Below are 270,401 nucleotides of genomic sequence, written 5' to 3' on the forward strand. Positions count from 1 at the left end.
TGGTTTTCAGTGTTCTAATTTTAACTCTATCTCGTTTCATCAGGAGCGAATGTAAAAACATTAGATACCAGTCAATCGCCTTGGTTCATTAAAGCTATAGGTAGCAGAATATCATGAGGCAAACCCTACCTCAGCAGGTTTTGTTCATTAACCCATTCAGTAATTTCCTGTCTTATGTATGTGAACCAGTAGCCTGTCTGCTGGCTCCACCCTGAGCTGCGGTCGCTCTGTCTAGTTTGCAGAAAACAGTTAACGTAAAAGAATGAAGCTGTGTAACTCAGTGTTTGACTGCAGCTTTGGGTACTGTCGGAGGTGGGGGCGGGGGTCGGGTTAGGGTTGAATCTCCACAGAAGGTGAAGCTTCCACTGAAGTCATCTTCATTTCAGATTTAATTTTAAGTAAAATAAAGTCGTGTGCCCATCGGTTTAGCTGTGCAGCTTTCTGAACTGAATGATCACAGGATTTTATTTTATTTTATTTTTTGGTGTACAGAATAGATTTCCGCTGAACACGTTTTAAAAAGTCAGATTGTATGACGCCCCTTCACATCAGCCATCCTGGAATGTTTGTAATTACTTCTAAATGATTATCAGATTGTAACTGTAATGCAACTGCAGGTAATCTTGTATTATACATGACGTCAATGTTTAAGTATGTGTGTTCCAGATTCAGGCAGAGAAGCTTTAGACATGAAAGGTGTTGATCCAGCGGTGCTTTGGAAAAGTGCTAAAGACATTCGATGTTATAGAAAACATGTACAGCTATTTGTTAGGAACTTGTTCTGTGTAACAAACATGCATCATAGGTACAGTTACCTTATACCTTTGTATTTTTTCAAGGGATTTTCGCCTCTTATGCAGGAGTTTCTGTTCATTATTAATCAGGAGCAGAAACCTTTTTTTTTTTTTGAGAGATGCAAACACGAATGCAAGGTGGAGGGATCATAGAAAAACATGAGATTATGTGAATTTATCTTTCCTGTAAAAGCTCATCTTTTAACATGATGGAAAATTTTAGACATCGTATATTTTTGTAAAATGTTCAACCATTTGAAATGTAGGCTTGAAACCGGATCTGACCTCCCAAATGGTAGTTGTTTATTTTTTTATGCATCTGACGGCGGAGGATTTGTGAAATTCTGCGTCATAAGCTATCAGACGCACGATGAACACCTCCGTTCGTTTTGCGTCTTCATCTTGCCCACTCATATATGCATCACTATGTGGACCAGATGTCCCAAACATGCCTCCCAGCATGCATCAGTCAGTGCTCATCCCAGTGCATTGCATGTCTATGGAGGGGAGGGTGGGGGGCTTGACGAGACCGGCCGACCAGTTTGTGCAGCCTGTGCCTTTTTAACACTGCCTTATACTGTATGTTGCATTAAAACTGCTTCACTGTCTGTGTAGTAGATTCTGTTTCTTCCATGCTTACATTTTGATTGTCACTTTACCCAGTACTGTCACTTTTTTTATTCCATTTTTTGATGTAATTATTCCCTTTTATCAAGGCATGCATTTTTTTAATGAATAGAATTTGAATAATTTGTCATTGATTTGTCATTAAACTTTGAGGTTTATTTACATTCTGCATTTTGTGTCAAATAATTGTGTAGAATAAGTTCACAGTTGAAACACCAGTAGCATCAGAGTACGTAAGTCTGTCGAAGGCCAACAGTTATCGTGAAATTAAATCCAACTTTGGACATGGAGCCCTGTTTTGAATTTTGTACCTACTAGACAAAATGGGACTCTACTGCTGGCGTCTTTATGGATGTTCGACAGGGATATAAATAAATTTCAAACTCAGACTACAGTAAATACAAGGAAGCATTTTTTAAATGTATTTAAGAAAAGGTAATTTCTGTCAATTAAATTGAAATATTTTGATTTGGTCACTGCAAACAGTTCAATAGTTTTATGAGGTTGCATAATTTCACTTCTGACTCTTGCTCTCCTCAGTGCTCTATGAATTCTTGCAATCATACACGTGTTTACTGTAAGTCATGAGGTGTTAGGTCTAGTGGGATTGTCACAAAGTAGAAGAGTTTAGACATCAATATCCTGTGGGGTGTTTGTGTTGATTAAATCAGCAGCCACTCCCACTGCAAACCTGTTATAAGGGCTGATGTCATATATTTGGTTAAAATCATAAATGTTATACTACTTCCTTACAAAACAATAGAAGAATCCAGAGATCAGAACATTTAATTAAAACTTGTCAAGATTTGTCCAGTAGATCTTGCTATAGACATTTTGTTTGAGCAGGAGAAGCACAAAAGGCACTAGTATTGTTACTGATGATAACTGTAAGTGATTAAAGAACAACAAAGCACAGATCCCTCACCCTCAGTCTTGCATATCACAACACATTCACATGATGTCAAGAATAAATATGAATACATATTTGAATATAGAGAATAATGAAAGGGGAACGTATTTATATGAAGACCAAGTAGACTTGGAGCACCTAAAATGGATCCTAATCCCGATTTTAAAAGGAATTCAGCTATGTTGGGTTAGTGTTTTTAATTCTATCTAGTGACACAAATTTTAAATGCATTTTTAATACTAATATATAAATAAAGTCAGACAAAAGCTAAACAAATTTAGGCATAAAGATAAATTACAGATATGCTTTTTACATTTTCAACAGATGTAGATAGTGTAGGGTGTGAATGTGAAAAGATTTATAGATAGATAAATAGATAGATACTTTAATAATCCCGGAAGAAATGGCACATATCCACTGCTCAGGCATTACATAATGAATTAATAATAAATACTTGGTAAATACCAGGGGGAAAAAAGAAAGAAACACTGACATCACAGGACATACCACAAGACATACACTACACCAACAGACACATGTAGCATTAACAGGACATATATGAAACTATAACTAAAATATAAACAGTATAAAATGAAAATATAAAATTAGGTTATAAACAGTATAAAATCAAATAAAATCCATTCAACCGCGTGCTGACCTCGCCACCTCCCCCCCGCTCCTCCTGAGAGAGTCATTGTACCCCCTGATGGCACTGGGCACAAAGGAGGACCTCAGCCTCTAGTTTATGTTAATGCTTTCAAATACTGCACCTCTGTAAACTGTATTTTTACCTAGGCGGGCGAGCTCAACTGCGCTCTGACGCACACCTTCGTCAAAGTGGGTGGTGCAGTACCTAGACCTCCCCAAAGGATGGCAGTATTGCAACTCCCTGGATGTCAACTGCCTCTAACACCACAGAAGAAAAGAAGAAGCCGCTGCATAAAGGAAGTGTCGCAGTGTGCTTACGCCAGTTTACTGTCGTTGTGTCAACTTGTGATTTTAATCGGAAGAAACTCTTTATTGTTATTTTAAAGTCATTATATAACCGATAAAGATGGCCACCGGTAGGTTTATGCATTTTATTACTGCGCGTTGTTATGTTTATTATGTTTTTGTACGGAAAATAAAAAAGTAGGTCGAATAGCAACCGAGCTACATTATAGCGGACAACCTCGAGGCCAGGAGATGGGATGGGCTATGTCTATTTCATGGAATATAATTAACCCGATCCCTCGATTAGCATCAACAACTCGACTGTCGAGTAAATTATTTGCTAGGTTAATTTGTTGATATTCATACAGTTTACTTGCGTGTTTTTATCTGTATCTGAAAACCGTCAACATGTGTAAATCTCGCATATTGGGCAGGGCCTTTAGCGCGGCTAGCTAACTAGTAGCGTGCTGGCTAGCATGAATGCTTCTTTGTTGTTATCGATGCTGTTGTTTCTTTGGACACCGACGGACATGTTTCGTTGTAGAGAATAATCAAAATTTAGAGAAGGTCTGTTGCATACACGCTTCTAAATCATTTGTTTATAGACGTATGCATTTATTGAGAGAATTTAAGCGAAGGCAAATAGCTTCAAGAATTAGCTCAAGCCCAATTTCACCGCCATTTTTGGCGAATTGCGTGTGACTTACGCGGCGGCGTTAACTCATAATTTAAATACCTTCGAGGTCCTTTACCTTCAAGATTACAGCACATGATTCTTTAGTCACTCTAATCGTTAAAGCACAATTAAAAAAAACATTTTTCGATAACAATCTCTTCGCTTTGTTTTCAGATTCAGGCTACGGTGGTTCTCAAAGGTAACGAATAAACCATTTATTTGAGTATCTGTGTAGTTACACCCACGCACATTGATTCAAACCTTGACTTTTACCTGTGTCACATGAAATGTGTTTAAAGTAGTAAGATCACATGATAACTATTTGTCATTTCTGTAGCTATGGATCATATAGCGGCCAGCAGAGTGGACAGGTAAGTCAATGTTGATTATTTTAATTATTGTCAGCGTTGATCAGTTAATGTTATAAAGCACAATTTGTATCATTGATTGTCAGGGTTACGGTCAAGGAAATGGAAGCAGTGCCTTTGGTGGGCAGAGTTTCGGTAGCTATGGACAGCAAGGTGCTGCAGCACAAGGTATGTTGTTTCTCCAAACACAAATACTGCACCAACCACTGAATATTGGTGTGATTTTTCTTTGTTCATCAAAGTAAAACCCAATCAGGTTTTGCACATTTGAGATGAACTTTTCACACATGATTTAAACACATGCCAGTTGAACCTTTTTTGACATCCCGCTTCAAAGCTTTGATGTACTGTAATCGTCAGTGTTCATCCATTCGTTGTTCCGTTCGTTCGTATGTCCACCAAATATCTTTGCAACCGTTGCAGATAGAAAGATGAAACACATTGCACATTACTCGGGCGGCAAAGGGGATGAAAGTGAGATGATGACCTTGAGAAAACTGTCAAGGTCAAATTTCAACTTTTGTACACTCAGGAACCGGGTAAGATAAAAAGACGAGGGAGAAGGCCAGTGTGAGTAAGACCATAGATCAAAGCTAGTGCTTTCAGCTATGAGAGTTTGACCCATGCAAGTAGGTCAGGGTAAAATTTTGAATCCAGGGGTGTCGCAGGATGTAGCAGTCTTTGACTGCCTTGGTTCTAGTTTAAATTATTTTTGTGGGGTATACTTTATCGATTCCTGTTAGGGACGTTCACTCAGGGAGGTTTTGTCTGCATTTGGGCAGCCCTTATAGTGCCCAGGAAGAAATATTATAACTTTTTATGTTTGGATTATAAAGTTGTAATTTTATGCCCAGCAATGAAAAAACATTGCTACACACACCAATGCTGAAGTATAATATTATTGCCATTTTTATTAGTCCTTTATTGATTTAATCTCTTACATCTTGTAAACTGAACAAAATCATTGATCAAATTGCAAGGGGGAAAAAGCTCAATCTAATCATTAGTGAGCAAACAAGTTGTTCTATTAACCCTGTGCTCGTGTGTTCCAAGTGTGTGGAATGTGGTATTCCTTCTTTTATACAACCACGTTTGACCAGAGTTTGAACAGAGTTGATGTTTTTTGTTGTTGTTTTTTTTAATTATTTGAACTTTGACTTGTCTGTTTTCAGAGGGTTATGGCCAGACGCAGCAACAAAGCCATGGTTACGGAGGACAGGATTCTGGGTAAGGGCTAGTTTTACTTCAACAATTTTGCTTGCGTGTGTCTGGTCTTATATTTTATGTCAATCACCTCAGAGCTCAGCATTTCTAACACTGGTGTCAGCACAATTAGATTTATTTTATTTTATTACGGTGGTAAGTGACTGCCGTATGAACTCTTGTTGTCAATGAAGACACCCAAATCCAATACTTGGCTTGCACTAGGAAGTAGTATGACCAAGCTACTGTGGCTCAGTTTAAAAGAATTGAGTAAGCCGCAAAAAGCCACATTCTGTGTCCAAGACAGCGGCGCAACGCGCCGTGCCGACGAGCGTTGAAAAGAGCGAGAGAAAAGGTTTGTTTTCTTATGTTATTGCTCGGGGATTTTTGCGAGTCCAAAAAAATTGTACGTTTTAGCATTTTTTTCCTAAAAATATCAACGCCACTGTGGCTACACAGGCTGGAAACCTTGTAGCCACTCTGGAATTTACTTTGCCTATGGCGTAGTGGCGATCGGTGCAAGCCCAGCAATATAAGGTTAATTAATTTCTGCTCAATGTTATGGTTGAAAAAAGGCTTTCGTAATAACTAGTTGTTGGGTTTATTTCTGAGATGTCACTGTTGTGCTCTGTCACTTCTGCTAAAATCACTTCAAGGTATGCGGACAAACCATCTTATGGGCAGCAAACTTCCTATAGTGGCCAAGGGCAAAGTGGAGACAGCTACGGACAGCGTAGCTCCTACAGTGGCCAGGGGCAAGATGGATATGGACAGCAAAGCTCCTATGGTGGTCAGGGACAGGGTGGTGGTGGTAGCGGTGGCGGAGGATATGGAAGATGGAGTGATGGTATTAAGAAATTGAGTTTAAACAAATACACTACACTCTCTAAATGAACAACTTAGAACTAAATGGGGTTGTGTAGTTATTCGAGTCATTCTTTTCACCAGCTGACAGTGGTGGTCAGGGTGGGAGATTTGGACGTGACCAAGGCGATCGCTCAGACGGAGGCGGCTACAGAGGTCGAGGCCGTGGTGGCTACGACCGTGGCGGCTATGACCGCAGTGGTGGATATGACCGCGGTGGCTACGATCGTGGTGGAAGATGTGGACCTGCTGGTATGGGGTAAGTTGCATAGTGCCACTGCCCCCAAGGTACCACTATAACACTGATAAATGAATATGCCTTATTGCCACTTAGCACATTATCACCCATAAACTAAAACCATCTACTTCAGTGAATTTCACCATTTATATGCTTTTATGCTCCAGAGGCTTTCCTTTGGTTTTGTTTTGGGGTTTTTTACCTCCCAAAACTTAAACCATAGATCATACAGATGATCTTCATCACCAACCTACATTGAGCTCCAGGTTCATGATTCTTGCCAGATTTTTAGATACAATTTTGTATATTCAAAGTTAAACCTGACTCTCCTGAAGTTGGCATGAGGTACATGCTGGTGTGAAAAGTGCCTTTGCTGTTGAGAACAAATGATGGGTACCGACATGTAAGTGGTGGTTGAAATGGATTTCTGCGTTTTTTTACCTTTTTTCTGTGATCTCATTAAAAAGCGAAGGACTAGAGAGCGAACATTGCCTGCCTAAATGGGGGCTTTAAAGGCATTAATGACTCAGTATCCACAACACTGACTGGTTCTGTCAATTCTGAAATGAATGACAACTTTTTTCGTAAACCAGGAAGAATCACTTTAAAGTAAAAATGAATTAAGCAATGTGCTCAAAGAGCTATTACTCTGTGGTTACCTACGCTACAACACTGCTATCTTCAGCTGTGCTCTGTATAGCTAAACTTGATGCGTTACCTCCATTGCAAATGGAAACATTTCTCTTTTTTAAATACCTGCTCTTCTCCTTTTTAAAGAGTTACAAGTTGCATTTTCACCCAAAGTCTGTGGAACTCTTTAATCCCAGGAGCTACCTTTTCAGGAAATGAATTGTTCTTTCTGCCCGTTCACTACTTTTCCTCCATGTAAACAAAGCAAGAGCTCCACTGCCCTATGACAAAACCATTGATGTATTTACGTCATATTGCTGCACGACAACAAAACATTTCTTGTACTTTGCCGTTGATCCAACAATTGCTGTCTGGTTTAACTCTGTTGTATCAAGACGTAACAAGTAGCTGTAGAATGATGATGGCAGAAGTTAAGTGTAGTCATGGGAAATGTTCAGCATGGGAAGCCATTCCCCAAACCGACCCTTATGGGTTTGGAATATCCTTCAAATATCGGTTAAGTCTGCAGCAGCCGTGCTTTTTCAGTTGCATGAAACTCATTTTTTGTTTATCGTGATCTGAGAACCACAATAGACTTTGAACAATGAATCTCCACTGAAATTATGCCCTTTAGACCTGGAGCCCACATCTTCAGCTGCTTCACTTTCAACAGGTTGCATTCAAGTGTTTTGTATTTGACAATGGCGAAACATGTGTGTTGTGTTAACATGGATTTACATTTTATACTACAGGTATTCAGAGTGATTGAACTAAAACTTGGACCTCAGTTAAAGGATCTCAAAAACGCTCTCAGTGGAAGATTGCTTGTCAGTCGCTACACCCCATTCGCACCAATTTGGCACGTGATATTTTCAAAAATCTAAATTCAGCTGGCTTTCCGGCTCTTGTTATACAATCTGGTCATGTAAAGATTTACCAAATTGTTTGCACATGGAGACTCTTCTTCTTCACTCGTCTGCCTGATTGTTCAGTCAGAGCTGCCTCGTCCTCTGTTCATTGATCTCTAATGTCAAAGACTAACGCATTCCTCGTGTGAGACATTTCCACCATAGTTGCACACCCTGGCAGGAGTGCATACTGATGGGGATGTAGGGGAGCTTTGAGCTCTCAGTTGGGACAAAGGAAAAGCCATCATATCTCCAATTTTTCCTCTGCAGAGGTGGTGACCGTGGTGGCTACAAAAATTACGGTGGTAAGTGACGAGCATCAGAACTGTGTCGGTGGGGGAGGAAAGAACTTAAACAAGTTAAGAAAACAAAGTAGGGGATAAAATAAAGAAAAAACCTCAGTGAATGCCACCATTTTCATGTCCTGATCCCGTTGGAAGCCACCTATTATTATTCTTATCACGATTTCTCATAAGTGACTTCAGATATGGTAAAGAACATGGAGCCTGAATTCTAAAATATGGTATTGTTGCATGAAGATGAAGGCTGATAGTAAATGAGACGTGTTCCAGGACGAAGAAGGAAAACTTTCTAGAAAAACTGGTGACATTTTGGTGGTTTTCATTTCTGGCGTAAGCTCAATAAAAAGAACGATTCTGTTCTTGTTGGAAGGTGTTGGTATGGTATGAAACGGTATGAAACACCCATCAGAGACCTGTAGACACGAACATTTGTATAATTTATCATTATGCAACATTAGGCATGAAGTTGAATAACTCTGTTTGACTCAATTTGGACTCGTAAGATTCTTTGCTCAAGTGTTGTCTTCGATCCTCTCGTCTGTTTTCCAGGCCCTCGAGACTACGGGTCAAGGGATGAACCATGTAAGGCAGACTAACAACATAGAGTCATAACAATCTCAAGAAAGATTCCTCTCTTATTGATGCCCCCCCCTCCACCTCTCCGATCTTTTCCACAGCTGGTGGTGAGCCGGACAACTCTGACAACAACACCATTTTTGTCCAGGGACTGGGAGAAGAAGTCACAGTTCAGGAAGTTGGGGATTATTTCAAGCAAATTGGAATCATCAAGGTACCGGACGACGTTAGAAACACACAAGCAGCCGGGATCTGAACCATGTGGTCAATAATTTACAGAATGGCTCGCAAATAAATGTTTGGACTTTTACAGATACTGCTTGTTGAATCATTTGCATTCATTTTTTTTATTATAATTTTTTTTTTTAAGGTAAACAAGAAGACCGGCCAACCGATGATCAACTTGTACTCTGACAAATCAACTGGTCGGCCAAAGGGAGAAGCTACAGTGTCGTTTGATGACCCGCCCTCTGCCAAAGCTGCGATTGACTGGTTTGACGGTAGCTTTGCCGGCCTGTCGCTTCATACTCTGCAGTGAAACTTTCTCAGTGTCTTTTTTTTTTTTTAAAAGCTCTCTCTCGTTTCAGGCAAGGAGTTCAATGGCAAACCCATCCAAGTATCTTTTGCTACCCGCAGAGCTGAGTTCTCACAGAGGGGAGGTGGTAGAGGAGGCCGAGGAGGAGGAGGTATTTACGTTGTCTGATGATGGCTTTAACGTTTGTTAGTGATGCAACACCAGCATGTATGAACGGCTGTTTCTTTGTTAGGCTTCAGGGGTCGTGGTGGTGGTGGAGGAGGACCCAACTTTGACATCAAGGGAGGCGACTGGCCCTGTCCCAACAGGTTTGTAGGAAAACGATGGCATATTTTCTACAGCTGAAGACGTTTGACTGAAAATCTTATTTCTGTCTTCAGCTCTTGTGGAAACATGAATTTTGCAAGGCGGCAGGAGTGCAACAAGTGCGGTGCACCCAAACCAGGCGACGCAGGATTCGGAGGCGAGTGGTTCAACTTCACAGGTTTGATCTGCGCTCGTTGGTAGTTTGTGCAAACATCGAGCCTCTTGGTTGCAGATCGTGGGAGCAGAGGCGGTTATGGTGGCGAGCGGGGCGGCGGCTTCAGGGGCCGTGGAGGTTTCCGTGGTGGAGACCGTGGCGGCTACGGAGGAGGTGGAGGATATGGAGGAGGAGGCTACAAAATGGGAGGAAGGTTTGTAAAGTTGTTTTTTTTTCTTTTGTCTGCATGTAACAAGTTTGTCCTCTTCTCAGACAGAAGTGCTTCATCGGGGACCAAAAGGAGTGGATCTTTTAAATTAGTTTCTTCAGTTGTTTCCTTTTATATTTTTATGCACATTTGAAGTAAAATGATTTTTCATACCAGGTTTCTGTCATTCGCCCATGATGGAGGTCATCGTCTGTCCACATCACCACTAATTGAGTTTTTACATTGGCGGGGACATCCCATCTGTGTCCTTTCTTTTCTTTTTGTGACCTTCTGAAATGTGACATTTCTGTAATGTCTGCTGATGTAGTTTCATTACTTGACCACAAGGGAGTGCAGTTTACATTGCTGTGACCTAATTACATGCTTTTATTGTTTTATTGTGTACTTGTACTGTTTTTGAAATAAGTAAACAACTTTAGAAATGGTCCTGTGCTAATGCACTCAGATGTAAATCTACAGAAAGCTCTAATGGCGTTTGGACACGCACACCTCCATCAAGGCCCCAAAGAATGTCCTTGATCTTGATCGGCTTCAAATCTGATCACTTTCTCGCTGTTTCATTAAAATCCACGGGGAGCAATTTTGACAACACGACGTCTGGCGGCATGAACAAAGGGCGCTTGTTTCACCTCATCCCCTCAATGGGTTCATTTTTCAACAGAGCCGTGCCGTTTCCTGTGTGCACTGTTTTGTGATTTACAACACAAACCAGTTTATGATGCAGGCTTGAATTCTGCTCGACTTCATCCTGTTAAAGCTTTTTAAAACGATGGTAATATAGTAAACGTAGAAAGCAGTGAAACGTGTCTGGGATCTTAAATCATTCATGCCAGACTCCTGGTATTTCCATGCTGTCAAGGGTCTTGGGCGTTTTACTGTCTTGATATATTGCAACTTTGCTGAAGGTGAAGTGGCGCATTAGAGGAAGGACGTTTGCCTGAGAGCAAAAGGTTTAAAAGACGATGGGCTGGGCGAATGAGAAATTTCCACCGGGTGTCACTTTGCCTCCGTTGTTGGCGGTTAATGAAAAGCCGGTGACTCTTTGTCTCTTTTCCCCACAGAGGCGATCGCAGAGAGGACAGAAGAGACCGGCCATACTAGACGTGGAGTAGATGAGAACCAGCACAGCCCTGGAGTTCACCGTGGATGGTTGGGGGGGGGGTTAAAGTACGAGGTGGGGGGAAAGGGCTCGTGTCCCTCTGTCTCCAGTGCGTCCCACATATTACTGCTCATCCGAGGGGAAGAACTGTAGACATACTGTGACAGGACTTTGGGGCTGATCGGCATGTGGTGTCATGTTTGTTTTTGGGTTTTTTATTCTTTTTTTTTTTGTTTGTACATCTTTTTAATTTTCTCTCCCGATTCTAGTTGCAGATGTTTTGTGACGTAGACTTTGAAACTATTGTTTTGTATGAATGGAATAAAAAATGTTTGACTTTTTTCCAGAATGATATTAAAAGCTGATCTCTTCTCTGTTCTGAGTTCGTACGCAATCATTTCCAACATGATGATCTGGAGAAGCCAGACGTCTGGAAGAGTGTCCTCCATTCTTTGGTATTTAAAGCCCGCCGGACGGACTGGGTGGGGCGGTGTCGGCCCTCCTCCCAACACCCCAGATACACGCACAGGCTCAGTCACTCCTCACAGGGATGGAGGTAGACGAGCAGCAGCATGCTGCACCCCCACTACCCCCCACCTCACTGACAGCGATCCGAACCGATGCTGAATAATAATGCGCGGTAAAAGCAAGGCTGTCCCGCAATGAGGCGTGGAGCTGGAGGGGGCATGAGAGCAGCGCGGTTCCTGACCGTCATCGTCATCATCACCGCCGCCCGGACCGCCGGAGGCTCGCCGCTGCCCCTGGAGCCCGAGGTACGGCTGTCAGTTTCACCCGGACCCGGTAGTGTTCTACGGAGGGGTTAACCCCGGCGCGGCGGGCGGTCTCTATCAGCTAAACTAACCCACCTCTAGGTTGCGTGAAAATCCAGCGAGATTTATCATTTAAATTAAAACTTTAAAGCGGAAAAATGTTTGATATCGCACTTGGCAGCGCACGTTTTAAAAACGTTGATTATGATTTAGCAATCTCGATTCTGGTGAAATGTTCATTTTGGGACTGAACATTAAATATTGCACTTAACATTTCAGTAACGTGACATTCCGCTGATATCTTCTACCATCTAACAACTTATTGATCAACAGGCGTCCACAATCGATCCGTGATTCAAACCAAACAATTGATCGGCTGTTGAATGTTTTTCCACTGTGTCGGTGTTCCATAAATAAAAGTCTTTGTGTCTCAGAGGGACGCGCTGTTTTGTTACACGTTCCTGTTTGGGTGAAGGGCGTCTGTCAGCTCCTAAATGTTCATTTCCACCCACCTGAACCTGATCTGTAATCACAGCTACGCCTGCTGTTGTCTGAACACGATCCACGGTGCGCACCGGGCGTGCGTCCGTGCGCACCGGGCGTGCGTCCGTGCGCACCGGGCGTGCGTCCGTGCGCACCGGGCGTGCGTCCGTGCGCACCGGGCGTGCGTCCGTGCGCACCGGGCGTGCGTCCGTGCGCACAGTCGAGCTCCGGTGCGCACGGACGCACACGCGTGTGATGGAGAGATTTGTAATATTAAACCATCGACGTCTCTAAATACAAAACCACAACACCTGCTGTCGGGAACCCAGTTGGTTCGTTGCTCACCGTGTGTAGGTGTTCATTTCAAAACTATTCCTGACTTGCATGTTTACTTGAAATTCTTTGCGAAATAATAACTATGATTTTTTTTTTCATAGACGCCTTCAGGGGATTCTCCCTCTTATGGGTGGTCCAGATCCATACATCCACTCTGTAGGCTACAGCAGCTACAATGCAAATGGAAAATGATCTTAAAACTTTTATTATGTAATTTTTTTGGATTTTTCCCCACTGGGTTGTAATTGTAGGGTTGATGAATCAACCCTGTCATAAAACAAGAAAGCAAAGTTTTTCTACCAACGCAGAAGAAGACCTAATCTCACGATATTGAAGAAAATGATAGAGGGATCCAGAATTTGTGAACCTGTTCCGCTCAGAATTGAATAAACCTTTTCTTCATTCAAGGTCCACCACCACACAGATTTCATCAGAGTCTTTCGACATCTCCTGGAGATATGTAGCCTACAAACCACCTCTGAAATCCGTTGGTGGAGATAAAAGTCCTCCCAGGAGGCATTAAAAGCTTGTGTTGTGTTCATGATTACAGGTTTTTCTGGAGAAATATGGCTACCTCCATCAGGACCACCACCTCCACGATGCGGTGGAGATCCAGTCGGCTGTTTGGTAGGTGGCAAAGTTCTCCTGATCCAAACCAGGGGGAGTAAAACTAATAATCCTGACCCCTGATCCGGTATCACCCGGGGTCGTCAGAAGTCTACAGATCACTGCATGCTCTACAATTTGTTAATCGGTAGCTGGTTGTGGTCTTTTGAGGTGCGGGGGCTTGATGTGGGACAACCCCCCAGGGGCCTGAATATCAGTGAAGGGCAGTAAAACACACCCTCACCTGTACTGAACTCCCTCTGACCCACCTAGGAATTTGGAGCCCCCCCCCCCCCCCCTGGCCCGTAGACGACTGTACCGTTTGGTGAATGATTGACAAATATTTCCTTCTTCTGCAGCAAGTTCCAGTGGTTGTCCAGGCTTCCTGTCACAGGTGAGCTGGACAGCGCCACCCTGAGGCAGATGTCGACGCCCCGATGCGGGGTGTCGGACGAGGGCAGCCAGCAGATCTGGGCCAAGAGGGTGAACGCCATCTTCACAGGAAGGGGAGGATCACGGCGCCGTGGGAGACGCTCTGCTCTTCAAGGTATTTAGATTGGACCATCCAGACTTACATGAGGACCCCGCCTGTCTGCAGGCTGTGATGTCCGTCATTGTCTTGCTTGGAGGGGGTGTCGTGTGTCCTGTTGTAGAGCGGTCATAAAGATCCGTTAACTGGGAGGGCCTACCTCTAACCTGAAGCAGTAAATGGGGGTGAGGTCAGTAATTAAAGCTGCTGGAGTGTCTGATGTCGCACGTGTCGACGCTTTTAGAGACAATTCCACAAGTCTGTGTAGCTTGTTTGTCTTTTATCCATGAATCAAACACCCCTGTGGGTTGAGATTCCCAGCTGACCCTCTAGTGCACGTGTGTCAAACTCAAGGCCCGCGGGCCAAGTGTGGCCCTCCACATCATTTTATGTGGCCCACGAGAGCATAAAAGGTCTAAAGAGTGTGTAAAATTAAATAAAAACATATTTTTTTTCTGTGCAACTGGAATGTTTGTGACTTAGATTACATTTAATTACATTTATTATTTACATCTGGCCCTTTGAGGACAGCCATTACACTGATGTGGACCCTCGGTGAGAATGAGTTGGACACCCCTGCTCCACTGTATGAAATAATTTGTTTCTCTGGAGACGTATCTGTTCTTTCAGTGTCTGAGAAATGCATGTGGGGAAACTTTCAAGACCAGGCAAAGCTCAAATTTTCCTGATTGGAAATGACCCCTTTTTTTTTTTTTTTTGCTTTAAATACGGCAATAACAGCATTCATTAGTAAGCAGATTGCTGCAATTTAAGCTGGATAAAGACCGCAGGATTTAAATGTTTAACCACGGTTTAAAAGCGCAGCTGAGCCGCCACATTTCTTGCGAGCTGCATGAAGTAATTGAGCACAACATCCTCCCCTCCTCCCCAGCTTTGGAGGTGCTTTGCAGAAAATCCTTGAGAATTACCAGGAGGTGTAATTTCCCCCACTCTTATAAACTAAAGGTTTTGAGTGGAGCTGGTGGTGAAATCTTTTTTAAGTGTTATGGATGTTTGTATATCCCACATGAGGTATTAGCTATTAAGACGACTCTGTCTTGTCGAGACCTTCAGCCGGTTTGGGGCGAAAGATAAAACCGCTCAGGGAATTTCAAGATCTAAAGAAACATCCCACAAACGTCAGTGGAAATTGGGAAGTGAGTCACATCACAGACCTGGGAGTAAATTATTGTTTTCTTGTCTGGCTCTGGAGCAACAGGATGCATCTTTATTTCTTTTATGACATTTGTTTTCGCACCTTTTGTTGCCGCCATCCCTCGTCGGCTGTGTCCTTCCTCCTTTGTGATTGAGGAGCAGCAGCCTGGTGCCTCCAGCCTCCTGATGTGTAAAGACTCCGCATTCCTTCCTGTCACTGACGAGCTTGGCTAATGTTCAGGGAATGCAGCGGCGGCTGATGTTTGCTGCTGCCTCTTCATGTCGGTACCTGACGTGCTCTCTGGTAAACACTTCCACAACTGACTGACTGGATTACATTGTGTCAATGGCCAGATATGTTACTGACTGTTTGGATGGATGACAGCCTGTTTTTCTTCTATTCCCATTTCACCATTATGTACTAATGGTAAGTTGGGGGTCTAAATTGCCCATAAGTGAGTCTAGATGGTCGATATTGGACTCAGGTGGACTCTGATGGTCAGGTTTTACCCCATCTCTGTCCCAATGTCAGCTGGAATATGCTCCCAACATTTGGAATTGATATATATTGTCTCCTCAGAATAAATCCCACTGACTTCCATGATCCCTGACTTCTCCTCCAACTCACTCAAGTTGATATTTGTGGTTGTGAAAGAAACGGTTTAGCAGGAATTGGATGGATTCCATGAAATGTAGTGTAAACATTCGCATCCCCCCTCAGGCTGAACTGCTATTACTTGATTTATTTTTTTTAATCATCAAATCAAAATTACAATACCACACGCACTCAAGGCATTTTAAGGTGGATGTGTCGGTCCTGAATCGGGGTGAAGGCGTGGTCGACTGGAGACAATCAGTCCCTTTATTCTAGTGTCTATAATCACAACAAGAGCCAGAACTGTTTTTATACCGTATTTCAACTTAATACTAAACTCACACACCGACTCCATGCACACAAGTCGGTGTGTGTGTTCTCCATCAGCTGAGGTGTGATGCGGTTTAGTTTTGTGTGAACACGGCTGCCTCTCAGCCTCCTGGAAACTGAAAACAGACCTTGACTGGAGGTTGAATCTGACGGTCGTTCCCACTGATATTTACAGAGCTGACATTCCACCGCCCTTGTCTGAGATAAGAGCTGTAAAAAGGTGTGTGTGTGTGTGTGTGTGTTTCACATGTGTGGATCTGTGTCCAGCCTGTTAACCGTTTAACCTTTTAATTTACTACATATACTCTAATTTAACACTATTTCACCGATTTGCTTCACTAGAATTGCTAAACTCCTGGATTTGTCGGTAAGGTGATTGAAAGGAAACAAACTGGATCGACCACTTCAATCTATCCTTTACTTTCTCACTGCAGAACAGCATCACAGCTACAGGAATAAATGTAAACATGCAGATTTTAATGTGATTTTAAAATAAAACAACAACTGTTGAAAGTCAGGAAAACGGTCAGAATTCTGATTTCATTCATTCTCAGGTTCTCAGATCAGAAGAACAATTCTCACTTATAAATAGATTCTCATTGTGATAGGACATAAGGCATGAAAGAGGCACGTCAGGGGCCAATCAGAAATCCTGGTTCACCAATCCTGGTGAACACAGGATTGTTGTGAGACTGTTAGCACGCGGCGTTAGCATTTAGCTGCCTCAAACAACCTCTGAGTTGATAGCAGTAACAAACCAAATGCCTGCACCTCCACAAACAATAACTTCAGCTATCAGATGATCTCGGTCACTTCCTAATGTCTGTGATCCCCCACCCGCCCCACACTCCTGCCACAGAGGGCATCATGGTAATTGCTTCCATCAGGGAAGTCGGGGAATGTCTTGCGTATCTGACTTCCTGGCCTCGCTGCCGTCCGTGGGGACGTCTTCATCTGAGGCGGTCGGGCCGGAGCTCCGCTGAAGCTCTGCACACATCATGTGCCAACAAGCCTGGTGTATATTAATCATCTGGGAGGGAAAAGTCGAGGAGGGAAAACCATATGACCTCAGGCCGATGCTCTGAGAACTTTTCCTGCTAGTAAAAGTCTGACTTTTAGAGGAAAAAAAGTAGTTTTTAATAAGTTTGGGATCTTCTTTTTGTCTTTATCTCAATCCTCTCAACCTCAGACACCATGGCAACGCTTTTTATGTAATCTCAGCATCAGCATTAATGTGACTGGTAAAAAAAAAAAAGTACAAAAAAAAGATCACAAGCAAACAAAAAAAGTTCCAACTGTGATGAAATTGCGGATTAAAAATCGATTAAGTGTATTTAAGAATCAAACCTGTAACGTAACCGTTCTTAGATCTGGACTCGCTTTGGCAGAAACTCAACATATTTCTGTTGGTCTGAATTTTTGCAACAATTGGAACAAGATTATACAACGCTCAACTTTACAGTTGGGTTTGCGTTGGGTTGCTGCCGAGGCACAAGTTCAGTTTCTGTAGTGTTTACTCAAACAGAAACACACTGATGTCACTGCCAAACCCAGGCCTTAATGGCTCCAGATATCCCGATCTTTGCTTTCCTCCAGGGTGCCGTTTAGCTCTCATGCAGTTTACAGTATTCAGCACATACCTCTGTTTTATCGCTCTCATCATGAGTCTGTATATTATTTAGTCGAGTGCATAAGGCATCAAAATAACTCAAGGGTTCTCCAACCTGCCTCCTCTGTGCATGATTACACTGGAGTGTTTAAAGTCGGCATGTGTGTGTGTGTGTGTGTGTGTGTGTGTGTGTGTGTGTGTGTGTGTGTGTGTGTGTGGACCTCCCACTCATATGCGGCCTCCGCTTTGGGTGATCATACATCGGGCACATCGTTAAATATTTAGACAACCGTGAGAGTGCTTGAGCAACTTTTGCCGCTTTCTAGATAAACTTCAATTCCAAAAGTATGTAAATGTATAAAAAAAAAATTTCTTCTCTGAAGTGATTTTGCTCCAGAATCTCAATCTTTGAGATGAGCAGAGATGATTCAAACGTTTATTGGTGTGAACTTTACACACTTTTATAACGTGTGTGTAACCAGGACCTGGACTCGGGTCAACCATAGTGAGCATCCATCCCTTCCAGAGTCCCCCCCTCCCCACAGCTTCATATTATCTAATGACTGTTTCCTTTGCCTCTCCGTCTGTCTGTTGTGTTTGATCGCTGCCTGGTTGAGACCTGCTGTGTGTTTGTTGTATTCAGATCGCTCCACTAGTTAATCCCCTGCATGCATATTAACCATCCTACTGTTTTGTAATTTAAAGCACGGCTGTGTTTTAATTCCCCTCCTCTCAATGTCTCCGAACAAATGTGAGATTTTGAAGTTTGCAGCCTGTGTAATTATGTCCCAGCTGAGAAACCACAGACACATGATGTAGTGAAGTGTTTAACCGAGCGTGTGCTCAAAAGTGCTTCTTCAGGTTAGCCAGCAGCGAGCTAACGCCGCTAACATCCTTTCATTTTGGTTTGGTTTGCTCTTATAAACTAGAGGTTTATGGGCCATCTGGCATTCATAATATAAACTTAGAAGATGTGAATTCGTAGCTACTATGGTAGGAAGTGATCATGTAAACTGTTTGTGAAACCTTTTTAAAAAAACCTTTATTTATACTCTATGAAAATGGCTCCATAAATCACTTGTTTTATGAGGTATTGCAAGTAAAAGTTCTTATTGGTTGGATTTTAGCCCCTTTTTTAAAAATTCCGACATACAAAATAGCTCCAAAAAATGAGTTAAGATTATCAACAATTAAATATGATGTAAAAAAGCGTCTCTAAATATTAACAACAATTGTTTTAAGAGGCATCATTTTTTAAGATTTCTGTCTAATGGGCTATAAAAATAGACATTTCCATATTGTGTAAAGGCGTCTGTTGTGCAGAAAAGGCTCAATTTACACAGGGTGTAAATTTGAGAGGTAAAACCTTAATTTTCATATTCTGTCCCCTTTCTTTTTTTCTGCGTGGGTGTTCTCCAGCCGAGAAGTGGTACAAACGCCACCTCACCTACCAGATCGTGAACTGGCCCCGCCACCTGTCCCTGGGCTCGGTGCAGCTGGCGGTGCGCGCCGCCTTCCAGCTGTGGAGCAATGTGTCGGGCCTGGTGTTCCAGGAGGCCCCCGAGGGACCCGCAGACATCCGGTTGGCCTTTTATGAAGGCGACCACAACGACGGGGCGAGCAACGCCTTTGACGGACCAGGTCAGGGATCGGCCTGTGTTTTCATGCGTGCTTTAATCTGCATGCGTGTGTGTTCCTACGTAACAATTAGTGTTTGTGCGACGGCCTTGTGTGTGTGATTAGATCTCTCTGTGCAAAACACATCTTGATCCCGAATGACTGAATCAATAAATCCCAGTGCTTATGTTTACACAGCCACCAGATTACTGTAAGTAAACCAGGTCAAGATAATAGTTTGATTACACCCTAGGCTGAGTTACATGACTTGTAAACATGTGTTACTCATGAAGGGTGTGTGGTCAGCTGCAGGACACGTGTTTGCACCTTTTTCTGAAAGGAAGGAGGATGATTACGCATATTTTGACAGTTGTGTGTTTTTTGTCAAAGAGAATCCAGGAGGGCACCTGATGGATTGCCTCCAGCTGCCAAAGCTGAACAGTCATACACATCCGGTTTGCGTTTATGCCCCGACCTTTTTATGCCCCTTCCCTTTTATGGTAATAGACCGAGTCATTTTTGAATAATTAGGTAAAATACCCCACAAAAAAAATTTCTGGATCTGCCCTTTGATACGGATATGCAATGTTTTAATGGTTTTAATGGTTTTTTTTGTGGCCCCTTTGCGAAAAACCATCCAGTAGTTTTTGTAATCCTGCCATAAAAAATATAAAGAAATGTACAAAGAGCGTTAAACTTTTCAATTAAAAATTAAATTGAGATAAAATGGAATTTAAAAAACCCCTAACAGATAAATTTGATGCTCTTGGTATAAAGCAAAATTCAAAATTTCTGATATTGTTCTAGTTCTGACCTTTGCCCTCTGATGCCACTCTGATGCTGGAACTATTTCCTGTCTGGCCCTCAGGGGGGACCCTGGCTCACGCCTTCCTGCCTCGCCGGGGGGAGGCCCATTTCGACCAAGCAGAGCGGTGGACGCTGAACGGACACAAGGGACACAATCTGTTCATGGTGACGGCCCACGAGATCGGACACACGCTGGGACTGGAGCACTCCCCCGTCCGCCACGCCCTGATGTCGCCGTACTACAGGAAGCTGGGGCGGAACCTGGTGCTGAGCTGGGATGACATCATCGCCGTGCAGCAGTTGTACGGTGAGATGAGAACTCTTAACGGTGGTTTGATCAAACCTTTACGTCCTGTTTTTGGATCTGTTGCATCGAGGGAAACGTTGTGTGTGGGGAATAGAAAGTGTGAAAACTCTGGCAGAAGCCATGGGGAGGAGGCCTCCAAGGCCACCAGCCGAAAACACAGATAGAGGAAGAATGGAGTGGAAGAGCCTGTTGAGAGTACCCACCGATAATAAAATTTAACCTTGACATTGTCAAAAAAAAAGAGGGAGTTGCAGCAAATACAACAATAGAGCTTCCTTCTCGTATCTTCATGGCTGTTTGTCTTTTATCAGTGCAACACGTTCAGTTTGGATTACAGGACTTTGTTGACTATTTTACATGTCTTTAATTCTAAGAAGGAGAATGAAAGAGAATGAACAGAATATGTTTTTTTTCCCAAGCTTTATTCCTGGAAAAAACCAAGCGATTCAGGTGAAATCAACATCCTTTCCTTCATGTTTGAACTCAGCTGGTGTGTGTGTGTGTGTGTGTGTGTGTGTGTGTGTGTGTGTGTGTCTGTGTGTGTGTATGAGGGACTCTCTTCTACCAGCCTCTCTTCTGTGGCCTCTCAGCTGCTCGGAGAAGCAGGACGACGTGGTGTGTGTGTGTGTGTGTGTCAAAATAACACAAGACGGAGGGACTCCATCAGTGGCCTGTTTGTATGTTGCTGTCCTGCTCCTTGGTGGGGACGTTTCTTAGGTCGTTGTGTTTGACAAAGATAGTGGTTTCTGTTTACTGAGCCTCCGTTCTCCCTCCTGGCGAGGCGAGGCAGGTTCCCACATGTGCAAAGATCTCTTATTGTGCTTTTCCAAGTTGCAGATTTTGCTACAGCAGCTTCAGTTGGCGTCTCCCTTCTTCTAACCAAGCTGACATTACTTATTCGAAGCCGAACACATTAGGTGCCTCATAAATAAATGGAGCCTACAGGTGGATACTGAAGGGGTATCCACCCAAAACACGGAGGATAAAATTTGACTCAATACTCAATACTGCCACCACATGGTTTGGCATGCTTATAGCAGTCTTGGAAAACGCACTGCTGCGTTTACGTGTGGACGGAAGTCCCGTCCCGGAAGTCCCGTGTGGACGGAAATCCGTTATCGTTAACGGTATCTGTTATCACGATAACGATAACGATAATGGATTTTTTTTAAAAACGGAAGTTTTTAAAAACGCATATTCCCGTCCACACGACAGCGTTTTTAAAAAAATCTCCGTCCACACTTAAACGCAGCAGTGCGTTTTCGAAGACGCATAAGCATGCCAAACCATGTGGTTTTATCCAATAGGAATCCTCCGTGTTTTGTTGTCACAACACACGGGCCCATAAATATGACGTCACAGCGGTTTTCGTCGCAGGCAAGACGTCAGCGTTTTTAAAAAGTCCCGGATACGCCGTCCACACGACAACACAGACCCAGCGTTTTTTAAAAAAATCCACCTCGGCCAGCGTTTTTAAAAAGTTGCGTTTTCGTTCCGGATATCTGCGTTGTCGTGTGGACGGAAGGCGTAAACGCAACAAAAAAGTTGCGTTTTTAAAAAAATCCGTTATCGTATGGACGAGGCCTTAGAAAGAAGTCAACACGCATATTAAAAAATCTGACATTAAAAACTGGTTAAATTCATTACGAGTGCAGTCAGTGCGAACAGAGCGGATTATTTCCTGATCTGAAGTTCGAAGCAGATATGGGTATCTGCTATGGATATCTTAGAAGTTCGAAGCTCCGACGTTCGTCTTCGTTTATTAATTAAATATTGTTTCGATCGATCGGTACTCCAGTCGGAGGTGAGGTGCAGCTATTTTTTAACTAGTTTTTAATGTCAGGCTGCTAATTTACTGTCAAATATGACGCTGTTTTCGGTGTCTCACCGCCGTGAATCTCACCGCACGTCCCTGCAGACAGAATACACAGGCCTGAATGTGCCCCTCCACCGCCCCCCCAGAACTATCAACTACATTTGTAAATCAATGCAGCACATCAGACACCTTTGTCTAGAAGTGAATCTGCTCTTGAAATTTCAGAAAAGGCTGGAAGTTCAGCTTTGAGGGTCTTTCATTCACCTTTCTGCCAGTTTCTCCGTGTGCTTCCACAGACTAATAGAATGGACCGTCACTAGATTCCAGATGGCAGCACAATGGCATTTTTAAGACCAATTGAGTTTAAAGTGGGTTATTTCCGACGCCAAATAGTTAATAAATACTGAGATCAGTCAGTCAAACTTTATTAATAGAATTGTTTAAAGTTCCTTATGTTTTGCTACGTAATCACCGGGGCTCCTACAGTCTGCTCTACCGTCTGAGAGCAGCTCAGTCAGAGCCGGGACTTCGGTGACGCCCCTTGACTACCGTTGTTAGGGGGCGTGGGCCCGAGTGCCTTGTGAGGGTGCGCCTCTGGTGGCGGAGTGCGGCATGACTGGCGCCAGACTGGCGGCTTTTTTCAGCGATCATGTTTTTAACCAATATCAATATGAATATTAATCCATATATAAGACGCACCGGATCATAAGGCGCACTACGGGTTTATGAGAAAGTTTTAGGCTTTTAGGTGCGCCTTATAGTGCGGAAAATACGGTAATCATAAAAAAACATAATACATTTTATATCTATGGAAAGGTCTGAAGTAATTGAAAAGATCTGATGCAGTGAACGAAAAAAGATTTCTGTATTATATTTTTATTTACACTTTTATGACATGTCATGTTTGAGTCCCCGAGAGTTAAATCATATTATAGTGTTATTTCTGTTTAGGTCAGTTTGGAACAATTTTTTAAAATCTTCAGTCAGAACTCTTAGCACTGCCCTGCCCTCCACAGACATTTCTCGTGTCCTTATTCCAAATCCTTCTTCGAGTCTCCACAGAAGTTCACGTCCCCCCTGAGGAGTGTTCATATCGCTTTTTATACCGTCTGATGAGTCAGAACTTTCCATTTTGACCTGACATGAGGTGTGAGACAGCTGCAAGTGAAGACACAGCATTCTGCAGGAATGCTCGCATGGCTGCAGGACAGTCTCACAATCGTTTGGCTCCTCCAACACAGAACTTCAGCTCTGCAGAAGCTCGTAGGCAGGCAGCGTGCATGTGTCTCCCCTCTTGATTCATATCTGAAACGCCCCATCTGCTCTGCCTCCAGACACATTCAGGCGTCCGTCTCCTAAAATGGTATTTGCCAGCCTTTACTCCTCGCAGGCCTCCCTCAGGAAAAAAAAACAAAAAAACCTAGAGCAACAACAATCCTGTTTCCACCGCCAAAGCACCGTTCAGACACATATTTCATTTCAGCTCAGTGAGCGCAGCACCTAATCCAACTTTGATTTATAGTTTGACAGATGTTTTAGTGTTTGTGCATTAAAACTGAATCTTTTTTGCCTTTAAGTCTGTAAACTCAATCTAAGATGTCTCATTCTGTTAACATTGTGTGTCGCCTCACAGCAGGATTCTATAGTTGTCTCTCTTGGGGGGTTTAGCAGCCTACATGTGTTTTAAAAAAAAAAAAAAACCCATCTTCTTATCGACATGATTTCTTCCCTTGGCAGTTATTTCACTCCCACATGAATGCCAAGCAGCTCCAGAGACAGACATGACGAGAACTGTGACTGACAGGACTACGACTGGAAACGTCTGCTTAAAGCTATGAGCTTCAGGCATTGTGTGTGTCCATGTTTTATGTGTGTGTGTGTGTGTGTCTGTTGGTGAATACTGTATGAACCATTCCTGGAGTTGCCATCGTGACCTGATAAAAAGCAGATGTGAGCTGTCAATCTGTGTTTGACTGAATGTACAGTATGTACGATTAAAAGCAGCAGCGGAGAAAAATATCTAGTTAAAGCAGTACATGTAAAAAGTCTCAGTCACCATTGTGAATTTAAAAGAACATAAATAATCTGAAAGCAACTGCAGACCCTGGTGAGTGTGGATGTATTAAATATGATGATTTATGGATACATGTTTTCTGTTGGGAAAAAAAGTCAAAGGGTCATATGTTAAAGGGGCCCTATTATGAAAATCCCACTTTTTCAGGTCTCTACATATACATAGTTTACCTCCCTAACCCGACCAACTCCTAGAATCTGGTAAACAAACACTTCCTGCATCAATAGATATTTGGACTTTTAGGAAGTTATGGCTCTGAACGACTCGATTCGACCATGAAGCGCTAGAATAGGCATTCTTGACGTCAGACTTTGCACTCTGCTATTGGACAGAGTATTGGACGATATGGATTGGTGGACATGCTCAGGGGCGTGGACGATATGGATTGATTGACACGCCCAAGGGCGTGGTCATCCCGAAAACGGGAGTTCTTCCTGTCAGACGTGAGGCAGCATTCTCTTGAAATGGCGTCCGTCACAGGGAGACATGATAGTTGCTCAGTTGTTGATTGTACAAATCAACACCAGTGTTTATTTTTCATCCCATCCAATGAAGAACAGAAGAGACCGTGGTTACATTTCATTTTTAATGGCTCTCTGCAGCTACACCGCCTGCACGTTTGTGTGTGAACCACTTCAGTCCAGCCTGTTTTAGCAATGAGGGTCAGTCCAGACGGGGCTTTGCCTGAGACTGATCCTCATTCAAGGATCACTCCCAACCATACGGGACCAAGGACCTGCACCCCGGTTACAGGTAAGTCTCACCACATTTATCTTTTTAGCAGTTGTCTGTTAGCATGGGTGATCAATTGCTATTTGGCTAATTAGGTGGTGCTGCTTTGTTTCGGGTTTGCGTGTGTGCGCTCCAACGTGTGTGCTGAACCTACAGTATCTACTGTAGGTACAACGTGTGTGTGCTAAACCTACAGTATCTACTGTAAGAACAACGTGTGTGTGCTAAACCTACAGTATCTACTGTAGGTACAGCGTGTGTGTGCTAAACCTACAGTATCTACTGTAGGTACAACGTGTGTGTGCTAAACCTACAGTATCTACTGTAGGTACAATGTGTGTGTGCTAAACCTACAGTATCTACTGTAAGAACAACGTGTGTGTGCTAAACCTACAGTATCTACTGTAGGTACAGCGTGTGTGTGCTAAACCTACAGTATCTACTGTAGGTACAATGTGTGTGTGCTAAACCTACAGTATCTACTGTAGGTACAACGTGTGTGTGCTAAACCTACAGTACCTACTGTAGGTACAACGTGTGTGTGCTAAACCTACAGTACCTACTGTAGGTACAACGTGTGTGTGCTGAACCTACAGTACCTACTGTAGGCACAACGCACCAGAGTTGGGCTCACATTTTATCTGTTTTCTTTTTGTCGGTTAGCATGAATGAAGTCATGCTATGCTAGGCTATGTAGGGAGGTCTCCTTTGTTTCGCGTTTGCGTATTGCGTGTGTGCGCGTGCACTCCCACACGTGTGTGCGTGCCGGACCTACAGTATAAAACTAAAACGCACGTAAGTTGGTTCATATTTTCTTATTGTTTGTTAGCCTGAATGAAGTCATGCTATGCTAGGCTATGTAGGGAAGTTGCTTCTGTTTCGCGTTTGTGTATTGCATGTGGGTGTGTGTGTGCACGCCCGATCACGTGTGTTTGCTGGACCTACAGTAGGTACAACACACACAAGTTGGTCTCATATTTTCTATTGTTTGTTAGCATGAAGTCATGCTATGCTAGGCTATGTAGGGAGGTCTCCTTTGTTTCGGGTTTGCGTGTTGTATGCGCGCACGCTCCCACACGTGTGTGCGTGCCGGACCTACAGTATAAAGCTGAAAAGCACAGTACGATGGTTCATATTTTTTTCCGTATTATCTGTCAGCATAAATAAAGTCAACTTATGCTAGGCTAAGTAGGGAGTTGTTCTTTGTTTCGTATTGTGTGCATGCGCACGTGTTAGAGTCGATTGTTTGTTGGTTGTCATAGCGACAACGCACACAGGTCTGTCCTTCTTATCCAAAATCAGAACATTGGTGTCCTGAAATTAGTGTCCCTCTTCCTTGTGCATCCTTTCAGCCCACAGCTTCAAGGGACGTGGGGGGCCAAACTGACCCAGTGGACACCCATACTGTTGGTACACAGCTGTCCTGCAGGACTCTTCATTCCCACTATTGAAGTAAAGGTATGTACAAGTCATATTCCATACAATGTTTTAATAAAATTGGTTAAATACACTAATTTTCTAAATATAGTTGTCTATAGGTGTTAGTGAATGTACGGGTTGATAGTAGTTCAGTAAAAAATAATAGTGTTGTGTATTAGAATTTTCCAGCAAGACAGTAAGTGAAGTGAAGACTTCAGTATAAAATTTTTTGAGACAGATTCATGTATGTCATATATTGTTTTGGCTCCTTATTTCATTACGTTTGGGGTACCCCTCTATAAGATCCACTTTCCAAAGGCTTTTGAAGGGACAATGCAGAGTCAAACCTCACAAGACAGCCAACATTCTGTTAGTGTTGCAATATTTTAATATTTCAAACAAAAATATTTTAAAATTCTGTTGGTAATTGCTCACAACAAACACAGTAAAAAGTAACCATACAATTAAATAAATTAGTAGCAAGTACCAGGATGTATTTTGAACACAATTTTTCTAAACAGAGAAATGAATCAAACAATATCAATAACAGTAAAGATCTTTGTGTTTTATTGAACAGATTTTGTATCTGACATGTTGGACCTCATATGTGACAAAGTCTTGGTGGACCCCATGCCATACACAACTGAGATGTTGTCCATTCCTCTCCCCCAGAATCTGTCTGCCCAGTATGAGCGTCCGGACAAGGAGGAGGTCATTGCCAGCTACGTGACCAGGTTCAACCAAGACTCAGTCTGAATCCAGCGTAGTGGCCTTTGTCTTCAGGAAACTCCTGTCGTATGCGAAGGACCACACATGCTGCAATGACGACCCGGATTCTGCACCCTAAGTAGCCCCAGCACCAGCCAACAAAGGTGCGATAGGCCAGATGTCTGCACCGTCTACAGAAAAAGGACACAAAATTATTTATTTCACAATATTTTCAATCCTGAGTATTACAACTGTTGTTGATTTCCTAACAGGATGGCTCTGTGTTCTCATTATTAATATTGGATGTATTGTTTTATGTAAATAAATGCTTGTATATGTCAACAGAAATGGATTGTGAATACCAAAAAAATTTTCAACATGTCTATTAATAAGATAAAAATCAAGGTGTCGCAAATACAATATAGACTTTTTTGTACCTATATTTGTCATGTTACTGCATTAATGAAGGAATGCCTAATGAAGCAAAATCGGACAACTAGTTTTTATTCTGACATTTTTCAAAGAACGACTTACCGATGTATTCACCTCAGACGTGAAGGGCCATATTCGGCCCTCAGTACGTGACCGGCCCTTTGTAGGGTGTACACGTTTAGGCACACAGGCTGGAACCCAGGATGTTGAGTCATGCACGGAACTTCATCAACCTGCAGACGGCTCCTAACCTACAGTGAAAAACATGGTAAAGGTCATTTAAATTTACAATTGTAAAAGTAGCCGAATACCGTAGAGACATAACTTTGTGGTTTACATCATTTCACCATTAACCTGGTGTGATGGTAGCAGGTGTCAGCTCCATGTGTCTTGTCACAGAGGACTGCCTCAAATATTTAGCAGCTTAGTAACGGGTTAAATCAATGTGATGGAAAAATAAAGTAACTTAGCCGTGAGCAGAAGCTAGCATTAGCCACATGGTAATAACTATCAGAACCACCATCAGACGTAACTGTCACTTATAGAACTACAGCAACTTTTTAGCAGTAAACACATCTGCACATATACAAAATACATAATAAGACATATGACATTATTACTGTGTGATGAGAGGCGGGAGTAGAAGCTAAAGTAGCTACCGGACGATGCTAACGTCCTGTGATGACGTAGGTTACACAACAACAACAAGGAACCAACTAAGTAACGTTCACACGTACTAACCATTCAGAAACGTCCTGCTGCAGCCGCACAGTCGGTGTTTCTTCTGGGTCCGACTCAGGGTCATAGATGTACGCCGACACGATGGGTCCTCCAAACGCCATAATGCTAACAAACGTAACGCCGGTCAGTGTCCCGTTAGCCTAACGCTCTCCTTCAGAGGGGCGTGGCCCAGGTGAAGGAGGCGTTGACCAGTGGAGCTCATTAACATACTGCAGCCGGAGGCCTGAAACGACGCGTTTTGTGAGTAGCTCAGATGAGCGATTTTGAAAAGCTGATATTTAGGACCACAGATCACTTTAGGTCAAAATATTTGGAATACAGCCTAGTTGGACATCTGGCAGCTGAATGACATTAAGTTAAAAATACATAATATGGGACCTTTAAGTACGATCCCGTGACGCTCTTATTTTAAGACTTCCTGTTGTACCCGGAAGTGGTTAAATGTAAATATAATACGCTTGTTCTATTGAGTGCGACATGCGTAATATGCCAGCGTTCAATTGAGTGTTCAGGTGAGCGAACGTGAACGTGGGAGAGGAGGAGGAAGGGTGTTACTGCGTTTGTTTTGCGTTCGACTTTCAAATTTTGTTCGAAGGGCCATATTCGGCCCTCAGTACGTGACCGGCCCTTTGTAGGGTGTACACATTTAGGCACACAGGCTGGAACCCAGGATGTTGAGTCATGCACGGAACTTCATCAACCTGCAGACGGCTCCTAACCTACAGTGAAAAACATGGTAAAGGTCATTTAAATTTACAGTTGTAAAAGTAGCCGAATACCGTAGAGACATAACTTTGTGGTTTAGCTGTGAGCTTGCTACTTGTGTCTCCAAACGGATGTTTTCTGCTTCTGTTGGCATACATTCACAGTGTCCACAGGAACACCTGTACAACAGGTGAAGACACCTCAAAATAGAGCAGATAAAGGCATCACTGCAATATGGTTACATCACTTCACCATTAACCTGGTGTGATGGTAGGAGGTGTTAGCTGTGTGTCTTGTCACAGAGGACTGCCTCAAACATTTAGCAGCTTAGTAACGGGTTAAATCAATGTGATGGAAAAATAAAGTAACTTAGCCGTGAGCAGAAGCTAGCATTAGCCACATGGTAATAACTATCAGAACCACCATCAGACTTCACTGTCACTTATAGAACTACAGCAACTTTTTAGCAGTCAACACATCTGCACATATACAAAATACATAATAAGACATGACATTATTACTGTGTGATGAGAGGCGGGAGTAGAAGCTAAAGTAGCTACCGGACGATGCTAACGTCCTGTGATGACGTAGGTTACACAACAACAACAAGGAACCAACTAAGTAACGTTCACACGTACTAACCATTCAGAAACGTCCTGCTGCAGCCGCACAGTCGGTGTTTCTTTAGGAGCTTCTGGGTCCGACTCAGGGTCATAAATGTACGCCGACACGATGGGTCCCCCAAACGCCATAATGATAACAAACGTAACGCCGGTCAGTGTCCCGTTAGCCTAACGCTCTCCTTCAGAGGGGCGTGGCCCAGGTGAAGGAGGCGTTGACCAGCGGAGCTCATTAACATACTGCAGCCGGAGGCCTGAAACGAAGCGTTTTGTGAGTAGCTCAGATGAGCGATTTTGAAAGCTGATATTTAGGACCACAGATCACTTTAGGTCAAAATATTTAGAATACAGCCTAGTTGGTCATCTGGCAGCTGAATGACATTAAGTTAAAAATACATAATATGGGACCTTTAAGTACGATCCTGTGACGCTCTTATTTTGGGACTTCCTGTTGTACCCGGAAGTGGTTACATGTAAATATAACACGCTTGTTCTATTGAGTGCGACATGCGTAATATGCCAGCGTTCAATTGAGTGTTCAGGTGAGCGAACGTGAACGTGGGAGAGGAGGAGGAAGGATGTTACTGCGTTTGTTTTGCGTTCGACTTTCACATTTTGTTCGACTTCTAAGACCAAAAGAAATCTGATTTTTTTTGGGTGGAATTCGGATTTGTTCCATGTCTAAAGCGTTCGAAACCCAAGATTTGCTTGTATCGTAGTTTCCACTTCCACGGCATCCCAATATTTCCATAGACATTGAAGTATTTTCCAGAATGTTGCCCTAAAAATCACCTCGATGCAATATTTCCCACTTCATCATAGTATTTTTACCATCACAATTCGATATTATGTACTGCATTCCTCACTACAGTACAATATTAAGCATAAGGGATGTGTGCTTAGGTAAATATATTTTGCTGTTAGAATAAGATCCAGTGTGGCACCGGGACGCAGTGGGTAGCGCTGTCCCCGGGTTCCGGGTTCTCCCGTCACCTGACGCGTTTGGTTCCATCTCTTCCTTGCCGGCCTCAGGTAAACCGCTGGGCGATCACTCCGTGAGGCTTCCGGGTCAGGTTCTCCATGCGACCCTGCAGGAGTGGGAGTTCACGGAGCTGCACAGCAACCATCAGCCCGCGGGAAAGCCTCTCTACTGCCGGGGCGTCTTCGATGCCATCACCATGGGTGAGGTCTCATTTCACCACAGCCTGGGGAAATCTTTCTGAACGGACACTGAGTGACAACTACTTCCTCAAACCACCACAAATCAGTGTGTTCCTCTGTTTGTGTGTGTCCAGACCAGAATAAGACGGTGTTGGTGTTTCGGGGGAGTGTGTACTGGACGGTGTCCGCAGATGGAGGTGTGAGCGGCCCGCTGCCCCTCCGTCAGCGCTGGGCCGACCTCCCTCTGGCCATCGAGGCCGCCTCCTTCTCCCCGCTGGACTCCAAGTGGTATTTTTTCAAAGGTACTGGTATTTATATATGAAAGCCCCTAGAATATATTCTGTGGTGTTTATTTAAAGCGTTTCTAAATTTAAAATAAATCTCATCTAATGGTTTCCAGGGAAACGGATGTGGCGCTACACCGGCGCCGTGCTGGACCCCGGCTTCCCCAGGCAGAGCAGTGATCTGGGGCTTCCTCGCCATCCCGACTGTGCCTTCTACTACGCTCCTCTGGGTCATATGGTCATCTTCAAGGGCTCCCGTTACTCTGTGCTCAACCTGAAGACCCTCCATCAGGAGCCCTATTACCCCCGCAGACTGACAGACTGGACCGGGGTGCCTCAGGGGACCAACGGGGCGCTGACCCGTCCGGACGGGCGGCTCTACCTGTTCAGAGAACACCGGTTCTGGAGGTTTGACACGGCCAAGGTGCGAGTCACCAGTGAGGGCCAGTGGGCCAAGGATTTGAGGTGGACTGGGTGCATCGGCGCTCCTCGGAGCAATAACATCCTCTGACCAGCAGGGGGCGCTCTAAGACTTGGATCAAGTGCAATTTGTTGAATCCTTTTTAACGTCACGGTGCTGTAACGCTTCACAACCAGTTTGTGTGTGTAGTAAACGGAGCCCAGCTCAGAAAACAGTCATTGTTTTATACGTTGTGAAGCACATTTAGTGTTTATACTGCAGATAAATGGACATTAGTGGATCTGGATGTGCAATTATAGCCTCATTAGTTAGTAAAAAAAACCTTTTTGTTCTATTTCTTCTGGATCGTCTAACAAATGTCACATTCTAGATAAACAACTTATTTATTTTGGCGTGTTGTGTACAACACATGCTGACCACTAACTACCTGATCTTCCAGGCTGCAGCTGATGTCTCTTGATGGGGTGACAAAGTGGACAGTTGTGAGAGTTCTGTGATTTTTTTTATTTTTTTTATTTTATTAAACATTTCTAGAAGGATGACGATTTTGAAACCTCTGGACGTAACTCGGTGATTTTTCAGAGCGGTCTTCCTTCTGGACGTAATTCATCGATTCCCCTGATCGCTGTAGATTACACTAATCCTACAGATAATTCCTCCTGACAGTCGTGTGGCTCTTGAAGCCTTTTGTCATATGGAAACACCTCAGACAGAACACACACACTCTGCCCTTGTAATCTGAGCACAACAGAAAGAGGCTTTTGTCTTCTCATTGTGTCAGACAGGAACCTTACAATGCTCCTTTTTCCAGCTACTGTTAAATGCAGCGATACGTCCAAACCATCCTGCAGGAACGTTTATACTGTATAACTTCGATCAACCACTGGCCATAATGCACAAACAAGAGAACTCCAGACACGGGTTCATTTTAGTGGTTTGAGGAAAAGATTAATAAAGGGTTAATATTCAAGTTTTACCTGCATAGATCAGACTTTTCTGTGATCAGCTCCTGACTAATAGAACAACTGTTCTTATGTCTTATGTTAGTAAATCTGAAGATCAAAATAATTCGGTACAAATTATCAATCCTAGTCATTACTATAATTTTGGCCAGGTCCACCTTATATACACAACAACACACAAATATTAGAGCAAAGATGATCTGGAGTGAAAAACAGAACTGTAAAACAGAACAATCAGATGAAAGATTTCTAATCGCGATCAATAATCACGCATCGGAAATCCATAAAAATATAAGACCTGACTTCCATTGGAACACCATAGCTGCACAAATAATGAGATCTAAATGAAACAGACGTAAACATTCAATCGTTTCCTCATCGCCTCCAACACAACACCACTCTACTCGCTTCTCTGGGCAGGTTTCAGAAATGAATTTGATGACACAAAGACTTGAGACTCTTTTGAGCGAGCCGCGTCGCCTGCGTGTTAAATGTGCTTTCCTGTTTTCCTGCCCTTTTGTGAGATGAACATCTGACTTCATTCCCTCAATTAGAAGGCTCCCAATCTCATCCAATCTCTCTGCACATTTGTCACCTGTAATGTGATTATTATGCGGCGCAGCGGCACGCAATTAGATAAAGAATTCATCAACCGGCTCCTCGTTGTGTGTTCGTGCTGACAGCAGCTCAGCAGCCGTCCTGCTCTCCACCACAGGCCCGAAGCGGCGGCTTTGTCCCGCCGCCCCCGTCCTGCTGCCGCAGCCTTTACCGGCTGCGTCAGAACAACCCGGGGAGCCCCACGTCCTAGAAGAACCCTCAGGCTGGATGTGAGTCCGTGCCAAACATTCTGTCAGCTCTTTGGCCAGATCCTCGCCGGCCGAAGCCCCGACAGCTGCTGGCCTCTCAGAGCGGAGCGCCATCAGGAGGTCGACGGAGGAGGAGCGCATCATCGTCTTTGCTGGTGTGTGAGGATGTGTAAGCAAGACAGGGACTCCCGTGTCCACGTTAGTCTCTGGCTCCTCCTCTTCCTCCTCCAGGAGGAGATGGGAGAGAGAGCGGGTGATGGAGGGGCGCAGCGGGGAGTCAGGGTGATTGGTGGCTGAGAGCGGGGCTGGGCTGCTCCGCTGGGAGGAGTAACAGGAGCTTCCTGGAGGTGTGCTGCAGCAGCTCCCCGACCCCAGGCTCTCTGCTCCCACGCTTCCTCCGTGGAGCCTCTCCAGAACCGGGTCGCTGCGCGGTCTGTGGGCTGAACCAGACACAGGGGGGGTCGACACTCAGATGATTCTGAACAAGAACATGTGTCATAGGTTTATTTTTACCACACAAGGCCGTTAACTGTAGAAAAAGAATTGCTCATTTCTTGATGTTTTAAATTTAAAAAAATAGTTTTTTGCTATTGTGAATATCGCCAGATTGTCTGTTAATGATGTTTGATTGCAAAATAATGATTTCTTACTGCCAGCACTGAGATTCTGGAACCTAAAAAAATAAAAATAGGATCACGGCCTGGAGAACACGACCACAGAAAATTCCAATTCATGTGTAGGAATGTGATGCTATTTAACTGTCTTCAGCTGTTTGCCTCTAATATCACCTCATTTACTGAAGGACTGCATGTCGTTACTCAAAAACACACACTTGAGATAAAAAACCGTTGCTTATATTTACATTCACCAATAATCTACTTCTTTAACTTTGTTGGCGTGTTTGAAACCATCAGGATGCCTTCGCCACCACGTTTCCTCCAAAACAACAGTCATCCACCCGTTCAAAGCGTTTCACAGCGCTACAGGGCGGATTCAAGACTGAAGCAGTCGCTGTTTCATTTTGATCAACATGTTTACTATTAACACCCACAAAAAGGCCATCTCCTATGCTAATGATCTGTGAAAATTAAAATATCACGGTCCGAACTGAGTCAGATCTTAGCTGATTTAGCTAAACCCAGTTTTTCCACTGCTTCTCACCTTGTTTGTGTGTTTGCCAAGGCAGGGGGGTTGTGAGGCTACAGGGCGACAGGCTGTGTCCCTGTCCTGAGCTCCTGAGCTGCATTCCTTGAGAGGACGTGTTGGGGCAGGTCAGAGGGAAAGCACAGGTCAAAGGTCGTTGGGGTTGAGCTGGGGTTTTCACCTGAAGCACAGAAGGAGGACAGGATTATGATTTACACCAAGACAAGAGAGATTTAAGCATGTTAAGTAACTTTGACGGAATTAACACACACGCATCTAACATATGGCTCCTGTGACAGATTTGAGTTGATTCCGTCAGGCTTGATAGAGTTCTGACTCTTCTCTACAACCGGTTTGATTTTATTGGATGTTTTTTTTTAAAACAGGTTTTGGTGGAAAAATGTTGACACTGATATTAAATTAATAACATTGGAAAAATTGATCACATTAACATTCCATCATGGATTTTTTATGAATAGTTTCCACACAAAGATTTGCGAGAGTGGTTTGATTCATATTCGATCACTAGATGGCAGCTTTGTCACGGGTACGACACAGGACAAAGATCCTGAACAGTAAAGCCTACAGCAGACAGTGTGTGTCGGTAACGTCAGGCAGCGTCAGACTGACGCAAACACCGATGCACGACAAACACCGTGACCTGACTTGACGTAAACAAGGGAAGCTTTTCCTGTAAACAGACCATCCAACAGCGGGAGCTGAGCCGTCCTCAACGTCAGGCACCAGTCAACAGGAAACATGTCCCACTTTTTCCATCACAAAGTTTCTTTACTTTTAAAAGAAAACATTAAAATGAGCTTTAAACCACAGCTTACTTGGAAAAGAACCTTGTTGCCGTCCAGGTCCTCCGTCTGCCAGCGCGTGGTGCTGATGGGGGTGCAGGGGTTGGGCAGCAGGGGGACCAGCTGACCAATTTCTTCCACACTGAACTGCAGCACGGCGGAGCTGCAGGGCTCCACCCGAACCCCCGCTGACAACTGCTTCAACGCCAGCTGCAGGCTCAGGCCCGGTTCTGTGAGGAACAGAAACACAGCAGAGCACAACAGTGTGGAAGTAATGAGTCGAGGAGCATTACAGAGAGAAATCAGGGGTGTGGGTTTTACTCGATTCTATTGTTTTTTATTGAAGATCATTTCATCATCCTACCGGTATGGAGGGTGAACCAGCAGAATCCGGCTTTCTGCTCCTCGGCCTGTCGCTGCAACACCGTCTCATAAAACCGCACGGTGTCCTCGTAGTTGTCGTGTCCGCTGAAGAGAGTCACACGCAGTATTTCCCCTCCACAGTGCACCGGTCGAACCCCCCACACAGGCATCCCTGCACCCAGGCTATAGAAGTCTCTGCTGGGCAGGAGGTAGGGCCTCATCAAAGCGTTGGTGGAAGAGCTGCTGGAGGTGATGTGGACGCCACCGGTCCGTCTACCGGAGCTCTCCGTATGGTGATACTGCCATGGCGGACGCTGGAAGAAGTCCAGCACTTTAAGGATCCGCTCCTCTCCGTAGGCCTCGTGGAGGAAGAACGTGATGGCCACAGACGGGTAGCCTGAAAGAGTTTTGGTGGATTTTTACTTTCAATCAAGCTTAAATAAACACAGATGCAATTCTCATGAGGGGGTGTAACTCTGGGATGGTATGTTTACGCCCTGCACAGAATGAATGCACAATTCCCTTAAAAGCACACCATTTTTTAAGTTTGTTGGCACGAATGGAAAGCTAAATGGTTTAAATCCCTGGAAACATGTTTCGCATATGGAAATTATTACATTATTGCTTTCCACTTAGCAGAAGAAAAAATAAAACCACAAAATGTGCATTAAGGTTAAACTCACAGGCACAAATGGGGTTTTGTCTCTCTAGCACTGAAATACCTAATCCAACTATATAACAAATAAAGCATGGTGCTCTTCCTGACCTGCCACTGGACAGAGGCGGGTGTAGCTCCTGAAGGGGGAGGCCCTCTCCGACACGTGGAGGATGCTGAGGCTGGGGCAGAGCCAGCGGATGAGGCGGTCCAGGGTGTGCTGCAGCAGCAGAGAGTCTCCAGGGTTGGCCAGCAGGTGAAGGTTCATGAGCAGGAGCTGCTGCTGTCGCCTGAGCCGGCTGGTCATGAGGTCTGACACACACACACACACACACACACACACACACACACACACACACACACACACACACACACACACACACACACACACACACACACACACACACACACACACACACAATGACCGACCAATGTAGATATAAAGTCTATGAATGCTGCAGGAATGAATGGATACCTACTGCCTGATGATGACATCCTGCTACAGTCAGATCTGAACGAAAAAAAAATAAAATAAAATAAAGACACTGGTGATTAGTTTATAGTGACTGTAGGAAAGACAAAAATCTGTCTCCATCTTGCGGCGGTGGGTTTGGAAACAGTCCCCTTCACTTCGGTCACCATGACAACCCATTTTCTGGAATAAGCTAACATAAACTTAAAAAGTCCATTTATGTAGGAAAAACACCTTAAATAATCACAAATACCGGGGAAAAGTAGTTAGGAGGTCAAAAGAAACGTTAAGTTTCTGTTGTTAGCGTCTTTATAATATACCGACTTGCACAAAGTTAATTTCCATTTGCAGCTAAAGCTAACAGGCTAAGGCTAACAGGCGAAGTTGTGCTAGCGAGCGTTAGCCCGAAGCTAAAGCGGACGCAAGAGTTCACTCACTCGGCAGTTTCGGCTCCAGAGTCCACGCTCCCATCGTGGGCTCTTTTTAACACCGCCACGCTTCGGAACATAGTCCAGCACCGGCTACATCTGGTCGATCCTCCGGCTCACACACTGCGCCGCGCTGAGAGGGAGAAGCATCCCGGCTGACTCCTGCCTGTCCCACAAAAGACGGCCGCTGACGTCACCAGGCCCCCGGACACCGTTATGCTAATGTCCCGGGGTCGCGGCTGCCCCGAACCCGCGGATGATGACAGGAAAAGCCGCCGGCTGTCAAGTCCTTGCGGATGAAGTATGGGCGAAAGGAAGCTGCGCTACTTTAAATTGAAAGCCGTGTATAATAACACGGAGCAGATGGCGTGGGACTAACAATACAGACAAAGGAGACGGTCCAGACGGGCTGGACGGATTTAAACGTGCGGGGCGCGCATGGAGGGGAGGCTCCACAGCCCGAAATTTAAAGACATTGTTTGCTAAGAGCATTAAAGTCAACAGCTTTAGGAAGCGCGCAGCGATCTGATGTGGAGTGAAATGCCCAGGAGAGTCACAAACCTACAAATTAATGTGCATACCCATAAAAAAGTAGTGGTCTAATAAAACTGCCCTGCATCACCCCGTGTCATGTTGTGCAAAATTAAAGCGAATAAATGTTCAACTTTCAAAATATCCAAAACGCCTCATTAATACAGTGTAAATAACTACTACGAATAGGTTATGTGAACAAAGTTTGGACAAACATTTTAATAACATTTCATGATTCAATTCAAAAGGCAGTCTGGAGGTGTTTTAGTATACGTGTTTTTTCTGTGAAAGAACTTTAGTTTTGAGTTTAAAATACTGGTACTATATAAAATGTCATTGACCCATTTCAAATTAGAAGATACATGAGAAAAATCTGAACTGAACTGCACACTGAAGTCAGATTTTTATTGACAGTTTTTAGGAACATTTTAACTGTTCTGCAATGGAAACGAGTTTTATTTCAATCTTAGAACACTGAAATTAACAAACTTCAAAAGTAAAGCTCATGTGAAGATTTTTGCTTGTGGTTTTGCATTTACATTAAGCTTTAATTATGGTTAGAGTGGCAAGTATTTCTGACGCTCGCAGAGGACTTCTCATGTAAGAAGTAAAAAAAGAAAAACCCATCTCCTTCATGTTTTATTCTACATTTAATATGATGAAAACAAGGCCCTGTACAATCCACCTTTGCAGTGAGTACAATAATTATTTTACAATTTGTACACATTAGAACATGAAGCGAGACTCATCCACCCGTTCAAAATGCAGTTGAGACTGGAGAAAAAAAAAGAAATAGTCCTTTCTGAAACTTGCACCACGAGGAACCGTCCATCCAAAGAGAGATTAGGCCTGAATGGAGTTCGTGTGCGTTGTATACTATTTATTTTATCCATTAGATAAAAGCATGCTGTGAAGCTACAGCTCTCCTCTTCAACCACCAGCATAGAACTAGCCAGAATATTGAAATGGAATATTTCAGTAATGAGAGAAATTAAAATAACCAGAAAAAAAGACATATTTGCAACATGAATTAAGCATTCTCTGTTTATATGAGCTGTATTTTACTACTGGTGAACACTAGGTCTGTACCAGTTAACGTCTCCTTTGTCTTGTTTAAATTTAAAATCCTCTAGGGCGAAAAGCCAAAAGTATCAGTCAACCTGTACAGCCAGCAATGTGTCACAAAAACAAACATAACACACTGACATCGACATTTAAAACAGGGGAGTGAACTTCAGTGTTTTCCTGGTCTTTTTTGGCAAACAGACTAGCCCAATTGTCTCCAAAGGCCACAAGAAATGTAATTTTGTACAAAACTAAACCCTCCTTGATTTCTTTCAGCAGAAGAAATGTGATGTTGCAAGAAGACTTTTCAATCTTCTGCATCTTTTGTTTTTAAAGACGATTTATTGAAGAAAAATTAAGCTTCCCAGTGTTTCCAGGAATCAATGATGAACGAGCTTCCAACTTCATTCGAATGCATTGCAGTCCACGAAAACAAAAAAAACTAAACAAAACCAAAAAACAGAAAAAAAGGCTCCGAGTTCTGTCAACCCCGTGTTAGCTTTCGTTCGATTCAATTGTTTTATGCTACGTAAGTGTACACTTTGCGGTCCTCTGGTGTTCGTGCCAAATATTCCCTCTCAATGAGTCCTTCAATGCGCTTCTTGATGACTACAGGACTAGGAAGGAATCGTGCTCGCAACTGCTGAGTGACCTGTGGAGAAACAGGAAGAACATCAGCGCATTGCTTCCACCTTATTTTACAGATTCTGCATTCATCATCAGCTGTTTTCATACAGCCCTGTCCTACGATCTAACGTTAAAAGAAAGAATGTAAACATGTAAGCTATGCTAACATGTGACCATGGCAGATGACTGACCTCTGCTACTAGAACGTTGTGCTGCATCTTCTTTCTGGACTTCATGATGCGAACGATGGCGGCTTCTATCTCGTGTTTCCTGTCGTCGTCCACTTTCTGTCTTGTCTCCTTCCTCTCCGGGTCGGATTCTCCTTGCTTGGCAGCCACTAGGTGGAAGTAAAGCAAAATAAATGCCAAGCAGGGAGAGAGAATAAAGTAAAAAAAATAAAAAGTTAGACTGATGAAGTGTAGCTATTATTTTCAGCTGGTTGGTTACAGTTTCATTCACTCGCACTTGGTGATTTTTCATACCTGTCTGGATCTTGACACGGTGCAGTTTGGATGTAAACTGATCATTGACAGTAAACACATGGCCATTTTCTATTTCCTTAGACTTGGGCTCCTTGGTCAGAACTCTCTGGGTGGGCTTCCCACAGGCGAGAGACTGCAGCGCTCGCACAAGCTCCCTTTCTGGGATGTCCGTCTCCTGCTGGATCTCCTACAGTGACGACAAAATGAAACCTGGAGTCTTAATGATGCCAAAACTAGAACATAAGAGAAAAGCAGAAATGTGGAACTGGTATATGTTTTATCAGGGTGACCTATTCCACTAAAAATCACCAGGCTGTTGGTTTTTGTCACTGCAGGTTAAATAATGTTGTTTAACAGTGGTGGGGCGTTAGTTGCATACCTCAAAGGTGGACTTCTCTCTGTTGTTGAAAAGCATGAGGATGGTCATCTGAAAGGTGGAAACCTGCAGGATGTGCTTCCTGGTGTTGGAGCCTGTTACCTGGGCTCCACCTACTCCGACCTCTGACCCGTCCTCCTTTGAGAATGAGAGATCAAAATCTAAAAAAATAGTTTGGAGTGCCCTTGCACAAGAAATTCTATTTTCTGTTACTGAAAATCCTTGAGTATAATTTAAAGTTGAATGAAAACGATTACTGTACTTAGAGAACATTCTCAAAGTGACCTAGAACCTCTAAATGTGGAACATAATGCAAAGACTGTGGGAAAAATAACCTGCAGTATTGAAAATGCACCAAAAACTTAAAAAAATTTTATCAGGGATTTTTATTAGTATTATACTCATAATTCCTTGCAAGTGACAAGCTGTTGTATCAGATATATCTGTGAAACTATTTTGCATTTAGTACTTTTAACAATGATCCTCTTTTCTATGAAACTGACCTTTTTGATGGGCCCATAGAAGGTGGCGTTCAGATCTGCAGAACCCATGTGGTGCTGAAGAGTGAGTTGTCTGCCGCTGTGCTTACCAAGATAAAACCTAAAGGCAGAGAGAAGCCAGTCCATTCAGTGTTAATCAAACTGCAACAGGTCTGAAAAGAAGGTGTTGACAATGCAGGACATATACCATAGCTATAGTCCTGGGGGGAAAAAATGAAAATTTTAAGAATGATTCAGGAGCTAAAAAAGAAAAAGCACTCATCTTATTATCATCAATTTAAAAGCTAAATAATGTGTTTTTAAGTCTCTTACAAACAACACATTTCAGAAAAACAATCATATGGGTAACGCAAGTGTACAGGTGACTGACCGTCTAAAGACTTCAAATGCATGTCGCGGTGAAGGGGGGATGTTGCACTTGGGTGTTGCCGATTGTGTCGGCCAGTAGCCTGTGGTCAGGACTCTCACAGTGAGATCGACTCCTCCGAGTGACACCTGGATGTAGACGTATAATCACTTTTAGGTGTGAGTCAACTATGACTGGTACACTGGATTTTATTTGTGCAATTAGAAGGTTCTCTACAGATACAACAAATACAATTGTGACGATGACTTCGAAAACTGTTTATCTGAATTAGATCACTGTCTTGCATCAAAAAAAAAATCATAAACAATCGAAAAAGTTGGTCTGATTATTTTTAAAAGGGACTTTTAGATATTGACTACCTGGTAAACATGAATCATATTTGCTTTGGAGAGTTACAACAACAAGCTAATATCGTGACAGACACTGGTGACAAAAATCCAAGTGACAGCACAGCACTAAGTAGAAATTAGCAGCATGTATTCTCATGGCAGACAGTTAGATGCATAATTGTTTTCATGTACCAGAACAACGCAGCACACTGTCAGTCATGCAACTATGTGCTGATTATGGATAGCAAAGTGGGCTCATTATTTCTGACAGTTGTTGCTCACCCCAGTCGTCTGTAGATGTTGTCTAAACTCATCCATGGTGGTGTTGGAGATGCTCATATCCCGGAACATTCCCTCCAGCTTAGAGGTGAACTGACAGCCGCACTCAGTCTGAGCAATGAAGACCAGGACAAGAAATTTCCTTCAGTCAAAACTATTCCATGTTAACACGAACACTCATGGCGTGTGGCAGCAAAAAAATGGTTCTCAGTTTATAACAGAAGTAAGTGGATTACATGGAGGTATTGTCAACCGTAGGTTTCCTCCATCCTAAACATCCTTTTTTTATTTATTTTTTTAAGTTTTTATATATATATATATAAAGCAATGCCTCAATTCTTACAATAGTGGGATTAAATGAATGATTAAATGAATATTTTACTCCATCTTACTCCACACTGACCTTCAGCTTTGAGATCATGTTCTTCTCAGAGTCATCAGAGACGCTCTTGTTTGTCAGCAGCCGGCGGGCGAGGTGTTGCTTATAGTACCTCTCAAATACATCCTTCTCCTGCATGAAACGGAACAGCACCATGGCTTTGTCCAGTATAGTCTCCACCTCCTGCTCTGTCAACTACACAAAAAGCAAAATGAGGCAGGTTACAAAGGATGCTCGTGGATATTTAGTATGCGATGCATGGTTCTGCATCAAATCACAAAAGCTTCATTTTGGAGCACGGTATCAAATCCTGAGTAAGCTGACATTGTTTTTTTGCAAAAATTGGCTCACCCCTTTGACTCCTTTCTTCAGCTTGTCATCGATAAACAGTGAGAGGTACTCAGGCGAGCGGGAATTTAGGTTCAGGAAGTACTCAAAGTCGCCTGCTATGGTTTGCTTGAAAAGCCGGTCGTTATTGAAGGACTCCTGGAGGAAACGGTCAAACCGTGATTTCAGGTCCAGCAGACCCTGGAGAAAAGGAGACAAGGATGAATAAAGATAAAACAGCAGCAGCAGACTAATACAGCAATTATAGCTCTAGCAGAGGAAAGCTGGTCTCATCAGGAAAGAATTAGGCTGCCTCTTGAATGACATGTATATTGCTCTAATCAGTGAAGCTGTGCACTGCCAGTTTTTCATGAGCTGTGGCCATAAAGGCCAGAGGTTAGAGATGCTACTCTTCACTGGAGAATTGTAGAAGAGGATTGAGGTTGATGCTTGGTAAGCAACGGTGTGTTGCATTGTGGTGGTGAACCAAAGAGAATGTGTCTCACAGGTCTGAAAGTTTCTCTCAATCAAGCGCTTCAATCACCATAAAACCTGCCTTCCTTTGCAGAAGTAAAGACATTCCTGCAGACTGGAAATACGGAGCATCACACTCCATCACCTTACCTGGATGTAATCCACAGGGTTCTTTCCCTCCCCCTCCTCCGACACCAGAGCTTTGCCTTGCTCCCGCAGGTACGAGCTCATGCACTCGCACATGGTCTTCAGTCCGTTGGGAACTCTGCTGAACAGCTTGTACATGCACGCCAAATCTGTGAGGGATATGCATGGAAACACACACGGGAAGTTATCAAACAGAAAAAAAAATACTTAGTCATGTGCTGAAAAATGTGTGCAGTTAAGTGAAAGACTTCTGAGCCTAGCAATGTTCAATCCAAATCTAATCATGCATAATATCTACCTTTTATTCTACTGTAATATAAGGGAGCACCGTCTGCACTACCAATCCAATAAAATAGATCTTTTGCAAGAGACATTCACTTGGTTTACTGTTCTTTGGGATTTTTCATTTTTTGGGAGTGAAGCCTGAACTTTGGCTGCACCCTGTGTGGATTTAATTTTGATGTCAACGTGAGCACCAACTACAACATGGTCAACACGAGACTGCAAAGTTCTTACCGTCTGTCTTGCCATTTTTGAGCATATGGACCAAACCAGAGTTTTCCATCTCTACAATGGTCTTCATGTGTTTGGAGATGAGCTCCCGTTCGACCACTTTGACAATAGGCTCCTCTGTAGATTTGTCCAGGCAGTGCATCACTCGCTCTATCTCCTCATTGATCCTGGCTTCAACCTTCTTTATGTAGACACTGGCACTGTTTTCTGCAAGGAACTTTTGGCTCTCCATCTAAATAACACCAAATATCGATAAGATGGTAAAGCTTTTCAAACTCCTTTTCATTTGTTGCAATTCTCATTATTTGACCGTCGGCGTCCCTTAAAGCATATACTACTCCTGTTATTCAAGACATTCTTCAAGATTAATCTATTTTGAGCGCATTTTTTAAATACTGATCCAAGAAAAGGCAACAACTAAAACTATTGAAATATAATGATGGTGTGTCTCTTGCAAACCTGGAAAAATTCTGCAGACATTTCTAAGAAAGGCGCCTCAAAATCTTCTTCATAAACAGATCTTCCCTCCAGGCCGAGGATCATTAGCATTTGGCAGGCATTTCTAATGGCCCCCCTGGTGGAGATGAGAAACAGACCAAATGCTGAGGGCACAATCAGTGGTGCGAAAGAAAAAAAACCCCTGTAATACTACAAAAAAACCAAAATAAAACAAATGGTAAAAAAAATATATACGCTACTCCCACAATCACTATGGTTACCAGATAATCTTTGATTAAAAGACAGCACCACAGAACACGAGGCACACAAAAGTCAGTTTTAAATGTCAGCGCCTGTTCAGTTAACTTCCTAGCAGGTCTAAAAACAGCAGATGCACTTTACAGCTATTTCACTGTTCACAGTTAAAGGATGCAACCTGTCAGTTAGAAAACAATTTTAAACCCTCATTTTAATAAATTACAACAATGCATATGATATGTGAATAATTTTAAAGTAAACAACATAAACAAAAATTTCATCAGTTTGTGAATTTTTGGTTACCTGTCTACCACCTCCCCCTTTCTCTCGCGTGCAATCATGTCCAGTAGGGTCTGCCGGAGGTGGTCTCTAATGCAGCCATAACGAACTACCTGATCTCTAAAGATGATAAGACCCAGGTTGTAGACATTCTCTACATTGTTCTGCTGTACATAAACCCGGTCCTGTGGGGGAAAACACAAAAAAAGGACAATTAATGCCTCAGACAAATATAAGACACACATTTCCATCTGCAGCACTCCATTGACGTAACTCTGCATCCATTGCTTATCCCACAACACTTGTTCCTCATTATTCAGTGATGCAATGATTCCAAAATGGTTTCAAGTTTCTACTTGTCTGTGTTGGTACATATACAAATATGACCATGGTGCATGTCTGCACGATTTCTGGCACCATAACCCTGGCACGACAACGGTGCATCCCTCTACAGAGTGTTCAGTCCTGCATAGACCTGTTAGCATTATCTGAAAATGAGGCGGGACTTCTTAGTTTATTTAAACACAGGTTGATCCAGTCACAGCCAAAGGCTGTTAGAGTTGTTCCTAATACAAACTCTTCAGAATCAGATGACTTTATAGCAAAGAAATCGACTGACTAAAAACCAGCTAATACAACATTTGTTGCAGGAGGAAAACTGAAAACCTTTTTAATGACTTGATATCCCTCCCACTCATGCAAAATGAAATAAATAAATTTACACTAACTTAGTATGTATAATATCCATAAACCAAATGACTGCTGAACTGACATTAAAGTCAAACTAACAGATGGATAAATACCTATCACTGAACATCAAGCTCAAAGGAATACATAAAGAGAAAACTGATCAAACCCAAAGTGGATGTAATCCTCATCTAGTTTCCACAAACACATCTTAGACAATATTTTTTGAATATTTAAAATCAACACGTGCACCAGAAAAAGTACAACAATGATAGGAGACATTCCTTCTTTCCTAAGTCCACCCCTGAAGTACTTGGCATGTACGGCAGACTCACCATATACATTAAAATGTCTCTGATCATCACCATCGCTGTTTGATGGTCATTCCAGGCTTGATTTAATGTTTGAAGGAAATTGTTGTTTAGGGAATTGAGGACATCATCTCGTACCTTTGGGGGAGACAAACACACATGCATGAAGTGTCTACAGTTTTAATGACAACATGCTGCCTTCTTACTCTTCTCTGCTCTGAAACACCGTTTTAAGAGAAGAAAATGCTTTTGCATCCAAGCTGACACCTTCATGCATTTTGTAATCCTCAGGCCTTCTGTTTTTAACGCCTTCGTTCTACTAGTCAAGCAAAGACAGTTCAATAACAGTCACCCTGCAGCATGACTCAGCAGTGGAGTAACATTCTTAAGAGCACACTGACCTCACCTTTTGTTTCCTTCTGGACACGATAAATCATCACCTCTACTCTTCATGTACTGGATCAACATTCATAGATGCACAAACTGCTTCTTACATATGGAGTTCATTCTTTACTTCTGATTGTTTTTAAATCAAAAACTCACTGGGCAAAATCATAGCTTACTTAAAAAAGGAACTATGAGGTTACTATTGGAGCTTCATAAGAGGCTGTTATGGCCGATCTCATCTGTCCATCATACTAAACACCAAACTGCTGCTCAGTGATTATTGCACATAAATATGAATAATTTTTAAAATGGTGCGATGCAAAATATATACTCCTATATACTATATAACATTTCGCCTCTTGAACGTTGATATATAGTGCGTATATATTCTCTCTATACACACACTTATTGTTATAACTACTCATAGGCATTTTAATTCTCCAAATCAACAAGTGTTAATTGCAGCTGTTCTTAAACTGAATGTAGACAGTATGTAAATCAGAACTGCTTTTCCATGAAAGGAATCATTATTAGGTAATAAAAACACACTCAGGTATCAGACCTCTCTTCTTTGAAGTGTTGCTTGTTAACATTACCTGACAGCTCATTTACTAATCCTGCCAAGTGGAGAATGTGCATTTAATTAAGCTGTAAACCCATCTGGCTGCTATTCAACAGCAGGCTGCTGAAATATTACTCAGTGGGTGTTTGCATATTGCAAGCAGAAAAGAAGCATTCAATACAGATAATACAAGCATAATTAATTTGCAGCTAATTATACACAAAAACAAAAATGTGACTTAAGAGAATCGTTCACCGACGGCTTCTCTGACTTCTCAGCATTCGCAAATTTTTGAAATTGTTTGCATTTGAATGCATTGTTTTTGTAAAATGCCTGCAGAAAAACAAAATCCAAGTAATTCAAATTTGGCCTTCAGACTCACGATGACCTAATGTGAATGGTTGATGGCTCCTACCCATTATCAGAGTTGGCCTATCAGAAATTAGTCATCTTTAAAAAAGAATCTCTCAGTGACCCTTACTGACTTTTAAAAATCTTCCATTACTGAACACGTCGGGTAACAGCTTCTGAAATTGTGTACCAGTTTTCTAACTCAAAAGACTTGAATAGGAACAGCTAATGCTTTCAGGTATTAACTTTCTCTGGCAAGGAACAGTCACAGGCCAAGCAGTAATATGAACATTAATATAAAACTTGTGATGGATTCTGATTAGAACCAAGCAGGTGACTTAAAAGATGATGTTCGTTTTACATTTAGCTTCATTAATTCAATGGAAAAACCAACTGAGTCTGAAATTTTGTACAGACAGACAAAAGACTATTATGCAAGCATTAGCCTTTGAGAAATGTGACTGAAATAAAGGTCAAGTTAAATAGTATAGGAAACAGGAGCATAAAGCATGTTTTATTTAATTCCGAGAACAACTACTTTACTTTGAAAAATTAGTCAATATCAAGTGTGTCACATTTTTCTTTTGTAAGGCAAGAAACACTACCGTCGTTTTTAATTATGAAGGGACATTGAATTAGCAAAGGCCCTCTAATTAAATTCAAACCTGCTAAATACAAGATTTAACATGTTTTGCAAATGCATGCTGTGTGTGTTGGTCTTACTTTGTGGATGAGGTGATCAGTGACAACCTCCCTCAGGCCCGTGTACAGCTTCTCTCCATGCTTGTGGAGGACCATTGTGTACGCGTTTCTATACAACTCCTCAAAGCTCAAGCCGCTGTTATTCTTCCTCTGAATCTCCTGGATGGCATTCTTCAACAGGTCCCAGATATTGTTGACATATTTCTCATCCATAGTCATCTGCAAAAGGTAAAGAGTTGAGTAGGATAATAATAAAACATTATTTTCACAAACGCCTTTATTAAAGGATTATCTTTCTAAATTAACTATATCGATATCGACGGAATCCCACCTCACCTGTGCAGTTTTGTTCTAATAACATTTCTGGAATTGGAAATGTGGGCCAACAGAGAGGGTGAAGCGTAAGTGATCAATATTGAAGCACTTCCATTGTGATTGAAAATGAGCCACTGAGAATTCATCTGATTATAACTGAGATGACAGCTTGTTTTAAACTCCAAAACATCCCCTCTGTCCCCTGACAAGCTTCTCCGTCTCTGTCTGTTCACACAGTCCTAAAAACGTATTACTATAGTTGGGCATCTTATGGGTTTCAACGATTCCAACTCCAGCTTTGGTTCTAGTTTACTGTACTGGTTCTTAAGCATTTTCAGTTATGATTCTACTTTATCTCTGCAGCATGCTCTTCTAATATTCCAAGATTCTCCAACATTTTGCCTTTGGAATGCCGAGATTCTTCCTAACATTTGATTCAATCCTATTCGCATGGAAGAAATTTTTGTTTAAATTACAATTTAATATTGTTTAATATTTTCAAAACATTAATTTGTACTTTAGAATATAAAGGCTGTCAAGGACACCACTGTGGAACCTCCATATTAAAGGACCGCCAGTATGGGGTAATCTATTCGTCCATACAGTGCTGGTGTATTTTTTTAAGGCCTCTTGCTAGGAAAACCAACATGTTCTCTTTGTCCAGTTTAAGCAGGATCTCAGTATTGGCATTGAATAGATACTGTGGGGGAACGCTCACTGCTCTCATGGATACGTTTTCTGACAACCTTTAACAGGAGTGGGAAACGAACATGAATTCAAGTGTGTGCCCAGGCAAAAGACTCGTGCTCTTGGTATTGAAAAAAAGCATAAAGCTGACGACAACTCGGCCTCTCACCCGCAATAACTCCTACCTCCTTCACTCTAAAGGCAAGTTACATTACTGTACTAAAGTATTTTATTTCATTTATGTATTGTTTTTTGTCCTGTAATTGTTTCTGGTCAGTCTTAGGGAATAGCACTTTTGTATTTAGAGTAATAATGACACTTAATTGACCTCAAATAGCAATTATAGATTAAAATTTAATAAAAAAACAACTAACAATTCAGCTTACGAACAACCTCTCAGAACCAATTGTGTTGGTAGGTTGAGGACTACCTGTAAATTTCAAGGACTGCTGTTAGACAAAAGTGCTGGTTGATTGCCTAAAGTGGGATTTTTAATTTTAGATATTGTGTTCGTGGTCACCGATGACTGAAATGATGTTAATCTACTAGCGCTGCCTACATGGACATTGCCACGTGTTAACTACAAACATACAAATAAAATAACACCAATTTAATGTATTCAACACTTTTATACTTTATGCCTGGATGCAATGTGTTAAATAATCAACTCTAATTTTTTTGTAGATATCACAAGTACTCAAGCTTCACATAATTACTTAATACAAAAAATCTCTACAGGCTTGTGTTTAACGGGACTGTTCTCAGTAACATACCCTCAAATAAGACTGTGGGGATGACTAATAAACTCACAGGCAGTTTTAGGTTGATTATTGTCAATGCCCTATAGATTTAAATCAAACCCAAAAAGAATGAATAACTATGCTTTCCCAGAGGAATCCACTAGGAAAAGAAAGTGGTATCGATTAAGTAAATACTTCACAATTGTGAGTATTTTCTGATTTTATTTCTTTAGAAATATTTTGATATTTCTGGTACTGTGTCTTGATCTCCAGGCTAAATTTAGTCCATCACGATTACCCTGAATCATTTCTTCTTTCATTTTTCTGAAATCTCAAACAATTCAATATGTCATTGGGCTCAATATTACGCATTATATCACATAAAGGTTGAAGATTCTAACATGACCAACTTACGTGTGGTTGATCAAACATCAAATCAGATCATTCTGCGATTACGTATATCCCCCAAGTGGATAGAAAAAAACAAACTAAGAGGAAGATGCCGACTATGAGCATGTTCTTATTATACAGGTCAGTCAATAATAAATATCAAAATTGTGCATGTCTGCATCCATGTGATACTCAACTGAGCTTGATTTTGATCAATATTGTAATTATATTCTTCTAATTGATCATCAAGCATTATATAGTAAAAGACTCAACACAGTTTATTATACTCTTATATGTTGAAGAGACATCTATTGGCACTATCTGGTCTATTATAAGAACCTCATCTTAAAGCTACAGTCACAACAAATTGCTTGGACCTGTGTCAACCTGCAGCTGCCTGTCCCAGTTCAGTGACCTGGGTGGACGGATGATAGATCAGTATTTTTTACATTTTTGAAACTGGCTACCTTCTTTGCTGCAAATTTGACAAATTTCCTCCAAGTGATTTCTTTTTCATTGGGATTAATACCAAAATGTGGTCTGTGACGGTGTGTTTTGCTACTAAATGAGCAACGTTCATGTCAATAGATTGTAATTCAAATGTAAATATACTTGAAGAGATGAAAAGTCAGTGGTCATGAAGACTTATTGAACGATCACATCAAAAGTGTCAACACAGCAATTTTCCAAGGTAGCTTGAAAAACTGTGACAGACCTACATCTGAAATTATAATTGTGGCTAAATAAATAATTAAAACACGTTCAAGACTGAAACAAATTGTATTAACATCCAGAGTAGCATTGGTTATCCAAGTGCTAAGAAATGTTTAGAATTTAGAAAATGCAGCTGACTTATCAAAATTTAGTGCTGGAGTTTAACTGACTATCCACTGTTCTAGTTACAAGATAAATACGGAGTTAAGCGCGAAACCTAACCTAAAATCTAAAAATGTATCCCATTGAAGAACAACGTGTGCTTCTCCATAGACAAGCCCAAACACATGCATGTCAAGCAGCTGCTCTACCAGCAGGTCTCTTGTCAGAACTGGGCCACAACCAATGGTCACCCAAAAGTAACACAAGGACGCTGCATGAACACTGTCAGTAACACAAGCAGACAGTACCGACACAGCACCGGTGTCTGTCTGTGGTGTTCAGTCTGGCACAGCCGGTGACTGACAGGTTGAAATTTCACATTACGCAGAATGAGGTCAGTTCATAAACGGGGTCTTTGAATGACTTGAGTTCCAAAGAGAGAAGAACTAAAACCATTATTTAAAACTAATAATTTTTCAGCCCAATCCACCACAAGTCGGCTAGGCGGTTACCTTTTTTTTTTTTTTTTTTTTGCTAGCATCCTTCCTCAACTGCACTACAATGGCCTTTAGGTTTTTACGTACAAATAAAAAAAAAAACATAGATAACATTTACAGTAAATTAAATGGTTAAGATAACATGTCCATTGTGCAATCTGATAGAGACAGCAAAAACAACAAGTGTCGGGAGCCTGGGCTAACGCCAGTGTCCGCTATGTCGACAAATCTTTGCTAACTAACGCTTCAGTAGTTGGAACGACAGGGGGAAAAAAATGAATTCTTTGAAGTTCGTATTGAACTCATAAAAACAACAGAATGGCCTCGGAACCAACTGGGAAGTGGGGGTAACTTCATATTTTTCGACTGCAGTTTGTTTACGAGGTTAGGCAAAGTCGTATCTGGTGCCCAACTGGTTAGCGTGTTCGGATTTAGCCAGCAGCCCAATCCACGGCGGTCGAGTCACCGTGTTCCGGGTGGGCAGAGCACCGACTGCGGCGTACACTCACAGGAAAGGCCCGTATCCTCATTTTGGTGTCCTTCTTGGTGCCGCCTTTGCTGAGATTGGACATGGTTGCCTCGTCCGTTGGCTCTGTATTCACATGAAAATGATGTCTAGGGAGGGACGTGGATGACAACTGGTAAAGGGAGCAGCCGACGAGCTTTCACTCGACCTCGTAGCTCCGCGTCCCGGCTTCGCAAGTTTATTGTTGACAGCTAAACGCCAAACCCGATAGTTGCTCAAACAGCAATGGCGGACTACCTGCTGTTCTCATTGCGCAGAGCTCGCGCTGTCCAAATCTCGCGAGAATTCAATGCCTTTGAAGTTTTTCACCTGTTCAATAAGATCAAAGGCCAAAGAAATATAAAACGCGTCTTCATGTGATTATTTTTTTATGATGCTTTGAAATACAAATATTAAAATTGAAATATAACGTGTTTTGTCTTAGTAGTCCAAAACATTAAATTTAGAAAAAAAATTGAATAAGGCCCATCATGAGTTGGCACCTCGTCTAGGGTGTACCCTGCCTCTCACCTGTAGCCAGCTGGGATAGCCTCCAGCAGACCCATGACCCATAAGGCGGATACGCAGATTTGTATTGCGATGATGTGGTCTAAAATGAAATGGATGCTTTTAATAAGACAAAATGAAGTCACAGTCTGTTTTTTGTTTCCTGAGAACAGAGGCGATTTTCTGGCTACGTAACAAAATGTAGAATGGAAAAGAATAGTGTTCAGCATTTTGAGAAACAGTATATAGTTCTTTCTTTTTAAGAGATGAAGAAATGAAGCTTTTTAATTAGCAAACTTGTACTTATGAAGGTGTGCTAAAATTAGATTGATAACAAATGGGTTTTTTTTTCCAATTGTTAAAAACACATTAAAGAATAGAAGAATAATGAATATAATGCCTTTAATGCCTATAGTGTCATCATACAACTACAACGAAAACACATTTCCAGTCCAAGTTCAAAGATGCTGATAATAATTGGGGGCGGCAGTAGGTCAGTCCACTAAGTCTTGGGCTGAGGACTAAAGGGTGGCTGGCTGGCTCAAGACCCATGTCGAACAAAACGTGTGTGAACGGGCAGTGCCAGTCCACCTCCTGACCACTGCTGAGGTGCCCTTGAGCAGGGCAACATCCCTTTTATAAACTGCTCAGTGGGGGCGCACCAAGAAGGAGCTGCCCACCACTCTGCCTCTTATCTACATGCTTACAGGCCCCCTGTGTGTGTGTGTGTGTGTGTGTGTGTGTGTGTGTGTGTGTGTGTGTGTGTGTGTGTGTGTGTGTGTGTGTGTGTGTGTGTGTGTGTGTGTGACAGGCCTGTGCACATATGTACTATGCGTATGATTAACAAGTGGACAAATAATTTCCTTTCGGGGATTAATAAAGCTGAATTAACTTTAACCTTTATCTTAATACAGTATTTTCCCAAATAAAATCACAGGTCTTGCCAGAGTTTATGGGTGTGAGCATATTTCTAGAACATATGGACTACAGTTTCAGATATCTAGTGTCACCAAATTTAAGAAAATGTTTTCTGAAACATCACATTTCCAAAAGATACACAGACCATAAAATTATAAATCTGACTTCCTGATCTTCCCTTAATCCACATCAACTACAAAATTTAATGCACCCTTCATCATTACCTATCAAACTATCTCACAAAGTTTCATGAAAATCTGTCATGTAGTTTTTGTGCAATCCTACTTAGAGACAAACCAGTGACAGTAAAAACATTACTGATTGTGATTAGTAATTCATGGAGGGAGGGTTCATATTTATTAATCATAAGAGATTCAGTTAATTATGACGCTGAGACAATGATGTTACTTATATTGTTTCTGCATGGCAATCCTAAAATAACAAATTTTATTCAAATTTCCTTCTGATCAAAATAAAATAATTTACTGTATACATGTTGTTTTGATTATGGTTGTGTTTTAATGCCTGCATTTTTTCTTTGTGTACTGTAGGTGGATCGGATATCTTCAATTAAACAGTTGCCAAAACATTGTCTTATGATCACCACTGAGGAGCAACTGTTTGTCAGCCTTCTTTTGTGTGTCTGTTTAGAACAAAATTACACAAAATATACTGTACATGACACATCTTCATGGATTCAATTCTCCCCCAAACATTGATAGGGCCTTTTTCGACCTATTTATTAAATATGCAGTTACTACTTTATTTAAACAAAGTAAGGCATACATCAAAAATTACTTAAATTTTGGATTAGATCTTCATCACAAGGTAGATCCGTTACTCAGCTTTGTTTTTTATGGACTAATTTTTTTGTCACAGACAAGGGATGATTCTTTTACCTCAAGAGAGACACTTTCATGGAGGTGTTAAAAGCTAGTGCCCCTAGTGCTTTAATATAGCCTTGTATTTTTAATAGGTGGGGTAGGCCATCAGGATCAACAGACACCACTCTGATGACTAAACCTCAGTTGCTTCATGTCACCTGATTGTTTTCCGGACACACCTTCACGGTGAGGGGGAGATTGCATGACTATAGTGAAGCTACAATCTACGGTGAATTGTGCAATTTCAGAATCAGTCACCAAGAAGCTTTTCACCATATTTATTCCAAGAAAAAAAAGAAAAGTCAAACTTTCATCCATTTGTCTTGTCAAAATGTCCTTATTGACTACATCTGAAGAGGAACAAGACCACCAGCACTCACGACCAAAAAGAATAACAATTTGATTTAGTCCGCAGAATAAGCATCATGTATACAGTTCATATTAGTCTGGATTCTCATTTGTAGCAGAATATCATATGTATATCCTAAATACATTATCTTTAATCCCCTCTGTCTAAAAGTCTAAAAGTTTGGGATTGTTTATAAATGGCATGAAAAAAACAATAGAACAGGATGCAACTGCTTTAAATACATCACAGAATTGAAATACTTCTCATTGTTATAACAACAGACAATCAAGAAACAACTTCTTTTAAAAGTCTGATATTTACAGCAATTCTACTTTTTGCCACTCTTAACAATTATGTCACACATGATGATTACCACAGGTTTGAATCCTGTCGTTTTGTGATGAGATTGAGTTTGCACTTTTTGAATGAGCCACAAATTGAAATCTGGCCATGATGTGTCAGAAGGTTTTATGTGGACACAGCTGTTGATTTCAGTCCGTTGTTAGAGAACAAAATAATACAATAGGTATGCCAGTTTTCACTTTGCAACAAGGCCATAAAGTTGACAATGTTTGCTTGGCACATTTAGCTCTGACTTTCTAAAACAAACAAAGAGACAGATACACAATTAGGAATGAAAACAGTCCTAGGTCTAGACTCTAAGAGCATTTTAGAATTAAACCGTGACATTTTATTCTATTTTTTTAAATTGAAACATCCTGATCAAACACTTAAATGCCTTTGAGAACTCAGAATGTAATAATTTAACAAGAGGCATATTTACATAGGAATCTATGCAATGTCATAGATGCAGACACTTCATATTGCACATGAAAAAGGCAGGTATGTATGAAAGAGTGGTTTGAAATAATTTATTTGAAAACCCATGTGAAAGAAAGAGCTTGAGAAAGAGAGAGGCTCTTCTACAAACATCTTCATTTGCCCTTTGAGAAAATTTGCTTCAAAAATATTTAGTCGGTGAAGCAGATGAAGGCATATCAAACAGATTCAATCATTCTAATGCATCCCTCACTGTAGGTACAAACACAAACCAAGTGACTTATGATAACCAATTAACCTTCCAAGAGCACTCCTGAGAGCTTTTCAAAAATATATATATTTAAATCCTATGGCTGCAATATTTTTGCTTTCATCTATCTCCACTTATTCACGCTATATAAAAGGGGACATCATTAAAGAAATTGTTGGAGATCACTTGGGGTTTGCATCTGCATTATTCAATGCCAGCTTTGCAAGGACGGGTTATCAAACATCTCTAGTTTTTAATCTGACGACCATCAATACCGTCATTCTCTCTTCCACCTTTCCTAACTTTTCCACCTACACACAGGTTATCAAGTCAGTCAAGTTTCTCTTCATAAGTTGAAACTGAAAATGGCACATTGTAACACACAAAATTCCTCCTCCCCCACCCTCACTATTGTTTTTACATGAGGCACAATCTGAGGGATATTTCTTTTTTTGTGATGCAGCAATAGTTATCTGTTGATGCTTTTAGGAAAAAGTCTTTATATGATGGCTACATCTCTAGTTCTTTCATCTAAACAATTTCCAAGAGCACTGTGAAATGAAAAAAATGCCATTATGTCTACTTAATATCCTCTGGTGCTTATCATATATTTCTATAAGTTAAAATAGGTGTGAAATGACATGAGATCTGAGGTCTCCACACAGGTTTTTCCACAAATATACATCTTGGTGATCATTCGTTGTCAACAAACAGATGTTCAAACTATGTCTTTAACAAATACAACATACATACCAAACAGATTTATTTCAATTTTTATATATTAAAAGCTCTAAGAAAGGCAGCAAAGATGTGTAATAAGGCAGATCCATATGACACGGTCAATGACACACTCCATATAACACGCTGTACTCTGGCACATTTACACAAACAGATGAGATGGATCTTTTAAAGGGCTTCAGTTATTCTCTATCTAAAGTTTAAGTAAGGAATTCAGTGAACTCAAATGTTGAAGTGAGATAGGTGCAAAAGAATGGAGAGGATGTCAAAAAAAGAATTGACAAAACAAGTGTTTTAGGTCACAATTGGCTTTTGTTTAAGGGGTTGAAGCACATTTGGTGCCATGACATGCAGTTAATACGCAAAGGGTGTTTGACTTTCATTGATCAGTGATTGTCTAATTGCCCCTTAAACACCCCAAAAATGAGGTTAAAGTGAGTGAACACAGATGAGTATTATAATGCATTATAGTACACTAACTAAATATCCCCTGTACAACTTCACTGATGCAATGAATAAATTAAATATATGAGGAAGAATCGAATACAGAAATTTGCTCTTGATGGTATAAAAATGGACTGCGTTAATTCCTTAGCCATGGAGAAAGCAACAATTATGAAGAAAGGAATACTACATGAGGTGTCCATACAGCATGCGTTCGTAATCATCATGTGAAGGAGAATGGCCACCGCTTGGAAGTGAACAAAGCTGAGCCGTTGAAATCAACATAAGCAAGTATGAAACATTTTACAGCAAGTATAGCACTTTATCTCACTGTTACATGATGTAGTCTTTTTTCATAATGGTTATTTTCTGTGTTGGGTGTCTAAACAGTATGCGCATGTACATGTGTGTGACGCTGTGCGTGTGTTTTTACAATCGTAATCATGATCAGTACTGTATGAACAAACACATGACTTGTGGCAAAAACTTAGATTTCCAGTGTAGCTGCTGAAATAGGTCAAGTTGCCACCTCCCGCCTTCCTGAACCGGTAACACAAGCAACACGTAGCACTGAATCACGCGACCAGCTCTGATGGATCCACACGTTTCAAATCCCTACTGATTCCAACAGTTGTCCTCTAACTTCCTGATTGGCCTGCTAAGTCACTGAAGACAGCCGGAAAGACTCCTCCCCCTCTGGCTGCCGTAAAGATATCCTCAGCCTCTTATTGGACCACAGAAAACTTCAAGAATCAATCAGCAGGCCGCTGGTGTCACTGGCCCCTCCCTCCTTCTGCGTCTTCAAGGCAACCGTTGAGGCATTGGTCGTCGCTCCCGAATGCACCCTGGGACTGCAGCAGCTCGTATTCCCGGTCAAGGAAGTCTAGGCTGTTGTTGCTAGGCAACCCACGGATGGTGAACTTGTGGGACACTTTGGTCCACTGCTCCCGATTTGCCGCCACTCTCTCGTACAACTCAGTGGCCCCAGGAAACAGTTCGGAAAGCAGCCTGATGAAGATGAAGAGAAGATGAGTTTGTGATGTGAGTTTGATAGGGTGACACATTATGAAGCGTGTCTTCTAAGTTATTATTTTATATTACAAGATCCTCAACATCCCAGCCTGAAAACCTCTCCCAAATTTTTCACAGTCCAAAATAAAGAAATGTAATGGCAGATTTTAACTTCACTTACTTCTTATATTCGATCCTGTTTCAGTTTCAACACAACAGAATTTCATGTAGTTTTAAACCTGATTTTTTTTTTTTTGCCACTAGGGGTAGTACAACAAAATGCAGGCACAAAATGTTGATTACCTCCAAATTCTGCAGATAATTGAAAACACTCCACCAATTCCTGAGTTAAATAACAAGCTGTTAAACGCTGCCCTAGCCTATCAGATGCTAACAGTAATTCTTACTTTTTGATATTGTTTGGGTGAGGTATTCAAAAATTCTGCACACAAGAAAGCAACTTCAAGGTGCTAAAATGCCATGTTTAATGTAGGGATACTAGACCGATGATTTGTGTCTAAGTTTAGATGTTTGATCCAATGTTAATAAGAAATATGCAGAAAAGCAGACCTGAATAATTAAAAACAAAACTCTGAACAAAATCTGAATGCTGTGAATCAGTTGTGTGTGAATAAATTGCAATTCTTGGGAGCAACACACAGATTTGTATTCTTGCTCTGTGTTCAATACAACGTCTACCTTACAACAAAGTGGTTTTAAAAAGGTTCAGACCAGGCAGGAAAGTGATGTGTTGTACGTACTTGTAAATGGGCATGGCGATATGTTCCATGAAGCTTATCTGTAGTTCTGGGATGTAAGCTTTCTCTCTGTCCATCATCTCACTGGGCCTGTTCCCCATGGCTTTTTCCTACCCACACACACACACACACACACGGAAGAGCTCGACATGAGTGATGAGCACTTCAGCCACTTGCTAAATAATTTCACATGCCATTTAACAGGTAGTGTACACTGACTCATACCAGATCTCCTTGAGAGAAGAACTCTTTATAAATCAGCTCCTGTTGACAGAGAGGCAAGCATTTGTTACCGTTCATGAGGTTTCAAGTTCAGAGTGGCACAAATCAACATTTATGTTGTGACAACAAAAAGCAAATAGAATTTGGTACACCAGAATATAAAATCAATTATACCAGCATATAAAATCTATTAGACATCTTTTTTTGGGGTGGATAAACAGTCAGTGAGGAGGTTCAAGCTTTTTGTACAAGTTTAAAATGAGCATAAACGCAAAATTATATTATTAAATTGGAAATATGAAATTCTTCATCTTTTATCAAAAACTATAAGGAAACCAGAATTTATTCTGACCTTGTCTATCCCTGTAGTCATATTTGCAAAATATTATTGTAAGTAGGTTTCACTCAGTAACATGAATGACATTGTCTACATAAAATAAAATGAATCTTTGTTACATTTCAATATTAATTTTCTGTGTTATAATAATAAATAATAATAATAATAATAAATTGTATTATTATTATTATTATTATTATTATTATTATTATCATTATCTTAAATGATCTCCATTCTGACCCACTAGAAACCTAGACCCTGACCTAAGAAAAAACACATTTCCTGTTTTGGGAGCAAGGATTCTAATTCATTTGCTGTAGGTGTTAAGTGTTAAGATTTAAGCTGCCTGATTTGGGACAAGGGTCAGGAGCTTGTTGTCAAAAAGGGGGCAGACCAAGATTAATCTAATCCCATCATGAAGTGCCATTTCACAGAATATGAAAAATATAATGGCAGGCAGAATGAAAAGCTATTTCCGGCTGTTTCGTGAAATCTTTTAGGAATGGAATACTGAAAACCTTTAGGTGCAGCTGCCTGATATCATTATTTACCTATTACTAAATAAAGGGTAACACTATGCCATATTTAGATGAATAAAAATACTGCATCATATTTGTCTAAGGAAGCAGCACAGCTCCTAGTGAGGTGTTTCACAGCAGCATGATCCAAATATTTGTTTGCTGATGTTTCTTAAAGTGGTGGGAAGTGGGTGTATGTGTTTACATAAGCGCTCCATGTTAAATTAAAATCACATTTAGTCACATTTGTGGTACATCAAAACATTATTTTAGGCTGGGAACTGACAGCAATCTTTCTTGTAGTTTTCCAACCCTTGGTTTGGTCTGACAGGTCACACGATGTCATCAACAGGCACAACAGCATGGAGCGGTGGGTACGACTCTTAGGATTGTATCCGTCTGGAACACATGAATGTGTATGTTTTGCAGTCAATATGATGTCAACCTGGCAGTCTTACTTCTGGTAAAAAAATCATTTCACACATTTAAGATTGAAGCATTGACAACAATACTGACAACTAATGATTATTTTTGTCAATGACTGACAGGTCACACATTTCTGAGACAGTTGCTTAACTCATTTAGACATTTTTAATGTCCTTGAATTGCTGAACAGAACAAAACTTATTTCCACTGAGGAGACATCCACTTTGGACAACTTATAATTGGTTGCATTCAGGCATATCAAACCACTAGACGGGACGTTATAGCCAATTACATTACATAACAGGGCAGTAAGTGCCTGTCTCCTCCAACGAGTAAATAGTCCAATCACAGAGGGGACAAATAAGATCGTGAGGAATTAAAAATCAATGTTTGATCTTAGATATTGGCAAAATCAATAAGACAAGGAATTGGTTCATTAGTTTATTTCATTTTGCAATGTTCAGAACGGAGAATGTCCACATTCCTCGAGAAATGAGTTTGTTCTAATTTAAGGACAAGTATTTGAACAAATCTCTCTTTGCTGTTCAGGGTCATGGGAATAGAGCAAAAGTGGGAGACATGGCTGTGAGTAATCCACCGCTAATGAACGTACCATCAGCCATTTTCTGCAGGTCTTTAAAAATACGCAGGTGGTGCGCCAGGTCGGTGGCCAGAATGATGTCTCTGATCAAATCCAGCATGCGCTGGTAGTCCTTAAAATACGCACACACACGCACACACAACTTTAGCTTGCACAAGCACAAATAAAGAGCATATAAACAGAGATAGGCAGAAGAATGAAGATAAGGTGTGTGAATGCCACGTTTATATCTCACCTTCCTGGAGAACTTCTCAAAGATATTGCAGCCAAAAGTGTTCAGAATGGCGATGGCTTGGGCGAAGTGATGTCTCTGTCGTTGCACACAAAGCATGATGGGAACACGACATTTGGAAGTTATGTTTCCATAACAGCAAATGTTTTAGTCTTAGTTTAAAGTTTAATTGTACATAACAAATATCCAGGAACAGTGATTAGTGCCTGTGCTGAGAGCTTTATAAAGCTTTTAACAATATTTATGGTAGAACTGTTGCTCTGAATTGCAGCAGATTATGCAGGTTTACTTAATAAAGTAGCCACCAAGTGCACATGCAATAAATATTTATGAAGGCACGCATCTTTAATGCCGTTTAAAGCTCTTGCACATGATGTGATGTAACTGGCTGAGAGTTTACCTCCATCACAGATCCCTCTGAGCTGTAGAGAGCAGCAAGCACAGATTGCTGAAAATAGAAGCAGATAGAATACAAACAGAAAAATGAAACTCCATCCTTGCAGCTTACACGTTGTATTGATTCAAATGGAGCAACATCCTTTTGATAAAAGGCTTTTGTCTTCTTTTTACCCGGGCGTGTCGGCTTTAGTATGAATTTTCAAATGGGAAACGCACAAAATGAGGTGATAGAATGAGGCTGTTTGATTCCTCATGAAAGCTGGTGTGTGTGTGTGTGTGTCATTTAGGAACTACAGGTTTATGCCTCATTAGGGTGCGGCAGGGGAACATGCTTCTAATCACGATGACATATAGTGTCCCTCTGGGGCGAATTCAAAGATGGGGAGACACAACTGCAGATTCTGATTTCACCACAACACAGTTGGAGCACTGCTCCATCTAAAAGTCAATTTCAGCCTGCATTTTTAAAGCGCAGAAGTGGGGCTGTTCGTCTATACCCTACGTGTTTGGGGGGTTTAATCTGTCCATTGCCCCCTTTTTCTACTCCATTCATATCACCTCTGATGCCTATGTGTATTATCCTCTTATATGGCAGAGACAATAATGTGATTTGCTTGCTCACTGAGGCGACTTGGAAAGAATTGTTTGTGCCACGGTGGTCCAGGTCATGACACATGCAGGAGACGAAGAGAGCTAGAATCTCTATATCCCTAAAATAGAAGGGTTACAGGTCAGCACAGATTGAATTCAAAGAGTCCGATCATAAATGCACAGGAGACCGCAGTGTAATATATATATATATGTATACTCACTCGAGGTAGTTGGACAGCCCTAGATTCTTGTAGAGCAGGTAGCAGAAATGTGTGACAGAGAAGGCATGCATCCAGTTGTGGTAGGGAGGGTCCCTGTAGCCTTTCTTCACCATCAGACAGAACCTGACATAAAAGCAGCAGTTTGGTTATCACCTCAAACACAGCAGCCACACAGAACTGACTGACTGATGCAGCGATTATACATGACCCGTGAAATATTTCTGTTGTTATTCTGTTCAGGAATAGTCCATTCAGACCCACCAGTCTCCATGTTTAAAGAGTTTTGATTCGAATTTTAAATTTGACAACTTTTCAGAGTTTAATACTACGAAAGCAATAGATTCATGATAGTTTGACCCATGTGAAAACTCCTCGAATGTGAAAACCTACGCTTTGGTATCACTATTAGTTTAATCCTACTTCACTGTTAGCATCTTGAATTTTTATAGAAGCAAAAATCTTGCAAATCTTTTCACGTGGTGTTTGAGATTCCAGTCACATCCTGAACTGACTGATCTTATGAGAAAACGCGTCTTATTTTTAGTGTGTGAATGATGGCTTTACCTCGCCAGAGTGTGCATGTCGATCTTGTACGTGTTGATGAAACCCATGTCTTCAAACATGCTGAGGATGCACTGCGGACACACAACACATGATTCTTTACGATGCATCTGGACTCCTCTGCTCTGTATCCATAATTTTTTTCTGCCCAATCATGCTCTAATTTGCTTTCCCGTTAACCTTTGGTCCTTACCATGGGCGTGGTGTCGTCTGGTAGCGATCGAGGTGTGTATGTGAACTCGGCAAAGCAGGGGTGTATCTCCATCACCGGCTCAATTCCCACCACCAGCAGCTTACACACCTCTTCCTCTGAAACCTGCGATATACACATACTGAATCATATGGAGTAAATCATATTGACAGTGTCAGGAAATGCAATTTGTCTGTGTGTCAGGGTGAGCGAGATCCACAAATATGATTTTACCTTCATGTGGTACATCATCATCTCATTGGCCAGGTGGGACCTGAACTGAGCTTCATGGACTCTCTTGTAGAGCAGAGACTATGGAAAGACACCATATTACACAGATACCATGAGGAAATCAATAGCTGTAAATAATACCGTCACAGTTACCAGTTACAGTTCTGTTACGGTGATAAGAACCATCTTCTTTCTTAGCGAATTAGTGGACTTCAATTGTTATTGATCTTTATTGGCATGTTATTGGCATCCCATAGAGCTTTGCCGTTACCGTTTCTGGACGCTTTGTGACGTCCATCGGCATCAGTCCAATTATTCTCTCTGCTTTTTTATGTCATCAGGCAGGGCCTGTGTCTGCACGCACTAGAAAAACTTTGTGGCCCAAAAATCAAACCGATATAAGACATAAGGATTGATACTTCCATTTCAGTCAAGAGGATGATGCTTTTTAGAACCAGCAGCAAACTGATTGTGCTGCTGGTGATGCAGAGTGAGGACTCATAAATAACACATTTGAACATGTTTACGTGATTAATGAGCTACCTAGAAAGTAATTATTTTCCCAATCAAATATATTAGTTGGTCAATAAAAGATTGATTTCCTGCAGTCATTGAAAGGTCAGATGCCAGAGCGACTCAATGTGAAGGTGAATTGGAACTGCACTCTCTGATTGAGGGGTTCGCTTGTGCAATTTCTCTATTCTGATACTCATTATTGTCACAAACAAAAGCCTGAGTTCAGCTGTGTGTCTGTAGGAGTCGTGCAAAAGCTTAAGAGCTTCACCATAAAAGCCACTCGGCTCCATCACAAATTGAATCACTTTGAAATCCCTTTTGAGACTTTGCTCAACATGCTTTTCCCACTGAAGTCCTCCCAGTTTGTCAGATCAACAGATCTAACACAGCTTCAAGGAATGCGACCTGTTCAGCCTTGTGATTATGTATATTATTTAACTATTTATGTTTGACACCCCCCCCCCCCCGCTGCCACGATCGCACAAATTTCCCCACTGTGGGACAATAAAGGTCTATTATTATTATTATGATACATACAGCATGTGTCAACCTCTACTCAGGCGTCACCTTTAAATCTCTCAAAGTTTTACTGTATTTGTAACTTTTATGTAAATTTGTTATAATAAGGGTTATTTTAACCCTCATTAAATTATAACACAATCTATACATCATAGCATTACAGTAGTTTAAGGACAGAACTGACTGGATTGAATACAGTAATTAGAAGTATGCCTATTTCTAGTAAAACATACTATAATTAAGAAATACATAAGAAACTATGTAAAAAACAGTTTGCAGGTGAATAATTATGATTGTTAATATAAAAAAAATCTAATATACATATAAAAGAAGCTTTTAGCGACTTGAATTTGTTATTTTAACTTACGGAGTATTTGATCCCATTTAATATTTTCTCCCTTTCACAGAGATGATTAAAAAAAGTGTGAAAAGTGCATATACATTGATACATGTGTAATGGTGAAATTTTAATTTCTTTTAGAATGTATTCTTATCATAATTGATGCATGAAAAATAGAACTGAATGCTTTGTCTCTGACCAGATGTATGAGCTTTTTCAACTCGAAGAAAAGAACATTTAAAGGTCAACAACAGAGTCGTCCTGTGGGATGAGGGCCTTACATGAGCTATACTGATACCACAGTAGATGGAGAAAGCTGTGGCCAAGTCCTCATCAAAACGATTGAACCACGGCCCGTTCATTTTATTCACCAACTCCGCCACGCCGATGACCTCTAGATGAGGAAGATTAGACAGGTGAGACATAGAGGGAGGCGTTGAAAAATGGACGGAGGAAGAGAAAGTTGATGAAGAGAAATGGAGAGCAGAAAATGAGAGTCAAGGGTGAGAAAATGAGGCGTAGAATTCAACAATCGTGTGCATAACAGACGCTGAATCAAATAGGTCTGCTCCTTTCAATTCATTTCACCCTGGAGCTGAATCTAATTGGACAAAAAGAAAAGATCTGAAATGAAACTTCAATCTCAGCCTCAGATGGTTTTCTGTATAAAATCACAGAATCTCTGCTTGGATGCAGCCAGAGCTCTATTATTTCTATGTATGGAACACACTGAGGATGGCTGCATCCCCAAAGTGCACTTTGTGTACTTTTAGGGGCGTTTAGGATATGATGTGAGAACTTTTATGCTATTTTAAGAGAAGGTACATGTGTGCCAATGTCGGTTCAGGTTGGAGGAAACAGAAGAACAGATGGACATTATTACATTACCATTAGCCCTTTTTTTCTTTTTAGTTATTGGACTCTGCAGTGGTAACTGAGCACCTCCATTTACAGAGAATTATCGGTACCCCATTGTGCTAAAACAGCTGAAAAAAAACCACCTTTGCTAAGCATTTAGATTTTCTGCTGTGAGTGGGTGAAACAGCCTCAGAGCAGCTGAACGTGTAATATCTCTAAACCAAAAATAATCACCTCTGCCAAGGGGATAATGTTTTCTCCACCACTGGTTTGTTTGTTAGAAGGATTACACAAAAGCTGCTACTGGATTTTCATGAGGCTGGCTGGAAAGGGGGGGGGGGGGGGTGACATGGGCCACGGTAGAAACCATCATATTTATGAGTAGGTCTGGATATAGTTGATTGATTTCTCACAAATGACTTGACAGATTTGAACCATCGCATTTTGGAGGAGGATTCCTGAAGTCTTGATGGAAGTAGAATTAGAATTTAATGGATGAATTGCTCCTAGAGAGCCCAAGTTGAATTGTTAGTCATGATGGGAACATTTTTTAAATCCTTATTGCGTTGCTCTTTCTCTTTTGATCTATTTCATTACATATTTGGGTGAGCTTTGATATTCAGTTTGTGTTATTAATCGTATTACTACCTCGTCTGTCACTTACAAAGCACTTTAAATGACAATCTATTGATCAGATTATCTAATATCGAAACAGCATGGTGGCTGATACTTTTTTTTAACATAAAGTGAAAAAGGCGTTCATGTCGGGGCCACAAATCGTACCGTTGTTCTCGTCTTTGATGGGGAAGCAGAGGATGTTGCGGGTCCTGAATCCGGTGCTGTCGTCCACGCCTCGGTAGAAGAGGGGATGGGAGTAGGCATCCTTAATGTTCAAGATCTGACCAGTGGTCGCCACGTGACCGGCGATGCCCTGATCTGCAGGGATGCGAAACTCCTTCTGCAGCCAAACAGACACACACACATACACGGTCATGTTTGTTATAATTACAGCTTCTGCTTTTAACCGCTTGTTGTCGGTAGAGTCAGAACGGAAATGAGGGATGAGAGCATCACACATGACGTCACTCCCCTTTTCTCACACCTATAATTTCCTGCCGTGGACGTATGGTATCTAGAGTCAACTCGTGTAAAAAAGCAGGACAAGATCCCCCCAAAAAGACAAAGGATAGGGATTATATTGTGGGAAAATATCGATGCGTGTGGATTAAAAATCCGACTGAACACTCGTGTGTCCTACCTCCTCATCACTGACCACGCCCCCGTCAAACACCTTCGCCACCAACTCGTGACTGACTCGATCGAGCAGGAACACCGAACATCTGGAGGTAGAGAGATGAGCAGATGCAGAGAAAATAATTTAAGTGCATTTTGAAGCTTGTGATATGTGTGGCTAGTCAGTTAAGAGCAAATTACCAAGACGACCACACACAAACACACAGGTGCTGAAAAATCCCTTTGAAGATAAAACAGAGGGCTTACATCTCTGCATCGCTGAGGTTCCTGGCCTCCACTATAATTTCCTGTAACAGCACCGACACATCATCTGAAAGAATAAGAGAGAGAGGAAATGAAGGAAAATAGCAATTCTTAGATGTGGTAGAAAGAAACAAGGGTGAGTAGCAGTAGGTCAGCTGTACAAGATGATAACAGCTTTTGTAATCAAGAGCACAATGAGAGGCAATTTGCTTTACCAGTGGATCAATTTTTTGCTCCCACAATCATGATGAGTCATCAGTGACTTTATCCTGTATGTACTTACAGTAAGATAAAAATCTAAATGCCTCAGTGTAATTATAGTATAGAGAAGTGGAGCCATCATTTTTAATGCCCTTTTGATTTTTATGGTGATGATCCTGGGTGTAATCACCTTTTAGTTGGAGAGTAACTCACTCACTTACATGTGCTATTCATTTCACCGCGTGGTCATTTAGATATCGACCATTAAATGCAAATGGTCTCACAGCATTCCTTCTTTAAGGAGAACGAATGACACAAACTTACCCAAGTGTGTGAAGAGATTCTTGGCAACTTGCAAGAGCGCCTGTGGAGGGGAACAGTGCACACAAAACACTCTTTAAAAGGGAGATTTGTGTTTACAAATCAATGTATATGCATGTTTGTGTGTGTGTGTGTGTGTGTGTGTGTGTGTGTGTGTGTGTGTGTTTGTGTGTAGTACCTGGCATTCCACTTTGAGTTTCTGTTCTTTCTGGAAGGCCAAAGTTGAAGTAAGGACTGTTGAAGTGTAACAGAAACAGTGCTGGATTGCATGCTCATCTGCCTCTGTGTGTCTGCAGGGACGGACACACACACACACACACACACACACACACACACACACACACACACACACACACTGAATATGAATCTTGAGTTAATAGGCTGCTTCATTTTATCGACTGAATGAGGATGCCTGGCATTGTTTTTATTACTTTTATTCTTTTATTACGAGCTGTTTTATGTCACGTCGTTGTTTTTTACATTGTCTGTATAGTTCTTGTTTAAAGCAGATTCCCCTTTTTGGGCAATGAAGATTTTTTATTTCTTTCTTATTTTTGGGAATTTGGTATGATTCTAAATCATTAGATATTCACATTGTGTGTATGTTACATCTGTTAATACACATCTAGAACTTTAAATAATGTAGGGAATAGTAGTAAATTAACCAATTATTAGATTGTCACAGTTGATCACGGTGATCCTCAAAGAATGAATCAGAAGCAGCTGGACTTCTAGTTTGGTTAAATAAAAGAAAACTGACAAATCTTAATTCATACTTTCTGTAGCCATTTCTTTTCTACTTGTTTGTTGTTAAAATGTACTCCATTAGATTCAGATCCGACAATGATACATCCATAGCTACCTTCATGAGAATATTCAATTTCATCTTTGCATGATTTTTATTTCTTACTTCAGTTGTGCAGCAAATGCTTCTATGTTTTATCGGATAATTCAAATACTTTGACAAATGCATTTAAAAATCAAATGTTTTATCGGATAATTCAAATACTTTGACAAATGCATTTAAAAATCAAATAAACTATTTATCATGTGTGAAAATAACATATTAATAATTGATAATGTGATAGTGAAAAAATATTTAATGAGCTGGAAGAAAGATAATCTGTATGATAATTTTTCAAGAACCCATGAATCATGGATAAGTATGTAATAATGACTAATTACTGTCATGTTTCTGAAAGTGAAAACAGACAGTGGTTTCCTGCAGGTGGTGAATCACCCTCTTAAAATGAAATGTGAGAAGCTCCGAGCATCAACAGTGACACGGGTGATTGGCTGCAGTTATGAATCTACGCCTACAGAGGGCAGCACCACCTTATTGAAAGGGTGCTCCAGGGCGTCTTTTCCCTGAGCTTAGACTCCCAGGAATCCTTTTGAAAGGAGGTAAGATTTAAACAACGCTTGAAAACAAAAGATTCATCATGATTGGCATCAGTAGCGTTACACACACACACACACGCACACACGCACACGCACACGCACACACGCACAGCTGACGTCTTTCAGGCTGGAAAAAAAAATCACTTTCTGACATAAAAGCTATTCATATATGGTCACAAAACAAAAAATAGATTATCTGCAGGGAAAATGAAAACCAGCAGCAGTCCATCTCCAAAGACCAGAAGTCAAATTCACAGTGTGAAACCACGTAGCATTGCTCTCAATGCAACAAATGTGTCCGGCCTTAGAAATAAATCCAGACAAACAAATAATATGGTCTTGTCTAAACAGCCAATTTGATTTAGACTTATCCTAAACACAAGAGGTTATCAGTCTGCACACATTATCTTTAGTATGACATACTGCGCAATCTCCTGCACCCACAGGAAATGATTAAATGCTATTTTCTGATGGTGTGTCTGTGATATTCTCATCTGCTGGCACAAAACTAAATTATGGACCTCGTATTGTCACATCTTTTCATGCACCTACTGTAAGTTGATGCGCGTTACACTTTAAGAAGCTCCCATGAACTATGCATGTGAATATTCCATCTATATGATGAATAAATGTCTCTTTATGAAGTCAAGCATGTTTCTGCTAAAATCCAAATGACTGTGCTCGGAGCACATAATGTATTTATCACTTTATGCAAAATTGTGACTGTAATCCTGCTGCTGCTGCTATGCTAATGATGCACCAGCTCTGTCATTGCCACTGGCAGGAGGAGAAATTATAGGACATGATCCCTTCACATCTATGCTAGTCTTCAGAGAGAGAGAGAGAGAGAGAGAGAGAGAGAGAGAGAGAGAGAGAGAGAGAGAGAGAGAGAGAGAGAGAGAGAGAGAGAATTGGCATAATAGACGGATAGATGGGAACATCATAAAAGTCACATAAAAAATTTAAAACCTCAGCAGTGGTTGGTTGAAAATAATAAAATCATATGGTAGAATTAAACAATATTACTTTCCTCAGTGTCTTTCATTCACGAACACATGGACTGGGTGATTTCACACAGGCTCGAAAGCGATGGCATCACAAGACGGCGTGCAGCACACGCTGCTGGTTGGCAGCAGATTGCAGTGGAAACAGCAGGACACACACCGCAGCCCCAAAACTCAACAAATCTGAGCTGTTGAGCACAACCAATCAGGCCATCCATCCCAACATCACTGTAAGCCGCTGCCGGCTAAATCTTTCAATCTAACGTGAGTCTGCGCTTCAGGGATTAGGCAAAGCCAAATCATCTCCTGACTGACATTCCAATATTTCACATATACTTCAGTGGGAAGTCACCAGCGGCCAAGTGGGGGTAGGAGGCCGATGATTGTCTGAAGTGGTTCAGTGTGATCTTGTTCACAATAGGAAAATGGCACACAATCAGAAATTCATAGCATGAACATTTCATACGCACCTCTGCCCACCCTGCTTGTTAAAGGCGCATGCAAGCGCCACGACCTGACCGGTGGCCCTGCTGGCCACGGGCACACAAAGCATAGAGGAGATCTCACAACCCAACATGCTGGACAGCTGCCGTCGCTCCTCCTGATACGGAGACAGAAAATCAGTTCAGCATGGGCGCAAAAAAGACAGATATGACAGAGCGGAAAAAAAGAAATCTTACAGCACTGATGTCTTGAAGGCTAATTGACTTTTTCTTCTCAACGACCTGCCCGAAACGCCCAAACATCAACTGAATGGAGGACAGAAAACAGGCAAAAAAAAAGAAAAGAAAACTGCTGAATAAGTCCTTGAGTTCCTCTGTAGAAAAAAAGTTTATTACAGATTTTCTCAGCAAAATCCATCACATTCCAAACAGACCATCTAGGAAGTGTTTGCCTTCTAATTTCCCTCTCCACCAACTATTTCATACATCATTTAGCCTGGGAACACAGTGCATTGAAAGCATGCTAAAATAACTAAGTCTGCAGTACAAACAGGGGCAGAAGACGGAGAGGAAGTCATTACTTCTCAGCCAAATTGTTTTAATCATAACTGCTGCGAGGCATTATAAGAGATTACATGTGGGAGACGCGTCAGTCACACACACACACACACACACACACACACACACACACACACACACACACACACACACACACACACACACACACACACACACACACACACACATAGTGTTACAGTTCCTGCATTTAAAGCTTCCTTGTTGTAGCAACCTGGATGATCTGGTTTCACAGCATCACATAAAATTATGAATGAGTGAATGCATTTTTCTATGAATACATCAACATGTTTGTCGGCCTCACCGGAAAGCTGATCTCCTCCTCCAGGACTTTATCTCCAACTACCTGAAGGTCATAGAGATCATTATGCAATTGTTAACGCCCAAATTACTTTTTGTCATGGAGCCACGGGTGAAATGGAAGATGGTATTTATACGTTCGTGTTTGTACCTGGCAGAAGAGCTGGTGGTTGTCCTCAGAGACCAGGAGCAAACAACAACACTGCGATTGAGTCTGCTGCTGGAGCTGCAAGAGGCCACCAACAAATAAAAAAATCAGTTCTATCTTTATCAGACTCAGTCAGGTCGAGTTTAAAGTCAGCTTTAGTTCCTAGGAGCAATTATATGCTTGGGTTGAGCAAGCATTCAAATTCATATAAAAAGCCAAATAAATGTCTTACATAACAAAATCAAATGAACTTATCATAATGCATGAAGGACAACAAGAATATTTTCTGCACAAAAACTCATTTGATCAGATTCACACATAATTTCCTTACATTTATCTCTAATCCAAAGAGTTGCCCCCTCCACCATCACCACAAAGACATAAGAAAAATACAGCGCAAGCACACAAATGTTAAGTACACCGCTGTGCACACATAATAAATAATTCCATCTACCCTCATTCCCCAAATGCTGTTAATCCCATAAGAGCCGCCTCAAGCACTTCCCACCAAACCGATGGTTCTCGAGAAGCAACAATCTCCAGCTCTTTCCCTCCTTTCCGCCTCGCTCCCACTCCAACCCCCTCCTCACCTTTTTTTTTTTTTTTTTTTTTTTACAAATGCAACAATATACAAGCGAAACAAATCATGTAAGATTCAAAATACATCTTAACACCCCTGCAGTCTTTTCAGCACCGCAACTCCTCCTCCTGCTTTCTTACACATGCAGGAATAAATAATCAAACGCAGGGTTGGAGGCCTCAAAAGTGGATATTAAACATGCGGGGTGCTCTGCCGCAGCTGGGATGTTTGACCCCACTGACCGCATCAACGCAGCACAAGTGCAGAAAATTCTTTTTAAAATACAATCTTCTTCATATAAAAATCATACTTTTTTTAAAAAGTTAAGTTTGCTTTAATGGGTCAGAACCTTGATCCTGATCCTAAGTCCTGCAAGTTTTTGGGGTCAGTATGTTGACAGTATGATAAAGAGACTGAATAACTGTCAGGTCATAGAGGTGATGTAGTTACATACAACATCTAGTATGTTGAACTTTTTTTTTAATGATAAATAAAATAGGGAAAAGCTCAAATTAAGCTGATTATCATCATGATCCAAACCGAGGGGCTAAAATGCAAATAGTTTCTATTAAATCCGATCGTCAGATTTAAAAGATCTTATTAGAGCAGCCGGGTCTCTTGTTTAATAATCAAATTAATCATTAGTAAATTCTCAGACTGTTTTGTGTGTGTGTGTGTGTGTGTGTGTGTGTGTGTGTGTGTGTGTGTGTGGCCATCAAGCTAGCATCAGATCTTCAAGACATTCATTCCATTTAAAGTTTACAATATTTAAACTCGTGTAATCTTTGGCTTTGTTTACCGAGTGTTTTCTCCCTGCTTGATGAGGCTATACAATTAAGATGCAATTACGCTCATAAACTGCTTTCCTTCCAAAGTTCAATTAATGTTTTAACAACACAGAAAAAAAAGTGATAATTTCTTAGAGTCTAATTAGATGTTTTTAAAAAGCATCATTTGAATAAAACCCACAGATATTCAGTTTACTGAAAAGTCAAATAGCATTAAATCTCATATTTGAGTTGAAAGTAATGGATTCCTTTTGTTGGGGTCGAACACTGACATGAACGTTTAAAACAAGTCCGTTGTGCTCAATAGCCAGCACACGTAATGAAAAGAAGACTCAAGCATCTGTGTACAATACTATACATCCATTAGAACTCTCATGAGCTGTGATCGACTTTGTCCCTTTGATGCTGTATAACCTTCAATCCCCCCCACCCCCCTGCTGCCTCCCTCGCTCGCTCCCATTTCTGCACCTCTGAATAATTCTGTACATTAAAATTGTTGTCAGGTTCCTGCTGAAGCTGTCCATCTCCTCGCTCTCCCTGTTCAATCACCACACTTCAGTTCTTTTTCCACTAACACGTTATATGAGGAAGGGGGGGGGGGGGCAAAAAATGGTGCCGCTGATGAAGTCTGTGCATGATGAGAAATCCACTGGTATAGGTAGTGGCAGGAAGATAGTAACAAGACAAGGGAAGGATTTCATGTTTTGCATGTACTATGAGTCTTTTAACAGTGTGTGTGTGTATGTGTGTGCGTGCGCGCATATGAGTGATCAAAACCACTTACATAATTGATGACTTTGAGCTGGAGAGAGGCTGCATCAAGGTCAAAGAGCTCACCTGATGGGGAGATTGGGAGTAAAAAACCAGAGATGAGTAACGGTTTATTGGCATTGAGGAGGACAGGGATCACACAGCTTCTGCCATAAGTATGAATGCATGCGGACAGAATGCAGTCCGGGGAGGGATGCTCTGAGACAGCCGGGTCGGTAAAAGGTGAAACTAACAGAGGGTCTAATGATGAAGATGAAGACAAGGGATGGACAACTACTGGGAATGCAGATGTAGACTGGAGGAAAAGAGCCGGACAAGGAATCAGACGCTGGGAAGAAAAACACACCGAGGAGGGTCAAGTCTATCTGGGCGTAAATAATGTTCATGCATGAGCATGTATTTGTCATTCCACTTCGATTATGTGGGAAATTTCGAGCAGATTTTAAAAAGCGTTTTCACAGAAGAGCCTGCCGCACTTCATTTGTGCCGCAGACAAAGTCCATCTAAATTCATGGGGCTGTTTATTTAGATAGGCTTCCTCTATTAACACACACCACCTCACAAACACCAGCGCGTATGTGAATCGAGAATGTAATTAAATTTGATTGCTTGGTGTTTGCATACTGTATGAGGTGTTGTAACTGTTCGACGTGCTTGCAGAGATTTATCCAATGCGCTTTTTATGTACATTATCGACCATCTACCCTCCATGTGTGTGTATGTGTGTGTGTGTGTGTGTGTGTGTGTGTGTGTGTGTGTGTGTGTGTTTACCACATAGCTGCAGGATGTTGCGGTCCAGTTCGCAGTAGTCCTGGTCTGAGACGTTGAGGTGCAGCAGTGCATTATGGGACTGTATGGGAGAAGGGCTGAGAGGAGGTCTCTGGTAAGACGTCTGTACAGCCTGGACTCGGACGCACGCCACTGAGGCCTGTGACATCACACACGTATGAAAAAACACACATTGGAGATTAAAGACACTTGGAAAGAACAGCTTAATGTTGTTTTAGTCAAAGTTCAGCCAGGAAGATCATCATCGGCGCGCTGAAGGAGAGTGATTTTTCTCTTTCAGTCACGCTCTCTTGAACGCTCATTCATAATCTTGTCGTCGTCGTCATCTGGGGGCATCAATCGTGATCGCAGCTGTTCACATCAGCTGTTCACATCATCATCTCGCCGCTTCCTGTTGTAATGTGTTCCTTCCCCCCCGTCTTGTTTATTTATGTTGTCACCTTGTGAGGCCTCCACCTCCCCATCATCATCATTTTTCACAAGTTTTTCAGTTTCATCAGCCACCACCACCATCATCACAGTCTGAACTTTTGAATATAATTCTCTGTGTCTCCATGCTGGACTAGGAAAAAAAAAATCATATATTCACCTGTGTCCATTTACTTTTCGGTTTGTTAAATGTGTGATGCAAAAACTACTGAATGGATTTGTTAGAGGTCTGAGTGTTGGGCCAGAAAACACCCCAATAAAATGGTGCAGAACAAAGGGCAGATTCAGGGTAACATTCTGAGGTTTATCTTAAATTTCTCAGGAAATTCATGTTTTTATTCCAGTTTGGCACAGGTATAATTTAGTCTGGCCTGTAAGTTATAGTTGCAAGGTTAAGAGTTTGATTTTAGATAAGGCTTGATGGAATTGAAATGACCAGGCCTGCGTGAAGGTTTTCTAGTCTTCATACAGATGGTTTTTCTAAGATTGAGGGTGTATAACCGCCTTAAAGTACAATATAGAAACATGATATTGAATTTTTATGTGATTAACTTCCACTAGAAGAAACACTTTAAAAGGTTTTTCTTTTCACATTTGTGATCATGACAGAGAAGAGGTTACTTACGTGCTTTTCCATTGTGTTAAGATGCAGCTCATCCTGATCAGATAGTGGATTGCAGCCCACCTGTAACACACACACTTCAGTCCAGTGTAGTACACATGCTGTAGGTTGTGTCGTTTCATTTTTGAAGGTTACCTAAAGGTAAATGAATACTCGTGCATGCACATCTTATTAAGCTGTTGATGTCTACATTTTTCCTATACTTACTTTAAAAGAAGAGTCCACAAAATCATTGGCTTTTGTATTGAATGCAGTTAAACCTTTTTCTACTGTATGTCTTTGAATGCAAGGACTCACCAATAAAACAGCAATGGCCTTGTGCCGCTCCTGGTTGAGAATAGGAATGACAAGAGCTGCAAGAAAGAAAAGAAGCATTTACAATGAAGAGGATTTGGTCCTGTAATTTTCTTTCTGTGTCCTTGTCTCGCTCGGAATCTTTTTCGTTCTCACTTCATGTTCTAATACCAAGAAAAATCTGAAGTGGAACCGAACGTAACAAATAAAACCCACCATCCTTGCATAACAGGGTTTATTTGCTGCTCTTATCGATAGAGCGGAGATGGCGAAAATTCATTTTAAGACAATAAGATTTTGCTGCATGTGTGGACAACAATGAACAGAATGATTTGTTTACCACCAAATCTAAGTCTTTCATCTGCAGCATCAGTAAATCATTCAGTGGAGGTTATTGATCCGCAGTGTGCAGAGCCGCCAAACATGTGTACTTTAGGATTCCTCCAAGATTACAATCATCCAGGTTATTCTCTCATATCTGAATTAAAAAAATATTCAAAGAGGAATGCCGCATCTTTGCATCCTAAACCATTGCAGCTTTTGCATTTTTAGTCATCATAAACCTTTTGATTGCTCTTGTTCAATTTTTCAGCCCACACAGCGCCATACCTCTCTCGAGGCAATCATCATCTCTTGTTCTACTACCCCTTCTTCTCTGTACTTCCTTCCATTTGTTTACTCTGCCACGTTCTCACATCTTTGTGCATGTGCGCGCACACACACACACACACACACACGCACACACACACACACACACACACACACACATAAACACACCTCTTTTGTGCGCTGGTAACGGTGCAGCAAGGCAGATTCTATATTTCTCGGGCAGTTCGGGCAGAGGAAGGCCTGCGCACTGGCATCGCTTCAGCTGGTCCACAATACTCCTGGGACAGAAAAACACAAGTTTGACTCCGGTTAGAGGAAAACAATTACCTACAGCACATTAGTCAGGGTGAGAAACACAGAGAGACGGTCTGTCAGACACGATGGAGACAGAGGGAATCAACAGCAGCGAATGGCAAAACAATCAGTATCATAAAAGCAGACGATATTGACCAACATATTTATGAATAAAACTCTTACTGACTGTAAAAATAATGCAAACTCCCGCAGGCATTTGGTGTGTCTGTTAATATTTAATATAGAATGCATGACCTGGTACACACACATACACACACAGTAGCGTCTACATTACATGATCTACAATCCCCTTCAGACCAGTGCAGCCAAAACTCTGCATGGTGTATTGATTTAAAAGCGTCCATTCAGCTCAACAAGGAATAGGCACTTCAGTCACAAACACTCTGAGTGTGGTTCGAGACTGTGGCAAACACAGCTGCCCTTTGTGTAATGTCATTGTTCAAAGCTGCTTTCCTGCATGATCATGAAGGCAATTTATAGGGGACATGGCAGATGGGTTGAAAAAAAAGAAAAAGAAAAACCTGCCCTGAGGTGTGAGGAAAAATAGTTATTTAGTTTTCTCTGCAAACATTTGAAAAATCTATTAGATAAAAAAAAAATGTCTGCAATGGCGATAGATTTAAGGTCACCCTAAGCTACACAACAGCTGCAGCAACAGCTCAAATTGAATGATGACAACTATGATATGTGAACAAGTCAGTAAATGTGTGTAGCGGACATTCTTAGACATTATGGATTATGTGACCTAAGCGATGGCGATGTCCTCACGTTGCTACGATACAAAAAGCTCCATTTTATTTTAACAGCCTGATGATAAAGAAATGCTACAGGTCTTAACAGCTAATGTAGTGTTAATGTGCTAAACAGTATGTGCATGTGTGCAGTTATGTTGTTGCATTTTTTTAATAATAGATGACAAGAACAATGTGGTTGTGGTTCGTAGTTTACGTTATATATTTAAGCAGCTATAGAGGAACTCTACACTAACAGGAGTTTCTGTCATTGTACTGTATTTCACAAAAGGAAATAAACAAACGTTGGAAGCAAGTGAAATGATGTATAAATTTATTTTCCAGCTTGTATTTGTTTTGTTGGGTTTGAAATTTGTGGTAAAGTGAATTAGCCAAAAATCACTAAGTCAATATGAGCCTAAATATATGTAAGAAATGTGAAAAATGATGGTCTGTCAGTCTCCAAATTAAATGGCAAAATCCATTTAATAGTGACTCACATCATAATAAAAACTGTAGAATAAACTGGAATGGAAGATGAATATTCTTACATGGGAATAAACCTCTGACCTCTGTGCATCCCAGACTGCTGGACTGCACGTCGTCCTCTTCAAGTATTTCCAACAATAGCTTGTTGAGCTACAAGGCATCAGTCATCTTCTACACAACAAATGCTTTGCAGGTTAAATGATCACGGGAGCTGAACTTGTTTGCACCTTTGTGTGTGTTTGTGCCCGTATGTGTGTGTGCGTGAAACTCTTGTAAATGGACTTGTATGGTTTAGAAAGTGGACTGAAATGAGGCACAAACACATTGGCCTTCTGCCTCTCAGATGGGTTCAATGAGTGTGTTTGTGCAGTTCTGTGTGTGTATGCCAAGATCTTGACAACAGGCTTATATAAGCAGGTGAGGGAAACAAAATAACAAAGTGCCCTGTAGCTCTTTTAATAGCCTCACCACCTCTAGCCTGCATGCAGCAGCTCCGACAAATGTGTGTGTCACTGTGTGTGTACTTACACGGGGATCTGTGTTCATATCCTTGCAAGTCTGTGCGTAGCTATCAGGTGTGGTTCAATGTTTCTTGTCTTACAGTTTCATTTATAATGTAGCGTTGTCTGGCTTTTAGCTAGAGTTAGGACTGCAGTCACAGCAACACACAGCATTGAAAAGCTTTAGAGGGCACTTAAGAGAGGAGAGGATCGCTCCATTTCGCTGAGGGCACATCAGCTTGGTTTATAAGCCCTGCAAAGCTTCCATGGGAAGAAGGATGAAAGGTGAAAGAGGTAGGAGGAAGGAGTGAGGAAGGAGGGTAGAAATGTTGGAGAAAGCAAAACACAGATGGCCTACAGGGTCGTGGCTCTTGTGGGAGAGGGCGCGCCGAGAGGAAAAAAAGGGCAAGCACAGACTTGTGAGAGTAGAAGGTGAAAAGTGAGAGTAGAAAGGTTTTTCAGAAAAACAGTGATGTGTCCAAAAAAAAGTGGGAAAGAGTGAACTCAAGGGAGAGTTTAAGTTAAAAAAAAAAAAAAGTCTTGCAGGAGTGTGGAATGAGAAATGAAAGATATACTGCAAATGAGAGGATGAGAGGGATGCAGGAGGAAGTCCTCGCGTCTTGAGATTTCAAGCGGACAAAAGGTGACAACCTGCTTTTCAAACGGAGAACAGCGCTCACCAGCTCACCTCCACGTCTTCCTCTTGTTTCACTAAACATGCAGAAGAAGTACGAACCTGATCTTTCCCTCCGGTGGCAGTTCATGTGGCGGGTCGTCAGATAGCAGCCTCGAGTCGCCCTCCAGCATGTACAGACATACGCACTCCTGGAATGAATCACACACACACATGAGTACATGCACATTTGCAATGTTAATCATATTCCAATCGCTTTAATGAATGATGATGAGTTTGGGTCTCCTCGGTCTTGTGTCAGGATGTGGGCGAGTGTTGCCTTCACAGAGAACCAACAGGAAGCTCGACTTCAGGTAATAATTCAAGGAAATGTCAATTAAGTTCTACAGTTAAGCATTTATAAGTGTGTTTGTGTGTGTGTGTGTGTGTGTCTTTGTGTGTGAATACCGTGCTAGGTAGCAGCTCCCGTATGCTGTCTTGAAGGGCCGCTCGCAGCGATCGCGCGTCGACAACCGCCGCCAGTCGCAGCAAAGCATCCTGGGTAGGGAGACAAACAGATGCCCCGATGTCTGTTTTGTTGTTTGTTTATGGTCCCAGTGCGCAGCTCCAATAACCCGAGGCCTTAGCTATAGTGATTTTTGTTGTGAGTGCAATGTTTGTGTTACAGCAGCTCATCCCTTGATATTTCGCCTGGCAGACTGTGAAACAATATTTAAACTGTGACACGCTCGGTAGATGCATCGCGGCGTCTGTCTGTCGCAGGTACAAGTGAGCTACTTCACAATGAACTCAGGGCCTCATCGGGGATTAGCGGAGTTTGTTTAACTCTTAAGGACACTCGATTCTTTTTGTTTCGGTTTGGCTCCGAACAGCCGAGCACTTTTGCAATTAATTTGGGGACGTTCACTCGGCAAAGAAGCGGCTGATTATTCATGAGGTGCCGTTTGCTGGAACTGCAGGAGAAGAGCTCACAGTTCACAAATTACATAAGAGATTTAAAGCCTTATCAGATGGGATAGAGCCACTTAACTCAAAAGTGGTGGTGGTGCTCTTAATTACAGTCCGCCTCCTCTCCGTCTGATCATATTTAACAACCGCCAATTTATGTTTATCTTTTTCAATGTTGATAAAAACGTCGATCCGTATCAACGTTCGCCACAAATGAATCGTAGAGACAGCCAGGCACGGAGAGAATCACCAATGTCAAGATAAAGCACATGGAGATGACTTCTCTTCTAGGTAAAAGTTGGAGTACTAAGAAAACAAATTGGTCCTTGGTTTTGCAAATCACAGGACAAAAGGCATGAAAGGAGACTTTGCTTTCAGTAAGGAATGAATGCTCGGCCAAATGCTGAATTAAGTGAGAGGAAAATCATACAAAACAGGATGTCAAAAAAAAAAAAAAAGTCAGGGAAGGTTGACTCATGCGTCATATATGACAATTAAAAAGTAGTTTGGAAAGTATTGAGCCTTTAAAAGCGACATCAAGGTGAAAGCAAGTTTGCTTTCCTTTAAGCCCAGTTTTAAGTCTTCTCAAAACAAGTGTGCTTCAAAGATCAGATTCGGAAAAATGATGGACAAGCAGAGGGATCTCAGATAAGAGCTTCTGCTGGCATAAAAGGTCATGCAAGTTTGAATTTTCACCTCAATATTTGGACTTTTTTTTTTTTTTGAAAAATCACTCCCAGGTGATGGCTATAAATTCCTACTAAGAGAATATTCATGCTCCGTGTGCGATATGTTCAGTTCTCCCGTTATCACACTGCATTATTATTACATGGAAGCGCAGTCTGTAGTGAAAATCTTTACAGAACTTCAAAATCTGTTCAAAGCACAGAAAGAAAAAAAAAACACACACGGAGAGAAATAGCGGCGGTTTAAGATGCTGCAAGCTTGTAAAAACTGTGTGCTGAATATAAATGGAGCAGAAGAAACTATTGGCTGTGACTACCAAATCATCCTTTTGCAGTTGTTCTGCAAAGCTTTCATCCACACAGCTAGAAAGTGCATTTATTTTTCTTTATATACAGTTTAATACCACAAAACTACAGTGAGCTCCGGCTTTATGTTCGACTGACGGTGTCCATCTGCCACCCTTCTCATAGCCTTTATTTTTCACATATTCTTTCTACTAATTTCAACTGAGTCACTCCGTCCCATTCAGTCTTGTTTTTCCACAGAGTAAACATTGAGGACAAAGGATCGGAAGGCAGAGGTGGAGGAGGGAGAAGGAGTTGTTCGTGGCTGGGATGAGGAGGAGAGGAATGTCAAGGAGAGCAGGAGAAAAAGAGAGGGAAAGAACGAGTGGAGAGCCTCGTCATGCCCGAGCACTCAGTGTTAGTTATAATGTTTGATTAGATATGATTAAATGTGATTAGCCGTGATCACTCAATCAGCTGGGCGGAGTGCTTTTGTGAAGTTGAAGCTCAGCCAGCTCATGTGTTTGTCTGTGTGTACATCACACACAATCACAGAAAGAGAGAGGATTTGAAAGTATGTCTCATCTTAATCTGCGGATCTTCAAATGCTTGTGCAATCTTTACAAGTTGCATTTAATTGAAAGTAGATCGGAGTAGCAAACAACAAATGTCTCTGTCATCCTCCTTTCCATTGAGAACGACTCTGAATCCAGCCATTCTGTTTATGAGTGTGTTTTTACTTGAAACATTAAATATCTGCGATTTTTATTGGGACTTTGTCATTTCTGATCAATGAAATTTTATGTCGACACATCCAATTTCATCTTTTAATTTACTTCCGTTTTATTATCGTCGGATCTCCTTGTGTTCAAAGAAAGAGTCTACAGCAGGGAGAACGAGAAAGGGCGACCTAATCCTTTCAGATCTGAAAAATACTATAGAATTTTAATGGAAATAGTGACATGATTTCATTAGAATAACTGTTTTCCTCTAAAGTAATTTCATTTTTAAGTGAATTTGGATGAAGCTTTTATCTGAATTGACTTGACGCGTTGGCAGCATACGTTTTTTTTATACAAGAGCCGACAAAAACCCTCCCTTGACAGTGGAGACCCAAAACAACATGACAGGACAATATGAAGGTCCATTATGATAATGATCTTTATATATTCATTTGATTATTTCTATTTGATTTTAGAATTACTTTTATAGATTATTCCATTACTGTCATTTATAATTTGTGACAGCAATTCGCTCATTGAATTGAGGGAGGTATTGTCCTGTAGATGTCACATACATGTACGGAGAAGTAAAGTACATCGATTATGCTCGTCTCTTCCTCCAGTCCACACCTTTTACTCTCCTCCCCGCCTCTATTTAAACCTCTAAATGTTGCATCGATTCCCAGGTTTCTCCTCCCATTGCTCCGTTCATCGGATTTTCTCCTTGTCCTGTTGTCTTTATCTGGAGCTTTTCTAATCACCCAAAGCACTCTGACACTATGAAGGGCATCGGTGATCAGCATAACTAAACTCAAATTCCACTCTCTTTATCTTAATCAGATGCAGCCTCTCACAACACGCGCACACATTTTCATGCTGCTCCATTGTTGTCCAGCTGAAGATTTTACACACGGCACTGCTCACATGGAATTACAATCACATATTCACATGCATATTTATCCAGACAATCTGGCAATCAGACACACAACGCTTCATAAAATCAGTTAAACCAGAAACATCAAAATGTAGGTTATTTTAAAACCATTTCCATCTGTTTCAGCTGCCTTTTCACTGGACAATATATTCAGATCCTTCCACACACATCAACCACAACAAGTGGTGTCTAAGTGGTGTCTATTTGTTGTTGTTTCCATGGACACGTGATCTTTAAGGCGAGTCTGAAGGGTGATCATCCTCTGCACGAAATATACGACTATATATACACTACTCTTCATTTTACACAAAGGGAGGATGTGTCATTTCCTGATGAATTTGTGATATATTTGGGGTGGGGTGGGGGTGGGGGGGTCTCGGGTGGATGCATCATCTTCAGCTGACTCTTGATAAAACAGACATTGGATTGGTCGTCTAATTTGTAGGACCCACCCAAAAAGATGAATTTTGACTTATGTGGCTGAATCTCGTCTTAATGCCAGAATTCAGGATCTGTGAATAATCATGAGCCAGTCTCTCACCAGTCTCAATCTTTTAAAAATACTGGAAAGAGTTGTTCTCAGCAACATTTGGCTAATCTAATATTAATCTTTCTGAACCATGTAATTAGTTTGTCAGGCTTGTCATTACACTGAAGCGGCATTTATCAAATTGTTGAATGATCCTCCACTCACTGCGGAGTCGCCATCAACCACAGCGCTTCTATTATTGGATATCCGTAATGCTTTTGAGACCATAGACCACAAAAAATCATTCTGACATCTCTGGTCAGGCTGTCAAATGGTTAAAGTTGTTTTTAAAAAAAAAAAGATCTCTCCTTTTAATAATGACACATCAAAAATCTCTGAAATGAAATAAGGACCATCTTGAGGAATTTGCCCTTCATCCTAACTGAGCTTGAGCGATATACGCTGAGTCTAACCCTTTAAGGCAAATAAGTGACACTGTAAAATATAAATACAAAATAGGATCTTTGCATTTTGAATTTATCTTATTAATCTTATTTTCCATTTTTATGTGGACCAAAGAGGTATTTGAACTTTAAGTAGATTGATAAGAGTATTTGAAGTGCATACTCTTCATTAAACTCAAGTTGGTGTTCAGGAGAGCCCTTAAGCCTTAAACATCTCTGAAGCTGCGATGCGGTTGGTGTGAAAAGCAGAGAGAAGATTGGCCAGCCGACAGGTTAATGGTATGGAAATGATAGTACAGCGAAGCAGGTCTCTATTGCTGAACAAGAAAAGGCAGCTCTGTTAACAAATGTACACACAATATAAAGCAAGAGGGCAAAGTTCAAGCCTTTCATTGAATCTTGTCTCTCTAAACTCCAGGAGTTGCAAATCAGAGTTAATAGAGTGTGAGGCAGACATTTGGAGGAGAACTCCAGGAGGGAAACTTACTAAAAAGTCTACATGGACAGAGCTGCAGGTAGCGGGATGGAGTAAGTCATCTCTGCATAATATCAAGATAATTTCCGACTGAACCGAACTGAAAAAACCTTTTCACACTTTGAGGATTGTTTAGGATGTCTTTGGCTGCCTTGTGGGCAGACACGTTGGAGAACATACAGTAATAGTGTTTTATTTCTAGGTTGTGTTTCCATATGGATGACATTCGTATTTGTATGCAAGTAGAAAAATTGATTTAAAATATTCAAAGCTAATTGCCTCAGCTCTGCTGTTTAAATGTCATGCTTGTGTATTTATTCTTTATTGACAAAAATATAATTGCACAACTAGTTGTAGCTCAATGTGAAAGATCTGCACACGGAGGGTTCCCTCATTTGAATACAGCCACAGTTGTGTGTGAATGGAATAATCTTTGAGCCCCTGTGGAGCAAACCGGTGAGAAATAGAATATGCATGATGTAAGAGCAAGAAAATATATTTGACGAACAAGGACGAACCATGAGGAGTTAAACAGAGTAGCATATCCAATTGTCTTATATTTAAAAGAACTGAAGGGAGAAATGACAGGATTGGGACAAGTTAAAATCAAAGACAAACCTGATGTTGTCTCCATAAATCCTAATGTTACAATGAATTGCCCTTATCTCTAAACACTTCACTTGGGATGATAAAAACTTTTTTTTTTTTTAAAAGAAAAAAAAGAAAGTGCAACAAGAAACACAATACGTTTTGATTTGATCATTTTAGATATGAAACACACTGATCCATTGCCTACTGGCTGTTTGAGACCAGCACAAACTGTATTTGAATGGCTGAAAAGATGAATTAGGTGTTATTATTATTATTATTATTATTATTATTATTATTTTTTAATGGCCATAAACAGCATTTGTCTTGCCTATTCCCATCAGAATTCATAAACTGCCATCAAAGTAAATTTTATTTTTTTCTCTTTTCTATAAAACATTAATATAGCCATTAATATAAAATCACCCACTATCACAGCTACATGAATTAAGTTATTCTTAGCTGAGGCAATTAGCTTTGAAAGGCCAGACAGAAATTTTTCACTGAACTTATCATACACTCGTCCACGGGACTCTTTCTATACATTTGTAGCCATGTGCTTTAACAAGAACAGTGTCTATATGTCATCCAGCACATATAGAGGCTCTGAATAACCAGGAGACAGAAACTACAGATCTCACACATTCCTTTGTATAATTGGTTCAGATCAAAGTTGTAAATCAATTTTATCAATTATTGAGTATGGAATGCTTTGAATCGCTTAGTCAGACTCAAATTAATGCATTGTATAAAGCACTTACACGTATTTACCATTATTTAACACAGTTAAAATGACTGCAACAAGGCATTTCTTTTATTTCAATAACATGTTCAGTCATTTGTAACAATTATGTAAAATAGAGTGAAAAACACACACCCTGACAGTATATTAATGCTTCATTGTATTGATGGAAACACATTGAGAGGATAATCATAGTAGATTAGCCAGTTCAGTGAATTGCAATATTCTAAAGTGACAATATTAGGTAAAGATTTAGCGCAGCTTAAGTCCGGACTGGGAGGATTGATTCACGGGGACTAATTGTAGCCTTTAGGGCAACTCCCATGTTTTCTACAGTATCTGTCACATTGTTCACAGGGAATTGAACCAATCTGCATTTCAAGAGGATTGCTGTTCGACCTTGATCCAACAGCAGGAGGATCAAGCCTAATGGCATCACGCTCGCAGATGATTAAATGAGTACACCCTCAAGCCTATAGATTTTTATGTAAAACCAACTATCTGCATGCCCTGACAAGCCCCTCGGTATATTTCCATAACTCCTTCAACCGCTGGATGTCAAAGAAAAGGTATGTGTCGCACATTCGTTAACGAACGAATTTCTCATGCAATGATTTTTTTCAGAACTGTCAAAAATAAATGGAGAGAGGAGTGGTGAAGGACAGATGTAAAGATAAAATCCCACTGTGTCTTTGAGAAGATGACAGAATGGTGAAGGGGACACACACACACACACACACACACACACACACACACACACACACACACACACACACACACACACACACACACACACACACACACACACACACACACACACACACACACACACACACAGCAAGCAGGCTGGTAGTGTTGCAGTGGGTCTTGGTTGTTATTCCAACAGAGCTGGGTCTCCAGTAGCATCACTAACATACTGGAGACACATGCACTGTAGAATACAGCCAAGCCATGAAGATAGGCCCCGTCACACACACACACACAAAACACACACACACACACACACACACACACACACTGAGGAAGGACTGAAATGAATTGATGCTTCTACGACTGATCTATCACTGAGTGAAAAACAGGAGACACTGGCACATCAGGCTGCTACCAATTACCGTACTTTACGATCCGCTGTGTCGTGCTGCTCTTTGGGGTTTGTTTGGTCATGTGATGTAAACACACACCCACTGTTTCTATAGGTGTAGAGAACTGAAAATCACAGAGTGTGTGTGGAGAGGGTAAAAGACAGCTTTTCTGAATGGCAGTTATTAAACCAACTCGCCAGCAGGCAAATTCATAAATATTTCCTTAGTCTGACTCAAGAGGAGGAAGGAGATAAGTCAGACACATAAATTCAGACTTGAAAGAACACATAAAACGGCGAGACCTGCCAGGCAAACAAGGAAACCTTAACCCTTAATGACAGAAAACTGCACACTGATGAAATTCATGCATCATTTAGAGGAGAAAAACAGGTGTTGAGATTTTGAAGGAATGTTGGGAGAGACGCCAAGAAATACATAAACAATAGTGAAGAGGTTTCTACTGTTATGAACATGTTGGTTGGCTGGTGTAAAGTCATTTTTATACTACTTTCATTTTTTTTAAAAATGTCTGTCGCAAAATTCCATATGATCTCATTTGTAATGATTCTAACAGCATTATTTTTTGACATTTTTGTGGTGTAACTTGACAGAATTATTCTGGAATTAATGAAAGACTGCCAGTTCTTCTCTTATTAATATTAATATTATGGTGAATGAAGTAAATATTGAACGAGTTGCAGAATACAAAATGCTAGGGGTGATCATAGATGAGAAGCTAAATTGGAAATCTCATGTAAGACAACTGCAAAAGAATTATCCAGAAGTGTGTCCATACTGTGGAAAACTCAAGAACTACTAAATCAGAAGGCGCTTTATATAATTTGTTGTGCATTAGTTCTGCCCTATCTGAATTACCACGCTGAGGTGTGGGGGAACACGTAAAAAAGTGGTTTACAACCTCTATTTTTGATCCAGAAAAGAGCCATAAGAATTATCCAAAACGCTCATTACAGAGCTCATATTAAATCAATTATGCATTAAATTATTCATTAAATCTTAACTACTGAAAATACATGACATCATAAGCTACAGAACCGCTAAACTCATGTATAAGCAGCCAATAATTGTTTACTACAAAATATATTAGCAAAAATTCAGAATAATTAATCCAGCTATCAACTGAGAGGAAACACAGCATTTTTACACAAGAAAGCAAGAACTACGTTAAAAACATTTTCATTATCTTTACTGGTGTCAAACTTCGGTTATTCAAGGATCTCTATCTGCCTTTAAAAAAGCTTTTAAAAACTTGACTTTGCAAGGTTATAGCTGCTAAACAAATGATGGTTAATATCTTAATATTATGGCTTATTAAACTACATGTGCTATGCCAGTGAAATGAGATGTTGATTCTGGGGACGGTAATTGTACAAGCGAAATGGCTTCTACTCGTCAACCCTTCGGATATTGATAATGTTGCAAAAGTGATGAAGGTGAAGTCTGCAGTAATAACATGTCCAGAAAGACATAAACGGAATAAATAGTCAGCCTGTAAATAAGTTAAATAAGAATAATATTGAATTCTGGGATTTCTTCTTGTCTATTTATAAGAGAGAACCTGCACAATATGGAGATCATGTACATAAAAGATGCATTTCATGGAGATCGACTTTTTATCTGATGAAATTGCACTTTAGCCTCTTGACACGCATTTAATTATATTTTAAATGCTGATTTGACTTTGTTTTAATCCTACTGAATAATATCTATCCTTTTATGCAGCCACTTTTTTCTTTTGTATATTTTCTTAATACCTCTCCTTGCCTCGTACCTCATTATGAATTAAAGCCCACTCTACAAAAATGGGCCTTTGAAGACCTTATTCGCGCTTTTAAAAACAAATTTTGATTCAATGGAATTCTGTGTAAATTTGACCTCTGGCAGCATAATAGAGGAATGTTTCTTTTTTAATTTTAGTGTGTACTGCTGAGACGTCCTATTTTTTTCATGATGGTTGAAGACTAAAAGAAAGGATTGAAAGACTGTCTATTCAGAAAAATCAATTAACTCTTCTTTAGCTGAAGACCCCACTCATACATAAAATTTAATCAAACAACAAAAACAGGCAAATTTCAGTACCTAACCAACTATCATTGGTGTTGAGGAAACAACATGAATTTAAACTACTTCTTTTTTTTACTGTGGAGATCAGATTATGCAACATGATAATCAAGCCTAGCAGAACTGTTTCTACTCATAAAAATATTTCATATATAATTAAACATTCTTGTGTGAGAACAAACGGACACTCTGGTTTCAGGCTGTGAAACAAAGTTATCAGCAGTCTTTTGAGAGATGTCACCTTTGGGCTGTTTTAAGCAATTAGTCCACATTCTGTATGTCAAAGTCTTTAACGCAACTTCCATCCATTGAGTAAGCGAGGAGTATGAAAAACGCATTGATAGTGCAAAACAACGGGTTATTATTTTTTTGTTCCTGCGGATACTTTTATTCTTTATTCAAATTTAAATACTCTGGAGGATGCCTGCAGAAGGATTTATGTTCTGGTGGACTCATGTGAGTTAGCTCTACGCTCGAACATCTCTTAATACGCATTTGTTCATATAACTATAGAAACAAATTATTGTTACCAAATTAGCTTTAACAGTAAAACAAGGTTCTAACCTATTATGATGGAGATGTTGATATATTTGTAAGTCACCAAATTTGACAAATGCGTGCACAAGGTTAGTTTTAAACAGTGCATCACTTATGAATATTACCGTCATGCAGCCTCTGTGATTGTTCCTCACACAGAATGAGTAATGATGCGATAAAATGCTAAGCACCTTGCCCATTTTAAAAGATGTTGTCATCAACACTGAAGTAGCCTCTTCTCAAATGTCAACAACCTCCGACCAGGGTTTTCTTTTTAAATATCATGGGCACCGAATAAGCACCTTGTGAAAATGCGACGATGCGTTGATAGCACTTTTGTTCCACATGATACCTCAGCTCATCACTTTCTCTCTTTGTCACCCGTTTGTCTGTTTTTCCCCTTACGTCTCATTACGATGTTCTTCTCTATTGCAGGTGTTTGACAGTAGGACTGTCATCATATAGCTGTTCTATTTTAATCTGACTCTGCCGTTCAGAGACAGTCACCCACATGCTCTCATCATCCTTGGCTTCAATTCACTTTTTGTTCACTATTTTTGTAATCCGCTGGGCTGTAACGCTGCAGGAGAACATCAAATTTCTGCTCCATCTCTCTCCTATCATCTTCCTACTTTCCTTCCTACGTATCCTCCCACCTACCTACATTTTTATCCACCCTTATATCTGCATGACTCGAAGTCCGAACACTGAAATTAAATGCCAGGCATTTTTTTAAGATATACTCACACAAGGCAAAAATTGACAACCCTGTAAACTCCTACAGTTGCCATGTAGTTCACTATTCTGGTTAAAAGGTGGACTCTGCTGTAATTTTAAAACCATGAGCAATAAGGAGATGATATATTCCTCTCCCCTGGGCCCCACAAAATTAATTATTGTTTCTTGTATTTGGCATTGGTACAAGCTTTCAGTTGTGCATTCATAAATATCAAAAATGATAATAAATGATACTATGTCTGTGATGTGCTTTGGAAAGCAAGTTCTATCGAGGCCAAGTCCCACACGACATTGTTGCCATGGAAACACAAAAATAAAGAAGTTTGCAACATGTGGTTTAGAAACGACCCTCACTCTTTTGTTCAGAAGCACAAGTTGTTGCCATGGAAATGGAAAAAATAAAAGATGGTTAATGGAAGGTTTTATGAAAAATATTAAACGGTTTGAGTTTCACCCCAGACAGGTATTTACAGACAGATGACAGAGTGATATATCTCCCTGCATCATATACAGTACATAAGGTATAGAAATGCAAAGACAATAAAAACAGTCTGATCATTTGAGTTTTGGTCAGCCAAGCTGTATTTATGGGCAGTTAATTTAAAAAGACTTATGAGGAATTTTCTTGGTAGAATTGAGTATAAAACCAAGAAGAAATAATTATTCAATTTGAGAATAAAATTCCAAGAAAAACAAAGATCAGCAGCAAATGACCCTATACAAAACTGAAGTGAAAAAAGCTCCTTAGTTGCCGAACTGATAAGAAACGGGAAAAGAGAGAGGTGCTGATAGAGTTAAACAAAACAGATGTTCACTAAAAATGTTTTCAACATGACCAGGACAGAAGCAAAATATGTTTTCCTTGCTTATAATTGTAATCCTATTGACTTTCTTTATCCTGCACATAATAGGAATAGTGTTTCAGTTTCCAAGAAATACAGTGCACAGCAATAACGAGTACACCCTCTTTGAAAAGTAACATTTCAGACAGTATGACAAGGAACACAAAAATATATTTCCAAAATGTTCACAGACTAAGTTAAACACAGGATCTGTTGAGCTTTTGAACTTAAAACTAAGGTTAATAATAAAACTTAAGTTGTTTTTATTCCGTTTTAGTAAAATTAGTGTGGTGCAGAAATGAGTACACCCCACTGAAGGTCTCTGAGTAAAGCAACCTTTCAGGCTCCCAATGTGGACCTGAACAAACAATGAACTAGAGGTGAGTCTAGATACTCATTACACTGTGTTCATTAGGCAGTTGGCTACAAAAGGCTGCTACCTAAAGCAAACCGCCCTTTCCCATTTCCTGCTGTCAGCAATGGTACCACATGGCAAGGAAATGTCTCTGGATCTGAGAAAGCGGATTATTGCTTTACACAGGAGAGATGAGGGCTACAAGAAATCAGTAAAGCCTTATGTATTAGTAAGAACACAGCCCAAAAGTGATCCAAAGATTCAAGAGAGCTGGAACCGCAACCAAAGTACAGAGACGTACAGGCCGGCTAAGAAAATTAACACCCAGGCAGGAGCGTCTTGTGATGAGAAAAGTTGAGGAAAATCGGCATGCAAGTGCACAACAATTGGCTAAGGAGGTAGAGGCTGGAGTGATTGGAGTGATTGTATCACGTGACACAATACACCATACAGTGCAGCGGAATGGCATGCATGGGTGTCATCCCTGAGGGAAGCCTCTCCTAAAGCCAAGTCACAAAAAAGCCCGCCTAGAGTTTGCCAGGGCCCATGCTGAAGAGGATGAAGACTACTGGGACTCCATACTCTGGAGTGATGAGACCAAAATCAATCTTTTTGGAACTGATGGCTTCAAAACGGTCTGGCATCGCAAGGGTGAGGAGTACAAGGAAAAGTGCATGGTGCCCACTGTGAAACATGGAGGGGGTAGTTTTCTTATGTGGCGTTGCATGAGTGCTGCGGGTGTTGGAGAACTGCATTTCATTGATGGCATCATGAATTCTCAAGTGTACTGCTCTATACTGAAGGCTAAGATGCTTCCATCACTTCGGGCCGTTGGTCGTCGCGCCAGTTTTCAGCATGACAACGACCCAAAACACACAACTAAGGCCACTGCTGACTTTCTGAAGAGGAACAGGGTAAGAGTGATTCCATGGCCAAGTATGTCACCTGATCTGAACCCTGTAGAGCATCTTTGGGGAATACTGAAGAGGCAGGTTGAGCACCACTCTAGATCCAACATCCAGGCTCTGAAAGAGGCCATCCTTGAAGAATGGAGAAAGATTGATGTGGTCAAATGTTGTCACCTTGTGCGCTTTATGCCAAGGAGACTGTCATTGCAAGTAATGGAGGTCGTACAAAATATATTTTTGTGCTCCTTGTCATATTGTATGAAACGTTACTTTTCAAAGAGGGTGTACTCATTATTACTGTGCACTGTATATTCGACATTCTATGTTCAGTTAACCTATTGTGTTAGCAATCAATTTGATAATAAATTTGATACTCAAACAGATGAGTATCAAATAATTTACAGTCTTATCTGTGTCCTTAAATCAATGGAAACTATTGGATCTGTAAAGTTTTACTGATGTTGCTGAAGTTCCTCATTAGATATGCATTGGCTTTGTTTTATAGTTGCTGCTGCAAGACTTCGACATCTCCTGCTCGTTTTTGCTTTTATGCTTTTCTCCTGCTTCCACAAACATTTAACTGCTGGTGGCCAGAATTAGTCTGTTGGACAAATTGAAATCAAGCCCTGCAACTATTTTTCAAAGTGAGTTTCAAACTTTTTAGGTCACAGGGACATAGAGGGCTTCTTACCGCCACTAGAGAGTACCCATGGGATCCAGCTGGCAACACGGTAAAGAGTGCTATCTGAACCCACCTTTGAAGCTGCAGCCTGCAAGACTGTGGAGAGCACCTTAGCTTGAAGACTGAAATGAGTGCAACCTCCAGGTCCCTCCCCATCCTCCTCCCTCCATGCTGGCCTCCAGCCATACCTACAAAGACCCTCATGCAGAGAAGCCTGATCTGACGTGCTTGACTAAGTCCGACCATGAGCGTGACGAGGGAGCTGCCCTCATTGTATGCACAAAAATGATTGACACTTTGTGACACCCTCCCCCTGGCTCTGATTGGTCTCTTGGATTCAAATGTGAGGGATTGTTGCAAATAGGAGAACTTGATGGGTTCACAACAGTCAGTATTAGATTTATTATCAGTCTTATGAAATAAAGTGAATAGTGACAGTTGAAAAAATATGGCCAAAGTTATTAATAATACAGGTTTTGGTGTGAAGTGGGATGTTTTCAAGATGTATTTTTTAGAAATAAAACCAACCGAAAAAAAGACCAATAAATACAAAAGGCTTATAGCTTATATAATATAATTTAAAAAAAAGTTTTTTCATTATTTGGATGATTCGTATTTGTAGCTATCTAGATTCCCAGTTACAAAGCAAAGGGAAAGATGGAAACTACATTAAAAGTTAAGACTAACAGCTTTCTCTTGCTAGGTGATAGAATTTTCAGCTTTGTTGGGAAGTGTTAAACCATTATGTGCTTGCAGCCGTATTGTCAATAGCTCTCCACAATGGCTGTCAGGAGATTTGTGAAGCAGCTTCATACGCATCCTCCTTCTGTGCGCGTCTCTCACTTTGTTAATTGTCAACAACGAGTTCCTTCTTGGACAAGAAACAGGAAGTTAGAATACCTACACACTTGCACAAAGAGAGGAAAGAGTGAGGTGTATTCTCGTACTCGTTCCTTTAAATGCAGAATCTCTCATCCGGGAGTCTTTCTAGCTGTCTATTTAACACATCACCGTCGTGGAAGGCTTTGTGTGTTTGTGAATGTGAGATCCCTCTTCAAAGAGTACACCTGGGGCAGCTACTGGACATGAATGCAGCAAATTAAAAATGTATTAAATTTAATTACAATCATGGTTTGATTAGGTCACCAACATGCACACCCATGGAATTATGCACAGCTGCAATGCTCACAGAAAAGGATTTGACGATTGAACAACGAACAAAAGCATGAAAATAAAATGGAAAAACGTACACCGGTAGTACATGCATATAGTCTCCAGAAACACACACACACACACACACACACACACACACACACACACACACACACACACACAAACCAAGGGAAGAACATACTGTCCAAGGTGAGCGGTTTGATTGATGCAAATGTTTTTCTGTTCCTAATGAGACTCGGAGGTTTTACGAGTGTGTGTACTCTGTTTTTGTCCGTTTGTGTGTGCGTGTGCGCATTATGCTATTGTTTTGGGGTAGAATGAACTTCCTGTTGAAAATTCCAGGATGGACTCCCCTCTGGGAGCTTCCCTGTTTATCTGCTCAGGAACACATTTCTACACGGGGCTGTGCAACGCCTGCGTCTCTTGATGCTACCTCTAAGTCTCCTTGACATTTTGCTCACCTCTCCTTTTCCTTTCCTCTTCTCTGACCCGTCCCCCCTCCCATCGATGCAATTTCCTCCACTGGGTCATCTCATGTACATTTACTCACTTGCTGTCTTTCCCATGACCTCTTTTCCTTTAGTTCATCTTTCTCCTTTAACAAACCTTAAGTCACCTTTATCAGTTTGTGTGCAGTGGAGGAAACCCCAAGGAGTCCTGACTGCACACTTCCCTCCGCTCATTCCAAGGGGCCACCTCACTACTAAATATTAACAAAATCTGCAGGAGCCTTCTGGGATATAAGTAGACAGACTGCAATGAAAACATGTTTGACTGAGGTAACAACCTGAAGAGTGTGAATGTGTGTATTTGTGCGGGTGAAGGCTTGGGGGATCTTTGCCTCACTCCTGTGCGCTCATGTCCTGAAGAGGAAACAACACTTCTGGATTACAGAGGAATGGGATGACTGATGGATGGCTTTGAGGAAGAAGCAGACACCTGATGGCAAACACAGGAACTATCATGGTTCTTACCAGAGGACAAAAAACACTTTTTTGGGTTGTAAACTGTCAGAGGTGCAAAGTCTCAGATGCAGGAGTACAGCAGAGATACTGTGAAATGTGCTTTTATCTGTATTTGGTGTACGTGAAATTTCCAGCATTACCTGATCTGACATTACAAAGACAGTAGAATTGTGAATATATCTAAGAGCTAAAATGCTAAATGGACAGTAATGACTCACTAAGTGAAGCACCTCATATAGCTTCACGCAGTAGAAGCAGAGAATGCCATACAAGGTGCCACCTGCTCATCATTCATAGAAACACTTACGGGAATGGAACAGCCAATGGGAGGCTCAGCATGTGAGACCCATGCACTCATTTGAACTACCAACCTCACAGTAAGTAAATGACCACTCTACCTCCTCAGTCACAGATGCCAACGTTACGATTCATTTCACGTTCTGTGATCATCTAATGAATCTAAAGTCAAACATCGGCTCTTCTTCCAAACAAAACATTTGGCTTTTAATCAGCAAAATGACCCACTGTGTTCATCAGTTAAATGTGACTGTCTTTTTGTTGAAAGCAGAGCCAGAGTGTCTGAAATGGTGAAACAATGGACTGAAAAAGCTTAAAGTTAGCATCTTACCATCTACTATATCAGAAATATCAAATGGAAAAACGGAATATCCAGTGTCTGAGTGTGATTTTTCTTCCATCTCTTCAAATACATTTGAGCTGACATCTGTAACATTACAATATAAACTGTTAGTAATATAATACCACATCAAAATATACTGTGTAGCAGTATGTAGACACAACTCTCAGCTGCAGCTCTCCCATCATAGACGTCTTCTGTGCACCCGCGGTGAAATGAAATAAACAGCACTATTTTAGCTGGCAAAGGAAAAGATACAGGGACGTGATTATTACCCCCAAAGCATTAACATAATATGGAACAAGCCCAGAAATAGTAATTGCAAGCTGGCCTGGATGGGCTGATTAATTAAAGGGAGATGATTTGTTGCCTGTCTGATCTTTGGATGATTAGATATCACATGACGTGACATGTGAGGAGACATCTAGGAAAAAAATTATTAACATATATTATTGGGAGGTGGATGTATGTGAGGAGTTTTAATGCCCTTGTTCACGTCTTGTCTACGTATCTTTCCTGACAAAAAATTTGGCTTTTTATTCTTTGCCGATGACCCCTGGTCCTTAAAATTTGGGGCCGTCTACCGACTGAATTTCAGTTGGGGGTGAAATGCAGAAAATCCACATGACGTGGACGAGACGTTGTGATGTTGGTCTGATGGGTTCACACTGATGCAGATGTGCTTCCATTAGAGGTAGATTAAAGCGCGGCGCTTCTGATCCAGACCCACAAAAGATACTTCCTGCATCTGGACGAGGCCCAGAGGGATGTGCCAGAATGGAGCTATTTGATGCCCTTGGAATGAGACCGGGCCCAAGTATAATTATTAAGTCAGCAGCACTGTGGCTCAGCGTTTAGCGCTTTATTGTGGATTTATGTGGATTTCAGTTCTCTACCCAAGAAAAAAAGACAAGCAGGTCACGTGAATTGGAAAAACTGTGGATGAGAATCTATATTTTCTCACACAGGGATGGTCTGGACATGTTCCTGCTTTTCTTCTTTCATGCTTTTATCTCATCATGTCAGGTCTTTGCTACTGGCTTGTTTTCCTGCTTCAGTCAGTCAACAATGAACTGGCTGCAGCCGTGGCAGGACGCCGCTGCCAGTTTTTTTGACAAATAGTCTTGCAGGTCCCGTATCATCCACAGGACTGGGCCGACTTCCACTGGCTCCCGGTGAAATGCAGATTGGATTTCAAAATCTTTTTTTTTTTTCTTCTTCATATAAAGATAACATAATGAGGCTCGGACGTTACATTCATTGATTTATTGAGCCGGCCATAAAACAGCCATCAAATGCTTTTGTTTATTTATGACAGGCCCCCCCAAATCAACCCTAATTGTCACAATTCTTTTGCAGTACTTAAGCAGCACTCAATACCATGTTAAATAATTAAATTTCATGAGTAGTTACTGATTGATTGATTTGATCTATAATACACCTCTTGAAAGACGCTTCTTTGAGTGTTCAAATTGAAATTCCTCATTGAAATCTCACCTTTTGGCTGAACTTACATAAACCCCCCCCAGGGTAAAAATAGCAAATAGTCCAGATGCAAATAGGCAAAAACTTGAAAGGTAAGTAAATCCACTAAAGTACTGAACCGCAGCATTATAACAGCCCTCCTGATGTGTACCCCGGATTAAATTAGACACTCTGCGCTCTGTTTCACAACGTTAAACTCATTATTCACCAGCTGTTGTTTGAGGTGAAAAGATGATTTTCTGCCAATAATTAAACAAAACAGTACTTCGTTTCAATAATCCTTCATCCCTCACAAGCGCATCAGCTTTTCCCAGTCGAGTGCAGCCGCAAACCCCCAAAGCTAACAAACGACAGAACCGACGCGTTGTCTTTTATGAAAAGGTGGTTGAAGGCCAGGAGGGACAGAACGGACGGGGTCTTGAAGGGTGACGGCGGTGGAGGAAAAAGATGTGATGAAGATGTGTGAGGTGGAAGAGGAGGAGGAAGAGGAGAGGGGCAGCAAGACCTATCTCTAATGAGGCTAACTGCGTGCTGACAGCGGGGCACCAGACACTCGATCAATAATCGCCCCCTGAGGTCACAAAACACACACACACACACACACGAGGTGACATTGTGTAGCTGCTGCCTGAGGCCATTATTCTGACTAAAGGATTCCTGCCACAGACACACACAGCCACCCGATCGGACAGGAAGCCCACTGTGGCAGAACATAAATTACTGATAAAACAATCACACACACACACACACACACACACACACACACACACACACACACACACACACACACACACACACACACACACACACACACACACACACACACACACACACACACACACACACACACACACACACACAGACACAGTTTGTGTATTAAACCCTGTGTTTAATACACAAACTGTTACTCAACATTCAGGATTTGGTGTAATGAATGTGGTTTTCTGTCAGAACGCTGGAGCCTCAGTCGCCGACTCCCTGAATAATTTGCAGAAGGACCAGACTAGCAGATGGCCGATTAAAAACAAAAACAAAATGACAACGTCCGGCGCCAGCCTACAGTATATCTCAAATTTACTTTGACAAATGGACCCACTCTTTGGAACGTGGCGCTTGAGGTTCTGGCAATGCACTGGAACAATGTGAACAGCTCAAAAACAAATCAATGCGATCCTCTCGCCCCGTAATGATGTAATCGTTCAATATTTACTCTTTTATACAAGTGAAAACTATTGACGAGAACAAAAATATTCAACAAGGTGATTACACGTTAACTAAAATCATTCTCACGTGACGTTTATCTACATTTGACGCAGCGTCAAACGTTTTTGGCAATCGGGGTTCCATCACCTGCTTCCTTTGGTCACACGTTATCTCAATCGGAGTTAAAAGCAGGAGACGCGTGACAAACTGCGAAGCTGACATTTAAATGCGATTCTGCTGACTTAACGGAAAAGGACTAAATACATTAGAATGAATTAAGTGAAGTCGAACACGTTTCACACACAAGCACAAAACCCACGAGATCCACTTAGCTGATTGGACAAGAAGTGATTGATAGGGAGTTTAGTGATGAATGTTGGCCACTCCACAAACACCCACACCCACCCACAGAGCCACACACACACACACACACACACACACATGCAAAATCAGTAAAATCATATAAACCTAATATTAATATTTGCTGGATATTGCCCCAGGCTGTCTTATCACAGACTTGCAGAAGCCTACTTTGAATTTCAAAATAACTATATCTCCTGTGTGCATGTATGTGTGTGTAGACATTGTGTTAAATACATGTTTAATTTATAGGGGCCATGCAAAATTATTCCATGCATCTGTCAATGTCTATAAATCAAGCACATTTGAGCTGATGTCAACAGCAGAATTGTACACTTTATGACATAAAGCACCTGCACATGGATTCACATTGCATACATTTCCAGATCTGATTAGTTTTTGGAGAGATTCATTTTTCTGTGTACAATCTATTAGAGAACTGAACTGAAAAAGAACACAGACAGAAGAACATTTCTCTCCATTTAGCAATTCAGTAGTTTTTAGAGATACACTGGACACATTTGTATGTGTGTGTGTGTGTGTGTGTGTAGTGGCACTTGCATTGCCTCTTCTCTGAGTGACCACAGAAAAACACAGATTATAGTCGGGCACACTTAAGGTCAACCAATTGAACCTTGTTATTAGAGCCGTGTAACTTACCTGTGTTAATGCAATTTGTTTGTGTGTGTGTGTGTGTGTGTGTGTGTGTGTGTGTGTGTGTGTGTGTGTGTGTGTGTGTGTGTGAGTTTAAAGAGAGCAGAAATGGCCAAAGTGAAGCAGGCAGACAGATCAGTGTACGTGAAACAAACAGAATGATGGGAGATGAAGCGACTGATGGATGCAAACAATGATAGAGAAGATGAATAAAAGAATCTAGCTGGGTGGGGGGGTGGGGGGGTTGTTATGTGTGTTAAAAAAAAAAAGCCAGATGAGGAAGGCAGAGGGACTGATGGGAACATGGGATTAGAATATATGGCAGGCTCAGATGGATCGATGCACAGTTGAAAAGGTTAGATGGAGGACGGGCAAGAAAGATGGAGAATTAGGTCGTCTGTTTCTACGACGACTGAAAATAAGAGTTTTATAGAAGAAGAAGACAAGAAGAAATGTACTTTATTTATCCCCTTGGGGAAATTATTTTTTCAGACAGCTAATCTTAAACTGATATGACATATGCACATCACTGACATTTTGGCCCCTGTTGAATTACACAAAAATGTTCCAAATGGATTTCCATAGACTTGAGGATCCTGGGCATGAACATATCACATTAAATTCTGGTGTGGACACAGATTTAACAGGCGGATCCATGAATGGCTTTCCCCACATTTCTTTAACATAAGATCTTCATCCACATCTACACTGAAGTGCATAAAAATGTACCTGCATTACATTTAGAGTGAAAATCGACTGTTGTCCGACCCTACGGTGTTTGACAGCTATATTGTGTGCTATTAATTTTTTACTACTTCACACAAAAGTACCATTTATTTAATGGTTCACACAAATAGGTAAACAGTTGTTGTCATTTATTTGTTGCACAATGGTGTTTTGTGGGACTAAAAATGCATTTATTAGACGAAGGATTCTGAAAATGTCAACCTTACTTTTGCGGTGCAAAATTGCAAACAGTTTTAAAAACTAATGACAACCCAACTTCACATGTAGCTGATATTTAAAAACATGAAGTGCCACTTTGTGGTGATGGATTTGAGTGGCACCTCTCTCTAACTAGTGGCGTGGCGTGCATACTGCAGATTCAAGCAGTTTTTCACATATCGGGGAACGGTGAAGGTCATTCCATCTTTACATTTCCGCATTAATAGATTTTTTGAAATCCCCATTACAGTTCCATTTCTAACAGTTGTAATTGAAATGCAGGGTATATTATCAGGGGACAGCAAGAGTTGCTGATCAGAGGTGGTGCTTCTTCTGTTTTTTCATCCGCGTCAGAAATGTCAAGCTTTTGAAACAGGCTGACCAGGGAGTGCCCTGATTTCCTTAACCCCCCTGAACTAACCATCGGCCTTAGTTTTAGTAGTTAGAAGACACACTGCTTTGCTTCAGAAATAAGTTTCTAACAAAAGTGTTTCTAGTTACAAGAGTTCTTCTATACAAAAGCCAAAGTAATTTATTGATGCAGCTTAGCATAAAAAACTCCAACATTAATCATTTCAAACTGTAATAAAACTAACATACAGTATAGTATATAACCTTGAATATGAAGTGAATCAATATTAGCTTTTCTGTTAATGTATTGCAGAAACTGACTCACCTGAGTGGAATGAATGTTCTTCACTTTGCATGAATAACGGTTTAGAATTTATGAGCAGAAGGTTCTTCATTAATGTTCTTATTGTTCCTCTCAAGTGCAACTAAACTCTAATCAATCCAACAAGAACACATCTTTGTACATCATGTATGTAATTGCTTTAACAGTAAAACACAGACCATAATGCCATGGTCTACATAATTTCAGTCTCTGCAAGGATGTCCAGCTGGTATGTGACAGTGCTGTCATGGCAACAGGAAAACCATCACAGCCAAAATGTCTGTAAGTAGACTTGAGGATATGGTTGTTCACCTCCTTATGTTTCTTTCTTTGCTAGTCTATTTCTGTCTTTGTGGTAATCTATACTATAAATGTACAGCAGTCGTTTCACTACCTCACCGACAGTCTGTCGATCAATCTCCCGGGTTACCAACCTCCTCATTGATCCGTTCTCATCTTATTGCTTTATCAATCCTCTTGTTTATCACCACTCTTTTCCATCAATCTCTCACACTGATGACCTTCTGTTTTTGGATGAAATGCGTCAGTGTCTTACCTTCCAGAAGAAAGTCAGGGATCATCCGTAAGAGGAGAAGACACAAAACGGATGGAGAGAAAAAGAGAAAAAAAGAGGGGGAGACAGTTAATATAAAAGTTATTATTCATTTAGAAAATGTGAAAAAAAAAATTATTTGAATTTCTAGCTGTTTTAGGTGAATTTGTCCGAATGTGACTGATAAACCAAGTTGAAAATCAAGTAATCCTGATGTGATGAGAGGATTCAGACTTCTATTTCAAGTCAGGATTCAGGTTTAAAAACATTTACAACATGACCTCATGATTAAAGTGACCCCCCCCCCCCACCTTAGAAGCATTTAGACTAAAGGTCAAAGGTAACAGGGGCACTGATGACGAGGTCATCATGTCATCACACACACTTCCACGTTGGAGGGAACGCCACCCACTTCCTTTTGACTGACATCCATGCACACACTAAACAAACCCACACACACACACACACACACACACACACACACACACACACACACACTATTAGCAGCTGTGGGGATAATTACACTCTGCACGTGAACATACAGTATGATTAGGTGGTAATTATCATCATAGAAGCCAAACGTGGGCACATAATTCTGAAGAACCATGGTTCTCTGGGGTGGGTTTGTGTGTGTGAATATAAAGTTTGTTGTGTGCTTTAAATGTCTAATACACACGTGTGTGCATTGTCTTGCTTTCATACCAATGTTTTTTGTCCTTGTGCACCTATCACGTCTTTCTAAACGTCTCATTGCAGCCCCATCATCTAAAGGCTGTTGTGTGTGTGTGTGTGTGTGTGTGTGTGTGTGTGTGTGTGTGTGTGTGTGTGTGTGTGTGTGTGTGTGTGTGTGTGCGTGTGTGCACTCCTCTACAGAAAATTCAATATGGCAGGGTCAGCTCTGCAGAAAATGGTCCATTGAGCAGCAATTGTATTCTCCTGCCAAGGACTCTCTGCCTGACTCTTGCCTGTTCTAACGGGCTTTACGTAAAACTGGTGAGCCCACACACGCACGCACACACACACACACACACACACACACACACACACACACACACACACACACACACACACACACACACACACACACACACACACACACACACACACACACACACACACACACACACACACACACACACACACACACACACACACACACACACAAAAACACACTAATACACACTTGTGGAAGATGGGATAAAGGGAGAGACTGAGAGCAGGAGTGGAGGAGGTGTGACTAATCTTCTCTTCCTCTGTTTGGAAATACTGGAGGAGATGAGCGAGGGTTGTAAAATCATTTTGACGGGCAGGATTAAGACACCCGCGCGCGTGAACACACACCAACACAGAGGTGTGCTGTCTTTATTGCACCCACACAAGATGACATCGCTCACGCGGTAAGTTGAAGTCACATTTTCTCTCCAAATTTATTAAAACAAACAAAAAACCCCACACATTTACACTCCGATATGCTCGCACGCTTCCGTGCAAACACGTTTAGGGAGGACCTCCTCAGATCTGGCCCTAACATGCATCTCTGCTTCGCACTGTGTGCTGATAATCTGATGCTGCAGTATTATAATTACATTCATGGAACGCAGCCATGAGAATGTGATCTTTCCCCTGCCATAATGCAGTTTGTCACAACATCATTACTTTCCCTTGTAATAATAACACCCTTAAACAGCCCATGTCATTCAATTTTCATGTTTTCAGATGTAGCCTGGCGCAGGATGGGGCTAACCTTCCTTCATGTAAATGCGGCTGGATTCAAAACTCATTTGAAGCAGTTAAATTGAATACGTTTGGAATCTGAATCAAACCCGGTAGAACCGGTTACAAGGCTGGATCACATTTTGTACGACAGCAGCAGTTATTGAAATTCAAACTCATGATGCTGCAAGGCTGGCAAGAAAAGATGGGGTTTCAGTAATTGTTTGGTAAAGTCGGGTTTCGATGAGGTCACTGCAGTCAGAAACAATCCAGAAAAATAATAAGTGAGAAAATGGATCAGAATGAGCAGAAATGTGACAGTTTGATAAATTGCTTTTAAAGCCTTTAAAGTTAATCCCGTTGAATGTATGATAAGATTTTATAGGGCATCATGTGCATGCAAAATACGATGTGTAATCGGAAAAAAAAAAGACTCTCAGATGCAAAAGTTAAAAAAAATTCTTTAACAGTCATCGGAGGTTTGCACAGACTTTGAAACCATACCAGCTAAATGGAATTCAGCCATTACCCAGCCTTCAGACTGTTTGAATAAAGAGAGGACAATAACGTAATGTTAAAAAGTCTTCCATGAAAGAGGCCTGAAAAAAAAGAAAGAAAAAGAGATGCCTTGAATTTCATTCGGTACAGAATTACAAAATTCGCCTCAAAAACTTTCCGAGAATCAAAAAATAAAGTTCTGTGAATCTGAGCGTTGGGCCTCACAACGTGACGTCATGGATGGACTGCTGACAGATGACAGAACACACACGTATATTCACAGTCCATTATTCACACGCGAGCACGCAGACACAGAAATACACAAACACACACACACACACCATCTTGGATCCTGTTTCTCTCTCGATTGCACCGAAAGCTGTTGCCAGGATACGGTCTGTGTGTCTGTTTCCTGTCGGATCACTCAAAGGAAAAAGGCATAAAACTTTCGGATCAAGCTGTCACTTACCAGCCATTCTGCAGCCTTTGATATTCCATCTGTGTGTGTGTGTGTGTGTGTGTGTGTGTGTGTGTGTGTGTGTGTGTGTGTGTGTGTGTGTGTGTGTGTGTGTGTCTATGTGTGCGAGCATGGGGGGTGATCTAACTCCACCCTCCACCTACCATTAGTAAAAGGCCAAATACACAATTAACATTTGTGCTACGTTCTCTTGCATTGCATAACCTAATTCTACTGGCATTTACCCCATAAATCAACATTTCATTAATTTCCAACAATTGTGTGTCTCTTTTCATGTGTTCTCTGCAACATAACAAAACTATCTCAAAGGAAGAATTGGAGAATTAACAAAAGGTGATCAATAAAATGAGAAAAAGCATCTTTTTCTCAAGGATTAAATCTTTTTTGGCAAATGGGATATTCCATGAGATCTTGGATCAAGAAGAAGTTCGTCACCTTCAGCTCACAAACTATTCCAGACCTCTCACTTTTTGTCAGACCACGAGTCATTCATAAACGATATGATATTATTTTGGAGCTTATTTGGAATCGAACCCGACTTGGCCTGAGAGAGATGACGGAAAAGGAAAGAGACGACTGACGGATCAGAAAAGAGGAATGCAGGATGAAGTCTGCTGCTCTCATTAGTGAAAACAATATGGTTTTATATGAAAACAAACATTCATTTCAAAAACTAAAAGAAAACATATGCAAATGTCCCAACAAGTATTTTGTTCTCCGCAGACTGAAAAAGAAACTCGAGTGCGTGTACTCTGACACTCTCGTCTCTGCTGTACCAGAAAAATCTGTTAATTCGTTGCTGGGTTTTTTCATCTGCGTGCATCACTTTTCTACCCATCTGCTGCCGTTAACCTGCAAGACACTGAGAGGGTGAAAGCGAACACTCGTGGGCTGCATTCTCACCACTCTTTTTTCCAAATGCTGCAAAACTGACTTTTTAGGTTAGGAAAGGACAGAAAAATATTTCTCTTATCTTGAACCCAGCAGTTTCAAGGTTATATACAGTTTTTGCCAGTTTCATCAAAATGCACAACTAAAAACTCTCCATCTAATTCGGAATTGTTGTTTGATTTGACTCCCATTTGGGTTAAAAGTTAAAACTTTTTTTAAAAAGGAGTGTGAAGACATCGGGAATTCAAGTCAGGCTAAAACTCAGCTGCCGTCTTGAAAAGCAGAAAAGACAATTAGTGTAATTGGGGAGCTTTTAAGGAATTGATAAGAATTAATGAGAATAAAATGTTATAATTTTTCAGTCCACTTTATAGTATTCAGACGTCTTAATATTCCTTTTGCAATGGCACCCTGGTCTTCTTAAACAGAAAAATTCCAGGATAGAGCGAAACGCTTCGCTGGTTAATCGTACGTACGAATCCTTCAAGTAAATTACTTTGTGACTTATTGAGAAAAATAATCTACCTTCAGCTCACAATCATCGACAGAAAAGTTCGAATCGAGCGGCGCTTTGACAACTCTCCAGCAGTAAACTCTTCCCTCATCTGTGCTGCGCTCTGGTGTCTGATAAGCCTCCGATTTATGAAGCTGTTGCTCATACCTGCCTTCCCGTGGTGCGTTTCATCATCTTACCTGAAATAACACCAACCACTGATGCCCCCACCACCACCCTCGCCCTCCACGCAGCGGTGTTTTGGTCTGAATGTAAACTTTCAGATGTGAGCTCCTTGTTATTTTTTGACTGAGGGAGAGAAGAGATAAAGCTTGTTTTCCCACCAGTTGTTTGAAGAGGAAGAGCTGAACTCTGTCTGAGCTTCGAGACTCCAGAATTATGAAGCCGTCTTTTGTGCTGGCTCAGCAGGGGGGGGGGGGGGGGTCTTCCTAAATTGAGTCTGCAGGCTGTTTTTGGGACATTCCTCCAAACTCCAAAAAGATATTCTTGGTGAACTTTCGACAGATTTTTCTGCATTTAAAGTGATTATCGTAGCGACGGGCTCAAAATGTTTCAACTACATGCTAACAAGTGGTTTTAGATTAGCATAGAAAATCCTCTGGGGGGCCTGGTTTCAACCTGTAGTGAAAGAATAGCACTCAGCACTCTGATCAGAGGCTAACAGTGACTCAGAGGTCAGCGTAGTTCACTCCTCTCATAAGGGAGCTGCTACTAATCTGTTCCACCCACACACTCCCCCACAACCTCTCAGATCTGTGTGTGTGCAGCAGGCAGCGAGACAGAAAGCAAAATTAGGACCCGCAAATCAGACGTATGAACAAGAATTTCCATAATAACCGTATCCATCTGCAGGCTCTGCTGAAAGGATGAAGAGTACCTATTAGTCCCTCCCTACACCTTAATTTCTCCTTGATTTTGTCTTTATTGGACTGACACCCACTCTTTCTCTGTCTCACACACACACACACACACACACACACACACCTCACACCTTATTATGCAAAGTACAACCTGTCAAAATGACATCAATCATGGCATGGCCCGTGCCGTGGATTTCTTCCATCTCGCTCTCTACTTCCCATTCTGTTCCCAAGGTGACAGTAATTTCACATCTCCACACAAGCCGTTTCTACGGTTACTGAGACATGAAACGGTACATGTGCCATCACAATTCCTTCCTTATTGCCTCCCCGCTCTCTTTAGCTTGGTGTTATTACACTGTTTTGCTGACACTCTTTGAGTAAGTGCTAACAGCACAATAACAGTTTGAGCTGCCTTGAAACAAGTCAAGGAGACGCAGAACAACACCAAACACAGGCAGATGTGAGCGAGTCCAAACCACCGGTGCACTAAAATCTGAGAAAAATTGTGAAAAGGCTGGACTTATGTTTGAAATATGTCTAAAGTTGGGGGAAGATTTGCAGTTTGAAAGACATGATTATAACACAGGGAAATAGTTGTTAGTATTCAGATTAACCCCCCCAAAAAATAATCATGATTAATAAACTGCATTTCCACGTAAATATATTTCTTATCCTGAGGAGAAAATATTTAGATAATAACTGAAAAACTCCTAAAAATGAAAAGCGAATAAAACTGAACAAATTATACTTTAAGTTTTAATACCTCATCCCAGCGCTTTCAACAGGTTTGCTCTGTTTTACGAGCGAGACATGAAATGTGAGAATTTGGCTGTTTGTTATTATTGGATTAAGCAGAAGCAGAACATCCTCCATTTCCGACCGTACTGAGCATTCCGCTTTTGGATGTCGCATTCCTCCCTCATCTCTCTGACTGATGATTAAATAAATCTCGTGTGTGTGTGTGTGTGTGTGTGTGTGTGTGTGTGTGTGTGTGTGTGTGTGTGTGTGTTACGAGAGCAGGTGCTCTAACTTTGTGCTGATTTTCCTAACTGTGGACCTCGTCCATGAATATCTCCCGTCTACCTCCAGCACGTCGTTCTCTTCTCTCCCCGCTCCCCCACGCTCTCGTGCACCCACTCACTGCCACTCACACTGATAGACACGGAAAAACACACGGATGAACAGACGAGAAAAAATAACGAGAGGACGAGATGAAGGAAGCGAGAGCTCGGGTCCAGGTATGCACACTCTACCTAGATTCAAAATGTTCTCGCTCCATCAGACCTGGACAATGTCACTTGTTCTGTTTGTCTTTCCTCATAAACACACACACGCACGCACGCACACACACACACACACACACACACACACACACACACACACACAAGACCCTTCTACCCTCCCTGAGGCCTCCCCCTCAAGCAAAGTTCATTGTTGTACTTCTGCTCCTCGACCTCTCCTCAGACTCCCCAGGAAACATTTACAGGTACAAAGAACAGACCGACCGGGGAGAAAACTACATCCAGCTGAAATGGCTTCTCTTCTTCCTTGTCTCTGGGTGGAGTTTCTATAATGCTGATGAATATTCCCGCCCGTACGCCTTTGTTTGAGGCGGATGGCGCTAAACTCGTCCCCTCGTTTTCCTGTGGGCTGCAGTTTTACTTTCACTTTGATTAGTGTCAGCGTGTATCATTAGGGAGCAGCGAACAATGGACCCCGAGGTAAGGCGACTATTAAGAATCTGACAAAATAATTACATTGTAATTTCTCCGATGCCCACTTTTTGTCAGGCGATTTTCTCGCTGCATAAAGGTTTACCTTTCTTACACCCGCTGCTGACACTATCCTCCCATTTTTCTATTATTTTCCGTGTGTCAAAGTTGGAATGAGACTGTAGTCAAACCACAACGAGAAGTCGGCTGGAAATGACAACGATTGATGAGAACTGTTGAGAATTACGTTTTGATTTAAATAATAATTTCCGCGTTCAGATCTCAATAACATTGGAGATTCTGCAGCCGTGCAATCAGCTCTCTAAGGCTGAACTGAGCGCCAACATAAGCAGCTTAGAGCGTGGAGATAGTACCTTTTTCTAATTGGCACGTTGCATTAATTCTGCAGAGGCTGAGGAGAATTTGTCAGAGAAAAACCATTACTACAACTTAAACGTACTTTCTTGGAAAAAAAAGGAAGAAGAATTTGGCTCGATAGTGATGCCAAATGTTAAATTATGGGATCAACAAAAGCTGTTCCTCAGACAAACCAAATTCTACAGCAATCCTTTTTAATCATTAATATTTCATCAAAACTACAACTTTTGGATTTGGAAAAGTTTTTCCCAATTCATCAATTATTCATTGAGATATTTCATTGGATGATTAAAACCCGCTGGCGGTGAAATGAACGTACTTCTGAAAATGATAACAAAATTCGAGCCAGAGCGTTCAAAAGGTGTCGACATTTCTGTTTGGACAAACTCAACAGATGTAACTTGTCTTTTTTTTTTAAACCAGTGCAGGGATTTTAACTAATCTATTTAAATATTTACCAGCTCTTCCACCCACTTTTTAAATGAAGCTCCTAAATTCACAGCTGCACATTTTCCTGGAGGAGTTGTGAGAACATTTGAGGTTCATTTAACTCCTTTTAGTGAACACGCGACCCCCTAAAAACAGTTAAATGAACCTCAACGAAAATCTCTTCCTTTTTTTTATTCGCTTCCTCCCAAAGCAGCTGCATCTCCTCACGGTTTCCCAGCGGGGGGTGGGGGGGTGGGGGGGTGGACGGATGCACTCAAGGCAGAGGGAGACGCAGAGAAGCAGCAGAAAACAGAAGCGATTTAGGAAAGAAAGTGTCAGTAACGCTGGCGAGAGACAGCAGCCACAGCAGATCAAAACGACTCATTGTCATCCGAAAAGCTTTAAAAGATTTAATTTCCTGGTCAAACAGAGGCGAGACACTTAGTCGATGGGCCCCCCACCCCCCATCTACCGATATCATCTCAGCAGCTTCAATAACCAAAACAAACAGTACATGTAGGGTGAGCAAAAACGACCTTAAAGTGATTTCCGACAGCAGATGTATGAACTCTTTTTGTTTGTGCTGCCAGTTTTCACAAGCCGAGGTAAAACAGTTAATATTTCTTAATGCACACCGACGATGTGTCGTTCTCTCTCTCAGAAATAGTCTAAAAGCCTTCAGCGAGCGCCTCTCTCTCCCCCAGATGATCCAACCACCCGGCAGGTGTTGCATAATAAGACGCTTGTTGAACAGCGTGATTATTACACAGCTGTGTTTTTGGACTCTTAAGACTCTTAAATGTTTTATTGCAAAACACATTTTTGCAAGTTTTCAAGGCAACGTGCAAAATAAGCGCCGCCCAGACTAATGTTCCACAGAGCTTTTGTCGTTAACTGAACATTTCCCTTTCTGTGTTTGCGTAGTTTCACATTTTCCATCGGGTCAATGTTGTGATCGGTATCTTGATCTGGATGGAATGATTATCTCCTGCTTAAAAAAAAGACATTTCTACTTCTCATGAGAATACTTTTGGTTTCTCAGGACCTGCTACCTCAGATTAGGTGTATCTGTAGGAGGAAATAAGTGAAATAAGTTGGTTTAATAGCCCCCCCCCATCTGTTCTACCCTGGCGTCTCACCTCGGGGGCCACATCCTTCGAGGTATGAGGGGATAAGAACACCGAACGCGTCACAGTGGGATGATAAGGCTATCAAAATTTTGAAGGCTGCTTCCCCCCCAGGGACCGTGAAGGCACCACCCTATCTAAGGGTTCATTGCACACTGGTGATGGAAAGAGTATCTCCCCAAAACACACCGGCACAGCGTGTGCTCCTCAGCTGCAGTTAACTGTAGCATCCAAGCATCCTATTAGAAAAGACGTTTAATTAATAACTTTAATGATTAATGTTGCTTCTAAGCCTCTGACCGACTCGACCAACAAGGAATTTAGCCCCAGAACTGAGACACGTTTAATGTTTGGGAACTAAAAGCTCTTCCATGTTGAAGTCGCTCCTCTTTTTTCATTTTTTTTTTTTTATTGAATTCTTCTTTAACAGCAGATCAGGTAACGGGCGACGCTTTTTTTTGCTTTCATCCACTTTGCTGTTGCTGTGCTTCACGGGTGACATCATGTCAACAAAACGCAACACGTTCATTATCACAACAGGATTTAAAAAAAAATAAAAAAAATCATCATTTTAAAAATGATACGCACATTGTCTTGAATTTCCTGATATGACACACCAATGACACCCTCCCATGAGCACAGCTTTAAGTGGTTACACATTTATAAATAAACTGAATACACACTGCTTCCTCACACACACACACACATACACACACACACACACACACACACACATTGCATCCTCACTGACACCCACGCTCAAAACGCTTTGCAGCACTTACCCCTCTCTCCTCGTACAAACTGACAATTTGGCTCTGTCATTTCCATGGTAACGCCGAAGAGGAGTGCCTGTGGAGGCATGTCGACACAACTAAATATAATCTCACACACATGCACACACACACACACACACACACACACACACACACACACACACACACACACACACACACACACACACACACACACACACACACACACGTATATGTTCCCACGTAAAATGCACAAACAGCAAAGATTAGATTTGAAGAGAATTCTCAGATGAAGTGAACGCCTGATGAATGTTGTAATTTGTTGTGTTTTTGGTATTTGAACATCTCTATATTGTGGTGTGTGTGTGTGTGTGTGTGTGTGTGTGTGTGTGTGTGTCTTGTAGAGCAGGCGGTATCAGGAAAGGTCATTATCTTGTTTGTCATTCACAGAACTTCCAATTACTGACTGAAAATTACACTTGAAAGGTTTGGTGTGTCTTTCAACCTCATCCACCCGAACAATCCAAATGAATTCTCAGTGAATTAATGTCACAACCTGAGAAAGAAAAACAAACACACGACTTAACGTCTCTGTCGTTACATTTCTAAAATTATTGAGATGCTAAAGTCAGACACTTTAAAGAGCCATGCGTTTTTAAAATGCGAGGAGCATTCCTGCGTCTCCAGACTGACACCACTGAACAGCTTTAAACATGCATTCAGGTTTAGTTTATCCCCCTCATCATATATGACTAAAAAAAGACAAACAATACGCCACCCTCTTCCCTTTTCTGTTCTCCTGCCTTCTGTCGGGAATCATGGTTTTCTTCTCTCCATCTGTCTTTCATTCTTTTCTTTTTTTTATGACTTGAATGAAATAGTCAATTTGATCCCTGAGGGAACGACTTAACCTCCCCTCTTTCTCCTCATTTCTCTCCCATCCTCCTCCTCACCTCCTCCTCCTACCTTCCTCGAATACCAAGTAAGAGCAACCAGAACATTTTTAAGCACCACTTAATATGTTAATATCTCAAACAGAATATCCCCTTAATTTCAACGGTGTCCTATGTGGGAAATGTGGTGAAGAATAATTCGGCGTCAGCTGTGCAGTAAGAGTGTGGCCTACATTTAAAACTGTGTGAGAAACCGGTTTGAAAACCTAAGTTATGCATGCAGCGTCACAAAAAATTACTGCCTGAAAGTCTATCTCAATTTCTCCTTTCGCTTCATTCCTGCAGTGCATAAATGTGGATTAAATGAGTCAAGTTTTCGCTCGCAGCTTCTTTTGGAATGGATAAAAAGTACGGGGATGGAAAAAGCAAAAGGTTAAATCTGTTAAGTGCACACAAATGTTATGTGTTTTTAATTAAATCACTTTTTAATCATTACATTCTATATGCTTTTTGCTTTATGATGTATCAACACTGGAAAATGGGAACGATTTAAAAAGAAACTGAATGACATTAACATCTATCAGTGTGTGAGACGGGTGGCGGCTGGAATGTCAGCGGCCCCTCTGATTAAATCATAAATAATTGAAGCTTTAAAAGAGACAGAGTGAGGAAGAGGAAGGGAATGAAGAGGTGAGCAGACATGTGAGCATAATTATATTCTCTTGGGGGTGTTCACCTGCTTGTTTAAAGCAGCCCCTGAGCTGGGGCATCAGACTTGTGTTTCAGGTAAGTCCACATCGCTCACTCCTCTCATTCTCCGTTTCTTCCTCTCCTGCGTAAATCAAAGCCTGCAGAGCCTCACGCTTCAGGCCGAGACGAGACCCAACGACTGGAATCGAGTCACGGATGCAGCTGAGAAATTACCTCGCCAAATCCAATGTTTTTGTTTGGTTTCGTTTCCATCCTTCAGCAACTCTAAAAAGCTGTCTCTTAGCCTCTGCCGCGACTTTCGCTTCAGTGGATCGTCATGAGTACGGGGAAACTTTAATACCTCAGCGGGTGGATTGACGGCAAGTCGACACTGTGAGTTCCAGCCAGTCGAACCACAGAGAAAATACATAACAAGGCATAAATCACAGTCGTGTAAAACCACCACCACCACCCCCCCTCGCCTTGCTTCCCACATTACAGCTTTACATGCAGCTGTTGAACATTCAAAACTCCAGCCGGTATACAAATGCTGAAACATCAGGAGTGTTTTCTTGTCATGCTCTTTCTTTTTCTTTTTCTTTTTGTGAAGTTTCCCAATGTGACACTTCTGTTATCGCCCTAAACTTACAGTCTCTTCTCCGTCTTTGTTGTCGCATCTCCTGCTTCCTCTGGTGTTAACAAGCCTGCCACTTTCTTTGCACCTCCGTCTCGCCTCCGCTATTCTGCTGACTGTGCAAGGAAGCATTGCTCGGCGCTTTCCTTTTACTTTTCTCACCTTATCCTCTGCGCATTCCCTCCTTCATCCCTCCTCCTCTGCTCCCTTATTGCTCTCCAGCTCTCCATCTCCTCTCTTTTGCTCGTGCCCTTCATGTCATTCCTGCTCCGTCCTTCCCTGTCCCTTCATCTCTTTTCAGGGATTTGATAATCTAATAGCTTTAATCTGTATTTATCGGGTCTGCATACAGGGAAGTCTAACAGGTACTTGAGTATATTACGTTTACTGTGTATGTGTGTACAACTATAGTCAATGCAGAGCTTCACATCCCATTACATTTACTTCCACACACATGAAGGTTATCTTGAATAAATGCATCCCTAATTCGATTATGCAAAACCGCTTAACACAATACCAAAGCTTTGCCAGTTCCATTCAAGTTGTGGTGCAGCATGGATGAAGTTAGGATAAAGTATGGACAATTAAACACGACACGTAAGGATGTGACAAACCAGACAAGCAAAGATCAGAAGTTGCATATTTTCAGAAATGTGAGCGTTTTATCAGGGAGGATTCAAAATATCCAGTCTCCCTGATGTAACGACTCATTCAAGTGGCAAAGAAAACGCCTCGAAAACAAAATGTTAATGAATCGATAATATTATCCTCATAAAAATATCAATCAAGCAGAAGAAAATTTCAAACAAAACAAACTCAGAACTAGGCAAAGATAATTCCGGAGACGGCCCTAATGGATGGAACAAAAGCCTGGAGATGGTCTCTGAGCGCCGCGTGCACAAAAGAAAGACACCGATACTTAGGCCGTCAAATTATCTTCACAAGACACCGGCTCTGCCTGTTGAGCTCCCCTCTCATCCACGCACCAACACACACAAACACAATTGGACACGTCTTATCTGACAGGCCGGGTGGGGGAGGGGGAGGGTGAGCGGACCCAAAAGGGACTGAAGTTATTGTTCCTGGACCCAGACGGAGAAATATATCAGCAAGTGCTTCATCTTCCTGCGAGTGATGGAGGAAGGAGATACAGGAAAAAGTAATCGAGGCCCAGTGGCTCTGATGTGAGGAGTCACCGGGGAGCAGAGCCGGAGGTACAACTTTCCCTGTTTCAATCTTACAGACATTACAAGCCGCTCCCAGAGGAGGGTCATTTTATGGTTCCCTTTGCTTGTAAAAAGCAGAAAATGGAAAATGAGAAACAAAAAGGTAAGATGGGAGGTGAGCAAAGCTCGCATTCAAATCCTGGACTCAGAGATTTAAAAAAAAAGACATCGTGATAGTGGGATTTTTTTTTTTTTTCCTGCTTTGGCCCATTAACTACAAGCAACTAATACTGCACATTAGAACCGAGAGCATCATAACTTCACTTGATGGATTTTCTACCTTCTAGGCAACAACTGACTCTTTATTTCAAGCACAGTTCACTGCAAAAATCAAACTTAATGTGGAGTTTATTCTCACCATCACAGGAAGGATTTAGACCGTAACCGTTAGACCAAAAGAGAACTTGCAGTGAAATAAAACTTGCAGTGAAGTATAATTAAAGTATAAAACAACCAACCTTGCGTTCTGAGTGGAGGTTCATGTTTCTTATAATGTATAAATCCTTGTAAACACTACTACATGTGTTTTCACCAATTCTGGTTAATTGGACCTCTAGTCTTGTGATGATCAGGTGGAGTCACGTTGGGATTTCACCGAACGAGCCAAAAGCGCACGCCTTTTTGCACGACAGAAGGAAGTACGAGATGTAAACGCCAGCGAATGCCGCATTCTATTTCACCATTTAGTTTTAAGGTTCTTCTGCTTCCTCTCAAGAATAGGAAGGGGTGTAATCAGCCAGCAGCTCCACTGTGATCCCACTGTGCACAGCTGCTTGGGTTCTGGATGGGATGCGGTTATGTTCCGTTCTCCGCACAGCTTCAAATACCGGGGGGGGGGGGCTTCCTGAAGCAGAGCGCCGGGTTGATGTGTTTCTTTCACTCAAAGTAGGATCGACGTTTCTTCTGATTATCTATTAGAGGAACTACATGACACCTGTTTGACTGATTTTTTTGGGGCTTTTTTTTTTGTTTTAGGGACACGACAGAAGATTCAACTTTCTCATCTCATAGTAAGGCTAAAGTGATCCCAACAATAATAAAGCAGACTACATGTTCACTGTGTCAACTTTAGCTGAACACAGCTGCTGCCTTCAAGGTACTGCATCAATCTTTGGGAGAACGTAACGCGCACATCTTAGCCTCTACACTTTATTGAACAAAATATGCAAAAGCACCTGATTTTCTTCACACCTGAACGACATTTCCATTTATAAACACAATACGATGAATATAAAATATTACATTAGCGAGTAGCAGTTCCCCCGCTCACGTCCCGCGTCTCGATTGTTGTCAGGCATAAAATTATTTTCCAACACATCTGTTTCACTTTATCTGCATATTTATGACAGGTATTTACAAAGAGAAATCAGCAGAGGATAATGGTTTTACCTGATTCAACTCATTTGTTTGATCGTTTAGAGGAATATTCTGATAATCATAAAAATAAAGTACATTTGTTCAACTACAGCTCATTACCTTAATGCCAATATCTTCAAGAGTGGCTTCCTAATGACGTTTCAACTTTCAAGGAGAAAAGTTGCATCTGTGCTTTAAAGAAATACCTCTGGTTTCCATTATGAAATAAAAGGGTATCTGGAGAGTTCACGCTTCAATCCAGGCCCAGGAAATACAAAAGGACTTAAAATGCTATGATTCCAAACTTTACTTTTCCCTTCATACCAATTTCAACATGTAGAAATCAAAAGAAGACATGAAACTGAAATATGGAGGAAGGATAAAACACAATAGACTTCATATCATTTTCAACGCATGCGTCAGGAAATGTCTTTGCTCCCTTTCTCCCACCCTTCAATCCTTTAACAACTCTCCATGCTTTCTCATCTCTTTTCTCCACCGTGCTTTCCTCACACCTGCTCCATGTTCACCCCCCACCCCCCACAACCCCTCACCCACAGGGAGTGAGATCGACTTAATGTGGCAACCTGGTAGGGTTTCTGGATCACCCTCGCCATACTGGCAAAGCCCACCTCTACAGAAGACCTCATTAACCCTGGTAACACAAACACACACATACAAATACCGTCACAAACTGCAACACACACACACACACACACACACACACACACACACACACACACACACTCACACACACACACACCGCTGAGCTGCAGGAGGGATTGCTGATGTTTTATTTATCTGACTGCTGAGGGAGTATTCATATAGGAGTCAATACTGTATGTGTCTGCTGCGGGTTTTGACCTGTTGGTGCATTTCTATGAAAATGTGTTGTGTGTTCGTGTCTTTATAAAATCCTCTGCATTGCTAGGGAATGTCTTTGCACACTCAATCTGACAGATGCTATGGAAGCTGCGATTGTGTACCAACTCTTTGCACGCATGCACAAACACACACACACACACAGGCATGCGTGCACACAATAATTTGTGCCTCACAATTCATTCAACTATAGCCAAGGGGACAGACCTGGGATTGAGGAAGCAAATGAAGAGAAATACGAGGATAGAAGGAATGAAAAAAATGGACATTTTCTGATATATAATTGTCACCTGAGGTTTCACTTTATTGATCTCTCCTCCTGTTTTCACCTCTTTCGTTATTTCTCTTTTTTTTCTATGATGTCTGTTGGAGTTGTAGTGTCAGATCCCTCATCCATATTCAGCACTGAGGGCCATCTGTGCACCTCCAATTTGCATGGACCAGCCCGCTGGAGTGTCGCTGCCAAGCTCCACGCCAGCCAGCGTCAGAGGAGAAATCTGGTGTCATTTGGAGTCAAAGTGCAGCCCATTTACTTCCTTTTTTCGATGGATTCCGAAACGTGTGTCACACTTAATTACATTCGCTTTTATTGCTTTTGTCAAACTCGACTTGAAAGCGCCGGAGCTGCTCCCATCGGAAATGGCAGACGCCTTGAAACAAGATGTGACAAAATTTGCAAAGTGAAGTGTGAATTCTTATTCGACTCTTGTGCGAGGTGCTGACGTGTCACCGAGGACTGCAGTGAGTGGTGCAAAGTTTTGTCAAAAAAAACCCCCAAACCTTACTGACATCACCCTGCAGCATCTTTCACTGGGACAAAGAAATGTTCTTTTGGTCCAGGGAGAGCTTGATCAGAAAATTGGGAGACATATAATATAACATGGAAAATTTCAAAGCCAAAAGACGATAAGTTTAGTGCTGTGCAAGGTGTAATAGAGGCCAATTACTCTTTCTGAGTGAGGGAAAACAACCCTGGCGTCTCCTGTGTTTGGAGCTATCAGGGCATCTAATGACACACATTCAGACACACAAATCCAACAAAACTGTTGTAGAGCACATGACCGAGTGCAGGATCTCAAGGGAGTAGTTGTACAATTTTATACAAAAAAAAGTGAAGAAAAAGCACTTATCTCTGCCTCAATACTTATCTTTTTTTCCAACTTTCCCATCCAAGGTTGTCACGATGTCAGGATTTAAGATTTATTATATATATCTTGTAAAAATATTACTCAACACCTCTTTCAATAAAAGAGTCCTTGGTACAACGAACAGGATAATTTCTTTTATTGAACAGTCTACACAGAGCGACAGCGCGCTAAAAGTCAGTGATCGCACACCACCGCATTTGTAATAATGCTAATATCTGTGCAGCCTTGGGTTGAAAACCTGACAGAACTTTAATTCTTTTACAGCTTTATTTAACAATAATTTCAACATTATGACACATAGTTTTTAACCTTAACCATGCTATATTCAAAAGGCATCCATACATGGATAGTTTTGACAACTTTACCATCTACATTTCCTCTCCACCATCAGGAACACAACTCTTTTCATGCCCTCTAACTTTTCGTCCGTCCCTTTCGCCTCCTCTTATTTCTCCTTCAATTTTTCTCCATCTCTCTGCGAGTTCGACACGTACCCACTCTTCTTGTTATGAAGCCAATTAGTGTAACTGAAATAGTTTCCATGGCGACAGGGGTGCTAATAATAACAGACACCCCCACAGCAAGGGCTCGCAAAGAACACACACACACACACACAAACATGATGCACACACGTGGGCACGCAAACACACACACACGCACATACACACTGCTTGAAGTGGAAAATAGTGGAAAACAACCAATTCAAGCCGTTTACCAATTTAACATGCACACAGTAAGTCTGAATTGGTCAGAATCTACAAGTATTAATGCCTGCATGATTAAACAAAGTGGAAAAAAATACATATTCATTCAGGATTTGTGTTGCTGAGCGGCTGAAAGGAAACATGACAGTGAATGAGTATTGTAACATCTACAGCTGGGACACTAATGGTACGATCTGATGCTGAGGCCGCTTGAGCAAAGGAATACTATATATATATATATATATATATATATATATATATATATATATATATATATATATATATATATATATGACCTTACTGCTCCTTCAGACATGCCAGGGAATAAAAATCAGTAAATAAATCCCTGCACCTGATGCTATTTAAAGTTCCACAAAGAAAAGGCTTCAGCTGATTGGCTGGTCCCAACAAGTTAAAAGGTTCTGCGGCTGCTGGGATATAAAATTAGCTGATCAATATTAGACTGCTGCAAAAAGGTGATCAAAATGAGCAAACCTAATAAAGATGTCTCATCATAGCCAGAGTGAAAACTATGACTGTCTGGTAAGGTAGAGTTTTATGTTGCTCCGGTGCTTCCTGCTTGGGTCCTTGTGTTTCACGATGACTAACGGGCCACAGAAAAAAGGAATCAATAATTCACTGGTCCGATCTGAAGGACAGAATCACTATATTGATGCTCCAACAATCAATATAGTGATTTTGCTACTAACACCTGGTGGCGTCTCGCATGGTAGCCTCTGCCATCACTGTGTGAATATGTGTGTGTGGACTGGTGTGTGTGTGTGGACTGGTGAATGTGTGTGTGGACTGGTGAACGCTGGCTTGCATTGTGAAACTCTTTTCTAGTCAGTCAGACTAGAAAGGTGTTACAGTCCATTTGCCAATAAAGCTGGTCCAAATGGTCCCAGCGGGGGCAAAAGCATCTAAATCTGCTGCTGATGTGGCTCTACGCTCCTCCAGGAGATTGAAAATGTGACTAAAATTCCACTAACTACTAAAAATCCCACTCCCGTGATATCATCTGTATTCAACGCCAGCCTAGGGACACTTTTTTCTTCTCAGCTCTATTACGAGTGCTGAGAACTATAATGCTTAAAAAACGATTGATTTCAAGAAAGTCACTCGTGTGGAACCCAATCTTTTCAAGACAGCAGCTGATCATATTGTTGACCCAAACGCTTGTATTTTTAACCGAAGCCTTCAAACCAATTTCTCTTCCAAACAGAAGGCAGCGGCCTGTGTGGTTCTTTATTATGAGCTCATGGATGAAATGCAGAGAGAGCTAAAGGTTGAAATTTTAGAAAATAATCTGATGACTTCATGTCTGTAACTGAATAAAATTAGCATTCGTAGAAATGTAAGGAAGTTATAACTGGCCTGCAATATAAATAAGTCAGACCCTTGAAGATGTACTTCATTCGTATACACACGTACATTACATTTTAAAAAATGCAACACGCATGCAGTTTTAAATATCATACATACATGAAGTGATTTTCTCTGAGCAGTATTGAGACTCTGGAGAGGTGACTGGGGAACGGCGCTAAGAGGCAGATGCATGAATGAGGAAAGAAAAATATAATGAATGGCTAGAGTAGATGCATAGAAAATGTACAAGGCGAGAGGCCATGAGGTTTTTTTTTTATTGTACTCTGATGTTATGGAAAAATGGTAGACCAAAGTACATTTAAGTTGACTTGATGGAGTGACGTGACAGACGAGCAGCCCCGCATCAGTAAAACAATGTTTGATGAACATCACCTTATTTCCATTTGTCTTCCTCCACCAGATGTAAGAGATAAAAAGAACATTTTTCTTCCTTTTTAATACTTTCACAAAGTATTAATGGACATTTGCGGCTGTGGCTGCTGGAAGTATGTACCTGCCTCTTTGCAAAAGGTCTTAACTCAAGCTACAGGGTTCAGAATTGATTCGGACAGAAGGTGAAGCTAATTCTACAATGATATTCCATGCAGTCTCTGAAAAGTCAGCAGTGTGGTCTGAAGTGCTTCAGCTGGTGTGAACTGAGCAAAAGGTGTTTGTCCGATGTGAAAATGTTTGAATATTTTATGTCTTGGCTTGTGAGTCCAAACCAAGTAGCATTAGTTAATGGTTTTTAATTTGACAGGACAATGTGCTAAAATGTTGTTTTGAGGTAACACAGGTAGGTCCTTAACTAAAACCTCTTCCTGTAAGTCATGTGATTGCTCCATTCATAAAATATGTGATCACTCATGAGTATTAGTAACAGACCTAACAGGCATATGTTGTTTCTTCATTGTAGAAGCAAATGTTGCTGAAAAAATAGTCTGCAAATCAGTCATTTCCATGATGGATTATTCTAATTCCCCATTATCAGGCTGGATGGATGGATGGATGGATGGACTATCAGGCTGCCCTAATAATTCCCAGAAGACTCTCCAGGTGATCCATAATACTGGCGTGCGTGCGCAGACATCGTCTCTCTTTGATTTATCCAGGATAGAATTTAAATCCCTGATTCAGAAGATGGCCAAAAACTACAAATGAAGTTTGTAGTTTGGAGTCTCCTCACACATGTTTGTTTACCGGATCACTTTTGAAAAAGAAAAACCTCTGCTGGCGAGCAAAGTTCAAACAAAAGCGTAAATCTATGAATTCATGTCTGAAATCACTCCCGAGCTAAGTCCTCTATGGAGATGGAATAAAACATGTTCTTTTCACAGGAGGATGTCCAGAGCATCGTGTGTTTCTTCCACCAAAATGATTCTGGTTCTGAAGTGTTGACAGTTTGAGGAAATTGACTGAATCCTATTTATTGGTCGTGACACCTCGGTGCAACCGGAGCTCAGACGCAAAAGGCAGGAACACATTTTCTACAAACAAACCGTGTGTGCTTGTTTGCGTTTCCTCTTTAGTGTAGACAAAGTCATGTCTCAGGTTCAAGAAGCTCAAGAATAAATAAATAAAATGTTGCTATATGTTTATTAAGAATCAGAATGATTGTTAATAAGAATGGATTTCTGGATGCAAAATTCAAACAGAGGAACAACCTTTTTAGTTTTGTGTCTTACCCTCTTAAGAACTATTTGTACTGGATCAGACGGACAAACTGATCTTTAACTTCTCGGTGGGAGTTTGACATCCTCACACCATCATGGCCACCAGTGACCCATGAAAAGTTCACAGCTGTTCCGTCCTTGGACCACTTTTGATTTTTACGCCACTACAGACCGGGACCTGACTGCAAGAGCTTCAGTTTTGGAGACGCTTTGACCCGTTTGTGCAGCCACCAAAATCTGGGCCGCTCAAAATGTGACGCTTGATCATGTTTCCGGCTTCTAACATCTAGAGAATAATGCTCTCGTGGTCCGAATGTCACACCTGATGGGTCAATGTCTGCTTAAGAGAATCATAATACAGGTATATGAAATGGGTGGATGAGTGCCACCCGCTGATATAATTTGTATAATGCAAAATGTTTTTCAGGAACTGGTGAATGGGTAATCTAATGACAGGGTTTTAAACTGAACAAAAAGTTCCTGATGGATTTAAGAGGTTTGTAAATTGCTGGTGGGGTAGTTTGCCCCTTCAAGATGAGCTGCAGGTGTAAAATAGCTTCTATTAGAGCTGAAATGGTTAAAATGAACTATAATGGTGAGGAGCTTTTTTGGTGCACTAGAAATGCTCTAAAAAACTTAACACTCCCAACTATCTCTATACTCAGTGGTTTTTTAGGAAATAACATCCAAATTTCAAGAATTTGATATCCTGTGTTTTATTTTTTGCTTCTGATCTTAGTGGAAAAAACCCCCAAAAACTGACCAACGGATCTTTGCCTCGATTATATACACGGTCACCTTTCCATCAACTTCTTTTTCCCGTCACTCTTGTCACATTTTCTTGCTCACTTCATTTCATCTGTCTTGATGGAAACTTAGTGGTGAAAGGACGGGGTGAGAAAAGTCACGGAGTAATAGGCTTTTACTCCTCCACAGCCTCCCTGAGGGGAGGTCAGCTTTTACTGACGAACAAGCAGTGTAAGAAGACGCACGCACACACACACACACACACACACACACACACACGCGTGCAAACACTCCTTTCATTCAAACAGTGTGGCCTCTTAGACCAATCACTGCTAATCACAGGTGCAAATCAAGAGCACATGTGAGCGAAGACAAAGGCTAATCAGAATCAACCCGCTCTTTGTTCTGCCGTCAAAATATCACATGAATCGCTTCTACATTACTGGTCGAGATACATCGAATACAAACTGGTTAACAGAAACTACTGTTAATATTCTTGTAGTGCTGACTTAAATATAAAAAGATCTATTCATTTATACTAAAATGATTTTGGATTCAATTTGTAATCCTTCGCATTTAACCTTTGAGTATTGTGTGTGTTACATTGGAACATCACAGATAGTGTGCTGCAACTTATGCAGACTTGTACAAACACTTCTTAAATGTTCTGCTTCAGTAACTACCTGATGTCTATGTTCCCTCTGATGCCCGCATGAACCAATATATATAAAAACAACCTGACAACTGCATTTCAAGGTTACAGAAACACCATCAGTGTGTTCTAGAGGACAGCCTGTACTTGATTTTGTAACCTTTTTGCAGTCCATCTCTTGCTCTCAAAACGCACACACACTCACACACACACACACACACACAATGGCTGTGCTGATTTACCGAGGATGAAGAAAGTTGAAACTTTCTAAACTGATCCTGAAAATAGACCCACACGCCTACATGCAGAAGATTCAATCAATGCATTTCCCTCAAAACCGTCCCTTTCAGCATATATGAGCAGGAGGCTGCATAAACTGACTGTGTTTGTGTGTGTGTGTGTGTGTGTGTGTGTGTGTGTGTGTGTGTGTGTGTGTGTGTGTGTGTGTGTGTGTGTGTGTGTGTGTGTGTGTGTGTTTGTGTGAGTGGGCGAATACATGATCTCTGACACTAAGCACTGAAAAGAATCTTATAATGAAAAAGAGCTTGCTAACTCGAAAAGAAAAGCAGAATCTTCACATGCACACCCACGCAGCACACGCAGTTGTTACCTGCACATGCTCAGGCACACACAAACACACACACACACACACACACACACACACACAGGTAGACGTGGCAGCGTAAGCAGGAAGACAGATGAAGAATCGTGTTTAGAGAAATTGCCTCTGGGTACCATCAAGAAAATACCAGAGACAGTGTATTGTGTTTGATGCTGTATTATGTACGGCGCTGCATTAGAGGTCCGCTGTACGCGTTAATTATTCAAAACATCAGCTTTCATTCCAGCTGAATTATGTTTCTGGTGGAACACACTTCATTTGACAACAACGATTCACACACACATTCCTCACTCTGCTTAAAAAAAAATACATCTTGTCATTTGACAAATATTATTTCAACCATACTTTGACTTGATGAGAGCACCCTGCAGAATAATCTCTACCCGAGGAAAGGTGGAAATAGAATAGAAATATTCAGTCCATCAAGGCGATTATTATCAAACACTGTCACATGATTAATCCGGAGCCACCCTCCGACCTACGATTACAGCATCCAGTCTTGAATAACACATCTTCACTTCCTGTCAGCCTCACATCTCACTGACAGTTGCCACAGCGATAAGCGGCAAGCTGATGTGAAAAAAAAAGAATAAAAACAGTACAATGTGCCTAGACTCACCCCCCCCACACACACACATTTCCATCTGTCTTATTATCTACATTTATCTATTATATCTATGTTGCTGCTGCAATCCTAATTTATTTAACTTTATTTCCATTCCTTCAGCTTCTGCCACCCACTCTGTCTTTCTGAAGTCGTGTTGGAAGTCCAGGATTTTAATGGTACTTGCATAGGAATGGTGTGTTGTGTGTCTATTTGCATGCATCTGTTAGACGGCAGAGATATGTCAATGATATGGCTGAAGGGGTCGAAAGGCTAATGAAGGGGCTGCATGGTTGGTGTGGATGTTAGAAGAGGACCTCCCGTGTGGGTCTGGGCTATAAATTGGCTTTGGCCCACAGGGGACCTAATGATGACTAAAATGTACCACACTGCACCCACACTTAGATGCACTAACAACCCCAGAAAGGGCATTTAAAATAATAGGGGACAGGGAGCAAAGAGGATAGATCAGGAAAAAGAACAAATGAATCACTTTGCAAGCTTTCAGGAGATGACAAAAGAAATGGAACGGCGGCTGTTTTGATGAAATATATGAAGAGATGAAAATGCAAAGACAATTGTGCTTTTTTTGCTCTATAGTACTTCAGATGCTTAATTAGTGGGCAGAAGAAGAAAAAAACCCTGTGAACGGTGTGACGTAGTGAATGTGAGAGGATGAATCACAAGTCTACCAGTCACTCCGTCTTCAGGCTTCAGAAACACCTGAGGAAGTATTCGGCTTGTTAGTTGCTCAAGTCTGCACCATGTTAACCAGCTAGTTGCTATAGTAACTGTGTCTGCTCTTTAGCGCTGTGCATATTTGGTGTACAGAAGCATTTTGAGTGGTCTTGCAAAAAACCATGCCTGCTATGGGCAAAAAAGGCAAGGAGTGTAATGAGAGTTGGAGAAATTTAGAAATGAAAGTGGTGCATCATTAGTTACATTATTGCAAGAAAAGATTCCCCTGTAGCCATTTGAAAATCTTCCCAGACCAGTGCTTTCATGAAAAAACATGAAAAGTAATAATAAAATATAAAAATACACAGATTTTAAAGTGGGTGAGTGTTATAGGTTTGTTTTTGACATGAGCAAATGATTTGTTCTTCATAAACTGATGAGGTACATTCTGTTATTTTCATTACTTTTAGGAGCAGGAAAAGGCAGGGGCTTATGGGAAAGTACAAAATACACCATAATGTAATTAGAAATATGATGTGAAAGTTTCTGTAAACAGCACTGAAATGCTTTATTTATTAATTTAGAATAATGAAACAGAACATAGGCGGCACTGAGACGCAGTGGGTAGCGCTGTCGCCTCACAGCAAGAAGGTTCTGGGTTCTTACCCTCCATCATCTCGTCTTCCTTCTTTGGGACTCCTCTACGCTGGACCATCTGATGTTCGGAAACCTTTCTCCTCACTGCCCCATGCAGACGCTTGATATATATTGAGATTTACGCTCACTTTTGTTTTACAATCCACATTTATCTCTATTTCTGTCATCAAAAATTGCCTGTATGCGGATTCATTTGCCAATTTTCTTCCAGTGGCCCCTCAGCCCGCCCAGATGGTGATATAATCCGTCTATCCTCTGATTTTATTGCATATATTGGTCTTTGTACAGATTTGTCTGTCCTGGTTCTTTCTGGGGATGTTATGCCATAATGTTTTTCTAATTTTTGGGGGAATTCTCCTCGAAGTGAATTGAAGGTCTTGAGACAGAGGGCACCAACTATGAGGAGTGGAAAGGAAGACAAACTGTGTCGATGTGATTTGTGAGTTTGGGCTGAATAAATAAAATTTACATGCACACTATAAATAATAAATTAGGCATCTTAAAGTTTAACCATCATGTCAGTACTGCTGTGGAAAATGATGTTATGGTGACACTAATTCTGTACTTCAATTACTTGTTACACATCAGCAGACATTTTCAGCACAATGAGCAGCAGTAAACTAATATTAGTCTTGCTGATCGATCATGTATCAGCTTTAATGAGCTAATCTGGCAAACCTCCCAGGGTTATTTGTGAAGCGACGCCTCTACTAAGGGTTAAACAGATTTTATGAAATCAAACAGAGTGCCCCCCCCCCCATCATATTAGAAATACAGTATGAATGCTATTTAAGAAATGTTTGAATCTGTCATAACAATCTGTGCAGTCATGTTTTATTCATCAGTCGGCCAGAGAGGGCCTGACGGTAAATCACACTGTGTATAAATATCCCAGCCAACCAAGAGTCTGATCAGATGGGCCTTCCTGGCCACGCTGTGTCCATCTCACAAATTGAAGGGACACCAACACACATTAAATAGTAAAGACTGACATTGGTGTATTATAATAATATCCCAAAAAGTTAATATTTATAATATATGCTATGCTTTTCTTTGAGGAAGTTGTCTAATCTTCCTTTTTTATCAGTAATGGTGCATTGCATAATTTTGTTTCATCTGCACCTGAAAAAATATGCAGATGATGAATAAAGACTGAGTTCAAACAACCTTCCTCCTACAATAGTTTATTTTTTTGATAGCTTCCAGCCTAATTGCCGTCACACGTGCAAAATAAATACAAATCTGGTAAGCAAAGAAAAACCATCAATAAACTAGTTTGTTTCATGCAAAAAAAAAAAAATTTAGTGTCTACGCAGGTCATTTCTCTTTTTGGAACGCCTCTAAATACTCATTCAAAAATCTATTTCAAAATCTCTCCTGGAGTTTTGTTCCATCTCATCTGGTGGTAAAGTACATTCCAGCCCACTTCCACCCTTGACAAACCTCTTGTTGCACTAGTGAGATTAAAATCATCCATTAAAATGTGAGAAGTAAACAAAGCTGGGTGTTCTGAGAGTTTCACCTAATCTGGAACGAACTGGCGGGGCAGAAAAACAGCTTGCACCTGTATTATGTTGTGTTCATGCCTTTGTTATTGGCTACTTGATGTCGGATCTTATGGAAAACATAAACTGGAGGTGGAAGGAAGCGGAATACAATAGTCATTGACACGATATTGTGTCTGACGTCACTGAGGTCTGTGCGTGAAGCCGAAACGGCTCTCGGTGCTAATGAGGAAAAGTTTGAGATGAATTCGAATCAAAACATGTTGAGCACGTTTAAATTGTTGCAGGCGTTGAGGGAAAACGGGGATTAGAGAATGACAGGGAGCTCATTTTATCAGAGGCTTCAGCACACTTGAAAACACAACGAAAGGCTGAGCTGCAGAACCGGCTCTTTTAAAAGATAAGACGAAAAAAGAATGGAGCAGGAGAGAGAACGATGGAGAGGAGCTGATTTCAAGATGAGAGCAGGAAAGACGGAAAGATGCCGGGAAGAAAAAAGGCGATACGACAGATGGAGGGAGAAGCAGATGGAAACACTCAGGAGAAAGAGGAGAAGAGGAAGGAGGGGAAGTCAGGAAAAGGCTTAAAAAAGGGCAGAGAAATTTGGGTGGGATGTGAAGATGAATCGGGTCAGAGGAGGAGGGAGAACGTGGAATGTCAGGTGCACGATTGAGACAGAAGGGACAGAACAGGAAAGAAAAGTTAAAAGAAAAAGAGCCAAAACAGAGATGATGGAAAACGACAGTGATGGGGGGAGTGATCAGTGGAGGTATAGCAGTCCTGATTGATGAGTAATGTCAGCTTCATTTCCTGAGGAGCAGAACAAGACAAAGCCCAGTTAATAACTGCCCCCACCCCACTGTACACACACACACACACACACACACGTGCTAAATAGCATGCCTGATTCATTAAGTCAAATGAGAATGAGATGACATGTCATTTATTCTAGCCACAATCTGAAATCTTATCAACACAATACACCTTCAATACACCGCCATACACTTCCGGGGTGTGTGTGTGTATGTGTGTGTGTGTATGTGTGTGTGTGTGTGTGTTCACCATATTAAACACAGGTGCCAGCAGGTTTGTATGTATTTGATTTGAGGCATAAATATGATTTTGCCAGCATAGTAATAAGGTGCTGTGACAAAATACCATAATAAAACATCATAATGTGATCATGATTATTATATTGCGGGACGTTTCTGTTTGCTTTGTCTGCGTCTTCCTGTTTTATTGTGATCTGTGTTTGCAGCCTGTCTGCCTGCTTGTCTGTCTTTGTTCCTGCATACATATGTATTAAATACAGCTCACAACCATCCTGAAGTTCAGTCCTGCAGAGAGCAACACAGCTGTTGCTGCGATCAATGATCACCTGTCTGCTACCGGCTAATCAATGCTAGGATCAGCATTAAGATTAGCCTTTTTTAAGGAAAACACAGATAATAGACTACAAGCCTGACGGGTAAGCGATGCATGGTGTTAATACATGCTGAGAGACGGGCAGAGAGAGATGGATGGAGAGCATTGGATGAAGAAAGATGACACAAGACTTCAATGGAGGAAGTGAAAGCGGAACCAGCGTGACAGGAAAGAATGGTGAAAGACAAACACTACAGATCTGAGATGAGGCAGGGAAAGGGTTCACTGACCTTTACGTAACTGGCGATTTGATTACTTAACACTTTAGACTAACACACTACTAAATACTTAGCAGGAAATCGACTGCACCATTATAAAAGGTGGCTGCTGATGCTTAAACAACCCAGCTCACGGTCCTGCTGCTAACGTCGCTAATAGAGCACAACAGATTTCTTGAACTGTAAAAACAATTTTAATCTACTGCTGATGAAAAATGGATCCGGATCCAGCATAATGGAATAACAGCTTCATCGATCACTCATGGAAAACAATGACTCACAACAACAAGAAAGAATCGTTTGCCGGGTTTAAAAAAAACCCTCAGAGGATGAAGAGCAGCATCGTCCAGCCTCACAGCCACCATTGTTTCATTTGCCAGCGTGCTGAGTGTGTACTTTTTAAACGCCTGCTGACAAACCCAACATTGAGTTTTCACTTAGTGTCTTATCCGATTTTCATGCTCAAACTGAGCAGACATCACACGGATTTAAACAACTTGACAAATACTCTGATATGGATTTTATTTATTGATTTTGCTTGACAAAAAAAAAATCAAAAAAATCCACATGCTGACATTTCACAGTGCGACATGCTTCAGAACATTTGCAAGCAGTCTTGTGGCTTCAGTAAAAAAGGAATGACAGCTCTGACGGCTCTCGCCATGAAAATGCAAATTCACAGTTTTAATTAGATGCGCGAAAAGGTCAGAAATATGAATAGCCGTAAAACCACTTAACCATCCGGAGCTGGTAACAACTCATTCAGCTGTGTGGATAGGTGAGGTTTACGGTGGATGCGGCTGAGAGCTTGGTAATGAGGTCTCCAGCCGTAAAAGAACAGCTAAATGGAGGTCTGTTAAGAATGTAAAACTGATTACTGCTAGGAAACAAAATAAACATCATCTCAAAAACACATATTCCACCATCTTCACATCTGATTTGCCGGCTTTGAGAACATCAGATTGGAGACATGTTCAATAAAGCCATATAACCACTAAGTTGCACTATTTTATTTTGCACTAGTATACAAAGAAAACTAAACCTAAAAGCCAAAAAACCCCTCAAAAATCATTAGCTACCATAGTGTTAAAGATAATTCTAGAAGTCAGAGGAATAAACTTACTTAAAAAAAATAGCCAGACTTTATGGTTTAAGCCTCCAGAGGCGGTTGTGTTTCTCCTGTGTTTGTCTGCTAGCAGGATTCTGTAAAAGAATACAGGTTTTGATTTCCTCAAATCTTTAGGTTTTAGTTCAGGTCAGAAACTCTGCAGCAGGAATATTTATTAATCTTCTTTTCTCTGTGTTTCTTGTTGATGAGTGACTATTTTCGGGCTGTAAAATGATTGTAACTGGTTCGCATGATCTTGTAATTAATCATGTTTTCTGCACGTAGGGTTTAGTATTATTTTTCTCCCTGCAGCGCTGGGGCTTTCTACTCTATATGGTGCCAACATTCAAATCAACCCTAATGGCAAAAATAGTAATGCAATGCTAATTAGACGTAAAGAGCACAGAAATTGGAAATGCCGTAAGGTCAATTGCCTTATTATCATGTTACAGACGACGTAATGGACCACAGAGATTTATCTTGACTAGGTAGAACATTAAACAGGGTTACATGCTCATACTAAAATGTCATACATCTCTTCTCATTTCCATAGACGCCACAACTCCTGTGCTGATTTTCCTACCTGTGTTGCTGGTACGTCAGAGCAGCATGCAGATACGCTCAACTATAATTATGTCTTGATTGTTTTACTGTGTACAAACATCTTTGTGATTAGTATTACGTTTGTCACGTTAAATATGCACAAATAACCTGTGTATGAGCTGAGCCTGCGGTAGTAATACGCTCTAAGTACAGTATATATATTTTCTCAGACTGACTTTTATAAAAAAAAGTGTCCATCCTTCAACTTGATTCAGTTCTGTAATTTATCTTCAATTTGAAATGACGACACTAATGAAGGGTTCAGGTTAATTGAGTGGTGGACATAAAAGGAAAGGAAGAAATCCTGTCTTCTACTACACTTTCAAACAATTAACAGGAGCTGGTTGGATTACCTTGGTTCTACGCCCTTCAGTCTGGATGTGTCAATTTACTTCCACTTTAATTTTACAATAAGTTCTTTGAAATGGATTAATTAGGCGTGAATCCATTCAGTAGTACTCAAACATCGAGAATGAATCACAAGAGAGAGCAAATATGACAGGAAGTAGCCCTCGCGTAGCCTGATGTGAGAGGAAGCGGAGAGCGAGCATCACCATCACTGACATTTTGGTTCTGATCAAGGTAGCGCTGAACGCCATGTTAGACACACGCTGCACGCCTGTCGAGTGCTTCAGCCGTGATGTGCTTCCACGATAAACACGGCGTGCACGCCAGCACCTGAAAATACATATCAAAAACTCTTCAGAGGGCGGATTGCAATTTACTTCTAGAGCATCTAGTTGTCAACAAAAATAAATTGTGAATGTCTGCACAAAAGAAAGCAAGAAAAATAAAATATCAGCAGTGAAAGGGAAACGGTATGACAAGAAAAGCAATGAAATAAAAGCAATTAATACAAAGTTATCACTAGTTAGCATCTTGTTACCACTGAACTGCAAGGATGCATCACAGCGGAGCAGACAGTCGCTAATGATCAAATAAATTCATGTCCAAACTGTGGATTGTAAGAGACGAGATGAAATTAAGTCGGAAAAAAAGGATCTTTTTCAAACGAATAAACGACCAGTTGCTCTTTATTAGCTTCTAGCGGCCTCCATTCATTGATGCGGTGCTTTGTTATAATTTTTTAGTTTTTTAATTATTTTTGGCTCTGTTTGACGCTGCTTTGAATACTCATATTTTAAAGCGCTGATTGCCGGTCCACTCAGGACCTGACAACCGATGTTAATCAGCGTTCAGCCAAATGTGGATCATGACGCACCAGGAAGCTCAGACACACTTGAAGGTTAATTAAATTACTGTACAAAACTGTTGGGGCTACTTGCTAGTTCTTCGAAACCCCCCCTCTCCACCCCATACAGTTGGGTTATTTACATTCATTATGGAGAAATTCCATATTTCACATTTAGGATGAGTCTAAAAGTTGGGATACCATTGATGCTATCAAATGAAATAATTAGCACAAGCTCCACAGAGGAGCGTTTTTTTATTTGATGTAATTCGATTATATTTGTCAGGCATTTCTGACTTTATTAGATCGCGTAGAGAAGTGAGAATGACGATTAAATTTCATAGCTAGAATTAAATGGGAGACATTGCAGTTCTGTGACAGTCACTCCCGAAAATGACATTTTAGCGTATTATTGCCAATAAAGTTCTCTTGCATGAAATAATAAGACAGACACAATTTAAGCGTATCAATATTCATGAAGTGCTTTTCATTAAGTTTTAATAGTTTTTGTGTGAGTTAACAGGGAGGGTAATGTTCAAGTGTTTGGACGTAAATGTTTTTTGGGAATTTAGAGCACATGGAGCTTTAAAGTTAAGATCCTCACACCTCAAATGCAACTGATTTTCAGATCAACTGTCTGAGATACAGGAGCTCATATTTCCATTTCAGTTAACTGTCAGCCTCCCCATGGGGAAATCTAAAAGCCACTCACACGTCTCACTGTATCCCCGATGATGCAGCTACGCTTTTAGTGTAAAAGGTACATATTCCAGAGGGATGCTGACCTCTGTTCCAGTGGAAGTGTACATCTGAGTGCCTGCATGTATCGACATGTGTGGCACTGTACACACGTATGGGGGGTGGTGTGTGCAGTGGAGAATGGAAGGAGATCAATGTCCATTATTAGTGTGAATTGGATCGATGAGGAAGTCGGTCAACCGACATCTAAAAAGATGAGTAAGAAGTGAAAAAGTCAGGTCGGCACAAAAGATGCATGCATTTGACATGCACATGCATGCACACACACACACCTCTCGCACAGCTGGACACGCACTGTATGTGAGGAAGTCGGAAAGAAAAGGACACGCCCCCCTCTTTTACTTCCATTCCTGGGGGAAATCACACATCTGACACCTCTTCCCCTGCCGTTCTTTCACCCAATTCTTTGACTCTTTCTTCTCTGCCTTTTATTCGAGTCTCCATTCAGTCGTGCTCTAATACCACAAAGGACCGCAAATTGAATGAGACAGAAATAGAACCGCACTAAAACACGCAAATATATAATACAACGTAATACAATGACATAAAGATATTAAAAGAGAATTAAGAGTAAGAGCCTACCTACCTTGTCTAGCTTTGTCTTGCTGGTTGAGAGCAACCAATGAACAATACAGCTTCTTTTTAAGTTACAGAAGTGTGGGTAGGTCACCCAACTTCTGTTTTAAAGTTCAAATCATTAAATGTGGAAAAAGTTTGTGGCATTGGAAATGGTAATAAAAGGGACAGACAGGAGAAGAAATGGGTTTTTTTCTATGTGTTAAAGCTCTGGTGTAGTAACTCTTAATTTTCTGTGTTATGAATCACATTTACATTGAATTAAAATGAATTTGCATTTTATTTGTGTCTCAACTGAGAATATTTCTTTTGTAATTTTTTTAAAGAAACTATGTGCATTTCATTTTATGATACAAAAATTCAATTATGCATTCATCTGCAGGCTCCCAACTTGAAGTTGCAAACCCACATTTCTCAGGGAGTTAACGTGATGATGATTCTGTGTTGGAGAGAAACTGTCAACCTATGATGAGATATTTTAAAGTAAAAATAAATAAGAAGAATAAGGAGAAAAGGGCAAATTTATAATAGTGTAGAATCTAGCTCAGCTACCCCAACCTTGAAATGGGGCTCATCTGCATTTCTTCTTGACTGCACTTCTGATCTGTTCCCCTTCTTCTGTGACTGATGATCACCTTTTTTTGAAAGAGGTAAAATAATCCGAGACAAAAAAAAATGTGGGTAAAAAAAAAAATCAAAAGTGCAGACTGAAGTTAGACCCTTCAGTTTTCAAGAACTTCTCCTGTGGAACCATCTTTCAGCTCAGTCCAGGATGCAGTAAACTCCTGTCATGTTAAGGAGGCTCTCCCTCTCCTCCTCGACACATTCATATCAAATTCATTCATCCAATGCAGGGATCCACACGAGGCACATGGCCGCCCACCTGAGATGATTAGTCCTTGCTCATGTGGAAATGATTGGATCCCTGAACTGTGTCTATATCTGCTGCTTTGGGAAGTTTCAGGAGACCTTCTGTTGTGATTTGGTGTGTGTCCCCCCCCCCAAAAAAAACAAAAAACAAAAAACAGACTTTACTCCAGCTCTGAAAACTTATGCCTTCACATACTTTATGTAGATTTTTGGTGTGGTCGAAGTGACAACTGCTGTGAGAAGAAACTTTTTTTTTTTGAATGGGAATTTGACCTTTCAAGCTGATGGAGGCATTTAGATGCTCAGAATAGATTTGGGGGAGTATCGCCTTGGGAAAGAGTTGCAGGAGAAGTCTCTCAGCCTGAATGAGATGAACAATGACTCATCTGCTGCTTCTTTCCTCAAACTTTAGATGGTGTGTTTTCTCTCAGTCATGACACAGCCACCTCAACATTTCATGCTTAGGTAATGGATTAGTTAGCTTCAGACAGATCAATCATCGTAAAGCCATCTGCAATAGAAGGATAGGTCCTTTGTCTTCCATCTAAAGACCTAATTACAATTTCTGGTTTCAGTGTTTTGATAATGTTTTTTAAAGTTTTCCCAAACTAATATCTGAGAAAAAAAAGTTCCAACTGTTCTTTATGTGGTTTTTAAGTTTGAAGAAGTGGCAGCTTACATCATGCAGCCAGGGCAGGTTTACATTTCCTCTGTATTAAATCATTTATAAGTGGTTAGACAGGCAGCTTTTACTTCATCTTCATATGGGCCAATTGGGTAATCAGATAGACTAGGTAATGGGCTGATATTCCTGGGCAGGATTTTACGCAGCAAAGTTGACATTTACCGCCACAGAAAATTGGTGTAGTTACCTTCTGCAAAATGCAAAAGCAGGAGAGAAAAAAAGATAATGGAAATGTTACTTTGGAAATGTGTATGATGCAAAGAAAAAGCCTAGCAAATTTGTGTGTGTGTGTGTGTGTGTGTGTGACTCATCCATTCAGGAGACAGTTACACACTTACACAAAGCAAGCTACAATGGTAAGGTAATAACCGGACGAGTGGGAACAATTTGGATTTCTGTCTTGTGCAGTAATACTTTGACTTGCAGGAAAGAGAAGCCACAATATGGGTCCACAAACAATGCAAATAATCTGTGATCCATCTACCTCCAGGGCATACAGAGGCTGAAAAAGCAGCAGGCTTGCATTAAGACACCAAATGTAAATAGATCACTTAACTCAGCTAAAAATCATGATCCATAACGTGAATACTGTGCAATCGAGTGCATTCAAATTCAAAAATTGGCAAATAAGTAAGAAGGTTTTTCATTAGCAAATCTACAAGCATTACTGTATGTACCTGCAGACAGATGTGCAGGGTAGCAGTAGCTTGTTTGAAACCCTGGAGGGATCCACTTGAAATAAAAAGTCAGCATCACTGAATAATACACTCCATTTATCAAGGAGGAAACACTGACCCTGACAAATGCACACCCATTTTATGCATCATACTGTATATGCACACACACACACACACACACACACACACACACACACACACACACACACACACATGCACACACACACGCACACAGAGCAGCACTCTCAGAGCGCTGCTGGGAGTCAAGGTGCCCTTGTGTCGGTGGTCATTTATCAGACTCGGCAATTCAAACGGCTATGGCAGATGAAGCCACTGGTCCTTGTGTAAATCTGCTTTGAACTCCACGGCAGATAACGCCACACGTATGAGCCCACTGAATGTACAACAGGGTCCTGTCTGTTTGCATCAATGCGACATACAGTTAGACTCGCTGCAACAGGATCAGCACCATAGAAGCATAAGGAATCGAATGTCAAATAAAATACTTTACTTTCAGACATGACCACATTGATTGAGCTTGTAGCTCGTCGTTTTTTTGTGTGTTAACATACAAACGTTCCATGTGGTTGAAATTGAATCATCCAAAGATTTGCAAAATCAATAATTCTTTAACTTCAACTTTTGAAGAAATGTTTTATTTTTATTTCTTCTGCAGTTTTGTGCTTCATAGAATGTGCAAGTTTCAACAGCACAGGCAGGTGGTGTATTACTGGCTACGTTCACAGCTCTCCCTGATCAAATAGTGAAACCTCTCAGTTTAAAAGAAATGTTAACAGATGAATATTCGCCCACTTTTATCACAATGAACCTGGCTCAATTCAGGGAATGAAATACATAAGCTTAGCCTGTAATTCTCTCCATATATATATATGTATTACTGCACTTCTTCAAATCAAAACAGAAAATAAAACCGTGTGGAATCTAATTCCCACTCACAACCACTCAACAACTCATCGCCGTGCTGACACAACGATCCCCCAAAGGTTTAAGCTGTCAACTCAGCACACATTCCCTACTGCTGTGGCGAGTGCTCAGGCGTGTCACGCCTCATCTCTCATGGAGTCGCCCCGACATTGGAAACAGAGAAAAGATTGGAAAACTGAGATGGGAATAGAACTTTATGGATCTTTCTCCCTGTAGTTTAATTCAACGCAGCAAAAAAAAGAAAAAAAAAGAGAATAAGCACACGCCTGGTGGATTTTAAATATGAATGAAAGTGAGAGACCACTTTGGAGCTTTATAAACACCACTACACAACAGGTAAGCTCGAAGAAGACCATTAAAGACTGTTGTGTTTGGATCTACAAGGAAAGATGCTTCTGTGTGCTTTCATATAATAACTATGGATAATTGGTTGTGCAAAATTAATTAGAAACAGTCTTCCCTGTAGTGGCTCCTCCACCGCTTCACATGCTTCAGCAGTGAAATACCAGCATCACTTTTCTTTTGCAGCTATTGTTGATATTTGTTCATCTTAAGCACTGAGTGTTCACCAAGAATGAGCCCCCCTGTTGTGTCTGCTTTATTAAAAGTCATGATCTATATTTGCTGCTTACTGACGCATATCAGACTGACGACACTCCCATTAAGGATATAAAGCAGACTAAAAAAGAAGAAAAGAAAGACTAAACATTATTTACATAACTTAACATAAGGTGGAAATGATGTAGTTACAACTTCTGAGGGCATTGCTGCATTTCTTCACGTCTTAATGTTGGATATTGGTGGAAGTTCCAGGTTTGTGTCACCAAAAAATAGATTTTTCGGGGGAGTATCACCTTGGGAGAAAGTTACAGGAGAAGTCGCTCTGCCTACATGAGGTGAAAGATGACTCATCTGTTGCTTCTTTATTCTCTTCGAGTTTAAGTGGTAGATATTTTTTTTATATCCTCCTTCCTGACACATCCAGCTCACAATTTCATTTCTCGTTGTGGTTAGGCATCGCAATGACAAGAAGAAGTCCATAAAGTTAGGTTAGATAAGGCTGAAATGTCCAAGTCAGGTCTCCAGAGATTGTTTCTTCGTGTCTTCGTACGATGGAAGAGTCAAAGGTACTGCTATTGATTTTTGGTGGCAATGACAATCATTTTTCCTGTTTCAGAATTATTTCAAATAAATGCCTGAAAAGGCCATGTGTATATGTCTTCTTTTTTTTTTTTTTTTAAAGATCCTTGTCTTTCATACAACAGCTCAGCTTGTGATGTTCTGCCCTTGAGCAAAACAATGAACGCCTACCTGCTCATATAAGTGTATCTATCAATAAAAAGGCAAATATGCAGGGGCGCATTGCAGCAGAACAAACAAATCAAACTGATGTGGTGATGAAGTGTCACGAGTGCAGGAGACCAAATGAAACACTATGAAATATTTGTCCAGAGATTATAAGTAGAATTCAAACACAACAGCACGGATTCACAAGAAGGTAGTGGTAAACACACAAACTAACAACAGTCATCACAATGCACTCCCTGTTTTCTTTTTATTACCATAAGAAAAAAAATTCTCTTAACATTCGAGCTGTGAAATGAAAGCACAAAGGCTGAACACCCCCCCCCCTCCCGTACTGATCATTGCAATCTAATAGAGAGCAAATTCAGTGGTTTCAATCTATTACATCCAGAAAATGTCATCAGGGTCAATCTGGGTCCGTCTATTTGGGGCAATACTGTGTAATATTCCTGGACACATTCACACAAACCCACACATAGGTACGAATGTGTGTATGCTTTTAGAAAACCAGCGATTTTCAAAATCAGAAGTGTGGAAATGTGGAGTCATCTGTGCAGAAACGACGAATGAATGCACCTGCCTCCAAGTGTCGCTTCAATTTTTTTTTATTTAAAGTGCGCACTTGTTGCTGCAGACATATTAAGTCAGTGAAGACTCAGACTGCATGTAGGAATGTGAAAAACAATGAAAAGGAGAACAAATTTGCATTGACACATCAATACCCAGAACAGCAGAGCTTATAAAATATGCACATGAGATTCGCACAAGGACTCGTTTTGTTGAATTTCAGTGGAGCTTGGTGGTTTCTACCTCACCACAAGCATCACCCTCGATTCCCTGACAAAGTAATCCTCACATCTGTTCCGCTGGAGACTGAGAACAGATTAACCTGCTGCTTTTACAGCCACACAACTCACAAGCATGAACAAATGAACACACACATACACACACACACACACGCTTGCACACAGCTCTACAATCGTATAAAAGCATTGGATTCACACAATTATATTCATGACGATAAATAAAGAGCATTTGAGGACAGCCAGACATTTACATAAGACATCTTTGACCACAAAGATGTCGTTAAATGCGAGCATTCGTAGAAGATAACAGTCGAGACATTAACAAAACCTTTTTATGGAAATAGAGAGAAAACGCTGCAGGACCTCTTTGAGTGATGCACTAATAGAAAGTGCTTCTTCCAAGACGCACCTCTGAGACTGGAACAAATTCTTTCAGGCAGCTCCTGCAGGTGGCACTGCACATGCTGCACAAGCACCAGCAGTCAAATCACAGAGAGCATGACTGGCTCTGGTGCTACTGGTGAGACTGATAATGAGTCATCACAAACAACCACGGAGAGTGGAAGAGGAATGCAGTTAGGCAAGACTTTTCACAATACAACCTGACTGCTGACTGTGCGTGTTGAGGTTTGACAGGTTTCAACAGACACACACTGAAAATGTATGTTTTCATGCACGTATGTTTGCATGTATTTATGTATATATGTATGCAAGTTTGGAGTGTTTGTGTTCAAATCTTTCACTTTTTGAATGGAATAAGAAAATTTATATCCAAGGATGAGTACATTCCCCCTTCATAGGTGAAACTGACATGGAGATCACCTGTTAAATATGTAAAAATAGAGTAAATTATGAAATGCACATTATTAGAACTTTTACAGAACATCTTAGAAATTAAACTCAGTTCAGTCAATCATCTTTTGGTGTGATATGGAAAAAAATTGAATGTCTGAATGTGAGCACAATGTGCCTGAACTGTAAAATCAGACAAAACCAATTATGAGATGCACACCTTCATGATGTCCACAATGCATGTGTGAAATTTCACTGAATTCTGTCCAGTGGGTGGCAGAACCCATCCTATTACGCACAAACATATAAAGGTAACAGTGATCCCCTTTTGGTGTGGGCATAAAAATTTGTGGATGTGGGGCGGTGGGTCATCAGTGTCGGCACACCTGAGCTCAGGTTTGCGTGACTGTACTTTTATGCAGGAGAACATGTTGACACTGGTACCCAATAAAACATTTTTCTCTAGTTGGCCTCCAGCAAAACAACAAAATTGCTCTTCAGTGTAACACGAATGAGGATGCACTCAAGAAACAAGAAAGCTGCAATTTTGCATCATATGTATCTGCTTGTGTGCCACAAATCATACAGAAAGATGGAGCGAGACACAGCAAAACGAGATTCAAGGGAGAAAAAACAGAACACAATAAGACGCACTGCTCTGGGGACTGCAAGAGCAAATTGAATCAACTCAAATGAAAAACTGTAAAACACACACACACACACACACACACACACACACACACACACACACACACACACACGAACCTGCGTGTGACAAAAGCAAATAGAGACTCATTGGCCATTCAACAAAAACACCACCGCCTTTAATTTCCTACCTTTCATGTTTATTGCCGTTTTATGTTTAATCTTCTCATCTTTTATCTGAGCCCTGACACACACAGACACACACACACAGACAGACACACAAACAGACACACACAGACAGAAAGCCCCAGGCGGGTAACAAGTATCTCACCGACTCAATCAAGGGAGAAAAGGAGTTGAAACTTACCTCCTCCATCGTTCCCAAAAACAAGAATGGTGAGGGAATAACAAGTGGCAGAGGACACAGAAGAGTGTGTGCGAGAACTGAAAACCAAACAGGAGCTCAAGGAACCAAAAGAAAGCCCATAAAAAAAAAATTAAAAAAGGAATTTAGACATCAACTTCATGGACTTTAAACCAGGAAGAGCTGAATGCACTGTGGTGAATATATCAGTCTACTCGCTACAGAGTGGACAGGAAAAAAAAATGAGGAGAGAAGAGGGCAGAGGGCGTGAAGCAACAGCATCCTGTTTTCCAGACTGTGTGCGCAGGAGAGAATAAATAGAGTGGACTTACCTGAAGTTGTTCGGACGGCACGGCTGACTGTCTGCTGGTCGGGGCCGGCGCTGAACTCTCCTCAGGACGCAGGAACACTTGCTGACCACGTCTGCAGGCATCAAGAACACAAAGAGTCAGGACCCGTGTGTGTGTCTGAATTATCCGCTGAGCACACACTCGTGGAGTCAGGTGGTACAGTCTGACTGAAAGTGTTGGAAAAATCTAACTTTGACGCACACACACACACTCCACAACTTTGTTTTATCCCTTCACAGAAGACTACATGCACTTAAAGGTGAGTCTGTGTGTTTGTGTGTGTGGGTGTGAGGGAATGTAGGTGAAAAGGTGAATGTGTTTACAAGTGTGTGTGTGTGTGTGTGTCTGGTGCGTGTGTGTGTCCTTACAGGTCCTTCCCTTTGTTTCTCTCGAACGCAGTCATGTCATCTCCACCTGTCTTACACGCAGAGAGAGCGCTGAAGTCACTCACACATTCACACACACACACACACACACTACGCTGGACCGATGCACACACTCCCGCCAGCAGGCTGAGCCACACACTGGCGCGCCAGCACCACGAGCTACCACGCATAGAGCGGAGAGTGAAGACAGTCCCTCCTCCTCTCTCTCTCTCTCTCTCTCTCTCTTTTTCTTCCTCTCTCTCTCTTTGCTCCTCCTCTGGGTCTTACTGCCTCTCTCAACCCTCATGTGTCAGTTTCCTTCTATCAGCACATGTAAAGTAGGACTGCCACCAGTCGCCATGGCTGCGATCCACTTCATGATGTCTAAACCCTCTGTACGTATTAGATAAAGTTCAATTCTACAAAATATATCTACATAAAGTTACAAGTTTTTTTTTCCAAAATACAGAAGAGTTTGAGTCACCCCCCCCAGAGACCATCGTCCAAGACATCCCACTTCACACGAGGAGCCAAAAACATCTGTGCAACCATGGATATGAAATAAAAATAACGAGAGCAGCAACCGAAATATCAAAAGGTTACTCTTCAGCACTTTGTTGTTGTTGTTGTTGTGTGGAAAGTTTGTGAAAATGCACCAAAAAATGTTTCGGATATATTCCTGTAATGAAACCATCCACCCGAATGAGCTCAAATCTATCTTATAACCATGGAAACAGGTTTTTTAGTTTTTTTTAAAAAACACCAACATCCCCAAACTGACAAAAAGGAACGACTTGTTTTGGCTTGTGTTTGGAACATTTGGTGAAACAAAAACTGCAGCTTGAGTTGAGATTCGGATGCAAAATGAAGCTGACAGATGGTAAGAATGGACAGATGTCACTGACTCCATGGTCCCCTTCCTGATTTTTAAGAATCAAAAGTTTTCAAGCGAATGTCACCCGAGTTTGGACAAATATCCTCACCACAAAAAGGACCTCTGGATATACCCTTTAAAATGACCTTTACTCACATTTTCTAGTCTTGCAACCTTTCATTGAAATGCAAATAGCAACAACATGGAGTGGTGGGAAAACCGTGTGGACGCTCTAAGAGAGACGCAAGGATGCCTCTAATGCATCCGACTCGGTTTGCATGCAATCAACATTAATGGATGGGATACTGTTCAGAAACTGTTTGCATCCTCTAGTCTCACATTTCATTGAATCCTGACTGCTGTTCTATCCCGATTATTTCATCACATTAGCAACTTAGCTTTAATTGCCTGAATGACAAATCCATCCATTTATCAGTTCTTACAGAGGTTGTTTTTTTTTCTTGCTGAATGTGCTAGGGGCATCTTAAAACATTTAAAGGTTAAGGTGGGAAGAGAAAACTTACTGTAATAGAAATCTAAATTAAAAAAGAGCAAGAGAAACATACCCTGGAGTTGTTCAGGGTAATATAAATCACGCACGCAAATGATCAGCGCTCTGCCTGTAAATGTCGTTTTCACAGCCTGACTTTCCACCAGACTTCAAATCAAAACCCAATGCGTTCAAGGAAAATAAATAAACCCCAATTTATGTTTACAACCCAACACAAACACAGTTACATGCATATTTATGATGCATCAAAGATTTAAGAGATTTATCTCTGCCGCCACTCCTACGCACATTTAATCAGCTGACGGATTCATCATACCGGTCCCCACTCTGCGGCGGAGAGCATGTGATGCTGACAGCTGAGTCTCTGAGGTGACATTGGTGGTGAAAGGACATTTAGTATGAAGCTGCAAACAACAGGTTGAATGGGAGCGTATGATGCAGTCCATCAATGTGACAGCAAACCTCAGAGCCATTTACTAAAAACAGGCAGCTCCAATATCTATGTCATATCAGGTGGGTAATAAGCAGCTGCTTCAAGTCAACACTGCATGTAATATACTTATGAATCAAGATGCCTTTTCTTTTTTTTTTAATAGAAATGTGGATTAAGGTAAAAAAAACAAAAACAGGTGTGTTTGCGTTTTAATAATGTAGAACCCCTCAGAGGGTATCGAGTAAATACATCTGAGTAAAAAAATGACAGTGATTGATTAGACAAAATGAAGACAAAATATTGCTGAAAACTGTCCAGATGGGGCAATGATGTCGTTTGCTGAATGAAGGGAAATGAAGTTCTATTGCGACATATTTACTGGTGGATGAAACGGCCCGAATGAAACGAAAGATCGTTAGAAATCTGAGAGTTAATCAAGTAAAATCTTATTCGATCAGCATTTCTGAACTCATTAAAACACCTTTTCTAAGCTGAAGCCTAAGGTTTCACCTGCGCCTGCTGCACGTTCTCCTATACAGACCTCCCCGGAGCTCGACGTGTCAGAGACTTTGTTTATTCGATCAATGCTTGAGGAGATGGAGGTTAAGAGGTGGAGTTCACAGCTACTCATAGGTGGCTCAAGGAGTCAGCTCCGACTCCGGTGAAGTGTGTGTTATTAAAAAAAAAGTGAAGCAAGGGGGGAAAAAAGCAAGGCGAAAGGTTGTTCCGCCTCGGCGTGACCCCATATTGTATTGAGCGGTGTTGGCTAATAGCAGGAATATACACATATCAGATATGGATAGAGGTCACATGATCGCTGCTGCTGGATCAGGAAAACACAAAATCAGTCTAGAGAAAAACAAACGCACACCTGGAAAATAGTCTGAAGCAAATTCTCCACGGACTGTCTCTGTTCATCTGCTGTGGACTTTGTGATCTGGATTACTCTCTCGCACACTAGATCAGCCAAATAGAGTATTGATCCCGAGTTTGTGATTAAAACGAGGTGTGTGTGTGTAGGTTTCTGCTCAAATACGATCAACACACACACACACACACACACACACACACACACACACACACACACACACACACACACACACACACACACACACACAGAGTGATCGCTCACTCAGTTGCTCTAAGTTGTACATGTCTCGTGCCTGTATGACTATGGGTCATACACACACACACATGCTTCTCAGACTAAAACACAATAATAATACACAATAACATGGTTTTCTCAAACACACACACACACACGGTGCCACAGACATCATGCCAAGGTTACGGGTTGTATCCTCATCAGATTCCAGCTTGAATCCTTGCTAATTATGTTCCTCTCTGCTGCAGTTATTCATGCTGTGTGTGTGTGTGTGTGTGTGTGTGTGTGTGTGTGTGTGTGTGTGTGTGTGTGTGTGTGTGTGTTCATTTGTCCTGACTCACATAAAGCAGGGAGTGATTGAACACCCTAAATGGTGAAGCTGCACTCAGGGGAATAGGGCTAATATACATAATGGTGGAGCTGTATTAACAGGACCCACATGCACCCCTGCCAACCCTGTCCCCCCCACCAACGCATGCAAGTGCATGCACACACACACACACACACACACACACACCCCTAGGTGTCAAGTGAATTGCAGCCTCTTTTAGTTTTCCTCCTGCTGATCTGTCAGTTGATAAAACGGACCGTGAAAATAAAAACATCCGAGTTACAAGTTCTGCGAAAACGTAATGTAGGATAACAGTCTTGTTTGTTTTTTGTACCCATGTGATCACTGATTGACTGGTTGCTCGTAGATAATAGATCCTCTATTATCCTATCCTCTACCTCTAAAGTAATAGATTACTCCCATGAGCAGCTAAAGCTGATCCTCTGATGTGAACATTTTGAAGCCTTTCCCATCCGTTTTTCTTTCATGATGGGACGAGGAAGCAAACGGTCACCCCAGCAGTGAGAGTACATGGTGTACATTGTTATGTTGGAGTGTGAGCTCCACTGGAAGGAGCATTATTACACAGCTCAAGAGTCATCTAATGACTTCAATCCATGAAAGCATGAATGCTTGAACTAAGATTACAGGACTCTTGCCTTCAGGTTCAGCAACAAAACCTGGAAAGTGAGCAGCTTTCGGAGGTTCGTGCTCTTTGAGTGCTGTCTAGTTATTTATAGATTATTTTCTGCCTTTACACATCATGCAGCTGCTAAAACAATTAGTCAAGGAGTCAGTATTGCAGAAAACGAAACATCAGCTGTTTAAATAAGTGATTATTCTTTTAAGCATTCATACAGAGAAACTGTTTCTAACTAATGAAGTAAATGAGGCTGTAGCAGGATGGGATGAACTATTAGCATGGTATTTGTGTCAATATAACACAATGATCCACAACCTGCATTTTTTGCATGTATTCGGTGACATTAAGAACATATAGTGCATGAAAACACCACTGCTGCTCATGGGTATATATGGAGATGAGAAATTTCTAGGCACTGTCAGAACTGTGTGGCTGAAATTGTTCTCCCCATGGTGCATGGCTAATGTCTTAGAGAGTTGATTGTGTGTGTCGAAGTAAGGGTGTATGTGTGTGTGTGATAACCTTATTGCTACCCGTAATTTCCTTAAACAGCTGCAACTGTAAAACAACAGCAGGAAAGCGCCGATGACACGCCCTACGTAGGAAAGACTCACTGACATACGCCATCATTTACACTCTAACAGGGATCTGCATGGTTTATATTGATAACTTAATTCAACAGTGCAATTTGTTTGCCATAACATGCAACACCGAGAGGAAATTTTCCTGAATGCAACAGGCATCAGTAATGCTGCAGAAAAACATTCAGTTCATTGAGTTAAGCATTCAAAAATACCCCTTGCATTAATATATTTCAATTTGTATTATTTTTACATCCTCATGCCTTGGAAATAGATATGAAAATATGGCTCTGTGCACTCATGTGTAAAGAAGGACTGAAGGATATGGCAGCCTGGATCCATTTGAAGGCTTTTATTCTGACGCAGGTCCATTTGTGTTTAAGATTAATCGACTTATCAAAAAAAGCAAGAGGGCTTTTGTAAGCAAAGGTCTTAAGATGACTCACTACTTCTGCAGCCGTGCAGAATGTGATTCATTTCCACACCAGTGAATTTTAGGGAAAGGTGCATGGGCGTTATTTCATTAAAATGTTAATGGAATGTCACCTGTTCTTTACAAACCCAAAGTCTGCCATGTCACCCTGGCACAGCATCCATGCATCGTTTCCTCACAAGCAGCATATCTGCACACCAAAAATAAACCCTGCTGGCTTCTCGTCATCAGAAATCACAAAGCTGCTTCATGTCAACATTTGGAGAGGCTGAGGTTGGTGGTTGCTATGTGAGTTAGGACGTTGGCAACCTGAGTAGTTCATAAGCCAGTTTCCATACCAACACTCACTGTCTCCTAACTAGAATCTATCTTCAGCAGCATTCAGAAGAGAGTGGAAATGGATGAGAGGGTGAGGGACATAAAATGAAAATTAAAATGAGCAGAGGAGAACAGATTAGCGTTAGCTCATTCAGTCTTTCTGGGAATCAAGATGAGCTCAATTTCCACGTTTGCGTCAAGGCGCTTATAGTGAATTGATGGTACGTGACGGAATTACTTTGCATTTATAGAAATGCATGGTAAGAAAGTTTATTCTACATAGAAGTGTGGTTATACTCTTACATACGGTGTATGTATATTATAAAAAAAAGATAGTATTCATGCTCCACTTCCTTCCAGGGCAGCGTCTGAAGGATGTACATCTTGTAATTAACACCTTTAATGTATATCAGAGAGAATCCATTAATAAGTACAATAAGTCTGTGAAAAGTCCCTTTAGGTTGTTTTTCCAGCAAAATCGTTCTTAAGCGGACGCCTTAATTAATCAGGAACACCCCCACCACCACCACCACCACCACCAGATTTTTGGGCTGGGCTGCAGAGCATCTGGACTGTAATCCATTTCTAAATTAATATTTCCAACTGCATGCTTGATGGATGCAAGTGACACCCATTACCAATAACATTGCTAAATTGACTTCTCACAATCCGCAGAGCAATAATGTCTAGAGACATAAATATTAGCAAGTCTTTTGTAAATATCCATCAAGTCTGCATGCAGTCCTGATTAAGACGTAATGCTTCCTTCTGATGGTTGGGAATATGACAGCGAAGAAGTCATTAAAGTTAGGAGAAGATTTGGATAAAACAGGATGAAGTTCCAGGAAATCTTTCAACTAATTCAACATGGATCCAAATAAAGAAGCATGCTGGGTTATTTCACAAAAAAAAAAAAAAAAGCCTTTCTTGACTGTTTGTCAGCTACACAAACGTTTTGACAATGTTCCAAGAGTCTGGGTTGAAAGGTGGGGAGTGTGCCAATATCAATTCTGGAATGGGTCGAGATAAAGAGAGATATCTTTAACTACTGTAATGTGATTTTTTTTCTTTTTTTTTGGCATCATTGTCAAAAATTTAACACTCGAATATTGGTGTCGATGGAGACAAGGAGGTGGATCCCTGATTTTTTTTAACCTTCACACTCACAAACCCTGAGGACAGACGTTTGATGGTGAACATGTCTTTTTTTGGAATTTGGATAGCGGTTTAATTTAATTAAAAGGGACCGCTGTGCATTGGCAGAAGTGTGCGCTCTATTAAGTGTCTCTCTGGTAAATAAATGGACTTTGGCTCTGGAGCTATTTTCCAGAATGTACAGCAAGCGTTTCCACCTGGAGAACGATGGGAAGGGAGGCGGATAACCGCCTAATAGGATTTTACCTGCAGAGCAAAACCCTGCATGAAGAATGTCTGAAAAAAATGGAAAAAGTTGAGGAAGAAAATGTTGACAAAGGAAATAAACAAAGTCATCATAAATAAAGGTGTGTTTGTGTGTAGAGGAGGAGACCTCTTCACCTGCCAATCAGCGACTTCCTGTCTGATGTGGTTCTCAGATATGTTCAGGCACACATTTCCTCCCCTTTAGGATTTGGCTGCTTCCAGCTCTTCATGACAGAGTGGGAAACAGTGGGCGTGATAAAATCCACAACATAAGCAACTGTGAGAGAGATAGTAGGACGAGGAAGGAGGAAACGGTGGAAGGGAGGTGACACTCCTAAATGGAAGTTAAAAGTTGAGGGGGAGGAAACTGAGCCAGTCAATCATTGTCAACACGAGCTCGCGGTATCGCCGGCATCAGCTGAAAAAGCCAAAAGGTGCCGCGGCTGACGCACAAGTTTGTTGCATGAACAGAAGCGTGGCGGCGTGAATACAAAGGGGTAGCGCGCCGATGGAGAGAGAGAAAGAAACGCTGCATAACATCTGAGAGAAGTGAGGCCAAGGTTAAAGATGGATGTGAAGACAACACAGAGAAACAAACCAGGACAGAGAGAGAGAGAGAGGGAGGGAGGGAGAGCAGCTTTAGAAAGAAGCTACCAGAAGGAGAAGAAGTCATGAAGGGGCAGAGCTACACAAAAGAAGACAGACAAAAGAAAAACTGCAGCAGAAAAACATAAAAACTCCTGTCACTCCCATTTCTTTTACTTTTTTTTGTCACCTTCTGTTAGATTCATGTAGGTAACGTGACTCTGAAAATGCAAACCCGGTGTTAGTGTGGCAAAAAAAGAAGGTAACAGCAAACATGTCTGAGCATTTGATGTGACTGCGGGCGCATGATGGTGGTCGTATTATCGGCTCACTTCAGGTCCTCGGTTCTGACTGTTGTAGGACGATGAGGAGGCAGCATAGATGCTACAGGTGGTGATGAAAATAACTGTGTGTGTGTGTGTGTGTGTGTGTGTGTGTGTGTGTGTGTGTGTGTGTGTGTACCTAGTCGGTGCATTCACTGCTTCATTATACAGAGGAAATTGTGGGTATGAATTGTTCTGTGATATTTGCACCTCAGGAAGATGGGGTGCCATAGCAACAAATCTGAGTCAGTATAGTGTTTTTTTTTCTCTCACACACACACACACATGCACACACACAAACAGCTTTATCGTCTATCCTCTTGTGCAGATGGTGGATCCATCAGGAAATGCAGCAACACAGGACTTCTGATGGAATGTGTTCATTATGGACTCACTGCAGGGAAGATTTTCTGGTATTAAGTCCTATACAGTCTGCTATACGCCGGTAATGCACAGATGATTTCAAGGGGTGGTGGGGGAGGGTCTTGGGAAAATACCTCCCCCTTTCCTTGTTAAAGTGTCGTCACTGCCGTCAGACACAAACCAGAGGGGCTGTTTAGTCTCATCTTCGATCCTCCATACTCTCTAAAAGTCTTTATTATACAAACTAAATCCTCTGTCACTGTTCACACCGACGACATCACCTGAAACAACTACTGTACTTATCACAAGTGTGACCCCCAGACATTGCTTTTAGTATGAATTAAGAATTAAAATATTGCCCCTCAAGATATCTGAATGTGACCAAACCCATTTTGATTTTGTCAAAGGGTAGAAATCCGATCTATCTTACAGCCGCAGGAGATAATCAATGCAAGGCCACAGCCATATCGAATGGGAACTATGTCTCAGCGTTCCTGTTACATGTAATAATAATACTGACGCGTGATGTGCAGCACAGACAGCGACAGAAGGGGGGTGAAAACACACACCTGGACGCTGTAGGAGCCCGTGGTCCATCTGTGAAAAAGTTTATGATGCCTTCAGATAACAGATTTTTGGCAGGTTGTTGCCGTGATACTTTTACAGTCAGTGTAGGTAACTTTATATTATAGAAAATAGAATTTTTAAAAGCTCAGGTTGCTGTTGTGGATCTTTTGTGTAACCGTTTTCATAGTAATATAAAAATGTCACGCCTGCAATGAACTGGAAAGTGAAACCTTGCGTACTTTATCCATAATGTTTGAACATGCAAATGTGTGTCATTTCACAAATTGGGGTTATAACTGTGTGCTATTTAAATTCTAGTTGTGTATCTGATTGGCAGACGGGAGCGGACTTGTCATGGTATTGATAAATGGGAGCTACGAGTCGGAGGAAAGACGACCAGTTCACTGAGCGCAGCAGAAATGGAACCTTTGAAGCCGTGACGCAGGCAACAGGTCAAAACGACGACACTCTCTCTGGGTCTGGATGCATGGTTATAGGTGTGCTAAAACACACGCGCACATACACAGTCGTCATAAACACACACACACACACACACACACCACAAATCCTCATGCACACACCCTTATCACACATCCACGCCTAAACAAACAATCCCACATGACCTTTCTGATCTCTGGCCTCTTCCTTCCCCCCTTTCCACTATTTTCCATTTGAAATCAATCTTTAAAAAAAAAAAAAAAAAATCTTTATAGATATCCTCCCTTCCTCCCCTCAGTTTTGAGTTCTGGCAGCAGGTTTCACATCAAACAAATTAGTGCTGCCATCAGAGTGCCCCCAAGTGTACAGATAGGTGAACTGCACCCAGCAAACAGAAGTTTGACCTCTGAAACTTAACATTAATCCATCTGGATCCATCTGTTGTTGTTTTTTAATAATGTCTATTACAGTTTCTTGAATGCAAAATGGACAAACGCCCTGAATTTACCTCAATGACCTTTACTGGTCGTCACAGAAAATTCCCACTGCTGTGAACTCACCGTGCTTCACTGCTTTCATGCTTCTGTGAATAACCGTTCCAAACTTTGCATCATGAAGTCAGCTTTTGAATTTTATTGAGGTGTTTTTCTCTGGGGCGCCGTAATCATACAGCAGCCACTGCAGAGAGGAAATGAGCAACTTCAATGCTGACTTAGTCTGAATGCCCCACATCAATTACAACATCAGTCCACCTCCCAAACACAAACTTCAAAGTCGCACAAGTGTTCCCTCTCCCCATCTCTCTTTCGTTCGTCTGCATGTACGCCCGTCTCACACGTCTCTATAAGGAATACCAATGAGCTTATTGTTTCCATTTCAAAGGGAAGACGCGGCCTAAAGAGAGTATGAATTAAAACATGGCATCTCTGCCCAAAAAAATGGGATAAATACCACAAAGACAAGAAAAGAGGAAGTCTAATCCACTGAGAGGAAACAATGCCAAGTAGGCCAGACTTACAGTACACACTACAGTTCACTCAAACTGTGTGCGCCTGTGCAGACTCCTTTATGTCATCGTTCTTTAATTACCTAAAGGTGCTGTGTCGCCTGAATGCAGCACAGTCAGGTGAACCGTCGGATGCAGATTCCTCTCTGGCCTGATGGGATATTATGAATAAGTTGATTGTTATTTTCCAGGATTGCCAGGAACTCCTGTGTCGCCCTGAGACAGGCTTCATTCACAAGCTTGTCCAAGTGTCCCCAGCAAACCGCAGCATGAATGAGACGATTCACCGGCACCAACGAGAACAACATGTGCAGCTTTTCACTGCAGATGCTAAAGCTACACGTCCTCAAGAAAGCAAAGCTGGGTGCACACAGGAGGCATTTGTCTATCTGCACCACCTCAGTGTTCACAGCACAAATGCCAAAGGGCTGATGATATGGCTTACACCTGAGAACCCCCCCCCCCATCTCTGTGGTCTTTAGGAAGAGGCAGCTCTGCTCTCTTCTGGCGCTAAAGGCCATCATCAGATATGCGAGGTAAGAATAGCATCATGTGGTAAAGGACAAACCGGAGTCTCAGCAGGAAATCAATCAATCAACAGGTGCCCAGATCAGAGCCATTATACATGTAAACCACGTGTGTCCAAGAAGCAGGCTGAGCGGCTGATTGCAGAGACACGAGTGGATGATGGCATCGCCTCTGATTGCATGTTAATGGAATCGTATGGCGTGGTAACTATTCAAACCAAAAGTAGCAGACTGACAGGAAATTACACGTTAAGCTGAGCGGAAATGATTAATCACATGCATTTTAGTTCAATATATCAAAGCAAAATCATAAATTAAACTTATTTATTTGGCGTCCGTTGAAATTCAGGCTGAAAGCTAATGGTCACACAGAAATGTCGACACACATTTTCTGTTTAAATTATATTATATATCCTTCTATTAGCCACTGTTATTTTGTGTGTGTCACTTGATTTTACTTCAGCAGTGTGTAGGAGGTTGGACATTGAGAGGGACATTCCCAATCCGGAGATTAAAGGATAAGAGAAGCCTTTCTGCTTCACGATTAAAATACTTCATCCCATGATTACTGCTCCAGGCCCGGCTCACGGCGCTAAACATTTAAGTCTGGTAAAGTGTAACAGCAACCCGGTGTGTGTGTGTGTGTGTGTGTGTGTGTGTGTGTGTGTGTGTGTGTGTGTGTGTGTGTGTGTGTGTGTGTGTGTGTGTGTGTGTAGCAGTCTATCTAGGCTGCTGTGCTTTCAATCTCATTTCACCCCTAAGAAAATCAAAAAAGCACCCCCCCCTTTACACGTTCTTAGCCCCGTAGAAAATTTGGTTTCAGCCCTTCGTGACCCTCCAGTGTGTTCCTCATCCTGGTGCTAACACCTGCTTTCAGAGACACCTTCTCTGTTACACAGACACACACACACACACACACACACACACACACACACACACACACCTGCTGTATGTCAGACACACGGACCGCACACATTTGCGTAACGCAACCGAAACGCAAAATTAAGCATACACAACACTAACATACTGGTGCGTACCTGTGCTGACAGGATTACTGAACACAGACAAACTCCATCTTTATCACATTCACTGATCTAGAAACCTGCTGTTGCCATGGTAATGCAGCCATAACAACCTCTCTGCTCCTCCTGGTAAAATCAGAACTCTGTCTTTCCTAAAGTATCCCAGCTGCTCTCAGTGCTTCATCCTCCATTCTTCATCCCTGCATTATTGTCACAACTTGTTTTCCAGCTTTCTCACTTAATGCCTTTCAGCCTGTCTCGGTAATGTTGTCGTCTGTTTCCCCTTCTTCTATCTACTATGACTGCTTCAGGTCCAAAGGCAGAGACAAAAGTGATAAAAAGGATGGGAATCTTTGAGGGGTAGAATCATAAATGCAAAAAGCAGAATAGAGATGTTTTTTGTGCAGTTATTTTGAATTATAATACATTTAACATGGAAAATACACAACAATGCAGTTAATTCCAACACTATATGAATAACATTGTGCATTTTTAATCGCATGGATGACAAATGCATGGGGAAAGATGGCAATGGAATTCTGCGAGGAGTCTAAGTTGTGGCGCTGAATTATTTAGGCTGATATAGCCTTGGCGCTCATAGCCTGCAATGCTATTTGCACCCGAGGTGAAAAAGCCACTGTGGCAATGTAAATACCACAGCGTGCCTTCAGCCATCAAGGCACACGGGCGACGCTGCTGAATAAGATTTCCTGAAAGAGATTTGATAAGTTTGAAGACTCTTTTCAGTGCCTCCAGCTCACAAAAGCTCAACAAAGTCGTGCTGTGTTTAAGTGCTACAGGAAAACTGGGACATCTTGCCTCCTTTTTCCTGAGCAGAATGAGTATTGTAGCATAATCACACAACTATAGGCTTTACATCGTAGCCTATGTATGGATTCTGCTGGATGATGTGATTGTGCAGTTAAGAAGTGGAGAAACGAAAGACGACCTTCTGGTTATGACCACTAAAAGATCACACTGATCAAATGCATTATAATGTTCAACTAATGGGGACTTTGGGTCTACTTCCTGCTATTCTTCTGTGACTGGTATTTGTCACAGCTGGCGCGCAGAGCTCATTTCCCCCGTTGTCTTCATGCCGTTTTGCTAACTCACCTGTCATTTCCAATGCTGCCATTCCAGCCATCATCTCAACCTCCTAAGCCGCTTGTCCCTGCCCATCTCCTCACCCTGGAGCTCAGTAGTTATACTCCCCAGTTTCACTCAATCTCTCCCAGAATTTCTGCTGTCCCCCAGTATTTTCTGTGATCATTTCTATTTGGATGTTTGCCTGTTCTTCCTAACTTTTGATTCATTTATTTGCTTTTTTTCTCTTAGTTATTTTGTGGTTTCCCACACAAGCTATTGAGGTAAACAACTTCCTTCCACCTGATTGTTGTGCTTTTTTGGGTTCAGATCTGCCCGCAGTCATTATGTGCTTAACTCACTTTAGTAACAAATGAAGTGATCTGATGGACTGGCCCAGCCACCGATTCTTTTACTGATTTCTGTGTAGAGGTAGAATTGGATTTAACAACAAGAACCCCCCCCCAAAAAAAGCTTCTAAAATGCTTTACCAACCTTAGTTTTCAGATCAATCTAATGGTGGAGTTTGTGAGGACACAAAATGCTGCAGGAAGAAGACGGCAAAGAATTCTGATGTCAAGACGTGCAACCAGTCATCTTTGCTCTTCACAGGGTCAATGAAACCCTCCAGGATGTTGGTTATAAAATCTAGACTTGACAAGTGGAAAGAAATTAAATTTCCACATCTTAATGACATGTGACCTGAGTAATACTAAACATGTTTTGCTCAGGTAATTCCCTTGTTAAAAAAGGACTGACTTTACAACTTTAATTGTGTAAAAATAACCGACCCTGCTCCGAATAAAAAGGTGACAATTTCTCAACAATGCAATTTGAGTTTAACTTTAAGGGATAATGGATTCCACCTTTAATACCTGCATGCACAGATGGTGTTTTCAATTAATTTCAAAATGCGAGAGAAACATGGTGATACAGGACATTTTTGTAGAACTAAATTCAGCCCCGAATGCAAAGTAGTCATTTCTTTTTGTACATCTGTATGTATGGGAGAACTGCTCCTATCTGCAGACTAGTGCATGGATATATTTGTTTGTACAGCAGTGTGAGAGAACTAGCTGATAGATTTCTCAATGAACTTCCCAAAGCAAGAAAATTCTCTCTCTCTGTGCTTATCTTCCTTTTCTTCTCGGCTTCTACTCCTCCAGCGTCCCTCCCCTTAATCCCCTCTATGCATCCCTCTCACCTATACACATTTACTGTTTAATTATTTAGCCGACATTCTCATCTAGAGTGACTTACATTAATGCAAACAGTGGAACAAGTGAAAGCTCAACGGCAAACATAAAGCAGTGGCTTGGACACACTCCAGTACACACTCGGACTTGACTACAGATTAATGAAGGCAGACATCTAAACACAAAACATGACGAGATTACAGTTTCATTTCAGTCTAACCTTCGCTGTACAGAGACTTCCTAATAAGGATAATTTACCATTTTCATTACTAGAGCGGTGCTTTAATAGTGACCTCTCATTGGGCATCAAATCCAAATACAGCTCATATTGATAGCTCTAAAATCCAGATCTATACGAGGATTAGTCTGTATATGTGAGTGACCTCGTCTCAGTGTAAAAGCAGATGATGAAGGAGCTGAAGACCACCATGTATTCAAATCGATACTATCTGAATTTAATAAGTCCTGATAAAAAAAAAGAGAGGCAGTGTCCATACCTCCAAGGGCCAGAAGACTCTAAATTAAACCGAGCCCTAATCTAAAATCTAATTAACAACCAAACCTATTGAAGCTATCTTTTATTAACTGTGACCAACACCAGTGTGTATTGAATCCAACTAAAACATCAGCCAAAGACGTTCATATAATTATACATGTATAATATGTTCCATGTGGTGTGAGTTACATGCTCTCCCCCTGCTGGTAACATGATGTCCATGTCATTATGACTCATGGGCTAACTCCCATCCTCATCCTCAGTGAAGACGATTTGTTCCATCAATAAATCATCCGATAAAGAGAAGAACCCAAAAACAGAGGGCGGACATCCTGGTTTCCTCTCAACACGTTTCACAGAACGGAATCAATATCAAGACAGACATGACAGAGGAACTTAGGAAAAGAGGAATCCGGGTTGAAAACTTAATTTGTCGAGTGTTTTCTTGGAATTCATTGAATAATATGAGTCAGGAAATAAGATCTAATCTCCCGTTCGTGCCACAGAGCAAAAGGTGTCCGTACAGTTGACTTCCAGTGTGTTAACTATCTTATTTAATGATTTCAGATCACCTCATTTTGACGAGACCCTGCATCTTGTTTTGGACAGGCCATATAGTGTAGGGTTCTAACAGAAATTTACAGAAGTTTACTATTCAAGGGAAACATTTCACTGGTGTTCTTCAGGATCAACCCTTGAAGTTGTGAATAACCTTGAGATAAAGCAATTTGTCAATCTGATATATAATAATAAAAATAGTATTTCTAGAAATTTGCGGAAAACTTACTCTAAGAGATAAACCAATGCTGTCAGGGTCAACAGGATTGCAAATGAAGCATCGAGTCTCCAGGAGATCTGAACACTAACAGCTGAGGGGATGTGGTGGACCGGATTAAAAAAGTCCCATAACTCCAGCTGTGTCCATAATCTCTACCGATAGTTCATCCTCCGGTGTATTTGCTGTTGTCTCAGCTCAGCCTACTGATTTGATAGCAATGGAGTGATCTATTGACTGATCAAGGAGTGATCTGCCCCGGTCTGCCATCACCTTCCAATTTTACCACCTCAGTAATTCACTTTTGTGGATTTTCCTGCGGTACAAACATCCAAGTTTAATTAGAATGTTGCGTCTAACTTTTGCGGTAATGACACTCGAGTCTAATGATGCAAATAAAGTGTTCACTTATTCAATTATCTTTCAATGTGAGGGGATTTTAATATTTAATTTTTCAAAAATATTCAATCTTAGACTAATGTGAGTAAGGTCAAAAGTGCTCCTGCTGCATATCTATGCAAGGTAATTAAGTAAAGTAAGCAAGTTTCAACCATCTGCACCAACTTTTGCGCACTTCCTCTGCACATTGCATAAACGTAGTCTTGAGTATTTTATTTTGACTCCGGTTTGAGGACAAACTCGTACACCGTGCACAAATGTTATGTCATTTTGGCAAACGGAATGTACGGTTGGGTCTCAGAAACTTAATCACCCTCTGGTGTCTCACTAAACTGAACAGCAGTCAAAGCATTAATTTCGCCGCAGGCATTTTGTCAACATATCAGCAACACTTTCTAACGTCTCCCCCGTGTAAACATAATGCTCCTCCATCATTTCCTTTCTGCAGCTCATTGTTTGAATAGCCATAATTACACACGATTACCCTTGATGATCGGGAAAACTGTCTTCAAGGCTTAATTACAGAAATATATAACTAGACAATAGTAACATCGCTCTAACACAGCTGCAACTTTGGCATCAATAATAAAATTAGACAACATTCTGAGCACGTCAACCAACAGCAAGGATATTTAGCGTCATTATGTCACGGCACGTAAAAGCATGATTGTTTGACTCCTTGTGGAATAAAAGCTACCAAGAGTAAAAAATCTCACCGGTGTCATTATTAGTTTGGGAATAAAATTAAGTCACCAATGGATTTTTTCTTCTGGATTAAACTCATGAAGTTTTGGTTTTGTCATCTCACAGAAGCCAATTTTTTCCTATAAATGTAAAAATTCTGGATCACCACATATGGAATATTACTTGGATCCAGATCCAGATTGACTATGTTTTAGATGTCACGGTGATGTCAATGAAAAATTTCTGCCCAACCATTGCTGACTTTTTCCATGAAGTTAAAAGCACAATTATTGCACAATTATTTACCGTATCCTGGATTCAGATCAGTAAAAAGAACTAAAAGGATCGTTCTTTGGCTCTTATCCATCATCTGCCGGCCACATCAAACTAATTTATGGGTCAATGCGATTACAAAGAATGCTGACAGGGTGCATCAAGACAGCATGGAGGGGAGTAAAAAAAGCCTGCCTACAACTTTCAAAAGTGTTTGATGATCCTGCTTCGGCTAGAAGGCCTTAGAGTTTCAAACCATCATACTTATTTTTTTATTTTTTTATTTGACAGCTGAGTAAAAAAAGTTCTAGAAGCTGGAATGTGTTCAGAATGTTTTTGAACTCCTGAATTCATGTTTCAGGAAATATTATTCTCATCCATCTCTCACCATTTTAGCACATACGAGTCCATCCTGCTATTTTAAAGGAAAAGTCATCTTTATAACATCCATCTATTCAATGCGTCTTTACAGAAACCAAGCAGATACTGTGCACACACACAAACACACACCACCCTTGTGATCTCGCTCAAAGCTGCAATTATGCCTTCACACATGGAATCTGACCTTAAAACAATTACATGCATGAACTGCCTGCATTCAGTATTGCACTGTTATTACTCAGCCTGTTCTCAAACAGGCTCCTGCACATGCACACACACTATCAAAACACACACAAACACATCATACAGTAAAACGCCACGCTTCTTCTCATTACGCTGAGCGGATATTCCAGAGGAAAGCAAAAGGTGTGAGTGTGTGTGTGTGTGTGTGTGTGTGTGTGTGTGTGTGTGTGTTTGAGCAAACAGCATGGCGGTGTCCGCGGCGATAACGCTTCCGGTCATCTGTTAGTTCAGTTCCTGTGTGAGGCTAGAGATAAGGGAGTGACGGCCATGTGCGCGCACACACATACACACACACACACACACACACACACGAATTTAAGGCATATGATTTACAACAGTCACAGGCATAAACACACAAACACACGTGTGTGAAATGGTCTCGTACGACACATCTCTTAGGAACACCACCCACCATTTCATGTTCACACCCCGACATTTACACACCAGTGGACGCGTGGGCCGTAACCGGACTGGAAGTGACCTCAGGGGTAAAACAGGAAATGGAAGGAAATAAACTGACTTAAAATGACCATTTCTCTCAAAACACAGAAGTCAGCTTCTCCACAATATTAATGAATGATTAAATAGCTTTATATTGGTTCATAAGTCATTGATGACCACATGTTCATTGGTGGAGTGACGACATGGCAACAAGAGTTTGGTTTTTTTACAGTGTGATTTTCTTTTGTATGTCCAATTAGAACCCATTCCAACCCTGTGTGATAATCATTTCTGACTGGCTTCATAAAAGCATAACCACCTCTAGTTTAATAAACAGGAATTTAAAAAAAAAAGAGACAATAAGCTATTCTGTCGGAAGGGAGGGGGAAGGGAGAGAATTTCATTAACCAAATGACGACAAATAAGACAGGAATACAAAAAAAAGGGAGATAATTAGAGATTATATGAAGCAAAGAAATAAAGACTTGAAGAGACGGAGGGAACAAAAGGTGAGGAGGAGCAGACAGTAGGAAAGAAAAGGAGACCGTCAGGGGAGGAAGGGAAGGAGAGAGGAGGCAGCAACCAACTTTAATAAGCACAAGCAAAATGATAAAAGGCTTTCTCATATCCACACACAATCAGTCCCTCTGTCTCCCACGGCGCATCCATAACACACACACACACACACACACACACACACACACACACACACACACACACACACACACACACACACACACACCCAAGCGCACCTGTATCAACACACACACACACAAGCTGATTATTCATGCAGATATGATGACATTTAATCCAGCACCTCTTCCAGAGCTAACATGATTTTCCATGGCAAGATAATTAAGCAACCTGTAGACTTACACACAGGTACGATTTAATGAGTCCAGTTTAGCTTTATCTTTTTAAATACTGTACTATATATTACCAATGACAAAGACAGAACCTGCCAAAGAGCAGTGTGTGTGTGTGTGTGTGTGTGTGTGTGTGTGTGTGTGTGTGTGTGTGTGTGTGTGTGTGTGTGTGTGTGTGTGTGTGTGATTAAATCTCCAGTTAAGCAGGCAATTAATGCTTCATCCTGAGACAGAGTGCAGCTACTTACTCCTCATCCCTTCCCAGTTAACTCATTGTACAGATTTATACATAATGGTATCTGAGCATTGCTGTATGTGTGTGTGTGTGTGTGTGTGTAGAAACACACGTAGGAGCCACAGAATCTGACATTAGCTCTGTGATATGGTACTGTATTTTATAGCAAAAGCAACATGTCAAAAAAATAATAAGGTCAAAGAGGGGGCTGCACCATCCAACGAATACACTAACAACATTTGATGGACGGGCTCACACACACACACACACACACACACACACACACACACACACACACACACACACACACTTTCTCCAACGTAGCAACACCAACACAATGACATTTACAGGTTAATGGTGTGCTGAAGGCCTTATGCTCCCAGTCGTTTGTCAGCATTAGCTTTCTAATAGGAGCAGTTCACAGATATACAATGGATTGGCATTTTGAACAGCCATTCATTATTAATAGCTGTCATGGATGGGGAAGAGAGTTGAGTTTAACACAAGTAAAGGACTTCCTGGTATGGATACTTAAGCCCTTCCGGATTATTCGAGGGGAAATAAACTCAATCATTACAGCTTCATGATAATTCTTTGTTTTTCAGCCATCAGGCCCACGACTTTATTGTTTTGGTTCATGCCAACTAATCTCAGACGTTTACAGCCTCAAAAGCAGCTGTTTTCAGGGAAAACAACTCTCAAAATCCACTGTGACACAGTTAACAGCAAGCTGGCGAACTTAGTGGAGCAGTTAAGAGCCAGATATTTTCCCAGGAGTAAGCAGAGACCAAAAATAGAGATGAAAGACTCAATGTTGGACTTGAATTCATCAGGTGATGAGAAAGATGCGTTCAAATTGTTACACACCTGACTCACAGCTCACAACAAAAAGACGTGTGACAGTCGTGCTTTTGTGTGCAATGGAAAATAAGAATAAGAACTGAAGAAGCCTCTTGGATGAGAGGTGAAACGTCTAAAAGAAACTTTCTTAAAGTCCAGTGGATTGATTTAAACAGTTTTAGATAACCATGACCTGGATAACTGAGAACCTACACAGATATAATGTAAAATAAGGGGAATCAAAGTGCACCATGTTAGCCATGCGGCTGTTCAGTCAGCGGGAAACGTGGAATAAAGATGATAAATGAGTCCAGGAAGCTCTGACGGGTACTGAAGAGGACAAAAGTCCTTTAAAAATAACCCCATTAATCCCTATATTTATGAAAGAAGTGAACTTTAAATTGTTTTAAAACCTACACTTCCTTTCACGCTCCCTGAACCGGTCTTTCACAATTTCAGCCCAATGACTTCTGGCGTCATAGTCATCATGGAGACATTTTCTGTTATCCAGCTGGTCAGCTTGTCAACTAATCGTGTTATTATTTAAAATCCATCCTTTTCTTATATGACATGTGACAATATGTGCCTGAATCCCTCGACTCGATGAAGATCCTCTGCAGCAGGAGGCCAGGATGGGTGTGTGACTGGTTGAGGGTGGAAACCACAGCGTGTGTCCACTCTGATGTCCTTTTGTCGGTCAATTAGGTTTCTCTCCCTCTCTCTAATGGATCTGTGTATCCTCTCTGCTGGAAGCTGACGGAAGACACACCTAGCAGCTGGCTTCAGAAGACGAACACGGACATTAGTCACCCATACACACAATGACAGGAAACAATCTGGCAGCTCACTGGGCAAACTGGTGGTTATTGGGCAGTATACTTTAATGGTCATGTTACGGGTCATCTGCCACTGCAAACACCATTTCCCATAATGCATCTATAATATAACACCAACCATGTAGAAACAATATACTCTGCTCATCAAAAGCGCTCCTTTCTGATTGGCTGCCAGGTGTCATTTGACTTGAAAAACATACTTTTGATGAACTTTATGGTTTCAGATCATTGAACGGGGAACGATAACCTGCCGGTAACCATTTAGCAGCAAAGCTTCTGTTTTGTGCTGCACCCGCTAACTGTTAAAGACAGAATTGAACATGAGTATATCAAAGTACATATAAGCCTGTAAACAACTTGGTATGTAACAATTCCTGGAAGACACAACACAGGGCAAAGAAGGAAGACACCTGAGCACATTTCATTAAGTCTAAAAATAAAACTATAATAGAAAACACTTCTAATAGCTTGTAACCTATGCTTTAATAATAATAATAATAATAATAATCCTTTACTGTCCCATAGTGGGGAAATTTGTGTGATTGTGGCAGCAGGGGAGGGGGGGTTGTACATAAATACATACACACAACTTAGGTAACAGCAGAAAGAAGGAAAAATTAAAAGGAAAAGCTAATAAAGAGATTCAGGAATACACGTCTGTTCTCTCAGTGGGGTTCCACATGTTTATGCCCTGAGCTGTGAAGATAAATGGTAAAGGGATCACATTTAAGTAGCTCTCAAAGCCTATTACAACTAGGAGTGAAATCTTTTTTCTATGATGAATCTAAAAAAAAAAAAATAATAATAGTAGTTTATGTACAAAAATTTGTGCCAACAGATTTTGCTTTATGTTTAAAGCCCAAACCAATAGACACAGCAATGCAAATCCATCTTTAGTCGTACCGCTAACATAAGTATGAGACGTATCAACTTGCGTCTAATAAACAATATATTGAACACTAGCTCCTTTATCTGATAAGAACACTATCACCGGATTCCTGCCCTATCTTTACCAAGTCATTATTCACTCATTCCCTCACATTCAGACACTGGTGGGAGATGCTGCCACGCAAGAGGCCACCTGATCATCAGGACCAGAAACCTTTAACGCGCTCACAAAAACCCACCAACCAGCACACGATCTCTAACTCTTGAGCCGCGGCCGCCCGCAGGACGGGAAATAATCCGTCCAAACAAGGTTTTAGCAAAAGGTCACCAGACAATTCCACACAAATGCACCCCAAGTTAAATGTTTGTTCATCTTTTGACCTTTGAATACACCACACAAATATTCATTATCCTACCGTCACTGTTTTTCCTCATCCAACTCCTAAACTTACTCAAAAATGTCAACTTTATGCAGATAAATAGAAGTTCAGCATGTTTGTTGTAACAACAGTGAGGATGCTATAATAAAAATATCCTCTACAGCCAGGACATACTTTAAAATCTTTATAGGTTCAAATGTGATTTGAAATAATTTACATTTTGGTATTTTAGGTATCTGTCTTTAATGACAGTAAGATTTAAAATGTCTCTCCACAGCAGACGAAAACAAAACAAACTTTCTACCCATACATCATTCTGCACAGATTCGAGTACAGTAAAAATATGAAAAACACATTGGAGAGTTTGAGAAGTCTTAAAATAGACAAGGGCAATCACAAAGAGAATATGCACATCTGTACGTGCCCAGAAAATGTCTGCAGGAACAGAAGACGCGGTAAAAAGTACATGAGATATTCCACTCTGGAGACTGGAACACTCATCTCACTTATATACAGGTGGAATTTGAGTTTTGGCACATCCCAACAACTGGGACGTGCCATACAGCAAATTTAGTAAAAAAAACAAACATTTTGTCAACACCTTTTGAGATTTATGGCATTGTGCGACAATATTCATCAATAGGTGAGATTTTTTTCTTGCACAAAGGCCATACCTTAGAGGCTAACACCTTAAATGTGAGGTTCCTGTCATCATATTTCATATTTTGTCCACCACCCATGAAAGTCCAGCCAGTGTGGCTCAATAAATAAATAACTACTGGGACCTAATAATACAGCAACACATTACAAGAAGGAGGGGGGCAGACGATGAGAGACAGCAGCTGGGGGAGTGGGATGGTGATTGAACAACATCAGCACCAGGAGTGGAAGTGGGTGAGGGCAAACGATGAAAAAGTGGGATGAGGTGGAGGAGAGAAGTAGGGAGAGAGGAAGCCTGCCTGGTCTCAGTTGTAATGTATTATGTATCAGGATGGGCAGACCAGCAGGAAAAAACATATGAGGGAGCGTGTGTGTGTGTGAGCGTGTGTGTGCGTGTGTGTGTGTGTGTGTGTGTGTGTGTTAGAAGTGCAAACAAGATGACTTTATACATAATAAAAACATACAGAAGAATGTTGCATTTGTTATTAAAGCTGGTTTTTTTATTGGAGCGTATAGCCATATAGCAACCGCTAAATATTTTAAAAAACAGCATCTGATTTAAAATTTACATCACAAACAGAAACTACGTATGATAAAAGTAAGAGCTGTGTTGAACTTAGTAACCTGAATGTTCTTTTTGAGCTACATTGACTTTCAGATCCACTCCCACACAAAATTTCATCAAAATCCAACAACTTTTTGGTCTAACAGTTGAACATTTTCCACAGATGACAGTGATAACTGACACCAGGGTAATGTAGCTCTAATCGCCACTAGAATTACATCCGATCAGCCTTAATGTCCCCATTAAAAGTGATATTTAGTGGTGAGTAAAATGGAATAATGACAAAATCATCTTTGCGTTGATTCAAGTACGAAACATGGTGTTTAAAACTCGCTCATTAGCTCAGCCTAATGGCCCACAACCATGTTCTGTTTTCATCGAGTTGCTTCCGGGAGGGAAAGTTTGGAAGGCAGAAGAATAAAAGGGCGATTCAAATAGATGTTGTTAAAGAAAAAATAAATAAATCCAATAATATTAAAATAAATGAATCCTCACTGTCACACCTAACCAAGTTACAGCTAGAAAACTTTGATGTAGTTTAAGCAATTTGGGGAAAAAAACTTTTCTAGCAAGGTTACAAGAACTGGGAAAATATCACAGATCTGCCTCATTATCCAGATCCACACTATATTGTACTGCAGAAATCCACCCAGTTGTTTTTACATAATCCTGCTAACAAACCAAGGGTGAAACGCAAACACTTCCGCCTGAGGAAACAAAGGCTGAGATTAAGAAGGGAAAAAAAAGGTGAAAGGAGAGAAGGTGTGATGCAGAAGAAAACTACTGTTAACAGGACCAGTGCAAAAAAAGCGATAAACTAACAACACCTCGACATTGTGCTTGTTTGCTTGGAAGAAATGAAAAGGATGTTGTCTTTCTCCCAATGAGGGAAACAGTCTATGTTGGATATATTCTTGTCCATGCTTATATTTCATCTTTCATTGAAGTTTTTTGAAAGCTGAACGGGTACAGCAGTACGGCCACGAATCACCATAATTCAAGCCTGACGTGACTTGTGTACCGCGATGATGCCGGAAAAAAAACGAAAAGTGTTGGATGGCCTCGCAGATCACCGTCGAGGTCGTCGATGCCTCTGCTTTTTATTTACTACTCAGGGTAAATCATCACAACCTCATCTCCCATTTTTATTGGTGGTAAAATTTTTGCTCTTCAATGACAGCTTTTGGACACGTCAATGCCAACAGTATACATAAGCTTTAAATTCAGAATGCCTTGAAAGCTGGATTTTTTTGAGTCTGCATCCTTTTTTAGGTTTCATTTCATGTTTACTCGTCCAAAAAAAGGAGATTATGAGGCCTTATTAGAACAAATATTTTGGAATTCGACTCAAGCCCAGAAGACCGGTCCTATCTAATAGGTAGGATTTTGGTTCAATCAAAAAAATAAGCAAAAATAGCCCAAACACAGCAAACACAAGGCAGAGCCGAGACTCCAAGAGGACTGGCCCCAATTGGAACTAAATCCACCTCCTCATTACCGATTTCAAATTGTTGGTGACATCAAAGTAGCCTCCCAGTCTGCTGAGTTAGGCACCAGACTAGCTTTGCCCAATGCAATCTCACTACAGAGAGAAGAGCCGACAGTGCAATGCACACAACCTCTCATTCGTAAAAAAAAAAAAAGGCAATAGCTGAGGATGAAAGAGGCAGGCAGTCAAGGAGAGAGAGAGAGAGGACAATAAACAGACTGATGGAGATGCAAAGAGAAGAAAAAGTGAGGCAATTTTAGGAGAGATCGAAAAAGACATGAGACATGAAAGCAAATGTGCCCTCTTAGACATCAATCAGCTCCAGAGGGAGGAAGCTTCTCAAAAAGACTTTAAAAAAGGTGCAGTGGGCCTCTCGATGACTTTAACTCTGCTTGCTCTCCAGAGAACACAGGAGTTCCATCTAATGAAAGATACACAAACACTCTCCACATTGACTTTCATGCAGAGGAGGCTGCTGCAGATGGAGGAATAACTAAAACTATGACACACACGTACACCTGAAGCGCCGTGTGGAGGTAAACAAACTGGAGGCAGATGCCCAGGAGACACGCAGCACCCGCAGCAGGAACACAGCAAGTTTCTTCATGTAATTCCTTTTATTGCACTCATGTTCAACTGTTGTGTGCACATGGATGTACGTCTACGATGTGTACGTGCAGACATGCATAAATGCACGCGTGTACAAACACATCTCACTGCAAGACGCCCTCCTGCCGGCAGGAAAAATTGTTCATCTTTTGCTTGAATTGACTTTAAAGACTTTAAATAAAAAAAAGTAGATAGAAAAAGATATAAGGCACAACAGGAGTCCAAATGAGAGAGGCAGGGAGGAAAAAATCGCCTCAGGGCAATTACAAAGAGAGAGTTTGTGTGTGTGTGTGTGTGTGTGTGTGTGTGTGTGTGTGTGTGTGTGTGTGTGTGTGTGTGTGTGTGTGTGTGTGTGTGTGTGTGTGTGTGTGTGTGTGTGTGTGTGTGTGTGTGTCCATACTAGAGGCCAGATGGGACAGGTGTGAGCAAAGGTGATAAACTAGGGTCACTGGTGACAGAAAATAGAAACACACCAACAGATGTATAATGAAAAAGACTTTGCCAGATAGACAGCGTCTCTCTCTCTCACACACACACACACACACGCACACACACACACACACACACACACACACACACACACACACACACAGTAAATGCACACAAGACTCTTATTCGTCTTGACAGAGAATAAACTAAGCATAAACTCCAATAAAACAAAAACTTGGGGCTGCAGAATAGTACATCAGTGTGTTTGTTTACTGGCGTCCGTCTCTGTGTGCAATCATTTAGAGGTCAGAGGAGTTTCGGAGACAGACTTTGTTGATGGGATGACTCCTAAGCAAGTAATTAGCATATCATAGAGCTGCTGCTTTAACAGCCAATCAAAGTGAGAAAATACTGTCTGAATGCAAATCAGTTCCACCCAGTCCTACAAGGCTGCCACGACACAACTTTCACACAATTATGCCACTGTGTGCAGGATTTCTTTTTTTTTTTCTTTTTTTTTTTTTAGAAAACTTGTCTGAGGGAGCGATGCAGAGCTTTTGAGGTGAAATGGAGCGTTGTGAGGCAGTGGAGATATTGATTCTTCCTGCATTCCTGCCTGAACGACCCATCAATGGTCCTGAACTTGCTTTAAGTACCAAATTTATCAGCTTTGTCACGGCAGAAAAACTTCATCCGCTGCATCAGGCAGTCCTTGGTTTTCTTGTGCGTTGTGCAGCGGATGAAAAGGTCACGAAGATGCAACAATTTCGGAAGTCAGCTTTTGTTTTAATAAAGAGACTTGCTGCTTGCTGGCACAACTTTTATATTTGTACCAAAAACGATCCTTTTAAGGAGGTGTAATAGTGTTATGTATGGCAAAGGGCATTTTGGTAAGAGGGTGCAGCGCTTCTGTTAGCCTTTAGAAAGACCAGCAGAATGTGTGTGTGTGCCTACATGTGCAGTACGTGTGTACAATTTCTTCTTTAGCACACATTCAGCGTGTGGCCCAGGGCAGAATATGTTCCCAGTGCAAACAAGCATGGGTCAAGGGCAACCTTTGTGTGTTTGTCTGGGAGCAGTGCATGCTCTCTGCACCAACGGCTTTACTTGCATGTGTGCAAAAATGTGACAATAGGTGAAACAAATCAATGCATTCAACATTTTTACATTAATAATTCAATTTAATGCACTATAGATGTAGCAATCACAAAAATTGCATCCTAAAGTGGCCGGTGAGTGTAATTCCAAAAGTTTTACAGTGTGGAAAATGCACAATATCTCATGTTAACTCAACACAAAACAATCCTATTGTTGACAGGAGGAGCCTGCCATCTATTTTCACTATCAGATTCTTTGACAACAGCAGTAAATGTCTCTCTCTTTTATGACTCCTGTATTTAAATGAATGCATCCAGCTTATGCAACGGCTCAATTAAGTTGATCTGTCGTTCTCTGGGGTGCATTTAAAAAAGTCTCTGCTACAGTCCTGTCAAACGACTGCAGTCGAGAGCCCTTCATTGTGGTGTACATAGCAGCTTCAGCGTTTACACAATGTCCCATCCAGTGTTTTTAAAAGCACCCATTTTCTCTGAGAGGACATATTTGGCCTCCCGCTCCTGCCGACTGTCTGCAGCTTAACATCCAGCACCTCCACCGAAAATCCTTCCACCGCGGCATCCTGAGATAGATCGATGTTTAGCTGCATTCGTTTTGCTTCGAGGGGTCAATTCTAATACCCCTTTTAACTTTCTTGCTTCATCTAAGTCATAAAGTTTAAGGGAAAATCCCAGGACATGACATTCTATCTTGAGGGGAGTTAAATTTAAAGCATTTGGCTGCTCTGACTTGAACTCCATCCAGAGCATTCGTGGATGCCTCTCTGCTAAAATTCAACTAAGTGCTGAAAGCAGGAGGATGGAGCCTCACCTCCTCAGTCAAATCACCGAAACAAGATATTTCTTCCAACATTAAACAGAATTCACAATGAAACCCTGATTATTTGAATGTTTAGATTATTAGAAAGATGAAATCCAAAAAGCAGCCAAGATTCACTTTGTTGGTTAACAGACCAGTTTCACATTTTTCCTTTGTGTTCCAGTACTGACAAAACAATACGTCACAAAGCACCCTGGGAAATGATAACAGCCATTTTAAACAATTATCTGACATTTTGAGAAAAAAAACAAACTCATTTTGAAGTATTTCTCATCAATTTGTAACTGTTGGATATTACATCAACCTTTTGTAGTCCATATCAAAAAGGATAGTTTTACTAGTCTGAGTTTACTTCTAATTAGACACAACAGTGAGAGGAAGACTCGACGAGAGAGAGCACAACATCATTAAGTTATAAATACGGCAGAAACAACGACTCACTGATGTTTGCCAGCCTTGCATCAACTGCTTTGTGTTCTTTCACACTCAATCCAAACGGAAAAGCAGCACAGAGCAGTAATCCCACTCATTCTCTGTTGGAGCAGCAGCGAGAGGAGCAATCCATCCCAAAATGACAACTAGCTCTCACCTGCAGCGCCGCTCATCCATCCAGAACCCTTTTAATACAAGTTAACGTGGATGAGGATTTGAACAGTTTATGACATCACAGGCGGAATCATGCATCTACTGAATCATCTAAAAATAAACACCGCACACAGCCCGGCCTATTGCAGATTACACATGAATAAAAGACCATATATAAGACTGATGTAACTCCCCTTTATGATGGTAACCTATGACATCATTAGTTTTCCAGGAAACCTGGACTACAGTTAGATGAAACATCTGCCCTTCATCTCTCAAGCCTCTTCCTCTCTCTGCCACACCTGTTCCTCTTCATCTATGAAGGGTAGAATTTCAAAGATGGAGAAGTGGAAACACGGGACTGAGGTGGGAAAATTGAAAAAAAAAAAAAAGCACACATGGATAAAAAGAGACAATGACACAAGTCAGATATTTAACAAGTAAAACAGTTCAACACATAAACAGTCATATTTACACAATTGCAACACATTCCTGTGTAAATGGACAATAGTTTCTCCTCCGTTTAATCAGCCTTATCATCAGCATGTTTCCAGTTGGCATAAAAATATATTGTGAATGGAATTTACATATAAATATGTCAAAATACTGTAGAGAAAATACGATTGTAGCCTGCAGACAGAAACGCAATTGGGTTTTTTGTGAAACCTATTATGGTTTGCAGTATGAGGTGACTTATGTAGGTCTCTACCATCATGTGTCTGTTAATGTATGTACATTTGCAACTTTCCGAGTGCCCATATGCGGTTCAACGGGTCGTTCCATTCACTACAAGTGACACAAAATCCCCGAACGCTCCAAATGCAACACTTAGAGCCCGTCAGTGGATTTATTTCTGTGCCAGTCAATCAATGGAGCTAATCAATAAGCAAAGGCCCTGCAGTCAGGGCAGGAGTCAAAGCATCAGAGCACATTGTGTTACTCTGCTGTACAGCACCAACACGAAAACGCAACAACACAATAACAGTCGCAGCAATAGTTAATGAAACAATAACAACACGGCGCACGCTGAATCGCATCTGCAGCTGTTCGACATCAGCGTCTGCATATTTCAAACCAAATGCACGATGAATATAAAATTTTTAAAAGCATGATAACACCCACCAGAGCAAATAAAGTGACAACACACGCTGCAAACAATGGCAAAATAAAATCCTTTCAGCTTAAATGGGTCATGGGATTCACCGTCCACAATAACATTTGTCCCTTTATCTGCTCACAAGCACGCCGATGAAAGGCAGGGATGTGGAGGCGAATGTTTTCTCCTCACTGCAATGAGTCCATCCTCTGTCAAACTTCACACATCAACAGAACTAACCGTAATAATTAATCGTGCCTTTTTAACATTATGAATTTTTTATTCTATTTTTTTTTGTTTCCATGGAAATGAGACATTTTTTGAGTTAATTCTAAAGGCAGCTGATATTGTTCCATGAACTATACATTCTAGCCTCACCTAAGTAGAGGTGCTATTTTAAATTTAAACTAAATCCATTTGTGTGCTTTTCAGTGGAAACATTTTCTCTCAAGTGATTCCAGAGGGCATTTTTGTCTGCAGCATCTTTTAAATACATTATTCTGGCATCAAACATTACACACAAATTAAATACAAGTGCGTAAGAAATATAAATCTAAAAGGTCAATCTGAAGGTCGGTCACCTTCTCAAATGCACATTTCCACAAGAATGTCCACTCTTCTAGACTCACCAAAAGAAAGGACGATGTGTTGTTGTGTCATTTTGTGATACATTTGTTTGTACAATATTTTGCGTGGATCTCCAGATGACTTAAACTGAAGCAATGTTGTGAAACTAGTCAATGCATTAGTGTCACATCAGAGCACAGACTTCCCAACAAGCGCTACAGCCAGATGTCAATACTAATTTGCTGGATGGTGTTTCTTTGGCAGTTTATTCAAGGTTGTTTACTCCTCCGGCTAAACACACACACTCACACACAAGTAATTTACACAAAACTATTGCCAAAAAATTAGTAGCAGGCACAAAAGTTCCTGTTATCTAATTAAAATGAGTCTCCGTGTCCCAAACACAGCTGTCCCACCTCCTCCCACCTTAATCTCATGCACACACTCACACACAAACGTAGCGGCCGTCCATTGAATTACTGACCACAATACACTTGTACGAGCACGTACACACACACCAACACATTTCTACATACACACGTCTGCACGCACACGCGGGAAACACAAGAAACACCTGTCTGTGGCAACAGTCCATAGAGATAAGACGGCTGACAGGAGCTGCTGGAGCTACAGCAAAGAACCATGGGAGCTGTCAGGTTCATTTCAGTGTGACACCTCCAGGCTCTCTCACACACACTTGGGGTGGCATCGCAATGACTAATTAATTCTCTTGTGCTGAATTCACACCCTTGTATTCGGTACTTAATCTAAATCTTCCTGTTATAGTAAAACTGATGTCTTAATGTCAGACACAAAAAATGTAAAACCTTGAAAGTCAATCTAAATACAACTCAGCATTCCAACATTAAAATAACACTTAATAATAAGGTGTGTGAAACACTTAGAGAATGTGTCCAGCTAGTCGGGTTTTCTATTCTTGTATAGATGCCAAAATAGAAATGAATAGCGTGCATTTAATAGAATAAACGTGTTTCAAATTTGTGACAAAAATTATGCAAAGTTGTTAAATTTCACATAAATGCAAACATGATTATACGCAACTTATTTTTTCATGTGAAAATCAGTAGAATGCAGCACACTTGAGGTTCTTTAGAAGTAAATAAATTTGTCTCTTTGGTTCCTCCTGCTCCAGTGAGAACAGAGGCCATTATTCTTATTTCAATGGAGCAAACAGTCCATCACTTGAAGTCAATGACTGAATGTCTGAAGTCAACATGCTTTCATGGGTGAAAAGTTCATCTCTATTCTACTGGAACTGTGTCAAATATAATACGGTTGTGCAAAGTCAGCATTGCTCCATTGTGTTATGTATATATTTGGTGCTGAATACGAGCTGGAAAAGAGCGCATTTCCCTTTGCAAGCAGAGGTCCTTGCACACGTTTTAAATTCTCCGCTGCAGTGTGGTTTGCTGTCGTCTGCTGGGAGAGCCTCATCGGAGGCGGCAACACGAACAGACTGATGAACTCCTCAAGGAGGCCGGTTGTGTAATTGTCAGACAGCCACGCCTCCTCCTGGTGAAGAGGATGACATTGAACAAACTGCTGTCCGTTATGGATGATCCTGACCACGCTCCCCGCCGCCAACTGGGCAGGAGGCAGGTCTCTAGCAGACTGATCAAGCTCCACTGGTGAAACACAACCAGTACAGGAAGTGTTTCCTGTCAAAGATCTGCCTGCACATCTCAATGGTCTGATGGAGAACTCTTTTTTTCAGTTTTCTATCCATCTGCAAAACATAATTTGTGTTCCACTTCCTGGTTCGTATTCTCTCTCTCCACTCTCAGGGGTTCTTCCTTTGCCCAGTGATGCAACTCCCTCCACTACATTTGATGGGAATTAGGAGAGTAGATTTGACATAATCCTGCTGACAAATGAACCGACAAAGTGGAATAAACCTAACTACTCCCTTGGCCAGGGTAACGATGTTGGGCTCTAGTTGGATGTAATGTGCGTGAAGATGATCTGGTAAAAGACAATTACATCTGAAATCTGGCAAACTTTTAAAAACAAAAACGTGGATTTGTTCATTATCACTCAGAGTAGTTTCTCCACGCAAGATCTCTTCCTATTATCTCTCCATCTCAGGTTTATTAGTGCTGTGCATCTGTAAAACAGGCAATCACTGGTTGATTAGAAGGATTCACAGACAACCGACCTTTAACTACAACTTATTAAAGTTCATTTCCACCCTATTAGTGATAGGAGCAGTTATATTACATCCTATTACACCGATTCCACTGTTTAACATTATTTAAATAGCTTGTTGGCATCATTTAATTAATGCATCTACCTCCTTCCCCCCGGCTCAGTAAAACACACATTAGCAAAACACAATCCTTGTTTTGCCGTTTATTGGGTGCATTAAGTTAAATAATTTTTATTTAGTAATTACCACTCATTTAAATTGCCGTCTTTATTTCCCTCGACTATTTCTAGACTTTTCTATCATGACTTCCAGCACAGCAACACATCCAAAAAACCATTTTAACGCTCCATGTATGTTTATGATTATAGATTGGGGGAAATCTACTTTCTATGACAATTTTTAAATTAAATGCACATCCTGCAGGTGTTCTGTTTGCTCCTGACCAAACGTGTTACCACTGCATGCCACAGATCCAAAAGCAGACCGATTTGTGCATCTGGATGTCAACCCTTGAACCATTGGACGATTGTTCGGAGTGTAAACCGCCTGTCGCTTGATGTCTTGTAGGACTGGTTCCAACACCCTGAAACCAGGATTAAAACATTGGGGAAACAAAGGGAGGAATAAATGAATGAAAATATATCAGCTACTCCAAATGTAGGACAAGTGCAATTTGTTGCATACGCTTGGCCCTAGGTCTGAAGCGACTAAAATACATTTTACTATACTATGTCTGTATGTAATATGCATGAAGCCAATGGATGTTAATGCCTTGCTGTTCCATGTTATTGACGTATGCTTGAAATTAAGAGGTGTGTGTAACCCAGAATGACGTGTGGGGGTGTCCTACCCACAGCGCCACAAGTGGAATGCTCATCACTTTAAATTCACGATGATTAATTGACAGCAGCTTCGCGCCGTTCATAATTACAGTATATTATGAAAAATAAATGCAGGTTAAAGTGGGTCGAGTAATTTTGTAATTGTAGTTTGTCATTTCTTTTACCTTAAAGTTTGAAATACATTCCAATATACAAAAGTGTTCTATAGCAGATTGCAGCGTGACACTGACAGTAATACAGCGTTAGGATCTCAGTTTAAAGTTACATCATAATGATATCACCATTCTAGTCAGAGATAAAAATTTGATGATAATTATGGTATGCAGTTTTAACATTACATTTGAGATGTGAGCTTGTCTGTAGCTTAATACAGCTGGAGTCACAAATCAGCTGCAGCATCCTTGTAAACAGTGGGAAAATCACATATATTCACCCAGGAAGAGAATGATCCGAGAGAAACTTTGATATTTTAACTTTCAAACTCCAAATGGAGATAAATTAGTGGATTAAACCCATTTCACCAAATGGTTTGCTGGAACACGCCCTTTCTGTAGAAACAAACACATGCAAAAGCATGCAAACACTTCAGGGGTTTCTGTCTGCTTTCTCTTTGTTTTCACTTCCCCCTCATGCCTCTCTGTCTCTTTTCTCTCTCTGTCTTCTCCCTGAATATTTTAGTATTGATGAGCCCATTACTGATGATAACACAGTGCAATGTCAGCATCCTTTCTCTAACATGTACGCGCACACACACGCTCCTCGGAGTCGGGTTACAGCTCTGCTGCTGCTGTTGTGTGAGTGTGTGCATGTTCAGCATGAGGCTGGCGGATCTGACCTGCTGGCATCAATCCAGTAAATTGCAATAGTTTTCAGGCTGTAAGACACTCACATGTATGCCTGCTGGATCCCAAATACACACATCCAGAAACAGATTACATGGGTAATGTATGCTGGCTGCTAAAATGATCCAAGGTGACAACACGAACATGTCCTCCAAGAAGTGAACAGGGACCCTAACCGAGATAGAAAGTGATTCCAATACAAACTGGAGTGGCAGTCAGTAGAGCGTGTACCTCCACCACGGCTCAACGGTCCCCTTTAATTCAATCAAGTCTTATACACAATCAAACTCAAGGCCCCGTAACCATATTGTAAAGGTGACTGGGTGAAGAACAGCCAACCAAAACTCTAAAGCCTTATTTGGATGGATACCAACTCCTATGAACCATGAACGTAAAGCTGAAGAGCTTGGTCAATACTTCTGATGAGAAATTATCAGCTCTTAAAGTTACTTTTGAGGAATCCAACACTAACTACAGAAAGCTGGTGGATGTTCAGCCAGTATTTCATTTGATCCACAAAGTTCATTCTCAAGAAAGACTCAATACATGAAATCTGCTCTTGTGAAATGCATTTCATCACACTTCATCACCTGGAACACAGGGAAGCAGGTGAAATGAGCTACCAAAACTAATTGTATATCAGATCACTGACGTCTACCTGGCAGGTTCATTATTTCTATGCATCTATGCAGCTCTGGGTATTTTCTCCTAGACTGACCAACAAATGCCCACCGTAAGAGGCTTAAGTCTTCTCTGACAAGCACTGGTGAGGTGAATAAAAGCCATTATTCTTCAGTGAGTTCGCTTATTGAATTTAAGCCAATAAAAAAGTATGGCATGAAGAGAGTCAAATACACTAGACAAGGATTTTGTTTTCAATTTTGAGACAAAAAGAGGTTGAAAGTCGATATGAGGACGATGTCTAATATTTTATCTAATGGCATCACAATGTTATTATGCACAATTGAAGCCATTCAACTATGGGAGTATGGGAGGGAACTAACAAGATTAAAAGAAAATAAGTATTGACATCAATACATGCCCCTAGGGAAGCGCTCGCTGCGTGCGCACCGATTTATCAAGCGTGCGTTTTGATATCAATCACTTGATCAGCGGCAGATGCGTCACTTAATTTGACAGCAGGCACTGTTTGCTTGCATTGCAAACTTTAATTTCAACATAAAAGTAAGCTGATTCATTATCAGGGGGTGGTTCTACTTCATTAACCAACACTTATTTAAAGAAAGAGCGAAAGGTTTATTTTTATCCATACAGGTGTCGCTAGGAGCGCTGATCGACACCAACAGCGTGAACAGCATCACGTCTAATAGTCTTTAACAATTGCCAGTGTAATTAACAACTCAGACATTCCCAACACACAGTTAACACACGATAAAGACGCAACGCAGCGCAGGGCTGCTTCATTGCATTTAAACCATTAAAGTGACAATGATCGCGTCAGTCTCCTGAGCGGAGCGCATTCTGCGCAAAATAAACACTAAAAACAGCCTCGGGGTCAAAAATTCCCTTCCATCTCTAAGTACAGCCGTGATTTAATCCCTGTTATGATAGGTTTATATAGTTTCAAATTTATGAAGCCTTTTAAATAGGCGGTTTATTCTAGCCAGCCCCCTTTTAAAAAGTATTTTGCATATCGTCAAGAGGAGAAATGAATCGGTGGAAGCTATCAGAGCAAATTCATCAGTCCCGTGAGAGAGATTAAAAGAGAGGGAATGGCCCATCAGGTGATATTATGATACCCAAAATGATACGGTGGCAGAATAAGGTCACTCAGCTCTCTGTGGAGAAGACAACACGCAGCAAAAAAGACATTTTAATGACATGACAGCGCGATGCAGGTGAGCTGGGGGGCTTTTGCGCACCTGTTCATACGAACAGCTGCCCGCACCGGTCACATGGGGTCTCCGCGGTCCCTGAGGGGGGGATGACACCCAGCAGGTCACACAACACCAACTGCGCGTGTGTTGTTGTTTTTTTTGCTCTATTCTGGGCGCCATGTGACTCTGGAGCCACTTAGATAATGTATAAGGAACATAAAGATAAAAACAACAATCCACCGATATGAGAAACACTTACATCTCGGAGGACGGCGGCTGGCTACGGCAGAGGAGCGCATGTCCACACGCTTGTCCCATAGCGCATCCTGCCTCTCGCCTCCCCGGTTAAGCCGAACAGCTGCAGTCGGGATGACCTGGCCGGAGAAGCGAGGGGAGCCGTACGCGCGATGGAAGCTCGATGGATGTGTAGACAGACGGATGTTTGGCTGTGCGTGTGCGTGTGTGCGTGTGTGTGTGTGTGTGTGTGTGTGTGCGCGCTTCTCTCGCGTTCTCCCTCTCCTCGCCTCTCTACGGTCTGCTCTGCGCTGCCGTCTCCTCTAGAGCTCTGACAGTGCGCGGCGATTGGTCGGGACCCTGTAACCGATACTGGAGCTGCGGTGAGAGAGGCTGTAATGTTCCGAGTAGAGAGAGAGAGAGAGGGAGGGAGGAGGAGGAGGAGGTGGGGGCTCAACCGGTATTTCCACGGTCAGCGGCACGTGGACACCGGACCGGTCAAAGAGCCGTCACTCACACCGGAGCTGAGGCGCGTCGCCTGCAGACTTCCTCGGGTCGTGCGCGCTCCTCCTGGCGCTCTAGCTGATTCAAGCGTGGAAATGAAAGTTGTGTTGCCGTGAAATGTTCACACCTCAGCGGATAGTAGTGATACAACTCCCCACCTCCACCACGCACGCTACTGTTTCAATCCTGATGTGGGGCATGACTTGAACGTCTATTCTCTCCTTCCTCAGACAGTTTAGAATTTAGATCCGAGCTGACGCAGGGGGGGGGGGGTAGGTATAAACCCCACGCAGCAATCTACTCAGGTCTGTCTATCACGGGACAATGGTCTCAAGGTCCAACACAGGTCCACTACCATATATGGGGCTTCCCAGTACGCACGGGAAAGCAGGGAGCGCGATACGCGAGCATTTGACTTGTTTGTTGACATTCAGTGCCTTTAAATATCCTACAAGTGGCCTCAGATGTCAAATGTTTTACATTCAGAGAGCGACTGGGCAACTTGTTCACACGACACTTGGAGAAAGTCAGGGCTGCGTGGGATGAAATCCCACAGAGAAACCGAACCTCCGTCCGCGCCTCACCTTCACAAGTGTTTTTAATTATAAGGCTTAATTAAACCGCCTCTCCAGACTGCGCGCACCACCCGGGCTGCAGGTGATGGACGTGTCTGACGCCCCACCAGCAGCACGTGTTGCGTCTGTTCATCATCACCTCTATCAATAAAGTTAATGAGTTTGGTGACCCGAGGAAATCCAAACCCCAACCTAAAGAGAGGATTAATCATCCATAACTGCAAACACCTGCGTGAATCTCTGCCCACGCTGATGACAAAGCACTTTCATGTTTTCATTTTACCTCGGGTTAGTAAGTCTGTCCGTGACATGGAAGAGAGAAAGTTTGATTCGAAGTGGAAAAGAACAGGATGCAATTTAAAAAAAACAAAAAAAAACACCACGGGTGGCTCAGCTGGACCAGACAAAACTGTCACGTTTCAAGTCAAACATCACTGCATGCATTGACAAGTTAAAAATAAACGTCTAATCACTAAATGAGCCGCTGGTTTAAAATAAAAATCCACTAAATTTGACATCCTGGCCAAACCCTGTCGATCACGTGACGCTGATTGGCGCTGGTAGACGCGTCCCAAAAACGCGCCTGGGAAATAACAGATATTTTTGATTTTCGTAATCAGAGATTAATACATACCATTTATTTATGATTAATCAAATGACTGAAGGGCTAATTGGCGGGGAGGGTCTCTACTGCGCATGCGCTGAAGACCGCACGCTCCAAGTAGATTATTTCCATCTGTGACAGTGAAAATAAGATTCATCCTCTATCTGCCTTTATTGGCTGATTAGCGTTTTTATTTTTCAGATTACTGGTTTCCCATCATTTTGTTTGTATTGTTAAGGATCAATTCACTTCATTGGCGTGCGTGGCAGTGAGTAGACGATGAGGATTCCCCAGGGACGCACAACTCCCCCTGGGAGTTACTCTCCCACGAAATATGAGGAATACGCACAACTGAGTTCGGCCAAGTTCCATTAACCTTGAGTTTTTAACGACACAGGGCACACAGTCATACACTGAGAAGACAGAGGAGTGGTTATTATTAGGAAGTTGTAAATTTATTATTATGAAATAAAAATCTGCCGATAGATTAGAAATGATGATTTAAAGACGCCTTATGAATTTATACAGGTTTAAATATGTCAATGTAATTTAAAAGGTGCTGTTCTACTCATTTGGGTGTAAATCTCTAGCCAGAGGCATGTGACACATTATTCTGTAAAATGTGTATTCGGTAAATAAAGCAGTCCTGCGATTTTTATGAGACATCTTAGGTCGTCTGGCAGGAGCTGTCAATTATAAAGGAGGATAAGATGAGGAGGGTAACAAAGCAACATGGGGGAGAGATGACAACAGAACAGGAGAGAGTGACAGAAGATGAAGGAGAGGAAGAATAATGAAGCAGTGACGATGAAGGAAACAGGTCAGGAGGGGAGATGATAAACCTTGTTATTGACTTGTCAGGTTTACTACTGTGTGTGTGTGTGTGTGTGTGTGTGTGTGTGTGTGTGTGTGTGTGTGTGTGTGTGTGTGTGTGTGTGTGTGTGTGTCAGCTGTGCCTCGTCATGTCATGGTGTGAGCATTTCAATGGAATCTGAACACATGGTATATAAATAGCACATCATCTTTAAGCACATGCCGTCATTTGAAGCTTTTATTGGGACATTTAATTCTACCTGTATAGCAGAAAAGGGCAAAGAGGTGACGTGAGTCTGTGACACACTGTTGTAGTTCACAACACACACATCTGAGTAACTTATTTCAATTTAGACAGAGTTCAGAGTAGGGGTTAAAGCAACTGTATTTATTACATGATGTGAGTTAAAATAGGTCAGCATCTCTTTTTAAGTTCCCACGCTACATGAGTAGCGGTCCTCAGGGTGCAGGTCCTGATTTTGTTTGACCCAGACTTTCTCACCCTCCGTCTCCTGACTTTTTAAAAGACATTTGCATCTAGAATAAGAAAAAGTGAAGCGTAACACAGGTGGTGTTGAATGGCATCAGGAAATAGACTGATCCATGTACTGAGTCCAGCATTCTGTTAACATGAGGTTAACCTGATCAAAAGTCTTCCAGCTCAGGGGAGTGATAGTCAGAGACAGCAGCTGTAATGTAACAGCAGTGTCCAACCAATGTTCTGCAATAAAGTGCAATGAAGCTTATTTTTACGACGGGGTGGAGGGGGGGGTTCCCATTGTTCCAGTCAGTACTTAAAGACACTGAGCAGAGCTGCTGCTGTAAATAAAAGCAGAGTGGATGAGCCAAACGCAGCTCTTTTCATTTAAAACTCTTTTACCGTGCAACTGAAGCCGAAGCGACCCATTAATGTGTCCGATGGGAGTCTTCCCCTCATTAAGAAGTGATTTGTTTCTCATGTGAGGTTAAAATTAGCAACATTTTGTCCCCCGAGCCCTTCATCAAATGTGCTGAATGTGTAAAGGCAATGATTTATATTGTGTTATGATTTGGCAATAAAAAGCCAGACAGTTGGAGATGTGCTTCAGCTTATGGCTCGGAAGGATCAATATCACTAGTACAAGAGGCGATGCTTGTTTTGAGTATCCCATGGCAAGGTCTAATCAAGGTCTCTGAATTCGATAAGACCAGCAGGACAGGATGACTCCCCCGATGTCGATATAGAAATTCAGTGACATAGAGATTGAAGCAGTGCAGAACAAATAAACCTTATTGTCACGCCTACAGTTGATCGAATTCCACAGGGCGTTGCTCTCAGAGTAGAATACAAGAACCTGATTAGACTTTCCACCCTCAATCTGGAGTGTTTACTTACATTTATGGGTATACCAATTGTTAAAACTTCTTGGAATTTGAAAGTGCCGACTGAATGGACACTCAATTATTTACGATCCTCTCTCTGCCCGTGGCCTCGTTGGTAAAGAGCTCTCTGTTGAGCCGTAAAATCCACTATAATGCAACTTCTAACAAGCCGTGATACATAAACAGTACCGGTGGATAGGGACAAAAAGATAGTGTCAGGCGGCATGCAGGGAGAGCCCAAAAGCAGTAGTTTGAGTCCAAATCCAAAGTTTTAATTATAAGCACAGTCGAAAACTAGGGATTCACAAAATCAGGCAGACACATCACACAGGGAGCAGGCAAACAGGCAGAATAAAAGGAAGAAGGACAATCAGAACACAGTAAAGAAATGAACAGGATCGCTGGGGAGTAGGACAAGCTCCTGCCGTTCAATCAAGCTGTCCAGGGTGGGGGTCTGGAGAAGCATTGGGTTCCAGGACAGGACCAGGCTCTGAGGCAGACTTGGTTTCAGGCTCAGGATCGGGATCAGGTTCAGTCACAGGGATTAGGATTTCAGGTAGTGGTTCAGATTTGGCCACAGGTACTGGTTCTTTCACCATTTCAGAGACAGTTTCCACATGGGACTTTGTGGTTACAGGCCACCAGCTCATTCTTAAAATGATCTGAGAGTCAAGCAGTGAAGGAGGAGATGTTCCAGCCACACTGTGCTGCAAGAGCGAAGAAGTCGATAGAGTCAGGTACTGACCAGCCATCCTGGGAGATCTTCAGAAGACTACAAGCCTCAGAATAGCATTCTGGAGGTTTCAAGTGGACCTCGGAAGCTGCTGCTGGGCCTGTTTCCCCACTCATCTGCTGTTGTGTCCTTGGGCAAGACATTTCACCCTCCTTGTCTCCAGTGAGGGACTCACTGGTGTGTGAATGTGTGTGATTGTTCCGTTGGTGGTTGGAGAGGGAGTTGGAGCAGACTGGCTGCCATGACTCTGTCAGTTTGCCCCAGGGCAGCTGTTGCTACACATGTAGTTCATCATCACCAAGTATGAATGAGACATGAATGAATAATAGAACCACTGGAACCAATGGAACCACGCTGAGTTGAAGGTCTCTTTCAAATGAATTAAAAAGCTGAACTTAAATTATCCATGTAGCAAACAAAAATACTACAAGGATGTGCTGTCATTCTTGTAGCACCTTTGGACTTTCAGAGTGTGTAGTAAAGCCTTGACCTGGGAATGCAGCTCAGTGGTACAGCACATGCTTCACATGTATGAGGTCCCGGGTTCAATCCTCGGCATGTGCAGCCCTACAGGAGCACAAGACAGTGTCGACTGTAGGCCGGTCCTAAGCCTGGATAAATGAAAACGGTTTCAGAAGGAAGGGCATCCGGCATAAAGAAAAAAAATCCAGATATTAGTGCTTTGTGGAGAAAAAGAGATTATGAAGATGTGGATTAATTAAAAAGTCCTCAACGTGAATTTGAACAAATACTCGAGATGAGCACTTTAAATTTTCCCCATGGCATGTCTTGTAGCCAAGCAAATATTGGTTGTGCTCATAATAGCAGGCATTCCTATTGTTCCCCGGGTGAGTTTATGGAACCATCTGTACATCATGGTGGCTTACTGGCCATGCATTGGGTCTCCTAGCTACGTCTGCTACTCTTAACACACACACACACACTGTATTATCTACGTATGGATTGTGTCATCCTCTGGTGTATTGGTACGACAGCGGGCTCTCAAAACTTCTCCTCTTTTTTTTAATGAGGAACAAACAAAAAAATTTTTGGGCGGTCCGATTCCTGTAAATAGTCTCACCAGGGGTTAAATTAATTTCACTTAGCTTCTCAATTTGACAGGACGACGATACAGGGAGAAACACCAAATCCTCATCATTGTTGAGGGTTAAAAGTGAAGCTGAGTATTGTACATTGCAGCCACTCCTCTAAGTGAATGAATGTTTAAACATTTCAGTTATGTTCTCAATGACGTCTACTCTTTTGTAAACAAGTTCTTTTTTTTTTTCAACCACAGGTTTTACTAAGTATAATAGATAAGGTGATGATGGCAATCAGTAGTTATACAGCAAAACTGAGCAGACTAAACAGGTGGCAATGTTTCCTACTTACACACACAAACACGACAAGTTGGATCTCTAATTGTGCGACTACCAAACCAACAATATGGGCTGCATCATTCCTTCATTTAATTGCACAACATGCTCTGGTTTTGGAGTACTGGATACTAAGATTTCCAAAAGAAGAATCATTGCCGTTGTATTTATTGTGTGTTCATATTTTTCTTTTGTAAAGCCAACAGAGGCCATGTTTCAAGTCTGATTACACTGAATGCCAGAACCTTGAACTTGGTCAGTCCAGAACACAGTAATCTTGAGAGCCCTGTTCAGTGAAGACAAACAACTTTTCTGTACAGTACAACCTGGCATCAACACCTTCTGCACACTCCTTCTCATAAGGTAAGGCCTTTTTCTGGCTAATGCTCATCCCTGGCAGCATCACTGCTGATGTTTTCTGATGTAAATCTTCCCCATAGGAATCAGAAGCACAGAGAAGCAGAAGCAGAAACAACTTGCACAGAACTTTCTCACAGCTCAGCGTTTGATACGTACAGCCAAGGTGAGTAGTTCTGCTATGAAATAATGCTTGAACAAATGGCACCTTTATTATTTTTGGATTCACTTAAAATAACAAAATTGAAGTGTAATCTTTATTTTTGTGTAATATTGAACAAAAAAATAAGTCAATACACTTACTGAAATGTAATGACTTATTATAGTAACATTTAATTGAATTTATTTGCAGAGATTAAATACTTTTTGTTCTACACAAAATTGGATAATTCAAAAATATATTCCATGAAATAGCTTGAGAAACCCGTGATAAAATCTGGTCGATTATCATGAGTTACTAAAACTAATTGGTATTTATTCTTAGTCCTCCAATATTATAACCCTGTGAGGTCATATCTGCTGCAGACATTCTTTGGATGACCCGGTGCAGAAACATACATTCTAATTTCAGGTACAGTATATGAAATGATCTGGCGAGCTGCTTCTGTCAGTGTCTAACTTCTTCCAAGGATACCGACAGTCATGCAAGCATTTCCAAATATGTTAGGGTTAGGGTTAGGGTTAGGGTTAATAACGGTAATTATTTTCATGCAGCATCTTCATGACCTCGAGACATCCTGGGACCACCTTCACGAGTGTTGAATAATTTGACACACACAACAATCCAGATTTTTGGTTCTATGAAATGATATTATTTTATTATCTTATTGAATTATTTTATCATATTAAAAACTTTCCACCACAGTGTAATGTTGTCTTTTAAGATGAACAGATAAGCAGATAAATAAATTCTTTCAACCCTCAGTTTTGCATCAATAAAGTTTATCACACCGAAGATGATAAAATCAGTAAATATAAGTGACAGATTTTTCTTTTTCCTGTCTTGTTTTTGAAATTTAATTTGACTTAATGAATTTCATTGTGATTCTGAGTCTCTAACACAGAATTTAATATAACCTCTCACTACTCTATCTGCCCCTCATGTCACTGTACAGTGTCAAATATTACCCTCATTAACTTGCTGTCCGGTGGTCTTCTGAACCTTGCTGACCCATCCTCTGCCACCACCAACAACAACAACACCAATAACAACACCACCACCAACAATAACACCACCAACAACAACACCACCATCTCCACTACCACCATCATCATGACCAAATCAGGCGGCTCCGGTGGGCCTGTCCATGCTCATGGTAAGCAACAAACTGATATTTCATATTGATTATTGTTTTAGGTCTTTCGAAGCTCTAATCCACAAGGTGTCCAGTTTTAACAGATTCAACAATGGTCTGAGCTGACATTAAATGTTTGACGGTGGCCTAGAGGGATGTGGTGCAGCCTTTGAGGAAACACTGTTAGAGCCAGTAAAAAACAAAAAGTCATTGACACTTGTATTTATTTTACAAATGTTTTATGACAAAAAATGGGAACAATTAAAATGAATAAAAATAATCTATATGCTGATTTATTCTGTGACCAATGTGACCTATGAGTGAAACCACAAGAATAAAACAAAAATTTTAAGAGGGTATTATTTTGGTTTTATTTGTCCAGATTTGAGATATTTGGTCATTAATGCCTCCAACTTAACATAATAAAATTTCTCATGATGATTACTTACTCAACTTACTCAACTGATGATTACTTCCATCTTAATTACTTGCCTGTTGTGTAAAACAAGCGCTTCATACATCTTTTTGTAAACATTACTTTACATATGCTTTGTACATATCCTAAGCTTCAGCTATAGCTGCCTAAACCACCAGACTGTGATATGATCCCTCTAGGACAGGGGTGTCAAAGTCAAATACACAGAGGGACAAAAAAACAAATTTGCTACAAGCTGAGGGCCGGACTGGTTCAATGTTTATTAAAACATATTGAAATGAACATAGCCTATTGAACAAAGAACTTACACAGTGTATTTAATTATAAAATGAATAAAGCAATATTTAGTTATGGCTCTTTACTTCTGCTACCATTGCATTGGGGGGAATGTGGTGTTGGTGCGTGCAAAACACCAGTGGGTGGATGTGGCTTGCATGCCAGTTCTACGCCACCAGAAAACCTCCAGATGTACCTTTCATTGGTTACACAACAAAACTCAACAGACTGGACTGGTGGCAATGTTTCCTGCTTACACACAAACATGAACAAATTGCTAATCTGTTAAACCTGCCTAAACTACTAAACCTGTGATACTGATTGCATCATTCTTTCATGTAATCAAATGCACAACTAGTTGTAGTTTTGGAGTATTGGAGACTAAGAAAGATTTCTAAAGAAAAGTCATTGCTGTTGTATTGAACAAGTAAATGTTCAACTGAATTTCATCAGAAAATATTAAAACATCCAACAACCTCTCTTGACCCTTGAACTTGGTGAGTCCAAAACACAGTAATCTTTAGAGCAATGTTTGGTGAACAAGATGTTTACCACAAAGTACATCCTGACAGGCACTCCTTCTCATAAGGTAACACCTTGTTCTGGCTCATTCTCATTCCTGGCAGCATCACTGCTGACATTTTCTGATTTAAATCATCCCCACAAGAATCAGAAGCACAGAGAAGCAGAAACAACTAGTGCAGAAGATTAATCAGAGCTTTATGTATGATACTTATACAGCAAAAATCAGTATTTCTGTTATAAAATACAATTTGAACAAACAGCTCCTTTATTATTTTTGGTTCACTTAAGTCATAGCGCTGCCGCCTCACAACACGGCGGACCCGGGTTTGAGCCCCGCTCTGTGCGGAGTTAGCATGCTCTCCCCATGTCTGCGTGGGTTCTCTCCGGGTTCTCTGGCTTCCTCCCACCTCCAAAAGCATGCGCCTCAGGTTGACTGGCCTTTCCAAATTGCCCGTAGGAATGAGTGTGTGTGTGCATGGTTGTATGTCTTTGTGTGTGGCTCCGCGGTGCACTGGCCTCACGCCCTATGCCACCGAGATAGGCTCCGGCTCCCCGTGACCAGCTGCGGCGGATATAGCGGTGGTAATCTGAAGATGACTGACTGACTGACTTAAGTCATAACATTTAAGTTGCGTTATTTTAATATTATTTTAGTAAGCCTTAACATTTAATTGGATTCATTTACAAATATTAAATACTTTGTATTTTGTCCTACATAAAATAGGATAATTCAAATATATGTTCCATGTAATAGCTTGAGAAACCCTTGATATAATCTGGTGTAGAGAAATTCAAATATTTATTAGTTTGTTAACTTTGTCTAAAAAGGATCCCAATGGTTCTGAGTTTGAGGTCCAACTCGCAGGAGGAGTCTTTGGAGGATATGTTGCAGTGAGACTTTTGTCAGCTGCCTCACCGGTAATGCTACTGTTCTACTGTTCCAAAGCAAAGACTGGTTCCCCAAGTGATGTGGTCAACACAAGATTCCTCTACCAAAGAAACCAACATGAAAACTGATTGTTGTTTTTGACAGCAGCTATTTATCAGATTAGCAAAGCAGATTTAAGCAGATTAATGACGAATGTTGCTGCTTCGATGAATGCTGCTTTTACCATCTCTCTATCTTGGAAGGACTTTTTGTTCTTAACGATGAGGTGACTCACCCTCATGAGTTGCTTGGGTAGTGGCTTTCGTTTTTGACGATGACTGTGGGGGAAAAAAAGACTGCTGTCTAAACAATTGGCTTTTTTGTTCCTTTCTCTTTGTCTTTCTGAGTTCACTTTTTGGGGTAAAGTCAGTGTCATAGCTCCTATGAACAGTCAGAAAATACCGCTCCACGTTTCCCTTCGCTATTGAGATGGTAGACTGACAGATGAGGCAAACGCACTTTGAAAATGTCATTGTGGGGAAAAAAAGTTCCTCATAAGTCAGTCAATCACGATTGACGTACTGAGCACCACTGTTCTAGAGGTATTACAGTAGTATTAGTAAAAGTATCTAAATTTCTTCTAATATAACTTGTACTTGAGATACAGAATTGCATGCAGAAATGCCATTGATCTTAACTGTCATGCTAGAAAAAACACACACAAAAAACAGCTTAATGATTTCTGGTATTCACAGGTGAACACCCAGAAAGATGAAAGACTGGAACGTGAACTCACCTGTAGTGGAACAGGGTTGAGGTTAGCGTTAGGGTGAGGATTTTTTTTTAATTTTATGGTGTTTTTAAATCTGTGACATTAGTAATGATAAAACATTTCTAGTCTTTTTTTTACTTTATATTTCAATAATATTTTGTGTTCATGTCTTTGTTGTGACGGCACAGTGGGTAGTGCTGTTGTCTCACTGCAGTAAGGTTGCAGGTTTGAGTCCTTTCTGTGCTGTGTTTTATGTTCACCCCATGTCAGTGCGTGTGTTCTCTGAATCTTTGGTTTCTTCACTTGAATCAGAAACATCCGATTCAGTTGGATTGGTCGGTTCCAAGTGGTCCTTAACCCTAAAGAACCCACAAACATTTATCCTTGCAGGAAAATTATGTGGGTTTTACCACAGACCAAGTGGTAAAACCCACATAAGTGTTTTTTTCAGAACAATAAAACTTAGTTTTATTATTAGTTTATTATTATTATTATTTTATTACCATTTAGGAGTGATAAATTATCTGCCACAGACACATGACTGTCACATGGTCATGATACCAGGATGTTGAGTATAAGTCGCTTAGCAACCCCCATGACCCACGACAGTGGAAGAAGGGATTCAGGAAATGAAGATTTTTGTTATGTGAATGCCAGTGAATGCCAGAACTTTGAACTTGGTCAGTCCAGAACACAAAAATCTTGAGAGCCCTGTTCGGTGAAAAAAAGAAACACCTTTTCTGTAAAGTACATCCTGACAGACACTTTCCAGGCACTCCTTCTCATAAGGTAACACCCTCTTTGTACTCATGCTCATCCCTGGCAGCATCACTACTGACATTTTCTGATATAAATCTTCCCCACAGGAATCAGAAGCACAGAGAAGCAGAAACAACTAGCGCAGAACATTCTCACAGCTCAGCGTTTGATACGTACAGCCAAGGTGAGTATTTCTGCTATGAAATAAAACTAGGACAAATAGCTGCTTTATTATTTTGGGATTCACTTAAGTCATCACACTTCAATGGTGTTTTTAAATTTTATTTTAGTCAGCTATAACATTTAATTGGATTAATTTATAGAGATTAAATACTTTGTACTTTGTTCTACACATGATAGGATGATTCAAAAATATATTCCATGATATAGCTTGGCAAACCCTTGATTTAATATGTTCTAGAGAAGTTCAAATACATATTAGTTTGTTAACTTTATCTCCAAAGGATATAAAAAATTGCATCTTCTGTGTATCGCTATAGCAAAATTACATACATACAATAGAAATAGTATTTTTTTAATACTACAATAGAACATGTTATTCTGAAGCTCTGACTGTGAAAGTTGCATGATTTGGTTGTCTTAATTCCAGTAGTATGTTTTGAAAGACCAAAATCACTGGTGTATTTCTAACAGGAACTATTTTTATCTATTTCCAGTTGGTGTTAGGAATGGAACACACATTGCTACTGATGGTTACAGCACTGATGATCTACGTGATCCCAGCTGTCCATGGATCATCTCATTTAACATTTAATGAACGCTTAGAGGTTGACTTTCTTTCATTTTTATCCTATCAGTGTAAAATTAACTTGACTTTCATATTTCTGACAGTAAGCTATAATATTTGCTTAACGATTGCTTTCCAAAAGGCATTTATTCAAACATACTTTACATGTTTGACTTGTTTCAATATGTTTTAATCTATATTTCAGCTTCTGAACCTGGAAGACTGAGAATCTTCAGACATTTCATTGAAAGCAAATTAGATGTAAATTTATCAAAACATCTTTTCAAAAACTGGACTAGACAACTGAATTAAAATCCAGTGAGAGAAAAATTAGGGAAATTGTTTTGTGTGTCTACCAGGTTAACATCACACAGATTGGCTGTGGAACCACCAAACTGTGTGTGGTGACACCAAGTGACTGTGACCCTGGTCCTTCAGACAACAGCTGTATGTTTGTGTCTTTTCAAGTCGGTAATGCAACACCTCCCAATGGGACTGAGTTCGCCGTCCAACTCTCAGGAAGATCCATCGATAATTATGTTGCAGTGGGACTTACACCAGCTACCTCACCGGTAATGCACATGCATGATTTTAAATGAAATCAATCAATTAATCAGCCAATCAATCAATCAATCAAATGAAAACATCTTTAACAGTGCAGATTAATAAGATTAGTGGTGATTATTATGACAGACACATGGTAAATATTGAATTATGCACTAAAACAAATGTGTTCCGTCTCACCTCAGAAGCAAATGGCCTTTTTCTTATTTACATTATTCATTTTATTTACTTCAAAAATTTCTTCAAAAAAAGTCCTTCACCCATTCTATATGAAAGTGATATTGTTTTTTTCTTACATGGTACAGCTCCTCCACCCCCACTTTTATTTATATTTAAGACAAGTTAATTTAAGACAAAGGGAAACGAGGGCGAAACATTGCAGTTTGCTCGCTAGCTAGCTTGTTAGTGTAAATTCTTGTTTTTCTATGACCTAAGTTCAATTAAAAAAGTAAAACATTAACTCAGCGGTTGTGAAATAGGATGAGGGTTATGGTTATGGTTAGATAATATGTGTTATTTGTGTCATGTTCACTTCTGATTCTCTCTCCAGGACATCACCATGATTTTCGCCTGTTTTCAATCCTTTGCCTTCCTATTCATAACCGGAGACCTGAACACCACGACCAACATAGTCGATCCAGTGGACAGGGTGAGAGCTTAAATTCCATGGCAAACAAATTAGAGAAGTCACGATGTTGAGGATTCTTTGCTTTAAAATGTGAAATTGCCAGAGACACAGATGAATTTATAAAAAGCCTCACATAAAACTTATTTATATGGAATTTAAAAATTTTTTGTCTGCTTTTCATGTTGATGGATCACATGTCGGGCGGCACGGTAGCCTATGCCGCCGAGATAGGCTCCGTCTCCCCGTGACCCGCTGCGGCAGATATAGCGGTGGTAATCTGAAGATGACTGACTGACTAATACTATTATTACTACTACTACCAATAAAAATAATAATAAAACATTAATAATAATAATTTTACATTTCATGTCATCGCTTTTCTTGATTAGCGTGTCACAGATATTCGAAGCAAGCTGATTGGAGATTTGCTGCAGTGTGAGTTCAACATCCTGAATGTTAACGCCACCCGAGCCAGGACAGCAGACATCACGTTCAACGTCACCCTCTTGATTAGAACAAGTGAGCAGACATACAGTGAACCATTCTGATCACAGCATGATCTCCCTCTACGATCAATACTTATTTATTCCATATTCTCATGAATATCATTTAAAACTAAATAATAAAAATTGGGGCGTGTTTTTTGAAGACAGGATGATCAAACATTATACAAAACACATTTACTTAATATTTCTCCTCTTAAAGTTAAATGTTTTATATTTAAAAGTGTCCTATTACAAAAAAACACACATTTTTTCATAGTGGTACTCCCTAACCTCACCAACTCATAGAATCTGGAAAACAAACACTTCCTTTATCCATAAATATTTGGAATCTTTTGGAGTTTATGGCTGGGCAGCATCCAAATGATTACTTTTGTCACAGCTCCCATCTTAACCTAACGATGGGAGTGATTGACAGACTAATTGACATATCCTGAGCCATATTTGATTGAATCCTCTGCCCGGATAAGGGCGTGGTCATCCCCAACGTGGTGTTTGTCTTCAGGCCAACGTAGCTGTGTGTGATACTGTCCTGGCTCAGAGCTACACACTGAAAGTTCCTCACAAGCTGTTGAAGTCAGCTAGCATTTGGCTGACTAGATAGTTCCGCTTCAGTCAGGTGTGTGTGTGTGTGTGTGTGTGTGTGTGTGTGTGTGTGTGTGTGTGTGTGTGTGTGTACACATAAGGCGTATCCTTAGCATCAAAGCAACCACATAGCCAGTTACAAAACAGATTAAGACTTTACTAAATCAGAACTGTTGTCTGTTTTTTAATGAATAAAAGCAGCTTTAGCTCCTCTGCCTTTATTTACAGCCTAACAGATATTCACTGTCACCAGTCAAGGGTTATGTTCAACCGTCCTAAACCCTGCATGTGAAATAATCCATGCAGAAATCAAGACGTGAATTTATCACTCATTCCCAGCCTTATGAGAGCCAAAGAATGGAGGAGGGATATTCTAACGTACACACACACACACACACACACACACACACACACACACACACACACACACACACACACACACACACACACACACACACACACACACAAAGACACACACACACACACACACACACACACACACACACACACACACACACACACACACACAATAAGATCGAAATACGCAGTTAGTGAAAGTTTCAACAACAGGTATGCGAGCGGACGGCAGGGCAGATGCCTTCAAGTGGCGCTTGTAAACAGCACCACATGAACATGGGGGTGGGGTTTGTCAATGTTCAATCAAGGATATTGAGGACCACTGATCAGTTTGGGACTTCTTCTTTTTTTTTCAAATACAGTGTAGTTGGACATTTGGCAACTGACTGGCATGAATTAAAAAATATAATGTGGGACACAGATAATAAGCAGATGAATTAATTCCTTTCACCCAGCCCATGTTGACTATGATGAAATCAGAAAACATAACAGATTTTTACATTTACTGTTTTGTTTTTCAAACCACTGGCTTTCCTTATCTTTCAACTGGAAATAAGGTGAAATTAATGAATTTCATTGTGATTTTAAGTCACAGAATTTAATGTAACGTCTCACTGTTCTATCTGCCCCTCATGTCAATGTACAGCTGGAAGCCTCATGACCTTGCTGAGCAGGGGTCCTCTGAACCTTGCTGACCCAAACCCTGACATCGACATCCTCAACAGCAACACCAACAACACCACTAACACCACAAATAACACCAACAACAGCAACAACACGACTAACACCTCCAACACCACCAATAACACCAACAACAACACCAACAACACCAATATCAACACCAGCTCAACTGTCAATACCACCTCCTCCAGTGTCAATACCACCATCTCCACCACCACCGCCATCATGACCACATCAGCCGGTCCCACAGGGCCTGTCCACGCTCATGGTAAGCAACAAACTGATATTTCATATTTATTTTTGTTTCAAGTCTTTAGAATATCCAATACAAAAGCTGTCCAGTTTTAACAGATTCAACAATGGTCTGAGCTGACATTAAATGTTTGACGGTGGCCTAGAGGGATGTGGTGCAGCCTTTGAGGACACACTGTTAGAGCCTGTAAAAAAATTTTTAAAAAGTCATGAGCACTTGAATTTATTTTACAAATATTTTATTATTAAAATGTGGGAGACAAACAATAAAATTGGAGAAAAGGACACAAAAATTGACAAAACAGTCCAGCTCAGGGTACATTTATGATGTTCTAAAGCCTTTGGTGTTGATTGATCTTCTGATGAAATTAAGGAAGGAACTTGATGGTGCATTATAGGAGGCTTTGGGGCAGAGACTAAACCAACACTGAGGGGAAGATTTTGTCTTGAAACATAACAGTTCAAACTTCACCATGTGAGTAATAAACTAGTGTCATAAAAGGCAATTACTCTGGAAAGAACCTTGCTCAGCCCCAAATGATAAATTATTGTCGTGAAAAATTGTGACAAAGCTTTTTATCAGCTTTCAGTAAATACTATTCTGATTGGTATGAACTTGAATAGACCTTAAAACTTTTTTTACATAACAGTCAACTGTAGAACGACAGACTGGCCACTCTGGCTGCTTCTCTTAAATAACAAAATCTATATGCTGGTTTATTCTGTGACCCATGTGACATGTGGGGGAAATCCCTAGAATAAAGCAAACATTTTTAGTGAGAGAAATGATTTTAGTTTTTTGTCCAGATTTGAGATATTTGATCATTTATGCCTCCAACTTAACATAACAAAAATTTCTCATGCGATTGTAACAAGATTGATGATGAGAAAACATCTCATCAGCAACGTGTCTGTCCAGAAGGTGAAGTTTGACTGCAGTAACTTTCTATTGAGTCAACAGTTCCTCTGAGAGCTGTTGTATTGGTTCTATTGAGCCATGTCAAACCTGTCACTGCAGAAAGGGAACATTATCATGTGTGAATCAACATATGGAGCTTAAATTTAACACTTTTCCTGATCAAGGCCTTGTCTCTCTCCCTGCTAGCTGTTCTGATCCTGCTGGGCGTCTTCTCACTGTTCTCCATGCTTGGAGCCTGAGGACCTCGAAAGAAGACCTGACCAGTTTGATACAATGAAGACGCCTTATGGGATGGATTTACACCACAATCAAACTGTATATCTTTATGAATTTAATAACATGGTTTAACACTTTTTTGCTTTGAAACTCTGTGGTAAAAGGGTCTTATTTGAAAACACGTTTTGGGGGATTAGAGAGCAATTTTTACATTTCTACCAAGGATGATAGAAAGCAGATATTCTGCTCTTTAACTTGTTTAAATGTAACCTAAACCTGCTAATCTGATGCCACAAGCAGTTTTTGCAAATATGAACTCAATGGAACAAGTCTCTATTTTTATCTTTGACCCATTAAACCCAAGCCAGGATAGATATATTAGAATATTTACATTTAAACTTGGGGAGTAAAAATGCTTTTCTGCGATGGTTGTACTGGCTCAATAATACTTACTGTTAATAAAATTGACACAATAGTTGATTTGAGTCAACTTGTCGAGTTTTGGTTGTTGAATTTTAAAACATTGCTATGTTGCTATTTAATTTCAATATATTCCTTGATCTTTAAATTGAAATTGAATAGTATAAAAAAAACTGGCAGCACACAGACACAGCAGTTCAACCTGACTGCTGAAAACACATTTAAAGATAAACAAGCCTTTTGGAGCTGATTTTCATCCTCATGTTTAGACATGTCCATTGAGGTCTCTGGCAGCAAGAAATAGGCAAGAGAAGCTTAGTCCAGAAGAAAAGTTTGTGTTCAATGTTACATTCATGTTCAAGGCAGTTCAGGTTCAGAAGAACCCCCTGAGATTAAACAACTGGTAGTGATGATATTTATGAAGATTTGATTTTTTTGTTTTTTTTCAACTATATACTGTAATCCCTTGCACACCCATGCATCAACACGTGCAGCTTCACCTCATGCAGATTTTTAGTAGGTAGTCATACCATATACACATTCTATTGAATGACGGCATACGGAAGTGCGCTACCTTCCTTGAGCATCGTACTTACGTGACAGTGCTTTAAACAGTCTAACAGAGTGTGGGAAAAGGTAGATAGAAGATGGTTTAATATCAGTAACGTTTAAATTACCGTAAATAAAGGGTTTTTTTGTAGACGCAAGACGGCACAAGCCAGAGTCTTACTGTGCTGGTCCCAAGCCTGGATAAACACAGAGGGTTGTGTCAGGAAGGGCATCCGGCGTAAAACTTTTGCCAAATCAAAGATGCGAATCAAATCTTTGACTTCCATACCAGATCGGTCAAGGCCCGGGTTAAAAACGACCGCCATCAGTGCTGTTCATCTACTGGGTGCCAGTGGAAATTGGATTACTGTTGGTCGAAGAAGGAGAGGAGGAAAGTGTGTTCGTAGGAAGAGAGAGAAGAGGAACACCAAGAGTATAGGACTGAGAGTAGGGACGTTGAACGTTGGAACTGTAACAGGAAAAGGTAGAGAGTTCGTTGACATGATGCAGAGGAGGAAGACAGACATACTGTGTGCCCAAGAGACCAAGTGGAAAGGTAGCAAGTGTTAGGGTGACCTATAAGAGTGGAGGTAGGAGCACAGTTAGACTACATCTTGTGTAGACGGTGTAACCTGAAGGAGATCAGTGACTTCAAAGTAGTGGTAGGCGAGAGTGTAGCCAAACAGCATAGGATGGTGGTGTGTAGGATGACTCTAGAGGACGAAATGGTGAAAGCTTAAAAATAAAGAGTGTTGCATGACTTTTAGGAAGGACAGCACTTGGTGTGTCATCTGGAAAGAAAGTAGATGAGGAGACTTGGTGGTGGAATGAGGAGGTACAGGAGTGTATACAGAGAAAGAGGTTACTAAGAAGAAGTGGGACACAGAGAGGACTGAGGAGGGTAGACATGTTGATAGAGAAGTACAGAGAAGGCCAGGGTTAGGGTTAGGATTAGGGTTAGGTTTTAGGGTTAGGGTTAGTGTTGGGGTAGGGTTATGGTTAGGGGTTAGGATTGGGGTTCGGGTTTAAGGGTTAGGGTTAGGGTTAGGGTTTGGTTTGGGTTGGGTTGGGTTGGGTAGGGTTAGGGTTAGGTTTAGGGTTAAATTGAAGGGGAGGGTTCAGGTTAGGGGGAGGAAATTTTTAATTTTAATAAAGTTCCAAGTTCGAGTCCTTTCTGTTCTGTGTTGTACGGTTACCTCGGGTCAGTGCAGGTTTGCTCCGAGTTTTTTGTTTTTTTCACACCTCCAAAAACACGCCTTTCAGGTGGATTGGTTGGTTCAAGTTGTCCTTAGGTGTGAGTGGTTTTTCATGTGGCTCTTCGATGCATTGCAACATGTCCGTAGCGTCTCTCCGTCTAACGCCCGTAACTTCTGGGATATGATCCAGCAACCCCCATGACCCGCGACAGTGGAAAAAGGGGTTCAGGAAATCAAGATTTTTGTTATATGAAATACAACAAAGGCTATATTTCAAGTCTAACTATGCTGTATACCATAACCTTGAAGTTGGTCAGTCCAGAACACAGTAATCTTGAGAGCCCTGTTCGGTGAACAGGACAAACACTTTTTTCTATAAAGCAAATCCTGACAGACTCTTTCCAGGCACTCCTTCTCATAAGGTAACAACCCTCTTCGCTCTTCGTACTAATGCTAATCCCTGGCAGCATTACTTCTGAGATTTTTTTATTTAAATCCTCCCGACAGGAATCGGAAGCACAGAGAAGTAGAGACAACTAACACAGAACATTCTCACAGCTCAGCGTTCGATACTTATAGACAAGGTGAGTGTTTTTGATATAAAATAAAACTTGAACAAATAGCTGCTTTATTATTTTTGGATCCACTTACAGTAAGTCATTACACTTCAATAGTGTCATGATTCAAAAATATATTCCATGATATAGCTTCATAAACCCTTGATATAATCTGTTCTAGAGAAGTTCAAATACTTATTATTTGTTAACTTTGTCTCCAAAGGATGGAAAAAAAGAGAAAAATTAGAATTTATTCCTGTTTCTCCAAAATTATCATTACATCATCTGTGTATTACTATGGCATAATTGCATACATACAGTAGAAATAGTATTTTTTAATATCGCTGTGGAAAATCTGAAGCTCTGACTGTGAAAGTTTCTTGAGTTGGTTGTCTTAATTCCAATAGGATGTTTTGAAAGACAAAATTCACTGATGTATTTCAAACAGGAACTGTTTTTGTATATTTCCTTGATGTTAGGAATGGAACACACATTGCTGCTGGTTACGGCGCTGATGATCTACGTGGCCCCAGGTGTCCATGGAACGTCTCTTTTCACATTTGACAGTGACTTAGAGGTTGATTTCATTCACTTTTATCCCTTCAGTGTAAAAATTACCTTGATCTTTGTATTTCTGACAGTAAACTACAATATTTGCTTAATGATTGATTTCCAAATGTTAATGGATAAAACTACATCTTAAACTCAAATGAATCATGTTGTTTAAAAAAAACTGCATTTATTCAAACATACTTTATATGTTTGAACATACTTAATATGTTTTTTAAATCTGTATTTCAGTTTCTGATCCTGGAAGAATCTTCTCAGACATTTCATTAAAAGAAAATTTGTTGTAAATTTATCAAAAAATTATTTCAAAATCTGGACTAGACAAGTGAATCAAATCCAGTGAAGAGAAACGTAAGTGAATTTGTTTTGTGTGTCTACCAGCTGAACGTCACTCGGGATGGCTGTGGAACCACCAAACTGTGTTTTGAGACACCAAGTGGCTGCAACCCCGATCCTGACAACAACAACTGTACGTTTGTGTCTTTTCAAACTGTCATGGCAACACCTCCCAATGGTACTGAATTCGCCGTTGAAATCTCAGGAAGATCCGTCACTACATTTGTTGCAGTGGGACTTACGTCAGCTACCTCACCGGTAATGCACATGAATGATTTAAAATCAATCAATCAATCAATAAATCAATTAATGAAATGAAACCACCAACAACGTATATTAATAAGATTAGTGTTGTTTATGACAGACACCTTACAAATATTGAATCATGCACCACAAAAATATGTTCCACTTCATCTCAGAAGCAAAAAAAACTTTTTCTTACTTACATTATTTATTTTGCAGAAAGAAACTGAGTTTAACGAGGTCACATCACATTTATTAAAAGTACCTCAGTGTCGTTAATGCACTAGAGCAGGGTGCTCACACTTTACAGAAAGCGAGGTACTACTACAAAATCAAAATGATCTTCCTACTACTTCCTACAGAAATGCAAAACATACAGTATATTTATTTGTAATGTATTGAGTAATTTCCTGAGTTTACTCTCATGACTTGAATGGAATGGAATGGAATCAGCCAGGGAGGCATAGTGTGGTCAGTAGCTGCTAACAGCCAGCCTAAAGCACACTTCCAAATGATAATCAGTCATGGGGGAACGGTAGTTGGACTTGATGGTCTTCATGTGGGAAAATTCTGATTGACATAAATACTGTAAGTGGACATGAATAATGCAGTCATGGAGGTATGACGTTGCCTTATGTTGGGGTGCTTTTCCTCTCTGAGTAACTTCCAGAATAAGTTCCAGAACTGTCCATGTTCTCTGGACTTCAGTTAAATGTTGGCTTGTACTGTCTAAATCTCATCTTCCAATCCAGAAGTGTTCAGGTGAAACACTGCTGTAGTTTTTGATGCAAGTGAATCAACTTCAGCATCTTCCACAAAAGGATCGCACATGAATACATTGACTGGCTCGAGCAAAAAAAACGTTTTGAAAGTGTTTATCAAACTCTGGAAGTCTGAAAAGTCACGGCACTGTATCTTTTGTTTGAAAGCATTAACTGTTTATTAATTAATGCTTTCAAACAAGCATTAACTAATAATTCTTGCTTGACTGTTTCGTGCTTCCAGTAAACACTACCATGTTTCCTGTAAGAAGTTACAATTGTTTTATCTGTATTTTATTACATTGAGTTACATTTAGTAACATTTATAAGTTACATCTGGCGGTTTGAGGACAGCCAGTATACAGTATGTTGATGTTGCCCTTTGTGAAAATGATTTTGATGGTCTTGGTCTTGTCCACCATCAATCATTTAATGTCAGCTCAGACTTTTCGTTCAATCTGTTAAAAATGGACACCTTGTGGATTAGATCTTCTAAAGACCCAAAACAAATAATATGGACAATCCCATTGATGGGCTAGCATTTTTAGCGCGATACCTTCCCAGAACGACACGTCTTTTTGCTGTTCTGTTGACACAACCGTTCACCGCGCAGGTAACCATGATACTTTTGGTTTTAATCCCGTCTAGAATTGCATTGTTTCTTATGAATGCTAATCTGTGTTTGGCCCCAGGACGTACGACGCCCACCTGACCAATGAATGCGGAAGTTGCTGCAGCGCAGATTTTAAGCTTTTTTGACCAAACGGATGATGCTACACATATAAAAATCTATTTTTTCTTCTATTTTTCAAAATGATGAATAACATACTGTATATGTCACTTAAAATTAACTTTACTGTCCCTTTAATCCTATTAATCCGCTTTACTGGAGATGTCTTACTCTATTAAATAGCTGCTGTCTAAAACAACAATCAGTTTCATCTTCGTTCCTCTGGTAGAGGAATCCTGGTTGTTGGCCACATCACTTGGGGAACCAGTCCTTGCTTTGGAACATTAGAATATTTGTTTGTGAATCTGTATTAAGTGACAAGAACGTCTTGTTCCTACCCCGGAACTTTTCTTGGGTGGTGGCTTTTGCTTTTGTCTGTGAGAAAGAAATGACTGATGTCCACACCATTGGCTTTTCAGTTCTTTCACCTTTTTCATTTCACTTTTTGGGGGAAAGTCAGTGTCGTAGTTTCTAACGCTGCTCCATGTTTCCCCTTCTTCGCTTTAGAAATGGTAGACTAGCAGATGAGTCAAAAATCCTCCTCCCATTTCATGTGAAATTGATAATTTTTTGTTTCCTTACTTAGTCCAGCTCTCCTACCCCCACACTTATGTACTTTCAAGACAAGTTACTTTGAAAACAAACTTTAAGACAAAAAAAAAGAAAAGAAAACAAGGGTTACAAATTGCAGGTAGCCCGCTAGCCAGTTCAAAGAAAATGAAATCGTCTGATGGCTGCCCTTTACCTCAATCACATGGACGTATCGAGTACCCCTGCTCTAGAGGTAACAGTGATAGTAAACATAGCCAATTTGTTCTAATATACTTGTTGTATGGGAGATATAGAATTGCATTCAGAAATGTCATTGATGCTAACTGTCATGCTAGCAAAGTTTAGAAGCTGAGTCATTGTTGCTTTGTGGCTAGCAAAAATGACGCCATTTCTTAAAATACGGTTAATCCTCAAAACACGTGTTGACATTGGAATCCTATGCCAGAGCCAGAGAAGACATGAAGACAAAACAGGGAAGCAAAAAAAAAAAAAGAAATAAAGATTAACAGCTTAATTATTGCAAAAGTATTAACAGGTGAACACCCGAAAGAAGAATGGAATGTTAACTCGGCTGTTGCGAAATATCGTTAGGGTGAAGGTGTAGGTGAGGGTATGTGTTATTTTTGTCATGTGCACTTCTGATTCTCTTTCCAGAACATCACCACGATTTTCGCCTGTTTTTACTACGAAAACGTACTCGATTTCATCACTGGAAACCTGAACACTATGGACAACATGATCAATGAAGTGGAGAGGGTGAGCTCTCAAATTCCATGCCATACAAATTAGACAAGTCACATTAGCATTATTTATTTTACAATCTGACGTTCCCAGAGACATAGGTGAATTAATGAAAAATTTGACATAAAACTTCTTTTTTATTGAAGATTTTTTGTCTGTTTTATGTTGATGGATTTTTTTGTCAGGATTGTCCTTCTTCTCATGTGATTCATTCATGTCTTCCTTTAATTTGAACATCCCATTAGAAGCCCTGAGTTAATCAACTGGTCATATAGGTCGTCCTCAAGATACAAAGTGAGCATCTCAGCACATCAGGCTTCGTGTTTTAGATACTCTACAGTTTCTCATGGCTGATAAATCAAAAGCTAGTGCTAATAGCATTTAGTGTTGACGGTCTCCTATGGTAACTCTGTCTTTATCGACAATAACTCCTCCTTCTCGTCCTTCACTTGAAAGGTAAGCTATATGCTACATGCTACAGTGCCGTACAGTGGATTGTCAACATCAACAGCTGACTCTGGCTGCTGTTGTTGGATGCGTTTTTTTATTCTTCTTTTCATCAAGGATTAAATTATAAGGAGAAAAAGTTTAATGTCCGTACAGAGTGGGACGAGAACCCAGCTATGTGGCAAGAACGCCACTGTGCCACAGTACCGCCTACTTGACCTGTACCTGTATTTTATTTTATGTGTTATTTTTATGTCTTGTGATTGCTTCTAGTACTGCTATCCCTGAAGGGCCACTACTACTACTACTAACACTATTACTACTACTACTACTAACACTATTACTACTACTACTACTAATACTAATACTACTACTACTACTACTAATAATAATAACAAACAATAATAATTTTACACGCCATGTCATATTTTATATCACATTTCTTGATTAGCGTGTCACAGGAATTCGAGGTGATGCTGACGGAGATTTGATCCAGTGCGAATTCAACATCCCAAATATTAATGCCACCCGAATCAGGGCAGCTGACACCACGTTCAACGTCACCCTCTTCATTGAAACATGTGAGAAGACATACATCAACATGCAGTGAACCATTCTGTTCACAACATGATTTCCCTCTAGGATTAATACTTATTTATTCCATGACCTCATGGATACCATTTAAGAGTGAAAAAATAAAGAGTAGGTTAGAAAACATGATAGATTTTGGATTTACTGTTTTGTTTTCAAACCGCTGGCTTACTTTATCTTTCAAATGGAAATTAGGTGAAATTATTATTAATTTTATAATAATTATTATTATTAATAATTAATTTTATTGTGATTCGAAGTGTCTCAAACAGAATTTAATAGAACCTCTCACTGTTCTATCTGCCCCTCATGTCAATGTACAGCTATAGATGTCCTCTTGACCTTGCTAACCAGTGGTCCTCTGAACCTTGCTGACCCAACCTCTGGCACCAACATCCCCACCAACACCAACACCAACAACACAAACACAAACAACACAAACACCAACAACACCAACACCAACACCAACACCAACAACACCAACACCAACAACACCAACAACACAAACACCAACAACACCACCACCTCCACTATCTCCACTACCACCGCCATCATGACCACATCATCCGGTACTAGTGGGCCTGTCCACGTTCATGGTAAGCAACTAACTGACATTTCATATTGATTTTTGTTTTTGGTCTTTAGAAGCTCTAATCCACGATATGTCCAGTTTTAACAGTTTGAACAACAATGGTCTGAGCAGGGCTGTCAAAATCATTTTCACCAAGGGCCACATCAGCATACTGGCTGTCCTCAAAGTGCCGGATGTAACTTATAAGGCCAGGGGGCCACATTCGGCCCCTGGGCCTTGAGTTTGTCACATGCGTTCTAGAGGGTTGTTGTATAGCCTTTGAGGACACACCGTTAGAGCTAGGGACACTTGAATTTACTTTACAAATGATTCGTTGACAAAATGTGGGATGAAAAACAATAGAATTAAGTTATGGGACAAACGGACACAAGGATGGACAGAACAGTCCAGCTCAGGGTACATTCATGATGTTCTGTAGATTCTGATCATGTTGAATGATCTTCTGATGAAATTAAGGAAGGAACTTGATGGTGCATGATGGGAGGCTTTAGGGGCAGCGAGTAAACGGACACTGAGGGGAAGATTCTGTCTTGAAACATAACGTAACAGTTCAAATGTCACCGTGTGAGTAATAAACTAGTGTCGTAAAAGGCAAATAGATTACTCTGGAAAAAACCTTGCTCAGCCCCACATGACAAATTACTGTCATGAAAAATTTTGACATAAAGCTTTTTATCAGCTTTCAGTAAATACTAATGTGATCATTGAATTGAATGGACCTTAAAACTTTCTTTACATTACACTTAACTGTAGGACGACAGACTGGCCACTCTGGCTGCTTCGTTTCAAGAACAAAATCTATATGCTGGTTTATTCTGTGACCCAAGTGACCTGTGAGTGAAATCATTAGAATAAAGCAATCATTTTTAAGTGAGAGCAATGATTTTAGTTTTATGTCCAGGTTTGAGATATTTGACCATTTATACCTTCAACTTAACACATTAAAATATCTCATGCGATTGTCACAAAATTGACAAGGGAAAACATCTCAACAGTTCCTCTGAGAGCTGTTGTATTGGGTCTATTGAGCCATGTCCAACCTGTCACTGCAGAAAGGGAACATTGTCATGTGTGAATCAAAATATGGAGCTTGAATTTGACACTTTTCCTGATCAAGGCCTTGTTCCTCTCCCTGCTAGCTGTTCTGATCCTGCTGGGTGTCTTCTCACTGTTCTCCATGCTTGGAGCCTGAGGGCCTCGAAAGAAGACCTAACCAGTTTGATACAATGAAGACGCCGTGTGCGCTGGATTTAGACCACAATCAAACTGTATATCTTAATGAATTTAATGACATGGTTTAACACCTTTGTGCTTTGAAACTCTGTGGTAAAAGGGTCTCATTTGAAAACACGTTTTGGGGGATTAGAGAGCAATTTTTACATTTCTACCAAGGATGATAGAAAGCAGATATTCTGCTCTTGAACTTGTTTAAGTGTAGCCTAAACCTGCTAATCTGATGCCACGAGCAGTTTTTGCAAATAACCTTCAATGAACTTCAATGGAACAACTCTCTAGCTTTATCTTGGACACTCTGTAAACTTAGTGGGTGAAAATGTTTTCATGGGATGGTTGAAATGGTTGATTAATACCGACTGTTAATAAAATTGACAAAATTATTGACTTCAGTCAACTTGGTGAGTTGTCATAGAGGAATAGCTGATTTAACCAAGTAGTTTCAGCTGCCAAAACCACCATACTAGAACATTCTAGTATGAAACCTTCTACAAAAATGATAATGGTTTTTGAAAGTCACCAGAAAACCACCAGATGCACCTTTTAGGTTAGGCGAGTTGTAAATATACTTCTAGCAAAGAGAAATCAGTCCCCTGTTTTCTGAGATTTCCCACACCTCCTATCTATCCTTTCTTATCTTAATCCGTTCCTTTACTCTGTCCATACTTGCCTCGCTACCCCTTTCACCCCTGCTGGGCTTTCGCCCTAATGCCGATTTGTAACCCACAATCCCTGCTTCTTTCTTCTTCCCTCCTCCTTCCTCTGATGCTTCCATCCTTTTCCTTTCTGCCATTCCCACCACGCATAAGCCTCTTCTCATAGCCGTCCAAACACAGCATTAACTGGAAACCCTACGGGCACCGCTATCTTCATTCGATCTTTCACAGCAAGTTGTAGCCCAGAATCAAACTCCGCCTTAGGCTGAGTTTTCCCAAAACTAATTAAACTTCATCTCAGAGTGTTCATTCTCTACATTTATATTACCTACCGCCAGTGCAGGGCTAACAAGGTCAGTTTGATCAGGGCTACGAGTCAGTCTGCATGACGGAGCCTCTCTATGTACAGAGAAATTAATGTAGTACACAAACAGTGTGTGCATATTTTTGTGCTTGCAGTTTACAATGCCTCCTCTTTGTGCAACTCACATGTTTACAGTATTCTTAGATAATTCACTATGATCTTTAACTGTGCTGACATTTTTCCACCCCCTCTAAATTCACCAGAGTGAATCAAGTTAATTACATTAAAGAAGATTTTTACTGGAAAAAAAAACAAAACAGACTGTGTAATCTAACTAAGCATCATTTTCTCACATAGTGAATATTTTGATCGTTTCAACAGCCAGTGTGGTTTCGGTGCATAATTTATCAGCCCGAGAGGAATTGAAATGTTATGTGCATCAACATTCAGAAGCTAAACTTAAGCAGAAAGCAGATCCGTGGGATCACAGGTTGTAATGTGTGAATGGCTGCATGTCTTATATGTCACAGAATTACAAATTAAATGGATCATCAATTACTCTGGATTAAAAAGTCCCTAGAATGTAAACTCTAAACTAGTTCATGTTAGAGCGGGAGCCCTTGGGCAAAATGTGCCACACATTATCAGAGTATTTCATTTAAAATGGGAACTTTACCGAGGCTGTGCCGTTTAACAAACCTTACAGTGTTGGAGTGTATTTCTGCACCGCAGTTCCTAATCTCAACATGAATTTTTCACAATGGTTCATCGTTTAATCCTGCTCCGGCTTTTTCTAACATCATTTTTAGGGTTTATTTGGAGGCACAGAGCTATTCTTAGTGCAGGGCTTTAGCATTGCTATCAGTGGAATCTCTTAAACCCGCAGGCGAAAACATCCAGCTATCACCAGTTTCTCTGATTTTATCATTGATATCGTCAACATCTGAGTAAGATACAATAAATAGAGAATATTTCTAGAATACTTTTTATCGTAGTTTTTTATCTAAATATAATATCTACGGCCTGCAGGCCGGCAGTTGATGATCAGTGCCATAGATTGTTCTTAATGAAGCGGGTCGACTGCACTCAGCCCATCAGAGTCATTCAAGAGGCTCAGATGATTTTACAAATGCCTGGAAGCCAGATAACAAAATAGGATTTGCTGGATTACTTTAGTCTCCAGGCTGACAGAATAAGAGATGTGTGTGTGTGTGTGTGTGTGTGTGTGTGTGTGTGTGTGTGTGTGTGTGTGTGTGTGTGTGTGTGTGTGTGTGTGTGTGTGTGTGTGTGTGTGTGTGTGTGTGTGTGTGTGTGTGTGTGTGTGAGTTCAAGCGAGAGAGAGTTCAGTCTGGATGTGCCAACAGCTGGGAGTGATGGTCATTCTGTCATAATATTCTCTTTGCTTGGCCTCGGATCCCGCTGAGTTGGGTGTGTGTGGGCGTTTGGGCGATCCAGATGGCTGCCGGCCGACGCACCAGCGTGAGCTAAAGGAAATCACATCAGACAGTTGTGCTTCTCTTTCCAGTAACACACTTCCAAAGGAGCGCCTGTCTTACTAATGTTGAAGACACTAATTCCTCAGTCGATCTGGACAAGAGTGATTAATTGTTTTAGTTTTTTTTAAATCTTCATATCTAGACTGAAGCAACTTCTTTTAAGATTTGTTCAAACCCCCATATTATACTCTTTATAATCAATTTCCCACAGCCGTCAGACGTCCAACGAAACTGTTGTTGAAATATTTTGCCCCAAACTGATCTGTGGTCTTAAATTTCAGTTTCTGATCAGTAGTCGATGTAGGACTTATTTGTTTTCCAGATTCTAGGGGTTGGTAGGGTTACGGAGGACCACTATATGTCTGCAGAGACCTGAAAAAATGTGTTATTCACAATGTGATCCCTTTAAAATAAATAAACCTTTCTGCATGGATAATTCCAACAGCATTCAGGAATACCTCACTAAAATCAGTTTAATTCTCGGATTTTTAGTAACTTTTTCAGTCTTCTGGAGCTTTGCTTGATCCTCTAAATGATTTTAGTCATTCTTCAAAACGAGTTCCTGATGAATTTTATAACAAAAATTACGTGGAAGTATCTACTAATGCACAGACTGATAATTATACCATGGACCCATTGGGATGTAGAGGTGCTGTTGTGCTGATTATGTTGTATGACAGTAAAACGTGACTTCAACGTTGCGGCGTTATCACCACGACGCCAGAGGCTGAATGTTAAGGCTGTGCCTTCAATCCCAGCACCGGTTCACTGGCAAACAAACCCTTTCAATGATTTTGTCGCTTTTCTATTTTACACTTCTCTTAATCCCATATATCGTCTGTATCGGCGAGGGGATTATCCCATAAGTGCAAACCGACATGCGTAATCGCACAACACATTCACTTTAGCCATCAGAGCCTCACACAGATGGTGGCGTTGGTTGGAAAGAAGCTCTCATTTTTCTGCAGCTTAGTGGCAGGCTGGTGCATCACACAGCGCCGCAGACAGCTGTGCAGCGTGCGCACAAACAGCTGAGACGCACAGTGAAGAAAAAAAATAATGAAATTGGGAGAGAGAGGAATGATTTTGTGAAAATAGAAAGAGAGAGATGAGGAGAGAAAAGAGGATTAAACTAGAATACTGAAAGTTCTGCAGGCATATAAAAAAACAAAAAAAAAAACAAACTGGCACAAAAGTTTGGCAGAGAAATTTTTCAAAAATCATCATGAAATTGTGAGATTACTGTAACTTTTCTTTGTATTTATGTATTTCTGAGCAAATTAAGACAAATCTGGCTCCATTTCAAGTCATGTAAATCATGTTTTTGATAAACTTCTCTGTCTCATTTTACTGTTTGCAGAGTCTCGCCGGTTCCCATGCTTATGCAGCTAAGAGGGCACAACCCAGGACTATACAAACAAACAAAGACACACAAACACACACACACACACACACACATGACCAGGCCCTGTGGCTACATCATCTGTACAGCCTCTCCGTCTCCTCTGAGCAGCATCAACGCTGCTTTGTGCTCAGAGAGATGATTTTAACTCATGTTGACACATTAAGCACGAAAAGTTTCCTTCTGTTTCATGATCATAAATATTACAGTCGTTAAGCCAGTGGTGATTAACAGCTAACATTATCCTCCTATGGACATACAGTCCATAGGAGGATAATGAATGTAAATTTTGCACACAGATATCTGACATTGACAACTTTACAAGATGATCACATGACACAGTGATCGTGTCAAGAATTCATGATAAAGTCATTAGATCATAACATTCTTCATGGTAAAACAGTTACGAATATAAAACGTTTAAATCTGGTGTATAAGTATAACACCAATGAATATTTTTTGAAGGCTAAATCTGGATTTCCCAAAAGATCTCACCATCAGATGAGAAACCTCTAGATTCATCCGTTACTCCTCTAAAATTCTGTCCTGGTGCGGCTGTGTTATCCTGGGAAACTGAGCTTTTGACCGGATCCCAAAATGAATTTTCTGATAGTGGCTGTCTGGAGTGTACAGTGCCAGAAGAGAGCATTAAAATGTCAGTGAAATACGCAAACACAACTGTGAAATGTGTCATCAGTGTGCTCCGGGGAGCAGAAGCGGAGAGATGAGACAACATAGATGAGAAAAAAAGGTAGACTCGCTGTCAAAACGTTTCAAAGAAATAAGTTTTATTCGTGCCGCTACGTCTGGATTGGCTCGTCGGTGTGAGATGACGGCATGACTGCTGCAGCTGCCTTTACAGTGTAACACGGTGACATCATCTGCCTTGCAGCGCTGTGTGTGTTCATCAAATCAATCAGATTTAATTACACTGTACAGTGATTAAGAGGCAGATTCCACAGTCCTCTGCGCACACACACACACACACACACATACACACAGACACACACACACGCTTGTGGTGCCTTGGCCCACAGCATCTGTGACTAATCCACTATTAGCACTTGTCTCCCAGATGCTCCTTTCCTCCTCCTCCCTTCATCCTTCTCACCACTCCCTCTCCTCTTCCTTTGCTCCCACCCCTCATCCGGTGACTTCAGATTAGCATCACTTGGAAAACTAGAAATTATGTGAAACAACGAAATTCTTCATCTTTTACCTCCTCCTCCTCCTCCTTTTTCATTCTATTAAAAAGAAATGTGTGCTGAGTCTTCTCTACCTTACCCACAAGTTTCCTTCTCAATCTTCCTCCTCGTCCTCTTCTCGTTTATAAGTCCAGACCTGGTTGTTCTCCATCTCTGCCAGTCTTCCCCCCTTCTTAAGCGCCACCCGCCGAGCCCCTTCTTGTTGATTGTATCTATTTGATAAGCCCGGTGTCAGACACAAAATGTTCTCCAATTTCTTTGTGTCTGCCACTGGTGAGAAATGGGCAGACTGAAAGATAAGGTCAAAGAAAGACGAAAGGGGAGGGAGGAAGCAGGGAAAAAAACAGAGGTCCAAACAGACAGGTGAGGTCGAGAGGAATCCAGGGACAGATGTTCGATGATGAAAAGCAACAGAAAGGCATTTATCTCTTAGATAAATAAAATTATTATTTTGCATTTGTGAGAATGCAGAGGTCGATGCGATTCTCATATCTAATTCCACAGCTATTAGCTTATCTTGGCGCGAAGGATGGAAACAGGGGCAAGCAGCTCCGCCGGAGTTTGAATATCATTGTGCTAAGCTAAACTAACCCTGTGTTGGGTGTAGATTCATGGATTTAAAAGAGATCGGTCTAACTCTATGCCTTGGAGAGTACTAATAGTCAGTGTCCTTCTAAATTTTTGATGGGGACACGTTGATGGGGACACGTTGATGGGGACACGTTGAGCTAGTATTTGAGAAAATAAGGAGGAGCAGGAACATGTAAACTACAGGAACATGTAAACCACTGAATGTTAAAAATATATTCAGCACATGCACCTTTTCTGTTTTGTGGGGCCGAGGCAGGACAGCTGGACAATCACTCCTGATTGATTGTACATAACAGGAGAAGAGGAGAGCAGTTGCCATGGGGATGATGATTTTCTTTTTGCAATTTTTTCTTTTTCCGAGCAAACAGTAATTGATGATAAAAGTGAAGGAGGGGGCTCAAGGGTGGCAATCGAATGCAGCAAAGCTTTCGGCATTCATGGAACCGAAGATGTGCTGCAGCTCAAAAGTGTCTGGAAATGACGCAGAAGTTGCTTTGTGTTCTCATAGAAGGCAGATAAAGGGTCAGACAAGTTTCCAAGTTTGCTGGAGGTGTATTTTTAAAAAAAATACTGTTGATGAAATGTTAATGAAAGGGAACTGTTCAGATGAGCTGCGTCCAGCTGAGAGATGATCCACATGGTGCTGCAGAGCATCACAACCCCTCAGGATCACCTACGCCCACCCCAGCATCAGCCTGCAGGAGGCACATCTCTCTGAAGACTGGTGGACAGGCAAGGACTACACACACAGAGGGCTGGAGGCTCATAGCACAATGAAGAAAGCAGCTAATTGACTTTGGCATTAGAATGAGCAAATTACACAGATAAGGCTGCAGAGGATCACTGCAGGAATTGTACTTGTTTCCTTTGCTTCCTTTTCCTGTTGCATTCAGTGAAGCTGTGTGTTTTTTTTAGAAATGGGAACAAAAATAAAAACATTTCATCAGACAACCTCATCCATTCTATGATGGGTTACAGTGTGTGATCACCCACCACATTTGTTTGTTTAGAGGAAGTCAGGAAAATGCATCAGCAGACTTCGATGGAAGCTTGTATAAGCTTGATTCAATTTTTGAGGTGAATCTGGGTGTGTGTGTGTGTGTGTGTGTGTGTGTGTGTGGGTGTGTGTGTCTGTGTGTGTGCGGTGGGGGATCTGGATCACCTGTTTATAAAACAACAGGAACCATCTACCTAAAAACTAGACAAAATGCAGACAAGTACAATGACATTGATTCTCTATGTATAAAGCATCTCTTGCATGTTTTCCTCTATCTATATCACACATTTAAAATGCCCAAATTTCTAATTTCAGAGTTTATCACAGATAAGCTGTGATAATTTTGTAGCATCTCACGTGGGGAGAAACTGGCAGTCCTCCCAGAGATGTTTGCTGGCGTCAGGTTTGGATACACAAGTTTCTGCACAGAATAATTGTTACGTATTTGCTAAGCTTTCATGTATTGTCTTAATGGTTTAATGTTTTAACCGTGAAGCTCAGATTAACCTGCTGTAGGTATGATAAGTACACAACATATTACACATTTAGCTTTTATGGAAGACTCGTGTTTATGTCCAAAATCTCTTATAAGCGACTTGAACGTTTTGTTTTTAAGACCTTACAAAGCCTGTAGCTACAGCAAAAAAAAGGTGTCTTCCTTAATAGGCGGAAAGTTTAACATGTTTTTTTGTGGTTGTAAGTATAATTACAAAAGCAGTATCCATGCCTTCGGCTCACTGATCCTCAGGTTTGCATTATTTTCTTCTCAGACATAAATTCTGAGTGAACAACAAAGCTGTTCTGAATTTTAAACATCTTGTCTCTCAGTTTCTTAATCTCAATGACAGGTTATTCAAGGATCCGGTACAAAGAACTCGAAGCTCTATAGGAGGTGTCTTTAGTTCAGTCTCACCTGCACAGGTGTCGTCATAACTCCTCAATCTCCCTGACAGCTGCCTGAATCAACGCTGCACCGCTGAAACCTCAGCAACGAGGAAACAGAGACCCTCTGATGTCTCTAGGTGTCACCGGCTCAGCCTGCAGATGTGAAGATTAAAGAAAATACAGTGACCTCTGACAGTAATGCTTTTTATAGTCAAAATGCTGCGAGGATCAACACCCTTGATGTGTTTGCTCAGCTAGTTTCCTCCACAATGAAGCAGGAGATGTATCTGCAAAGTCCGTCTAAATCTCATAAATGAAGGATTAAGAAGATTAACAGGGTGTGTGGAGGAAGGTTCAAGAGTCAAAACCACATTTATGCAGAGTCAACTTCAAAGAATGTTAAGTGGTAGAAACCAAGAAAGAAATTATTTGGAGAAACCAGGTTTATAACCTTGGAAGCAACCCTTAGAAATGTGAAATTGTCTGTCACTTAATTGCATTTATCTATTTTCCTTATTTAAGCTTTGACAGCATGGGCAGGAGGTGGAACAAGAGTTTTCTTTTTACACAGAAAGATCAAAATTAGAAATAACTATCAGAGATTCATTAATGAGGAACATGTTTCAAAAAGATGTACTTGCTGCAGACCCCGCAGGCACTTCTGTTAAAATTTGAATTGTGCGATGTTATTAATCAAAACAGAGCTCTGTCACGGAAGTCCTATTGAAATCTCTTGGAAATTTTAGGTGATGTTTTTTTAAATTCAGAGGTTAAAGATCATGAAAACTCAAGTATGTCACAATTTCCCTTTCGTCTCTCTTCTGTTTGCAGGATTACACAAAAACGACTCAATGGATTTTGATGGAACTTGTTGTGAAGATTGGACTAGGTGTGCACAAGAACCCTTCACATTTTGGAGTGAATATATTTTAACAAAACTCCACCATTCATGTCTTTGTATTAATGTTGAAACTGAGCTGCTTCTGCAGATATTCAGATTTTATTGACTGCTCTAGTTCGAATTTAAGAACAATTTGCAAGAAATCCCAAACCTGAGATAAATGGTACCTCATCCAGCTACTTTATTCAAAATTACTAATTTTGTTAACCCATTAAAAAGAACACTTATTTCATTTCTCAACATTAACATGAAAACTTAAAATTGTGGTTTCCAAGTTTTGTAGAATGAGAGGAACAGGTGGATGTCAGGCTGCTGCTAACATCTTTCCTATTCTTTGCCTTTTTTATGATTTGTGGCACAAAGCGCTCCATGAAAATTTACATGTATTTGTAGCTAACTGGCAGATTCTGGCAGCTGGCTCCCCCCCGAGAGGCCGCTCTTGAAACTCATCCTCTCAGTTATGCTTTTATCTCTGCCTTTCATTCACATCCCTTCTGTGAACCCCACTCATCCATCCCCATTCTTCTTCTGCGCTGACCTATGATGTAAAGGCCTTTTTGGTGTGTGTGTGTGTGTGTGTGTGTGTGTGTGTGTGTGTGTGTGTGTGTGTGTGTGTGTGTGTGTGTGTGTGTGTGTGTGTGTGTTTCTCCGAGTGGGTCTCCTGTGCTTGGATGTGTGTGACTTGTGAGGGCCTCCTATATGCGAGTCCCTAGCGGGGCTCTCCAGTGTGTCTCGAGGTACGAAATGACCCTGATGTGTCAGCTCTGCTTAGAAGAATGAACGGAGAGCTGGTGGACCACCATGACTCACTAACACACACACACACACACACACGGACCTCCTAAGGGCTCTCTCTTTAATTACTGCACCCCACCTACACATACACACACACATTTTTCTTTCTATAGGCTTCCAATTTATAGCCATAGAATGGCATAGTCATGAAACCCCACAGGCTCCACAAAGTTGGCCCTATATAGTTTCTTTACTTTGTGGGTGCTTGTGTGTGTGTGTGTGTGTGTGTGTGCGCATTGGTACATTTCATAAAACACTGAATAAAAAGATGCAACTTAATATGAAGGCACAAACTGGAGGGCATCAACATTATTTGAGAGTAACAGGAAGTCAGTGACTATTACTTTGTGCATATTCAGAAACACTGCATGCACACAACCAGTTGAATGTGTTTATTAGAGTTTCAGAGGAAATCAGTAAGCTGCAGGGTAACAGAAGAAGAGATAGAGATCTACACATTACTTATAGAACCATTCATTGCTTCCTTTTAATGTTGTTTGGATTTTTCTCATCATACCTGCATCAAATTGTTTTCAATTCAATCGTTTTCTACACAGCAGTGGAAATCTGACTTAACGCACCTACAGTAGTGGTTGTGAAATACAACAGGTTGTTGATGGATAAAGAAAAGGAACGTCAGAATAAATCTGTTAAGGATATGCGCACAAGAAATATTTCCAAAGAACTGAATTAACTTTAAAGGTTCAGTGAGATCCTTCAATAAAAATGCAAAGAAGTGGAAATCTGACTCTGACATCTGGACGATGCATGAAGGGGGAAACATGATGAGAACTGACATGTCAGAACCTTGAGTGGCAGACAGCTGTGGAAGAAAACCCAGTAAGACGCTACCATCTAAATGTTAGTCTATCCACAGAAATCTTACACTTACAGTAATTCTTATTAAACTTTCGTGTGAAATATGTTCCACTTTTCCTGATGATCAGTGCAAACAGACCATTACGATCGCTGTGACTCATTTCTGAAAACAAACCCGGAGGGAATGAATACTTTCTATACTGCAGCTATACTGCTCTCGACTCCTGCTGGCCTGAGGCCAGAGAGGCCGCTAATAACACACATTCATCTGCGTGTGTCGTATATACATTTGATTTATAGCGTGCTTTAAACTATTGCGACTAAATAACTGACTAAATATCATCTCACCAGCAGAGGTGGGGAAACTGCAGTGCAGCGGCTAGCGTCCCCTGCTGTCCAAATAAATAAGAAAATCTTTAGCATGAGGAAGATCTACATGTGGCTCACAGACAACAGTTAAGACTGATCGTTGACAAAATACATAAAAAATTTGGACCCAGGTAAAAGATATTGTACATTAGTGAGTTTCTTCTTACAGACTGGGTCCCCCCGTGGTCCGTTTCAGGATCTGATGAACAGTACAGGCTGTAGAGATTCTATATCAAGTACAAAATAGTCCTGAACTTCACAAATACTGTGGGTTAACGGCAAAACAGCCATGTGCTCTATATCGGTTCCGAGCATGACAGGCTTTAGAGACAGGCCTTCTGAGAGGAGGCAGTGCTGGAAGCAGGACGGACAACTATTAACTAGACTAGGGCCAAAACATCAGCTTGAATATTGTTTGAAATGTGACCTACATAAGGTGCACTTGTTTTTTTGTTTTTTTATCTAGAAAACAAATATTTTTCTTTTATCACAAATTTATCGTTCGGCTTCCAGCTTTCTTCCTTTCATCTGATGTTACTTCAGCACATCCCTCTTTTCTGCCTGAAAGACATAAGTTGTCACAACTGTGTAAAACCTGTCCACTCACAAACAAACCTACACATATTCACAATTACTGCATGCACACTAGTGCACGACTACAGACGAACAGACACGAGCACAAATATGGGGATTTGCGCAGTGCTGGAAAATGTCTTGCAGAGTAACAGTCACGCATCCATCATCTGTCACTTCTCGACTTTTCTCTCAGACCTGGTTTTGGTCGCTGCAAAGCAAATTCTGGATAACATGTAAAAAAATAAAAATAAAAAATAGAAAGTCACTGCCTCCGGGAACAATAATCTTGAAGTGCAGGATTGGAATGCCTTGAGTTATGGAACAGAAAAAAAATGCAAAACACAACCAAAAAGAACAAATCATGTTCAGCTAGAACTACTAATCAGTAAACCTTAATGTATTTTACCAAAACGCCGAGCACTGGATGTTAGCGCCCAGAGTGACACGAAGGTCTCCCTCAGGATGTCTTTCATACCTCTGGCCCATAATGCAATGCAGTTGGGCATAGACTTGTCATACATCAAACAGAAAGTGGAAAAACACCTTCAGACTGATGTAACGATCAGATGATTGTGTTCCATCAGATGGTCTTGACGCTGCTTTACGTCAAATAAAAATTCATTTGTGCGGGGAAACCAGCAGAGGTTATATTTTACATGTGACCCCCTTGTCCGTTTTCTTTGTGGCCCGGTTCATCAGCGTAACGATATAATCCACATAAGTTACGGTCCTTGCAGTCAGAATGATGATGTGAATGGAATGTTCCTCTGAAGCCATCACCTTAAAAAAAGAACAGAAAAGTCGGGCATTCAGATGACCATTGTGTAATTTCCTATTAATAAATTACGACTTTATCCATTTAGTGCAACTAATAAGCAGCTTTATCTCAAAAACAACCCCCTGAGAGGTTAAAACACAAATTTTCATCTACAGACTACGGAGCCATGGCAACCAGCTATGAGGCTACTCATAAGATGCGGATTCAAGAAGCAGCAGAGAAATACCGAGGCACAACCTGACAGGGGAAGCAACAAATCAGTCACAACAGAGAGAAATGGTACATCAACTTCAGCAGGCGACATAATACTCTTACTTAAAGCTTCTATACCATCAAATCAGTCACAATCAATAGCTTGTCTGATTAATGCATTATGTTTTGATGTAAAATGTCAAGAATCAGTGACTAATCAGTTTAAATTTGCTGTTTCATCCACAAAAAATAAAGCTACACTGATGGAAGACATAATGACGACTATTAGCAGATGATTGGATTTTTGCTCAATAACTGAACTAAAAACAGTTGATAATTGACCCAAAAACACTGAAATTAAGTCATTAATTCTTAAACATAATCTTGTTGTGTTATTAGTGGGGTTGTCATTTTAGAAACAGGTGTGTCACAATTAGAAAATCCACCATTTACTAACATTTCCAAAATACACTTGTGACATTTGAATCAATACGTATTGGATTTAGCAGTGCGTGCTTTTAGGGTTGGCATTTTAGGCGTGCCGTTGACCTCGCATAACTTTCTTACCCTTTTTGCAGCAGCCATTATCGGACGTCTCTAAAGAGCTGAAAGATTAAAAAAAACAAAACAGTGAGTTAATACAGAGGAGGCAGACGGGCAGATGGGAGGAACCGGAGGGTGTACAAATAAAGGGAGGTGAGGACAGTGATTACCTGAGGAGATGAGGCAAATTTCGAGTGAAAGATATGAAGAGGCAGACAGGTGGTAAATGTTTATTCAAACAAGTGAGGTGTGAAGAAGACTATTAGGTATAAGGGATGCAGAGATGAGGTGAGCTGGTGATTTTAACAACCAAAAAAAAATAAAATCACATCAATCATCATCAGACTCACCTTAAAAATCAAAAAACAACAGCAACAAATACACACAGGCATTACGTTTCCGAACTCTTTGGCTTCACACTGATATGCAGTGAGTCTCTCTCCTCCACCCACACGCTCACAAGCATCCGGCAAAGTCCTGGCTTGTGCTTCTACTGCCCCGTCACCCCCTCTCTCCCATTCCCCACAAAGATGTACCGACAAGGGTAAAAAAAAGAAGAGTATCTGGAAGGTGACAAAAAAGGAACCCTGGAAGTGCAATTTTTTTTTTCATCCAAAGACTGAGTGTGTTTCTTGTGTGCTGCTGCAGTCGGCAGCAAACTGAGATGAATGTAATAACTAAAAACAGCAGGAGGAGAAAACTGCATCATCATATTTTGGACATTTGGTCCCACAACACAAGAGACGGAGGAGAGACTGAATTATTTTGGATGGCTATAATGAAAGCTTCTATAAAAATGAGAAAACAGATGGAGGGGGAGGCTTGATGCCCCTTAAACAGGTCTGGTTTGAAGTCAGCACGCTTGAAATATGGTCCAGCAAACCAATGGTGATGTTTGTCGAACTCTTGCCAAGTACACAACTCTGTAGAGCTGATATGGCAGCAGGGCTGTGTTTGCTGCTGGCATCAGTTTGTTTCAAATGAGCTAGTCTTTGTTTCCTTTGGTCCTTGGGTTTTTTTGTAATTTTGGCAGAAACTGGCCAAACGAAATCTTATTAAAAATTATGTTTTGTTGGCTTTTAATCTCAACATCCCAGATATAAAGATGCAGCCATTTCTTCCTCTTTCACATCATCTGGATTTTTAAACTATTTTTGAGCCGGGACTTGAATTAGTTCTTTATTCTCTTGAATACAAAATTATGAAAACACTCGAGAGGAAGAAAATAGTTTAAGAATCCAGATCCTGTGAAGATGATTAATCAATAACGAATAAAGGAAAAGAGTTGATTAATTCTGCACAGGTGCAACCCCCAACTCCTGTTCTTCTTTTTGACAGGAATAACAATAAAAAAGAAGAAAAATCAGGAATTTGTGCATAGATATTTTTCATATGCAGTCATCTATTTCAAAAACAGATAAAAATTAGAGTCCTGGCCATCTAGAGTAAAGAATATGTTACACAATTAGCAGAGGATTTTGGGAGGGGGTCTGCACCACCTGTGCAGCATGAATGACTATTTAACCAGAAGCTTCCACATTGAGCTTCCTGGCTTGGCGTCGATTAATCCCACTCACAGCAAGCGAATCCTGGCTGAAAGCTGCGACGCTGTTCCGCATCTCATTCTCACTGCCACGTAGAGGTATCAGTGACACGTTACCGTGACGTGTGTCTGGCAACACGCGGCTCACCCTTGTCTGCTGGAGTCCCTGCCGAGGCCACACGTTGCCGTCGTACTTTGGTGAGGAGAGGGAGCGAGAAAAAGATTTCACAATCCTACACAACTACCAGGAGGATTAGAGAAATTATTTTAAAGTAATTGTCTAACGTTCCTCTGCTCGTCCTTTTAAATTGTCTTGTATTACGACAGTCCTGTGTTATCACCAATGCTAATGCCTGAGGAATCATTTCTAGCAGCATTATAATTAATGGTTAATGGATAAGAGCACAATGTCAAGATTGATGAACTGTTGAATTGTTGGAATGGAAACTAACAGTCCATGAAGAGTGTGTGTGTGTGTGTGTGTGTGTGTGTGTGTGTGTGTGTGTGTGTGTGTGTGTGTGTGTGTGTGTGTGTGTGTGTGTGTGTGTGTGTGTGTGTGTGTGTGTGTGTGTGTGAGAGAGAGAGAGAAAGAGACAGAGCAATAGATGGAGAGAGAGAGAGATCACACCTGGATGCTGAGAAAAGTAGCATACCACTCCCTCATTTCTGCTTGAGTCTCACAACAGAGATACCTGCAAAATAAGAAACAGAGGTCATGGAGGGACTGTGTGTGTGTGTGTGTGTGTGTGTGTGTGTGTGTGTGTGTGTGTGTGTGTGTGTGTGTGTGTGTGTGTGTGTGTGTGTGTGTGTGTGTGTGTGTGTGTGTGTGTGTGTGTGTGTGTATACGTGTACGTGTGAAATTTGAAGTGAAATTAGAAAGCAAAAAGAAAAGAGAAAGGCACTAAAAGATATTAACAGAAATTGACACATCCTCTTTCATGACACCCAGCGGTCGCACTGTGAGGGTAAACACAGTTATTCTTTATTTAAACTTCACACAAAAGGAAACACTTGATTGAGACCAGTGTGTGTGTGTGTGTGTGTGTGTGTGTGTGTGTGTGTGTATGTGTGTGTGTGTGTGTGTGTGTGTATGTGCAGAGTCCTAATCAGTGTTTGTTCTAGAGGCAGCCTGTAAAATCACTTGCCAAATATTGAGAACTGTTGTGTAACTTGTGACTCCACTCCACTGCATCTCACAATCCCAGTACAATGTGGATATGAATGAATAATGGACGTGTGCGTATGTACATATTTTATGCCTCTCAGGTTGCCATCACACGGTCCTCTGGGTCATCAGTCATGCTGCTGAGCTGAATAAATTGACTAGATTTGAGCAATTATTATTGTTAGAATTTCAGGATTGTTCATTGAGACACAGCAACAACAAAGATTTGAGTATACAACAGTAGACAGCCTATAACACACACACACACATACATTTAGATCCAGTGAATAGATGTGTCTGACATGTTCACACTCACACACAGTCACACAAACACACAGCTCCTCCTTCTTCCTACTCTGCCTCATTAGGGCCAGCAGACCTCATTAGTGCTCATTGAGATTCAAAAGAGGGCAGCGCGTCTCTTCTAGCAGGCGCACCCACGGTGTCGTACTCACTGATGTTCTGCAAGGCTTGTAGTTTCACTGTTTATACCTGGGCTGCTAATCTAAATCATTATCAGCAGCGGATGATTAAACGCTACTCATTTATCATCACGGTTTTCATGAAGACAAGGAATAGTATTTCCATTAACATCCAGAAAAAATATCAGTTTTCCTCTGAATGCATGTAAGTGACTGCAAGGATATGTTGATGAATTAGTGTGGCGAAAAGGGACAAAAAAAATCAAGTACAGTATTGAGCGGATTAAGTGGATAAAAGCAATAAAATGATAAAACTAAGCGACATGAAGTGGAGGAGGGCAATAAAGAATGGGAAGGGGGGGTTCCCACAGCCATACAGGAGCCTCGTCCATTAATTTTTTCCATATTTTCACTTTCTTTCTAATCTCTCACCACTTTCATCCTCACTAGTTTTTCTTTTATCAGCAATTAATGAAAATTTCTTACTTAGAGTACGGTTTCCCCCTTCAGCACAATGCTCCCTACTTTTTACTTCCTCCTCCTGCCACCTTTTTCTATCTTTGTTTCATTCCCTCTTGCCATTTCTTTCTCCCTCTCAGGTGTGTTTTTGTGTTTGTTAGTGATGTGGTGTTTTAGATGGTTCTGTTTAGAGTGTGACAAGGACGGTGATGTCTTAAAATCATACAACTACTTCTGAAAAAGTGAAGCCCATTGTAAAAAAATGCACACATGCTGTGTGTGCTTGTGGATATAGACAGATTATCACCTGATGCACGCATGCGCACACACACTGACACACACTTCCACACACAGAGGGTTGCCTGTGTGAATAGACCCAGATTAGAATAGAACCATGCTTACAGGTGTAGTCATGTGTGTTTCCCTCCTGGGTGGAGTCGACCTTTCATATGTCTCAATCTACAAACTCCCATGCAGGGATATGACCTGTTTTCTCGCCTGCAGAGCTGCTGCCAGCTTTATCTAATAATGGATATGTTTACATGCAAATACAAAATGTGATCGTACTGTCACTAAGGGAAACGTCAGAGGGCATCAATAAAGAGCATGTTATAATGGCTGCATAATTTAACACTTGTAATTTCTCCACTGTGTCACGAATAAAGGATTATCTAATCTAATCTTATTTAATCTTTAGGATGTGTGCTACTGAAGAAAGATATAAAGCTGCTTTGATGTCCTATTATAGCCTGCTGTTTCAACAAAAACATTTTATATTATTGTTTCTCATAAATAACGAGATGATGGGAAATATAACAAATGTATGTTTAAGAAGTTATAGTCATGATGTATTCCGGCTGCACCGGATCAAACCTGTTCAAAGGTGGGGTTTGATACCAATATATGACTTCAAACTGAAAACATGAGCAGCATATGTTTAGTAGTGAGTGCACTCGTCAGAGGATAACATATAGAGTGTAAAATGTATACAACATCACATATAGCTCACCACTGCTGCTTTTCTACCTTCTCTTGTTTCTTACACTCACACAACACTGTCAGTCCCCAGCTAGAAAACAGACAGAAAAAGACACAGACAGCCAGCATTAGTTAGAAGCATCAATTCTGTTAAAGTAGACACAGCAATTCTGTTTTTTGGGCTCAGTCTACCCCCTAGTGGTCACTCTATCAACAAGTCCTTTCATAGGTACTGTAAGTACTGCATCCATCAATCTATCGTCTGCACTAGATTTACCCTTACATTCACACCTTTTTGGCCAGTGGGAGGAAGCTGGAGCCCCTGGAAAGAAGCCATGGGGGGAATACATAAAATAAATGGAGAAAAGCATCAAGACTTGTTGTGACAATCAGTTCAAATAATTGGCCACCAAATACATGAAGTGTACAGCTGTGGAAAATAGTTTATAGACTATTCCCACACCCAAGCAACAACCTTGCAAACTAAGACTTGGGGGTTCGATCCCAGGCCCCTGCAGTCTACGAGTTGATGTGCCAAACAAGATCTTGAACTCCAGTGCGCTCCCACTGGCTGCTACATAGGTGAGTGAATTTCAATAATAAATGCATTTTGCTTCATATTTTACCATCAGGGAGTCAAAATGATGACGCTTCCAGCATCAAGGGGAAAATAAGTTCTTAATATTTAGGGGCATGAAAACAAGTACATTTCATATAAGCAGTAGAAAAAGGCATTTTTCTCTTTCAGCAGAATCATGGCTTTTAGATTATGAACTTTATTTATTGCTCAATAAAGAGGATTGGACTGACATGAGTTCTATACAGCACATGCTCACCATGTGGGAGGACGGAGTCTCTTCTTAATACCCAAGTAGACACTGAGGCTTTTCACTGGCCAATCACGTTCTGGACGATTACTCTGACAAACAAACAGAGAAAGAAACACAATAAATAAGCCTGTATGAGCTGTCACAACACAAAAAAGAATTAGATCTGTTCAGGGTAACCTTACTCTGATTTCTTTGTACATCCTAAGAGAACTGGAATTGAGGATAAAATATCGGTCTTGAAAACCTCCAGAGTAAAGTCCCAATCCCAAGATGCTTCGGTCTGATCGGAATTTCATCATTCCATGTTTGGATGCGTCACCTTTCTCCGAGGCTAGAAGGAAGAGTGAAAATTTTTCAAGAATTATTTTTACATGAAGGACTAAGGCAGTGATTCAGAGAGAATCAATTTGTTTTGTACTGTTTTTACCTAGGTAGACCATCATCGCGTCCATAGCAACATGTTTCTTGATGAGCAGATGGGAATCAGTGCCAAAGGAGTGAAGGATGGGCAATACTCTCTCCTGATAGTGCAGTGGTCGTTCTGAAGGAAGGACAGTGTGGTCTAAAAATCTTTTTTTCATATGGTCAAAAGCACCAAATCCAAAAAATAAAAATTGGAGCACTTGTCTTATTTACAATTTACACAGCGCCCCAAACATTTTATGCTTTAGGGTTCTGGAGCACAGACAAAATATCAATGTCAAACAGGCTGAGAGCTGAGCTAATATTAGCAATGCACCATCATACGTAAAATTAAAATACCATTCATTACTGCAACACAGAAATGATAATGTGTAAACATTAAAAAAATCCCCTTTGTTTATCTCATTCACATTTCTCCTCTGTTCCTTTATTATATTTCTGGAATCACAAAGGTGGTTTTCTGGGTAGTGACGGGAAATAGCTACATGTTGACCTTTTTTTTTTTTTAATACAATAACCAACAGGCTTCCTGGTTTAGAACCAGATGGCCCACATACCAGGCTCAAAGCAAACCTAAACACACAGTCACATTGCTGAGAATGATCTTTTTGCCTCTGGAGGTTCTGTGTCACTTTGAGTAGGTCAGGGTGCAGTCTGAGTGGAAAGTGTTTCACGGGCTTCGAGTCACAGTTTTTATTTCGCTGTGGGCCCTGTCATGTTGATTTTACATGTTGATCCATGTCCCTTCCCAAAGCAAAGGAGTTATAAATAGAGTTTAGTGAGACCCTGCTGTGCTTGATCGAGTGACGCTTAGCCAGGGAAGAGGAGGGTTGCCCGCAGCATGAGTACAGGAGTGACACGCCTCCTGGCCCTGACTTGGTTTAGATTTAGATCCAGGCATGGTGGATTCTTGAAAATGGAATTAGCAGCACTAGATGGGGCTGTAGGAGTCTCTTCTCAGGCCCTACTTGGAGAGCATAGTGGTAGTTTGATTTGACCTGACTTCCTTTAAGTCACATATGGCAACTTTAAATAAATGTTCAATAACTTCTCCATCTGTCTCACCCATTTCTTCCTTGTCGCAGATTTCCCAGCAGGTCCAGTATTCTTTTTCTTTAAATGGGATGTTACGCCGGTCCAGAATCTCCATGCACAACTCTGCTGCTGTCATAGAACCAGGGATCTGGGAGAGAAAGTAACCCAGTCACTCCAGAGTGTTTCTGCACCCACCGAAGGGCAAAAATATGGTTACATAAAATGTTTTTATCCCATGGTGCTTATTCTGCCCAAAACAAAAGGCAAATTCGACCACACAAAGTAAATTAATTTCATTAGTGGAAGTCAGTAAACCTTGACATGCTGCTCTGCAGTCTCTGTCTTTTCCTCCAGATACACTGTACAGATGAAGTGACCTCCAGGTTCACTCTGAAATGTCAGGTATACAAACAGAGAAAAGGTCAGAAACATATCAACATGAGAATAACAGCAGGTATAGTTATGAGCAGAAATGCTCATACACACGAGCATGAACTCAAAAGAAACCTGTGTTCACATGCAACCATTTATACATGGATTTATCTTGTAAAAACTTGATAGTGGGAACCTCAATGATTTTCATTCAAATAAATGTCTGCTAATTCACTGGAATAAAAATTAGTTGCTGTTAGAAAGTGTGTGTGACTCACAGGAATCTTTGTGTTGAGCTGTTCTCGTACTCGGATGATAACTGTGATTTCTTCAAGCTGCCTCTTCAGCTGCTGTTCATCCACCTGCAAACAAACATACACACATTAAATACACACATATACACACATTTGCTCACTCAAAACCACAACTCAATAACTGGCATAAAACCTCAATTAAAGCACCATGCTAATCATGAGATCTCAAGCAGAAATCTCCACCAGCAACAAATTTTAATTTCCTTCTGCAACCCTTTATCACCTCGAGACAAATAAAGTCATCCTTCTTTTTAAAAAGCCCTTGCAAATAAAGTGCGATGCTTGATTAGAACTTTTTCCAAGATTTCAGATATTGTGTTTTGCCAATTTTTGGTCATTTCAAATGAATGAACTAGACTAGAGAATATTTTCGTCTGACACCAGTGACATCAGACCTCAAAGATGGTTGTGTAGTACTGGATGAGGTCCTCTATAGCACGGCCGGCATTGTAGTCCTTGCCGTCGGTCTGGAACAGCGTGGGGCCAAACACTATGGCCAAGTTATGGAGGTTCATCTGGTTCATATCAGAGAAACGCTGCACGCTAAAACACACACACAGAAAACAGGCATTAAGGAACATACACACAGGTACAAGATTTGGGTGAGCATGTGCGATTGTGTTTATCTCACCAGTAGAGATGGTTGATGAGAGCTTGTAGCGTAGCCTTGTTAACACGTGGCAGTCTGTTCAATAGCATCTGGTACTGGCAGATTTTCACACTTTCATCTGTAATGGCTAAAATATGAGGAAAAATATAGAGAGAAATTACAAGTATAATATTGACAACGGAGTGTTTGGAGGGAAAGATGGAGAATACAAGATTGCGGACGAAAATAAAAGGGAAAAACAAGACTAGATTATTGGTCAAAGAAGGAAGGAAATAGAAACACAGTATAAGTTTCCATTCTCTATAGCTGTCTTATTAAATAAAATGAAAGAACTGTCTAAAAATTATATACATGAGCAATAAGAGAAAAGTAAAAACACTTTTCAGCCAACAGAAATTGACGTTAAAAGAGAAAAGACGAAGATGAAATGTGGATCTGAAACACAGGCCATATTGTCTTTTTTGAGCAGGTTATTGATTTAAACAAAAAAGACAGTTTAAATTTTTGGAATCAGGACATAATCTTATTTACCTAGACTACTGGGAGGACAACAAAAGTCTCCATGATAAATATGAAGGTCTCCAACCAACATCAAAGATAAAAACCCTTCCCATGATGACACTGATGAAATGTTTTTGGAATCTTTTCTGGAATGACCCATACTTTAACCGCAGCTTGACTCGAGTCTTACCGGCAGTAGTGAGCCAGGTCCTGGAATCCTTTGCCGTGAACAGTCCCTCTTCTAAATCCCTAAAGAATCGTTTCAGTGCATTGGCGACGTCGTCCACTTGGTGCTCTCCCTCCCTCAAAAATACACTGCGGGCATCGTGACGGAATTTATCACACAAGGCTGTAATACGGGAGTTCACGCCGCTCTTACGATAAATCCCCTCAGATGTCAGGCCTACAAAAAGACAAGCACATGCACAAATGAAACAGGAGAAACTACTGTTGTTTAAAACCACTGCTTTCCCAAGTTGATATCATATTTGACCTTCAGCAAATGGATCATCACGTCAGTTTTCTAGTTTCTATAAAAACCTAACCCAGAACAATCTCAGAAACTCAGTCAACAGACGACTGAGGAAAAAAGTAAAAAGTAAAATATCCACTGTTATAAAACTGATGAGTGATGGAAAGAGAAGAGAAAATAAATTTCAGAGCCTGGTATATGAAACATAACTCAAAATGGAGCTTTTTTGTGAGAGACTGAAATCAAAGAGGCCTGGAAAGGACGTTATTTTAAGAGAGATCTGGATTAAAAGAGCTACGACATGATGGAAAATGAAAAATATCAGCACAAGAAAACAATCCCTCATCAATTGCCACTTTGTACATCACTTTAAGGGGGGGCTTGCAAGACTTAATCAAATATGCCCGGAGAGGGGATGTTAAGGTGGAGGAAAAACAGCAACACAGAGGCATGAATGGACTGCCTAATTAAACCACTCATTTCAATCAAATGAAAAAAGTGATGTGATATTCGTGGTCGCATGCTGGATGTGCTTTCGGGAAGCATGGTGGCACAGAGGGTAGCCTTATCAGCTCACAGCAAGAAGGTTCTGGGTTCGATTCCCTTCTACGTGGAGTTTCCATGTTCTATGTGTGTCTGCGTGGGTTCTCTGGCTTCCTCCCACCTCCCACCTCTCATCCATACCAAGTTGGGATAGAATCCAGCACATTTGGTGAACGCAAGGTGGATAAGCGGCTGAAGATGAGTCGATTACGGTCATCTCCTCTTCAGGAAACAGATGGATGTATGGATGTTGCAGCTTTCATCTCTGCAGCGGTTTCATGCGTTATGCAAAATGGTACTCACATGCAGTGTAGTACGTTTTAATATGCGGAAGAATGCAATTTGGAAGCAGTTTATAAGGCTGACTGAAAGAAAAAGGTCAGCTGGTGAAACTAATAATGACGAGCAGGCAAACACAGAACCAGACCTGCAGCCTTTATCATCACAGGAAACACAGACACATAGACACACAGACAGACACACACACACACACAGAGGTTGTGCCAAGTGAGTGCAAACACGAACAGCTAGGAAAATCCCAACCATATTTAGATGTGAAGCCTATGAATATAGATTCCTAGAATGTTAATGTAGGCATATCAATGAGGCAGAGATCTCGCCGTGTGACTCTGGGGTTGTCTCTCACCACACTGCGTGATGTAGCCGAAGCAGATGTGTGCTATGACAGGTATGTCTGTCTCCGTCAGCTGCTGCTCACTCAGCGTGTTTCCTCCGCTCCCTGCTGCCACCTTGATGGCTTCACACCAGCCGGCGAAATCCAACTTCCTCTCTCCCTCTATGTATAGAGTTCTAAATAAAGAGAGGGAAACAATGACTTTCAACGAAGAAGATGGAACAGAACTTACTTTGTTCAATTGTGGTGCCATTTTTAAAAAAAGAAATAAATTCATGTTAAAAATGGGTTCACAACATCACTGTTTCAAGCAATGATTTGTGATCTCACTCACCTGCCTTTCTCCACTAGAACCAGCACTTCATTGTTTTGTCTCATTGCTGGAAAATAGAACACATAATATTTTTCAAGACAGCCTATTTTCAACAGCATTAAAGTCACATTATGTCTGTGCTTCAGGATTTATTTCCCACTCATTTCCAAATGATTGTTTTGCTGATGGACACCTTGAGAACTCCCACCCTGTACGTGCTCAGACTGCAGTACGTACGCTGTAAAAAAGCTATTTGAATTCACAACCATGTTCTTGCTATCGCGTGTCTCACTCACAGAGCTCAATCAGCTTTTGCAGATGGATCTCCTCGCCCTGGTTGTCAGCCAGGTATGTGTGAAGCTTCGTCCCTACCAAAGCAAACCAACCAGCCTTGAATGATTGCAGGTTTAGGCCGTCTTTATACTTCAGTCTCCCTATCCGGTCAAAGGCCAATCTCAGTAAAGGTTCTGCATTGATGGGGATGATGCTCTACAAATAAAACAGAATAAAATGTTTTTTGTAAGACATTGCACATTAATAATCATTTCTGTTCTCTTCTGAGCATTTCAGTCTGTGCTTCAATAAAACCCTCAAAGAAATACTACAGTTACAAGATGAAATCTTATGCCATACTTCAAAGAAAATGGGTTTTCTAGAAATACTGAGTTAGTGGTATGGTCAGAAAATCAGCAATAAATTCACCTTTGGATCAAGTCAAAAAATCTTTGTGGCAAGACATGCAGGAGCCATAGACGCACCTTATATCTACCATGGTGGCATTTACATGTCGGGATACTCAGTGATACAGAAGAGACCCATAGTTGCAATTTGTTTTTATCCAGCCGATACATATAGCCTCAAAAAGGTAGGTCTTGCAAGACTTCAAGAATAAACATTTACAACAACTGCTGAATGTCAGCAACTAAATAAGTAACACATAAACCAGCATTATGTCATCTCGAGAAATTACGGATTATTATTTCCAATCTTCCCTCTCTAAAAATGCAGGCGAGAAGATTGTATTCAAATGTGTGCTTGTGTTTCTAACCCCCAATCTGAATTCGGTGGTTACCTTGGCGATAGACGTGACCCACTCCTTGTGGCTGTCTGGGTCATCAGTGCCAAACAGATAAAGACGCTCTCCCTGTGTGTAGAGTTCAAAGGTGTGGTCATACCTGAGGGTCAGAAAAGAAGCTCAAAAAGCGAAGATGAGGTGAAGAAATAGGAGGTGAGGAGGGAGGAAGAAGACACTACTTCAGTTTGTGTGTTTGTACCCATGTTTCTCAGACGTGTTGACAGCTAAACAGACGATCTCTGAAGCCTTCAAAACTCCATTAGGGTTCGAGTTCTTGTCACTGTCATAGTAGCTGAAAATGCCATCATTCAAAGTGCACCAGCGACGACTGAACTCTACACGAACAAACGAAATAAGATTAAGTTTATGAAGCATGAGGAATAATAATATAACATCTACAGACACTACACTTGTCTGTTTAGTGTATCCTGTTCTTCATGGAATGCGGTAGTTACCCTCTCTGGCTTTGCGCTCTGAAACAGCACGGCTCATGGATGCAGTCTTGAACAGGAAACCATTGTGAGAGACATTAGGTGGTGCTGAATAATGTACTGCTTCCATGGTCCCATCCACCTCAGACCGTGGTAGCTCTACAGCAGAACAAATACAACACACATCAAAGTACGACCCGGTTTAAAAGGCGATACAAACACATGATTTACAACAGATGCAGGAGTGAAGAAGGGTTATGTATTTGTTTATTTACACGACGTTCATCTTCACTACTTACTTTCTTTGTAAATATGTTCAATTTATTCTTTTTCTGCTTTTGTAAATATTTATGTAAGTTAAGCTGTGGTAGGTTTAAATAAGCTTGTACCTCACTCTACTGTTTCCGAACAGAAACAGTAATTATCACGTTTCCAGTTTTTCGTTCCACCCCAAAATTGATGTTTCTGGACCGCTTAGAATAAAAAAAATAAAAGTTCCCGAACCGGTTAATAACGTTCCATGTAAATATAAATTGGTAGGTAGTTTTAGGCAATTAATTTTGGCAATAAAGTAATTAGTTTACATACAGTAAATAGTACACTGATCCAGTTACGGAACAGAGGGTGGAGAGTCAGAGCTCACTGGGAATCGAATGCGGAGTCGCTCTTAACGAAGCATCTTGTGATCGGTCAAAAACAGAAAGAAAACACAGATAAATGTCCGGAGCGTCGAAGGCGGAAGTCCACCGAAGGAGATTAATGTCTACAAAGTGCTGGCAGTACGGAGACACACTGCACTGAAAATGACTGGCAGCCAATGAGTTAATGTCTACATCAAACATTTTTATAAGATTGACAGACTGCAATGTTTACCTGTTATGGTTATTTGGAGACTGTCTTTTCCTTGACTGTTGGTGGTGTGCCTCAACTTCTCTCCGCTGTCATCACACATTGAGTGAATGACAGGAAGGGAAACATGTATTAACCGGTTTACAATTATTTTCTGTTCCAATTCTGTTCTGGAAAATTAAAAAATAAAAAGTTTTCGGTTTCATCTTGTTTCCTGGCAAAATACCAAAGTTTCTGGTTTTCGTTTCGTTCAATGAACCGGTTCAAAAAGATTAAACAAAGAGCACAGTACTCGGACGGCAAAGGGGATGATAATGAGATGATGACCTTGTCCTTGAGAAAACTAGGTCAAGGTCAAATTTCAACTTTTGTACACTCAGGAACCGGATAACACAGAAAGACGAGGGAAAAGGCCAGTGATCAAAGCTAGTGCTTTGATCAATGACAGTAGGTCAGAGCACTAGCTTTGGTTTTTTAACCTATGCGAAAAACGTTTGACCTAAATTTTGACCTATGTAAAATTTTGAATTCAGGGGTGTCACAGGATGTTGCAGTCTGTGACTGCATTTCTACTAGTTCTTGTTTATTTTTGTTGTTGTACTACCACATGTACAGAATCAAAATGCATTCATTCATTCACATACAGAAAAAGGTAAACCTTGTGATGAAGTCTTGTGGAAGACGCTGTGAAATAACAGAGGTGTTTCTAATGTAACTTAGTGGAAAACACTCCTGTGTATGCAGTCACACCATACCTGTGTTGAGATTGTGGCTGATCAACTCTGCCTGTAAGGGTTGTTCATGTGCTTTAGCCAGGGAAAGAGGGGAGGGCCCTTTTGCATTTCCAGTTGAGCAATTTACATCTGCACCGCAGAAAATGAGGCTTAACGTTTCCAGCACATCACTGCTCTGCACATTTATACATAGAGCCTGTCCAGGGAGGGGAAGAGGAGGAAAAAGACATTCACTGTAAGATTGACGGACACTGTATTATTTTGGTACTAATTGCAATTACTGTTTGAATGACTAAAACACAATCTGGTGGGGAGGGAAAAGTCAATGGGGTGTAAAGATGAGAGAGTAAAGCAAGACAGGAGTGAAAGAGAAGAATGCTGTTATAGAGAAGAAAAGGAAGAAAGAGATGAAAAAGAATGACACTAAGCTGATAATAAACTGATGACTTCTGCACTGTGATCCTGCAGCTGCTGGTCTGGCTTTAATCATGTCACGGGGGGCTCGGTCAGCTTTGTTTTGAAGGAAACCACTAAGGCCAAACTCAGGGTTTCTGAGCCGGCCGGCTTTAAAACCTGCAGACAGTCCTCTGATCTACAGCCAACTATTATTTGGTAATAAACACCTTGGAGGGATTTCTGTGTTATTTTTGAAAGACAAATATACAACACAGTTAGTTAAATTCAAGAAAGCACTGCACTTTCTGATTTTTCTTGTCTCAATAGTTGAGACTTCTCAAAATCCACGGCAACAAATTTTGAACAAAGCAGCCTGGAGTCATTTTACGCTGATTTGTCTGAAGTCATGATGGAACCCAATCTACCAGGAAGGAAAAGGAAACTGGTTTGGGACCCCCATCCCCCAACAGGGTTAACGTCAAAGCGAAGAAAAGCAATCAAACCAAAAGATAGGGTAGAAAGCTTTAGTCAAAAAAACAAAACAAAAACTTATACAGTATATAAATGTTTGCAAAAATGGAATCGGATACCAACATCAAAATAGGAAAACTGCCCACACACGAAATATAAAGGCACATTATTGTTATTATTTTGAGTTTGGTTTTCTGATGATCATAACATGAAAACTGACCAAAACCTTTTTGTCCAACACTGTAAACTTGAATGCAAAGAAAGACGGAAAGAGTGGGAGGCAAGAAGAGAAAAACAAGGAATGAGAAAAGGAGGATGCAGTGTTTTCACAGCTGAGGAACTCAGCCAAGACTGAGAAAATTAAATCACACACACACACACACACACACACACACACACACACACACACACACACACACGCACACACACACACACACACACACACACGCACACACACACACACGCACACACACACACACACACACTTCTTACGCTACTTTTGAGGAAATTATATTCAGTAATCATTTATTTCCCTGAGATTTACCAAATCCAAACCTAAAATGACCGTATCAAAAAAAGAAGATAGTAAAATGATTTGTGTTTGTACCAGGTTTTCCCAATTTACGGGTCTGAAATGTGTCCTAAGTATCCGTACGCACAAACAAGTACATCTCTTCTGTACAAACCAGGAAGCTCTTTCGGATATGATTGAGAAATTCCACAACACTCTGTGAAATACACAGACATAACCCCTCCTTCATTTAAGAACTGTTAAGTCCACAAAAACACACACACGCACACACACACACACACACACACATACACGCACTCACCTAGTATATAGACAAGCAAGGCAATTAAAAAAGATTAAAATTGCTCAAGAAATCCTGACAGAGAAACAAACATCTGAACAAAAAGCTTGTCATCAGTCAACAGAAGAGGAATATGTCAACTCCAATATTATTATCATGTGGATGGTCTTTTTGTTTTACTAAAGAGTAAATGACACAGGTGCCATTTTCAGGAAGAAAGCTTATGAACTGTAATAAGCAGACACATGGAAAAGTAACAAAAAACTACTGAAGGATGAGGTAAATAATGTAAACACGCTGTATAATTCCAGAGCAGGGAATGATGAAACTTCAGACATGAATGTCTCATCCTTTTCTCATTGAAAACAATCCACTGTGTCTGCAGCACTCTTCCACTCTCTTGCAGGTCATTTAATCCGCTTTCCTGGCAGAAAGATTTTTTTACAACCTCGTATTTGGGGAAAACGGTGACAGACCGTGACTGTATTATCCACTTTAATCACAATGACCCGATTAAATCTGGTTCATTCTTACTAGTTGATGCTACAAGTCAGAAAACCCAATATTTCACATCAATCGCTGCTATGCTACAAGTAAAGCCACATCACCATACACTTTTCTTTGTCCACTTGTACAAGAAGACACATGGACACACGTGTGACAATAATGTTGCACTGGTAGGTCAGTGTCCTGCAATGTATTGATAGCCTACCACGTGTCCTCTGACCAAGAGACATGAGACAACCAGAACAAAGTACTATGAGGAAATAGTTGGTAAAAGTCACACCGAACAACATCTGCTGCTGATGAAATAGAGTAAACGCGCACACACACACACACACACACACACACACGCACACAGAAGAGAATTCAGGAATCTTGGCCAATTTCTCCTAAGAGAGAGATTTTATCTGGGTGTGTCTAAAATCACAGGCCTCCATCTGGCCGCTGCAGTTAAATGGGACAGAAAGAGGAGGAAATAGAGATGAGAGGCACTGGAAAAAGAAAAAATATTGTGTGAGAGAGATGAATGGTTTTGTGAAGCAAGGTCATCTGAGCATGAGACTAAACACAATGACACTCTGGTCCCGTCAGGACAGACAGATGTGGACCAATTTCCAATTTAGCCAATACTGAACATCTACGTTTATATAGGAGTGTGTGTGTGTGTGTGTGTGTGTGTGTGTATGTGTGTGTGTGTGTGTGTGTGTGTGTGTGTGTGTGTGTGTGCGTGTGCGTGTGCGTGTGTCTGTGCATATGTGCTCATGTCCATATATTAGATCCAGATGAGGGGGAGCAGCTATCCACATATGTTCCACTATTATTTCACCAGGGACAGTTTATGGGGAGCGACGGAGAAGGAGGTGAAAGTAAAAATCCAGATGCACACAGAAAAAAAGACTATCAGAGGAGGTGGAAAGTAAAAGCAGATCCCTGCAGACGGCTTGCAGTTTGAATAACGAGACAAGGGAGGAAAGATGAAACAAAACAATGAGAAACAGGAGGGAGTGGTGGAAAGGAAGGGCAAGAGAGGTGAAGTCGATGGTTAAAACTGTAAAAACCGGCACATTGAAATACCAATAAAAAGTTTTGAACAACTGCTTTCTCAGCAACTAAATGGCCTTCTTCTAAAATAAGATACAATAAAATTCTGTCAGTCCAGTCAAGAGTCAACGTGGACAGTAAGACAGCATGTGTGACGTTTTGTATGTTTACAACAGAGAAATGGGTTTTATAACCTCTAGAGCAACAAACAGAAGTAAAAGGCATGCATGAAATTATCACCCAGGCTTTAGAGAACTGTCCAATCATCATATATGACACAGATCACCCCCAAGACAAGCTGAAAGTTCTTTATCTGTCAAATAATTCAATGCCACACTTCACCTGGTGGCTTCCTCTGTTGTTTTACGATCAATGAAGCATTCAAATATGGCTAATAAGTAAATCAAATACCAGAACACTACACACAAAAACAGGAATTCTGAAGTTTCTGGTGACATACTGTAGAAAGCGCACAGCATTAGCCCTCCAAAGTTGAGGATTCCTGAGAAATATGGGATGCAGCCACATTTCAGATTTCAATGACGTACTTTTACCAGCCACCACTGACAGGGCAACAGAGAGCTAAACAGACTGAGAAAGGACACTGACAATGGCATCCATTGACAGAGGTGAGTCTCTTATCTAACCCACAGACAGAGCCAGCATACACATGACTATGCATATTAGCGTGTCTCTGACCACTGCAACGCAGACACACAATAACTCCAATGTACTCATTAACATAGAGCAATAGTACTGCAGTTCTTAGGGAACACAATTACATTCAAATGGCTCAGTCCAAATGCATCGAGTTCACATACTGTCAGAGTTCCAAAGTCCAGTGACACACATTTTTCAACTTGTGCTGACCTAGTCTCATTAAAAAAAACACTCCCTCTCCACAGAGATAATCTAGATCAGAGATACAGAATGTTTTCATCTCTCTCATAAATCTAAGCACAAACAAGCTTACCTGAAAGTTTTCAAGTTACTTTCAATCCTACTTTGTTTGCTTGGTCTGTCGTCAGCAAGGTTCAAATAAATCTGCGGAGGTAATAAAGTAAAACACTTAATCTGTCAAACTAAAAGGAACACTGGACACTTACAAATGAGGGAAGAGGCAGGAGTGAAGAGATCAACTTTCCTTACCAGTCCCCGTCAAACAATGAGGGGGGAGAGGCAGAGAAGAAAGAGGGGGGAGGAGTTACAGCACATTCCAGCTAAAGAAGAGAGTAATGATGTCACATTCACAGAAAAAGAAAATAATAAAAGAGAGGGGAAACACAGAAAAGGAGAGACAAAGCCAGGAGTAGGTTTTAAAAAAAGCTGAAAGTGACTCAAGATGTTCATATACTCCCCAAAAAAGCAGCTTCTCCCTCCCTCGTCCCACATTGCGTGATGTCACTCACCCATTCACACTACCTGGTTAACACAAACACACTGCAGACTATTATTTCTGACACACCCCAGTGGAAGGAGTTGCACTGCAGAGTTGAAGAATGTCAAGTATTTAATCTGAGACGCATAACAGCAGGTAGATGAGGAACAGCAGTGGCTCAGTGGTAGAGAGGCTCGTCCAATGTTCTAAGATCGGCGGTTCGGTTCCCGCTCTCGCCCAACAACACCTGGAGTGTGAGCTGACAGTGAGATGTTTCAGCTCACACCCAGAGCACTGCTGAGGTGCCCTTGAGCAAGGGTTGAATCAGTATATAAAATAAAAATATATATTAAAAAAAATAAACAACCAGGGGAGTGAAGATATTTCTGGTTTCAAAAGAACAGAAACCTGCAGAAAATTAGATCCTAAAGAGACAGAATGAGAGAGAATAATGACAGGAAAAAGATATCTATCAAAGAGAAGAACTGCTCCAAGAAGGGAGGACCAGCAGAAAAAGCAGTTAGCAGAGTGTCTGCCAGTGTGTGTGTGTGTGTGTGTGTGTGTGTGTGTGTGTGTGTGTGCGTGCGTGCGTGCGTGTGTGTGTGTTTGTGTGCACGATAAAAGCAAAATTGTTTTTCAATCTCCAACTGCCATACCCAAACACAATGATTCACACACCCACACACAGACCAGCTTGAATGAAGGGAGAAAAAAACTCAGGTATGAGACCAAATGTGACTAACTCCCAGACTCGGCGTGTCTGTGAGCGGTCCACATTGTTTGTGGTAAGTGGGTTAAGCCACTAATGACCCAACCGGGTCTGAGCACTAAGACATTTACCGCACACAGTGGCATAATATGAAACCTTGCAGTCCAGCCCAAATGTGTCACTTCTGACGTATTCTGACCAGTTTAGTTTTGTTGACAGCCAGGTCTTATGCCCCCCACTGACAAGGACACAAGGGTACCCTCATCTTCCATCCTGAGCAGATTGTTGCGTGCACATAGTTTTAACTTCCACTCTTCAGTGCAGTCTCTCCAACATAGAGATGATCCTCCTACACCCCTGGAATTAGTTTTAATGAATTGCTAGGACTGGTGACTCAGAGTTGAGTCATTTCAGCTAAAAATAAAACCTTCAAAGTCCTATTCGCGGAACACTGACAAAGAGTACGATTTTAATAAGTAAAACAGTTATTCCTGTTTTGCACCCTGAACACCCTTTCGTTTGTTATTCAGACTGCATGGTACAAGGAGTTTTAAAAGTCTGTGGCTCATAATCTATCAACTATGTTGGTACAACTTGGGTATGCACACGTTGTTGTTTTTTTCTTGTTTTGTTTTACCTCTGATGGCCTCAACTTGCTCTGCTTGAGCTCCTGAAAGCTTACAGACTTTCCTGATGACCAGACGGGTTTATTTGTTACTAAAAAGTACATAAAATATTTGCTTGGTTAAAAAAGATTCTTTATGGTTCTTTGAATGGTTCTTGAGTAAAAATCATAAATTATCTCATATAAATGTACTCAAGTGTCAAGACTACATGAAAAGGTAGATTTTACATAAATTTCTGCATGTTTTTATGCTAAAAGCTGACCAATTATGATGGTCAGTTATCAGATCATTTATGGTGCATTTTCTGCATTTTCTGGATTTGATGTCATTTTCCCCCCCTAGGCTGCCAATACAATGAAATAATACTGTACTTAAGTTACAACCTGGTCCTGCTGGTAGTTAGCCTAATTTTAGTTGCTAGTTCAACAGTTTGAACTAGTTGATGGCATTATTACTGGAAACAAGGTACATTGGTATTTTGGAAACATCTCAACTTTCTGGGTTTTCATTCCAGAACATTCATAATCACTTGTTGAATGACCCAGAATAAAGAAAGTGCCAGATTGGCATGCATGTAGTTAAAGCTTGTCCCCTAGGTGTGGCAGTAACAGTAAGGAAGGCCAAACAAAAAAAAAATAGAAATGAATGTTGGGCAGCTAGATCGTCATCAGTTCCCAGTTTTGTTGCAGCATGGTGGTAAACATGTCTCCGTCACAAGTTTGTGGAATGTGTTGCAGGCATCAAAGTATGAATGGGTGAATATTTAGAAAAACATAATAAGAAATCTGTTCTTTTAAGTTTTGAATTGCCAAGTTATGTTTGATTGTACATTCTAATTACTGGTTATGTAAAAGCAGCTCTTATGTACAGCTTTCCATATTTATGACAGTGGTTTAAATGATGGCAAGTGTAAGGGGGTTAAAATTTTTTCAGTTGTAACTTTCAGATATTTTTAAACAAGATTATTATTATTATTATTTCTGATTTTACAGCCTTAGTTTCAGTACTGCAGCAAATTCACGAAAAGTACTCCAACATTTGCATAAAAAAACATTTAGAAATTTAGGATTTAAAAGGAAGAAATGGTTTCACTTGCATCGCCTATTCAGTCTCTGTCCCTCTAGCAGGACTGTATAAGAACAAACTCTGACAGAATTAAAACATAAATGTGCTGTCACTTCTTTTATTTTTGGAATTTTAGTCACAGTTGTCTGAGTTCTAAGCATGTAGACATGTGATGTGGTGTATGCTCTTTTATGTGTAAAGTGGTGACAACTAATCCCATGACACTCTATGATACATGTGCACACGGCTCCTGGAACAAAGAAACTTCAGGCAGACGATATCTTGAGAGGAAAAAAAAAAAAAAACCTTCGGCAGCAACAGGTGTTCAAAAAAGTCACCCTAATGGGATGTAAAGACTGTTAAGTCATAATAGATTGATAAATCAAACATCTCGGCTGCCTCTAAATTCCTCTGCTCACAAACGTCTGTATTTTCAAAAATAAGTTGACCGATTCCAAAAGATTTTCCAGGATAGTTTTGTATATTAAAGCTCTAATAAAACAAAGAAAATACAACACATCGATTCCAATTGAAACATCAGGGTACCACAGACAAAAAGTAATGATTTTGACTTACGTTGTTGAGCTCTCTCGGGTTTCCGTACAACTGGTGGTACTTCCTGTATTTGCCCTGGCGATATTTGTTTGTGATGAAGTTCCGTCTCTCTTCGTTGTAGCTGGAAGGTGTCAAAGCTTCACTTGGAGGAACATTTGCTGCCCAGAAGCTGTTTGCCCGCTCGTTGCCGAGCAACAGGAACACCTGAATCACAGGTAGGTTTTAGGGCTTTTTTCCATGTAAAAGGTAGAATGTATGTGGGAACACATACTGTATGTGTGTAAATACATCCCGCTTCAAAGCGATGATGTTTTGTTATTGTCAGTGTGTGTGTGTGTGTGTGTTTGTCCGTCCGTTCATTAGTCCACCAAATATTTTCACAATCGTTGCAGATAGAAAGATGAATCAAAAAGCACATTACTTGAGGGGATGAAAATGAGATGATGACCTTGACCTTGAGAAAAGTAGGTCAATATCAAATTTAAACTTTTGTACACTCAGGAACCGGATAAGATAGAAAGACGAAGGAGAAGGCCAGTGTGAATAAGACCATAGATCAAAGCTATTGAGGGGTGACCGCCTTGGTTCTAATTAAAACTGTGCACCTGTATGAGTTCTTCTGTCCAAACCTTCCTGTCCATCTTCAGACTGCGAACTTTTGAGATACTAGGACCCAGTCTTCTGTGTTCTCCTAAAGCACAAACACACACACACGCACACACACACAAAACAAATAAAATTCATAATATGCTAAGATTTAGTTCTACGTTTTTACACGAGGTTATCTCATGTTTGAAATTATACAATAAGATGCACAGACCGCAAACGTGCAAAAAAATACACATAAGTCAAAACACACACCTGCACATTGTTTGCAGATCACCACACACAAGTTTATGGCAGCCCATTCTGGCCTGGGGTCCCCGCAGTCAGCACAGAAACTGTTGCTGGGCTCCGCCCACATCCGATCCGCCACCTCGCTATTGGACAAAGCCTCACCAATCGCATCCTGCATTGCCCCTACCCACTGCTGGCGGTGCTGCTCCGACTCTGCAATAAAGCTGTAGAAAGAGAGAAACACCTAAGTGTTAACACCAACATTATAGTGTCAAGTAAAACAACCAATCCATACAAATGAGGAAGACTGTGTTTGTTTGCTTAAGAAGCGTGTGTTTCTACGTGCTAAGTCTGTTATTCTGGTCTTGTTTTTCTAATTATACTTTAGTCAGAAATTGGAAACTACTGTATAAAACACACAAAAAAACACACAGATGTGGCTTGATGCAGATCCCCACATTTGAATCCCTTCTCTTTTCATCCGTCTGTCGTCATGATGGTCAATCCATCTTTAGAACAGGAACATACTTCACAAATGTGGTAAATCACAAAATTGTCACTTAGTCTGTTGCATACACTGACACACTGTCTTTTACTGTTTTGCAAATACACAAGTCTTTTCAGTTTCCCCATCCTGTCAATCTGAGTTCTTGCAACACGTGCTGTACACTCAGTCACTTGACCACACACCATACAGATATATATGCAAACACACACACAAAATCACAGGGCTTTTAAAAATTCTCAGGTGATGTCCTGTTATCCTCGCAATAAGACAAACTCAGTCTGACTGTAACTTACAATTAAATGTGATTGCTTTTGTTTTTAAATCATGGGGGGAAAAAGTAATCAGCCAGACTATGCACAATACAATTACAATGATCTGCATGTACAGTGTACTTGGAGACATCATGCAAAGCAGACATCTAGGTCAACACATTCAGTTTGCTGTGTTCATATGACAAAGACTATGTAGGTTTGTGTTGCATTTCAATGTAAATGAGTTACCTGAATACGCGGTAAGGCGTGATGAGCTCAAAACTACGACGATCTGTGTCTTTAACTTTTCCTACATTCATGTCAATTGAAGTGATGCCCATTCCAAGACGATAGTGCTGAAAGAAAAAGAAAATAGTTTAATTTTTGGGTGACTGCATCTCTTTAAATTTTCATTGAAAATTACATCATTATATTTATTTGATATAATGTAGAACGTGTTCTAACTCAAAAGAAGTTCAAACTTTACATTTAGAGGACAATAAAATTGTTTAACACTAATACTGAAAATGTTCACCATGAACTGAAATGTGCATAATATTTCTGACATTTATGGATTAAAGATGTTCTAATAGTTTTCTATTGATTTGTGGTGGCCAGATGTAAAGTCGAATGAAATAACATAAACTTGATTTTTATTTTTATGTGTTTTTTTTTTTAAACTGATGTACCTGTATTTTTTTTTTGTTATGTGTTGTTTTTATTTCCTGTAATTGAGTTTGGTAAGAGAATATGACTTTCATATTTAGTGTAGTTATGGCATTTAAATTACCTCAAAAGACTATTATAGATTGAAATTTAATAAATAATAACTTACAAGCAACCTCTCAGACACAATTGTGTTCGTATGTTGAGAACTACCTGTACTTTTACTCTATTCTGATTAATAGTCTACAGAATTTAAAATGAAGGAATTTGGATTTATGTGTTTTTGACATCAGTCACACAGAGAGTCCTTACTTCTATGTTTTTGTAGAGGAAGACTTTATCTGAAGCAACAACTGTATAATATTTGGAGCGTAGGCCTTTCTGTTCCAGATAGCCCTGATGGCCCGGAGTCAGAAGGGAGCCGGTGGTCACGGTGCCACTCAGCTGGCGCCCCCTGGTGCAGTCCTGCAGTACTGTCACCCAGTTGTTTCTCTCAACTGTATGGACATAAAACGTTATGAATAAAGAATATATGATAAAACATGTGTACACACATACATGCAAACCAAATAACATTCATAGATGCATGTTCTAAATATCTATATGAATTATTGTACAACAACCATATCACGTATCCTTAGTATACAGTGCTGTGATGTTGGAATTGAGTATTGGAGAGCTCCTAGTTTTTTCTCAAAGTTAATCATATAGAGCAAGTATGGAATGGGCTAACACTGGGATTTTTGGCGTTGACACAGTAAAGCATTCCTACAACGTGACACAACAGCTTCTGTGCTTGCCATGCCCGATGTGACGGGACACCTGTTTTCAAAACTGCTCTGCTTTTGCCTCATCAGTTTTATCACCAGTAGAATGGTCTCTCAACAGCACAGGGTCATTGGGGTGTGGTTATTCCACATTAACAGCACCTTTCTTGAACATACATGTACAGGATACTTCTTCTTAATATGAATTTGATTGATTTTAATAGGTAATACACAAAAATAGACTAAATCAAGAGAGGGTGAAGTACACACACACACACACACACACACACACACACACACACACACACACACACACACACACACACACACACACACACACACACACACACACACACACACACACACACACAGATGATCATAAAAAAACTGTCAGACCTTCATTTTCAGCCCTGAAGGTAAACGTTCGCTGGTTTGTGACAACCTCAAACTTCACATCTCCAACATTGTTCACATTAGTGATGAAAGCAGTCGAGAGGAACCCCTTAGAATACACGTCCTATAGCACAACAACACACACAGCAACATCTAAGCAATTAAACAGATCCATATCTACTATGGAATAGCCTGTACGTACAGTATATGTGTACTGCATACATACTGTATGCATAGCCTGTGTTTTAATGTCTTATTAAGAGTGGGAAATACAGTAAATCTTACCTTGTCACTGTCAAAGTATTTCAGGTAGTCAACATCCAGCTTCACCCAACGTCTCTGATAGGTATGAGACCTGTGTTCAAGCACACATTCATAAATGTTACATACAAATTTCACTATAAAACAGAAGAAAGTATGATGAGATCTAGAGATAAAATCTATGGTATTTTGAGGTTTGAATACTGTTATAAATACTTCATTGTAATTTACAATTGTTGGACTAATACTCCAGAGAGAGCATCGAAAGGGAATAATATAACTTACTAATAGAAAGAAAGGCATGGACAAGCTCATTCCTAAGTCCTAAAAACCCCACACAGACACTACTGTATACCTAGAGCAGACATCTATGTAGTCACTTTTACCCCTGAGGTGAATGCTTGTCCAGCCAGCCCATCTTAATGACAGCGGTCAACTGAGAACTGTCTTCTTCTTTAGTGGCTGAAGACACACTGTTGAGACCACCATTCTGCCACGAGTTGGCCCTGAGGAACAATACAAAAACAGTCAGTAAAAAAATACAAAGAGAAATGAAGTCAAAGTTAATGATTGTATAAGCTATAGATGTTTCTGAAAAGATATTCCTATTGCTGTAATAAAATTTAACTTTATCAGCTGGACAAAAAAATACTCTAATGTCTGTGTGATATTTCTCATAACTGTTGATTACACTGATACACTGCATGAAACAACAGGTTTCATGCAAACCAGATTTTTACTCTGGAAAAATAAGACTTTTGACTCAAGAGTTAACCTTCGAGATTTATTCACAATCTAAAAAATACTGTATGAATGTTTCAGTGTGATTATTCATGTAGGTGATTTACTAAAAACACTAGTAAAAAAAAGTCTTGTTATGAATTTTATTGATGGTTTAGAGTTGAAAAGCTGTCAGTGTGGGTGCCATGATGAAAGTCATTCCTGTTCAACAATGACAGGATGCATAACACTGATTTAAATATACATATAGAGATTAACAGAGATATTTCTGAGGCAATTTTTAATTGGAAAAAAAAAAATTAAAAAAGTTAATATTGTTTTAATCTAGCATAATCATATGTGCTGTTGAACAACTTGCTCGCTTTAATGAATGAACCTAAATATTTAGTAATAATTTATGTTTAACATAAATCTACATGTTGAAATTTCTAAATATACATTGGTTAAACTTTTTTTGCAAAGTCACGATGAAATAGAAAAGCTAAACTCTTCTAGAGGACTTAGTTTTGAGCATTTCTGTGGTTATAAATTGTCTTTTTCTCTTAGATGGTTAGACAGATATACTTTATTGATCCCAAACTGGGAAATTCACGCATTTTACAGCGTGAGTGTGGTTTTCAACTTTTGTTAATAGGTTGTGTGTGTGTGTGTGTGTGTGTGTGTGTGTGTGTGTGTGTGTGTGTGTGTGTGTGTGTGTGTGTGTGTGTGTATAATGACTCACTCATCATCCAACAGTTTATCATCAGTGCACACAAATTGCCCCTTTGACTGTTCAGACAATGCAGGGGTCACATCCTATGAAAAGAAACAGCTGACATAAACACCACAATGGAGGTAAAGTTGGAAAGAGTTGAACACAGTGGAACAATGTCACTTACCCGGTCTAGTGGGTTCATTTGATCAACATTTTGATAAAGCATTCCAGGATCCTCGTACTCATCAGAACAATCACTGGGTACATCATATGCTGACGCAGGGGGAAGGAAATATATTGTATTATTTATAAACACAAATAGTAATCATATATATGTACTGCATGCTGAAAACACAATACCAGTACTACTACTCACTGGAATCACGGAGAGGTTGGGAGACAATCTTAAGAAGCGTAGTTGGCTGACTGTCAGGTGGAGTGGATTGTTGCGAGGTTTCTAGATCCGGCAGAATCCGCAGACTTTGGTCGTTCTGCATCTCGTCAGAGACCGTCTGACCAGGAGAGGAGCTGTGAGGTTTAAGAGAAGATTGAAGATCAGGAGCTGAGTCCAATAATGCAATCAACGATCAGAGTGAAATTATCCAAAAATTATATTTGCTTCTTCTTGTCTTAATCCGTAGTGAAAACTGAAAAGACGCGAAAGGAGTTTCATTCTACGAACACGGAACAAAGGAGATGAGTCATGAGTCAGGAATTTACGTCACGTAGAGCTTTTTAGAAAAGAAACTAAGCCAAAGGGATAATCTGAAAAAGGACCATTCTTCCGTAGTATAAAAAGGGATTCCAGATCCGTGGCAAAACCAGCCTGCCTGTGCTACCTGCTTGACTGCCTGGATCTCCCTCCCAACTTCTGGTTTAAACAGCAAGTTTAAACTTGCCTCACCTCGCAAGGCATTCATGTAAACAACACAGCTCTAAGCCGTCAAATAACACAACATGTGGCACCACAGACATGCTGTTCTCACACACACACGCACACACACACACACACACACACACACACACACACACACACACACACACACACACACACACACATATACTGTATGTACATACATACACACACAAGCACACACTCACACAGATCTATATAATCTATTACACAAGGGTAAGTCTGATTAAAACCAATTCCGAATTGTGAATGTTCCTCTTCATTTGACTGTATGTTAAGACTTTCTTCATTACAGTTATGACTGATTTGACACTGATTTGTAGTGTGATATTAGTCACACACTACAAAATGATTGAGCCCAAACATGCAAACATTTAATTGTTTGAAATACTGGTTTTGTTCAAGTCAGAACAAGAAATAAATTGCATCACTGAATAATTGGTTAAAGCAGTTTAATTTTGAGCTATATTGAGAGGTCGTTCATGGTTGTGCCACCACGTCTGTATGAAATAACGAAAAATTTGTTTATACAATATATGCAATATAAATTAATTGATTCATGTACATAAAGTGTATTTTTGTCCACATGGTTTCCAGAAACAGACAGAAATTTATATTTGATGTTAAAACCACAAATCTAAAGATGTACCTGTAAACTATAAATAACTCAAGATAAACAAGGCAGGAAATTAAGCTATTGAGACAGATCCTCTTTTTTCTCAAAGGGGCTAACTAGATGCTATATTTAACCTGATATCACCCAGCTAACTGATGACAGTAGGCTGATGAAATAATGAGCACCCCCCTGTCTTCCCACACTTTGCATGTGTGAACTTGTGCTCTGCAAACCTTTTCTACTGTACCCTGCGATCAAATGATAATAGCTAATGAGCATTTCATTGACAGTCTTGTTTACAAATTAGAATCATTTTACAGTAGCATAAATGTTTAATGCTGTCCTTCTTTGTCTAATAAAATAAATTAATATAACATAACTTTAGCTGTAGGTCTGCTCTGATAAGAACAGTCAAGATTAGAGAGAACCTATAATATCTGAGTTCTATGAAAGCTAAAATTTCCCAGAGTGCCTTTGCAAAATCTGACCTGATTTCCTCACAGACAAATAGTCCAATTCTATTGGAAACACATACAGCCCCATCAGACAGCAGGTTACTGTTCAGGTCATAACCTTACTAAGCACCATACTCTAGTCCATGTAAAATGCAGACAGATTTGTTTGGTGACAGCATAGCAGAGCTATGACAGGGCAAAAAACGTTAAAACAAACAAGAAAGAAAGGCTTCCTTGTTTGACACAGTGACACTGAACAAAAGAGGAAAGGGAAAGGGAGGTTGTGTTAATGACAAAACAGATTTGATTTTAATGAGTATTACCTGTACCAACGCGTTGAAGAGGACTCCTCTTCCATAATGATGAAAAACTCACATGAAGGAAATTATTTTTTAAAAATGGAGGAAATGGCCGGACAATAAATGGGAGGAGCCAACTAGGCACACTGACAAGGAACCAAGATAAACTGCATCTATTTGCTGGCTCAGACAAAAAAAAAATCACTATTCTATTTGAAGTTTTCGTAGTCTCAGCTCCCAAAGAGAGACTATTTTGCACTGCATGTTGTTCTCCATTGTAACTTCCTCCCTTTCTCTCAGCTTGTTTCCCGTCGAATAGCAGACAGAGAGCAATGGCATTTGTCACAACTCCTAACCCTGAAGCAAGGCTGAAAATTCCCTCAGTGGTAACAAATCATCGCCAAAAGAAACAAAACATTCTAATCTAATTTACCATCAGGCAGAACTACACAAACGTAATGATATAACATTAACTGACTCAGTAAAACTAATGTAACAATTACTGTATAGTCTGCTGTTATAAAAGATTTTTCAAAGGTCACTGTGGTCGAAAGACTATGCAAATAAATGCAAACCTGCAAAACATGCAATGTAAGAATGTTGGCAAGGAAGGGATGCCACAAAAACTGGGAAGAAAAACTTACAAACCCAACATACAGTATATATGAGCAACCATAGAACAGACCATAGATCAGGTTCAGTTAAACAGGCCTCTTTCAGGTAATTGAGTATGCAACAGGCTGTACTGAGCTTTAAGGTGCACTCAAGTATGCCAGAGGGCTCAAACTGTTCTTATAATTCTTAATTTCTCCAGTAACAGTTTTGGTTTCCAATCTGCAATTAAAGTTTAGTAAAAGATGCATTTTCCATCTCATTCAATACATGGTAGCAGAGTAGTTCAGAATCTTATAAAAAAAAGAATGTAGAGTTTAGAAAGTCTGCCTATAACCAGATTGGAACTCAGCCACAGCACATACCTCTACAAACCTTCCTTCATATGAGTTTTTTTTACATAACTAATGAACATGTTAAAAATCAAACTGAAAAGTAGAGGAAATACTGTAAATTCCTTGAGCATCCCCTTTATCAGAATCTGCTTTAGTTAAATGAGTAATTTCAAGATCCACCAACCACACCATGAGTTTCATGGAAATTCATACAGTTGTTTTAATTTTGTGGAATAGACAAACAAGGAAAAAAACAAACAACAGTAGAAAACTGCCCTGTCATGGTATTGTACTGCACTGTCAGATGTTAATATGCTAAATTACTGCACTGATTCCACAGTAAATTTACAACAAATGTCTAGAGCATCTGCAATATTCATAGTAATAAAAAAAAATAGCCTTACCTGGGGCTCTTAGGGGACTGTGCAGTAAACCGCTGTGGGACTGGTGGGGGGCTTTTAGGCAATGCACCTACTTTGGGAGGAAGTGGTGGAGCATTTCTGTCACGCTTGGGGCTTTTAATGGGTGAGATGTGTGAAGCTTTTCTTCCTCCATCACTCCCCAAATGTTGGGCATCTAGCTGAAGGGGTAATGTCTGTGGCCGAGTTTGGGCAAAGGAGAGACTGGGTGTTGGAATGTGGGCAGGAGTGCTGGTGGGGGTAGAATTGTGGGAAACACACCCACTGTGGACAGTCGGGGCATGTCTGTGCAGTTTAGGGGACACAGAGATTCGATCAGGAGCTGAGGGGCTCAGAGGAGAGGTGAAAGGCTGGGGAGGACAGTTTGGGGTACTTCGTGGGGGAACAGGAGGTAAAGCAGTGTCACAATGTGGAGTTACGGGATAGTTGGGATGACAGTCCACTGGTGTTATGCAGAGAAACTTTGTCCTCTCTTTAGGAACAGGTCGCTGCCTCTCTCCCTCTATTCCTCCATAACTTCCATCCTCTTTTCTTCCTCCAGGTACTGTTGGTGTTTGTGCAGAAAGTGGTTTCTTCTCTCCTCCATCTCCTCCTTCCTCTTTCATCCTGGACACTTGTCGCCCCCTAGGGACGGGTCGCTCTCTCTCTCTAGGAGTAGGTATCAGTGTCTCTCCATCTCCTTTCACCCTTTCGTCTACTGGGATGGGAACAGGCCTCTCAATCTGAATTGCACTGTCGTGTCCAGTTTCCACCAACCCCTGGTCTCTCTGAGTCACTGAGTCACTATTACAAAGAGTTTTGTTCAGGCTAGACAGGATGCGTCTCTGGTGGCCCGGGAGGGTGATGCCCATCTGCTCCAACTGATCGGGTGTGAGGCTGCGGCATTTTTGTAATGTTTCCAGCCCGGCGTTGAGGAATGCCTCCGAATACTGTTCCAGACGAAGCACACATAACCAGTCACACACAGTGGCACAGGATTCTGATTGAGACATAACAGATGTGTGGGAGTAAACGTGCGAAGGTAACTCCCTGGAGACAAAGCAGATCACAGTATCTGTGGAAGAAAAAAAACAACATGGCTGTCAAAAACGTTCCGCCACTGCAGGAAATATATGGCGTAATCACAAGTTATCATGAGGAAGATTCAAAAAAGAATGCATCAGCTCAAAATAATATTTTTTTTAGATTGAGATGAAGTCACATCTTTGTTTTAGTTCCTGAAACGGACAAGTGTGTCTTACATTAGTCTGATTATCGACTAGATGATGAAAACTACTTCCTACATACTAAACTATTTTGAGAAATAATAAAATGATCATGATGACAGCGATATGAATCCCAGTGTGAACATTTATAGATCAAAAACAACAACCTCTGATTTCTGTATGACAAAATTTCCTCAGTGAGGTTGACTGTCACTTCATTAAATGAGGAAGTTATGCTAGTACCTCATCATTTGCAAAAACATGCTTGTTTTCATTAAAGTGTGCACAAAGCAGAACATATGTTGAACATTCAGAAACTGCTCAGGTCAGTTTATTATACTTGCTCTCCATATGTTGCATGTAAACACATCTGACCACCAATTCGGTGCACATTATTATGCCACTATCACACAACAGAACAATATGGGATGGCACAGATTGATACATGTAGCATGTACAAATGAACTCACTGGATATATACTTGAAGGCAATAAAAGTGAAATAAAGATCAGCTAGAGCGGGAGGTGAAGGGCTCACAAGAGCTAACAAAGCATCCAGCATTTCCCAGCTCTCTCTGAACACAGTGTCTGATCTAGGGTTTTGGTATTGTAATGCAATGCGTTCTTCAAGATGGCATTTAAACCACAATCACAATCAGTCACAATATCAGGCTGTGATTAGAAAACAGCGGGCACTGACGGTTCCCATCATTCTCATGATTGTGCCTGGTAACTCAGGAAGAACTGCTGTGGTGCATAAACCAGATCAGTCACAAGAGACACCGGCAGAAATTAAATTCAACAGTATAATAATTTCAGACAATGTTAGTTCATGTTCCTGATTTAGTTTTGACCTCTGAATTAAGTTCAGCATCTACAGCATTTGTAGAATTGATTGCTTCAGAAACAAATCTGATTGGTAACAGGAATCAAATTAAATTTACTTGAGCGGCTGGGTGTGTTAAGACACACAAGGCTTCACATATTGGCAGCAGCTCACATCTCCAGTCCGAGAAATACTATTCACCAGGGTCAGTGTTGAAATTAGTGCATGTCATTTCCTGTGAAAACACAGTGCACCTCACCAGAAATGTGTGAATGTCTCTCTGATTAACAGCACTTCCTACTTTTCAAATGAGGAAGTCAGAAACACTTCAGCATTTAGCATTCTGCCATTGTTAGAATCTTACACACATTACCCACCCACAGAAAAACAGACACACACAGAGGGATATGAATGCTCAATGTGATTGGGTCTACGCATGGATGTCTCTGAGGAACACCATCAAGAAGTATAGATGATAAATACTAATTTAGACAGTTGTGGTTGCAAAATTGAGACTGAAGAGGCTGTTGCAATAATCAAGCTTCTTGTATCATCTCCATCTTTGTAAAATTAATCTAACTCATGAAATTCTTCTAAAGTTACGCTGCTACATTCAGTTTTGTTTTAAACACAAACAATCATGCAGAGACCCCAGCTTAATTTAAAAGATACAACTGCGTCATGTGCACAACAGTTAAGAGATGCCATGCTAATGTTAGATGTGACCCAAGAGGCACGGCTGCAAATACAGAACAGAACTTATTATGAGGCAGATATGAGGAAAACTAATCTAAAACACGAGTTTTACACATTTATGGGTAATTTCTCTCCCAAAGTATCCCAGTGTGGGTGATGAACACTGCAGAAAGTAGAAATGCGGGTCAGAGTCTTATTGACGCCAACCTCTCTGAAAATGAGTATTCATAAAGCATCAATTACTACTGAGGCACATTAAGAGTCTGGAGTTACAATCATGGTACAGGAACTATGGGTAAACTTTCAGTAAACCATATTCTCATACCTACTCCAGAGATGATCTACTTACTTTATATGTAAACATCAGAAAGAATACAGATGCCAGATTTATCTGCATTAAACAGTAATATGAAAGACATCCAAGAGAAGCATTTCCTACAGTACTTTAAGATAAAGTAAACTAGGTGACAGAGGAACCTGAAATAGGAGTTAAATATATTATAGGATGAAGCAAGCGTGTAGTCATCAACAAAATTTAAACAAAAAAATGGCCCATGGCAAACGCAGGTTGTTAAGAAAATACATTTTTTATCTGTAAAGTAGTTTTGTGCTGGAAGACTGAATGTAAAATTCTTTTCATGTCTTTATGGATAAACAGCTGGTCTACAGTCGGAGTAATAGTTCCAGTATACAGTATACACTGTGTGTGTGTGTGTGTGTGTGTGTGTGTGTGTGTGTGTGTGTGTGTGTGTGTGTGTGTGTGTGTGTGTGTGTGTGTGTGTGTGTGTGTGTGTGTGTGTGTGTGTGTGTGTGTGTGTGTGTGTGTGTGTGTGTGTGTGTTTATTTTTTCCCACTGTATATTAATTACAAGTTCATTGAATGGGATTATGCTCATAAACCTTTCCATACGATGTCATTTTATGTATTTTGTGATTACGGTGGCTTGAAATTATTTTGGTGATGATGTTTTGTAGAAAAGGTCATTATAAAGACATTAAAATATGAGTAAAGAGCAATTTCATGCATTACAGGGAGTAAACATTGGCATGGAAGTTGTGCTGCATAGACAGGTATCATGAATTGCAATGAGAAATGTCCAGTTTTCGCTTTTTTCTGTACTAAATGCAGATGGATATACTGACACCTCGCTTTTCATCTAATTGTTGATACTTTGGAACCAACACGATTTTCACCTGAACTCATCTCTGAGAAAACTAAACATTATTCATAAATTCTGGACAGCGAATGTCACCGCTCATCAAATACTGACATCATATTTTACAGGATGTCATTTTTTTATTTTATTTTTTTTTAGCTGCTTCCAACTTGGATTTTAATGAGTGTAATTTATCACTCCATTCGATCGCTTACCGTGCTCCCTCCCTCCCTCCTACCCTTTAGCTTACAATAACAGTGTCTGTGCTGCCTGTACAATGAGGCGTTCTGTTTCTCAGACAAGTACACACACACTGACAAGGAGGAGGTGAATGCATGGTGGGGGCCCGCTGATGGGGGTCTTTTCACACTCTCTAAAATAAGAGCTCACCTAATAAATTTTTGTGCGTGCAATTGTTGGAGTAAGAGCTCAGACATTATGTTCCAGCCTTTTTAACCCCTTCATATTTAATCAAAAACAGCTGCCACCAGCTAACTATGTCAGAGTCCTCAGATTTAAGAGCATCAATTTTTATGTTATTTTGAAGACCTAAAAGATCGCAGCTGAGGTAGCAGCTGACGACTAGTTTAAAATGTAAACAGGCTTTTTTGTTTTCTGCTCCTGCAGCCTGGAATCATTTGCAGTTGGAACTACAGCTTCACAAGCTGATCCCGATCAGGGATTTTAAAAATTTGGTGAAGGGTATGGAGGCAGATTCCACTGGAGTCTGTACCTGCTTTCCTTCTTAGACTTTGATGATTTTTCCCTGTTATTGTATGTTTTATATTGTATCTGTTTAATTTAATTGCTGTATGTAACTGTAACTGGTGCTGCTGCCGTCTTGGCCAGGGCTCCCTTGCAAAAGAGATTTGTAATCTCAATGGGATTCACCTGGATAAATAAAGGTTAAATTAAAAAAAAAATTTAAAATATTTTTTTCCCAGCTTCCAGTTTGTGTTACTTTTGCCTATTCCCTTGTTCTATCCAGCAAATTAGGTCAGATTTGATTAGTGATATAATACCTTCATGTTTTCAAGTAAACCAGGCATCTAATCCGATTTCCTGCAGAAAGAAAAATGCGCGTCCAACTGCTGTGGGAATGAATGACCTGACTGTTGTACTTGTTGACCAACGCATGAACGTCTGTGATAGTTATCTGAACCATAACATACTGTATCTGCAGGTGATGTAACAAGCAGCAACTCATTTTATGTATGATTTCAACCAAAGTTTCTCTTAACCCTGTTTTGCTAAGGGTTGTGAATCAGGGTCTTTATGTTAAAAAATGAACACTTGACGGTTAAGTGAAAGAAGAACAATAGGGGCCTGGTTCTGCAAGGATTAATTTGTCTGTTTGTTGTAAGGATCCCTCAAAAAAGCGTCGATACATTTTAATAAACTGTTTTTAGAGCAATAGGGTATGGAACAACGCATTCAGGCACATATTCATTAGAGAAAATGTTGGTGTCAGTTACATCAAAATATATCAAATGGAAACATCTAACTGCCAGAGTTCTGATAAACTATGTGGTATAATCAATGACATAATTCAAATTATAAACCTCATGTTATCCCTAAAGTTCTTACTGTACTTAAGAAATTATTATGGCTATAAGTGTATCTCACCCAAAAAGCTGCAGCGGCAACATTAAACGTATAAGTGAGCATCGATCATCAAATGATGTCAGTGCTATTACACTAGTATATCTGATTCCTTGTTGAGCAGATGTACATTGACCACACCTTGTTACGTATGCATGCACGTTAACCCGTATACATATAATGTATTTCAAATATTTCTTAATAATTACAGTACTGTCATCTATCATATAACCATAACTTGTTTTACAGGCTTTACCAGTCTAGAAAGAGAGTAGCAAGCCAAGAGGAAGCATGCATGTCATCTGATATCAATCACTCAGCAGAGTGATAGGAGGGTTAGGAACCTAAATTGGGTGAAAAATGCACAGAAGACGTAGATCTGATCAACATAACTTCCTGAGCTACAAAGATAACAAGCTAAATGGAAAAAGTTCATGTGTGGCTATAGCTTTGCTGAGGTGTATGGGGCTAATATTAACTTTGTCATTACCATGCTCTCAAATCAATTGCTGGTTGATCAAGCATCCTTTATTATGATATAGCAGACACTGCATTTTGTAATAATAGTTGAGGGTAACAAATAATATCTCAGCAGATGTTGCTGTAAGCGTTGCAGCATCATTTTTTCACCAGATGTATAAAATCCAGCCCCTGCCATCTTTTTTCTTTCCAACTTTCACTATGCTAAAACCTGTTTTATAATTACAGGTACATGTTAATAGATGAATCCCTACTAATGAATTAACTTTCATTTGGGTTCTGAGGCTATTAGAAAATTAGTCAGATTAACCTAGTTTATTTATATTGATGATACTTTAAATTCAAAAATATTTCAACAAAATTAGACTGAGAAATCCAATATCAATTAGGTGCAATGTACAGCTGGAAACACTGTTATTCAACTCCATTGAGCAAAAAATGCTTTTTATGATCACTTTGGTGTTACCAAACATTCAAAAATTGAACCATTTAAATACAATAATGTAAAATACCTCAATGCAAGAGATATTGGAAATATTTTGCTCAATATAAGACCAAAATGTTACTTTAGCCAACAACTATAGTTTGAAAACTATTCAAATTTTTTAAGAGGAGTCTTTGCAGATCAAATATTTGTTGCTGTGACCTGCTTCAGGCATGACGCATAGCCATAAACCACATTCAAGCAGCATTGCTGAGGAACAGCCTCCATTTCAGGAATATTCCTGTCTTCATGTGCTGAAACCACCTTTTTCAACTGTCACCAGTGATTCAAGTCAGGTGACTGTGGCGGCCACACTAAATCATGTAGACTTATTCAGAGTTATGTGTGATGCCCACGCTTCAGCTTCCAAGCAAATGACAAGATCTTTCTTGTAGGATTTCTTGATATTTGACCAAATCCGTCTTACCTTCTCTTCACTGCAGATTTCCACTGCTCGACAAGCATCAAATCATTGAGCAACAGTATTAAACTGTAGGCAGGGCTTTCTTCTCAGTATTTGCTGCATGCTTCCTCCTCCAGACAGATACTGCTGAAGTATTGAATGGAAACGGTCCACTTTAGCTTCATCACATTTTTTCTTTGAATAATTTCAACAATGCATTATCATTTAAAGTATAATTTTGGGTTGAATGTGGAAAAAAATGTTGCTCTATGATTTTTTTTAAACAGACCTCATGTGATTTGGTCACTGGAAACAGCTGCGGGATTCCATATCTTGTCAATAAACCAAATAAACAAATAATAATTTTACTTCCATTGAACATACAGTGTATAAAGAGCAGATTTATTGGGTTCCTTTGTGCCTACTCAACACAATTAACTAGCCTTTATTTGTCAAGTATCATGCAACCTAATGAATACAGTGACTATTTTTATTGTTAATATTCACCAGTCAAACAATACCATTGCTTGCAAAGTCCGTTTTCTTGCTGGGGGCAGACTGTTTGCCTTGGACTGTTGGATATGCCCAATTTCTCACATCAGAATTGCTATAAATTTTCAGTTCCTTGGCCATATGCTTCTCTTGAGTAAGTAACAGACCCTCAAACTTCCCTCAAGGTGATGTCCTTATAAGCAGGCGCACATGGGGCATGACTCATAACCATCACACTGCTGCTTTCAGCCCACTTTCAATTAGAACTGAACAGTGACTCAGTCCTGCCAGTAAAGAAATGCATCTGAATAATGTCCTCTGGTGAACAAGCCCCTGTCTGAGTTTGCACACAATTGTCTCTAACTCTTCTGAGTGCAACATTTCACAGGAGGACGTTTCCCGTGGTAACCAACCACAAACTACCAAACACATTTAAAGAGCCCATTGATGTGCTCAGGGTCATCAGCTTGTGACAAAGCATGTTTGGGTATGTTTAGTTCTGGGGAGTCAAGATTATCCAACCCATTCCAATCCAATCCTGAGGTTCATGCCAGTTGACATACCACAAACTTAACTCAAAAAATGTTTCGACTATCCATGCTGTGTTTTCTCTCTTCTGCCCTCTCCCCTACTTGCACAACTCATTGCAGCATCATATGTAAAGGATAATCAGAGGTAGGATTTACATAATCCTTTTTATTAACTCACTGTATGACACACATAACTACAAACCACCACAGATTTTAGGTAATTATCATTGAAAAATATTAGAAATAACACAGACATAACAGGAAATATCTCAGGAAAGCGTGAAGCAAAGAGAGACCACTCTCTGTGCGACAAAAATCTGACAAAACATGAAGAAATTACTCTGGAATATACTGAGATAAACAAGTCAGGTTAAATAGGGATTAAGTCAGGGGCCACAAACATTCGTCAGGATCTAAATAATTCAGTTTACCAGTGAAGTTCGGTAATTTAAAATCAATGACATTAAACTTATCTGCACTGACAATCAACATTCTATTATACTCAAATTACTCTCAGTAAGCCACTGAGAGCAAAAAAAACATTTACATTATCTATTTATACACAAAACAAGCTCAGTAAGGCATGAACTGATGAATTGTTTGGTAGCTGCAGGGCAAAATAAGAACTACTCGACCACAACAAACGGGATTTTCATAGTGCTGGGTTCCACCACACATCCGTGTGACTCATTGGGAGGATCTATCTATGCAAGAGGTCGCGCTAAGTGTCGTTAATATGAATGTCTTTAACCCACGTGGAATAAGTCTAAATTTGCACCATAACCACAAAAATTCAGTTGCTTTTATTTCTACCCATGATCAAGAAAAGCATGCTGATCGTGGACAACCACCTGTTACAGGTCCACCTGCTGACAGATGATAATGATGAGGCAAAGAGGACAAGCTCCCTCTGACTCAAACTGTTCATTCATTGGTGCCTCCAGGCAGACATGATGAATAAACAACAAACACCGCAGGACAGACAGTCCGTTTCCTCTGTTTTTAACAGAAGTTATGGAGCCGCCGCCTCTAGCAGCTGATAAACACGTATCCCAACAAGTGAACACTTAATTTAGGATATAAACTTAAAGGTATTGACTCCTCTTGAGTGGAAAAAAAGACTCCAAAACAGAGTAACTTGTCTGATTCAGAGATGTGTTTTCATTTTACTTTGCGTTATTTTCTATTAGCTAAAGGTCAGCGTCCGAAACGGAACCCATTACAAGTTCGCTGTTCCGAGTTTGTGTTCTTAGGAGATTTCCTGGCAACGTTGAAATAGAAAAGAAGTTTTAAATGAGTGCAATACGCTTACCTTTTTAATTGTTTTCAAATGTCAGACTCACCGAGTCACACGTTTCTCTCAGAAATGAAATAGTAGCCGTAACTGCGTCGACTAATAACGGATAACATTTCTCACAGGGACAACAAGTAGCAAGTTAATATGAAAGAACTACACAATATCCGGCTAAAATTTTCAAAATAAACATACATATGACGAATTTACACCGTCTTACTTTACTTTTAAGCACAGGAAGTTTGGACTTTCGTTGTTGTTCATGCTAGTTGTCGCTAACTTGACGCAGAAGAAATAAACAAACTTCCGCACGGCGTCACGTGACCAATGAAGAAAGACTGGACAAGCGGACCGACTGTTGTCATGCAAATCCCTGTTTATTGACACACGTACTTCTTACTCAATAAAAACAGGCATCAGAAGGCTCTTTCTACATAATGCCGTGACTAAAAAAATATATATATATATATATATGATATATTTTAACAAGGGGGTGATATTTTGGGAGCAGCTGGATAACTTATAATTAGAGAGCTATCCTAAAAACTTACAATTTAGAAATGCCAAATGAGAAATAGCGTGTGGATCTATTTTTAATTTGTCGCAACATGTCGTTTTTATTAAAATGTATGATTTAGTCAGTTCTGTGATGAAAAAAATTGAAATAATTCTAACATTTTACTGGAGGTGGTGGTGATGTAGTGTTAAGAGGGCGTCTGAATCGTTAGTTGTTAGCTCCCACCGCCACCAGAAGAGGGCAGCAGCTCACCAGTAAGGTATTGAACCTTGGAGACTTGTGAAATCTTAAAAGCAATCAAGTTGTTTTAAATTGCAATATCAATCAAATGTTCCATCTTGTATATGTTACATTATTAAAGAGCTCTCCTTAGTTTGATTTACAGTAAACCTGGAGAGAGTCAGAAGAATGGAAGCAACCAGGAGGGGAAAGGAGGCTGCAGCAGAAGAACTAAACTGAACTCTATACCTTCAGTCACATTGTACATCATGGCACAGGAGGAATTTTTTGCAGAATATAGCTAACATATGAGTTTAGATAAATTAAACCTTCACTTACTATCATATTTTGTGGCAAGCAGAGGTAAAACATGCCATAATTTTTTGTGGCTTGTGTGTTATACAATTATCTAATATTCTCTCATGTCTCACTCAGAGGTACTATCATGCCCGAGACATAAAGAGTAAGAGGATAATTGGCTCTGTGACATGTCAGTGGCTTAACAGTGCTAGCCATTATATTTCCGACCAGGAATAAGGATCAAGAGATGGTGTCACAGACATTATCCCAGAGAAAGGAAGAGAGGTAATGTGAAAAGAATGGAATGAGTGATAGGTGGCAGAGAACAGAAAGTAAAATCTGAGGATAAACAGGGAGTGAAAAGAGGAAAATCTAAAAACTCTACAAATATTAATGGATAATGAAGAGCAGAAAAGGCAAGTGGCAGAGAAAGGACGGATGAGAAGAATACAGAAGAGTTGAAGAAAAGGGCAGACGAAGCAGAAGAGAGGATTGGATGAGGATGGGATGAAGAGATGAATAAAGAAGCTGAAGAGAAGGGAGCGGGGACAAATGAAGGGCAGGGAGGAGGAAGAGGAATTAAGGAAAGGATGAGGGGTGCATGATGACAGGGTAGAAATCGAGTGAGAAAAGAAATGAGACGGGGAGTGGGAGAAGAGAGTAGGAGAAGGTGGGGTGATTATGAGTCATCACTGGAGGCTCAGTCCCGGGGGGCCGGGATTGTGAGGAGGTGGTAGAATGACACACAGACGGAGGGCTACCAGGCCATCGGGCTGCTTTATGTCTGCTACTGTGGAGGTTTGGTTTAAGACAATACAAAGATGCCACTCGAACGCAGTAAACGCACACTTATGCAAAAGCAGCCTCCTCTTCTGACACACACATTTAATGATGATGGAGGAGTGAAAGGCCTCTTAAGGCACTGAAGATTGATGTATGGTTATGAAAAGGGCAAGGTGAAAGAAAACAAGAACACTTCTATGTGTGTGTCTCATGCTTTTTTTTTTACGACTCCTGCATACTCTTTCCTTCATCATTCATATTTCATTAGGTGGTGCATATGCAGAGGATGTTGTAAAGAGGGAACAGGCAGTAAGCATGACTTGCAAATAAAATTAAATAACCCAACATTTCAAGTGTTCCGCTGACTGAGGCAAAAGCAGATGAAATTCATGGACTCAAAGAATTGTATGAGTTACATGTATCCAATATGTTAAATAGGCTTTAATCCATGTTATTGTATGTGTAAGCTTGTGTTACGCTAAACAATCAGTCATCTAATTAGCTCAGGGAGACAGAAACCTCAGCGATGAGCATGCTGTGCATTTGCAATCCATCTGATTTGAAGGAACCTGTGATAAGTCACCTCCTCTGTGACACGCAAATTCCAATCTCTCCATGTCTTTCTCCGGTGCCGAGTAGAGCTCAGGGTTGCCATGTCAACATATTGGGGATTCCTAATTCTGATTTAGGCTGCTACCCACAAGAACAAACACGTGTGCATGCAAGTAAACACACACACATGCAAAATTTATGGATAGGTTGTATGTAGATGGTGTTTTCTTTATGCAAATGAAGGTATCTAAATGCTTGTGCGCATTTTTTGCGCATGCGAGACACTGAAAGGATTCACAAATGACAGTAGATTAACCCGGTAATCAGGTCAGTGGCTCTTTTAACCCATTTTTGCATCATTACAAAACCAAGGAGCAGACAGCATCAGACATCAGCCCCGGTGAAGTCACCGACACACAAACACACACACAGAAAGAATGACTCAGAGCTGCAGTGAAATTTGAAAACCTTTGTAGGAATCTGTATTTAATCTTTTCAACTCTACATACATTCATACATCTCTCAAATAGAGGAGCAAGACAGTACGTGAGTGTGAAATCAGAACGTGTGGTGGTGTGTGTCTCGAAGGGGTGCAGGTTGAGATGGGGGGGTTCCAGCTGCCTTCTGTACATCTGCGTATTTACAGTGGGCTTAAAATAAGGTGATGGAAACACGCAATGAGTAACAGAGCGACAACGTAGGTAGAAAGAGTGTGTGTGCATGTGTGACTGCACACATGCAAGACAAAAGAATGGGATGTGTCCATGTATTTACGGAGTATTAATTAGACTGAGGTGCTTTTTCAACTGTCCTGTGCTGTAATGTCAGTCGCTGGATATTTCAAAAGCGGTTTTTACTGAAAATATATTTTATAATCTGCATAGGTCCCAATTAGAAAACTTGGATATCACTTGAACAGGCGTGAACAAAAATCACATCGCAGTCCCCTTTCTGACTACAATGCATGTTAGTTTACTGACATGTTAAGAAAACTTTGTCTTACTGCCCCTTGGGAGTGGGCGAGTGTGTGTGTTTGTCGGTGAGTGTTGCGTGTTGCTATATGTGTTTATACATCATGTGTGCAAATATGATAAGTTGTTCAGGTTGGGTTTGTCTGTGTGCATGAATGCTTGCAAACACACGCCTGCTAGCATCCCTGCATATGTAATGTAACGTGCATGTGTGACTGTACGTGTGTGTGTGTGTGTGTGTGTGTGTGTGTGTGTGTGTGTGTGTGTGTGTGTGTGTGTGTGTGTGTGTGTGTGTGTGTGTGTGTGTGTGTGTGTGTGTGTGTGTGTGTGTGTGTGTGTGTGTGTTAGTCGCTGTCGTCTCGCTCCTGGGTCTCAGCCAGGGAACTCTCATCAATGATCTCCAGGCTCTCAGCACGTTGGATGCTGAGTTCAGAGAGAGGGATGCTGGGTAATGTAGTCTGTTCAGGGTAGAGCCAGGGCTTGAAGCCAGGGTTGTGTCTTCGCTTCCATTCTGAATACTTCAAACAGGCTTTATTAATTTTAGTCATTGCCTAAAAAAGACAAAACAGGTAAAGATAGAAGAAAACATTTTAGTTTTTCATATACTGAAGATTCCTCCTGTGTCAGAGGTAAACTATCAAAGATTATCCCTTTTTTAATTGGATATTCATCCTGGATGCAAGATTTTTTTTTAAATCAGAGAGGTAATTCTTGCATTTTACGTGTTAAAGTCATGAACTTTGGTTTTTTTGTTCAGCTACTACTTTCTGACTGTCATCAGGGGACTCCTCCATCCCAGGTTGCTCCCCAGACAATATTTGCCCCACTTGTTTATGCTGTTAAAATCACACTTTTTACACAGGAAAGCTTTTGGGTAATACTTCATTATCGCTACCAAAATGATTCAGTGCCACTTCTTAGTATTTCCCTGTTATATCTCTTTTAAATTGCCTGAAAAACACCTGCATCGACTTACTCGAGGAGCAAGGAAGTGGGAAGACCTGTTGACGACCCACTTGGGTAATGAGCCTGCAAGGAAAGAAAGGGAACAAAAGAGAGAGAGGGAGTGGGTGGAGATGAAGGGATTAAATGTTTGCTTTATAACACATCACCTCATCCTGGATCAAAGTGAAACTCTCTCTGCCGCCATATTGAACAGATTTTTACGACTAGATCATGCAAGGGAGCGACAATGAAGAGGAGAAATAAAGGAAACAGAGAAAAATAGAAACAGAAATGAGTGCAAAAAGAGAAAAGAGTGAGAAAAGTTGGAGTGAAAAAGAGAAGGGCAGCAGAGAGAAATAGACTGTCCTTCACATGGTTACTATGGTGATAGTTTTGGCATAAGAGTACAGCAGTGAGCCACGCTTTACAACTTAGAACATACCTGAAGTACCTGGGCATGAGTGAGCTTTTACATTTCCGTATTCTTTTATTGGTCTTTGTATGAGGTTGTCCTTGTGTTTTGGTGCCGTCGATTCCCTGTGTGTGCTTTTGTGTTAGTGTGTGCGTGTGTGTGTGTATGTGTTAGTTACCTCGTGGGTCTACATGGGCCATGTAAGTGAGGTGACATTGCTCTGGTCCCTGGCACTGGATCATGTAGCCAGTCTGAATGGACACAGCTCGCACCAAGTCCTTTTTAGGAGGGTATTTCTGAAGATCACACACACACACACACACACACACACACACACACACACACACACACACACACACACACACACACACACACACCAGAATCAACATCATTACTATTCACTATACATAACAGCCTTCATTTTTGGCAGCGACAGATTTAATTCACTTTCTTTTTGTGTCTTGCACAAAACGTCGGTTAGATTAATACCTCAAGAAACATATCAACACAAAAAAAACCCCACTGCTAAAATAATGGCATGCATCATACAGTTATAAGTCATGAAAAGAAACGCTCTGATGTGTTTCAGTGTTAGGATTTTCTACTTCACATTCATCTTTGTAATGAGAGACCTGTTCAATGACCTTGTGAACAACAAAACTGTAAAACTCCAGCTTATTCCACCTCAGGCTCCTTTGGGTTTATTATGTAAAGTTATTGTGCCTGATGACATCCCACCCACCAGGAAAGAACCACTATCAAGTGCTAAAGAGCACAACAAAGCAGCAGCTCAAGAGCTTTCTTTTTTTCCTTTAAGAGAACTTCAAAAAACTGCTTTAACCCCTTTATACTACTTTATTTTCAGATGTCTGAGTTCCCCAACCTGTCAAGCTAAGTAGCAGGTGTCTGTTTCACTCAAGTAGCAACAGTAATATACCCACAACGCTCATATAAAAACATACATTTGATATTTACTGGGAGAGAAGCAATTCATGGAATTTGAAATTCTCTATCAATATAGTAACTTTTTCCCATGTGACTTCATCCACCTGTCGACTCTGTGTTTAAAGCACATCCCACCTGCTGCTGTTTTGTAGCTGCTTGAAAGAATTCTTTCAACCATCCAACTCTTTTAAGAAGGTAAACAAACCAAGTTTGTTCACGGTCACCTTTGGGAAAAGACCCAAGACTCACCAAGAAAAAATATTTTTTTGAGTTGCAACTAAAAGCAATAGTTCCATAATCATTTGACCCTCATAATATCTCTCAAACATTTTTGTTTGACAGTATAACAATATTTCTCTACCTGAATTGGCGCCGTTTCAAACGCCAGCAAAAAAATTTAAAAAAAACTTGCTTCCATTTTAAATTTTAAGATTCTGCCAAGGATGTTAAAGCAAAGACAGGAAGGTCGGCATAAAACTTCTTTTAACTAATGGCTGATTTCTGATTGAAGTAATCAATCCGAACCCTACAGGCAAAAAAAGAGCCAGGCAAACTGATTCTTTAAAGGACAGGTGAACAAAACCCTTCACTCAGTCTCCCCACAACCTGCACTCCACCTGTCAGGCTCTCAAATTCTACTGACTGTCAAGGTCAAGAGGGAGCTTTGCTTATCACAGAGAAACCAGGGATTTAGTTTCACTTATTGGTGCAGGAATGGGGAAGTGGAAGTCAACAGCTTGCAGCCACGTCAAGTCTTATCCTTTTTTAAATATTGTCTAATGTAGCAAAACTGGGGTAAAATGAGACCCAGCGATTATCACAAGATGAAACATCAGTGATGAACATTATCTGATTCTCAGTCACGAGGATTTGCAACTTTCTTTGTCTTCAGTGATTGTAGAAATGAATGCCATTTGCTTAACAATGATTTGCACATTGTGAATGAAATATTTTCAAAAATTTAGATTTTATAATCCAGATAATTAACTGTGGAAATAACAACTAAATTAATGATAGCAACTCATTTGTCACAGCCTCTGAGAGAGGTGTCGGGTGGAAGCTTTCACACCAGTCGTCTTGAGCGAGTTGAACAGGAAACAGTAAAATGCAGCCTGTCTCAGGGATCCGGCTCAAATCCGAAAATTACTCATATGGTCTTTACTTCTACTTCATCTTGAAATAGCTTTGCATTCTATTTTCAATCGATGTTTAATGTTAAAGATTAACGGGATCGGCGTTGACGTCAGTTCACATCATGTGGACTGACATGCATAGAGTTAGGAGTGAATGAACAGCTGAGTCCATGTGGGCCCTGTATATGTGTGTGTGTGTGTGTGTGTGTGTATACTCACGGCATGCTTGACAGAGTAGTTCATGATGATGTAATCTTTCCCTATTGGCAACCAGGAGCGAAGCGTGATGACGTCGCGGTTACAAAGAGGGCTCGGACATTTCCCTGGTGAGACATGAGACGTGATCTGGTGAGGTAAACTTGACGTCACGTGCGCCTCACACAAATCAATTTTATCACACGACGATGCTGATGCTTCTGTGGAACAGCACGGGTAGACGTGTGTGCGACATACATGCGTAGTAGCCCACGTCCGCGTTGACCGTAAGCTTTCCGATATCGAAAGTCTCGATGACATTCCTGTCCCATTTCCTTCTGTATTCGATGTCATGGAGAACGTCGTACATGGTCTCAGCTGAAACATCCTTACACACCATCCGACACTGAAGAAAAGAGGACAGACATGGGTCATTTTTATGCAATGAAACACAGAGCTGAAATACCTGAAGAGAAAGTGACTCAGATTTAATACAAAACTCAGTTTTATACTGATTGGGCAAAAAAAAAAAAATCAAACTTCTCACTCCATCTCTAAAAGTATGGAGTTCCGACTGGTGCCAGTTCATTTTTTGAGCACTGCACAGTCACCGAACCCCACAAGCTAAAGGTAGTTACATCCCGTGTAGCGGTGATGTAATTGTCAGTGTTTGTGTCTTTGTCCGTCTGTCTGTCTGTCTGTCCACCAAATATCTTCACAACCATTGCAGATAGAACAAGAACCAAGGCAGTCAGAGACTGCAACCTCCCGCGACTTGCCCTGACCTACTTTCAGGGTAGGTCAGGGTCAAAGGTCAACACCATGCACTAGCTTTGATCATAGATCACAGCTAGTGAAGAGTGATTTCAACTTTGTACTCATCGTGGATTTTTGGTAGGCAGTCACGTGATACCGTACATGCATTCTATTGGCTGACGGCATGCGGAAGTGCGCTACTTTCTGTGAGTCTCGGACTTACGTGGGACACAAAAGTACTTTAAACAGTTGATAAGAGTTTGGGAAAGGGTCATACGGATTGCATCAGTATGGGGAGGGTTCATAAACGTTTAAATTACCGTAAATAATAAGATAATAGTTGGTCACTCATCGCAGAATTTGTTAATCGCTTGTGGTTCCTGGAACGCATTATACGTGAAGAACGAAAGCGCACTGTATACCTTTTAAGGTACACATCTCTGAAACCTGATGACATATAATCACTAAACAAAAAGCAACATTTTCAGGAAGCTAGAGGCACAAAAATGTGTAGGTCAAGGTAAAATGTTTAATTCGGGGATGTCACGGGATGTTGCAGTCTCTGACTGCCTTGTTTAACATGTGATTATAGGATTACATCTTTTTAGACTTTTTTATTGTGCAGTAACATGATATTACATGCTTTTAATGGTTTTTCTAGTGATTTTAAGAATCCAATACTTGTGGCGGGCAGATGTTAGATCGAGTGAAATGATGTGAACTTGATTTTTATCTTCACATGTTTTTTTCAACCAACGCATAATTGAAAACGACGTAAATCAAAACTACCTGTACCTGTATATTATTATGTGTTCTTTTTATGTCCTTTAATTGTTTCCAGTAAATCTTTAGAGTAGTAACGATATTTAAATGACCTCAAATGGCGATTATAGATTGAAACTTAATAAATAACGACTTATGAACAATCCATCTTACAACAACCTCTCACAACCAATTGTATTAGTAGATTGAGGACCACCTGTAATAAATTTCAGAATATAAATATAAAAAGGAATTGATTGTTTACACCTCGGTACTTGTTGATGCAGCTCGGCGTAGTGTCATCATTTATTACTAAATCCACAGGGACACATGTCTATGTCAGGCTTACAGTAGATGATGTAAATAAAAGGCTGGCAGCCCTGGAGTGAAGCTGTCACCACAGTTACATTTGTCAGGGGGAATCTTCCCAGTTAATAACAGCAAAGGAGGACGATCTATGAGACGCTAAGAGAAACTTGAAGAGAGTGAGAGGCAAGAAGGACGGAGGAAGAAAAAAAAAAAAGAAGTGCAAATGAGAGAGAAATGGAGCGAGGATGGTTTAGATTTCAAATTAGTCCAGAGGGTTTAAAGCTAAATCTGCACCATCTTCACTCCTATGTTCCCCGAGGGCCTAATTCAAGAAAATGATAACCAGCGTTACTCAACATTTGACAGTTTGGCTGCTTCAAAGGGAGGGCTCCTCTCAACCTATAATAACAGCCAGCGAAATAGTTTGTGCTCACATTCGGTGTTACGGCATCAAATAAGCACTTTTCTACTTGATAACTTGATAACCTGAAGTGGACATTTAGCGCTTCCATCATGCAAAAGGGTAAAATAGCATGAATAAGGGCGTTCAGGGTTGCTAGCGGCTCTGTGGGGCTGTATTTAGAGATGACAGCGGTAACGTCAGAGCGCAAACACGCTGTCGTTACAGGGAGTTCAGACTCACTCCCAAAAGGCCACAGTTACAGCCGGCAATTTCAGAAGAAAGGGTAGAAATTAAATGAAATCAAACATCCAGGAATCAAGTAACATTACAAGTCTCAACGTCCTGCTTTGGTTTCCAAAGCTCTCACAAAATAAACAGGTTTTTTTGCTCCCTCTGAATCCCTCTGAAGACAAAATGTCTTTGACCAATGTCGATGTTCGGCCTGGAGTCACCCTGATTATTCTCAAACAGGTTTGTCATCTAAGATTCCCAGAGAGCGACAACCTCATGCTCATGCTAGTCCCTTGAATTTTTTTTTTTTTTAATCTACAGAACCATCCAGATCATATGAGATGGCAGCAACACGACAACCTTGATAATACCATGTGGTGTGTGTACCATTGTTAGGAAGTGTTCAAGATTGGCAAAAAGATGACGTGTTTGTCTTAGGTGTGAGATGGTTCTGTAATACAGGATGACATCAGACCAAAGAGGAGGAAGGAGGAAGCAAAGAATGAAGACATGAAGTCAGGTAAGTGTGCCTGATTGCATTAAGCTCTAATTCAGTGAAGTCAACAGACGAAGCATCGAGATGGAACAGAACCGAAAGAAGGTAAAACAAGACAGGAAGAGAGAAAGGATGGGTGGGTGTGGAAAAAGAAGATGTGAGTGGTTTGGTGGGTCAGAACCCCGTGGATCTAATAGTCTTCTTTACCCACCACTCATTCTCTGCTTTATTGCATGTCTCACTTCTTCTTCCCTCAACTCGTTACCCTCTTCCTCCTCTCCTTCTGCCCCCCCCCCAGACGACTGTCATCAGTTACTCCTCTGGATGCAGATGCATTACTGTGGACGACAACTGGGACGGTAGAAGATAAGGAGCAGAGGGTGTGTGTGTGTGTGTGTGTGTGTGTGTTTGTGAGAGAGATCCAGAGCTGGGATTCCCTGTGTGTCAGCAACAGAGGAGTCTTCATCGTGTGTGTGTGTGTGTGTGTGTGTGTGTGTGTGTGTGTGTGTGTGTGTGTGTGTGTGTGTGTGTGTGTGTGTGTGTGTGTGTGTGTGTGTGTGTGTGTGTGTGTGTGTGTGTGTGTCTTAGCAGTGATTTGACAGATCGATCAAAGCCAAGAAACACCTAAAAGCCCACACACTCCATGCAGACAACATGAAGATGAATATTTTTAAGTGATACCAAGATACAGAAGTCATGATGAAGATGACTGTGGCTGTGATCATGATGATAATGAGACCTCCAACCATAATGATGACTGCCTGTCTCTCTCTCTCCGTCTTGCTCTCTGGTTCAGATATATTGTTCTCTCTTTCCTGCCGTCGTTACAGCGAGGAGGGGGAAACTGAAGCAGGAGGGGAGCGTCAGGTCTAAACACTCACATTAATCATTTGACATGCATCAGCAAAGACGCATGCTTTTATGTCAGCTATAAATAGACAGGTTCTATCTGAGGCATCACTGAGGGGCCTCTAGCAGCTCTTGCTCACACACACCTATGAGCATGATGCGAGCAACCAATTCCATACATCATCACATAATTACAAATCATGCCGTCCTTGCGAGTAATAATTTGTCTTCTTTTCATTTTATTCCACCTTTACATCAGAAGTCTAATCCCAGTTCAGCAAGACAAATGTACCTGGTCTGAAATCATCAATACAGGTAGTCCTCGATATATGAACACGAGTGGTTCCGAGAGGTTGTTTGTAAGTTGAATATTTCATCTTGTTATTTATAAATCACTGTTTGAGGTCATTTAAATGCCATCACTACTCTAAATATGGAAGTCCTGTTCCCTAAGACTTACCAGAAATAATTACAGGACAGATAAACAACACTAAATAAAATAAAACACAGTTACAGGTCATTTCAAGTTTAGTCTTTCTCGATTATATGTCAGGTTTAAAAAAAACAAAAACACCTTAAAATTAAAATCTACTGTTATAATTCACATGATGCTTGTGAGTTCAGATTAGTTTAGGGTCAGATTTACTCCTCATAATTTAATCCTTGAGGAGAAGAAGAAAAAAACACTTCAAGAAACTCTCAACCACAACTCTCGGAATGGTCGCAAGTGGAATGTTTTTAATTACCGGACTACCGGTTCAGTGAACTGGGTGGACTGGTGAATACATTTTTAGATTTGTGGCACTGGCAGTTTTAAACACAACCTTCTTGTTGCAAACTGCTTTCATGTGATTTGGTTCTAAAACTGTTGCCGTGACGTTTTTGATAATCAAAGTTCAGCACTTCCAAAAATAAACAGCAGGTCGTACATAAGGTAAAATTAATGCTGTGTGTTCATTGCAGAATAAGTGACCCAATGACTTCAGTCAAGAGTGCAACTTAAGCAGAAATAGTGAAGGAGATGTGACATTTCTGTTCCTCACCGTGGAATTCAAGCAGTTCAAGCAGTTATGCAAATAAGGACAAGCTCAAATAATTGGTGCGATAATGTGATACAGGGGACAAGACTTCAGATAATGAATGCAAAATCAACTCTTTTAACTGTCATATTTACATAAAGATTAGTGAAAATACAACAGACACCCCACCCTAACTCCAAACGTTTGCGTGTATACTTTTTTTAGTCTCTGTTTGCAGAGCTATCAAGAGGAAACACAGGTCCTGCATAAGAAAAATAATCCTGAATACCCATTTACGCACACACACACATTTACACAAATCCCTCTCCTTCGGCACACACGGAAATACCCGGAGGAAAAAGCACACAGACAAGATGTCCAATGGCACAGTCTTGATTGGCCCATTCACACAGATGCGACACGTATGACTGAAGGCGAAGGGAAAAGGCTGTTCTGCACACGCCCATGCACACAGACACGCACCACTTTGTCAAGCAAAGTAAACACCTGTTGGCTAGCTCATGCTCCTCACAACCCGGATGTGCCAGCAGGAAGGCAAACACACATTTATCCAGAGGAGAATGTGGCCAATCCTAATGAAGGAGATAGATGTGTCAGGGAATATGTGATAATAATTAGATTAAGAATCAAAAAAGTTAGAAAAAAGGAAGCAACCTTGTCAAATGTCACACAGGTTTGAGGCTCAGTGACACAAACTACCCATTATTACAACTTCTTGAACATTCAGGACAGTTTCCTGGAGGTTATGGGGTCCAATAATCCAGGCAGGTGCTCATATATTAACTGTATTCTATCTATATATTATTAGATATTGCAATTTTCAAACTTGAACTACCTCTTATATGGTAGCATTCCATTTTATGCGTTATCTTGAGCTGCTTTGCCACAAATGTGCTGTGTCGGCAGAGCCTGAATGGGTTCTTCCCTGTGGGTCCCTGTCCATGAATGCTAACAAAGCAAAATTAATGACGGTAGTCAAACATAAGTTAGCCGGTACACAGCTGCTTCTCCCTGGATTAAAGTGACATTGCTTTCCTCATGAAGCTTCACACTCACTCCCAAGACAAACATTCACGCTTGACAGCGTTGGCCCCAGCCTGTTATTTAACTAGTTTACAAAGTTGACGGATCGAGGACTTTGTGCATGGCTGTTGCATCAAATAAAGATCAGGAACTTCAAGCTTGATTTCAGCGCTGAAAGTTCTATTATTAATGTGTTATCATAAACTGAGGTTGGATCATCATTTGATCAAAAAAATACCAGCAGATCAGCTTAATCCTTTAATATAAAATGAACTGAAAAAACAAGAAAGTCTATTATGTTAAAATCTTTAATGTCTTGAACTGATTGGCTAATTTTCTGTCTTGTCACTTATCAAACCGATGGTGCCTTCAAGGCCTGCTCAGTTCCACCGTCTACTGTACTAGCACAGAGTGCTTTTGTTCACCTCCCTGTGTGTTAAATGCCTGCAAAGCCAACTCCAGATAAGTAAACAGAGGAGATGCAACACAATGTGACACACTTTAGGCCGGAGAAAGACATGAAGCACCTATAGGGATTAAAACCGGCCCCCAAACTCTGACTCCTGCTCTCACTTCTATTTAGTTTGAGGGATTTTTTTACATCTACACATTATTACTGGAGGCTTTACAGTTGTACACCTTCACACTAGGACTAATTCGTGAACCCATTTGCTTTAATGCGTAAGATGTCTCATCCCAGTAAGGCTGAGGTTAGTCACTCACCTTTGTTGATTTGGTAACAGGATTATGAAAAACTATGGACTGATTTCCAAGAAAACTTAGCGGCGGGATTGGTCTACACTTTGGTGCAGATAAAGAGGTGGATCCAGAATTTTTTTTTTCATTAACTTTGCAAGATATGGTGCATTAAGACATGCTCTTTACTTCCTCAAAGAATAATGCATAGATCTTTCTAAAATATTTATAAGGGTGGTATTTTTGTCAGTGTGCAGATCCAAATAACATTCTCATAAGTGGTCTCACAGCCTTCCTTGTAAATTGTGGTTACAGAACTCAAGAGTTTGATCTGGGATAAGGCTTAATTGAATTAAAGAGAAATGCGGGCCTTGGCATTGCTGTGCGCTCTTCTGTGTCTTGTTTTATTCTTGTGAAGCTGTCAAAAAGCAGATTGAATCCTATGAGAGTTTAGTCAGCCAACTGGAAAACACATTACACGAGTGTTTTAGGTCTCATTTGAGCTTCAAATGACTTTCGGCTCACTGATTTCTGCGCCTGCAAACCTCGATCATCTCACAGATCACATGTATACTTTTAGTTTCTGAGACCAAATTCTAAGGGCGTTTTTTAAAAAAAAAATTAAAAAAAAATCCCACCTTAATTCTGTGGATAGACTTTCCTTCCTCCATATCCTTGACCCACACCGTGATATTCCTCTTATTGCAGGTCACACTCCAGCCCTCCTCGCACAGACACTCGGCCTTGAAGCTGGCGAACGCCCGGTCGTCCGGGATGGTCACAGCCTGTCCAGACATAGCCTGTTCCAGCGTGGGGCAGAGAGGGGAGAGGGTGTGGGGGGGGGTACTTGGAGACTTCTGGTGGGCCCGATGGAATCACGATGACAGGAAGCCGACAGTGCCTTCTTTCCTCCAAGTCAACGAGGTTAACTTGTGTAATTTAATTTACTCTCTCTGTAAAGAAGCTTTTTGTCGGCTGCCTGGCGTCTTGTGATGCGCGCAAAACGCGTTTGCGCGTTCAGGGAGGCAGAACAACCGCAATCCAGACACCGACATAAACTAATCAAACAGGGAGGTCGAGCGCTGACGCACACAGGTGAGAGCGCACAAGGATATAACGAACAACTGTCCAAATGAATGAATCAAACGTGGCTCGTATGAAATCGAGGCGATGGAATAAGTTTCAACCCCGGTTACTGAGGAAAAGCCGTCTCCAGAAGGAACCATATGTTTCTGTTTCGGGTCTCCGTTTCTCGCTCTTTCCCTGCTGTCTCCGTCTCTGTCTGTTTCCTCGCAGCGAGTCTTCCTTCCCACACACTTGGGATCTTCTTTCTTGGTCTTAGATTACGTTAATTTGCAGCAGCTCTCCATCGGTGAGTCTCTGCCTTAGCAGGTGGTGGAGAAAAAGATGCGGTGAGAAATTAGAGGAAGAGGAGGAGGAGGATGAAAGGGAGGAGGACGCGGAGGCAGGTGACGCAGCCGCGGCTCCAGTGGAAACGCCTCCCGGTGCTGCCTTCAAGGGTTCCTCGGAAAGCTCCGCCTTGAGGACATTTTGTTGGGTTAAACTGAGTCTATTTTCCTGTTCCATCTGGAAAGATAAAGTCAAACAACAATTTAGAATAAATACTATTATATAATCCTATATCAAGCATGTGATCAAAGTTTAAATATATTGAAAACAAGGACAAACAATGCCTTTGAATGCCACATAGACGGTTGAGTTAATTATTAATTTTAGACCAAATTCAGAAGTTCTGTCTATTTTTCAGACTATCGCGCTTACGGCCAACTCATCCCAAATAACCGCTCCCTGGTCAAACAAACCACCCCTGTAAATAGAAGAATGGACAGGCTGCCACAGCAGGAACAACATGACCTGGATCATACCAACTCTGGGGGCAGGGCGCTCCAACAGAAAGTCACTGGAGTGTTGAGTTCAAGTGCCGGGACGATACGGACCAGCAATACCGGTTTAAAGTTGAATTAATGTATGTCTGTCATTGTATTTATTGACTCTTGTTAATAAATATAATATGTGTGTGAGAGAATGCCTTTAAGATAACTGGCCCGCTGATGATAATAATTTCAAGTGAAGCGTTTTATAGAACAAGCACACTGTTCTTGCTGTATTTGCCTTACTGTCATGCTTCATAATGAATATTCTCCATAAGTTATTTGTTAAAACAGCTATAAAATCACTTCCACTGAGAACAATAAAAGTCCTATACATGATATAATATTATTGGCACATCATTTAGCCAACAATATAAAACATATTCCCTCACTTTGTTTCCTATCTGTTTTTGTCTTCTTCTTTTTTTTTATTGCCTCCCTCCTTATCTCTTAGAGGGCAGGGGCCCATCATCATCATCATCATCCTTGATCTGAGTATTGTCTCATACATCTAGAAATACATAAAATGCAACAAGCATTTCCTCTTTACATCTGAACACTGACCAGTCCTCCAAATCAGGAAACATTGCCATCTGAGTGAAAGCCCTTCTTACAAACAATCTCAACTTATTGCTTTGCACAGGTATGTAGTTTTTTCCCCAGGAGATTCTGCTTAATTGTTTGTTTACAAAATGTTTTTTAAAAAATCTGCTTTCTTCACTGTATTTACTTCATGAAACTTGTTGTATATATAGTGCAGATGGGTGTAAAGAACCCACTGGAGTGAATCTGGAGTAAAGGGCAAATATTTTTTCACTTCCTTTAACTTTGAAAGCTAGAACTTTATTAGTGGCTTTTAATCAGTCATGCATAACCTAAAAGTTTGAGTTTCATGAAATTCGGTAGGAACATTGGGGTATGTTTCCATGGGGCATGTGTTGTTTTTCATACACGAAATGTTTAACACAAATTATTTATGGAACTGTTTAAAACAGTCTATTGAATTTACCATAATGATAAATTCCTTTTATTTGCTATTGTGCCTTTAGCAGTCAGGATAGAGTGGATTGGGTTAAAAACAAAACTCGTTCCTTGTTCAAGATGTAGAAATGGCCTAAGGGGTATTGACAATAACTCATAAAGTTGACTCTTTACATTCCCAAGTGTAAAGTGTAAAACTTCAAGTGTAAAACTTGCACAGGCATGCAAATGTTTCCTTGGACATTGGAATGTTTGTATCTCAATTAAATTAAATGATCATTTAGAAGGTGGAGGATTTTAAGTACTTAGGGTCAACAGTCCAGAGCAATGGAGAGTGTGGAAAAGAGGTGAAGAAGTGTGTCCAGGCAGGATGGAACGGGTGGAGGAAAGTGTCAGGTGTGATGTGTGATAGAAGAGTTTCAGCTAAAATGAAAGGAAAGGTGTACAAAACTGTGGTGAGACCAGCGATGTTGTTTGGTCTAGAGACAGTGTCACTGAAGAAAAGACAGGAGACAGAGCTGGAGGTAGCAGAGATGAAGATGCTGAGGTTCTCTCTGGGAGTGACCAGGAAGGATAGGATCAGGAATGAGTACATCAGAGGGACAGCACATGTTAGAGGTTTTGGAGATAAAGTCAGAGAGGCCAGACTGAGATGGTTTGGACATGTCCAGAGGAGAGATAGTGAACATATTGGTAGAAGGATGCTGAGTTTTGAACTACCAGGCAGGAGGCCTAGAGGAAGACCAAAGAGGAGGTTTATGGATGTAATGAGGGAAGACATGAAGGTAGTTGGTGTGAGAGAAGAGGATTCAAAGGACAGGGCTAGATGGAGGAAATTGATTCGCTGTGGCGACCCCTGAAGGGAAAAGCCGAAAGGAAAAGAAGAAGATTTAAAAGTTTAAATTATGAATAATACCATTACAAAATTTGTTACTAAAGGAAGTTGTCAGCGAGATAATATTACTTTGAAATTAGTCAACATTAAACTTTTCAAATGCCACATTAGTCTATTCCTTTAATGTTGTACAGCAGGTTACACAACAAGTATTTTCC

At 40.7% G+C, this 270,401-nt stretch overlaps 9 protein-coding genes and 1 long non-coding RNA gene across 17 annotated transcripts in view; 4 read left to right on the forward strand and 6 right to left on the reverse strand.

The window, feature by feature from the left end:
- porb (P450 (cytochrome) oxidoreductase b) overlaps positions 1-1,585 on the forward strand; it is a 13,977-nt gene extending 12,392 nt beyond the window's left edge. For both annotated transcript variants that reach the window (XM_068317011.1, XM_068317012.1), the window contains one exon: positions 1-1,585. This exon is cut by the window's left edge and continues 172 nt beyond it. The gene's annotated coding sequence lies outside the window, so the exon portion shown is untranslated.
- Positions 1,586-3,256: 1,671 nt separating this feature from the next.
- On the forward strand, positions 3,257-11,728 carry taf15 (TAF15 RNA polymerase II, TATA box binding protein (TBP)-associated factor). 2 transcript variants are annotated; one of them, XM_068318050.1, is made up of 16 exons: positions 3,257-3,395; positions 4,115-4,139; positions 4,278-4,311; positions 4,395-4,476; positions 5,481-5,535; positions 6,168-6,358; positions 6,460-6,634; positions 8,422-8,456; positions 9,003-9,035; positions 9,131-9,243; positions 9,400-9,529; positions 9,617-9,715; positions 9,797-9,872; positions 9,945-10,027; positions 10,103-10,238; positions 11,315-11,728. In XM_068318050.1, the coding sequence occupies exons 1-16, from the start codon at positions 3,386-3,388 to the stop codon at positions 11,352-11,354; spliced, it is 1,317 nt and encodes a 438-aa protein (XP_068174151.1). In that variant the 5' UTR covers positions 3,257-3,385; the 3' UTR covers positions 11,355-11,728. The 2 variants fall into 2 exon arrangements, with proteins under 2 accessions (XP_068174151.1, XP_068174152.1); XM_068318051.1 differs by lacking the exon at positions 8,422-8,456 and having other exon boundaries at positions 3,270-3,395.
- Positions 11,729-11,878: 150 nt separating this feature from the next.
- Positions 11,879-32,110, forward strand: mmp28 (matrix metallopeptidase 28). Its single transcript, XM_068318049.1, has 8 exons — positions 11,879-12,125; positions 13,492-13,568; positions 13,907-14,094; positions 19,185-19,406; positions 20,251-20,496; positions 30,776-30,925; positions 31,039-31,206; positions 31,305-32,110. The coding sequence occupies exons 1-8, from the start codon at positions 12,015-12,017 to the stop codon at positions 31,697-31,699; spliced, it is 1,557 nt and encodes a 518-aa protein (XP_068174150.1). The 5' UTR covers positions 11,879-12,014; the 3' UTR covers positions 31,700-32,110.
- LOC137597105 (uncharacterized) lies at positions 26,604-30,764 on the reverse strand. Its single transcript, XR_011035606.1, has 4 exons — positions 29,766-30,764; positions 28,419-29,137; positions 27,780-27,928; positions 26,604-27,436 (listed from the first exon to the last, which is right to left on the reverse strand). It is a non-coding gene; the product is annotated as an uncharacterized lncRNA (long non-coding RNA).
- A 133-nt stretch (positions 32,111-32,243) lies between the features above and the next one.
- LOC137597102 (protein FAM124B) lies at positions 32,244-37,830 on the reverse strand. Its single transcript, XM_068318048.1, has 7 exons — positions 37,251-37,830; positions 36,821-36,852; positions 36,453-36,653; positions 35,688-36,083; positions 35,357-35,553; positions 34,539-34,701; positions 32,244-33,817 (listed from the first exon to the last, which is right to left on the reverse strand). The coding sequence occupies exons 1-7, from the start codon at positions 37,319-37,321 to the stop codon at positions 33,204-33,206; spliced, it is 1,674 nt and encodes a 557-aa protein (XP_068174149.1). The 5' UTR covers positions 37,322-37,830; the 3' UTR covers positions 32,244-33,203.
- Positions 37,831-38,149: 319 nt separating this feature from the next.
- Positions 38,150-51,818, reverse strand: cul3b (cullin 3b). Of its 2 annotated transcripts, none has more exons than XM_068317020.1 (16): positions 51,567-51,644; positions 47,634-47,831; positions 45,635-45,748; positions 44,637-44,797; positions 44,097-44,211; positions 43,641-43,869; positions 43,128-43,273; positions 42,528-42,704; positions 42,201-42,371; positions 41,801-41,908; positions 41,193-41,317; positions 40,826-40,922; positions 40,326-40,457; positions 39,947-40,133; positions 39,656-39,801; positions 38,150-39,489 (listed from the first exon to the last, which is right to left on the reverse strand). In XM_068317020.1, exons 1-16 carry the CDS (start codon positions 51,627-51,629, stop codon positions 39,358-39,360), a joined length of 2,301 nt encoding a protein of 766 aa, XP_068173121.1. In that variant the 5' UTR covers positions 51,630-51,644; the 3' UTR covers positions 38,150-39,357. The 2 variants fall into 2 exon arrangements, with proteins under 2 accessions (XP_068173121.1, XP_068173120.1); XM_068317019.1 differs by having other exon boundaries at positions 38,153-39,489; positions 40,326-40,460; positions 51,567-51,818.
- Positions 51,819-54,134: 2,316 nt separating this feature from the next.
- On the reverse strand, positions 54,135-175,174 carry LOC137596736 (cGMP-dependent 3',5'-cyclic phosphodiesterase). Of its 2 annotated transcripts, none has more exons than XM_068317459.1 (31): positions 175,035-175,174; positions 139,289-139,379; positions 78,853-78,942; positions 78,508-78,596; positions 75,905-76,014; positions 75,131-75,186; positions 74,837-74,896; positions 73,765-73,921; positions 73,007-73,059; positions 70,858-70,932; positions 70,711-70,752; positions 70,068-70,136; positions 69,858-69,988; positions 67,161-67,272; positions 66,986-67,025; positions 66,464-66,527; positions 66,222-66,303; positions 65,747-65,921; positions 64,387-64,499; positions 62,734-62,811; positions 62,503-62,625; positions 62,313-62,383; positions 61,749-61,871; positions 61,559-61,646; positions 60,938-60,985; positions 60,541-60,615; positions 60,318-60,417; positions 59,565-59,677; positions 58,427-58,465; positions 58,205-58,311; positions 54,135-57,440 (listed from the first exon to the last, which is right to left on the reverse strand). In XM_068317459.1, the coding sequence occupies exons 1-31, from the start codon at positions 175,091-175,093 to the stop codon at positions 57,206-57,208; spliced, it is 2,868 nt and encodes a 955-aa protein (XP_068173560.1). In that variant the 5' UTR covers positions 175,094-175,174; the 3' UTR covers positions 54,135-57,205. The 2 variants fall into 2 exon arrangements, with proteins under 2 accessions (XP_068173560.1, XP_068173561.1); XM_068317460.1 differs by lacking the exon at positions 175,035-175,174 and adding an exon at positions 139,675-139,846.
- Positions 175,175-186,369: 11,195 nt separating this feature from the next.
- Positions 186,370-192,059, forward strand: LOC137597239 (putative mediator of RNA polymerase II transcription subunit 14). The gene is made up of 7 exons (XM_068318287.1): positions 186,370-186,448; positions 186,942-187,052; positions 187,372-187,584; positions 188,127-188,225; positions 188,594-188,723; positions 190,296-190,598; positions 191,688-192,059. The coding sequence occupies exons 2-7, from the start codon at positions 186,954-186,956 to the stop codon at positions 191,738-191,740; spliced, it is 897 nt and encodes a 298-aa protein (XP_068174388.1). The 5' UTR covers positions 186,370-186,448; positions 186,942-186,953; the 3' UTR covers positions 191,741-192,059.
- Positions 192,060-210,581: 18,522 nt separating this feature from the next.
- Positions 210,582-253,067, reverse strand: LOC137596263 (arf-GAP with Rho-GAP domain, ANK repeat and PH domain-containing protein 1). Of its 4 annotated transcripts, XM_068316600.1 has the most exons (35): positions 252,957-253,044; positions 250,647-250,769; positions 243,757-244,825; positions 240,499-240,650; positions 240,307-240,395; positions 240,150-240,223; positions 239,074-239,193; positions 238,712-238,781; positions 238,430-238,550; positions 237,579-237,763; positions 236,850-236,956; positions 235,866-236,065; positions 235,610-235,695; positions 235,026-235,208; positions 227,469-227,643; positions 225,889-226,023; positions 225,633-225,768; positions 225,431-225,533; positions 224,655-224,847; positions 224,380-224,425; positions 224,058-224,221; positions 222,587-222,799; positions 221,917-222,022; positions 221,681-221,828; positions 221,250-221,333; positions 220,915-220,989; positions 220,630-220,747; positions 219,569-219,682; positions 219,324-219,472; positions 219,148-219,230; positions 218,343-218,402; positions 215,916-215,979; positions 215,322-215,480; positions 213,769-213,806; positions 210,592-213,011 (listed from the first exon to the last, which is right to left on the reverse strand). In XM_068316600.1, exons 3-34 carry the CDS (start codon positions 244,761-244,763, stop codon positions 213,786-213,788), a joined length of 4,740 nt encoding a protein of 1,579 aa, XP_068172701.1. In that variant the 5' UTR covers positions 244,764-244,825; positions 250,647-250,769; positions 252,957-253,044; the 3' UTR covers positions 210,592-213,011; positions 213,769-213,785. The 4 variants fall into 4 exon arrangements, with proteins under 4 accessions (XP_068172702.1, XP_068172701.1, XP_068172699.1 ...); XM_068316601.1 differs by lacking the exon at positions 250,647-250,769 and having other exon boundaries at positions 210,582-213,011; positions 215,436-215,480; positions 252,957-253,067; XM_068316598.1 differs by lacking the exon at positions 250,647-250,769 and having other exon boundaries at positions 210,593-213,011; positions 252,957-253,067.
- A 2,686-nt stretch (positions 253,068-255,753) lies between these two features.
- Positions 255,754-267,902, reverse strand: stard10 (StAR related lipid transfer domain containing 10). The gene is made up of 6 exons (XM_068316603.1): positions 267,114-267,902; positions 260,169-260,316; positions 259,935-260,038; positions 257,816-257,933; positions 257,257-257,309; positions 255,754-256,831 (listed from the first exon to the last, which is right to left on the reverse strand). Exons 1-6 carry the CDS (start codon positions 267,270-267,272, stop codon positions 256,625-256,627), a joined length of 789 nt encoding a protein of 262 aa, XP_068172704.1. The 5' UTR covers positions 267,273-267,902; the 3' UTR covers positions 255,754-256,624.
- Between the last annotated feature and the right edge of the window lie 2,499 nt (positions 267,903-270,401).

This window comes from Antennarius striatus, chromosome 6 (genome assembly GCF_040054535.1).
Source record: "Antennarius striatus isolate MH-2024 chromosome 6, ASM4005453v1, whole genome shotgun sequence".
In the NCBI taxonomy this organism is placed as follows: domain Eukaryota; kingdom Metazoa; phylum Chordata; class Actinopteri; order Lophiiformes; family Antennariidae; genus Antennarius; species Antennarius striatus.

Excerpts from the sequence above, each read along its gene's own strand:
- taf15 (XM_068318050.1), top strand. Across the intron at positions 9,716-9,796 it reads AGGAGGCCGAGGAGGAGGAG|GCTTCAGGGGTCGTGGTGGT; the intron begins GTATTTACGTTG and ends TTTCTTTGTTAG. Across the intron at positions 10,239-11,314 it reads GGCTACAAAATGGGAGGAAG|AGGCGATCGCAGAGAGGACA; the intron begins GTTTGTAAAGTT and ends TTTTCCCCACAG.
- mmp28 (XM_068318049.1), top strand. The coding sequence starts at position 12,015 with ATGAGGCGTGGAGCTGGAGGGGGCATGAGAGCAGCGCGGTTCCTGACC. Across the intron at positions 12,126-13,491 it reads CGCTGCCCCTGGAGCCCGAG|GTTTTTCTGGAGAAATATGG; the intron begins GTACGGCTGTCA and ends TCATGATTACAG. Across the intron at positions 30,926-31,038 it reads CTTCGATGCCATCACCATGG|ACCAGAATAAGACGGTGTTG; the intron begins GTGAGGTCTCAT and ends GTGTGTGTCCAG.
- LOC137597102 (XM_068318048.1), bottom strand. The coding sequence starts at position 37,321 with ATGTTCCGAAGCGTGGCGGTGTTAAAAAGAGCCCACGATGGGAGCGTG. Across the intron at positions 36,084-36,452 it reads CCGCCTCTGTCCAGTGGCAG|GCTACCCGTCTGTGGCCATC; the intron begins GTCAGGAAGAGC and ends AAACTCTTTCAG. Across the intron at positions 34,702-35,356 it reads GCAACAAGGTTCTTTTCCAA|GTGAAAACCCCAGCTCAACC; the intron begins GTAAGCTGTGGT and ends TCTGTGCTTCAG.
- cul3b (XM_068317019.1), bottom strand. The coding sequence starts at position 51,629 with ATGTCCAATCTCAGCAAAGGCGGCACCAAGAAGGACACCAAAATGAGG. Across the intron at positions 47,832-51,566 it reads TGAGGATACGGGCCTTTCCT|ATGACTATGGATGAGAAATA; the intron begins GTGAGTGTACGC and ends TACCTTTTGCAG. Across the intron at positions 40,461-40,825 it reads TCTATGGGCCCATCAAAAAG|GAGGACGGGTCAGAGGTCGG; the intron begins GTCAGTTTCATA and ends TCATTCTCAAAG.
- LOC137596736 (XM_068317459.1), bottom strand. The coding sequence starts at position 175,093 with ATGGGACAAGCGTGTGGACATGCGCTCCTCTGCCGTAGCCAGCCGCCG. Across the intron at positions 65,922-66,221 it reads GCGTGGTCAGTGATGAGGAG|AAGGAGTTTCGCATCCCTGC; the intron begins GTAGGACACACG and ends GTTTGGCTGCAG. Across the intron at positions 62,626-62,733 it reads TGATGATGTACCACATGAAG|GTTTCAGAGGAAGAGGTGTG; the intron begins GTAAAATCATAT and ends TGTATATCGCAG.
- LOC137597239 (XM_068318287.1), top strand. The coding sequence starts at position 186,954 with ATGGAACACACATTGCTACTGATGGTTACAGCACTGATGATCTACGTG. Across the intron at positions 187,053-187,371 it reads CATTTAATGAACGCTTAGAG|GTTAACATCACACAGATTGG; the intron begins GTTGACTTTCTT and ends TGTGTCTACCAG. Across the intron at positions 188,226-188,593 it reads TAGTCGATCCAGTGGACAGG|CGTGTCACAGATATTCGAAG; the intron begins GTGAGAGCTTAA and ends TTTCTTGATTAG.
- LOC137596263 (XM_068316600.1), bottom strand. The coding sequence starts at position 244,763 with ATGTCTCAATCAGAATCCTGTGCCACTGTGTGTGACTGGTTATGTGTG. Across the intron at positions 236,066-236,849 it reads ACGCCTTACCGCGTATTCAG|CTTTATTGCAGAGTCGGAGC; the intron begins GTAACTCATTTA and ends CTCTTTCTACAG. Across the intron at positions 215,481-215,915 it reads CTACTTTTCTCAGCATCCAG|TACGACGGCAACGTGTGGCC; the intron begins GTGTGATCTCTC and ends TCCTCACCAAAG.
- stard10 (XM_068316603.1), bottom strand. The coding sequence starts at position 267,272 with ATGTCTGGACAGGCTGTGACCATCCCGGACGACCGGGCGTTCGCCAGC. Across the intron at positions 260,317-267,113 it reads AGTCTATCCACAGAATTAAG|TGTCGGATGGTGTGTAAGGA; the intron begins GTGGGATTTTTT and ends TCTTTTCTTCAG. Across the intron at positions 257,934-259,934 it reads ACTACTCTGTCAAGCATGCC|AAATACCCTCCTAAAAAGGA; the intron begins GTGAGTATACAC and ends TGTGATCTTCAG.